The 260,717-nt window shown below is 47.1% G+C and overlaps 1 protein-coding gene and 1 pseudogene across 2 annotated transcripts; one reads left to right on the top strand and one right to left on the bottom strand.

Annotated features, from left to right (window-relative positions):
* Positions 1 to 30,270: 30,270 nt before the first annotated feature.
* LOC144768874 (putative ATP-dependent RNA helicase DDX5 pseudogene) lies at positions 30,271 to 32,795 on the bottom strand (annotated as a pseudogene).
* Positions 32,796 to 58,211: 25,416 nt separating this feature from the next.
* PAQR4 (progestin and adipoQ receptor family member 4) lies at positions 58,212 to 207,874 on the top strand. 2 transcript variants are annotated; one of them, XM_078652881.1, is made up of 3 exons: positions 58,212 to 62,962; positions 155,004 to 155,222; positions 202,876 to 207,874. In XM_078652881.1, the coding sequence occupies exons 1-3, from the start codon at positions 62,506 to 62,508 to the stop codon at positions 203,307 to 203,309; spliced, it is 1,110 nt and encodes a 369-aa protein (XP_078509007.1). In that variant the 5' UTR covers positions 58,212 to 62,505; the 3' UTR covers positions 203,310 to 207,874. The 2 variants fall into 2 exon arrangements, with proteins under 2 accessions (XP_078509007.1, XP_078509008.1); XM_078652882.1 differs by lacking the exon at positions 58,212 to 62,962 and adding an exon at positions 62,970 to 63,362.
* The last annotated feature ends 52,843 nt before the right edge of the window (positions 207,875 to 260,717 follow it).

Below are 260,717 nucleotides of genomic sequence, written 5' to 3'. Positions count from 1 at the left end.
TAGAGGGAGAGGGGAAGGGGAGAGGGGGAGAGGAAAGGGAAAAGGGGGATGGAGAGGGAAGGAGTGAGGGAAAGGGATGGGAGGGGAAAGGGGAGGAGAAGGGACGAAAGAGAGGGGGAAGGATGAAGGGAGAGAAAGAGGGTGAGAGAGTGAAGGTAGGGGGAAAGGAGACGGTGAGGGTAAGAGGAGAGGGGGAGAGGAAAGGGAAAGGGGGAGGCATGGGGAAGGGAGAGGTGGAGGAGTGGGGAAAGGGTGAGGGTGGGAGAAAGTGTGAGAATGAAGGAAAGGGGGAGGGGAAGAGGAAGGAAGGGAGAGGAAGATGGAGAGGGAACGGGAGAGGAGAAAGCATGAGAGAGAGGGAGTGAGAGGTGAGGGAAAGGGAGAATGAGGGAAAGGAAGAGGGTGAGGGTGAGGGGAAGGGAGAGAGTGAGGGTGGAGAAGAGGGAGAGAGGAAGGGAAAAGGAAAGAGAGGGAAGGGAAGGGAAGGGAGAGGTAGAGGGAGATATGAAGGGAGCAAAGAAGCAAGTGGAGAAGGGCGAGGAGGAGGAAGAGAAGGGAGGGGACGAGGGGAAGGGTGTAGAGAGGGGAAGGGAGATAGGAAAGGGAAAGAAAATAGTGAGGGAAGAGGGGTGAGGGGAAGGATGAGGGTGAAGAGAGGGGAAGGAAAAGGTAAAAGGAAAGGGGATGGGAGGAGAGGGAGGGGAGAGGGATAAGGGTGAGGGAGAAGGGAAAGAGGAAGAGGGTGAGGGTGAGGGGAAGGGAGGAGAGAGGAAGAGGGAAAGGGTGAGGGAGCAGGGAAGGGAACAAGGAAGGGAGGGGGATAGGAGAAGGGTGAAGAGAGGGGAAGCGAGAGAGGAAGTGGGAGGGTGAGGGGAAGGGTAGGGAGTGGTAGAGGGGATTGGGGAAGGGAGATGGGAAGGAGAAGGGGAGAGAGGGGGAGGGATATAGAGGGGGAGGAAGATTCAGAGGGGGAGGGAGGGGAGGGAGGGGAGGGAGAGGGAAGGGAGAGGAAAGGTAGAGGGAGGGAAGGGGAAGGAAGAGGGGAGGGGGTGGTAGAGGTGGAAAGGGTGAGGGTAAGGAAGTGAGAGGGTGAGGGAAAGGGAGAGGGAGGGAAAGGGGAAGGGAAGGGAGAGCGTGATGTGAGGGGGAGCGAGAGAGGGGAAAGGGGAGAGGGAGAGGGCAAGGGAAAGGGAGAGGGTAAGAGAAGGGAGAGAATGAGGGAAAGGGAGAGGGTGAGGGGAAAGGAGAGGGTGAGGGGATGGGCAATTAGAGGGGAGGGGTGCGGGGAGAGGAGAAAGGAGAGAAGGGAGAGAAAGGGTGAGAGGGAGGGAGAAAGGCAAGGAGCGGGGAAGGGAGAGGGAAAGAGTGAGTGAGAAGGGAAGAGGGAGAGGGAGGGTGAGGATGAGGAAAAAAGGAAATAGGGGAAGGGAGTTTGTGAGGGAGAGGGTGAAGGAGGGAGAGGAGAGGGAAAGGGTGAGGGGGCGGGAAGGGAGAAAGAAAGGGGGAGGAGAAGGATGAGGGTGAAGAGAGGGAATGGAGAGGGTAAGGGAGAGGTAAAAGGAAAGGGGATGGAGAAGAGTGGGAGAAGAGGGAGGAGAGGGAGGGAGGAAGGAGGAAGGAAGGAAGGGGAGAGGGTAAGGGCGAGGGAAAGAGAGGAGAGGGTGAGGAAAGGGAGGAGAGAGGCAAAGGGAAAGGGTGAGGGAGCTGGGATGGGAACAAGGAAGGGAGGGGATAGGAGGAGGGTGAAGAGAGGGGAAGCGAGGGAGGAAGTAGGAGGGTGAGGGGAAGGGGTAGGGAGTGGTAGAGAGGATTGGAGAAGAGAAGGGAAATGGGAAGGGAGAGGGGAAGGGAGAGGGAGGGAAGCTGAGAGGGTGAGGGTGAGGGAAAGGGAGAGGGAAAGTGGAAGTGGAAGGGAGAGGGTGGGGTGAGGGGGAGCAAGAGGGGAAGGGGAGAGGAAGAGGGAGAGGGCGAGGGAAGGGGAGAGGGTAAGGGAAGGGGACAGAATGAGGGAAAGGGAGAGAGGGTGAGGGGAAAGGAGAGGAGAGGGTGTTGGGAAGGGGCAAGTTAGAGGGGAAGGCTGCGTGGGAGAGGAGAAAGGAGAGAAGAAAGGAGAGAAAAGGGGGATAGGGAGGAAGGCAAGGAGCGGGGAAGGAAGAGTGAGAGGGAAAGGGCGAGTGAGGAAGGAAGAGGGAGAGAGGATGAGGGAGGGTGAGGATGAGAAAAAGGAAATAGTGAGGGGAAGGGAGATGGGGAGGTGAATGAGGGAGATGAAGAGGGTGAGGGAGCCGGGAAGGGAGAAAGGAAGGAAGAAGGAAAGGGAGGGGCAATAGAAGGGTGGAGAGGGGAAGCAAGAGAGGAAGGGAGAGGGTGAGGGAGAGGCAGAGGGTGAGGGGAGATGAGAGGGGAAGGGGGAAGGGGAAATGGGGAAAGGGGAAAGGGAGAGGAGAAGGGGAAGGGAAAAGGGAGAGGGGAGAGAAAACAGAGAGGTGGGAAATGGGGAGGAAGGGGAAAGGTGGAGTAAGGGGGAAGGGAAAGGGAAAGGGGAAATGCGGAAGGGGAGGGAGAAGGAAGAGGGGAGGGTGGGAAGAGCTGGAGAGGGGAAAAGGAGAGGGTGAGGGAAAGTGAGAGGGTGAGGGAAGAGGTAGGGAAATGGGAGGGAGAGGGGAAGTGGAAGGGAGAGGGTGGGGTGAAGGAGAGGGGATGGGGATGGGGAAAGGGAGAGGAAAGTAGGAGGGTGAGGTAGAGGAGAAGAGGGGAAGGGAAGGGAAGGGGAGAGGGGAATGGAAAGGAATAGGGGAAGGAGAGGGTTAAAGGAGAGGGGGAGTCGGTAGAGGAGGAGGAATAGTAGAGGGAGGGTGAGGGAAAGGGAGGGAGAAAGGGGGAGGTAGAGGTAGAGGGAGGGGAAGGGGTAGAGGGGAAGGAAGAGGGAGAGGATGAGGATGAGGGAGAGGATGAGGGAAAGGCCGAGGATGAGGGAAAGGGAGAGGGTGAGAGAAAGGGAGAGGGTGAGGAGAACAGAAGAGGGGAGAGGGCAAAGTGAGGAGGAAAGGGAAAGAAAATGGTGAGGAGAGGGTGAGGGGAAGGGAGTGGGTGAGGGGAAAGGAGAGGGTGAAGAGAGAGGAAGGGGGAGGGAAAGAGGAAGGGAGGGGTGAGGAGAAGGAGGAGTGAGGGTGACGGAGAGGTTGAGAGAAAGGGAGAGTGGGAGTCAGGGTGAGGGGAAGGGAGAGGAGAGGGAAGGCAAGTAGATTGGAATGGAGCGAGGGAGAGGAGAAGAGGGAGGAGAAGGGAGAGGAAGAGGGGAAAGGAGAGGGAATGGTGAAGAGAGGGGAAGGGAGAGGTGAAAGGGAGAGGGAAAGTGAAAAATGTGAGTAAGTGCGAGAGGGTAAGAGGAGAGGGAGAGGCAGAGGGGAAAATGTGGGGGAAAGGGAGAGGGTGAGGTTGAGCGAGAGGGAGAAGGAAAGGGAGGGAGAGGGAATGAGGGGAAGGGTGAGAGGGGAAGGGAGAGGAAGAGGGAGAGGGGAAGGCAATGTAGGGGGAGGGAGCAAGGGAGAGGAGAAGAGGGAGGAGAACGGAGAGGAAGAGGGGAAAGGAGAGGGGAATGGTGAAGAGAGGGGAAGAGGGAGGGGAAGGGAGAGGGGAAAGGGAGCAGGAAAATGAAAAATGTGAGGAAGAGGAAGAGGGTAAGAGGAGAGGGAGAGGGTGAGGGTGAGCGAGAGGGAGAAGGAAAGGGAGGGAGAGGGGAAGGGAGAGGAAGAGGGTGAGGGAAAGGCAGAGGGTGCGGGAAATGTAGAGGGAAAGGGAGAGGGTAAGGGTGAGGGAAAGGGAGAGAGGAATGGAGAGGGTGAGGGGAAGGGAGAGATAGGGGGAAGGATGAGAAGAAAGGGAGAGGGCATAGGGAGAGTATGGGCATGTGACCCTATCTTTGCCCTGGGGTATATAAATTTTTATGTTCCTGCCACTAAGGGCCCTAAAGGTCGGCCAATGGGGGGCCTTACCATATGGATCAGGCAGTCTCTGAAAACCATAGTAAAATGTGTGGAGCTTGACCATAAAGATATTCAGCTTATCAGATTGACCAGTGATGCATCCATCACCATAGACATTTATAATGTCTATGTTAGAGGTGGCAACAAAGGTAAATCAGAGGTTCTTTTGAGTCTTTTTAACTTTCTAGAGACTCATTCTGCAGGTAAAAAAATCCTAATTGCAGGCGATTTAAATCGCACATTCGAACCCCTTATCACTGGCGACTCTCCTCTTGGAGCAGAGGAAGATAAGCTTTGGAATATCCCCATATTAGAATTACCACCTATAACTCGCTGGACATCTGACATATTAGGCTTGAACGCAATGTGTCTTGAGCATGGGCTTCGAGCCCTGAACGGTCGAACTAAATCAGACCGTGTTCCTGCTACGACTTTTAACAATGGGCGTAATAAAAGTCGTATCGACTATGTCATTTGTAGTACGTCATTATGGTCATCTCTTAATGACATGGTAGTAATAGCCAGGCCAGAAAGCGATCATGACCCTTTATGTGTCTCACATAAATGGTGGACATCTAAAGAAACTATTCACAACCTCCCAGATGAACTTCTGCCCCCAATGATTCTACCATCTAACAATATGCGTAGGTTAAGGTGGGCAGGTGTCAAGGCAGACCAACAGACCCTTGTAAAAATAAGTGCTGCGGCTGACAAGGCAATCATGGCATTGGAGAATGCAGATGGGTGTTCCCAGGGTAATAAGGATATTATAAATGCACATACTATTCTTTTTACGGAAGTCAAAGGCTTCTTTGTGAAACCTGCGAACAAGAGGGCCTGCCCTTGCAAATCAGCAAAATGGTATAACTCTGCCTGCAGGACGGCAAGATTAAATCTAGGAGCTGCAATTAAAGGCAAAAATTTGGACGGGATCCGCTCAGCCAGGAAGCACTACAAAAATTGTATTGCAAGGGCTAAAAGAGACTGGGACGAAGAATACTGGTTGAAGCTAAAGGATGCAAGTGATCGTAAACATTCCAGACTCTTTTGGCATATTGTCAAATGGGGTCATGATAGGCCTCCAGAAACTCCCAATAACAACGTCTCGCACGATGCGTGGGTTAAATTTTTCAGTGAGCAGTACTCTTCCAGGGATCAATTTTTTAATAGTGCAAGTCCAAAGTACCTGTATGCAGACGATGACATCTTTGTGCAAAGTGAAGTACTGTCTGCCCTGAAATCTGTTCACCCTGGCAGAGCACCGGGTATAGACGGAGTCCCTGCGGATGTCTTTCTAAATGACACCGACAGGTGGAGTAAATATATCTGTCTCTTACTGAATCATATTGCCAAGGGAGCAGAAATCCCGGCATCATGGTGTGGTGCTGTTATTATTCCAGTATATAAAAAGGGAGACCGTGCCCAACCTTGCAATTACCGCCCAATTAGCTTAATTGACACAGTTCAAAAAGTTGTTGGACGTGTAATTATTAACAATTTGTTAGATTGGGCTGAGGAGCAGAATGTTTTATCCCCCTTCCAGGCTGGGTTCCGCAGGGCAACTAGCACTGTGGACCAGGTCTTCCGTTTTCAATTGATACAATGGAGGACCGTGGTACTGGGAGGATGCAGCCTTTACGCAGCGTTTGTTGACCTGCGGGCTGCATTCGACCTGGTGCCAAGGGCAAAATTGTGGGAGGTCCTTGCAGCTCTAGGGGTCCCAAAGATTATTTTAACGATGATTATGAGACTCCACGAGGGCACTTATGCCAAAATTCAATGGGGTGGCTATGGCAACGACACTATTGATTTTCCAGTTGCCAGAGGCGTCCGTCAGGGTTGCTCAATGGCCCCAACACTTTTTACTCTTTTTATCAATGGAGTCGTTGCCCGCATGCAATCGCAGGTAGTAGATGCTCCTTCCCTTGCAGGTGCAAAAGTCCCTATTTTAATGTTTGCTGACGACACCCTAATTTTATCAAAATCCCCCAGCGGTCTTCAAAAGGCTCTGGTAATTTTTGACAAATTTTGTAGTGACCACGGTCTGGAGGTCAACGCCGATAAAACAAAGCTCATGGCTTTTAATCCATGTAGAAATTTTAAATCTAAAATAACCATGAGTGGGCGTTGCCTCGAAGTAGTAAACTCTTTTACCTACCTGGGTATTCATATTTCAAATGACAACAGATGGAACCAACATATAAACATCGCAGTTTTAAGACATAAACAACTGGCTGGTACCATCATTAAGGAGCATTTTAAATCTCTGACAAAACCAATCAAACCTCCTTTGATCATATACGAGGCAAAGGCCTTGGGGTCAGCCCTGTATGGGGCTGAGCTGTGGGGTCAAGAAAATCTTCTGGACCTTCAGGTCTCAGAAAATAATTTCCTTCGCAAACTTACAGGTACCCCTCAGAGTAGTCCCCTTTTGCCTCTTAGATATGATCTCGGTAGGAAAGAAATATCGGTAATGTGCAAATTACGTCCAATATTATACTGGCGTAGAATCTGGACCACCCCTGAGTTGGCACAATATGCAGCTGGGTTTGCTGATGTCATCAAAGCAGACCGATTTCACAAAATCAAATGGTTTAGATTTTTAAAAGCAGCATTAGGTGAACTAGGGTTATCTGAACTGTGGTACGACCCAACTGGGTCGTCCTTCCCCACTAAGGAATTTATAAAAAATCTTTTCTGGGAACAGGTAGAAAACAGGAGCCTTCTTAGTAACAACCATGGGTCTATGACGGTTATTTTTCTTGAAGCTAAGCTCTTCCCCATGTATGAAACCTATTGGGATATAATAACGAAACCCATGGACAGGAAACTGTTTTTCCAAATGAGGGCTGGCTCTCTACCTCTGTGTAATCTAACTGCAAAATGGAGAGAGGGAAGTTCAGCTCTATGCCCAGTCTGTGGGGAAGGAAAGGAAACGTTGGGTCATTTTTTGTTCTCTTGTTATGCATATTCTGTTCCTAGACGTGTTTGGTTGGCTCCTATGTCTAGAAATCTGGGTACTAAAAGCAGCATGGTAGCTTTACGTATAATAAAAACTACCTCCTTAAATTGGATTACCATAGCGACCGCAAAGTTTTTGGGGTGGTCGTGGGTAATTAGGCAAAGATTGCTAGTAGGGTAACTACTCTCTGCTTAGTTGAACAGAGATTGCTAGAACATCTACTCTCTGTTCCCCATGCGGGGTGTCTGATCTGTTTTAATCTATTTTTATCATGTGAATTTTGCACTTTTTGTCAATATATATTTGTCAAATGAATTCTTAATCGTCTTTTAAAATGTATCGTGCTAAAGTCATATTCGAAACTGTAATTTAATTCTATTTTTATTATGTGTATGTTTGTCTGCTTTTATGAGTAATACTCGAATAAAGCACTTTTGAATTGAATTGAATAGGGAGAGTAGAAAGGGAGAGCGGAAAGGGAGAGAGAAAGGAAATGAGAAAGGGAAAGAAAAGGGTGAGGGGAAGGTAGAGGGTGAGGGGAAGGGAGAGGGTGTGGGTGAGGGGAACAGAGAGGGAGAGGGTGAAGAGAGGGGAAGGGAAAGGAGAAGGGGCAGGGAGGAGATGCGGGGAAGGGAGAAGGGAAGGGATGAGAGGAAGGGAGAGGGGAAGGTGGAGGGAGAGGGGGGTGGAAGAAGGATGGAGGGAGGGAGAAGGGAAGTTGGAGGGTAGAGAGGCAAGGGGAAGAGAGGGATGGGTGAGGGGGAAGGTTGAGGGTGAGGCGAAGGGAGAAGGAGAGGGAAAGGGAGAGGAGAAGGTAGAGAGGAAGGGAGAGGGTGAAGGGAGAGGGTGAGGGGAAGGGGAAAGGGAGAGGGGAAGGGGAAAGGGAGAGGGGAATGGCAAAGGGAGAGGGAGAGGGAAAGTGGAAAGGGAGAGGGAGAGGGAGAGGTGAAAGGGGTGGGGTTGATGGGGTGGGGAGGGGGAGAGGTGGTGGGAGAGGGGAGAGGATGAGGGTGAGGGAAAGGGCGATGGAGGATGAGAGGGTGAGGGAAAGGGGAAGGGAGACGGTGAGGGAATGGGAGGGTGAGGGAGAGGCAGAGGGGAATGGTGAAGGGAAGGGAAGAGATAGGGAGAGGTGAAGGGAAGGGAGAGTAAGAGGAACAGGAGAGGAGGGGAAGGGAAGGAGAAGGTGGAGGGAGATGGGAAGGTGGAGGGTGAGGGCAACGAGGAGGGTGAGGGTGCGTGGTTGGGGTAGAGAGGGAAGGGAGGGAAGGGGAAGTGTGGGGGTAAGGGAAGGGTGAGGGGAAGAAGGGAGAAAAGAGAAGTGAGGTGAAGAAGGGAGAGAGAAGAGAATGGGAGGGTAGGAAGAGCAGGGAAGGGAGCGAGGATGGAAGATGAGGAGGGGGGAGAGGGGAAGGGTAGGGGAGAAGATCCGGAAGGAAAGGGTAGAGAGATGGAAGCGAAGGGAACGGAACGGAAGTTGATAGGAAGGGAAGAGAAATAGAGTTTCAAGCCAGTTGCAAGTCAGTTTCAAGTTTGGTTTCAAGTTCGGTTTCAAGTTCGGTTTCAGTTTGGTTTCAAGTTCGATTTTCGGTTCAGTTTTCGTTTGGTTTATATACTCACCGTGTCCCTTTAGACCCATACCCACCCACTTCTTTTTCGGAGCCTGATAGGCCCCTGCTGCTTCCGCCTCTCTCGGGCCTCCGCTCCAGCATTGGTCCTCTCTGCCCGGTGCTCATGAGTGCAATGCTGCGGCTGCCTGGTTACCGGCCTTTTATACCCAGGACACATCACAATAGAGACTTTAAAGCGTGTCATCATACATCACTGGTTCATGGTCGATGACAGGTGTTGCATTGTAAGGGGGGGGGGGGCAGGCGAGACACGGTTTTAATTCAAAGCCCTGAAAAAAAGCCAAAACCTATTTATTCACAAAACTGATCCTGTGAAAAGCTTAAAAAGACGATCCCATCCTACCCGACATTCTTCCCCATCAGGGGCGTCTGCTTGCCTCTGCTGAGGCGGAGGCCTCCCCTCTGCACTTAGCGCAGACCTCGAGACATCACATTGGAGGACCTTGCACGTCATATGTGTTCTACTTACAGGATTCTGCTGCTGGTGCCAGCGCAGACCACGTGACATCCCATCGGAGGGCCTGGGCTGTCATAGGGGTTCCATTCACTGGATTCTGCTGCAGGTGCTGCTGGGGAGGAGCGGGCCTAAGGCTGATTGTCTGGTCACAACTTGTTTGCACATACACAAATACAAACACGTGCGCAGACACATGTGTCATTCTCCAGATTTTATTATCTTTAAGAAGAGAGTCCAATAAGGGCCGCTCTTCAGTGACAGTGAGATCATTTCCAACCTATCACGCCCAAGAGCAGTTGTTGCATCTCTCCTGATAGGTGGGCCTCGCCTCGGGGATGATGTACCACTCACAGTAGGATCTCTCATTCGTCACCAAGCTCCTAACGGGGTCTCGCTGCTGCGAGTTTCTAGAACAATCTTTTCTCGGTGTCCTTCTGGGGGGCTTTTAATTTTCCTCTGAGCCTTAGTCATAGCTGCCATGTTTCCGAGGTCACCCCGTGATGTGCTTCTCCGGTCCAGGTTTTTACATCTGAATTATGTAGTTTATTTATTCAAATGTTCGTTTGTTTTAAAACCATTACACCAAATAACGTATTTGACTAATAAAAAAACGTTAAAAGACGGTTACAAACCATTGATCCTTATTCTACACATAGTGAACATCTGCATTATAGGACGCACAGTCCTGTTTTCTAACGAAATAAACAAAACTACAAGTCCCATAATTCAAGGAAAAATGTGGACTGCAGCAGTACATCATGGAGGGGCCAGTAAAGCCTAGCAGGGCTGCTTATGTTGTCTTTTACATATCCTAGTGAGACTTAGGTTTCTCTCCCTTACTCAAGGGTGCAGAAAAAAAGTAATGAGTCAAATGCCGAGTCCTAGGGCCTTCGGGGGCCTGCTAAAAATGACTAGAGACTCTGCTCCCAGTGTACGGGGGAGTGCCTGGTGTTTAGCTGTATGTAAGGTGTGAGGCACCCCACCTCTACTGACCAGGTAGCAGCGCCCACCTGTCCCTGTTCACAACTTCTGGAAAGCTGTGCCCTCCAGGTTAAGACACTCTATGGGAAACCTTGGTGTTTTAGTATATGTCAAGGTAAGGATTTTAATGTTTAGGTCAGTGGTGACTAGCGCGTGCAAGCCAGCACTGAGTCGGCACTGCAGGGCTTGGTGAGCATGTACGAGGGAGTTGCTTATGTTCTTTGAGGCGCTGTGAGTAGGCAGTGCATTTGGGCCGTTTGTGTTCTTGGCAGCTTGTGTGTTTGGGTGTGCCCGTCTTCGTGTGTGCCAGTGCATGTGTGTGTTTATCAATCCCGTGTGTGTATAAGTGCGATACAGTCTGCTTCTGTGTGCCTGGCTTTGTGTGTGCCCAAGCGCGTGCTGGTCATTCGCGTGTGTTTGCTTGACTTTATGGCTGTGTGTTTTGGTGTATCTGTGCCCTTTGTGTGCTCCTATTTTTTGAGGGATGAGACGGTGTGGAGGGAAGCACCAATGTGCAGGCTCAGTCTCATTTGGGCTCTGGTCTAGACAGATCCCCCAGGATATAGCGGCATGGATTAGCAAATTTAGCGGCACAAAAATGGAAATTTAGAGGCACAAATATGGAAATTTAGCGGCAATTTAGCGGCATTTTATTTGGCGGTTTTTCCTACAACAAACACAGATATCTTAGTTTTTTGTGTTTGTGGTCTGTGTGTGTTGGTTCCTGGTGTGTTTGGGGTCTGTGTGTGTTGGTCCCTGGTGTGTCTGTGGTCTGCGTGTGTTGGTACCTGGTGTGTTTGTGGTCTGCGTGTGTTGGTCCCTGGTGTGTTTGTGGTCTGTGTGTGTCTGTGGTCTGTGTGTGTTGGTCCCCAGTGTGTTTGTGGTTTGTGTGTGTTTGTGGTCTGTGTGTGTTGGTCCCTGGTGTGTTTGTGGTCTGTGTGTGTTTGTGGTCTGTGTGTTTGATGCCTATGTGTGTTGGTCTGTAGTGCGTCTGAGGCCTGTGCCGCTGATGGAGCAAGGATTTGCATGTAAAGCGACTTGCTTGTATCAAGAACCTCAAATAATGTTAATAAAGTATAATCAACCTGTTTGTGTTACTAATATTGCACCTTTTACATTACACGGGGTGTCCCAGTGACGCTTGCTTATGTGTTTGCTCATCCTAAAATGCTTGCCACTAAAATGGCTGCTGCTACGCGGGAATTTCTTCTGCGCATGCGTCGGTCATACCCATGTGACCTGACGTACTCGCAGTTCTGGTGGGAATCCTTTGCACTTGTGCATTAGCAATAAGATGGCTGCTTTATGTCCTCACATGCCGAAGCTTGCACTGCAGCTTTTGCTATACTGCTTGTCTGCACTAATCCTAATGCTATAGTTATTATAAAGTAATGGGAGTTATACAGGGATTCCTGGTATACAGTGTACGCCTTTATTTCTGTGTTCTACATTGTTTTCCTTTACTTTTCATGTATCGAATCTTTTGGGCCTGGGAGGTGCTTACTACTCCATTTTGGAAGTCCCTACTGCGCAAGTCACCATGGCAGAGGGAAGAAAACCTTGTAGCAGTGGAACCCAGCCAGCTAGCAGCCACAGCCAAGATGCTCCTGGGAACCGACCTATAACCCAGCAAGACGAAGCTGAACTGTACTAGATTTGAAACAATTGTATATGAATGTTGTATTAACCATTGTTAGGTGAAAAGCACATGTCATGGGAACCCCAAATTCGAAGGGAGGTCCCAAAGATGTAAATTGAAGGCTTGAGAAAACCAAATCCTAGTTGGTGTGATGACCTGTCCTTTCTTTTGACCAATCGAAATTGGGGATTCTTACACTTGCAACATTTGGGGGGTGGTACACTGACCCGAAAACAGTATAACTAGCCTAGGTTTAGCTAGAGAATTTGTCCGACTTGTCCAAATAGCCGACCTGTCACTGATCCAACGCACTCAATTGCTGATCAAGAAACAGAGGTGCTGCGGAGCACTCTGTCCGACTGTCTCACAGACCCATTCGGGGTTTTGAGAACCTTAAGTGCTGGCGGAGGACTTTGCTGGGGAAATCGAGAAACCAATCGGGGTTTTGACTGATAGCTGCAGAGAGGGTGTAGCGCAGGCGTTGCAACTGAACTGCGGGTGCTGGTCTTACCTTGGTGGCCCTGTCGTGATCCTAATCTGGTTTTCCTGTCCTGGGTTTCCATTCTGCACCTGCTGGCCTACTTGCGACCGCATTTCCTTGGGGTTTCTTCTGTCCTTAACTGACCCGTGGCCAGGGTTGGTCTCCACACCGTTCTAGGTAAATATAAATCTGAGGGAACCCATTTTGCATTCTCTATTTCTTTGCTTTTAATAAAATCGTACTTGCACATTGTTCCTTTTTCGTACCCTCCCTGTACTGACCAATGATAAAGTCCCACATTATAGTTGTTATTCTAGCATGTTCCCCATCCTATAAGTATATTCCTACATACAGTTCATAAAATATAGATGTTCCTTTTCTTTACCCATCCTTTAGTCGGTTTAAAGTGGTTATAGTGAATTATTAGCGTGCTCCACTTTTACCTTCCCTATAGCTACATGGTATCTCCAAATCTCCTTTAGTACAAATTGAAGTTCTTTAGCTTTACCCATCCTGAGGGGTATTCAAACTGTGATATCCTAGCATGTTCCTTGTCTTTCCCGTCCTTTGGACACGCCACACCAAGTCTAAAATTTCGGAGAATCTTATTAGCGTGTTCCCTGTTCTTACCTTCTTTATTGTTCTAAATGGTTGGCCTTATTTACTTACTTTATGGTTATACTATCTTTATGATTCTGATTATTGATAGCTTACTCACTGTGAATTTTATTCTTTCTGACGATAATGAGAACTAGATAAAGGTTTTCAAAACTTCCTGAGTCTGTGGTTATTACAAAGAGTGCAAATATATAAATGTTATCTGTATATTGGTGTCTGCCCTCTTTTTACAGCTAGCTCCCTGATCCATTGTGATCATAGGTACCTGTGACAAGGATTGGTAAGTCGGGTACATTGATAATAAATAGGAAGGAACTGGGTTACTGGTAGTAGTGTTTAGGCTACCTGATTTATAAATATGGTGAATTGAATGTATGGGCCCAAGTGTGCATATGGTGAAAATAATAGTCGGGTGACCTGGGCGCTCTATCAGTAATTTTCTGGTAGCAGAGCTATGGTTAGGAACTAGTTAAAGGTAGGTAGGACTAGTTAGGATAGGTAAATTGGTAAAACTGCTGCTAAACTGTGAAAAATGTTATTGCTGCTAAAAGTATTGATCGATCAAAAGTAAAATTTCAATTTTAATTGCTTTGAAAATTATGAAATGTTTTAAATTGTTTTTCTTGCTGCTATATTGATATATGTACTAATACACTTGTTAGTGATTGTTACATGTTTGTCTGGAATCCCCGGGGGCAGAATAGCGGGTGGTGAGGAGAATCCACCTCGCAGTGAGGTCAGTTACTCGAGGAAAATTGGTGCAGGTTAGGCAGAACTGGAAGCACTAATTAGGGTTTTCTGTATAAATGTATGAATAAATGATAGCAAAGAGTTCGCTGGCAAAACTTCTATTGTGATATCACCTAGTAAGGGTCACACGGAAGGAGTAGCAGGTTCGTCCGAGCTAGTTTGATAGCAAAGGCGTTCACTGGTGAAACTTTTGGCTTAGTATATATCCCTGAGTGGATGAGTCGAAGGAGTAGCAGGTTCTCTAATGCTTGTGTGAAGAGTAGGCAGAAGGGATCTACTCGTAGTATATGAAAAGTAAACGGAAGAGATTTACTTGCAGTGAAACAAATCTTTTCTTTCTAGACACTCAAGTACAGTGGCGAATGTTTTTCTGTTGTGAATTAAACAGAGCACTTGCACTTTAAATAAAGAATTGAGTTTTCCTTACCTTGTGAAGGAGGGAGTCAGTTGCGGAGCTGCGCTGAAGTCACTCAGCGCCGCGCTGGTATTGGTCAAAACAGCGAGCGTGTAGCTGAGACAGAAATTGTAAAGGAGGGGTGAGCACAGGAGCGTGAGAACTCGTTTACGAGAAACGCCGCGCACCCATTGGCTGAGACTATTTGAAATCGCGCATTTGATTGGTTGCAGAAAAATAAAAGACGCATTTGTATTGGAAGTGATTTTGTAAACAGAAGTAATTTGCGGAAAGGTATATGTGGTATTCGAGACATCCAGAGTCCCAACCGGATCCTAGATATCAAGGGTTTGTGAGAGATCAGTGGAGAACAGCTAGAAATTGTGTTATGTACGGAAGCAAGAGGAAAATGACCTTAGTAAACAAAGTAAAGAATTATTTCAAGAAAGACAAACCTATCAAAACTAGAGAAGGAGTTATCATCCCACCACCTAATACTCCCGCATCATTTATGATGTTTGACAGAGGGTACCATGCTTGCGTATGGTTGGAAAATTGGGTGGAATATACTAAAGATGACGGAATTTTGGCATTTCCATTAGAAGGTACATTTAATGGCAGGATTTTGTTCAATTTGAGGACCCGAATGAATGATTTACATCCCAGACCTAGACTAACGCAATATGAAGCCTTAGAAGAATGGGAAATAGATGCTTTTGAGAGAGACAGATCCAGGAATGACAAAGGGTTAACAAAGTTTTACCCGAAAGTAAATAGAGAGACCAGAGAAAAAAGAATGAAAGAATGGAGACAGAACATGATGGTAGAAGGACTGTACCCTGTAATAACAGTAGAAGAGCCCATGGGAGGGAAAAGGACAGAGGAAACAAAGCATTTAATGACCAGTGGGCATTCAGATGATGATTATCTGGAGGAATTGTTAATGAAGAATCCACCACCTTATAATGAGGGATCAAGACCCGTAAGTGCGAGAGATACATGTCTAAGACCTCCTTATCAGGAGGAATCAAGACCCTTAAGTACGGGAAATCCATTCCTAAAACCTAATTATGGTGATGGACCAAGCATGACACACCCAACTGACCTGAATTTTAGTCCTCCATTAGTTCAGCAAATAGTGCACGAAACAACCATGGAAAAGGTACTGCAGGATAGAAGCTATAATTAAACAAAGAACCGAATTAATTCAGAAGATCTCCCAACTGAATACAAGTCCTGAAGCTTTGACAATCCCAGTAACTATTGGACCAGTTGTTCCTTTGTACGGGGATAAGCAGAATAGCCCGAAAACTCCAGTTATCACCCCATCCGTAGTACAGCCGAGAAAAGAGCCCTTAATTGTAGATGATCAGGCAAGTGAATGTGAATCTGTGATTTCCTTGATGGATTTACCGATAAGGGAACCAGAAGAGGGTTCACAGAGGAAGAACACTCCTTTCACTTCGAGAGAAGTGCAGATTGGGTCATCTACGGGTACTAGTAGTGACTCCTGAAGAAATTGAAAGATGGAGTCGAGAATTAGAAAAACAAAATCCTCAGCCGAAACCATTAGATATTTACAAATTGAGAATAGAATTAGAAGAACTGCTGGCTGGAAATGTGGGCTTGGACAGACTAAACACCCTGACTGAAGAAGAATTGCTATTTATCTGCAAAAGTATCACCCATAATACCCGAGTGTTCCATGAGAAATTAATGGACAATGCGGCTAGTATGGGAATAGATATTGGAAAATCTAAAGTGTTGCAAAAACCCTACAGAGCAGAATTCTCTGACAAAGATTTGGAAAACATGAACGTGTCAGGGAAAAAGGTACAAATCAGAGAATTGTTAAATCTGTTACAAAAATGGGGAGAATTAGAAAAATGGAAAGCCAGGTGGGCAAAGAAAAAAGAGGAAATTAGATCCAAGCAGATGGCTTCAGAGTATGTCTTAAAAGAAGCAGACAAGGCAGAAAAATTATATCCTATGCGAGAAGTGCCAGGTGGAGGATATGTACATGTTCCATGGTCCCGACAGGATATTGTGTCCTTTACAAATGACTTCCCAAAATTACGAGAAAAACCTGTAGATTGGTATAGACAGGTCGAGAGATTTGTGAAAGTTGAGAAATCCCTCCTGAAAGATCTCGATGGGTTCTTTGACATCGCAGTTCCTGTAGATTTATGTACAGAATGTAAAATTGCTGTTGATTGGCCTAGTGATGAGTACCCGAGGGACCCAAAGACAGGGGCTCCTTCAGCAGATGTAATGAAAAAATACAATCAGGTAATATTGCATCTAAAAGGAAAGGTGCCTGCAAAGGAAACTGATTGGACCCGAATAGATAGAACTACCCAGAATCGAGATGAAACTGTACACTCTTATTATGAGCGACTGTTACAGGTGTTCAAAACATACAGTGGTCTGGATAACATTGAGATGAAAGATATGACCCACTTCATTTATCGATTTGTGCTAGGGTTAAAACCTGAGTTTTCACAGTGGATCAAAGACAATAAAATTTGCTGGCAATCTAAACCCATTGATGAGGTCCTGAAGTATGCTAAATATTGCGAGGATGAGCTGGCAGATAAACGAAAAAAGTTAAAGGAAAAAGTCATGTGGGCACAGGTAAAATTAGCAGAGCACCAGGAACAGCAGTTGAGTAAAATGACTAGTACTCAGAATCAAGGCCCCGGGGGAGGGGGAAAGCCCAGAGCGAAAATGAGCCGAGAGGAAGCAAAGAAAAAGTTCCCCTGCCACAGGTGCGGGAAGATTGGACACTGGAGAGACGAGTGTAAGGCTGTGCAGAATGGTAATGTGCAAATTAATGATTTAAATCCACAGACGCAGAATGAAACTCCACGGAAGACTCAGCAGCAGGTAAAACAGAATCAGTTGCCTTGTGCGCCTAGACCAAATTATAGGAGCAAAGCACAACAGGGTGAAGACACCGAAGTTTGGGAAGGAAGGGAGGATAGAAATGCAGCACCTTCACAATTTCTGTTAAATGACACATTTCTCTGTGATGACACCTATTGACGGTGCCTGAGAGGGGAGGACGAGGAGTGCGAACTTGGTGCCTCCTTGCCGGTGGACCAGTCAGGGCCATACATTGAAGGAAAGGTAGAAGGAAATGACGTCACCTTTCTGTTGGATACTGGTGCTACCCGTTCTACTGTGAGAACAGCAGACGTTCCCAACCTACCCCTCTCGGGAGAAGCGATCCAAGTAGTGGGCGTTTCTAATCAGCTAATTCAGGTTTCAGGTTTCATACGTCTTTATTTCGAGTTTTTACATCATAAAAGACATTCATCACCACAAACTAACAATTCACTTTCCTCCCGATTGAAACATTCTATATATTAAAACATGATTAAATTGTGTTATTAAAACGTACTAATATAAGATCATTTAAAACATCCATAAAAACACTGTACACAACAAACTAACAATTCTCTTTCCTCCCGATTAAAACATTCTATATATTAAAACATGATTAAATTGTGTTATTGAGACGTACTAATATAAGATCATTTAAAACTAACAGGTAATCATCTTACATGTGGGTATCTTGCTCCAATGATCCATGCCCACCCCCAGGAATTTCGCCACACCTATGATCACAATCTCTGCAGTGTTAGGTCTTAAAACTCAAAGTGCCTCAGTGCTCACCCGTGTTTTCAACATCCTGCAAATGGGATTTAGCCATTTACTCCGGGGGCGGAGTAAGCAGGGCAGGCAAAAAAGATGTGACCGATAGTCTCCTTGTGGACTCTACACCAGGGACAATGCTCAGTTGACTGGCCTCGCCATTTACTGGTAAAGGACTTAACAGGCAGTGACCCGACTCTAAACTGGTGATACAGCTTTCTGTCCATACTCCTGGTGATGACATCCCAATAATCCTCCAGATGGGGATCAAATTTGTGAGCCAGGAACTTCCCAGTCAGAGTAACAGATTCAGACTGCAAAGCCGAATGACGTCTTACAGTTGCCCAATACAACATTTTGGATTCTTTTTTTGGGGGAAAGGCGTTTTCCCCCGGGGCTACCCACAGTGAGCTAAGTCCCATATTTTCCAAGATTAGCTTCACCTCTCTAAACCAAGGGATATTACCTGATCCCATAATCGATCTTACATCTGAGATTTCGTTGGCAAAGCGGGCTAATTCCGGCGTTGACCAAAGTCGCCTCCACAAAGCTACCATCCGAAACTGCGCAAGCTCTTTAATCGTCTGGCACCCCATATCAAGCTGTAACGGTTTGGTTGGGGTGGATTGCGGAAGGCCTACCAAATTACGCAGGAACTTATTTTGGATTCTAACCAAAGGGGCTAGGCCCATAAAGCCCCATAGGTCAGCACCATACAGAATAGCAGATCTAATTTTGGCGTCATAAATTTTTAGTGCAGGCATTACCCTTTTGGTTTGTGACTTTCTTTGTTCCTGGATTAGGCACCCCGTTAGTCGAGCAAATTTCAAGCAAAGTGCTTCGACCTGAGGTTTCCATCGCAGCCTATAATCCAGGCCACCCCAAGATAGGTCATAACATCCACCTGCTCTAATTCCACACCGTTCATACTAGCGTGACTCTTTAGTGGCCTATTTTTGGTTAAAACCATAAATTTGGTTTTGTGCAAATCGTTCAGTTTGCAGAAAACCTCAAACCTATTAATTGCTGTCTGTAATCCCTTTTGTGTTTTCGAGAGAATTAAGGTGTCATCGCAAAGATGAGCAATGGAAACTTAGTACCACCCAGAGAGGGCGCGTCAGTCGGCGTGTCTGCTAAGTACTGCACAACTTGGTTAATAAACAATAAAAACAAAGTAGGTGCCAGAACACATCCCTGGCGAATGCCGCGTGTAACAGGGAATCGCTACGTTACCTGCCCCTGTCTACCCCACCTGACCCTAGCAAAGTTACCCTCGTGTAATCTTTCCACTAGTTCCAAGAGGTCAGGGGGCATACCCATATTGCCTAATGCGGCCCATAACTTTGCCCTGGGAACAAGATCGAATGCGGACTTACGGTCCACTAACGCAGCATATATCGATCCTCCGCCCAGAAGCAAAACCTTCCAGTATATCAGAGTAAATCTGAACACTTGGTCGATTGTGCTGGTGAATGATCCAAAACCTGCTTGCTTCGGGGAAAGAATATTCTCTTCTTTCATCCACCCCTGTATTTTAGCGAGCACCATCCTTGCTATAATTTTCTGTATGGCATCGATGAGGCTAATGGGGCGATAATTCCCTGGGGCCGAACGATCACCTTTTTTGAAAATAGGAAGGATTTCTGCCCCTAACCATGAGTCAGGAATCCTAGCCCCATTCGCAATAGCATTTGCAAACAACGTGATGTAAGGCACCCAATTCAGGGGGTCAGACTTAAATAAGTCAGCCGGGATGCAGTCAATGCCAGGAGCTTTACCAGCCTGTACAAGTCCCAGTGCGATCACTGCATCATTAGTATCAAATACTAGGGGTTGTCGTGTTAGAGGGGACAAAGATGACTGTTTGTCCAAGACATTGAGGGGTGCTGGCTCGAGACCTCTAAACTGGGTCCACCCATACATCAGCTGAAACGTGATTTTACGGAATTTGCGTGTCCGGATTCCTGCCCCATTTCACCACCTCCCAGAATTTGATTTGGTTCGAGGACAGACTAGCTTCATATAAGTCCTGCCAATGATTGTCATCCCACTCTCTCCTCGCCTCCCATTGGGCCTTCTTGTACTGTAGTCTAGCCAATTTAATATCTGCGATAACTCTAGATTTAATAGCTTTAATCAGACTACTATGCGCCTGCCGGCAAGTTTTGTTATACCATTTCTGGCACAATAAAGGGGTCGGGACTTTCCCATGATTGCCAGCTTTGGTTAGTAGAGCTTTCAGTTTATCAAAGAGCAGCTCATGATGGGCGGTAAACTGCTCAAGTAGCCCCGGGTCAATAGGAGTCAGTTCCTGAACGACACCCAAGGTAGATGAAACTCCATGGGAGATCCTGTCCAATAGATCAGAATCCTCCAAAACCCTGCACCAACGCACCCTACGTCTGTCATTTGTTAGAATAGCCTCTGCTGTGAGGCTCTTGGCTGTAGGAGCCCGGCCAGGGCCATCCTTTAATTTCAAACTTAAGATCAACGGATTATGGTCACTCTCGGGCCGTGTGGAAATTAACATATCATCCAAAAATGACCAATACTCTATTTTTATTAGGAAGTAATCAATTCTACTATTACTTACTCCGTTGTCGAAATTTGACAGACGAATTTTTTCGGAGATTGAGCGGCCGTTAGCAGCTCTTAGCCCCCACTCCAAACACAGCCCCAACCAATGCAAGGCTGCCTCCGTGCCCTTCTTAATAGGATTCAATACCAGCTTTGGGACATTCCATACAACGTCTTCCTCAGAGCGAGTGTCCCCACCCTCACACGACCAAGGTTCGAAAGTGCAGTTTAAGTCCCCTGCAACGATTATAAATGTATCCCTCCCAATTGATTCCAGGTAAGAGTTTAACTCATTAGTAATTGCTGGGCTCCGTCCTCCAGGTAATCCACGGGCGTAAATATTAATAATGAAAATATCCTGGTAATTTTCCCTGCACAGCTTAATTCCCAGGATATCAGAGTTGTGGACTAGCACTTCTACTGGCCTGTAACTAATGGACTGCCTCACCCATATAATTAATCCACCTGATGTTCTGCCTTTGTTTCCCCGGGTTGCTGGTTTAAAAAAATGTTAATAACCTGCCCGATAACTCGGGTCGATAGCTTAGCTTTCTTGAAAAATCAGGATATCAAACTCATCTATAAAATCTGCCCAGTCAGCTGATTCAAGTTTCCCTTTGAGCCCTGCGATGTTCCATGAGGCCAATTTGAGCATGGGATCTTGAGTAATCAATTGACTTTGGATTGTAGCTCCCAGATTATATCCTAACCCCCCACCCTCTATCGGTGCTGTTCTAACTGGATGGTTGCAAACTATAATACACCTAGGAGACCCTTCCACTTCATAACCCCCTTCCTGGCCCTTTAAGGCCACTTCGGAAGGCCCAGTCTCGGGACCCTTACTATAGTCATCCGCACATTCCTCACTTATACTGAATCCTGCATCATCATTAACATAGTTTGCAGTTTGGATGTCCCCACCAGCCAAAAAAGGAAGTCAATCAATACACTCCAGACCAGATAGTGGTTCAAAGCGATTGTACAGGTAAGGGAAAGGTGGAATTTGTGGAGTCAATTCATAAGGAAATCGACCAAAGGGTCCTCTATAGCTGGGTTTAAACGGATTATAAGGGGGATCATTGATCCTTTTAGGATAGAAGTACTGGAGACCCAGTGATTGGACATCACCCATCCTGCCAAATCTCAGTTCTCTACGCACAAAGTCCACCACCCAGGGGTCCCTGAAGTTGATGATGACACAATCGCCCTCAAGGTCCTTTGGGTTGTGTCCCACCCAATTTACTCTTCTAACGCTTAAGATCTCTGTGTTAGAGGAGGGGGGGGAGTGTTCTATTTTTGTTCAACCAGAAAACAACTTTGTTTTTCAGGTCTCTAAATGATTCGGTTTTATCCTCCCCAATAGATGAGACACCCGTCAGTATGATGGTATATGGGGTGGCCTCCGGGGGAAGGTCAATACTAGGGGGGCTCTGTTTTAGGACCTTCTTCCCCGGTAGGGCAAGCTGTCTAGCTTGCCCAGCCCTTGATTGTGTACCTAAAGAAGGCTGTGGGTTGAACCCACTACCTTCCTTCAGGGGCCCTTCTCTAATGGTAGCCATCAAGTTATTACTTGCGGGGGCTTTCTCCAACTTTATTCGACCTTGCTGTTTATTCGTTGGCTTAGCACTAATTTGAGGAACCGAATTGTTAGTAGTCACACCAGACCCTACTGCTTTAGCAGCGGTGATAGTAACTTTGGGGTTAATCGGTGTGTTCACTAAAAGTTCTTAAGTATGCTGGTGTTGGCATTAACTAGATTCTCCAACTTATCTAGTTTCTGATTTGTTAGCCTAGCACGTTCCATTAAGGGTAACATGAGGGATTTAATTAGGATTTCCATCTTACCCAAAAGACCATCCTCCTTACATCTACAGGTTGGATATTGACCAGCAGTATCGGAAGGTACCAGTATGGGAAGCGGGGGGCTAATTAGAACCTGAGGAGGCTGGGATCTGAGGTTTAATTTAGGAATCTTGGAAATACCCCCCTTACCGGCTCCATCACTCCTTTTCCTTTTCCCACACTTGGAATCTAGAGTTCCACCCTTATTTGAATTATTTAGTTCCGGACTTGAAGACATCGAACATTCGCCACCACTATGATTGATGGTGCTAGAAGGCGTGCCACCATCGGTAGTAATTAGTATTGAGCAATCCACCTCCTGACTTGATTCTACCAGCAGAGAGTCATGATGTAACTCCTGACTCATTGTGGGGGCTTAGATAGCGGGGGATACCACTGACCCAATGTGTCCTAGGGAAGATCGTTTCCCGGAGATAAGGTCCAGGGATAAGCGCTTCTCAGCGAAGGCTATTTCCTTCTCCAAGATGCCTGTAGCCCGTTTGAAAAAAGCATCAAGTGTCCCAGTAACCATGCCACTTGGTGTCGACACTTGCACAGTTCTCTCTTTACCCGAACGTAAAGGCATATTAAGAGTGGCTCAGAGCAATATTAGTACTACCAGATAAAAAGAACGAAGAATAGTACAAGACAAAGTTTACACACCGACGGCCAGAAAGAGGACAGGTTAGAGGGGTGGCCCGGCCCGGCCTTAAACGTCCTGTGACGGCCTTAGACGGCCCGCCCTTTGCCCAGGCTTCTCCCGGGACGCTCCCATGCGCTCCCACGCAGCGGTAACCCGGAACTAATATATAGAGCACGTTCTGTCCAGGGGGCGGAGCTGTCCAGGCAACACGGACCTGGTAAACGGGAACGCCTCTCAAAGCAGCAGCAGGTGGGAAGGGTTTCACCCGGTCCAAAAGTCACAAAGAAGAATCCCGATAGCAATGGTGAGCAGGGAGATTTTAACAGTGATATGCGGGCGGGGCTTGCAGCCGAATGCGTGACCAGCTGTATCGGGTCAGGCAGGGACTCCTGGTACTTGGAGTCCCTGCAGCGTTCAACCAATTAGTACCCCAGTTACAGAACCTATGGAGATTAAAATTGGGAATTTTAAAGAAATGCATAGATTTGTTGTGTGTGATTCCAGTCCTGTAAACCTGCTAGGACGAGATTTGCTGTGCAAAATGAACTGTACTATCTTTTGCACTCCAAATGACGTTGAAATTCAGACCCCAGATGAAGATGGAATTTACAAATTAATGTTAGCAAGACCCGACTCAGAAATGAAAAAATTGACAATACAAGACTTACCTGAAGAGCTCCAAGAGACAGTGAAACCGGAAGTATGGGATTTTACTGGAAAAGATGTAGGATTAATGGCAAATGTTGACCCAATTAAAATAGCCATAAAAGAAGATGCAGTCTACCCAAATACTAAACAGTACAAAATGAGTGCAGAAGTAAAAGCAGGAGTTGCTATTGAAATAAAAAGATTACTAGAAGCAGGAATTTTTCAAGAAGTATTGAGCAGTCCTTGTAACTCACCGATAATTGGCATCAAGAAACCTAGTGGAAAGTACAGGGTAGTACAGGACCTGCGCAAGGTTAACAAAATTGTGGTTCCTTGCTGTCCCATTGTGCCAAACCCTGCAGTGATTCTATACCAAATTCCATGGAATGCTGGATGGTTTACCGTCATTGACTTATGTCATGCATTTTTTTCAATTCCATTGCATCCAGACAGCAAATTTCTTTTCTCATTTGAATTCGACAGCCATGTCTACGTCTGGAATTGCGTCCCTCAAGGGTACACAGAAAGCCCCTCAATTTTTTTATCAGATTCTGGAAAAAGTGCCTTGAAGCCCTATTATTGCCCGGAAAATCAGTTCTGGTGCAATATATAGACGACCTCTTGGTGGCGTCTAAGAGCAGAAACGACTGTGTTACTGACACCATTGCTTTGCTGAACCATTTAGGTGAAGGTGGACATAAAGTGTCACCAGAAAAGCTGCAGTTCTGTACCGCATCAGTGAAATATCTGGGGCACCAGATAGAGAGAGGTATCAGGAAAGTCACCACAGAAAGAATGAGAATTATTCGAAACATGGAATTGCCCAATACCCAGAAAGAAATCAGAATGTTTCTAGGAGTTGTAGGATACTGTAGGCAGTGGATTGTGGGATTTGCGGTCCTAGCAAGACCATTGATAAAAATGACAAAGAAAGGAGCAAAAGATCCTGTAGAGTTGGATGACAAAAGCATGACTGCCTTCGTAAAACTGAGAGAGTGTCTGTGTACTGCTCCTGCATTAGGAATGCCTGACTATTCAAAAGATTTTGCACTGTTCTGTGACACACGAGATAACTGTGCACTTTCAGTCCTGACCCAAATTCATTGTTTGACGCGACGTCCAGTGGCATACTTTTCTTCCACATTGGACCCAGTAGCAGCTGGATTACCTGGATGGTTGAAAGCTGTAGCTGCAACATGCACAAGTCTGGAACAGAGTAAGTCAATTGGGATGGGACATCCAGTAACTGTATATGTTCCACATTCTGTTGTAATTTTGTTGACAAGAACTAAAACCCAGTACCTCACACCTAGTCGGCTGACTAAGTATGAGAGAATCCTTGTAGGTGCAGGAAACGTGACAATTGCTAGATGTAATATTCTGAATCCAGCTACCTTACTGCCTAGCTCATTCACAGCAGAAGTGAGGGAGGAAATCGAACATGACTGCATTGATTTGACTGAGTTCAGCACTAAACCACGTCCAGATATAAAAGAAAATCCTTTAATTAATGAAGATTTTGAGCTGTTCGTAGACAGCTCGTGCCTGAGACATGAGGAAGGTTGCCTAAGTGCTGCCTACTCAGTGTGCACTCTAGGAGGTCCAGTGGAAGCATCCTATTTACATGGAGTCAAGTCTGCACAAATAGCTGAATTGGTTGCATTGACAAAAGCTTGTAAATTTGGGAGGAACTCGAAAATAACCATATACACTGATAGCCAGTATGGTTATGGGGTTGTGCATGACTTTGGCCAGCTATGGATGCAAAGGGAGTTCCTGACTTCTTCAGGCACCCCTATCACAAATGGAAAATATGTACAGGATTTTTACTGGAATCAATCCAGTTACCAAAAGAATTGGCTGTGGTCAAGTGTGCTGCTCACAAATCTGGCGATGACAAAGTGACAGCGGGTTCGATATGCTGACCAGTTAGCCCAACATTGTGCAAGATACCGAGTATCAATCAATATAAAGGTTGGGGGAAATGGACACAGCTGCCAACTTTTGATGCTAGAGGGAGTGAATACATGGGAGGAAGTGAGGGACTTACAGGAAGCAGCAGAGCCACAGGAAAAACAAAGATGGAGAAACTTTGGTTGTCGAAGGAGAAATGAGGATGGTGTCATTGTTTACCTTGATGATGTGCCTGTGTTGCCACACTGTATGCTTGCTCCTATGGCTAGGTTGATACATGGAGACACACATTTAGGCAGAGACGCCATGATCCGCATGTTTCGTCGGACCTGGTTCAATTCGAAATTCAGAAACGTAGCAGAAGCACTCTGCCAGAGGTGTTTGATTTGTCAATAATTTAACCCTAGAAAGAAAACTGTGGTATTACCAGGAACTATTGGAAAGGCAGAAGGCCCCTTTATTAGACTACAACTAGACTTTATTCAGTTGCCCCCTTGTCGATGAATGAAATACCTGCTTGTCATCGTCTGCCTATTTTCAAAATGGGTGGAAGCTTATCCAGCACGTAGAAATGACAGCATCACAGTAGCAAAATTATTACTCAGGGAACTAATACCTAGGTACGGATTCCCAGTCACAATTGAATCAGACAGAGGAAGTCATTTCCAGAATGAAATAATTAAGCAAATCTGTGAAGCATTCAAAATTACGCAAAAACTGCACTGTGCATATCCCCCAGAGGCTTCTGGAGTGGTAGAACAACTGAATGGCACAATCTAAGCAAGATTGGGAAAGATGTGTGAATACACTCAGTTGGAATGGCCAGATGCACTGCCTCTTGTGTTGATGGGACTCAGAAGTATTCCAGACCGGAACACGGGTTTGAGTCCCCATGAAATCCTAATGGGGAGAGTGATGCGGCAGGCATGGGTGTCAGGATACAAACTGATAAGCATATCTGATGATTTGGTGCTGGAATATTGTAAAGATTCAGAAAAGGGGGTGGTGATGAACAGAGTGCCTGAATTAAGCAGACCACTCTTACCCAGTCCAAAGATCAGGGCTTGATCCATCACCGTTTTTTAGCTCACTGCACCATCCCAGCTCAGAACTTGGCTATATGCAAATTAGTCTGTTCCTGTCCCAGTGCATGATGGGAACAGGGCAAACCAAACTACCAAGCCAATTCTTATACTGGGAAGGAAACAAGCTTCCGGGGACCGGTTTCTGCCATTTCAGGCGTCTTCGGCCCGGCTTGCTTGAATCCTGATGGTGCAATGAGCAAGGGACTCACATCTGAGTATACCCTTCCACGCTTATGGTGGACAAAATGATTCAGAAAAGGGGGTGGTGATGAACAGAGTGCCTGAATTAAGCAGACCACTCTTACCCAGTCCAAAGATCAGGGCTTGATCCATCACTGTTTTTTCGCTCACTGCACCATCCCAGCTCAGAACTTGGCTATATGCAAATTAGTCTGTTCCTGTCCCAGTGCATGATGGGAACAGGGCAAACCAAACTACCAAGCCAATTCTTATACTGGGAAGGTAACAAGCTTCCGGGGACCGGTTTCTGCCATTTCAGGCGTCTTCGGCCCGGCTTGCTTGAATCCTGATCTGTTCATCACCACCCCCTTTTCTGTATCGTTTTGGCCACTATAGGTGTGGCAGGGTATACTCAGACATGAGTCCCTTTCTCACTGCTCCATCAGGATTCAAGCAAGCCGGGCCGAAGAGGCTGAAATGCCAGAAACCGGTCCCCGATAGCTTGTCTCCTTTCTGGTGAAGAATTGGCTTGGTAGTTTGGTCTGCCCTGTTCCCATGGTGCACTGGGCCAGGGACAGACTAATTTGCATATAGCCAGGTTCTGAGCTGGGATGGGGCAGTGAGATAAATAACGGTGATGGATCAAGCCCTGATCTTTGGACTGGGTAAGAGTGGTCTGCTTAATTCAGACACTCTGTTCATCACCACCCCCTTTTCTGTATCGTTTTTGGCCACTATAGGTGTGGCAGGGTATACTCAGACATGAGTCCCTTTCTCACTGCTCCATCAGGATTCAAGCAAGCCGGGCCGAAGAGGCTGAAATGCCAGAAACCGGTCCCCGGTAGCTTGTCTCCTTTCTGGTGAAGAATTGGCTTGGTAGTTTGGTCTGCCCTGTTCCCATGGTGCACTGGGCCAGGGACAGACTAATTTGCATATAGCCAGGTTCTGAGCTGGGATGGGGCAGTGAGATAAATAACGGTGATGGATCAAGCCCTGATCTTTGGACTGGGTAAGAGTGGTCTGCTTAATTCAGACACTCTGTTCATCACCACCCCCTTTTCTGTATCGGAATATTGTAAAGAGCTGGCTGACCAAGTGCGCTCTATCTCTCACCAGGTTGGGGGAGAGGCCGTCGCCAGGCCGACGACCCCTGCACATGACCTGAATCCAGGTGACTGGGTCGTAATGAAGAAGCATACTCGGAAAAGTTGCCTTGAACCGAGGTGGGGAAAGCCACGACAGGTGATACTGGTAACCACCACAGCTGTGAAGTGTGCAGGAGTACCTCGCTGGATCCATGCCAGCCATACGAAGAGAGTGACTGAACCTGACGAAACTGAGGCTGAAGGTTGCACAGCTGAAGGATCCCAAGATATTGGACTGAAGTAGCTGAAGAGGAACAACCGAGCTCCGGTCAAGAAGATTGGGTCCCAATAATCGACCTGACAATCGACCCTATACGAACGAGAAGACAGATCTATTTAGATAGACAGTGGGGTAGTGAGGACGAGACAGGTAAAGAAGAAGGTACTCAGATCATCGAAATCCAAGTCAAATCGGATTCTGAGGAGGACCAGATAGGGAGAGAACAGGTAATTGACACTCCACCACAAACTCCTGAGCATGGAGAGGGACAGATAGAAATTAGGGAGGAAGTTCAAGCGGAAGAAAATCAAGAGTTCGAAGAGCTTGAACAGGAACAGATAGGATTAGACAATTGTGTTCAGGAAGAAGAAATCGAAACAGATCAAAGCCAAATTCAGCATACACCTGAACAAGGACAGCTTAGGGACCAGGCAGAAGAAACAGATGGAAGACCTGGACCTAGTCAGTTAGGGAACAATACAGAAGACGAACTTGATCCCAATGTGCCACAACTGAACGAAAACAAAAGAGTGTTTGAGGAAGGCCAAGACACAGTGCCAGTTAAAAAACTCAGAAAAGGTGACTCCGTACCCAGATTTGTGAAAAGACTGAAATTGCGACTAAAAACAACAAACGAAGAGGCTGAGCAAGTATATGAGGTCTCAAGTCAAACTGACCAAGCAGTAACAAAGCCTAAGAGAAGAAGTGCTCGTATTAAGAAACTTAACAACAAATACCCGAGTCCTGAGTGGACTTACTTTGTGCTGGAAGAATTTGAGAATCTGGAAATAAGTGACGAAAGTGAGGAAGAATTGGTTGCTGACCAGACCAGTGAAGAAGCAAACCCTACCTGAAAAGTTACTAGAGTAAGAAAGATGTGCAGAGTTACAGAGAGGGGTTGAAACTTCTTTTGAGCCAAAATGTCTGATTCTTCTGCGAATGGGAGACCGAGACGAGGTTGTTTAAAAACATGCTGCCAAGTATGTTTATGTAGTGTAGCAATAGTACTGATACTTTGGATAGGACCTACCATAACTATTCCTTCTATAATGAGTAAAAACCCCAGTCTTTACCCAAATAATAATCTACCTGATGACACTGTAGAATCACACACTAGAAGTACACCACGAAGAGAAGACGCACTAGACTAACCACTTAGTCTTAAGCAAAAACAGTTCGATTTAGAAGCACCAGATGAGGAAGGGTTACATTTCAGTAAAATCAAGAGTAAAACTCATTTAAATGTTTTCGCAAACCTATTAGTACATTATGTAGAAGCTATGGAAATAGATGATTGTTATGTCTGCATGAAGCTACCCACTTCAGTAGCTGAAGGTGTGACATATCACCACTTACCCTTAACCTATGGAATCTCCTGTAGTATACTAACTAGTTTATTTTATAGAAAAGGACCTTTACAGTATTATTACTCACATCTTGACTTGACATTTGCTGAACTTCCTGTCCGAAGAAATCTGAACCCTGTAGATACAACTAGAGATGTAGCTAAATACATGAGTGACTATTTTCTAACTATAGGTAAAATAGATATAGATGATGCACACAGGAATAACTTGACCTGTTAATTACACGAAAGGGAAAAGGAATTTCTGAATATGGTAGAGAAAAGGAGAGAAAGTTTCCAAAAGAAAGCCAAAGACAAGAACCAGAAAATTCCTAAATGGGCAGAGAGTGTAGGGAGCACCTCAAATGGTGGAGCTGGTGCTGCCATGTCGCTGGATTTCGAAAAGAAAGGGAAACCTTGTCTTAAAAGAGAAAAAAATAGTTATTATAACAATATTTTCATTGGTTCCAGTGAATGCGAACACAATTACAAGGTAATTGGGTGTTGGGGTTTCAAAGATGGGTCAGAGCCTGTGTTTCCAGGAATTTATTTTATATGTGGAAATAAGGCTTATTTCAAATTGCCCGACCATTGGTACGGGAGCTGTTATTTTGGTATTGTCTTCCCAAAGATATACCATGTGGGGAAAATCACTGGAAGCACTGAAAAAACGAATGAGTCGGCGCGTACTAAAAGAGAAAGTGCTGGTGAAATAGTAGGAGATATTTTTAGTGCACTGATACCTACAGTGGAAGTGGTTCTGAATGCACACAGGATTTGCAAATTGTCCACCGTTGTGGATCGGTTATCAACCGACACTGCTGGAGGGTTCCTGATGGTCAACACCGAATTGGTTGCGGTGAGATCAATGGTTTTACAGAATAGACTTGCTCTTGACACGTTATTGGCAAAAGAGGGCGAAGTCTGCAGAATGCTGAAAGCGCAACATTGTTGCACTTACATACCTGACAAAAGTGTGGAAATCAAAGGGTATGTAAGGAACATTACAAATTTGGAAAAGGAACTCAAACCACTTGAGGTTGACAGTGCCTGGAAGAGACTTACTGATGGTCTCTCCGCCGTAGGTCATTGGATTTCTAACTTAGGTAAAAGTCTTTTTTTTTTTTTTTCAAGTTAAAGTTTTATTTAAGGCCATGCGCTGCCTCATTACAGTACTTCAAATCACTGTACATTTACTTTGTGAAAACACAGTCTGCATTTTCTAGTACAAAAAAAAACTAAAATTGTTCCAGGAATGTAATGTAGATAAAGTCAACTTAAATAATGAAGTGCACCTTAATTACTGCTGCACTGCAGTAGTTTCTGCATTTCCTTGAAGGCTTCTTAAATAACTATCCTGTCTTCTGAACACACAATATAAAGAGCAATTGAAAACGTGACATTTGTTACTGTGTGTATCCTGCTGGCATTGGATAACCTATCAGAGATGGAGCAGGTGTGGCTGTTGGTGCCTGAGCAGGTGCAGCTGGGGTAGCATAACTGTATTGCTGGTTCATTCCTGGCTGCTGGTTCATGCCAGCTTGCTGGTTTATTGTAGGCTGCTGGTTCATGCCAGCTTGTTGGTTCATGGTAGGCTGCTGGTTCATGCCAGATTGTTGGTTCATTCCCAGCTGGTTCATTCCGGGCTGCTGGTTCATTCCCAGTTGCGGATTCATGCCAGGCTGCTGTTGGTGGTTCATGCCATTAAGCATATTTCCGAATTGCTGGTTGCCAAATCCATTCTGATATGTGCCTGTTTGATTAGCAGGCCGGAAACCACCTTGCACACTATTGGCTCCAAAGCCATTCCCAAAGCTATTGCAATTTGCGTAGTTTGGAGCACCAAAACCATTCTGAGGTTTTGAGTTGAAGTCTCTTTTTGGTCCACTGCTGCTAAATCCACGATTGAAGTTTTCCCTATCCCTAATACTACTACTGAAGCCACCACCCCTTCTGCGTTGAATGTCTTTCACGTCGATCATCCCTCATGCCTCTTCCACCTCGGAAACGACCTCCTTCAACCAGTTGCAGCAACTTGGGGTTGATTTGCTGATTAGCCTCTCGTAGAACAGCAATTAGGTCATGGGCTTGCTTTGTGTTGTTGGGTGTAAAAAAGGTGTAAGCTGTACCAGTTTTGCTACTGCGGGCAGTTCTCCCAATTCGGTGGATATAGTCCTCTGATGAATTAGGGTAGTCATAATTGATGACAAATTTCTCATCTTCCACATCTAAACCTCTCGATGCAACATCTGTAGCAATCAGAATTGGGGCTTTGCCGTGTTTGAATTCGTTTAAAACCCAGTCTCGCTCCTGCTGGCTCTTGTCACCATGAATACCCATTGCCGGCCATCCATCTCTCCTCATTTTTCTGGTAAGCTCATCACACCGTCGCTTGGTTTCTGTAAAAATGATGGTCTTGTTCTCCTTCTCGCTCATAATTTCCTCCATCAACCTCAGAAGCTTCTCATCCTTTTCGTTATCTGCACACACATCCACGATCTGCAGAATATTATGGTTTGCACTCAATTCCAGAGCACCGATGTGGATGTGAATGTAATCTTTCAAGAAGTCCTCTGCAAGTTGTCTAACTTCTCTTGGCCAAGTCGCACTCCACATTAAGGTCTGTCGATCAGGTCTAATCTGGTCCACGATTTTCCGGATCTGAGGCTCAAATCCCATGTCAAGCATTCTGTCGGCCTCGTCAAGCACGAGATAAGTGCATCTTTTGAGATTCGTTTTGCCCACTTCTAGAAAGTCTATTAATCTTCCTGGGGTTGCAATGCAGATTTCAACACCCCTTTCCAAGTCCCGAATCTGAGGACCTTTTGGAGCACCACCATAAATACAGGTTGACTTCAAACGACAAGCTCTCCCATAGTCAGCGGCAACTTGCTGCACCTGCTGTGCAAGTTCACGTGTTGGTACCAGCACCAAAACGATAGGCCCATCGCCGCGCTGGAGGAATGGCTGATGATTTATGTGTATAATGCCAGGTAACAAATAAGAAAGTGTTTTCCCCGATCCGGTTTGAGCGACTCCAACCATATCGAGCCCACTTAATGCAACTGGAAAACCTTGCGCCTGAATAGCTGTCGGTTCAGTAAAATTCTGTCTTTGGATTTCTCCCATCAGGTTACCTGGAAAATTTGCCTCATAAATATTGAAAACTGGTGCAGGACAGTTACGACCTCTAACGGTAATTTCTTTGCTTCTTCTGTACTGTTCGACTTCTTCCAAAGTTCGCCTGGCCACATCAGGATGTTGTTGGTAAAAGTTATTCTCAAATTTTGGTAACTCATCCAGGTTCCATTTCCTCTTCACAAGTTTTTCTCCCGGGGTTCCAAACTTCTTGCCTCCCATTTGTCCTCCTCCACCTCTGCTTCCCCCAAAGCGAGGACCACCACCAAAGCCTCTATCTCTGCCGCGGTCTCTGTCGTTGGTGTATCCAGGCATCTCGCTTCTTTTTCTTTTATATTCTCAAGTTAAAAAAAAATTAAGATAAGATGGTGGTGATAAAATCAGGCCTTTCCTCGTACGGTCGGTATTACGTACTGATCTTAAAGCTTTTGATGACCTGAAGGGTTACGAGGGGGGGAAAAGGAATCGGGGAGAGAGAACCGACCAAGGCGCCGGCTTTATAGCGAGAGCAGGTAAAAGTCTTTTGAGTAAAATACTGATGCCAATTGCGGGAATAGGTATAGCAGTATTTATCATAATAATCTGCTGCAAATGTCGCAAACACCAAAAGAAGTACACTGTGAACAAGAGAGGAGTGAAGAGAAATGTGGATGAACTTGAATTAGAAGAACTGAATAATCAGATTTAAAAAAGAGTGAAAAATTCTCACCCTAATAAAGAGACTAAAGAAAAGCTGAACAGAATGTTTGAAGAGATTGAACTGGGAAAAATGTGAAAAGTTGGCATCTGGTTCTATTAATTTGTGATGATATAAAATATCATCAAAGAGGGGATTGATGGAGCAAGGATTCGCATGTAAAGCGACTTGCTTGTATCAAGAACCTCAAATAATGTTAATAAAGTATAATCAACCTGTTAGTGTTACTAATATTGCACCTTTTACATTACACGGGGTGTCCCAGTGACGCTTGCTTATGTGTTTGCTCATCCTAAAACGCTTGCCACTAAAATGGCTGCTGCTACGCGGGAATTTCTTCTGCGCATGCGTCGGTCATACCCATGTGACCTGACGTACTCGCAGTTCTGGTGGGAATCCTTTGCACTTGTGCATTAGCAATAAGATGGTTGCTTTATGTCCTCACATGCCGAAGCTTGCACTGCAGCTTTCGCTATACTGTTTGTCTGCACTAATCCTAATGCTATAGTTATTATAAAGTAATGGGAGTTATATAGGGATTCCTGGTATACAGTGTACGCCTTTATTTCTGTGTTCTAAATTGTTTTCCTTTACTTTTCATGTATCTAATCTTTTGGGCCTGGGAGGTGCTTACTACTCCATTTTGGAAGTCCCTACTGCGCAAGTCACCATGGCAGAGGGAAGAAAACCTCGTAGCAGTGGAACCCAGCCAGCTGGCAGCCACAGCCAAGATGCTCCTGGGTACCGACCTATAACCCAGCAAGACGAAGCTGAACTGTACTACATTTGAAACAATTGTATATGAATGTTGTATTAACCATTGTTAGGTGAAAACCACATGTCATGGGAACCCCAAATTCGATGGGGGGTCCCAAAGATGTAAATTGAAGGCTTGAGAAAATCAAATCCTAGTTGGTGTGATGACCTGTCCTTTCTTTTGACTAATCGAAATTGGGGATTCTTACACTTGCAACATTTGGCGGGTGGTACACTGACCCGAAAACAGTATACCTAGCCTAGGTTTAGCTAGAGAATTTGTCCGACTTGTCTGAATAGCTGACCTGTCACTGACTCAACGCACTCAATAGCTGATCCAGAAACAGAGGTGCTGCGGAGCACTCTGTCCGACTGTCTCACAGATCCATTCGGGGTTTTGAGAACCTTAAGTGCTGGCGGAGCACTTTGCTGGGAAAATCGAGAACCCAGTCGGGGTTTTGACTGATAGCTGCAGAGAGGGTGTAGCGCAGGCGTTGCAACTGAACTGCGGGTGCTGGTCTTACCTTGGTGGTCCTGTCCTGATCCTAATCTGGTTTTCCTGTCCTGTGTTTCCATTCTGCACCTGCTGGCCTACTGGCAACCGCATTTCCTTGGGGTTTCTTCTGTCCTTAACTGACCCGTGGCCAGGGTTGGTCTCCACACCGTTCTAGGTAAATATAAATCTGAGGGAACCCATTTCGCATTCTCTATTTCTTTGCTTTTAATAAAATCGTACTTGCACATTGTTCCTTTTTCGTACCCTCCCTGTACTGACCAATGATAAAGTCCCACATTATAGTCGTTATTCTAGCATGTTCCATTTTTCCCCATCCTATAAGTATATTCCTACATACAGTTCATAAAATATAGATGTTCCTTTTCTTTACCAATCCTTTAGTCGGTTTAAAGTGGTTATAGTGAATTATTAGCGTGCTCCACTTTTACCTTCCCTATAGCTACATGGTATCTCCAAATCTTCTTTAGTACAAATTGAAGTTCTTTAGCTTTACCCATCCTGAGGGGTATTCAAACTGTGATATCCTAGCATGTTCCTTGTCTTTCCCGTCCTTTAGACACGCCACACCAAGTCTAAAATTTCTGAGAATCTTATTAGCCTGTTCCCTGTTCTTACCTTCTTTATTGTTCTAAATGGTTGGCCTTATTTACTTACTTTATGGTTATACTATCTTTATGATTCTGATTATTGATAGCTTACTCACTGTGAATTTTATTCTTTCTGACGATAATGAGAACTAGATAAAGGTTTTCAAAATTTCCTGACTCTGTGGTTATTACAAAGAGTGCAAATATATAAATGTTATCTGTATTTTGGTGTCTGCCCTCCTTTTACAGCTAGCTCCCTGATCCATTGTGATCATAGGTACCCGTGACAAGGATTGGTAAGTCGGGTACATTGATAATAAATAGGAAGGAACTGGGTTACTGGTAGTAGTGTTTAGGCTACCTGATTTATAAATATGGTGAATTGAATTTATGGGCCCAAGTGTGCATATGGTGAAAATAATAGTCGGGTGACCTGCGCGCTCTATCACCGCCGGGTCACTGATGCCCTTGAACTATCTGAAGCTGCTGCTGTCTGCGGACACTGAGCCTTCCTGGGGACCCTCGGGGCCCCGGGCAGTGCATGTCTGCAGACAAGGGCCCATCCGGGAGCCAGGAGAGTGAAGGAAGCCCCCAGAAGGGCTGGGGCAGGGTCAGGCTTCCGCCAGGGACAGATCCCCTGGTCTCCAGTTGCATTAAAAGTCGCGGCATTTTCCCTGCATGTTATGTGTAAGTGTTTCCAATTCAGGAGGTGGACTGGGGAAATCTGGGTGAAAAACTCTCGCCGCGGGATGTAGTTGATAGTAGAGTAAAGTAACCATAAGAGATAGTCCTGCTCAGCCCTGAAAATCATCCAGACTAACAAAGTCCCCCCAGGGAAATAGTCTCCATCAGTGTCAATGTCTGCCTGCATTAATGTGCTAAGGGTTAGTCTTCTACAGTAGGAGGAAAGAAGCAAGGCAATGTACCAAGCCGGCAGGAGTGGTTGGTTCTCTCTACAAGACAAGGCCCAACCTTCTAACTTGTAATGACCCCAGATCCCTGATGCTTGATTCGTGCCCTGAGTTTCTGGGCCTTTGCATTTTCTTTCAGCTCTTTGAAAACCGTCCCCGACAGAAGAGGGACTGCTAGTTCAATGCAAATCATTGGTACCTCCCACGTAAGTGACTTAAGTGCGCCTAGATAATAGGAAGTTTCAAAACCCCAAGAACTGGTTGGTGTTTTCCTGTTTGTCGTCTCTGGTGACATAACAAAATAGAGTGTGTGATGCAACGTGAGTTGCTGCCAAAATGTGGAACAGTCACAATTGTATCAACTGCTCTGTAATGCACGTTAACGACTTTTGAGGCTGTTCTGTTCTAAAAAAAACACCTGCAAAAATAAATGTCTAGAAGCATGCCAGTTGTTTCACTCTTCGGCCCTCATTCAGAGCGGACATAAATACAGAGATTGGGCGCTAAGAGTGCACTCAATCCGTTTTTTACAGGTAAGAAACAAGTGTGCATTTTTTTTTTTTTTGCATTTTTCACCAGGTAACATCCGGTGACATTTGCAGAGGGAAAACTCGCAGGAAATAGGGAAAACCAGACAAATTCAGATGCGTGATCACTTTTATTCCTCACATTGTACCTTATTCTGGGCAGAAAATGTGAAACTTGGTGGAATTCAGCCTTGGTGAAAAGTGCAAAGTGAGGTAATGGGTAGAAATTACCTCATCGCAAAAGTTGCCCACTCAGAACGAGGCCCTGCGCCTGACTAGCGGTGATCCCTTGAACATTCTTCAAACTAAAGGTCACTGCCATATTTGCGCTGTCTGCGGCTAAGACCGTTCCTTTTACCAATAGTTCCACTGATTGGAACATAAATGTGTGCCTTATAAGTTTTCTATGCGGTGTTTATTTTTTTAGCTTCGCTACGCAGTACAATGGCTTTGGGCTGGAGATTGCCAACGGCAAGTTAGTTCATAAGCAGGTGGGAGCCAAGCAGGTCAAAAGTGGACGTCATTAGCGCATCTCATTTCTGCATTCTGACCTCTGCTCAGCCCATCCCTCCAGGCGCTTGCAGGTGGGCATGATTACATCAAAAATTACTGCCTTAATATTTGCGTGTTATTTCTGCACCACACATGTTCTCATTGTAGGCAGTGGGCTCCTGCCCATGCCTTGAGTACATCTCGTAAAACTGTGGTGGCAGTGTCCTGTAGCAGAAAACCGAACTGCATTCACAGAAGTGATTTCGCGGGCACTTTTGTAAAAATTGCGGCATTTTTACAAAAGTGCCGATTTCGCGGGCACTTTTGTAAAAATCGCTACATTTTTACAAAAGTGCCGATTTCGCGGCAAACCGCGAAATCGCGAAATCCTGGAGGGTCTGTCTAGACTGAATCTCGGTTTCCTCCACTAAGAAACTCAATATGAAACCAATTACATTTTCTTATTGTTATCGCCCATTTTAAACATTATTTTGCGTCACCATATTTTTAATCCATTGATGAACTAAAGAAAAAACACAATCCGCAATCTTTGCTGCCTTCAAGGGGGGAGGGGCCGACCCTGACTATGGATCAGAATGCAATGTCCATGTGGCCCATTGCCATCCCTGTAGCCTGCACATGGCAGGCCCCTGGTTGACATCCGCAACTTAGTGCGGGCCTGTTAGGGTGACCAACTGGCATGCGTGCAAATTCAGGATGGTGAGTGTAAAAATTCAGGACAAAGGGTCAAATTTCAAGACAAAAATTCAGGACAGGAGGTCAAAATTCAGGACAAAACTTGAGGACAAAAGGTACGTTTTACAGACACATCAGAGGAGGTCGCAGAATACTATCGAAGTAACCCCATCCATACCCAAACATATTCAACCATTAGCAAACCTATCCATCATGTATCCTTCCATCCACCCTTTCACTCATCTATCCATCCACGCTTTCACCCTATCCAACCGTACATTTATCCATCCACTCTTCTACCCATCCATCCATTTACACTTTCACTCATCCAGCCATCCTTTCACTTACTCATCGATCCACCCAGTCACTCATCCTTCCACCCATTCACCCTTTCAGTCAACCATCCATCCTCCCTTTCTCTCTCCATGGACCCTTTCACTTAGCCATCCTTCCTTCCATTCATCCACCCACGTATCCATCTACTCATCCACTCATGAATCCATCCATTGACCCTATCACTCATCCATCCTTTCTCTCATCCATCCACCCTTACACTCTTTCACTCATCTATCCATCCTTTTGTCCATCTACCCTCCCTTTCACTCACTGATTCCATCCTAACATCCAGCCTTTTACTCATCCATCCATCTATTCACCCTTTCACTAATCAATTAATCACTCTATCCATCATTTCACTCATCCATCCACCCATTCACTTGCCCATAATCCACCCTTTCACTCATCCATCCATCCTTACACTTATCCAACATCCTTTTACACACCCATCTACCCTTCCACCCATGCACCCATCTAATTACCTTTTCTCTCATGCATCCTTCCACTCACTCATCCATCCATTTATCCTTTCTCACATTATCCATCCATTCACCTTTTCATTCATTCTTTTACTAATCCATTCAGCCATATATCCACCCATCCCTTCACTTACTCACTTGCCCACCTTTTCATATTAATTATGAGCTGAGCCTTAGCAGAGTTGCAGACAGAAGAGGTCCATCAAGAATTTCACCCATGCTGTAGTTCCTAATACAAGGGGTGGAGTGCGGGTAGGGTTCACTATGCCCCTGCACATAGGCAATCTGAAAAAGTGGAAGTCATGAGTCATGCATGATGCACAGTGCCAGGCCAGGAGGTGACTGTGACTTGGTGTTTGTTACCAGGTCTTTTAAGTGGGATGAAAAATCTGGGGGTCTCCCCAAAGGGGTTGTTGGGTGTAATTAAGGGTGTGGCTTAAAACACCTAAGCTAAAAATCTGTGCTTAGTATAGTGTGCCGCTGGACTGGCATTTTGCCTCTTCTGTCATTGTATCCAGATATATAACACAACAAGTAACGTTACACCTACAACAAGAAATAACTATTGGCTTTGTCAATGGTTGCTAGTTGCATAAAATAAGAAAGCAGCAACCATGGCTCCGTTGAATATGATATTGAAAATGTATCAGTTCTAAAATGATGAGACTGTAAAACAACTCTAGCCCCTTCTTTTTACCTTGTTTCACCGTCTTCCATCTGACAGAGTGCCCTGCCCTAGACTGAGGCAGGAGGCCCATCACATGCTTTGCAGCCCAGACTGGCCCATTGTCATTCTGTATGTGGCAATCATCAGCCCCATACAGAATGACAATGGGCGGGTGGAGCTGCTCTTGTGCTCCAAGGAGGAGTGTGAGGCGGCTCCATCAGGGAGTTGAGGCTTCTCGCGGGGGGGGGGGGCGTGGTTCCCTGCAATGCCCAAAATTATGCTGTTCCCTGCAATGCCCAAAATTACGGACAAAAGGCGTCCGTAAAAGGGATCACCACGGACAACGGACGTGAGGTCCAAATTACGGACGGCCTGTGAAATTTAAGGACGGTTAGTCACCCTCCTATGGCTTGTTCGCCCCGAGTCAACAGACTGCTTCTCTGCAAACAAGAGACTGCTTCTCTTCCAACAATGGACTGCACCCATCCTAGCAATAGAGTGCCTCCATTCCATCTAACATGACACAGCATACATTCGACCAGGAAACGACTTGTCTTCAAACATGAGACAGCATCCCTTCGGGCTTGGGACGGCACCCCTCTGGACAGAAGACTGCATCCCCCCAAGCAAGAGACTGCATCCCTCCAAACATGAGACTGCATCCCTTCAAGCAAGAGATTGCCTTCCTCTAATCATGAGACTGAAGCCATGCGACTAAGTGATTGCAATCCCTACAAAATGAGACTGCATCCCTTCAAACATGAGGCTGCATGTCTTCAAGCATGAGACTGCATCCCTTCAGGTTTTAGACTGTAACCCCTCCGAACAGAAGACTGCATCCCCCCAAGCAAGAGGTTGCCTTTCTCTAATCATGAGACTGAAGCCATGCAACTTAGGGATTGCAACCCCTGCAAACATGAGACTGCATCCACTCAAACATGAGACTGCATCCCCCAAGCAAGAGATTGCCTTTCTCTAATCATGAGACTGAAGCCATGCACCTAAGTGATTGCAATCCCTGCAAACATGAGACTGCATCCCTCCAAACATGAGGCCACATGTCTTCAAGCGTGAGACTGCATCCCTTCAGACTTGAGACTTGAGACTGTAACCTCTCTGAACAGAAGACTGCATCCCCCAAGCAAGAGATTGCCTTTCTCTATTCATAAGACTGAAGCCATGCAACTGAGGGATTGCAACCCCTGCAAACATGAGACTGCATCCGTCCAAACTTGAGACAGCATTCCTTCAAACATAAGACTGCATCCCTTCAAGCTTGAGACTTCACAGCACCCATTCAAACATGAGATTGCACCCCCTAATGCCCGTGACTGGATCCCGTCAAGATTAGACTGCACTTGGGGCAAGATGGCGATTATGTGAGGCTGCAACGTGCCGGTTCTCTCCCTTGCTCCGTGCAAGCACCAGCAGGATCGAGGCAGAGAGTGTATGGATGTGAGGCCCACGAGAAAGCTGCCGGAAGGAATGGGGACGAGCCTTCTATGGCTCGTCATCATCGGAGCTCCAGTCAGGGCAGCAGGCGTTATACTGCTTGCGGTTGGGCTTAGGATAAAGAGCCTCGCTAGCAAAGTGGTCCAGAGCGGACCGATTTGAGTTGTCTGCTTTGGCTGCAGTCGCTGGATGAGGAAGAAAGGTTCGATCGGAGCCTGCATTGTTGATATGGCTCCCAAAAAACCCAGAGCAACCTGCGATAAGGCAGAAGTGCCACAGGGGGATCGTGAGTGGCTGGAGGACCCCAGAAGCTGAACAAGCCCAGGAGCATGTGAGTTAAGCTGCTGGGGATAGGTGCTCAGACTCAGAGTTTGTTAAAAAAAATCTGCAGAACAGTCTGAGGGGCACTGAAAAAAGGGGTTGTGGCTCGACAAGGTGTGGCAAAGAAGCTATCGACTCTGGCATACATGGCAACATTTCAACTTTGATAAGAGGGAGAAATATGCGTGGGTGGAAAGACCTGAATAACGCGTAATACGAAACGGGTCAGGTAAAACACAAAATGAATCGCAGGCAGTGGTGGCTGGTGACATTTGAAAGTGGTGAGGTGTAAACTTTCTGTCGGAGTGCACCGTGGCGAGCGAGTGAAGCGAGCGAGCCCGAATATCTTAAAGGGGGTTCTGGAGGTACTCCCCCTGAGAAATTTTTGAAAAAGAGTGGGTAAATGGTGCATTTTCAAGCAAATTTAAGAAGCAAGAAGGTTAATAAAGCAATTGTGTTTAAAATCCAACACCTTCCCTAGTGTCCGCACTGACTGGAGTTGGAATAGTAAATGATACTATTCCAACTTCCAGCACCCCCCCTCCGCAAGTCGTTGTTCCGACTTGCGGAGTAAAGGTATGCGGAATCACAACGCGGTTGTTGTAATGACCGCGTTGTGATTCCCTGCGGTGTAAAAGAATGCAGGATATTGAGGTATATTCCTCAGGCACACGTAGACCTACTACTTTGTAGTACGTGTGGGAGTAGCCAGGGAGGGGGAGTGTCAGAAAAATGAACAATACCTACTATAAAATGTGGGAGAGAAGAAGGGTAAAGTACAAAAAGTAAGGGGGAAAAAGGCGGGCCATGAACATGTACAACCACTATTACAAAAGTGTAAGGCAGACCCAGTGCTCATAAGTTACACACACATCTATTTAAGCAGTACAATTGCCCAGACAGGCTCAAATCTACTCCAGCCAAGCCCTGGAGTAAGCCACTCACAGGCACTGACTGCAAGAGAATCCCTCTGAAAACCAATGCAGACACGATATAACACAAACAGCAGAAAGGCAAACATAATAAAGTAAGTTAAAAAAAAAATCTAATTCACCTGGAAATGGAAGAAAAACCATCACCCTAAATATGACATAAACCTAATCTACCATATATAAAAGGAATAAATACACAGAGGAAATTACAAACAATAAAATATAGTGGATTTCAAATATGCTCACATGTTGTGAAACCTAGGAATAACAAAATCTCTGACATACAATTTTACATGCATCTCCAAAATGACACATCATATGACATGGACCACTGCTCAGAATATGCCAAGTCATACACAGCATTACAATTGCGTTACAATACACATGCACACAAACACTCAATGACACTCAATTAGCACAAACCTATTGAACATTTATAACTATAATAATAATGTTCGGCATATGATGTTCACATTCATACAGCTGGTCTTGCTTTTTGAAAGGGGCTTCCTTCGATTTCCATCTAACAAGTCACCTTTGTGCAAGGGTCCGTCATGTTGGTGGAACCTTGCACCAAACTGTAAAAAGCAGTGACAGGAACCATGGTATTGCTTTAAAAAATGACTGCATGCCTGGGGTTCATTTCTAAATGTAGCAAATAGTACCTCTTTTTCCATCGCCCTAGCTTAGAAACAGGCCGTCCACCAGGATCTAAATGAGGCCCATGGTTCTAATGTAGGCACCAAAGACACACATTGTGAGGACCCATCACAGACATCTAACTGCAACAGGCCCTACCCAGCTGGAGCCCTGTTGTCTCCACCCACTCCAGCAACATGCTTGTGCCCCTCATCATACTATGCTATACCACACCACTGTGCCATGCTAATGACAGAGCTAATGCCAGAGAGCTATTCCTAGTTCCGATAGGAGAATTCAGGAGGAGCAGAAGACTTAATCTGTTTCTGAGAGTCCTCCCACGTCTGTATGTAATGAGTGGTCTGGTGGTGATGTTTTCACTGAGCGATTTATCTGCTCGTAGGATGTGCCAGTGCTTCGTGAGGCTCTTTCTAATAACATAACTAGGTCCCACTGTGCCCCACACCATCAGCACCACAACGTGGCTCACTCCACACACCAAGTGTTTCCACAAATGTGGAAACTGTGGGGTATGCAAATGGGCAAGAAATGGAGTCAAAAGATTTGAGGGTTACAATGACAAGCAGCATGAGATTAATGTGAACATTAATTGTAACACCAAGTTTGTGGTGTACGGTCTACAATGTACATACCGGGTCCATCAGGACCGTAAAAGAACGCATTAGCGAACATGCCAGAGCCATCTACCAACAGGATGCCAGATATCCTATGGCTCTACACATAGCCTCATGTCCCTCGCAAGGTTCTCACAAAAGTTTCTCCTTCTTTGGCATTGATGTCGCCCAACACAACATAAGGGGGGCAACCGCGAACTCAGACTCAGACTACTGGAAGAGACATGGTTCATGCGCCTTCATACCGTGGAACACGGCCAGAACACCGACCATGAATTACATTACTTCCTAGGCAGCTAGACACACCACAACATCAGTTCTGCTCTGGGTGCATCCCGTCGGGATCCCTCTCACCCTAACTATTGCTCATACATTTTCCCGGGTACCCATATTTTATCTAATGTACTCCCCCTTTTCCATGCACTCATCTGCTTTTCCCCGGTCCACCACTCTTCAATATTTGTCAACTATAAGTTTTGATTGATTTTATTTGGTGTAAATTACTGTGCCACATTTATGTACGAATTTGACACCCATTGTTAAAGCCTTATGCATTTGACTCATTCAATCGATTGGCTTCGGTAATATACTATGTTCTGCCATTTTGTTCCAGTAATTTTATTATGTCCTCAAATGCATCACTACTTCAAAGCTACTATGTGACAATTAGCCGCTGACGTGAGACACTGTTCGTCGCTACATTAAGTTGTAATATAACCGATTGTTATGTACGGCATAGAGATGCCACTTTCTAATATTGGTCCTCCATATTGTTTTATATTTGAGTGGCAGGTAGTTTGTAATACTAGCAAACTTTTCTTTTCCTTTTACTACTTTCCTCTCTTTAACCCTCCGTATTTCGCACCCCTCATTGTACCTTCACTTTTTCCGCTACCACACTTCCGATGCACACCTTTCCAGGACTGTTAGTGGTCCAGTCTTTTCCCTACACTTTAGTCTTAAACCAACTTTCGGCCGCTGCTTGGTCTCGGAATCACTCCTTCGGCGAGACGAGCAACGGCCGGACCCTGCACCATCAGGTACTGTTCTTCTTTAACATATGAGATGCGGAGGTGATTTTTTATAGATTCCTTCACAGCTTTTACACATCACTTACCCCAATCCCTTTTCTATTTCACAGGATCCGCACTCACACGGACGTACCCGCCCGTTTGATCCTACCATTGCCTGACGGCCACACCACGGCTGTCTCAACACGAGTATACCGTGAGTTTCCATTAACAAGCGGCAATTTATGTTTATCTGCAGGCGCTACCACATTTCTCATACTGTCCGCACTCACTGACGACAAATTCCTCCCCTTTTTCCTTTTCCCCCCTCCTTCTCTTTCGCCTTTACAACCCCAGATACTTCTCCAACGCATTTGAAGGTAAATGCTTTCCTACTGTAGGTTCACTTTTCTCACATTATTACCCAAGCACGTTTCTGCCAACACGTCCTCAGCAACTATACTTCACTCGACTCTCTGGGGGTCTTTTCTTCATTTTATAGTGATTGTACAATGTAGAATTGTATTAATATCAGTAGGCGTCTATATTTAACCAGTACTAGTGATGCATGGCACATCGTGTTGATTCTTTTATTGACAATACTAGGCCACATCAGACAATCTGACAGCCGATCTACAGCTAATTATCAATATGCAATATATCAGTTGCTGGTCCCTGACCTTCTAAAACACCTCATCATCTGTTTTAAATGTTTCACTGTTTTTTGCACTCGTGCTCTCACAAATGCACTTTATTACGGGAATAATTTGTTAATATGAGACCCTTTTATGATCATTTGCCGCATATTGTGTATATTTTATATATGTTTTGACTCAATGGTTCCTCTTATTCCTTGAGAGGCACTACCAGGTGTATGCTCTCCAAGTGAATCACGCTTTGGGTCTTTGTCAAACTACCACATTCCTTGAGAAGAACTACACTGGTACACTTTCCAAGCGAATTGTGCTATTTCTGTTATGTTCCCCCTTTTAACCATCCTGACCCCACCCGTTTCCCAATTAAGTAGGCCATGTTACGTTTGGGTCTGGTTTGTCCAATTTCTTTTCTCCGCCCCCTTTTTCATATACAGGTCTCCAATAGGGTTTCCACGCTAAGAAAGGTGTTTACAATAGCCACCCCACTTAAGTCACTTCATGTTTCACCATTTGAAGTTGTGTATAACGACTAGTTACTTTCAAAATGTTTGTTTTCTCATATTATATTGTTCCCAGCCCTGAAGAGTCACAGCCATTGACCTGTTGGCGATACACGTGTCGGCTGGCGTTGTTTTTTCGCATGAACATCTTCATATAAACAACCCTTAAGAAAACCACCGGTGTCGACTGCATCATATTTCCAACATTGTATCAACTGTTGAATTTACATGTGTGCCCAGGATATGTTTATGTTTGTCTGGTGATGGGCTTCAATTAATCAATCAATCAAGACATTTATAGAGCGCGCTACTCACCCATAGGGTCTCAAGGCGCTAGGAGGGGGGTGCCGTTACTGCTCGAACAGCCAGGTCTTGAGCTTCTTCCTGAAGGAGAGGTGGTCTTGGGTCAGGCGCAGGTCGGTCGGGAGGGAGTTCCAGGTTTTGGCGGCTAGGTAGGAGAAGGACCTTCCTCCTGTTGTCGCTCTTCGGATGCGGGGGACGGCGGCGAGGGCGCGGCTGGTTGATCTGAGGTGGTGCTTGGGAGCGTAGAAGTTGATTCGGTTGTTGAGGTAGCTCGGGCCTTGGTCGTGTAGGGCTTTGTGTGCGTGGGTGAGGAGACGGAAGGTGATTCTTTTGTTGACGGGGAGCCAGTGCAGGTCTCTCAGATGTCCGGAGATGTGGCTGTTACGTGGGATGTCGAGGATGAGTCTTGCTGAGGCGTTCTGGATCCGCTGGAGTCTCTTCTGGAGCTTGGCGGTGGTTCCGGCGTAGAGGGCGTTGCCGTAGTCCAGTCGGCTGGTGACGAGGGCCTGGGTGACGGTCTTCCTGGTCTCGGTGGGGATCCACCAGAAGATCTTCCGTAGCATGCGTAGGATGTTGAAGCATGACGAGGAGATGGCGTTGACTTGTCTGGTCATGGAGAGGGAGGAGTCCAGGATGAAGCCCAGGTTGCGTGCGTGGTCCGTCGGTTTGGGTGCGGTGCCCAGGGCGGGGGGCCACCAGGAGTCGTCCCAGGCGGAGGGCGAGGAGCCCAGGATGAGGACCTCCGTCTTGTCTGAGTTCAGTTTCAGGCGGCTGGTCGTCATCCACTCGGCTACAGCTCTCATCCCTTCGTGCAGGTTGGCTCTGGCGGCAGCGGGGTCGTTGGTCAGGGAGAGGATCAGCTGGGTGTCGTCGGCGTAGGAGATTATGTTGAGGTTGTGTTGGCGTGCGATGGCCGCGAGGGGGCTCATGTAGACGTTGAAGAGGGTGGGACTCAGCGAGGATCCTTGGGGGACGCCGCAGATGACTTCGGTGGCCTCTGACTTGTACGGTGGTAGGCGGACTCTCTGTGTTCTTCCGTTGAGGAAGGAGGTGATCCATTCCAGTGCCTTCTCCTGGATTCCGATGTTGCCGAGGCGCTGCACTAGGGTGCGGTGGCAGACAGTGTCGAATGCCGTGGAGAGGTCTAGGAGGATGAGGGCCGCTGTTTCTCCGTTGTCCATCAGGTTTCGGATGTCATCGGTGGCAGCGATGAGGGCGGTCTCGGTGCTGTGGTTGGCTCGGAAGCCAGACTGTGGGGGGTCAAGGGATCCATTCGTCTCGAGGAAGGCGGCCAGCTGTTTGTTGACGGTCTTTTCGATGACTTTGGCCGGGAACGGGAGGAGCGAGATGGGACGGTAATTCTTGAGTTCGGTGGGGTCCGCTGTAGGTTTCTTGAGTAGAGCGCTGAGTTCTGCGTGCTTCCAGCTCTCCGGGAAGGTGGCGGTGTCGAAGGAGGTGTTGATGATGTCCCGCAGGTGGGGTGCGATGACAGCGTCGGCCTTGTTGAAGACGTGGCTTCTAGCTCTTCCCTCTTTCAGAGGTTTTGGGTCTTCCTCTGACCTGGTAGCACCATAAGCTTTTGTTCCCCATTTTGTTAGTATCCTGCAAGGTTATCTGCCTGAGCGCCACTCACCGGCTACCCCAAAACCCTGTGAGAATCAATCCTTACCTGGGGTGTCTGCACCCTCTATTATGCCAGCCTCCTATTGGTAGGGAACATATCCCTAGCCCGTCTTCAAGATGGTGGGCACTGAAAAATGTGTTTCACTTCCCCTCCAGAACCTGAGTGGTGGAGTTGGCGAAGGAGGGCACACCTCCTTTTCTCACTATGTTTTCCCGCCAGTTCTCCTGCCAAAAGTGGGGGTTTGAACTGGGGGCTGACATCTGCTGCTAGCAGCAGAAGCTGGGGTCGCATTACAAAGGCGGCGAGGCCTTTGAAGCTTCCCTCTCGGGCACTATGCTCCTCCTGGGGGAGGAGGTGTGACATCTCCAGCTAGGATGGGATTTGTTTCTGGCCTCAGAGAGCAGGGGCTCTCGACCCAGGGGCCCGGACACATGTATGGTGGTGGCAGGCTGCCTAAAGCCAGTCAGAGACCACACTGGGGTTGGCAGGTTTTTAGGGGGCACCTCTGAGGTGCCCTTTGAGTACGTTTTAATAATTCCAACATTGGCATCAGTGTGGGTTTATTAAGAGGAGTTGTTTGGTACCAAACACTCCTGGGTTCAGTGAAGTCATCAGGGTGCTGGGGAACTCGGTGTCAAGTTTCCAGCTCATGTACTCTCTATGGCTTCCCTGGCACTTACAATATTAAGAAAAGACTTAAATATTGTAAGGGCATATCTGCTCACACAGATATGCCTATACCTGATTTATAGTGCACCCTGCCTTAGGGCTTGTAAGGCCTGCTAGAGTGGAGACTTACCCATACCTTAGGTAGTGCTGCTTAGACATGGCAAACAGGTAGTATTCCATGTCGACTTTTTTATTTTTGACTGCACCAAGGCATGAAAGCTGCAGTGGCAGTTTGCATGGCCTTGGTGAGGGGTTCCTAGGGTGCCCTCTTCAGTCCCAATGCCCATTTACTTGGAACTTTCAGGGGGGTCTGAAGTTGCCAATCGTGGCACTGTTTTAGGGAAGGAGCTCGGGCACAGGGGGCTTGGTTAACAGGGACCCTGTGCGCTTTCAATCAAAACCATATCATGTTCGAGGCACAAAGTGGGGGCTACCAATATCAAAAGAAGTACTTTGTCACACATGCTGAGTCATGTTCTTTCTACTACGACCCCCTTGCGCTGTGTATATTTGGTCTGAACATTTTCACCAAGTTCTGTTTTGTGCCCTCAACTAATCGACTTTCAAATACAGTGAAAGCGGAAAGAATCATTTTTGGAGGTTAATTCAGAGTTGAGGATGGCCCAAGTCTCTGGAGGAATGCTGCTTTAAAAGAGGGTGATATTACAGAAAGGGTAACAATGCCCACCAAATAAAAGGTTTATTGAAGCATGCTTACTTACCCTTTGCCCAGTGGTTACAGATAATCTTAGGTGCATGCTAAACTATTTGTGTATGAGTGTGACTGTATTTTAAGTATGACCCCTCCTATCCCTCCACCTTTGTCTGTCCAACTGAATAACACATCCACCACTCAAACTACTTTCCTATTTCACTATACTAATTGTCAACACTAATCCTTTATGGTTTCAGGAGTAGCGTGCTACTCACCAATAAAGCGCTTCAACACCCCATCAGGGTTACAAGCACTATATAAAGGCAAACCTTTTCTATTTTCTACCCCTCCCCAACCCTTCTCAATCCAAATAACTGACTAATATATCCACCACTCAAATTACTTTCATATTTCACAATACTAATTCAACACTAATCCTTATGGGTTACAGGGTAGCGTGCTACTCATCAAAAAAAGCACTTCAAACCCCAACAGGGGTAGCAAGCACTATATAAATATACAAACCTCTTTTCCTCTTCTATCCTGCCGCTACCCTTCTCTATCCAAATAACTGAATAACATATGCACCACTCAAATTACTTCATTTTTTACTACACTAATTTTCAACACTAATCCTTTATGGGTTCCAGAGTAGCGTGCTACTCGCCACAAAAGCGCTTCAACACCCCTTAAGGGTAACCAGAGCAATTTTTTTTAAAACATATTTTATTGAGTTTTATAGTATCAAACCATACAGTACAGTTGTTCTAGGATCTTTGTTACATAACCATGTATAACAAGGCGTTACATCACAAAATCCTCAGTTTGCACAGGTATGTACATGAACTTCCAGCTTTACATTACTTATTATACATTCAGTCATACTATGTATTATCATCAGTATAGTATAAGGCAATACACACAATAAAACCCAAAACAACACCCCAACTTCCCCCCTCCCCTAAGGTCACGGTCTCTGTCCACCCATTACACACTGCACCGAAAAAACAGTGGGCAGCTTCATCATTAAAAGTGTCTGGTCCGCACACTCAGCATTGCACTAAGTCCCAACCTTGCTCTACTGCACACATATTCCATGAGTCATTACCGTACCAAACATCCATTTCCTAGGTCACAGAATCCAAATCATGTGATCGCATCCCCTCTAGCATAACTTCCCATTCGAGGGAGATCGGGGTTTTACGCAGGCCTCTGATTTCTTCTCTGCGTAATGTCGCACCTTCTCCGCCACCCCAGCGTAATAATTCTGTGTGCCAGGCACGCACTTCCGGGGATTTACGAGATTTCCACCTCATAGATATATTTCTAATAGCCAGCATAAATGCAAGGTTTACAAATCGGTATTGCACTTTATGGGTAGTGGCATGAGTATGGAGCCCCAAAATGCACTCCCCCAGTGTATCAGTAATAGCAAGCTGCGTAGCCGACTCTGTCATGTGTCTTACTGTATCCAATATCTCCGTAGCTTCTGGCATTCCCATATCATGTGTATAAAGCCCGCTCCTTCTAAAAGACATCTCGGACATAAGTGCTGTGTTTGGGGAAACCTCTTGTCAAGTCTGTTCAGGGTTAAATATGCACGATGTAGCACCATCGTTTGGATAAATTTGAATTTGGCATTGCGTGGGATCTTTCTGGGGCGTTCCAACACTATCGACCATTCCTTCTCCAACATTTCTTTTACCATATCTAATTCCCACAGGGTCTTCAGCGTTTGCAGGGAGACCCTCGTATGTGTACTAATACCAGCGTACAGCCATTTAATCAGATGACGCCCACAGCCCATGTAATATACCATCTTAACCAATGTGTTCTTGGGGGGGGCTGTTCTCTGTAGGGTCCAATGCGTCTTAATAAATCTAATTAGTGCTGTATGCATTAAGTACAAATGTGCCGGGGCGCCAGTCTGATTTATAAACGTGTCATGGTCCATTAGTGTCTCTTCCCCGAACAAATCCGCCACCGTACTTATACCCGCATCTAGCCAGGGCGTCAATTTGCATTTCGTAAGCCTACCACTTGCTAGCGTGATTCCTAATAATGGTATATTCCCTGCGTACCTTTGTGTTGTGTATGTATATTGCAACGCCGCTCTCCAGCACCGTAGTGCCGTCTGCAGTAATGGGGGAAGGTCTGTTGGGTTCCTGCTACCCGGCAGTAACAAAGCATGTAGTGACCCACTATCCAAGTCTGCGTCGGTATAGTCGATTTCTTGCAGGTTACGGCCGCCGTCCAATACGACAACCATTGTAGCTGACAGGCATAATAATAAGCACGAAAATCTGGTACTCCGAGGCCACCCGCCCTAGTCCCGACTTGTAGTTTTTTCTAGGCTAATACGTCGCCTGCCCTTACCTCAGATGAGATCTGTAACCAGAGTGTTGAGTAAACTAAAGGTATGTTGTGGCACGATCAACGGAAAATTCATAAAATAATATAGCAATCGTGGCAACACAACCATTTTAGCAATAGCTGCTCTGCCCGTTATAGAGAGCGGCAACACACTCCAGAAAGCGACACTAGCCCTCAATGCTCTGATCGCTTTATTCAGATTGCCCTCCAACATGTCCTCGTGTTTTCTATATATTTGTATGCCTAGATATCTAAATGTCGACTGTGTGACCTGGATACCAGTGCCTCCGATATCTACCTCTGCAGTGCCCTCCTGTTCCACAAAGAAAAATGCATGTGTTTTTGTGGTGTTTATAGCCAGTCCTAATATATGTTCGAAACTGTGAAACGTCTCAAACAACGTGACCATTGGTTTGTTGAGATCAGATATGTACATGAGGATATCATCAGCATACTCCGAAAATAAGTTGAGTTGTGTTACCTATTCGTATCCGCACTGTAATTAGACCTGAAGCACACCTTCTTTTGCCTTTTCAAACTTCATTTTTCTTTTAATGTTTTTTTCCATTATGGCGTGCAGCACTCTGTGTTCCTCCGTCCCAAACAAGCATCTGAGGTAAACAGCTCTGTAGGTAGCGCGGAACGTCCGTGCCACAAAGGAGTTGCACAGCCGTATGCACAAATGTAAATGATATTCACACGTATTCCATATTTTCACCAGATTCATCCAATTTTTATTCCAAGTTTTATTCCAAAGTTTACTCGTTTTTTTCATTTTTTTCACCATCACGTCAAAGACATAAAGTTTTCATGTTTTATGCGTCTTAATACTCTGTGAGTGCCAATCCGGGCTTAATCGCAGGCTTTAACTTAAAACTTCATAGTTCCAGAACATTCCATTCTACGAATGCATTTCGGTCTGCACGACCTTCTTCGGGGGTATCTATAATATTAAAAGCATATTTTAATAAACACTCCATTTGCACGACACTGCTACAACTGACAATTCGCCCAAGTGTCCCTCCCAATTCATCAGTGATATACCTGAATATTATGTATTATTCAGGTATATCACTGATGAATTGGGAGGGACACTTGGGCGAATTGTCAGTTGTCAATGAGTTATTGAAGTTTTAAGTTAAAGCCTGCGATTAAGCCCGGATGGGCACTCACAGAGTATTAAGACGCATAAAACATGAAAACTTTATGTCTTTGACGTGATGGTGAAAAAAATGAAAAAAACGAGTAAACTTTGGAATAAAACTTGGAATAAAAATTGGATGAATCTGGTGAAAATATGGAATACGTGTGAATATCATTTACATTTGTGCATACGGCTGTGCAACTCCTTTGTGGCACGGACGTTCCGCGCTACCTACAGAGCGACCTATTCGTATCCCCCAATCTAGGAAATCCTGTCGTAACTTTAGTGCCAACGGCTCTAATGCTAATATAAAAAGGATGGGGGGACAACGGGCAGCCCTGTCTCGTCCCTTTATGTATGGTATATTCCTCTGATATATGTCCTCCCGTTCTAGTGCGTGCCGTGGGGGCGCTGTATAATATTCGTATCCACGTTATGTATTCTATCGGTATTCCAAATTTTTGCAGTGCCTGGAACATATATTCCCAGTGTATGGAGTCGAAAGCCTGTCTAACGTCCAGCAAAAGACAGCCGGCATGTGAATAACGCTTCGGGGCCTCTGTTAGTAAATAATGTAATTTCATTATGTTAAGGGAAGTGCTGCGAGCAGGCAAAAAACCTGTTTGGTCTATGTGTATCAACTTTGACAAATGTGGGAGCAGTCTGTTTGCTAGTACTTTACTCAATATTTTGTATTCCGTGGACAACAACGACAATGGCCGGTAGTTTGCCATATCCGTGTGTTCTCTGCCCGGCTTCGGCAGTGTAATGACCAGGGCTTGAGCCGTCGTAGTAGGCAGAGAGCCCTTCTCCAAAACCTCTTTATATAGGTCTACTAGTGGGGCACCAGAGCCTCTGCATATGTGTCATAGAACTCAATGGGGAGCCCATCAAGGCCAGGTGTTTTGTTGCGCGGCAGCCCCTTCATTGCTACACTGATCTCCTGTGGTGTAACGTGTCCTATAAGTCCCTTACGCACTGGTTCTGGAATTGTCGGACAGGTTAGGGTGGATAGAAAATCCACTGTTTGGTTCTCAGTGGGGTAATCAGGTACCCCATATAATGTGGCGTAATAGTCGCGGAACGCCGTATTAATCTCCCCTTGAGTGGTAGCTATGTCCTCATTGTCTTTAATAATTCGAGGTATGACCACCGATGGGGGGTCGTCACGTATGATGCGAGCCAATAATGCTCCCGCCTTGTCGGCCTCGCTGTGAGTACGTTGTGTGAATGCCGTATAGTCTGTGACCCTCAGGGATTCCAACAATTCCGCATGACGGATTTGCGCCTCTTGTAGATGGCCTTTTGCTCCGCATCTGTAATTGCCTCTTTTCTAGCTTGCCCAATGTCTCCTCCACCTCCACTAGTGATTTATGCAGTTCTTCCCTTGCTCCCACCGTCGTACCAATAGCTTTCCCACGTACCACCACCTTACATGTGTCCCATTCTATCAGTTTATTCGTGGCCCTATTACTGTTGTCTATAAAATAGTGTTCGATAGTGGCAGAAAGGGTATTTTGGAATACTTGGTCCTCCAGGCGTTGCGGTCAGAGGCGCCATGTTGGGACCGGTGTGGGTACCCTACCCCATGTGATGATGGATTCCAGAGGGTTATGATCTGAGAAGGTCTTGGGGAGATAAGTGGAGTCAGTCACCTGCATTGCTATCCTGCTGGAACAGAGCAGCCTATCTATTCTCGTGTGGAGGTCATGTACCACAGAATAATATGAGTATTCCCTATGTAGTGGATGTCGCATTCGCCATACGTCATGTAAACCCCACCCCTCAGTCCATCTTAGTAGTGTCTTGGCTTGTTTATGTACACTAGTGCCCTGTAATGGTGGGTGCGACCTATCCAATGATGCATCTAGCACTACATTACAATCACCTCCCAATAGCCATGGATATGCCTCCCAGCCCGCTAACGCCCCACTCAACGTATTCCAATATTGGTCTTGCTCGTAATTAGGGCCATAAAATTTTTCCAAGATTACCAATTGCCCGTCCAACGTCCCTTTAACAAGCACATATCTACCCAATTTGTCAATACTCTGCTCCTGTGCGACAAAAGGCACCCCATGTCTTATCAAAATTGTGGTACACCTAGCATAATTAGAGTAGAGGGTGGAGAATACTTGCCCCCTCCATTTCTTCCGGAGTTTCACGGCCTCACTTTCTATCATGTGTGACTCTTGCAGGTAGACTATTTACGCCTTGCGGCGCTGCAATTGGGCGTGTATCCTGTGCCGTTTATGTACCGTGCCCATACTTCTTACATTTCAAGTTATAATTTTGTACTTCCCTGGTGTATACATCTTTACATTAAACATAGTGTGCGAAAATATAGCATGACATATCGGCAGACCATCATAGCAACAATGGCAGACAATTCAAGACCATACCCTATCCCAACTTCCCTAATACTCGGTCCAATATCAAAACTGTATCGGACCAAAACCCTCAATAACTGATCCAACATACATTCAAGGATCACCAATGAATACAAAGATTGAATTAACAAAAAGGAAACAAAAAGGGGGTATACATAGCGCCTTCGCCATATGGGGGGTTGTGCCTGCGCTTTGCACATGGTACTGTGTATCAGATATCTGCCAGGTTTGAGCTTCTACGGTACAAGAGCACTAATAATTGGTGCCTAATATAAAATAGCTATACTGTCTGGAGGGGGCCTAACGCAGCTGCGGTGTGAAAATACAACCTAAAAGTTACAATACTTGTGTGAGTCCATCACCCAAACAGGTCCGTGATCAGTCAGCTGTGGAGTTGCCGAAGGAAATAAGGCCACACTACCCTCGGAGTCCGATCCGTGTGAGTCTTCCTCTTCCGTAGAGGATTTAGTGATAGTCCTTGGCGCATTCGTGAAGGTCGCCGTGGCCAATACCGCCTGTTGTTTGGTCTGTTGTATCTGTTGTAACTCGTGCACGCCCGTTGGTCCTCCGCAGTCTACGGCTTCTACGCCCAGTCGAGGTGGTTTCGAAGGATTTCTGTCTCTCCTCTGTGATCGCTGCAGTCTCTTCCGCGTTAGTAAGTTCCATCACCTCCAGCCAGTCCTCAACGTCTCCAGGGCTCTCAAAAAAATACGATTTCTGTTTGTGTACTAATTTGAACCGCGCCGGGAACAATAGTGCATACTGTAACTTCAGGTCTCTAAGTCGCCGCTTCACCGCCATAAAAGAGGATCTTTGCTTCTGCACAAGCATCGTGTAATCCGGGAATAAAAAAAAACTCGCATTCTCGAAGTTAATGGGCGCCGCCACCCTGGCTTTTTGCAGTAGAACGTCTCGATCACGATAGTTCAATAACTTCACTAGGAGGGGTCTCGGAGGAGCACCTGGTTTAGGTCGCCCAGTAGGTATTCTATGCGCCCGCTATATGCAGTATTGTGAGGAGAGCCCCTCTGTCGTGACATGGTCTCTAAACCACTGCTCCATATACCTCGTTGCGTCAGGTTCTTCACTTCTCTCCGGCAGGCCAACCACCCGGATGTTATTCCTTCGTGCTTTCCCTTCCGCATCCTCCACTCGCTCCAGTAAAGTGGCCACCTATGTTTGCAACTGCTTCACATCTGTCTCCGTTTGCTTCTGTTTGGGTAACAGCTCCACCAGTGTCGTTCCATGCGCTTTCACCGTCTCCGCCGTCTTGACATGGTCCGCCCTGAGCAAGTTTAATCCCGTGGATAGGGACCCTATTTGGAGCTCGAGTGCTTTCCGTGTGTCGCGTACCTCCCATAGTATAAGATCCAGCTTATCTTCCGTGTTAGACTCCTTAGTCGGGGGGACATATCCTGAGCTTATCGCCTCGTCTGTACCACCAAGGCCTTCTTGTGTCGGGTCCACATCACGCTGTTCTTGCTGCTTCGGCTTGTCACGTCCCACCTTGCCAATTGCTCTCGGTGTAATTATGCACTAGAGTAGAGATACGAGACAGAGAAGGTCCCACATAAAATCTCGTCTCGACCCACATGCGTAAAGTCCTTCTCCGTCGCTGGAGGGGTGGAGATGTCAAATCTGCTAGGCTATTCCTGCCCCCTGTGTGCAGTGTCAGTGCTCATATAGGGCCCGCCGACTTCTTAAACTCCCACCTGGCACCACAACGATCTGTAGTGGGGCAGGTATGCTACTTCAGTGGCCCCACCCCCGTCGTGTCCCAGCTGCGGAGGAGAGGATGAGAACAATGGCGCCTTTAGGGAAACCACCAGGCGTCTACATTCGTATTAGTGGTCTGCTCCTTCCAGGTTCGTCCGGGCCCAGCAATATGGTAGAGCAGCACGAGGTATGCCCCCACAGGTATTCACTGAATATCAGACCAGCGTTGGTACAGGTATATGATCAAAGTAGAGCTTCCTCCATAGGTACAGCAAAGCCCTCTACCGTTCGCCCATCTCTCCCCAGGCTATAAATAGTGTGTAGCGGCCTTCTGCCAGTCCATTCGATCACTTCTGGGAGGGCATTTAGGAATAATTGCCACTTTGCAGCTCCAGTCTTAGATCAGTGTTCAGCCTGATCGCAAATGGCCACCACCGTCACGGGACACGCTCGTCGGGTCACAGCTTCGACGTCTGCTCAGGTCCTGTACAGCACATACAGGGAGTAGGGCCCCAGTCGTCCTCCCTCACTGCCCTCGTCCCACTTCAGGCTCCGATGCGTGGGTCTCCGCGTTCCGGTGGAGCACGCTCTATCGGGGTCCGCCACCAGAGGAAAGTAGGCCTCGCCTCATCCCCGGGCTCGCGTAGATGTGTGCCCCGGTGCCCCACCTCAGGCTCCTCCTCACCCGTTTGCGTTTCTGTAGGCGCAGTTCCGGCAAGTTCGCGGTCGGCAATTTCAGAGATGTGCCACGCTGCCCACGCCGTCTGTTGCTGCCGCTCCTGCCCCAGGATAGCAGTCCCTAGGATCCGTGGTGTTAGATCTCCGATCTAGGCAGCCGCACCTCCACTTCACGCACCATGCGGCTTCAGTGATATTAGCGCACCGCGCCCCCTCCTCTGCATTTATTCAGCACCAAGTGTCCAGGCTCGACCCCACGGTCACACACCGCATCTATAGGCATCCGCTTATGATTTTTGGCAGATATAGAACAGGATTTTGGAGGCTTGAGTACGGAGCTCTCCTAGCAAGCAACCGCCATGCTCGGCTGCTGGCCACGCCCCTTGGGTAACAAGAGCTATATGAATGCAAACCTTTCTCCCCCTTCGCTATCTTTCTCATTCCAAATAACTAACTAATATCCACCACTCAAATTACTTTCATATTTCACCATACTAATTCACAGGCCGTAGCGGGCACCGGGCAATACCCCGGTGCGCCGCAAGGGTAGGGGACGGTTTTGGGCCCCTGGGGGCGTTTTTGTTACAGGGCCGTTTATGCAGCATAGCTGCAAAATCTGCCCTGTAACAAAATCGGGCGAAAACCGACCCCGGCAAGGAGCTTGGTCGCACCCCCACCCTCCCCCCGGGGGGGGGGGGCAGCCGAGCACTTTTCCCGGGGCCGGTTTTGGTTCCCAGTCCAGGCCCTGCTAATTCACCACTAATCCTTTATGGATTTCCGGAGTAGCGTGCTACTACCCGCCCTCCGAAAAAAGCGCTTCAACACCCCATCAGGGGCAACAAGTGCTATATAAATACAAACCTTTATTCCTCTTCTATTCTTCCGCTATACCTCCGAATCCAAATAAATGACTAACCTATCCACCACTTTAATTTCTTTAATATGTCACTATCCTAATTCAACACTAATCCTTTATTGGACCCGGAGAAGCGTGCTACTTGCCAAAAAAGCGCTTCGACGCCTCGTCAGGGGTAGTAAGCGCTATGTAAATGAAATGTACAATACAATACAATGGTGGGCCGCAGACCACGTGTGCCTGCCATGACTCAGTCTCAACCATGAAATACTTCACGCCTCAATTTTAGTGGTGTGCTCCTGTGGTGTAGGTGCTGGTAGGAGCATTCCTACAAGGGCTGACTTCAGTATCCAATCCGGTAAAAGCGAATTTGCAAAAGCTCACCAGCACAGCAGATAGTGGAGCAGACCAAAAAGCGCGCGCTCGGTTTCTCGTCAGGATTCGTACATGATGGCGCTCGCTCTCGCTCCACACAGGGGGTGAGCCTCGACTCTCGCGCCCGTCAATTCCGTTAAAAACGAATGCGCGAACCCTAGGGGAATTCCGGCGCGTGCCTCTCTAACGACAATTGGTCGCGGCGTCGCGCTCGTTCCAGGCACGCTTCCTCTGGAGAACGGCCTGGGCGCGCACTTTTGACTAGAGCCAGCGAGCGCTTCACGCCGCGAGCGCTCGGGCGCGCGCTTCCTGGAGAGTCTGGGCCAGCGCGCGCTCTGTGAGGAAGATGCTGCTGCTCCTGCTGTGGGAGCGCGCGCCGGGGGCGGGCAGGAGGAATCCGAGGAGAGGAGGCGGTGGGTGCTGCGGCTGAAGACACGAGGGGGGGACTGCCGCTTTCCCTTCCCCAGCCGTCTCCGGCCCGGGGAGCTGGAGCAGGACCGCGGTGGAGCCGGCGAGGGGTCTGCGGGAGCTGAGCCGCCAGCGCCGGGTCCACCACCGGCCCCCAGGGCCGGCGTTGCCGGTGGGCCGCCGGGTCCAGCCGGAGAGCCAGAGCCTGGGGCCGAAGAGGGAGCCGGAGGTGGAAGGCCGGCGGCCTGAGGGACACAGAGCAAGGAGGACACTGAGCCTGACGTAGAGCGAGGGGCATAAGGCGACCCACCGGGGCCGGTACCGGGAGGTGAGGCCGCCCTCTGTCTGGGAGCGCCTGGTACCGGCTCCGGATGCACACTCATTTTGGAAGGCAGAGGCCATAGAACGCCGTGCAGATTGCTGGTGTCGAGCAAGCTATCCTTGAGACAGAGGGTCCTCGGAATGCCATAGGATCACAAGCTGCTTCTAACCTTTGAGGACACGTCGTCTCATGTCCTGGACATTTTTTAGGAGCATGGAATACCTTGAAGACGGGGATCACAAACCGGCCGTGAACCCTTGGAGCACAGATCGGCTGCCAGACTAAGTTAGCACTGCATGCCTGCTTTGGTTCAATCCTCAATATGTATTAATCGGTGATCGAAGACGGCACGTTGGTATTACATGACCATCAGCGTGGAATCTCTTGGTATCAAACACCACTTGAGGCAAGGCCTTGAGCCTCAAGTGCCCACCCAAGGGGAGTACTCAAGCATCTACGGGCATCAGACTTATCTAAGAGGGTGCGCTGTATTGAACGTGGAGCTGATTGGAGTCTAACAGTTTATAACGCCCATTCCAGGAGCAGTTGATTCATCCCAATAGTTGTTCACAGCCATTTGGAGCCTTGTCCCTGCTGAGGAAGTTCCCATCCGATTTTTTCCAAGTCTGAGGTTTTTGTGCCAGAGACCTATTAAACTCGGGCTCACGACTAGCATTGAAAGTTGACATCCTGTGAAGCACTTGTAGAATGTCGTTCCATTTGACAACAAATGGAGGTACGATCTCATGCTGTGGAGTAGTAGAGATATCATTCCATGACAATTGCTGTTTGAGACGCTAGAACACAGTGAGAATTGGTAAACCTACTTTTCTACAAAAAATAGTCCACTCGCCATCTAACCACGAATATTGCCATCACGAATATTGCCATCACTTTTCCATCAAGGACAAGCAGAGCTAGAGATGCTGTGTACAGAACACCGCTGGTGGAAGTGCCATCCATAGAAGACTATTATTGATGCAACGGCATCTCACAACAGGATATGGCAGAAAGATATTTTCTCCAAACAAGCAATTGACTTCCCCCACTATTGCAAGAATAGCCACTCTTCCCTTGCAATAAGAACTTTCTCTCCGACAGTAAGATACTAGTAGATCCTCCATCCAGCTAGTAGTATTTCCAAAACCTCCATCTGACACAAATTTTTTGAGGACTATCTATGTGACTAAAACACCAATAGTGGAGCTGTAACATGACGAGCACTAACTAAGCCAAAATCTAGAAAAGAGCGCAATAGAGCTGCTTTTGCACGTCCACAGAAACCCTAGAAGAAACTTCTTTTTTTGTCGACGAGCATTGATAAAATCAACTTTGGTTCATAACAATCCCTTATTTTCTTAAACCTGCCCTTATTTTCCATAAACCACTCTGAGCACCATTCACCGCCCAAATCACTGACCGAAAAAATATTATTCTTGTTACAAGCACTGGTAGATCCGCTTTCCTTGACACACAGAGCTTTAGTAGAGCTGCCATTTCTTGTATGGGTGTGTATTCACTCTTCTCTCTTGACTCACGGTGAGCAACAGTGTTAAGGACTGTCCCTTGATAGCCTAATGCATTGTTGGAGACGAAATCTTGCCCCTACAAGTTGTGCTAGAGCTACTGTCCTTCAGCAAGCACTTATAAATGTGTCTTCTCAACTCATGACAAGCAGTTAGAATCACCCTCCTGAGACAAGAACTTGTGGTACAGTTGTTCTTCCTCTGAGAGGAAAAGTGTTTAGGACATGTGCGTACACCCACCTTTTATATGCCCAGTCTCTGGCTGCTTGATGAATTTTATGTCTGTGCCCACTTTCGGAGAACCTCTTCCTACATCGGACTCTCGTTACTCGTTGAGATGTCCTTTTGCTGTACTCTGGTCTTCTACACAACCTTTACTTACTTGACAACTGTTGCTCTGTACTGTCCTTGTAGTTTTTTCCACCTTTGATGCTGAACATTGACTATGGTATGTCTAGTGTTTGTGACTGCTTCACCTGGACACCACAATCAACCTTCAGCCAGTACCCCATGTCAGCTATTCTGAACATTGGTGCTTTATCAAAGCTGGCACTTGTACTGTGTTTGTTCCGTTCCCCAGCTTATGTTCATAGCGATTATTATGTGCCTAGGGTTGACATTAGAAAGTAATTATCCTGCTTTAAAGCCAACTGTTAGCTCTTTTTAGGTGTGACATTGAGAGAGGTGCGTGCCAGCTCCTATCACGTAGTGGTGTTACACTGCCACTGGGACAACTGTTTCTTGTGTCAACACCTTGACAGCATCCTGGGCCTATGCAAGGGATTGGGATATATATTTCCTTGTCCGCAACTGGCATTGCGGTTTGTCTCCAAGTCTTAGCTTGACATTCTCAAAGAGAGCTCTCACTTTACCCATGGCTGGCATTTGGAGTGTCTACCCACTCTTTATGCGTGCCGTTTGAAATGCAATTACCATGTGCCTAAGCCTGATGTTTGGTGGGCCCTTGGCGTCTACCTGACATTTAGAGAGCTTCTCATTGGAATAATTAATGTCTGTAAACCTATATTTGGAGAGTCCTTAAACCTTCTTGGCATTTAGAAAGCCCCTACTCCCACCCTGACATTAGGAAAGTCTTTACCCTGCGTCAGTCAGTGGTAAACCCCTTAAACTTGCACAGCATTTGGCGGATTAGTAAACCAGTGCCTGAATTTAGCACCTCTGACCCTAGGCCTAACACTCAGAATTTGTAGCTGGATACCAAACTTCAGGAGGATCCTTACCAAACTTCTGACCTTTGTGGAGGCCCTTGTCCAAGTTTGACATTGGTAGAATTATTACCCTATGCCTGACAAGTGAAATTCCTTTCTCCGCACCACATCTGACGTCCACATTTTGTATTCTGCCCCTCGAGAGGATGTTTTGAATTATTGGGAATTGTGTACATATAATCAGGTCCTCAGGAGAGACTTTGCCAGGCGCTGAACAGTGTGTTAGTCCAGAAAGCCTTTCTCTTGCCTTGCCTGATATTTGGTGCTTTTAGTTGACTTTTGGCAGCCTCTGCATCCACAAACGACTACCACCCTCACCTTCATGTCTGCTTGTGCCAGTGAACAGTGAATTCTGAGCAGGCTTGCAAAGAATTGTACCTAGTGCCATGTTTGACAGAACCCTCGCTTCAGTGCTTCTTCTCAATTGTCACTGATGTTTTGCATACTTAAAGGGTTACACTTTGACTGCTTGTCGCCCACTACTAGTGTTGAGACTTGTCCTCCACCATATATCGAAATTTGTGCCCAAGAAGCTCCTTGGTTGCCAATCACTTGCCTGCTCTGCTCAGATAACCAGAGGTTTTTCCCAGTGCCGACCCTCGAACGACTGACACCTGCTGCCAACTTTGAATACACGAGGCTCTCTGGACATTGAGTAGCCCATCGGGCACCTCTGCCGCCCTTTCCATGGGGTAGCATTTGCTAGTGCTTAGTGTCAGTGCTGGGAATTGTTGTCCACTTGGAAAGCGAATCATCCAGTGATCTTCAAAGACTCGTGGTCTTGTTGGCGTTGAATTGAACCCTTGGCCAGCACAACGTTTGGAAGCACCGCCTCCTCTCCCGTGCTCTTGCACCTGCCGCCGACAGTCGAAGAGTGGGACATCTCCTGCCCCCAGTCACACGCCGTGGGATCTTCGCCTTTCCTGTGGCCCAGAGGCATGGCCAGCGTGAGCAGGGGGCTTGCAGCTCATCGACCCTAGGAGACTTTGTGCCGGTTGAACTTGAGAGACGCCCCCGGCATGCGTCTCAGAGGCTGACCTCCGGTCACTAAGGAGCTAAGAGGACGCCCGCCTCCTCCCCGGGCGCTCTGGTGGGAGGGTCCTCCTGCAGGGGACCTGCACCTCGGCCCTGCCCATGGTAGGCTACTCAGGTGGTTGCTGCGAGTGCACCCGCCGGGCCCCGGCACTTCCCTGCGACTGCTGCGCACTCCGTGCCGGCTTCAACAGCATCACCACGGCCGCCAACGGGTTTGTCCGCTCTCCGGCCGTGCCCATCACGGAGCGCTGCTCTCTGCTGGCTGAGACTTCTCCGCGCCCGGCCCACGGCGAAGGCGCCTTGCCCTCGGTGCGCCTCCGCGAGCGCCCTGGGCGGGACCCTCGGGCTCTGGAGCCGGGGAGAGCAGCGTCCCATGTGTCCCGGACGCGCATGGCCTTCCTGGCTGGACCAAGGCTGCTGGACTGGGCGAGCTGCCCCCCGCATCTGCAGTTCAACAAGTTTGTGCTGACCGGATACCGGCCGGAAGCGAGCGGGGGCGAGTGCGTGCGGAGCCTCTTCTACCTTCACAACGAGCTGGGCAACATCTACAGCCATGGTGAGGACGCTGGCGCTGAGCGCGCGTGTTGGGGAGGGCATTGAAACACAAGTGGGGCAACGCTGTGCCACACATCTGAGTGCAACGAGCTGGGCAACCTCTACACCCACGGTGAAGCCCCACAAGCATTGCCATGTAATCCTATCACTACAAACTGGGCAACATCTACACCCATTGTGAGGACCCTCTGAGGGTGCATGGGGGGGGAGGCATATAAGGCATAGAAACACAAGCAGTGTCACGCATCGGATCTCAATGAGTTGGGCAACCACAGCACCCCTTGCGAGGATCCTGGCAAAGAGGGTGCACGCGGGGGCGCATAGAAACACAAGTAACGCCATGCATTCCTATCAGGACGAGTTCAGACACTTAGACCTGCCTTGCATATTAGGAACTGTAGGTAAGTGCCAGAAGTATCCTAAATGACGATTTTGATCAAGTGCAATTGTGCAGAACAGCTTCCCGTTGCTCTATTCCTGTGCCTGGATGGCACTTGAGCCCTTTACCTGCGGCAGGTGGTCAGACGTCAACTTCTGTCCTTTTAAGCTGGTTTCGCCTATTGCGAAAGCCATCCTAAAATCTGGGGTGCAGGGTGTTACTGCGATAACGTGCAGCTCAGCAAGTAAAATTGAAACTTAATTCTCCACCTGTGTGTCGTTTTTAGGGTTAGGTAAACGAGTTGCAGGGGTTGGGCCAACGAGTTGCAGGGGTTGGGCCATCATGTTTGAGAGGGAGATGGTGAAAGGCGAATAACTACACCCAGAGGAGTCTGTCAGTCACCCCGAAGTTAAGAACCCGGCTCTTTTAGAAAAGAGAAAGGAGTTCGGATTTGAAGTTTTAGTAGTTTGCTATTACTGCAGCAAGAACGTACACGGAACCTGTTTTGAGGCCCTGAACCTTGTCAAGTGTATTTCAAGTGTGGAATTTCTGCCTACGGGTGTCCTGTTTAGGCATGGTATGCGTTTAACTTCTGTGTAGCATTACTCATTCGGGGTTTTGTACATGTTGTGTTAGCTGGCGAAGTCGCCCACTGTACTTGTAAAGAGGCGGACCTTTTTGGATACAGTAAGAGCGGGCGAGATTGTTATACTGATGCTTGTGCAGGACACCTAGCGTGAATGAAACTTGCTTAATTGAAAGCAGTTAAGCAAATTCAGCTACGTTTATGGCGGGGTGTGAGCGCTACACCTAAACGCTATAATTTATTAGCAGAGACAGGTATTAAGTTAAAATTTCTTACAGTGCCTGACGCGATTTGTCGAGGATTGTGTTCAACTTCTAAATGTTAGTTTCAGCTGGTCAATAAGTTAATGGTGGTTTAAATGGACGAAACGCTAGCGTTGCCCTTTATGGACAGCTGTGTGGTGATTTTTTTTTTTTAAATACTTCTGCTATTCTTAAGGATTTGGACGTCTTGGCTGTGTAGAACGTTACTTTTAGGGACGAACATGTTGGTTTTTTTTTTTGTCCAATGTTGTTTTTTTAAAGGACCGCGATACCGTTTACTTGCTACAAAGGGTAGAAATTAGGCTCTGAATCCCGCAAATCGATTTTATCAGACGGAAATGCGCTTTTCTTCAAGTCCAGGCAGGAATGCTTCTTGCCCAAAAGTGCAGAGGCGATCGTTTGGTCTGTGGTGTACCTTCAAAATGGGTCTCGTCTGTATCTTGGGATTCATTGGCCGAGTTGACGGGAGCCCTAATACGGGCGGGGCACAAAGGCTTAAGAGTTAGGATCACTAATAATGTACATTGGCAGAGCTAGTTAAAAGCTTGTCACCAAAATAACTACCTCTTAATGCCATTAAGGTGCAGGTGGCCGTGGCACTGGAGTAACATGGGAGTATGTCCGGGAGGGGTGTAGCGACAGGGTGGGTGACAGCCCCCAAAACACATGCATGCATGGTAAGGGGGGGGGGGGGGGGGGGCGCTGAGTCGGGTCTTCTATGTCTTTGTTTTTTGTAGTTGTCTTAATTTCACTAAGCGGTTTTAATGAGTTCATTTTTTGAATCAGCAACTTAAATATGCATAGTGACTGGTTTATCAAACAAGCATTGGCGATGCCAGTAGGGTCTGCTTTTTAAGGAATGCTGTATGGTAATGTGAAGCATTACAAGTAAATAGCATGGCAATAGATATGTATTTGCGTGGAAGCAAATAACTAGAACAATAATGGTCTGGGTTAAAAGGTAAGGTGGCAGTTGCACTGTCAAGCAAGATCTAAAAATTGATGTAGTTTAATTATTGCCCTCCTATCTGTGTTGCTGCTAGAGAAAACAACATAAATTATTTCGTTATCTAAGACACTTTAATAGCATTGCAATATCATGTGTGCCCCTGAAAGATCAAGCTTTGGCCGCTTGATAAACAAAATGATCACAGCTGCGTGGAAGGTAAGCACGTTTTTTTCTTTAATCAAACAACTGCCCAATCGAAACATGAACTCCTGGCTCCCAGCATGTGGGCAGAGCCAAAGCCCATCTCTAGTGATTCTCACATATTGTCTGATGAAAGCTGTGCTGTCAAGCCAGACCATAAAAAGTAGCAAATCTCCACCTGTATAAATAATTCTTGATTCGATGCAAATGTACTACTTGTTGGAATTCACAAATATTGGCAGTAGTAGGTTCGGAAAGCTGTACTAGTCTCAGGTTTGCAAGCATATACTGGCAATCAAACTCGTTAAAGTTAATGAAACAAAATGATGGCAAATATTTTAATTACAGTCGGTTTCTCGTGGTAGCATTCCAGCCCATCATTTTTCACAGAGTGTGCCTCTCTAGATAGAAGGCTTAATTTTGTTTTTGAAAAATGACCCACACACACCACCAGACATTTATCCCACGGCCTGGTGTTAATTTTTAGGTCTCGCCTGTGTGAGCTTGTGCTAGGGCATGCATTCTCGCTGGCAAGACTCTTGTGTTCAATAATGGGGGTGGAACCCGCTGATTGGTTACCATTCAGTTGCTGTGTTGTCACACTTCTTTGATGCCTTCTAATTTGGCAGTGCTTGCCATGTGCCACTTCCCTTTCTTTTGGTGGTGCATGCACCAAGCACAGATTGGAGTAATTAGTGTCCCTCCTGTGACCATCCGCTGCTCGCGCTATGATTTGGGTAATATTTTGTTGCATTAGCCCTTTGCCACTTAACTTTCAGTTACCGCTTGGATATCTGATAGGGGGTCATTGACCAGAAATGCTACTTTATTTGTACAGGGGTTTACAGCACCATAAGACCGCATTAAATCGCTGCAGCTCGAGGTCTGGCAGACAGGAGAGATGAAAAGTAAAATGCTGTGGTACATAAATAATTTCTGACTTAACCAGTGAAGGGTTTTCAAGGTCCCAAGCAAAATTACCCTTTCATTTTTTCGGTGCACCCTCTTCCCTAGGACAGGGTATTTTTTTTTTTTTTTTTTTTAAAGACCTTTGTTCTAAATGTGTCTTTGTCTTGTGGTCATGTGTAGTGGATCCACAAGGCAACTGCCTGAAGTGGTTTTAATGTAGCACCCAATCTGTTTACTAGTTTCTCTTCAACATATTAGCAGACAGGTTTTATTATGTTCTTGCCTCATGTAAACAGCTTTCACACTTGACTAGGTGAGACGGAGGCAAATACAAATTGTATAGTGCTGACGTTCCGCATTTTAACGAAAGAACTGGCAAAATAGACACCACCAGCTCTAAACTAGCTAAGAAGAAAACCCTCGGGGGCTAGCTGCAAAGCTCCCATGTTTTGTGAAAACATCACACTGGTTTGTTAGGTAACATTTGACTGCTTTCTGTGACATGCAGTTTCACAGTTAAAAATCCCTCAAATTTCCCAGTTCCTTGTGCGATTGGCTTGTACAGTCCATATTTATTATTTGCACTCTGGGATTGAGAATCCTGATTTTATAATTGGACAAACAGGACTGCAAATAGTAGAATGCATAGAAGCTGGCTGCTTCGTACCATTTTTTTTAAATAGCTCTGTTACACTCCCAACCCGTTATCCACTGAAACCCATTTGCTAAAGCCAAAAGCTTTTCCATTGGTGTGACGTATGGGGTTTGCCAAACTTTGGTTTTGTTACTATACCTCATCGCCAAGATGTACTTGGTTATGACAGACAGTTAAAGAAAAAGAAAGCCACCCAACCGTCCACTCTGAATAGGATGGACGGTCGGGTGGCTTACCGCTGATGACCCCTCCTTCTTCGGGCCTCAAGAGGAAGTTTTACTTCAATTGAGTACATTTTACTCTGTTGATGTAAAACTTGCAGTCCGCTAGACTCCAAAATGGGTGAGCGGTCCTTGAGTTTGGTGGATAAGTTATGCTGTCAAACTAAATCAGCTCCAGAAACCCACCTAATACAAATCTGTACTGACCCTGCTCCTTATGGGAACAGTCCATCCCGAGCCGTGGTCATTTCACCCTATTACCCGGCAGCCCTCTGCTTTTTTTAGTTTGAAAATTTGACATCCACACCCCCTGAATCTTACTATGCACCCCAGGGTGCATTGTCACAGCTCCTTGGATTCCAGTAATGGAATGGAATGTAATTGTAGACTGCAATAGAAGGGGTGCTGAAGTGAATGACTGCTGCACATCAATACGTTTCTGAATCTCTGGCGTGATTTGCAGGGCACTCGCAGGCATTCATCAATTGTGTTTGGGACTTTAGAGAGGACAGCGAGGTGCACTGCTGGTACTACTACACACACAAGCCCCATCACTGACACAGACTGGCTTCTGCAGTTCAGGATTGAGGTGCAGAGGCCTGAGGGTCCCAGTACTACTTGTAGCCCCGGGTGGAATCTGTCATGGTGCATTGGCAGAGATGTGTGTGTGTTTGTGTGTCAGTAACGGAAAGGCTGTGGGTGCCATAGGTCATGACTGGGGTGCACTGGAAGAGCTGTATGTTTGCTTCTGAACTACTACAACAGTGTATGCTACATGTCAATGTCACCGTCGAAGTGTATTGCCAGAGTGAGTGTGCATGTAGATCCCTGCTCTAGAGTAACCAAAAGTGTTGTGGTTATGAATTAATTTGTATTGGCGAAGCGAGGTTGGGCATCAGTTCTGGAATGTAAAAAGACTTGAGGCAGGCGAGCCAGCAAATTAACAGGGAGAGCCAAGCCTTTTTAGTCTGGGCTCTAAGAACCAAAGCACGAGCTGAGCCAGCAAAACATTTGGCAAGTAAATTGAACAACAAATATCATGTAAACACAGAACAGGGAAGTTTCACATTTCCAAAAAGTATTCCTCGGAACGTAGTAGAGTTTCAGTTTAGTACATTAGTTTATATCGCTGAACAGAGAGTCATTTGCTGAAAGTGATAATTTACTTAAGATACACATAGAAACTTTCATACCACCGACTGCCCTGTCAACTATGCCATAGAACCAAGTAACAAGGTAGGTGTCGTATGTCTCCTATAGGTAGCTAACATACAAGAGAGAATTTTCTAGGGCGTATATCCTGAACTTATGTAGTTCAAGGTGCTGTCAAATGCGCTAATTAATAACCCCTTCAATGCTCATGACGAGCTCAGCTCGTCATGAGGTATACCTCTCGTGTGCTCATGACGAGCTGAGCTAGTCATGACCACACCCATTTCCATTATGGCCCAGCACAGCAGAGGAGCTTCTCAAGCATCCAAGGTGTTAAAAAGAAAAAGACACGCAGGTGATGGGTGGAATGCAGAGTAAATCAAGCATTCACCCCCAGTCAATAGATCAATTGTTCTTTTGCTCCCCGGTTTACACCCAGCCGTATGCAAATCAGTCTTGACCCTGTGCCAAATGGCAACAGTCCAGCCTGAACTGCCAAGTCAGGTCCTTCCTGGACCGGAAACCAGCATCCTGGGACCAGTTTGGGGCATCCCCCCTCATCAGCCAGGCTAACTTGAATCCAGTGAGCCCGGGACCCACGTCTGGGCATACCCGACGCGCTTAGGTTGAGAAAGCAAAAGGCACAGATGATGGACGGAATGCAGAGCAAATCAAACATTCACCCCCAGTCAATAGATCTGGTTGTTGTGTTCACCATGTCACCCCAGTTTAGACCCCGATATATGCAAATCAGTCTTGACTCTGTGCCTCGTGGGAACAGTCCAGTCCGAAGTGCCAAGCCAGATCTTCCCTGGACCAGAAACAAGCATCCTGGGACCGGTTTCGGGGCATCAACCCTCATCAGGCAGGTTAACTTGAATCCTGTGACAGTGAGCCTGGGACCCACGTCTGGGCATACCCTGCGCACTTAGGGTTAGAAAGAAAAAGACACACAGATGATTTGCATATGGCTGGGTATAAACTGGAATGGTGTTGCATCCAAAAAAAGATGGTTTTAACCCAGATATGTGACTGGGGTGAATGTTTGATTCAGGATTCTGTCCATCATCTGTTCCTTTTGCATTTGTTGCCCTAAGTGGGAAGGGTATGCCCAGAGGTGGGTCTCATGCTTGCTAAGCCACCAGATTCAAACTATCCTGGCTGACGAGGGATGAAACCCTGAAACCGGTCCTAGGATGCTTGTTTCTGGTCCAGGGAGGACCTGGCCTGGCAGTTCGGGCTGGATTGTTCCCATGGGGAACAGGGTGAAGACTGTTTTAGCATATGGCTGAGTCTAATCTGGAATGGCGTGACATGCAAAAACAGGATTGATTTAACCCAGATCTGTGACGGGGGTGAATGTTTGATTCAGTATTCCGTCCATTATCTGTTCTTTTTGCATGAATAAAAAGCAGGAAGAGTAAAGTAAAGCAATTGCCTAGGATCACACAGTTTGTTCAGCTGAAGGGAGGAAGCTGGCATTGATCCGTTTTTCTGGATTCACACTGCACAGTTCCGACATTAGACTTTCATGAAGGTGCTTGCGCTGTGAAAGTTTTCTGCATTTTAAATTACCCCTACGGGCATGGTTGGAAGCAGACCCCATGCAGAAAGACTGCAGAGCAAGGGAGATGGGAAAGCAGAAATGAGCAATGACTTAACAGCGTGGGCTGCTGTAAGCTCGGCTCGTTTGAGCTCGAGGGTCCAAGGGGACCTCGAACCGAGCCAGGCATTAAGCTTGAGCCTTCAGTGGCTCTCCGACCGTTAAAAAGGACTTCAGGACGGGTGGGACACACTGAGCAGAACTACATGTTTGCTTCAGAGCGGGAGCCCCAGAACGTTCTTGGTCAATATTAAGAAATGCTGGCGGAACTGTGAGAGTTGCTAGGTGTACTGCACGGCTGTTACTCCTACCATCCGTCTTCCTCCCGCTGAGCTCCGAATGGGGCTGGTTTCCAAATTAAACCAGAAAAATACGTGATCTGTAAACTGGAGCAGCCTGTTAGCTCAGCCCATTGCTCTTCAGTTCTCTGTGGGTCCTCTAAAAATATCCAGCGAAAGCTTGCGTGAAGCTCCTAGTGCACCCACCGCTCGTTCTTTCTGAGGCTGGTGTAGACCTGCCATCACTAGTGTGTCCACTTTTCCCGCCCGACTGTGCATGTGGGCACACATTTCTCATTTAGGGAGGGTGCGAGGACCGTTTTCACTCGTGATAGTTTTCGTGGCACCTTTGTGGCATCGTTTAGACCCGATGATCCCGGGCCATTCTTGGCAGTGTGAGTGCTGGTTTCATCTTCATTGGCTTGGGTTCTTAGCGTCGGTTATTACCTCTTAGGTTAGCCCTCCATAGAGAGTGAGTGCCGCCTTCACAAGAAGGAGTGCCTTCTAGCACCTTGGCAGCGCTGGCCATTCTTAGGCTCGCCCATCCCTCCGTTCCGGTGAGAGTAAGGGCGTTCTTCCCGTGGGATTGTGTAAGGGTCCCTAGTTTGATCGTTGTCGGATGGATGTCGTTTCTCACCCGACGCAGAAATCAGGTCTCACCTTCCGAGGGTGTCGGCAATGCTGCTGGCAGGAGATGCATCGCGTCTCTGGTTTCTCGCCCCAGAGCGCATGTGCCCTATTTTCTGTCTGTGAGTAATACTGCAAGGTGTGCTCGGTCATTGTTCATCCGCTGTAGCTCTTTGTCACGACCGGTGCACTGTTACTTACACTCTGAACAGGACAAGGACACCCTTCAGGCCGCACCGAGCATCCGGATTAGATCTGCTGATCTCATCGAATCCGATCGCCTCTGCCGTTCTCCTGGGAGCTTGGCCTGGGCTTGCTCTTCAAGCTCCTGGCAGTCTTTCAAGCCGGACTTACTTCAACCACCGTTTCATTCTCTGTGGTGGTTTTTGCAGCATGAAAATATTAATCAGATGAGTGCTCGAACGCCTTCCAGTAGTTCTAAACGTGCCGTTTTTTTCTAGGTACAAGTCGGTGGCAAGGCACTGATGAGTGGAATTCTAGGTGTACGTTTTGGTAGGAGGATGGAAAAAAACGTCGCATATGTGAACTTCACCTCACACTTGAATGTGCATCAACGTATTGTGTAAAAATTGTATTGTATTGTAATTGCATTTATATAGCGCTTACTACCCCAGACGAGACGTCAAAGCGCTTTTTTGGCGAGTAGCACGCTACTCCGGGACCCCAAAGAGGATTAGTGTTGAATTAGTATAGTGAAACATGCGAGTACATTTTAAGTGGTGGATAGGTTAGTCAGTTATTTGGATTTGGAATGATAGCAGAAGGATAGAGGAGGAAAAAAGGTTTGTATTTATATAGCGCTTGTTACCCCTGATGGGGTGTTGAAGCACGCTACTCCGGAAGCCCATAAAGGATTAGTGGTCAATTAATATGGTGAAATATGAAAGTAATTTCAGTGGCAGATATTAATCAGTTATTTGGAGTGAGAAGGAAAGCGGAGGGGTAAAAGGAGAAGAAGGGTTTGCTTTCATATAGCACTTGTTACCCCTGATGGGTGTTGAAGCGCTTTTCTGGCTAGTAGCACGCCACTCCAGAACCCATAAAGGATTAGTGTTGAAAATTAGTATAGTGAAATATGAAGTAATTTGAGTAGTGGATATGTTATTCAGTTATTTGGGTAGAGACGGGTAGGTGGAGGGATAGAAGAGGTAAAGAGGTTTGTATTTATATAGCACTTGCTACCCCTGATGGGGTTTTGAAGCACAAGTAGCATGCTACTCTGGAAACCATAAGGGTTAGTGTTGAATTAGTATGGTGAAACATGAAAGTAATTTTAGTGGTGGATATGTTAGTCAGGTATTTGGATTGAGAAGGGTTGGGGAGGGGTAGAAATGGGAAAAGGTTTGCATTTATATAGCGCTTGTAACCCTTATGGGTTGTTGAGACGCTTTATTGGCGAGTAGCACGCTACTCTGGAACACATAAAGGATTAGTGGTGAATTAGTATAGTAGAATATGGAATTTGAGAAGTGAACATGTTAGTCTGTTATTTTGATTGAAAATAATAGTTAAGGATACGAGTAAAGGATACAAAAATATATATTTTTTAGGTCTCCGCAGTAGGAGGAGGCTTTTGGATGAGTAAAAAGGCGTTTTGGAGGGGAGGAGTCAGAGGGAAGAGTTTAGAAAGGTTTGTTTTAGAGGATCAGTACAGTAAAAGAGTTGTTAGATGATGCAAGGAGGGGTAGAGTAGGAGAGAGTATAGAAAGGGTTCTTTTGGGGATCATAGTTGTGGTATGGGGTTTGGGATAAATCAGAGCGTGGATGTAGAGGATGTTAAATGTATAGGATGAGAGATAGGGTAGTGCATTGGAAAGAGTAGAAAGAAGTTTGAGATGAGTGAGAAGGTTGGGCTAGAAGATATATTGAGAGAAGTATAGGCTGAGAAATAGAGTAGTGTATTGGAAATGCTAAATTAGAGGAAAGTGATAAATATATAGATCCATAAGTACATTGAAAGTATATAGATACATAAAGGAGGTAAGTATATGTAGATTAAAGATATTGATAGAGGCACAGGATGAGAAATAGGGTAGTGCACTGTGCAGCATTGTAAGAATAAAAAAAGGGATGGTTGTTGTCATTCCACTGACACCTGCATGCATTAGAACACGTACACACGGAATGATACGGGCACCATTTGATTTCATTTTTGTTTTTATCAGTCCAAGAAGGCCGGCCCTACATAAATTGGTTAATCAAAAAAATATATATTTTTGTTTCAAAAATGCTAACTGGAAAAAAAGGACCGCAGGTGGGTGGAGGTGGAGATGGAAGGTAACTGAGGAGCAGGTGGTGGGGGACGAAGTGGAAAAACAGTATATGTAGGGTGATGGGGGACACTCACAAGAGTGCTGGTGCTCTACAGAACCTCATGGCCAAAAGAGAGCAACATGGATCGCGGTGTGGGGGAAACATAAACGAGAGAGGCCGGCACAGGGACGAGACATAGCGACATGGAGCAGGAAGGGAAAGAGCACCACACAAGACAGCTGTAAAGCATGCACTCCTGGATTACTTAAGAAAAAAAGAAACTAGAGTGCAGCTCGGGGACAGAATAGCAAACAGATGAACGCAGCAAGCAACAGGGCAAGAGAAACACAGCAGGGAGACATCTTGAAAGCATACACTTTTGTGGAGTGCTTAAGCATAAATAAGAAAGTAGTGCTCTAAGTCTGCATTGGATGTTTACAAGTAAAGAGGCTGTTTTCGAGGGGAAGGGCAAACACAAAGTGGACAGGGCAAGCCATTAAATATAAAAGAAGCACATGAACGAAAATAAAGCCATCTAATAATTAGTAATCAGTGGGTTTTGAGTCCATTCTAAGATTTCTGGTAAGCTGAAAGTAGGTATTTGGTAACCAGAGAATTTGCTTCTTCTGGTAGGCTCAATATAAGAAAATGGCATCCACAACCCAATTTTTTTTTTTTAACTTATGCAGGTAGACTAAGGGCCTGATTTAGATCGCGGCGGACGGGTTACTCCACAACGGTGACGGATATCCCGTCTGCAGAAATATAAATCCCATTATATTCAATAGGATTTATTTTGCGCTGGACTGGTTATCTGTCTCCGTTCTGACATAGTAACCTACATTTTTACCCTGAAGTTTAAATTTAGTGGTAAGTTAGAATGCAAATGCTCTTCTGTTCTTAGAACAATGCTTGATTATTTCCATGATCCTACAGGTTTTAGGTACTATGTAACTATATCAAAGGTAAGACTGCATTTTCCCTCGTAGTCCTAGGTACTTCGTCAGAGATGGAAAGATATCAAACGCATGCATTTGCTAGACCGTTTGAAGGCTGAGACCCATACAGTCTACATGAGTTATTATTTAACAAGTAAAAAAACGCTTGAACGCCTCTTAAGGTTGCAGGATGTCTGCTGGCTGTAATTGATGGGTTACAACATATATATATATTAATTACCTTGATGTCTTACTTTATTGTGTTAATTGGCTGTTTTGATTGAAGTACAGCTTTCTGTCAGCCATTGAGAAGTTTGACATTCTATTTTTTAGAAACAAGACAGTAAAATAATGTGTTCATATTACCAGTATGTGGTGTAAACAGTGCTATGACTATAAAAAAGTAGTAAAACTTAATTCACAGTAAAAGGTTCAGTAGCACAGTAACATACTCTTTGTAGCCTCACAAGAAGTTGCTTGTACACCAAACGTGCATAGTCTTCTTTACCAGTTTTTTCAATATGGTACCCAATTGTACCATCAGATCCAGGGCACCTCAATGGGTTCCACTTTTGCTCCGAGCCTGGCGTGTATTTACATGGCCACCTTTGAAGAAAGCACCATTAGATCTGCACTCAACCCCTATCTTGGTAATATTACCTTGTGGCGCAGGTATATTGACGACATCCTCATTCTATGGAAGGGTGATCGTACAACATGCGAAGCCTTCTGCTCTTGGGTGAATGAACAGAACCCCTATCTAAAATTTACTGGGAATATTTCAGCAGATAGTATCCCCTTTTTGGATCTATGTATCAACCTCCCTCCCACTGGCCTGAGCACGACTCTCCATCGCAAGAGTACCGACAGAAACAGTCTCCTTATGTATCAAAGCTACCACCCCCGCGCCCTGAGGGATAATCTCCCCTTTGGGCAATTCCTCAGGGTTCGGAGAAACTGTACAGCCAAAACTGATTTCCAAAAGGAAGCCACACTCCTACAACACAAATTGCAGGACAGGGGTTACCCTACCAGACTACTGAATAAGTCTCGAAAAAGAGCATTGAACAACCCAAGAGAAAGCTTGCTTGAGTCATATCCCAAAACCAGAGATGACCAGATAACATGTGTCACCTGCTTTACTCCCAACTCTACATACCTGAAGAAAACCATAAATAAACATTGGTCCATAGTAAACACAGGTGGTCTAGAGATCCCCCGCCCCAGGTTCGCTTTCAAAAGAACTCCCAACCTCAAGGACGCCCTGATCCATACACGCCCAAAGAAAACTAACACTGACAACCAAAGCACATTATGGAGACTCCCCCCAGTGGTTGGCCACTTTCCCTGTGGTGGGTGTGTCGTATGTCCACAAACATTACAAGTCAAAGAGGTGAGAATTACAGACACCTTCGTGTGGCAACTTCACAAACACACGAATTGTAATAGCACCAAATGCATTTACATGATCACTTGCCCCTGTGGGAAAAACTACATAGGGATGACAATGAGACAAATCAAAGTGAGAATAATGGAGCATAAGAGCAACATTAGGTGCTTGAAAATACACACCAAACTATACGAGCACTATACTCAAAATAACCATCCTGCAGACAGCCTCAAATGGTTGGTCCTTGAATCCCACCCAGCCATCTCCAAACAAGCATTGTTTAGGATCGAGCAGAGATGGGTTCATCGACTCCAATTGGACTTACTTGGGCTTAACGACTCTGTCCCGTGGGCATCCCTGAGTAGTTAGAAGCACTGTCCTGTCAGAAAGCCAATTGCATACTTCGCATCACTTGTTGCCCCATAAACCACCTGTGGGACCACACTCGTATTATACAACTAAAACCACACCCCCAATCCCCCTGTGTACTCCACCTATTTTTAAGACAAGGGGTTGCTCTTTCATCTGGGGAGTCGTTGTTATATTTCTCTCTACTCGAATATAATTTTCTCTACTCGAATGTATTTTCCCTACTTTACCTTGCCCGAGCAATGCTCAATACCCCTCTCCAAGATGGCCGCCACCTCCATCTCCCAACCCTATGCTTGTGGTAACCACTTCCACCACGCATGCGCAGTTGAGGAGATGCACGCCACTCCATCGGTGCAACCTGTCCCGTGGGTATTCCTGAGTAGTCAGAAGCACTGTCCTGTCAGAAAGCCAATTGTGTACCTCGCATCATTTGTTACCCCATACAACACTCGTATTATACAATTAAAACCACAAACCCCCTGTGTCCTCCACCTATTTTTAAGACAGGGCATGGTTCTTTCATTTGGGGAGTTATTGATATTTTTCTCTACTTGAATGTATTATTCCCTGCTTTACCTTGCCCGAGCAATGCTCAATACCCCTCTCCAAGATGGCCATCACCTCCATCTCCCAACCCCATGCTTCTGGCAACCACTTCCACCACGCATGCGCAATTGAGGAGATGCACGTCACTCTATCGGTGCAATCGAGGGAGTCGATCAAGGCTGGCCACTTAAATAATGGCGCGGCACCAGCTGCTGAGCGCCTCAATCGAGACGCCGTCCGAGGGGTAGGTGTGTCGGCTAGGACCGTGAGCCGCCGTAGGTAAGGACTTCGATCGTTATCTTCACCCTTTTCCACTCTGACCGGTGGGCTTTACCCAGTCACCGGCGAGTGGGGCTGCAGATACTCTCGACTACCCATGAGTGGGTAGGGCGCTTGTTACCTGGTCTCAATGCCGCGTTTGGGATCTGTGGGCGGTCGGGGTGCTTACGAGTTGCCGGCCCCTTCCGCTCCACCGCGTGGCTGCTCTCGATTGTCCGACGGCTGGAACGCGGCGCGGGTGTTGCGGGCGCCAGATAGCTTTGTTGGCCCCTCTAACTTTCCAACGGGAGCCTGCACGGATTGGACCACGTGGCAGTGGCACTGCCTAGACACACCGTGGCTGTGGTTATGAGGTGTCTGTCCTCCTCATTGAGCCAGGTTTGGCGGAGGGGTTTTCCATATTTCCACCCCCAGTCCCATTGTGATAAGATTACCACATTGTATCATGCTTGAATCCCCCACTAGGTACCATACCTTACTCAACTGGTCCGTCGGAAGCAGACTGCGAAGTACCTCAGGGAATCTCTCGGGGTGAGCATGATTAACCCGGCTTTCCCCCATTAACCAGTAGTATTGACTTCTTCATACTCCACTATTGTATGACTATTACACAGACCAATTGGTTGTGTGATACTATCACCAATTCACTATGTTTGTCGCTTAGTTTTAACTTTTCACGTTGGTGGTTTATGTGTGTGTGTGTGTATGGACTGAACCGGTATTAGTCCTGTATATAGGAATATTGCTTAAAGTCGCTATCTGTGAATTATGTTCATCTGATTTTTTGCAGGTCATAATATTTCAGCAGGACCAATCGGCCTGCACCTCGGTATTACCGACCACTTAAGGTTGTATACCAGATTGTTAGTTTCAACTTTTCACAAATTTTTCTTTTTCACTGTGTGGTACTATACACTGAGGTCCTGACGAATTGCCATTATGGCAAGAAACATGTTGACCAAACAAGAGGGTAGCAGTTAACTTGCTAGGATAGCTCCAGTGCATTTAGCTCCCCTCCCACCCCTTTTAACCAAGGAAGTCTACCACAAGAATAAAATAGGTTGTGGACTGACCCACCTTTTTTAAAAAACTTCACTTTTTCACGACCACACCCCCCGCCCTCTCACACGCATGCACCATAAGGCCGGAATAAAAGATCTCTGATAAAGAGCCCCGGTTTCGGGAGCCCGTCAGACATTGCAGCGCCAGTCTGACGAGGAGCAGAACCCATATGATGAAGCATGACACCTAGCTTGCTGGGTGTGTGAGGGTTCTAATTCCAACTAGGGGATTCCCCCCTCTTTCTAGCACTCACACCTTTCCATCACTCTTCTCGGGGAACTTTGTACCTTCTCTTGTACTAGTTCTTTACCAGTTTGCCAGGAGTCCAATGAGCACATTTACACTAACTATGGCTGAAGAAGGTAATCCAGTCAGCGGTATGGTGTAGGTGTTGGGTCTGGCCGGTAGCGTAGAGTGAGAATTCTGTGAGGTGATAGCAGTCTTATCATTGATTTAATTACCATGCTGCTGTGCATTGGGTTTTGGGCAGGCAGCATGTGCTTCTTATGCTTGAAATCAAGCTATGTAAGAAGGCCTTCATGCATGCAGCGCATGAAGGCAGTGTTCATTAACCGCATCTGAGGGCATGCAAGGGGATCAATGGCGTGGCTTGAGCGCCGATGGGAGAGGCGGCGTGAGCTGAGAGCTCCGCGCCCGATCCCACTAAACATCCTTCTAAAACCTCCTGATTGCTGGCATCGTTATAGAATCAAGCGTCGGAACGGTTGAGCAAGGGCTCCTGACCGACGCGGCAACCTCCGGTGCTTACTGCGCACTCCAGGGAGGAACTCTACTGCCAGGGCGGCATGGGGAACAGGAGCAACATGGCGGCGGCGAGTAAAGGAGAGCTGGGCTGGCGGACCCGATTTTAATAACGGGGAGCACACACCTTGACCCCGCAGAGTCAACGAGGAGAGCAACCCGGTACCCCTGGGCAATCACGCACACTGCTGGTGGGGAGAGAAGCGGAATGCCCAGAGGAGTGCGAGATAGGCGAGACACATCGAGGCCTCAAAATGGCGGCCGGAGGCCCGCACTGCCTGTGTGACCGGAGCTGGTCGTGGTGACTGGACGGAACCGCGCGGCTGCTGGTGCGGCGGAGGTCGCGCTGGGGTGTGGATTTCGTGACCGCTTGCTGGGGGCGGTGGTGCTGTGGAGCGGAATCGCCCCGGTGGACATGTGCGGATGGCCTGCCACTATCGGGCCTAACAGAGAGGCGATTGGGAGCTCCTGATACCCTGGGCGACGCCGGACGGAAGGACGAGCACTAGCGGACCACCCGCCTACATCGGAGGTCGACTGCGCCCAGCTACTGTGCCCGGTAAGTGTGGTGGTGGGGACCTGCGTTTGGCACTGCGGAGGTGGGGTCGGGGAGCAGGTTCACAGCGCCGCATGAGCAGGGGCGCATGCAAGGAGGCCTTGGGCAGGGATAGCAGGCACGGGCAGAAGATACGCAGAGCGCTAAAGACCCACGGCGCGAGCCTGGGCTACACTGCAGGTGACATGGAGAGGGCGTCCAAGGCTTGTGCTCAAGAAGCAAGGAGTGGCCAGAAGCGGGACAAAGGCACCATACTGGGGGCGGCCGACAGGGCCCAGAGAGTCACTCTGCGGGGAGCATGCTGGGATGAGGTCAGCGCAGTGCATGTAAATCCGGGGGCTGCAAGGCTACTAGAGAGGACCTTGAAAAAGCACTTTGACCTGAATGCTATGCGCAAAGAGCAGACGGAGCAGTGGGACCCAGATAAGCGCTCGGCACCGGGAATCGAGGCCTAGGGGTACAGGCACCAAGACTGTGTTGCTGAGGTGGGGTGCTGACTGATACATGTCACAGTGAGTGCTGGACCTGGAGGAGAGTGGGTCCTGAAGGCGGCGAGCCCGCTGTGATTCCGACTAATCAGCTTTATCACTCTCAAGGTACTACACTGTAAAGAGGAACACCTGGTGCCCCTACACAGGCGGGTACATTGCGCAGCGCAGGACTGCGACCAGCTGCTCGGGATGAAACCCAAAAATAAGAAAGAGGAGACCGTGGGACAAGATGACACACATGGTGCAAGTGGAGATGCTGAGGGGGCGATGTCAGAAATGGGACTGCGACAACATCTGGATAAAATACTGGAAGCCATAGCCTCAACAAAGGACGCCCTACAGCAAGATATTGCGCAGGCTGCGACTGGGTTAGGGCTCCTGCGCGCAGACCACCCGAAGCTAGCCGATAGGGTGAAAGAACACGAACTAGCCATCCAAGAACTGACGCCGGCGCAGAAAGCTATGGAAGTTAAGATGGGAGACGCGCTGAGTCGCTTAGAGATGTTAGAAAAGAGGGCAGAAGATTCCGAAAGTAGGAACAGGCGCAACAACATACGGGTAGTAGGCCTGCCCGAAAATACGGAAGGGACGGACATGATTGCTTACCTGGAGGGCTGGCTCAAAACGATGGTTGCGCCAGAGGGTCTTTCCCCCTTCTTCACACGAGAGGGCACACAGGGTCCCGGCCCGACGCTCGCTGCCTGGCCGGCCTCCGTGACCAGTAGTGGCCAAATTGCTCCACTACAAAGATAGGGATACACTAATCCAAAAAGCCCGCGTGGCGGGACCCTTCAAGGTCGGAAATGGCACGGTGACCATATTCCCGGATTACACCCAGGAGACACAAAGGCGCAGGGCCTCCTATCTTGCCGTTAAAAAAGAGCTCAGGGAAGAGGGGATTCAGTACTCACTGATTTTTCCCGGCAAAATTGAGAGTGGTAGTGGATGGCACGACTCAGTTCTTCATGGCGCATGGACTTGGCTTGAGACATATAGAGCGGGCACAGATCATAAAGGCCGGGAAAGCTCTGACCCACCCAAATCGTCTCAGATGCGCAAATCCCAGCGACTCCGGAAACGAAATAAAAACCTGCAGAAACAACAGTTATCCCGAATGGCGGAGGATAAGCAATAAGCGTTGGCAGTGACGGCGGTGATCACGGGGTCGCAGAGGGCTGAGTCAGCAGTGGGTACGGAATCGAAGGAAGACAAGAGTAAGTCGGACACTGAAATCTCGGAAATGGATAGCACCAGGGCCCTGTGGTTACACCTAGAACTGCGGATGGAATGATGGATGAATAACGGACATATGTGGCCCATGGCGGTTGGATAACTGACGAGGGATGATAAGAACTGTGGACGCGCCTGGAGGCGCCAGTGAACTTATTAATTGAGACTTGTTGCCATTTGGGATCCAGCGCGGTGGGGCCTAGGCAACGGCTGCTGCCTGTTGGGGCCGAGTCACCCTTCCACTGCCCTTAAGGCACCCTGTAGCTGCTGCTGCGGGATAATCTTGTGTGTCATGTTGTGACGTTTGGATTGGAGCTGATAGCTTGTTATTAGGTCCTGTCCTGGGGGGGAGGGTTAGGAATGTTAAGCGGGATGTTGTTGTTTTGGGACATACTGGTGGTGTGGGCAGACGCACTGTGAGCGAGTTGAAGTTGCACAACGTATGCACGGGGGGAGTTACCTGATCTCAGTTGTGTCACATGGAACATAAGAGGTCTGAACTCGATGACTAGACGGCACAAGGTTCATGCGTATCTGGTGAGAAGGGGAATCCACATAGCCCTGCTACAGGAGACACACCTTACCAAAGCGGAGGGACATGCGCTGCAGCGTAGGTGGGGGGGGGCAGCTATACAACACAGTGTATTCGGCTTTTGCTAGAGGGGTGCTTGTTTGGGTGAGGGCAGGTGTCCCTTTCCAGGCCACGAGACAGGTGTTGGATCCGGAGGGCAGATATGCAGCAGTGGAGGGGAGACTCTATGGTAAGGACGTTGTGCTGTGTAGTGTGTATGCTCCGAATGTGGACCAAGCCCGCTTCTTGAACAGCCTATCAGGCGCGTTGGCGCTCTACCTAGCGGGTCCTGCGATAATTGGTAGGGACTTTAACGCCATCACAGACGTAGAACTAGACCGGTCCCATCCCCCCTTGGCAGCGGTGCCGGTTCGGAAACTGGCCAAAGACAGATCTGATTGGCAAGAAAGGTGGGAGTTGCTGGACATCTGGCGCGTGCAGCATCCTCAAGACAGAGATTACTCTTTCTTTTCCTCCATACACGAGCTTCATGTTAGAATAGATGCCATCCTCTGCTCTAGTTAGATTGCCCATACAGCGGCGCATTCGGAATATCTTATGCGTACTATATCCGACCACAACCCGCTCCTGATGTCCATTAGGTGGCAGCGGGCACGGTCCGCGATCCCGACATGGCGTCTGCACCCAGAGACGCTGGAAGATCAGGTTTTAGGACGGAAATAAGAGAGGGCATTGAAATTATTTCCAGGAGAACCAGGGTACGGCTTCCACCAGAGCAGTTGAGTGGGACGCCTTCAAGGTCGTTGTCCGGGGGCTATGTATTAGTAAGTATTCAGGCGCCAGGAAGACAGTGCTAGAGGATGTGGCAAAAGCTGAGGAGAACCTGAGGGACTTAGAGCGGCGGCGACCGGGACAGCCGTCGCTACAAGCGCAGCTCCTGGAGGTGAAGGAAACGCTAGCAGTGGAGGTTGAACGGCTGCGTAGCTTTGACTATAAGGCTTACCTGACGAAAGTACACACAGAAGGGGACAAGGTTGGTACCCTGTTGGCAAGACTGGCAAATCCGGTACCGAGAAGTGGTCCGGTCATGCGAATAGAGTCGGAGGCAGGCCTACTGGTCCACTCACAGGCACAAGTGCTCTTGCGGTTTCGGACTTATTATGAGACTCTATATCAGAGCAAGCTAGAGGCCGAGGAAACAGACATAGAGAGATATCTAGCGGAGATCCCGCTTCCACAATTGAACGCAGACCAGGCGAAATTATTAGACCAGGACATCACCCTAGCTGAGATTAAGGGGGCTATTAGACATATGGCCAGGAATAAGACGCCGGGGCCAGATGGTCTACCCGTTGAATTCTCTTCACACTATAGTGACATACTGGCGCCTCGTTTACTGGAGGTATACAAAGAAGCGGGGGAGGTCGGCCACCTACCGCGGTCGTTGCGGGAGGCACTGATTATCCCACTATTGAAGCCTGGACGGCCGGATGCAGATGTGGCCTCTTATAGACCCCTCTCCATGCTGACGGTGGATTATAAGATTCTAAGCCGCATACTGGCGACCCGACTTTTGCCTCACATGACTGTGCACGCCGACCAGTCGGGCTTCATCCCAACTAGAAATACTGCCTCGAATATAAGACGGTTCCTACGGGTTCTTGCGGGAGACTATGATGACTTGGACTCACCGGCAGTCCTCTCTGTCGATATAGAGAAGGCGTTTGACAGCCTGGAATGGGGTTTCCTCCACATGGTGTTGGGACGGTTCGGACTGGGTGAACGATTTGATACTTGAACAAGAGTGCTGTATTCCTCGGCTACTGCCAGGGTGCACTTGGGGGAGGTGATCTCCGACCAATATCCGGTGATGAGGGGGACAAGACAGGGGTGCTCGTTGTCGCCCCTGTTATTTGCGCTGGCAATGGAACCCCTTGCGATCCAGGCTCGCTCGGGACGGGCATACCAGGGACTGCAGCTTCATGGGGTGACGCATTATGTCTCCCTGTATGCAGATGACTTGCTCCTCTTTTTGAAGGATGCTGGAGAAGCGCTGCGGGGAGCAACTTCATTCTATCGCAGTATGGGGCAGTACCGAGACTTCAGGCAAACTGGAGCAAAACAAGTCTTTTTCCGGTCCGACAGGGTTTGCCGCCACCGATGTCAATTGGTGCGATTGCCTGGGAACCGTCGTGCCTCACCTATTTGGGGGTTCGGGTCTATCATGACGCCATGGATTTGCTAGAAGGGAATGTGGGACGCTGTATTAAAGCTCTGAAGGGATGTATGGCGTTCTGGTCGACACTCCCTCTATCGGTGGTAGGACGGATAGCTCTGCTCAAGATGGTAGCGCTCCCCAGATTGCTTTACTATTTTCGTACGTTGCAGATCTGGATCCCACCATGCATATTTAAAGACTTGCGGTCGTTGACCATAGACTTCCTGTAGGGCAAAGGTAGGAGGAGAATAGCGCTGATGACCCTGATGAGGCCTAAGCCGGATGGCGGACTGGCTGTACCTGACTTCGAGCTCTATTATCTGGCGGCACAGCTGCAAGTACTGACACAATATATAGGGCGGGAATTCAGAGGACCAGAACACACACGCGGGCAAGGAATACAGCGACATGTCCTCTCTTACATTGTCCTGCAGCAGAAACTTGCTATGCGGGACTAACAGGGGTGGAACGAACCTTGAGGCTCTGCTGGAATAGAACCCAGCGCAGGGCAGGGGTAACTCACCCGTATGCGCCGGAAATCCCTCTGGGTATGTTGACTGCGCTTCTACACGGAGGGGATTGGAGCCCCCTGGAGGACTGGGAACAGTTGGGCATCCACATGGTAGGGGATCTGTACATGAATGGGGAACTGATGCCTTTTCGGGCGCTGCGGGACATGTATGGCCTCCCGGAGGGCGGCTTCCTGCTACATGCGGCAGTGGTTGCGGTGATTCGGGGTCACTGGAAAGGTGGACAGACGGAGCCACTCACCGCATTGGCTTGTCAATATGTAGTAATGGCAGCAGGGACTGTTAAGGCGGTCACGTGCCTCCAATCTCGGATGTTGCAAGACGGTTTGCAGCCACTGGGGGTACTGAAGGCAAAATGGGAAGCGAGCATAGGGCGCTAGATCCCGGACGCGGCATGGGGACACATTCTAAAGAGGGCATGGAAGGGGAGCAGAAATGCCCGGTTCCAGCAGATACAGTTTTTCATTCTACATCGCGCTTACCTGACCCTGGGCAAGATTAGGAAATACTTCCAGGTCCACGATGCGGCATGGTGGAAATAGAACATAGGCTGTGGCTTTGCCAGTCTATTGGGGAATATTGGGCAGATGTGGGGGACCTTTTAGATGCCATAACTGATCGACACCTAGACTACGACATGGCTACCTGCTTGTTACACTGGTTTCCGCACACGGCTAAAACGAAAATAACCAGCAAATTTATTGATTTAGGCTTATTGTTGGCCAAACGAGAGATAACCTGGCACTGGAAGTCAAGGGCGGGATCCTAGAACAAGTGCTGGCGTATGGAGTTCTGCAAATGGGCAGAGTGTGGTCCGGCTTCGGCAGGCTAAACGCGTTGATAATGATAAGGCTTTGGAGATGGCGAGAGCTTGGGAGGCCCTGACTCAGTCCTTGCGGGATGCCCAGATAGTGGAGGAAGACGACTGAATGTTAATCGTAAATGTGATCATCAAACTGTGAAACTGATATGTATCGCTTTATGTGCAACTGGTACTATGTTACGATAAAGACTTCTGGATATGCCCACACCACCGAGCATAAGCGGGAGGGGGTTTACGGGGGAATTAATGTTAAATTGGGGACGTGTTTACCGGATATGGATGCTGTGGTAATTGTCATATATTATATGTCGATATAAAATCCAATAAACTATGTTTTAAAAAAAAAAAACGCAAGGGGATCGATCACAGTTAGCAAGATTGTCTCAGCCTTGGCTCACACTCTTGTGACCGTGGTCCTCTAACTAAGGGCACGCTGTGCCTTAATCCCACTTTTGCGGCTGACCATTAAAAGTGGGGTGTGCAGTCCTCTGGGCTGCAGCGTGACCTTCGTTGTGAGAAAGTGGCTTCCACAAAATTAAATCCATGTAGAAAGAGCACCTTGCTCTGCAGCAGCGATTCGTATTGTTTGTACCTTTAGTTCTTTCTTATGACACTTGTGATAAATGAGAGCACCTGCTCTCTGCGACAAAAGTCTTGAAGTTGCAGTTGATGCTTCTTCAGCCTCAGCAGTAATTAAATCTTCAGCTGCTAATCACGGCAGGCAATTGAGCAGCTGAACCTTGATTTTTCAGGGCTGGTAAGACAGGTTCACACAGCAAAGTCCCTTTTCCCAGCAGTCATAGAAATCGGCTCCACTGCTGTTATGGATTGTCCAATCTTCTGATGTTTACCTTTTGAATATTCCCCAGGCATCAGACTTGTTGTGGAAACCTTTTTTTCAGCAGTACCTTTGTGCGCCGGTAGGTGGTGCCCTGTGACTCCGCACTGATGCTGTTCCACTCCGGGAAATGATGTACAGGGCCTAAATAGGCATCACTCCTGCGCGCTGACCTCAATTCCTTTCTTTCTGTCCCACCAGATACGACCCAGAGCTACCTCCCGCCTCTTTGAGACACTTTACCTCACCAAAAAATTGTGTGTGCAAGGGAAATGTCACCCAAGTTTTAAGCCATGTAAAGACTGTCACAAACAGATGTCTGTGGCAGATCCTTATCAGATTTGAGTGTGGTGCCTGGGGTTGAGCTACAACTCTAAGGCCTGCAGTGACTGTGTGTCAATGAAACCGAAGACCATACAAGACTGCAAGGCAAAACTATGTCACAATGTACCGAAAGATTCCTAGACAAGACCGCTACAAGTCTCCATCAGCTTGGACCCCAGGTCCGTTGATGCAAGCGGCCTGCTGGGGTGCTATCCCCAAGCTCTCTCTGATTAGTTGGTTCAAGTCCTGCCAGGTGTCCTGGAAGATCTCTGACTTGTCCTAACCCAAATCATACAGGACAGTCATGATGTGGCCACGTTCACAGTTTGTTGTGGCCTGGACACCACTGATTCCATTTGGCGACCCTTTGGCACCAGCGTTGCTGCTCACCGCCATGCATGTCTGTGTTCAATGGGGTTTTCAGACAATGTTCAGTCGTCCCTCATGGACATGCCTTGTTTGGGGATCAGGCAGATTTTGCTCTGGAGTGGATTAAAGGGAGCAGGGCTTCAGCACGCTCCTGGGGCTTATTTGCCCTGCCTCTCCAGCTGCACCAGACCTGCCATCCTTTTGCGGCTTCGTCAGAGGTTCTCCATAGTGGCAGCAAATTCAGCCTCAGCAGGATGTCCAGCAGTTTCGCAGCCGAGGACAGCCACCCGGTTGGAGACAGGATTCAGGAATCCTCACCGGGTTGACAGACAATAACATTGGACAGGAGGACCCTGCAAATAATCTGAAAGGCGAACATTTTGCCCTTCATTGCCTTCACCGCACATTCCACCGTCCTCAGAACAACTGACAGAGGGCCATCTGGCCATTTTATGTCAGGAAGTGCAAGCCCTGTTGCTCAAAGGGGCTATGAAGAGGGTGCCTTCACCAGAAGTAGGTTATTACAGCTACTTTCTGCTGGCAAAGAAGGATGGAGGCAGGTGTCCTATTTTAGATATCCACCTGTCCTATGCTTTCCCCAGAAGGAAATATTTAAGATGCTCAGACTTGCCCAGATCTTGTCTTCCCTTAATCCTGGAGACTGGATGGTGGTGTGAGATATGTAGGATGCCCATTTCTGTATACCAAGGCCTGAAGGCCCAACGGTGCTACCTACAGTTCGTGTTGGGGCAGGAGTATTTATAGTTTGCTGTGCTCCCCTTTAGTCTCGCCAGCACATCTTGAGTGTTAACGAAAGTGATGGTGGTATTTGCAGCACACCTTCGGAGGTTGGGAGTCCCAGTCTCCCTCCACATTCACGATTGGCTGTTGAAGGTTGGTTTGCCCCAAGTAGTCATCAACCACTTCTAGACTACAGCAAAACTCCTGTTATCTTTGGATTTCCCTATCAATGTGCCAACGTCATACTTCTTCTCAGATGCTCCCCTTCATCTGAGCCGTTCTGGACATGGTTCTGTTTTGTGCATTTCCCTTAGAAAGGAAAGACCAGGTCATTTGGGCTATAAGCCTGATCTTTCAGTCTCTGTCCTTGATCTAAGTGCAGTTGACTCTGAGGCTGCTGTGACTGATGGCATTCTGCATACTCGGGTGGCATATTCAGGCTCTGCAGTGGAATCTAAAGTCTCAGAGTTCCCAACATTAAGGGAACCTTACTGACCAAGTCCAGGTTTCAGAAGAGACTACGAAAGAGCTGCAGAGTGGGTTATTAGACGGCAATTGGGTCAGCAGCAGACCCATCTCCCTACCCCACCCAGAGGTGACAGTTGTGACCGGTGCGTCCATTCTGGATTGTTTGGTCTGCCCTGTTCCCATGATGCACTGGGCCAGGGACAGACTAATTTGCACATAGCCAGGTTCTGAGCTGGGATGGGGCAGTGAGCTAAATAACGGTGATGGATCAAGCCCTGATCTTTGGACTGGGTAAGAGTAGTCTGCTTAATTCAGACACTCTGTTCATCACCACCCCCTTTTCTGAATCGTTTTTGGCCACTATAGGTGTGGCAGGGTATACTCAGACATGAGTCCCTTGCTCACTGCTCCATCAGGATTCAAGCAAGCCGGGCCGACGACGGCTGAAATGCCAGAAACCGGTCCCCGGAAGCTTGTCTCCTTTCTGGTGAAGAATTGGCTTGGTAGTTTGGTCTGCCCTGTTCCCATGATGCACTGGGCCAGGGACAGACTAATTTGCATATAGCCAGGTTCTGAGCTGGGATGGGGCAGTGAGCTAAATAACGGTGATGGATCAAGCCCTGTTCTTTGGACTGGGTAAGAGTGGTCTGCTTAATTCAGACACTCTGTTCATCACCACCCCCTTTTCTGAATCGATTCTGGATTGTGGCAGCCACCTGAGAGGTAGAGATCAGAAGTTTCTAGTAATGGGGAGGCCCGGCTCCATATCAACCTTCTGGAGATCTGGGCCATCTGCTTGGAGTTAACAGCCTTCCTTTCCTCCTTCAAGGGGAGGCTGGTACAGGTGCTCACAGAAACAACACGGTCATGTGATATTGCAACAAACTGGGCAGAGTGGGGTCATGGGGTTTGTGCCAGGACGCAGTATGTACCTGGAAACAGCCGGACCATGAAGGGATTTTCCAGGTGGTGAGCAACCTGGCAGGATCTTTAAATGGCAGGGTGGACAAACTCCGTCAGTAATTCCTAGCAGATCATGAGTGGCAATTTAACCTGGAGTTGGTGCAATGTCTCTTCCGCAATTGGGGAAAACCTTGTCTCAATCTGTTTGCCGCCAGTGAGAGCACACCATTTCAACAGTTTTGCTCGTTAAAATTTCTAAGCTGTCTCTTGCCAGGAAACGTGTTCTGCCCAAAATGGAACTTAGCACTCCTGTATTCCTTACTGCTGATACATATTCTGCCCTACTTCGGAAGAAGAGTAAGACCAACTGGGCTGAAGTCAAAATAGGAGCCTTGGATTGGGCAAGGAGAATATGGTATCCAAAGGTCCTGGGCTTCAGCATCTGTTCTCTAATCAGTCGGGCCCTCTGGGTTGACCTGCTGTTGCAGCAACAGGGCAGGGTCTGCACCCTGGCTTTGTAACTTCCACAATCATTCATGGAAACTGAGCGACAACAGCAGGAATCCTTATACCTTCCTACAGCGGTGGTTGATGTCATCTTGGCAGCCAAGTGTCCCTCAACAAAAACTGTACATGGGACAAATTTGTTGGTTGGTGCGGCACACGCCAGATTGACCCACTCCATGCCAAGTTATCCAACATTCTATTGTTTGTCTCTCACCAGCAAATTTATTTATTTATTTATTTATTTATTGGCATTTATACAGCGCACTATTACCCGGAGGTGTCCTGGCGCTAGATGAATACTCCTGAAGAAACCGTCAACAATCTATTGATTAAACAACCAAGTTTTAATGCTTCTTCTGATAGTCATCACGTCTGTCATATTCCTCAAAGCAAGGGGCAGGGCATTCCAGGCCTTCGCTGCCCCCAACACAAAGCTCCTACCTCCCCACCGGGCCTTCTTTACCCGAGGAACTTTAACCAGCCGCAGCCCTGAGGATCTTAGATGCCTAGGGGCAGTATACCATTGAAAGTACTCCCTCAAGCAAGCAGGCCGAAGGCCTTGCAAGGCCTTAAAGACCAGACATAGGGCCTTAAAAGAAATCTGCTTCCGCACTGGCAGCCAGTGTAGTTTTATGATTTGAGAAGAGATGGAAGCGAACTTTGGTACGACAGTCAGAAGTCTCGCTGCTGCATTTTACAACAGCTGCATTTTGTTGAGCAGCCGTTGTTGGGCATTCAAGAGCAGGCTGTTGCAATAATCTAGGCGGGACAGCGCTAATGCAGTAATAACCGTTTTTTTACTACTTTCCGGAAGGAACGGGAGGATTTTCCGAATCGTTTTAAGTATAAAATATACTGATGATGCTACGGCGTTGACATGGGGCTTAAAGGTAAGTTGATCGTCAATTAAGACACCCAGGTTCTTAACCTTGGCGACTGGAATGGGTGGCGAACCCATCTCCTCCGGCCACCAGCTTGGGCTCCAGAAGTCCTTCCTTGCGCCAAATATAATGACTTGCGTTTTTGCTGTATTTAATTTGAGGCAGTTATCAGCCATCCATCTACCTACAGCCAACATACAATTCTGAAATTGCAGGGCTATTCCATCTTCCTTGCCCGGTAACACCTACACCACGATTTGTGTGTCGTCTGCATAAGATGTTAAATCAAATCCAAACGACCTAACAATGGGAGCCAGCGGGGGCTTAGGGAAGAGCCCTGCGGAACACCGCAGGGCAACACAAAAGGTTTTGATGCGTAATCACCCATTGCCACACACTGCTCTCTATTAGATAAGAAAGCCTTCAGGCTGTCCCATGCTTTCCCCTGTACCCCACATTTCCTCAACCGGTCCATCAGGATCCCATGGTGTACTGTATCGAAGGCAGCGGATAAATCCAATAGGACCAATCAATCAATCAATCAATCATAGCATTTGTATAGCGCACTACTCACCCGGAGGGTCTCAAGGCGCTTGGGGAGGGGGGGGTCCGCTACTGCTCGAACAGCCAGGTCTTGAGCTGCTTCCTGAAGGCGAGGTGGTCTTGGGTCAGGCGGAGGTGGGTCGGGAGGGAGTTTCAAGTCTTGGCGGCCAGGTGGGAGAAGGATCTTCCTCCTGTTGTGGCTCTTCGGATGCGGGGGACGGCGGCGAGGGCGTGGCTGGTCGATCGAAGGTGGCGTGTGGGAGCGTAGAAGTTGAGGCGGCTGTTGAGGTAACTCGGGCCTTGGTTGTGCAGGGCTTTGTGTGCGTGGGTGAGGAGGCGGAAGGTGATTCTCTTGTTGACTGGGAGCCAGTGCAGGTCTCTCAGGTGTCTGGAGATGTGGCTTCGTCTGGGGATGTCGAGGATGAGTCTTGCTGAGGCATTCTGGATTCGCTGGAGTCTCTTCTGGAGCTTGGCGGTGGTTCCGGCGTAGAGGGCGTTGCCGTAGTCCAGACGGCTGGTGACGAGGGCCTGGGTGACCGTCTTCCTGGTCTCGGTGGGGATCCACCGGAAGATCTTACGTAGCATGCGCAGGATGTTGAAACAAGACGAGGAGACGGCGTTGACTTGTCTGGTCATGGAGAGGGAGGAGTCCAGGATGAAGCCCAGGTTGCGTGCGTGGTCTGTTGGTTTGGGTGCGGAGCCCAGGGCGGGTGGCCAGCAGGAGTCATCCCAGGCGGAGGGCGAGGAGCCCAGGATGAGAACTTCCGTCTTGTCTGAGTTCAGTTTCAGGCGGCTAGTCATCATCCATTCGGCTACGTGTTTCATCCCTTCGTGTAGGTCGGCTCTGGCGGTGGCGGGGTAGTTGGTCAGGGAGAGGATCAGCTGTGTGTCGTCGGCGTAGGAGATGATGTTGAGGTTGTGTTGGCGTGCGATGGCCGCAAGGGGGCTCATGTAGACATTGAAGAGGGTGGGGCTGAGCGAGGAGCCTTGAGGAACGCCGCAGATGACTTCGGTGGCCTCTGACCTGAACGGGGGTAGGCGGACTGTCTGTGTTCTTCCAGCGAGGAAGGAGATGATCCATTCCAGTGCCTTCTCCTGGATTCCGACGTTCCTGAGGCGTTGCACTAGGGTGCGGTGGCAGACAGTGTCGAATGCTGCGGAGAGGTCTAGGAGGATGAGGGCCGCTGTTTCTCTGTTGTCAAGCAGGGCACGGATGTCATTGGTGGCAGCGATGAGGGCGGTCTCAGTGCTGTGGTTGGCCCTGAAGCCCGACTGTGAGGGGTCGAGGGATCCATTTGTCTCGAGGAAGGCGGCCAGCTGCTTGTTGACTGTCTTCTCGATGACTATGGCTGGAAACGGGAGGAGCGAGATGGGGCGGTAGTTCTTGAGTTCGGTGGGGTCTGCTGTTGGTTTCTTTAGTAGAGCGCTGAGTTCGGCGTGCTTCCAGCTCTCAGGGAAGGTTGCGGTGTCGAAGGAGGCGTTGATGATGTCCCGTAGCTGGGGTGCGATGGCGGCGTCGGCTTTGTTGAAGACGTGGTGAGGGCAGGGGTCGGTTGGAGATCCGGAGTGGATGGAGTTCATTGTGCGGATGGTGTCTTCGGTGTTGATAGGGGTCCAGGCGCTGAGGGTGGTGGTGGGGGGCGTTGGTGCGGTTGTGGGGAGCGTTGGTTGTGTGCTGAAGCTGTTGTGTATGTCAGCGATCTTGTTGTGGAAGTAGGAGGCGAGGGGGTTGCAGAGGTCTTGTGATGGGGTGATGTCGTTGATTCCGGCGTTGGGGTTGGAGAGCTCTTTCACGATGTTGAAGAGTTCCTTGCTGTTGTGTGCGTTGTTGTCCAGTCTTTCCTTGAATGCTGTTTTCTTGGTGGCGCGAATCAGTTGATGGTGTTTTCGAGTGGCGAGCTTGAGGGTGGTCATGTTGTCCGGTGTTGGGTCTCTTCTCCATGCTTTCTCGAGAGCTCGGCAGTTCTTCTTGGAGCTCTTGAGTTCGTCGGTGAACCAGGATGCTTTCTTGCTGCCGGGTCTGCTGGGCGGGGGTCCTCAGTGGGGTGAGGTCGTCTGCGCAGTTGCTGATCCACTTCGTGAGGTTGTCGGCGGCCTGGCTGGGGTTCGCGGAGCTGGCGGGAGGGTGCTGGTTCAGGGCTGCGGTGAGCTGGTCGGCCGTGATCTTGTTCCAGCTTCTTCGTGCAACCTGTTGCTGGTTGTGGTGGATCGTGGTCCTTCTGAAGCTGAAGTGGACGCAGCTGTGGTCCGTCCAGTGGAGTCCGGTGGCGTGGCTGAAGGCGATGTCTTTGCTGGATGAGAAGACGGCATCGAGTGTGTGTCCGGCGAGGTGGGTGGGGGTGGTCACCAGCTGCTTGAGTCCGAGGTTGGCGAGGTTGTCAAGCAGGGTGGTGGTATTGCGGTCATTGTTGTTCTCCAGGTGGAAGTTGAGGTCCCCGAGGAGGATGTAGTCAGCGGAGGGGAGGGCGTGCGGGCTGATGAAGTCGGCGATGTCTTCGCTGAATTGTGTGCGGGGGGACAGTAGATCAGGGTGCCTCTGAGGGTGGTCTTGGGGTCGGTGTGGATCTGGAAGTGCAGGTGTTCGGCGGTTGTCAGGGTGTCGTCGGTGTTGGTCGTGATGCGGATGGTGTTCCTGTGGATGATGGCGATGCCTCCTCCCGTCTGGTTGACGCGGTCCCTCCGGGTGATCTTGTATCTGTCCGGGATGGCGATGGCGATGGCGATGTCGGGCGCTGAGGAGGCGTTCATCCAGGTTTCCGTGAGGAAGGCGACGTCTGGAGCTGTGGTGTCGAGGAGGTTCCAGAGTTGAACGGCGTGTCTGTGGACGGAGCGGGTGTTGAGCAGGATGCACTTCAGGTGGTTGCTGCTGGTGTTCGGCTTGGTGGGTGCTGGTGTAGTGCAGGTCCGGATGCATGTGAACCTGCAGGCGTGGCAGCTGAAGGGTCCGTGGGTGCGTCTCGGAGTGGCTCGGTAGCATCCCGGGGCTCGGCCGGTGTTGAGTGCGTTGAGGGTGGCGGCGTCGTACGTCCGGCGGGAGGGGTGGCCTCTGCGGGGGCCAGGGGTCCTGGCACTGGGCGCGGTCCAGGCGCGGACGGGCGTAGACGGGCTTACCTTTGGCGCACCTTCGGCGCTCAATCGGTGCTCCCGCTGCGCGCGCTTTGGGGACCAACGCCGCTCTGCCTCCGAGGTCCAAAACTTCCCTGATTTCCTCCGTTGCCTTAACCAGAGCAGATTCAGGGCTGTGGCCAGCTCTAAACCCATGTTGGGAGGGATCAAGGGCCCGGATGGTCCCAAGAAAAGTGCTGAGTTGGAAATTCATCATTGTTTCTATTAATTTGGCTGGTAATGGGAGCCTTGAAATAGGACGAAAGTTTTTCGGGTCTGTAATATCTAAATTAGCTTTTTTCAGCAGCGGAAGCACCGAAGCTTGTTTCCAACACGAAGGAAATTGTCCCGTCGCAAACATATTATTAAAATTTGTTGTTAATGCTGCGGCAATAGGTATGGATGCCATCTTGGCTACCGTTGCTGGACACGGATCATAGGGGGAGCCTGATTTTACCGCAAGAAGCAGTTTCTTAGTCTTCTCCATGCTCACTGGAGTAAACTGCTCTAACTTGGGTCCCTGGAACTCTCCCACTCCATCCTTCTGGTTCATGCTAGGTGGGTCGCTCCCAACTGTGACCGAGAAGACCTTAAAAATGGTATTTACCTTGCTCAGGAAGAACTTGGCTTTGATTTGGGCCCAGTTGAATAAAGGTTACCTGTCAACTGTTTTGGCCTTTTTACTGTTGCCAGGCCAGCCCTCATTCTTTAAATCACTGGTTGTGATGTGTTTTTGAAAAGCCTGCAACACTTGATTCCTCCATCTCCTTTTCTCTTGCAACAGTGGGACCTTAACTTGGTCCTTTCGTGTTTGATGTGCACTCCCTTTGAGCCACTTCACATCTGTCCTTTGCAGCTTCTCACCCTAAAGTCGGTGTTCCTCATTGCCATCACCTCAGTGAGTGAGTGAGCTTCAGGCCCTCTGTTTTGACCCGCTGTACTACCTTGTTCTCAGACAAACTGTGGACTCAAACCTCCTTCTAGCCGAAAGTTATGGCGCCTTACCACATTGGGAAATCCATCACCATGCCGGTGTTTTTTGCGCTGCCTAATTCCTCTGACGATGAGATACTCCATCACTTGGGCCTTTAAAAGAGCGCTGAGCTTTTACATTGATTGTACCAGAAAACACCAGGAGAACGATCAGTTCTTTGTGGAGTTTACTGCAGTAAACAAAGCAAAGCCATGCAGTAAAAGATCATCATCCCGCTGGATCAAGATCTGCTGTGCATTATCCACAACCCACCTACAGAAGCACTGCAAGCTCATTCCACCAGGCTAAAGGCTGATACCACTTCTTTGTAAGAGGAGTTCCCGTCCTGGACATCTGCCAGGCAGTTACATGTGTTTTACTCTATACGTTCACAAAACACTGCTGTCTAGACAGACAGGTTCGCTGAGAGGGGTATTTCACCTGCTTGGTCCTAGAGGACTTTTCGGTTTGAGCCAATTCACAGACCCACATCCTGATAAGTATTAATCTGGTATCTATTGAAAAGATGAGGACTCTGCAATTAGAAGGCTCTGTCAGAAGGACAAGTTATTTTTGGTAGCTCTTTTTCTGATAGAGATGCTGTCTAACTCAAGATTCCTGACCAACCCTTCCATCCTCCCCGTTTTGTGAATCAGGCTTTATCCATTATTAAGATCCAAAGTCCAGGAATCCACACACTGGTAAAAGCCAATTTTCTATTGAGGCTCTGCATCTTGGGACCCAGACTGTCTTGAAAACTGCTGATGTCAGCATGCTGGAATGGCACCTATATAGTCTCTGCACATCCTTTCAGCAACTGAACGGCATCCATGCAGCCTGCAGAGGTACTGCTAAAAAAAGTTTCAAGATCCAGTCTGACACCTGGGAAATATTCAAAAGGTGAGGAATCTGTAGTTTGGTAGAGTTTCTACCAGAAAGTGTGTTACTGAAGGTAAGTACTCTGTTGTTCTCACCTCCTAGTGAAATCCTTCTCTGGCTCAGAGCAACTGTTCAAAGTAACGGTGAACATTTTTCCTGGCTCAGACGGACAGTTTAAATAGTCCGAGCTTGACAGTTGCTGGGCCCCAGTCATCTACTCCGAAAGAGTGAAGCACTTGAATTTTTGGGATATTCGATAACGTTTTTTGGGGGTTAAATCAAGTTCAACTGCATCTCATTAAGGAGTTCAGTCTCTTAGAAATGGTAATCAAATAATGTTCTCAGGGGCCAGGTCCGATGCCGATAACGGACATCCCATAATATAAAGGTTAGTAGATTCAATGCAGGCGATTCTTGGTTTGTGGGCCCCAGTACTCTTCTGCCAGAACCGACCACAGAGGCAATGGAGTGTCATTTAGCACATTTCTTTTGTTCAGTGTTACTTTTTCCATGTACTTGGCTACAATCTTGGTAAAGATACTTCCTTTCAAGATGCAGGATGACCTGACCCAACTAATAGTAAGTGAATCAGTGGGATTAGAAGAAAGGATCTACCACTGTTTCATTGTAAGTTTTGTTAATCGGAACCAAACAAAATTACCAGGCTACAGTGGCCTGTGTACAGAGCGTAGAGGTATGTGCAGGGCAGTTACATGCATCGGTGGCTTGACAGATGGTGATCAATGTACCTATGTTGTTTAATTATGGCAACTCTCCATAGGGCTACACCTACACTGAGGGACCACAAGACTGAGGCACTTCAGCCATGCAACTACACTTCCACCATTCTATACACACTTATCACATACTTGGGAAGTGAGCTATTTCAGGGACCTGCTACACAGATTTTCTATGGAGAGCCTGTAGGCATCTTCACCAGTTGGGGTTGGTAAACGGCATACATCCTGCAACAATTTCATCAGTTGCACCCATCCAGTAATCATTTCATGGCTTGGGCATGGGGAGGTAGTGACTAGTGACAGCGGCCATATGGAGTACCACTTTGAGCAGACCTCATCTTCATCATGTTAACATTACTCCTGTGGTGGGAAACTCCTTATCAAAATCAGGTAGTGAGTATGCCAGAGGAGGCAATCTGAATCTCCTTGACAGGGAAAGTACTGGGTATGTTCGGAAAATATTAAAATCAAGAACAAAGAGATGCTATGCTAGTATACCGAAGCCTCAGTGCCTTTCTGTCTGCTTGTCTTTCAAGGGCTAACAATGCCATATATGGAGATTGCTTGGGTTGGTCTCGTAGTTAAAAATTAAATGCAATAAATTCTGGTGTTACTCCTGTGGTACTTAATGATTCTGTGCTTGCAATTTTAGTTTTTCAAGTTAAACAAGTATTAAAGGTGGGTCGACGTCCATTTATCCCATTCCTACTAGTCCCTGTCAAAATAATGTAAGCACCCATTGTATAAGGGTGTCCTGATGCCTCACATGTGGTCCAGGAATCAATTTAGGCTACCAGGACCAATACCTACGTTTAAAGAGGTTATGGTAAAAACAATAATTGTACCTCGCGAGTAATGATGTACTTGTCTCTTCTTTGGTTTGGGGTAGGTGAATGTAAAATGATCTTTAATGTCGTTGGAATTGTTGGTAACGGTCACAACAGTTCCCACAGATTTTGTTGCAAGGGATATGAGGGGGGGGGGGGGAGTCCAGCAGCCACCCTGTGACCTAAGAGTCCTTACATCTCTTGAACTAGCGGCACACCTCCTCGGTTCCAAAGAACACATGTCCCTACAACCCTTATTGAAGATGAAGGTAGTTGGAAGTCTGATAAACTCCAAAGAAAGATTATCTATCCCTCTTCGGCTGGCCCAGTCACAGATGAATCATCTTGTTCATTTGAATGAGCTCCTGATCTGGTGCAGAGCAGTTGGACAGTTGCTGGATCTCTGCACAGCCTAGCACGGATAGAGGGGCTGCAGGTATGGCTCAGGAACTCTATTCTGACACCCTGACCCTAGGCTAGTCGTAGCAAGGGCATGCTGTGGGCTGAGGGGCTTTTGATGGTGCTGGCACAATGCTCGACTAGGTCTCCACTTTCACAAAGGGTTAGAGGTGGTGTAGAGGCTCAACCACCACTCTTCATTTTTATTCATTGGACAGTTGTCCTCTGCGGAGTTTGTGTGGATTTCTCAAGATGTCCCTTCACTGGACAGAGAATCTCTTGCAGGTAGGAACAATTAGAGGTTCATAGCAGATGTTCTGCTGGCTTTGTGTCAACCTAGGGCAGTGGTGTTCAAATGTTTTAATGCTGCGTCCCTCCCGTTTAAAATACAAATCTTTAGGGCCCCCCAGAATGTAACACTGGCAACGTTTACATTTGTCTAATCACATTTAAACATTACAGTTAAGTTCAGTTCACCCTTTTATAAATGCTATAAAATAGACGATTGTTACCATACTATTATCGTCGGCTAGGCCTCGCTAATGTGTAAAAATATCCAAGTGCTAAGGTGTAAAAGTGTGATTAGTTATCAGAAACGGAGGAGGGGGTGTTGATACGAATGAAAAAAAAGATTTTAGCGATGTCCCATCACAGAATGGCTTACAACCCCCCCCCCCCTTCCAGTTTGAAGACATCTACGGTAACTTAGGGGAATCTGGCAGCAAGCAGTACTGAGTCTCTAGGAAACTAGAGCTGATTCTCAAAGGGCTAGTGAGGTTTCCTCTTTTGGTTGCTAGAGTTAGAATTCTGCTTGGCTACACGGTTATAACAATTGCGTAATAGAGCTCGGCCAATACAAGGGCTGTTCTTTGTTTTGGGGACCAGCCAACTCTTCACAGAGCATTATCACACTAGACTTTTAGGAACGGTATTTGTAAGAGGTGATGTGTAATCCATACCCAAGTCTAGTGTAAGAAAAACAACGCCTTTGCTGATACAGTTCAGGTTTTGCAAGTATGGCTGGGGAATATGTGGAAGTCTCTCAACCCTTGCCATCACCATTGCCTACAGTGAATGCAGGAGCTGCAGCTGTGGGAACCATGTTATGATGTTAAGTACGCATTCACTATGGCATTCAGGCAGCTCTGTTTCAAATGACATACACGTTTAGACATGTCCTCCCCTTGCAAATTGAGTGCAAGATAAAAATAAGCCCACTATGTGGGATGGTTTACTAGATATTACGTGGTGGGTGGTAGACAGGGCCAATGGGGAATATGTGGCAGGGGAGGGCCGAATTATACAACACGGTTGAGTAAATTATGCGGCTAGAAAACATTATGTGGTGTAATGCGACACTTTTTGTGACGGTATTTCATTATTTTGACATTTCTACACTTTTTAACACTGTCTGGGCATTGGTTGCACCTCATTTTAACACCCTATATGCACCCAGGAATGTAGTAGGGATAAGGCTATAGGCATGTTACTGCCTCCAAGAATTAGAAGGGACCATACCATGCTTCAAGACATGCCATGATAAAAACAATCACTTCGTTTTTGACACCACCCCCACACTGATGCAGAATATAAGCTTTTCCTAAGGAGCTGGGTATACTTCGACCTGTGCAAAGAAGTTACGTCAAGGCATGTTTGGATTCAAATACTATTTCCAGTCACATTCAAAACAAAAAATGTAGGGCTACCGCAGTGGACATTTATAGATTCTCACAAATAATGTTATTTATTCTTATGAAGAGCCGCTCAAATCTTAAGACCCTGGTGATGCGTGGTCTTAAAATAAAGATTTAGGTTGGGGGCATAGTAAGGCTAATTTCAATTGCATTTGACGTCGGCAAGGTGACGTGAAGATCAATTCATGGTCCCTGAGATATATATAGGCTACCAGGAAGGGGCACAGGTGCAGTTTATTTGCACGTCATCGTAGGCAAATATGCAACTGAGCTCGCGTGCCGTCAGAACAGGTTTTGTTTCTGTGCCAAAGGTAACCCCGAGCAGCCGAGGCTTGTTTCAATATTTACTGCGTGCAAATGAAACCTATATTTTTGTCGGGGTTTGGCTAGGAACGTGCTCCCACAAGTGCCCCTGACTACGTGGTTCCTTTGGACCTTTTCTTTTACTAAGCTAGAACGGCACAACCTCCTATGTTTACCAGACTCTTGTGCGTCATTGTTCTCTCATCAGTCTAAATCTGACAGTCTATTGGAAAATGCTGAACTACAAATGAACGTGGTCTCTAACATTAGGCTTTCCTACAAAATCGTGTGTGTACTTCAGTGTAAACTGGACATTTGAGAGCAAGACAGCTTAGGAGGAGGTGCCGGGGTAAAAGCTCCTACCTGTCTTGGAGTCAGTTGCGTGGCAGTGAGTTGTGGCCTCGATCACAGGATTGGAAAGAGTCCGCATTTCACGTTCTTCCATCCACCACGTTTAAGGGCCATACATGGGATTCTGCCTGTATGGGGACATACAAAGTATCAAGCGAGGGTCATGCAAGCCACCAGTGTGTGTGAAATGGGACCGATATGGCATATGTTGTTGGATTGGAAAAAATGGTCTCACTTTTCTCATCCCTTAGCTGTCTTGATCTCCTTCGATTGGTCTAGTGAGTCCAGAGTTCCAATGAAAGAGTAAGTTCTTAAAATCTTCTGGGAGTTGAAGGTAGACGTTCTTTTGAGAGGGTGTGGTGTGTAATACATTTATGGTGACCTAAAACTTCTCGGCTCCAAATTGGAGGATGTAGGCATTCCAGAAGCAGTTATCATATAGATGTAGATTCTCACTTTGTTTGAAGAACCTGCACTAGGACATGTGCACTGTCGGAGCCAAAGTTGGTATTTGCTTCTTGTTGTAATTCGTTTAGTTCTGTATATGGTAAAGAGTCCACACAGGTATAAAAAGTATTAAAAGCCCTACCGTGCGATGGCCGTACTTGCAGGTCTTTCTTGTCACCATCTTTATTGTGATGGGACTTTATTTCAGTGAGTACAGACTGCTAGTGTGATGAAGTAGGCATGCTAGGTGTGGAGTGAATTAGAAGCGCAGTTTTAGTGTTTCACATGTTTGAATCTCTTTGCCTGCTGCAGATAATTTTAAAGGCACACTAATCCCAGTACCGATCATCTCCTTTCTTCTGATAACCCTATTGGGCTATCTCAAAGAAATTGTAAGGCAGGTCAGAAAATGTACAGCTCTGGCCTGCCAGATGGCCCAAATGTGGTTAGTGATGCGCTAGAGCAGAGATCCTAGGCCTAGAATTAAAGACTGGATATCAGAATTGGTGTACTACAAAGATAACTCGGAGACTTATGCAGCAATGCTACAGTCCTCTTCATTGCCGAGAGACCAAAGGGGCCCTCCTACCCAGTATCTAACTGAGGAGAATGCATGATTTAAACAAAGAACAAAAGTTAAGAACACTAATATCCATGGGAGAACTTTCTATTCACGACAATATATGTTAGGAGTAATAGCACTATATACTTTTAAATTAACTTCAGTTGAATGTGAGATACATGAGAAGTGCTATTGCTGTCAATGAAAACTTATGGTAACAAAAGCTATCATGGGAGAGACAGGACAGAGTTGGGAGAAATGGATATTCTAGACAGGTAAGTTGTAACATTACTATGGATAAATGTAGGGATGAGAAAATACATGAATAAGGACAGAGTCTGTGTTGGACTAACCGGTTGCATGGAAGATCGCACAAGCCTTCTTTGCTGTTGTGTACTCTACTTCTTTTGTGCTAAATGTAGAAATAACTTGACAAAAGGTGTGGTTTACGGTCTAAATGCAGTTTACTGTTACTACCATAATTTTGTTTCATGGTTGAATGAATTCTTAATAAAAAGGCACATTGGAAGGACTCCTCAATTATCGCTGTACTGAATAAGAATCGTCACAGAAGCTATGGGGTTCTTGCGTTCAACAGATGTCTGTTGATTCATATGCAAACTGTACATATAGATCGCTAACCCCCATTCAGGCAACTTGGTACTCTATCAGTGAGGAGCTTTTTGATTTGTAAGTGTTGACTACAAAATGAGTAGTGTTCTTTTTGAATGCAAAAGTGGATGAACTGTTTGCAGAGTTGGCCCGGTTACTTACTGGTAATCTTCATTATACTGAGTCCTGGTCTTTCTCATCACGGTCCTTAACTTTTGAGCATTTGTCGTAGTCCACAGATATTTCTTCCCTAACCAAGAAAAGCTTAAAACTATTCCTACATGGCCACCTCCTTGAGACCCCATCTCTACTCTACTCCCTTATAAAGAATTAAAGGATGAGACCACTGCTCAACATCCTTTGACACCAAGCATTATTAGTCTACCAGATGCCCCTTTACTCCTAGCTTGGGAGTTGGGGAGGTTAGCACCGTGATGAGGAAGTCTGGGACTTTGAGAAATGAAGAATACCTGTGAGTAACAGGCCTCCTTGTCTCTTACTCGTACCGGCTCTTATATTACGAGGATATACCCAAGGCAACCAGAATAGTCCGGAGATAAAAAAGAAAATATGACTGCCATTCAATTCTGAGCTAACCATTGAGTTTTTAGGTCGAGCATTCAAGACCTCTTGTATATACTTTAGTATATACTTATATGTGTATGTACTTTGTGGGCTCTGGAGATCAGCCCTAGGACTTGTCTGCTTCCGCTTAGGGACTTTTTTTCTGTTCAACTACCTCTTTTTAACTGTCTTGATAGAAAACGACCAGCAGAGGTCCGTAAAATACCAGGATTGCTTTCTGCTGAGGGACTTTTTTTTAAAAACATTTCTGGCAACTGCCTCTATTTAACTTTTTTGGTAGAAAACGACCAGCCGAGGTCAGTAAAATACCAGAATCACTTCAGCATTCTCTAGATTCCAGTCCATAGAAATTGTCTTCCACAAGCACCCATAGGCAATAATATTTTTTTTAAATCTTGTATTTTCAGTGATATGACCACAGAAGGCCCTGCTTTTATATTGAAAACAGAGCTTTGGACTATACCTGTTCCTGCTGAAAGGCAATATTTCTCTTCATGTGTTCCTATACCTGGTGTGTCACGCAGTTTGGTGCTTACTTTCCCTCCATGTTAAAAAATAGTAGATAGTTCAGCACCCGGGCTAATGTGCTACATAGCTAAATACATATAAGGTCCCAAAGGCGAGACGTATTGCATTCCAAATGCTTGTTAATGCTGTAGTTAGAATCATTCAACAATGACTGAGTCTAGAACAGAAGGACCAAAATCCAACGAGAATTGTAGGTGAAAATTTGTTATAAATATATGTGATGTTGCCTAAGCTGCAGCATTTAGAAATATCTTTCAACAAGGCCCCTTTAAAAACTGCCAATAACATGGTCACCCCTCCTATTGGACCTGCTCTCAATGATCTTAAGAAGATCTATTCCTGCCGAATTATAAGAAAGGAATAAGGTCTGCCTGTGCCAATGATTAAGAGTTGAAGACGGACGAAGTCCTAGACCCCAAGATTCCAAAAGTTATAAACAAAGACTAAATATTCCTTAAAGAGACAATTCTATACAAATAAATGGTGAGTGTTCTATGTAAATCTAATAATTGGACTCTGGCCTAGACTGCAAAAGAGAGGGAAGGAAATACATCTGCATAACTAAATCCTGAGCACATTAGAAGGGACCTTGGGCACATAGCTGGGACTTGCACGCAAAGTCTCCTTTATAAAGAAAGCATGACCTGAAGGGAGATTATCTTAACATTTAGAATAGGGGGAATGCAGTTACCATTTTTAATTCCAGAACGGTCTAAAGTCCCCTGATGACATCTGCACCAGGATTATGAGTGAGTAGCGTTCTGAAGCTCATTCCCTGATGGCACTTGGACAATTGCTGCCTTACTCAATGTACTCCTTTCTCTGAGCTTGTTGCCTAAGAGTGCAGTGAGGCACTGGAGTCTGATAGAGTTCCTTTAGAGCTGCTGGCAACTGGAATTGGTAACTAAACCATTGTAAGATCTCCAAGATCCATTTGTCTGAAATCAAGTAGTTCCAAATGCTGAAAAACACTGAGCCTCCCCCACTACTGAAACTGAAAGATTAATGAGGCATAGTCTTGGTTTTGGTGGAGAGAGAGGGGTTGATGCAGAGATTGTCTGGTAGTGGGGCTTGTCTGAAACAGGGGCCCCCAACCACGACTCCTTACTTGAAAGGGCTGATTATAACCTTTAGATGTGTAAGTAGGACCAGAGAGGCTCTTGGATCCAAAACTGTGACCCTCTACCAGAGAACATACTGGAGACATCAACTTCCAATCCTCAGCTGACTGTTTTACTAACTCCTTTAGTTGGGAACCAAATAGCTTTGCCCCCATAAAAGCAGATGCATGAGCAAAGGCTACTGGTCTGCATCCGCTTTCCAAGAGCACATCCAAATATTTAATTTGGTTGCGATTGAGTACTCCGAATCAATCAATGGTAATGAATGAAATGTCTGAAAATAAGTATTCCTGTTTTCTCCATTATGGAAAGTGTCAAGAAAATGTCAATCCCAAGTTGCATCAGCTCTGCAAGTATTAGCAAATATCTCAAAAGTTTTTTAATCTTATAATTTACATAAGTACTAGCAAAAATTGCACTGCCACTGCTACCTTCTTGTCCACAGGATCAGAGTGAGTAGCTTCTTCTGAAATTATAATTCCCTGATGAAAATAGTCCAACCATTAAGGCATATAACTTGACAACAGAAGGAAACTCATCTGCAAAGTCCTGCAAAGAATATCACTTTGTCAGAAATCGCAGAGAAATATTATATTCCACCTCCTTACATTCATGGGAAAGGATCCTGCAAATTGCTGACACATAGAGGAAGAGTTTCAGGTCCCCTTTCTATGGTACTGGACAAAAAAATCATCGTCCATCTGTGAAGTAGACTCAAGGAAAGGATACTGTTAAAAACTGTCAAATAAACCCCCTGAAAAAGCTCTTCTTTAAATCCTTTTTTTCTGGCTCCCCAGAATCCACTCCAGTAACAAGATTTCACCTTGAAGGTTTTGGAACTGAGGCACCCTCCTTCGCTAAAAAGGCAGCAGCCACAGCCTACTCAATAGTTTGATTGATTTTTAAAGACATAACCTGTTTAGATGCAACAGCATGTTTGACTCCTACAGCAGAAAGAACATTTGATGGACATAACCCTTTGATATTGCATACATTTCTGGAGCATTTGTAGGCTGCTCCATAATTCTTTAATAAGTACTGCTACCGTGCAGATACTCATCCCTGCAGACCGTATCAACGTTTCCCGCTTTAACTATTTGCCCGTAGAACTAAGTTTTGCATAACAGTAGTGAAGTAAAGCACAGCCACATAAGAGTGAATCGTCATTCAGGCTTTGTTTAAGAAAAACATACAGGCACCCCATCCAAACGGCACAAGAAATCCTTCCCTAGATTAGGTTAATACACACCTGGACCTTCAGTTGGACCAATGTCACTGCCTCCACAAGAAACCCCACCAATGCTGTCTCTCACACTTCTTACCTGGGACAACGAGGTGTATTTTGACAGGAAACATGTCTTTTTGCAGATATCCACCCCACTTTATGCCCCCATTTGGACGATTAGATGCTGGATTTCAACTCTAACAGTGGCTGAAGCCTGCTAACCAGACCCTTGTGCCAGTGTTCTCTTTCTAAAACTGATATGTGTAAATTGGCAGCCCTAATTGACAAGGAATGTACCCCCTTATAAGTCCCTAGTATTTGGTACCAGTGGTACTCAAGACATGGGTGGTAAAGGGGTCCCCAGGACTTTCAGCACTGTTTGTGCTACCCTGAGTGACCCAAGTAAACTACCGACAGCAGACCTGCCATTGCAGACTACAGTAACAGTGTAAACTGCCCACTTTCCACTTTGCCCTCAGCATGTGTGGCAAAGTCTGTGCACTGCTTTTAATATATATGCCAGGCACTCCTAAGGTATGCCTCTTGAGCCAACCAGGGAGGCTGGGTGCCTTATATTAAAGTTATGGGCATATAAGTAAAAGGTTATATACAAATGATGGCAGTGGTTTGAGAGAATAGCCAGCACCTCTGTTAAGTTTGCAGGCGTGAGTTCACTAAGTCCTAGGGCGTGCTCAATGTAAACCATGGGTCTCCAACCGGTCGATCGCGAGCTACCGGTAGCTCGCCAAAGCCCCTTGAGTAGCTTGCGCTGGTAGTGTCGCAATTTAATAGCCTATTAACATCGTTAAGAGTATTTCGTCCTTTTTTTTATGTTGACCGCCCTCACCGAAACCAGCTGCTCAGATTAGCTTAACTGAGTGTAGCTGAGGAGGGGTGGGCGGGCCAAGGAGGATGACGTTGTTACTCCAGTAGTCTCGGAGCCCCCTGCCTTTCACATCCTGGCACTGCACTGTTCATCCTGCCAGTGTAGAGCAGCAGGCATGGCAGAGGGAAGCGTCCGGTGCTGGAAAATGTGCAGGTGGTGCAAGCAGTATTAAACTGCCACCGAGGCCCGTACCACCTTCCTTGTTCAGCATGCCACCAATTGGACCGGAGCAGCAGGTAAGCTAAGGAACCCTATGCAAGCCTCATCAGCTCCACATCCATAGCGAGCCCCTGCCCTGGCCTGATAGTTGTATAGGCGAGGCGGCTCAGTGGCAGTCCAGGTCACATGAAACCATTAACAACAAGCATTTGCAATGCAATAGGTCTCGTGTTTATTAAGTTTGAGCTATTGCCATTGCTAAATATTGCAACACCAACTGCAACAAAAGCTATTGGTGTTGCATTATTTAGCAATGCCAATAGCTCAAACTTTAATAATGCGACACCTATTGCATTGCCGCACCCTGAGGTATAGGTATACACGGAGAGCAGTAAATACCTCACCACCCACCTCGGTATCAGGTCCACTGAGTGAGGTTTGCAACATATTGTTTTTTTACTCCTCAAAGCAGCGACATTCCAATCATCACACGGGCGACACCAGCCCTGTTGCAAGCAGGCCTCGCCGTGTAAACAGGACACTGCAGACACCGGGCTCGACAGAGGCCACCTCTGCCCGCAGACCACGGGGAGGCGATGCTGAGTCAGAGCGGAGGGTTACCCACGCCGCAGGGTTGGAGCACAGCAGCCAGTACGGAGGGATACTCTCAAACTGCATTGTTTGGGACCAGCAGGGATCGGATGAAGCCGCTTTGTTGAGGGAGAGGAATGTTCTGAATTAATGCACATGAGAAATGCAGCATAGAAAATACCTCGTGCACCAACGAGCACTGCAATTGCACTCTGTTGCTGAATAGTGTTAAATGTCGCTTGTTCATAGTGTTCGAGTGTGGTGTGGTGTTACAATGGCCTCTGGTGCATAGCTATTCAAGCCACCTGTTACAAAGTGCACGGTGCCGTCCCGGTTATAAAGTAAAAGTATTGTTAGTTACACTTAAAAAGCAGCTGCATTTTACTGCCTATGTGTCTGGCACTGTGTAAAAACACTTTTTTAAACTGAAATTTGTGAATTTCTTCCAATGGAATGACAAACGAGCAAAGACGCGGTGCAACTGTTATAATGACGTCGTGGTTTTATAGCACCTACTTCAACAGTCAAGCAGCTGTAAGGAATAGCGCTACTCGTATGGCGATCTGTAGGTGGGCGCAGCCTCAACACGGTTGAACCCAAGACCTTCAGATTGCAAACGCCCCTCAGCCGCGATCACTTAACCCACTCAGCTATCCTAAGGTGCTTGTGAGTGGCTAGGGGTGCTTTATCGCCATCAAAAACACAATACAACCCCCCACCCCTCTGTGCTCTACAAATGCAAGGCTTACTTTCGGGCACCTCGTGGCTGGCGACCGCGCCGCCTCCTGTTACAACCTAAGCCCCTCGTGCACTTTCCCAACTCTGTGCACTGCGTCGCCCGGGGGAATTGTGTAAATCAGCGCGTAACCTACATGCATCCGAACACAAAAGAAGTTACGCAGCGTGGCCTCGGAGTGAACCCCTCTGCGCTCAGCCTCAACTACCTTGCATTTCCGTCCTGCACACGCGGAGGCTCCTCCGAAGTGCAGACACTTGGATTTCTTAACAACCTAGGATATGAAACGAGAAGGGGCGGGACTGCGAGAGCCGAGCCCGACGCGCGCCTCCGGATTGGGCCGCGCGAAGTCACGCGAGCTGTCTACAGTAGAAGCTCACGCGCGTGACCCGATCCGAAGGCATGCACTTGAAAACGAAACCTAGCGTGGGGGCGGGACTTCCGTCTTGTGCGCGAAGCCCGCGCCCACGGAGTTCCTGGTCCGAGGAGCAGTGGTGAGGCGGGGCTCCCATGCCTGAGGGAGAGCCCCGCGGAGGCGACAGAACACCGGATTGGCGGTAAGTGGGCTTTGGGGGCGTGTGTGTGTGTGTGTGTGTGTGCGCGCGCGACGGCGGGGGTCTTTGTATGTGTGCGTGAATGTGCGCTCCTGTGTGTCTGTCTCTGTGCGACGGCGGGGGGGGGGGGAGAATGTCCTGTGTGTGTCTCTGTGTGTGACGGCGGGGGGTGGGGGGGAAGTGTCTCTGTGTGCGTGCATGTATGTGCGCTCGTGTGTGTGTGCGCATGCGTGCAGGGGGAGGTGTGCCTGTGTATGTTTGCGCTTCCCAGGAGACAGACACGGCGAGCGCGTGGCCTGCGCCGATCGCCTTTTGCGAGATGCGCGCGGCCAGGTGCTGTCTCCTGGGAAGCAGACCCAGCGACAATAGATCTCTGGCGAGACAGCGCTTAAGAGCTGTTCAACGCCACAAGACCTAAAAAAAAACTGAGTTAAACGCTGCAGATTCTATTTGTGATGATCTTTCTCGTGTTTAAATTAACTTTGATATTTGCACAATGAAACGAAACAAATCGTGATTTATTTTTCTGCTTCAAGGAATACTTTCAAAAGCTGAAAAATGTTAAATGTAAACAATTAAAATCGTACACATGCAATTCTTCATTTGCAGAGAAACGCTTAAATTGCATAAACTAGGCAGGGTATGTGCTCACATTCCCAGGTTTAGCTGAAACGTTCTAAAACAGCGTTTCATATGAGTGCAACTTTCAAAGGCTCGCTTAAATAAAAAATTAGGCATGCTTGCTACCATGTTTGTGTTCAGTATTGTGCCCGATCATTTCTAGGGTGAGGCGATGCTTGTTAGAACCTAAAAAAGTGACCAACTGTGGGACGTTGAAGAAAGTTACGTCATGATCCATCACGTACCAAATGTTCCCGATGCCAGGGGGTGTTACACTTCAGATCCATTATGTACCAAGTATCTGTGCTGTCAGGGGTGTACAGTGCTCTTCGTATGCATTACCTCTGCCTTACTGGAAGTAGCAAAGATCGGAGGCCCCAAGGCACACTCTGCCCCACTGTTATCTTACAAATCAGAAATCTTTACACAGGAGGTGGGTAGTGTTCTCAGCTGTCACAACAGATGGCAGTCAAGGTGGGTTACACATGGTGGCAGTTTGTCCGTCTAAGTTCACAAAAACAAGCCCATTCTCTGCAGCTAACAACACAAAATGAAGTTTTAAAGACGGATTTCTTTTTTTTTTTTTAAATAGGAACGCTTTAAATCCCAAATAATGTAATTTAAGTAATAGACTGAAACAAAAGAAGGCTGGAAGAGCAAGGTGTAAATGTGTCTTCATGAAAATATATGTCCATCTTCCATTTCTAGAGATGCCAGCCGACATGCCACATGCGACTGTCATCCTATCTTGACTTTCTGCCCAATTGCACGTTGCATTCTGAGCCTTGTGAATGTGCTTTTAGAATTGGAAGTTTGAGCTCTAAATGTCAGCATGCAAAATTTAATAATCTAAAAGCCAGGACTGTCTGAAAGTGTTACAACCGATATAGGTTACTTGGCTAGCCATGATATTATTGTAGTAATGTTAGTACAAATATTACCTTCCTGCCCTCAACAATACACAAACAACAACACTCTGCAGTTGCGCAGTTGACTGTAGTTCAAATACTAGTGTAGCCCTTACAGATGGGCATAGGGGGAGGTCTCTCCGAGAAATGCGCAAGCTGCTTGGCCTTTAGTAGCTCACAACGATTTGCACTGATTAGAAGTAGCTCTCACTACAGAAAAGGTTGGAGACCCCTGATGTAAACACTGTGCCACCAACAGTGTTACCTAGTAAATGAAAAAAACTTTCTCCAAAAACCTTATTTGAAAATGTAAACAGAGCACAGCACAACAAAGCATTTCAACTGACTGTTGCCGGTAAAAAATGTCATTAAAAAAATTTCAGGTTTTTTTTAGAACAAACAGTATGACACGGTCTATATCATAAGTGGATCAGTTCTGACACGTAGATGAAGCGTACATACAGCCGACACGTATTTCGTCAGCGGGTGAAAAGACCTAGCGAGAATGTGTTTATAGTAAGTACCAGTGTGATAACCCAGTAGCGCTAGGAGACTTACTTATGGACATCTGTAGTTTGGTGGATCCTGTGAAGGAATTGTTGGATGAGTTTATTGATCTGTTTCGCAACCAGATTAGTACGGTGCAGGGATTTGAACACTGCATAAGATTAGAAACCCAAGCACAACCTGTCCTACTCAAAGCATGTCCTGTTCCATTAAGTTTCCACTCAGAAGGTGGCAGTGATCCCTAAAGTGATGGGGAGCACACAGTGTTGTTTGAATACCCCTCACACACCAAAAGGCCCCTTGGTGTCATGCTTCATCATCGGGGCCTTCGCATCCCTCTACAGGACGCGGCGTGCTGCGACTCACGAATACGTAGGAGCACTGATAGTGAACTATGTGTGTGAGAGGGAGTGAGTGGTGAGGTGAGAAAGTGAAGGTTAAAAAATACCTGGCTCGTAGGAAAAAATATATTTATTATGTCCTCGGCTGGTATTGTTAACAGGGGTGCAAGACGAGGTTGTCAGTTATACGTATTAGGGTATACCAACCTCAAAAAGTGAGTCAACATGTTTCGGAGTCCAGCGACTCCTTCTTCAGGACGAGGATATGCACGACTATCCTCACCTTACTCACATGGGATTGAAATGTAAAAGTGTATTCTACAAAAAAACACTAGGTGAAATGTACCTATAGGTGTTATCGTATGTATAAGTTCTGTTGCGCCCAATTGGCGTTGAAGATATAGAACCTGTAGGATAAACCAAAAGCATAATAAACATCACAGTTGGACGTCCAGGAGTAGGAAAAAATAATTCCATACATCGGAGGGTAAAAATGAACCAAAAGTGAGGTTCAAGGACCCTGTGGAACAAAACACGAAAAAGACACACAATAGACAACGACATACACTAATTGAAGATACGCCAAATATCTTCCCAAAACATTAACTGTGGAGGAAGGACAAAGAAGATCTTATAATTTGTGGCTTACTTATGGACCAAGGTTATCTGACGTCATGAGCCTTAGCGTGGTATTGGGGGTTCCCTCCTCACTGCTCAATATAGCAACCTATAAGATGTTAAAGGTAGGTTTTAGGGTCATGAATAAGTGATAAAACTGGATATCTCAGTTGCCCTTCTTTTAACAACAGAACTCACGGTAACTGCACGACCTAGTAGCCATACCGCCATAAACGCTTCAATTAGATGGTAATTGGAAGCGGAATCATGCCCAAAGAAGGATAGGATCCTTCCATCAGGTCCGGTATTGTGCGCTGAACTGGGGTGTGTCTAGCGGTCGGAACGCGCATGCGTTAGAAGTAAGTGTTTTCAAATGCGCACATGTGTATGGCCGTTCGCGCCGCTGTCTGGGAGGCTCGGCCTATATACGCAATGCGCATGCGTCTTAATATCAAAATAGGCTGTTCAGCGCGCAATACCGGACCTGATGGAAGGATCCTATCCTTCTTTGGGCATGATTCCGCTTCCAATTACCATCTAATTGAAGCGTTTATGGCGGTATAAAAGAGACGAGTCAACAAGCCTCGACACATCGCCCGAGCCGCGTTGAGGGGATGGCAGTCTACTAGGTCGTGCAGTAACCGCGAGTTCTGTTGTTAAAAGAAGGGCAACTGAGAGATCCAGTTTTATCACTTATTCATGACCCTAAAACCTACCTTTAACATCTTATAGGTTGCTATATTGAGCAGTGAGGAGGGAACCCCCAATACCACGCTAAGGCTCATGAGGTCAGATAACCTTGGTCCATAAGTAAGCCACAAATTATAAGATCTTCTTTGTCCTTCCTCCACAGTTAATGTTTTGGGAAGATATTTGGCGTATCTTCAATTAGTGTATGTCGTTGTCTATTGTGTGTCTTTTTCGTGTTTTGTTCCACAGGGTCCTTGAACCTCACTTTTGGTTCATTTTTACCCTCCGATGTATGGAATTATTTTTTCCTACTCCTGGACGTCCAACTGTGATGTTTATTATGCTTTTGGTTTATCCTACAGGTTCTATATCTTCAACGCCAATTGGGCGCAACAGAACTTATACATACGATAACACCTATAGGTACATTTCACCTAGTGTTTTTTTGTAGAATACACTTTTACATTTCAATCCCATGTGAGTAAGGTGAGGATAGTCGTGCATATCCTCTTCCTGAAGAAGGAGTCGCTGGACTCCGAAACATGTTGACGCACTTTTTGAGGTTGGTATACCCTAATACGTATAACTGACAACCTCGTCTTGCACCCCTTTTAACAATACCAGCCGAGGACATAATAAATATATTTTTTCCTACGAGCCAGGTATTTTTTAACCTTCACTTTCTCACCTCACCACTCACTCCCTCTCACACACACACACACATAGTTCACTATCAGTGCTCCTATGTATTCGTGAGTCGCAGCACGCCGCGTCCCGTAGAGGGATGCGAAGGCCCCGATGATGAAGCATGACACCAAGGGGCCTTTTGGTGTGTGAGGGGTATTCAAACAACACTGTGTGCTCCCCATCACTTTAGGGATCACTACCACCTTCTGAGTGGATTCTATTTTGTTTAAATGAATTGTATGGGGAGACTGAATCCACTTCTTCCTCTCCCTCCCTTCTTTGGTTGTATTTCTGTTCCATTAAGTGTCAGAGAAAAATTGCACTCTGCAAAATCTATGCTCTCAATGCATTATAGAACCTTGTGATTCGTCCCTGTGGGTAGCACCAATCGTGTTGGGACGGAAAAAGTTAGGAGAAATCCTACTATGTGCTGATTTATAGCTCTCAATTCTAACAATCTGGTGTATTGCCACCCCCTACCCAAGATCCATGAACTGTTGGCCAATCTTGATGGGGATAAGTGGTTCTCTATTACCGACTTAAGGTCAGCCTACCATCAAGTGGCTTTGTCTAAGGAATCCCAAGAGCTAACAACTTTCGTCACACCGTTTGGTGCCTACAAGTACCTGAGTTTACAGTGAAGACTTCTCGGCTGCTAGTGTAGTCGAACAACTTTAGGACAATCTGTTCAGTAATCTCAGGGGAGTACATGCCTATCCAGACACCATTTTAGTCTTCGTTGACAGTCAAGAGAAATATAACCAGATCCTAAGACCAGTACTTACAATCTTGCTGCATCTGGGAATGACGATCAGGCGTGACAAGTGAAAATTTGCCAGCAAAGAACTAGAGTATCTAGGTCACACAATATCCGCTTCTGGGATAAAGCCTAAGTTTTCCCTCATCAGAGCCATTATAGAAGCTAAGGATCCCACTGATAGAGATGCCTTGCGTTCTTTCTTGGGCCTTGCAAAATACTATGCAAGGTTCGTGCTGGGTTATGCTCATGCAGTTGAACCATTGAGAATGCTATTTAGAAAGGGACAGCAGTTCCTCTGGTCCGAAGAAAGGGAGGTTGCATTTAAAACAATTAAACATTTGATAGACATGAGATTGGCTTTGAAGGCCTTCCATGAGGAATGCACTTCCATCATTACAGTGGATGCAAGTCTGCATATGTGAACTTAGCAGGGCAGTGAAGCCAATGTTCTAAAGGAGGGATGAACCTAACTTGGAAAAGAGGTATGCTCTAGGAATTTTCACTATCCATGGCATGTTAGTCCATTTTAAGTGTGATGGCTCATAATCCATTCTTGGATTTGTCGTTGCATGATTGATTCTAGTGGTGTTATTTTGTGTTTTGGGGGAGTGGACATAGTTGCGTTGAAACAGTAAATAGGAAACAAAGACCAACAAGTAAGGTAGTGAAGATTTCTTTTCACTTGGACTGGGACACAAATAAACATGGGAACGAAAATAAACGTGGCCGTCAGTGAATTAGTTAGCTAAAATGGTGTCCCATGTTTGTAAATTCGGCCGTTTTGAATCTATAATGGCACGCTATATACGTGTTTTGCAAGGTATGGGAGGCTGCTTGGACTTGAGCTTGCTGCAGGTAATGTTTATCTTAATACCGGAAAATTAACAGTAAAACCCGGTCCACCAGCCAAACAAAAACAGCCCAGAAATCGGCCAACACACTGACATCAGACTAGTCTTTTGGGCACTAACTGATTGCCTATAGGCCAGTCCAACACCAATTCCCAATTGTAGTTAGTAGGTCAAAATGTCTGGGGAAGCTAACCACCTCGCCTGCGTAGGAATGCATCAAGAAAGGCGCACAAGGAGGTAACCTGTTCGTTGTGGCTGAGACACGCACGTCAGTAGTGTTGCTTGGACACTAAGTTAGGAATGCCAAGCGTTCTTCGCATGCTGCCATATGTCATTCTGCGTGCTGAAGCAAAGTTACAAAGCCCGTCCTAACTGCAAAGAAGATTGACTGTTTGCAGGTGATAATTGCCAAAACTAATTAGCAGTCTGGAACAACGCTGTCAAGCCACCGTTTTTGGCTACTGTCCAGGCCTTCTCCCGGCCTCGCTGTGCATTGTGTGCCGGCCACCTCACCAATGAAGGGAGTGCATTGTGGCGCGACAAATCACCCCACCAGCTGACGCAGGCCCTTCAGATGTGGGATGTCTCCGTCGCGCCCTGCGATCCTCTCAATAAGCCTGTTGATCTCCAGGAGCTAAAGCTAAAAGAGCTTTGCGCTCGCGGTACCTGTCTCCACCAATTAGCCCTCCGAGTGCAAAGACAGGATTATTCCTATGTATATACTGCACCGCGCTTACTCATCGAAAGGCGACTTCGCTTCCCCCGCCTAGACCAAGATAAGTACTTGGCGGAGAGAGAGAGAGAGGGAGGTATGTGTCGTGCTTGAAGTTGCCAGAATCTCTGAAAAAGCTTTTGTTTAAACAAAACGCTTCTAACAAGGCTTAAAGCGCGTACGACGTCATGTGCACAAAGATCCTTAGCCACCCCTTCCTGACCCTGGAACCCAATGGTAGCAAATACCCCCGATGCTGATTGTAGCTGTTCATGGTATAAAGGCGCCATTAAAAGGTGGCTTAATAGGTGCTTGGTTAGTGTATATTGTCACACACTCGAAAAAAATCCATTTTGGTTTATGATTATTACCAGGGTCACTTGAATTATGCGTCAGGAGAGGGACAAATTATGCGGCAGGGATGAGTAAATTATGCGGCAAGGAAAGCCAAATTACGTGGCACATTTCCTGATAGTATTACTTCATTATTTAGCCATTTTTACACTTGTTAACACTGTCTAGGCACATGTCGCACCTCATTATTACCAGTTTAGCACCTAAACGGAGAAATAAGCAACAGAAAGGTGACTAGTTAATCTCTGCAAAGAGCCTTTCACTGCATGGCAAGACGTGTTGCTGTGTAGCAACTTTTGAACCATTTGAGCTAGGAACAAATGTTTGTATTTAGTTCTGATCTGCAGATCATGCAACAGGCGATGGATAATTTTCATGAACGGCTTTGATTTTTAGCGATAGCAGGCAATCTGTGGATGTAAACCTGTAGAAAGAAACTATTTGTCTTTTATTAGTCTTTCTAGAGACATTTTGAGTTTGAAAGAGGTGACAGATACTTACCTCACCACTCAAAGTAAGTCCAGTGCTTGTTGAGACTACATTGCAAGTGACTGTCAAAGGGTGCACCGTTTAAGCACATTCCAGTACCAGTAATAAATGTTCATATGGAAATCGATGCATTCATAAATGAAAATAAAATCTCGTCCTTATTAACAAAATCGCCCGTTGTGAATTCATCATCAACCTAAACTCACAAATAGTCAAGGATGCCCTAAGACCAAGGTCCAGGATTGCTGATAGGTGGGAGGGAGCATAGTTGCCAGACAAATGCTCTGGCAGGAAACTCTTGATCAATCCTATGGATAGGTGTAGCAACATTACAAGGGAGATTGCCCCAGTAAAGCACACCTGGACAGCACTCCTAAAACACAATAAAAAATCAGATGCCACTTAAGTTAGGAACACATAGCCAATCAGGACCTAGCACATGCAGTAATCACACGCTCCCCTTGTCGTACAGCTGTACCTGCTATCCACTGACCATATTGTGTCCACGCAAGATCGAGACCCACCTGTGGTAGCCATTAGATAACTAATTTATTACTCCAAAGGCAGCGATCAACATTCCTCACGTATATGATATGCCAGAAACTTTTATAACCCATGATGTTTTGTATAGAAGGAGGATACATGCTTATTGTAAATGGAGACAGTCCTTAGACCTTGTGCCTGTAACTGTTCTCCTGGCCGTAATGTTTAATTAAACAAATTGTTCCTGTTTTGAAAACCACCTCTTTGCTTCTGTTTTTTAAGGGATTTAGAAATGAAGTAACATAACCATTTGACTACACCATTGAGAAAGCTGTTGTGTTCATCACCCCACTGTAAATGTTATAAATACTTGGAAACTCCGAAAGGACACGTGTGTACCTACTACAGCAGTACATTCAATACTATGAAGTACTGTTATTGTTTATGCAGGCAAATCATTTTACGCCATAGATGAACTACACATATAACCATGTTATATAAACACCTATCAAATTTATGTAACAAGACAGTAGATAAACACGGTACAGCAATCAAATCAAATCATGGGATATTTCTTAAGCGCACATATCACTCGAAAGTCTCATGGCGCTAGCGGACAACTCAATAGATCACCTTGGTTAGATGCAATTAGATCTTAAACAGCCATGTCTTTAACTTCCTGCGAAAACAGTTGTGGTCATTGATGATGCGTAGGTGTGGGGGCAGTTTGTTCCAAAAAGCCGGAGCAAGGAAGGAGAAGGATCTCTCTCCATTTTTGGTAGTACGAATTCTGAGAGATGTGAGAAGTTATCTCAAAGTTCTGCAGGGTAACTTTTTGGCCCAATAGCCCGGACCTCTTCTGTACATATTTTTGTGCGTTAAGCAAAGAATCTTAAAACGTCTTCGTTTTCTGACAGGCAACCAATGTAAAAGTCTCAGGTGGGGTGCCGACTAGGATCTTGGCGGAAGATTTATACTAACCTGGCTGCAGTATTCTGCAGAACCTGGAGCCGTGAAAGAAGGTCTTCATTTATTGATGCCAACAGGTCATTCCCATAGTCCATGCGGTTGATAATCCCTGGACTAAAGGTTTTCTGGCCTCCATCAAAATCCGTTAAAATTTTTTGCATAGATTACGCATGATGCCGAAACAGGAACTAATTATCTTATTGATCTGATTTTTCATTGATAATTTATTGTCCGTTTGGAATCCTACATTCCGTACCATCTGTGTTGGAGTTGGTCAGGGGCCAAGATTTGGAGGCCACCAATCATGTGACCAATGCTCATGAGCTTTGCCATAGAGCATGATCTTTGTTTTACCTCCATTTAATTGAGGGTGATTTGTGCTCATCCACCCGTCAATGTGGGACATGCAATCTTTAAAACGTGACTGTTTCCATTGGATCTGGGCAAAGGTTGATCAAAATCTGAGAGTCATCGGCATATGACACAACATCAAAGCAGTAAGGTCTGATCACCTTGGCCAATGGGGTCACAAAAAGATTGAAAAGTGTTGGGCTCAGAATGGAGCCCTGCGACACTCCCATCCAAACTGATCTACTATAAGAGACCGTGTTTCCCACCTGTCCTGTCGTAGCTCGGTCAGTTAAATAGCTCCTGAGCCACTGTAGGGCCTTCCCCCTGACACCAATCTACCAGAGCCGACGTTCAAGAATGCTGTGGGAGATGGTGTGAAAAGCTGCTGATAGATCTAGCAGGACGAGAATAGATGACTGCCCTCTGTCCAATGCCAACCTGATGTTATCAGTTTCTTCCACCAGAGCTATTTCGGTGCTTTGGGTGGCCCTGAAACCCGATTGTGAGGGGTCCAGTAATCCCTGGCTCTCAAGATGGACGAGTTGTTGATTAACCAGCGACTCAAGCATCTTCCCAAAGTGAAGGAGCACTGAGATTGGACGATAACTAGAAGGGAGTTTAGGGTCTGCTTTGCCGGATTGTGACAGTGACCTATTAAATAGGTCGGTGAGGCTATCTAACAACGCTGAAGCTATGAATGGAAGGAATCTAAGTGGCACGGGATCTGTAGGTGAACCAGATTTTATTTTTAGCATGACTTTGGTCACTTCTGAGTTGCACTGGATAAATTCGTCCAGGATATGAGGAGGGCCTGAAGCTGTCATGGGAGGATTTCCTGAGACATTAATGATGTCTTGGAGTGGAAAGGAGTTATGGATTGCAACGATTTTATCGTCAACGAATTTAGAGAGGGAGTCAATCCAATTTTGTGGAGACTTGTGTCTGAACAGGTGGTGTTGTAAATTATTTTAAGATTTGCGAAAGCCCCTTGCTGGCGTTTGCTGCCTTTTCGATCTGATTTAGGAGAAATAGTTTTTTTTTGTTTGTCTAATGTTCTCCATATAATTGTGGCGCATACATTTATATGATTCACGGTCTATCGGATCTTTATTTTTCTCTCCATTTCTGCTCCACTGTCCTACAGTAGAGCTTTGCTGACTTCAGTTGCTTCATGAACCAAGGAGCAGCTCTAGATTACATTTTTATCCTTGTAAGAGGGACAATTTTGTCTAGCACATTAGTTATTTTTCTCTCAAAGGAAGTTGCTGCCTGATCAATGTTGACATTTTGACTCTATTGGATGGGGCTAAAATAGGTTGCAATAAGAGGTAGGGTAACTACGCCAAGACCTTCGCCAGATTGGTTCTATCCCGTGCTCAATATTGATGGTGTGAGCTGGAATAACACATTTTAGTCGTTCATGATCTGACCATAATAATAGAGATGGCGGCTCAACCTTATCCTCTGTGGAATTTGTGAACAGTAGGTCAAGCGTGTGACCAGCGGTATGAGTGGGCCCTATTACCAGTTGGGCTAGTCCCAAGGTGCTCATATTTGTGCAATCATTAGTCAATTCTGTATGTCGTTTATCTGACCCATTCATTACCTGGCTAGGAAGGTGCCGTACCCTGCCCCCACCTGAGGAGTATCGGGCTCCACAGAACAGACACCATGGTCTGCAGAATGGCTGTGTCAGAGATCACCATGACCCTCCACCATCCACTCTGACTGGTAGTGGAGCACACCTGGCCCTAAACATAGATAAAATACATTTGTGTAAAACTTGATGCAGGGCATGTAGCAGCCTGAAGACTTCTCTGCAGCTTTTGACATGGACTGCTTCTCCACCCCTACAAAGATAATTGTTTTAGATTGGAGTGAGTAACTTTGTGCTCGACAGGCTCCCTTTTGTTAGCAATTTATCTCCAGCTGTAATGCTTAACTATTTTCGATCTGACTTCAAGCCTTAAGCCATCTGCGGACTCCTTTAACTCACGAATGTTTTCCTTTGTCCTGGTCGTCTTTGTATACAGGGATGATCCCAAACTCATTCTTCACTTGAATGAAATCAAAAGCAGCATTCAGTTGCATTTCATAGACAGCATTTGAGCTGTAGCATTTTTGACGGGTGACAACCCACTTTGCCCCATCACCTGTAAAACTGAAGTCCATAGGGTCCTGGATAGGGGTTTGGTGAATCTGGCTGTATATATTCTCCTGCTACATTTGCACAGAACTTGGGCATTATCCTTAGCTTTTGCTCTTTCTTTTCATTTGCCAGGTTCTCCAATCGCCTCACCAGACTTCACTGATTCCCCATATGGAATACATATTGATTCAAATCTCTTTACCGCTGCTACAAGGTGATTTAATGATTCAACATACAGCACCCGTACACCACCCGAAGCTTTCTGCTCGATCTTCTCCCTGATCTCTGCTCTCTGAAACAGTCTGCTTTGTATACCTAAAATCAGACATGGCTGAAAAGTTGTGCAAGCATTTTTCTAATCCATAGATAAAGTATATAATTAATTTTCCTTGTGTTCTGGCCCCCACCCTGTTTTTAGGTCGAAGCCTAGCGTAAGACCGCACATGCGCAGTCTCGCTGGCGAGATTTAGTGATGTTGGGGAGATTCACTAGCGGGCTTTAAGCCCCGCCCCTCTTTTCCCTTGGCTGGCGTCACCGTTCATGCTAAACGGTGGCCAGCCATTGGAAAAGAGCATCCAGTGACGTACACTTTTCTCTTTTAGAGCCGTCCCACTTGGACTGGCTCCCCTAACTTCCTGCTGGCGTAAAATGCTTGTTATCTTCTTTATGGGTCCAAACAGATGGCCCCCATAAAGTAGATAATAAACCTTTTACGCCACAAGGAAGTTAGGCCAAGCCCATCCAAGTAGGACGGCAAAAAAGAGGAAAGTCTACGTCCTGGCAGGCGGGCGCTTGTTCAATCTTGCTACACCGTAAAATATGTCTAAATCGGACTCCGCACATCGCATCCTCGAGGCGTCTCTGACCTTGTGCTGTGGAAGATACGGGTGCGAAGGTAGATTCCTCAAAAGGACCGAGTCGGCGTGCACCACTGAGGAGGACGGCTGAGGGACCGTGCAGCAGCGCGCTCAGAGTCAGCAGAAGGAATCCATCCCCCCCTCACCTCACGCGCAGACATGATGTGATGGCTCGACGATCGATAACCAATCCTCCTCCGTCGTCTCCGGGAGCCGCAGCGCTCGATACCGTGCCGCGGCAGCTACCTGCAGCCCGGCGTGTGAGCGCCGCCGCCGGGGCGGCAGCATGTCTCCCGCCCCCGCTGCCGCGGCCCGCACCAGTCCCCACACCGACAAATTGGCAATGTCGGCGTTCCGGGAGAAAAGCGCGCGGTTTCCTAGTTGCTATTGATGTGCACGTGTGAGGAGGGATCACATATTGGGGCGCGTGCCAAACACCACTGAAAACGCAGCTCGAGGAGTGTGGGGCACCCAGCGCGTGGCACGCAGTAAAGTCATTATATCAGGCTACTGGTGACGAGAAAAACAGTCTCTAATAATATAATTGCAAAATAGTTATGTCTATAAAACTTATTGGAGTGAGTTATGCCATCGGCTAGCACAGCCAAAAACATCGCTCGGAAAATATTAGCAGTTCTCAAAATGGCTCTTTGTGTGTGACCTTTCCCTGACAGTTCACAGTCGTTAGACAATCTCAAGATATTTCATTGAACTTCTTCCATGACCCAAAAAGGTAGGCCTGTGGGGCAAGGGCCTGGTTTAACAGCAACCTGGAAGGGGGAGGTGGTCACTTGTTTCTTGTCTGACGTTAGGCATCGAAACGTTGGTTCGACTGATGGATTAGTAAACCTAGCGCTGCTGACGCACTTAAGCAACCTGAGGGGAAGAAGAGAAGCTGTAGCTCGGTACTTGGCTGCTTCTGCCTGGCGGAGCTCGCTGGATTCTCGCAGGGGCCCGTGAACAGGCCCTGCTGTTTCTGCCGTCGGTGCCTGGTGAGCCGGGGGAGGGGTGATGTGTTCCGGGCTGACTGCCCACGGCCCACGCTCCTTTCCCCCCGTGCTGCAGCCGCTCATCCTTCGAGCTGGCTGTGCTTACCCGGTCTCCCCTAAAACCGCAGACGGTCTCGGGTGGGGGGACTGGCGGCCTTGCCCCGGTGCTGATACGCTCCCCTGGAGGAGGATGAACAGGTCCTGGGGCTTCGGATCTCTGAGCAACAAGGCAGACCCCGCCCGTGGCTGAGGGAAACAAACACCAGCGGTAAGTTTAGGGTTGGGGACGAGTTTCGAGGTCGAGGCAAATAAGTGCAGGGGTGAGGAGGTTCCATTTCGATGGGTATTTCATATGCCATAAGTGCAGTGCTTTAACAAGGTGCTTCACTGTGATCTTAGTTACGTGAAAGGCAGGTAAAGAGCCCAGAATATGTGTGACATCGAGGCCAGGCCAGGTACAGAATCGAGATCATTTATTGAAATAACAGGACAGATATGCACGGGCTAAGTGTGATGACGAGTGCAGACACAAAGGTGCTGCCTTAGCCATAAAATAAACTTGCCCATTGTGGTCACCCCTTCAGGAGATAAGATACAACTTTAAAATCGGGTGTAGCAGTGAGCAAATGCATAAGATAGGTACAACGCTGAAATTGTGCACTGGAAAATGTAGTGCTTTTACAGGGCATTTAAGATCCAGAGTGCAGAGAAAATCAGACACAGTTAAAGAACTGCGGATTTGAAGATCCTGGAAGAGACCTATAACAAAGATACTATAGTAACCCAGGGCCTGATAAAATTTCTTGTTAATGAAGAAACAAAGGAGAGGTTTTCTGTATCAGCAATTAAGAAAACAATTCAAATGTTAAAACTTACAGGTGCAGCTGGACTAGATAATTTATCTGCTGTAATAATAAAAGCAAATATCACCTGGTGGTCCAGCTAGCTTCACATCCTTTTTCATGAAATCCTCCTGACAGGAAGATTCCCGGATAGTTGGAAGGGATGGTAATTAAACCCATAAACAAGCCAGCATTGAAAATGCAACAGGTCTCGCCTTTTATTAAGTTAAAGCCATTTGCTTTGCTATACAATACAATTAGCAACGCCAATGGCTTTAACTTAATCAAAGGAGAGACCTATTGCATTTTCAATGCTTGTTATTACTATTTATTAATGATTGCACTATTTTGTCAATTTTTTTTACTTGACTGCCAGAATGATTCTCCCATTTTAGATAGAATTAAGGTCCCTGCTCTGTTTGCTGATGACACCCTCCTACTCCAAGACTTTCAGGCAGCTGTCAACTTTGTTGCAGCAATTTCCCCTCTGTTGCGATCAGCGTGGCCTTGAGTGGAGCACAGCTAAGACCGAGTGCATGATCATTAACCCATGTAAAAACCACAGGGGGAGCATATCGCTGCATGGGATCTCCGTTGATAGAGTGAGGGACCTCGACTACCTCAGCATCTGGATATCAGACTCCAACTCATGGGAGGCTGAAATGCAAGTGTTGCTACATTAAAACACAGGACTGGGGCCTTACTTCGATTTGAGAAACCTGCCAAGTCATACCCCATAAACCACCCCCTCCAAATATATAGGGCACAGGTTATAACTGCAGCACTATATGGAAGTGAATTATGGGCACATTCTGACTTGACTGAACTGGGTTGCGAGGAAAACAACTTTGTGCGGTTATTATTAAAACTCCCTCCAGAGTTGTCGCCTGTGTGACTTGATCTTGGGTTAAGGCCATTGGACCTGGTGGCCAAATTACGCCCATTAGTTTACTAGCTGCACATCTGAAAGCTTGATGTTCTGAAACCATACAGGGAGGGTCTTGTTGACATCATTGGTAGACCTGGAGCTTGAGGGAAGATCTCCTGTCTAAGTTCCATCAAGACGAACTTGACCTGGAAGACCTTCAGAACTTGCCTGAACCTCCTGACCAGGGCACCCTTGAATTGTTAAAAGTGAGATTCTGGGGAAGGCGCTATGCTAAACATAGGCCCCTGGAGCTCAGGTGTGTTAACCCAATTAATTTGAACGTTCAAAGTGTCTTTTTTAAAATTAACATTTCTTAGAAACCCTCTGCCCTCCATTTGTGAGATCTTTGTATTTAAAACCTTGCCACATCATTCTTCCCTTTGCAGTATTTTCAAGCACTCTTCAGACAACTCTGAGAGCTCTGTGGCATGTTGTGTCTGCTCTTATTATAACGAGACAGACAAACCTTTTCTTTTTTTTTCTCCCAGCATACTCCACAAACCGTTCTAAATTGATCACCTCAGCATGCCATAAGCTAGGCCTATTCGATCGGGCGACCGCATTGTTGGCTTTTAAGGGCAAGACTCACTAGATCTATGTGCTGTAGTGAAGTACCTTCAGAGTGCATGGCCTATAAACGGATAACTTTTTTATGTAATTTGTTTTTTAAATTGCATTACTGTTGAATTTTCTTGTGTCTTTGCACATGCATCTGCACTTTAGTTCTTATATGCTGTTGTAGGGCCACCTGTTCTACGTGATAGCCTAATATTGTGCTCTTTGACCTTGTTTCATGATGTTTTAGCTCGGTTTGGATTTTTCACGCCTCATCCCGATGAATTAATTGCATGCCTTTCATGTATTGTTTTATTATGCTCTGTGGTTTGCAATAACCGAATAAAGTTACTATGATGATTTTCCCTTGCTTGCTTTAAGGTCTGCTACTTCCTTAATAATGCGCCACAAACTGTTTAAAACCTATGTGTTATCACAGGATTAATTTCAGGTTCTTAGCAGCAGCTTACAAGTTTTCCTGGTAATTGTGTGCTTTGTAATTGCAAATGAATCAATCAGTGTAATAGATGGATCCGTTTCACTTCAGTAATTAAACCATAGAACCTGTCATTCACACAATCCGTTACAGCATTAGGATAAACCAGTACTCCATAGTATTTTTATTCTTTAGTGCATAAACCCTTCGTTATCCAGGCGCTTGTTTCTGGTTTATACTCGGACCACGAGGATGTTGTGTGTTTCATACAGATAGACACTTCTTTCAAGGTATTTAGCCGCCGCTGTTTCCCTAAAGATTAATTTTATGTATTTATTTGCCGAATTGGAAGTGGTGCAGTTTTGCGTGGATCGTGAAGGAAAGTGTTTACAATTCACTGCTATTGATTATTCGTGCTCTGTTTTTTTTCCTCCTTCTATGCTGGAGCTTCCACTTTGCTCACCGGTTAACCTCTCACGTTTCTATCTTTGAACAATGTTGACCGGCCCACTGATCACATAAAAGGATGTAAGTGGCATCAGATTTTCTTTTTTTTGTTCGGTTACAGTACACCTAATGTAGGTTTCGCACCCCAGAGTGTATGTTCATCATTTAATATACAGACTTTAGATCAAATGGGCGTGCAGACCTGAAACCTCTAATTCAGAGTTTCCACTTTTTATTGGGATGCAGAAATGATTTCAGCCGAAACGTGGTATTTTAAACAGCTATACCAGTGAAGACTTCTTGCCAGTCGCTAACTTTCCCTAGGTAACGTGTACTTGATCATTGACTAGATAGACCCTTAGCTAGTGCAATTTTCTGTGAAAATGTAAAGCTTTTTTTTATTACCACTCAAAAGTAGTGATGGATTTTTGGTCTTTTAGAGTGTAGGCTTGGGTTAGCACTTGCCAGTGAATTGACTGTAGGATTCAGACGGTCAATCAGAACCTACGAGTGTTACAATTTCGTAGTAGTAAGCTCAGAGTTCAAATACCAGTTTCTTCAGTGTGCTCTTACTGTAGTGCAGGTCGGGATTGGTAGTCTCTGTACTGAACTATATTCTTTTTAAAAGTCTCGCATATATATCTAATTGTTGTTTATCTTGGGCAGATGAAGGCAGGTGCAATCATGCAGACAAGGCCAAAGTTCTGTAAGTACTGTCCATTGATGCCAGTCACCTCTGCAGGAGTAAAAGAGCATTTATTCTCTGAGTGTTGCAGCAACTCCTCCACCTTGTACAATATTGCTCCTATATATTGAATACTTGAACTGAAAAGAGAGTGCATGTCTCTTTATTGATGTGGAGATCTAGGTCTTGAATACAGTTTGTCCTAGTCTCAATACCTTCTAGAAGCTTCATCTGTGAATTGGACTTGGACTGCCTGTTATACTAGCGTGGGTAGAAGAGGATCTATTTGTGGTGAAGAAAGGCTGCCCCCAGCTCTCATAGATTTTGAGATTCTCAAACGTCTGGATGCTTTCTATTGTCTTATTCAATTTGAAATGTGATCATAAAAATCTTGCAGGTCTACAGTGTTCAACCATTCTCCCTGATTAGAGTAGATTTAGAGGAATGTCTGCATCCTCAAATTCTCTCTTCTACACATTTGTCTTTTTGAGATACAAGTCCTGGGACAATTTCTTCTTGACTGACAGCTGGCAGAGATTGATTCCTTTTAAACCTTTGATGTTTGGATAGACCCGCCTGCTTTGTCTGATTAGGAATATGTACCTCTTGCTCTACGCAGCTAATAAAACTGATAGAAAATTGGGTGGGGACCAACCAAACCTGATCTTGCATTCCTTTGTGAACACTGTTTAGTGTCTCTTTCTTTCGCTACCATGTGCCATGCTGAAAGATGTTTGGAAAAACGTCTTCAAACCATCGGGAATGGGATGTTGGGGGGTGGGCAATGGGGCTGCTCGTCGGTGGGAATTGGATGACAGTAATTTCTTATTAGGATGAGAGGGGTTACCCAAGGCTGTTGAAAACTATTGGTGTACTATTCTCGTAGTTGTTTTTTTCCATCAGTTAGGGGGCTTCTGTTGCTGCTCTTGCAACTGATGTTGCTTCAGCAGTCTTTGGCAATTCAGCTGCATTTGCCAATAGTGGGCATGAGCCTCTATTGCTGGCTCCTGCCAAAACTTTAAAATTGAATCTAGCAGAAATGTTTCCACTTCCCCAAGCCAGCAGATTCGTTTTGGTTCCAGAGTATGTTTTCTGTATTTTGCAAAATGTGGAGTTTGAAAAAAAGATCCATCATTTCCAGCTGTGCAAGGGTGTTAGGCTCAACCAATAGGATGTTATGTAGAATGCCTTCAGCAGTAATCATGAGTCGAAAGTTCTGTGGTGCTTTTTCAACATTTGTTATCAAGTCATAAGTTACATGTCCATTTGAGGACTTGTATACAATCCTCCCCTTTTGCTTTAAGGGTGAGGGTTGCTCCATGAAGACCCATTAAGTGCAATCCTAGAAGGGAAAATGACGTGGTTCCACTGATAATATTGCTTATTTTGCCCAGGATATACATTCCTCTGTCACCTTTCTTGGCAAGGGTGAAGTAAGAGCCAGTCTGTTGTACCTTTTCTTTGATGCAGCATCGATGAATGAATTTGGAGTCTGATTCTCCCCCACAAACTTTGGATCTGGATCAGCAGCTCTGTATTTCTTCTCTTGCTGCTTTTGGACAGGTCCGTTGAAATTAAAGTGAAGAACATGGCAATTGCTGGCTCTATCTAGAAGGTCTTGAACCAGGGGCACTGTGGTCCTGGTTTGCGGTTTAGTTTGTATGAACTAAAAAAAGAATCAGTCTGGATTGGATGGGCAATGACCTCGATTTTTAGTTCTTTTTTTTTGTTGGCCATCTCAGGGAGTGTCATCTAAGTGAGGAGTATTGGCTCCACAGTTTGAGGAGAAAGGAATCCCAACCAGATAACAAATTTGTGTCCTGAGTCGTATGGTGTCTTCTGGGAAGAATGTCCAAAGTGAACTCTCTGGGGAAATCTTGAGGATGTCGTCAAGCCATTGGATGTTTCTGTTTAGTTGAATAAGAGCCTCCTGGCTATTCTTCTGAAAGGTGTTCTGCCTTACTAGTTGCTCCTTTGCGGCTGTTCTCTGAGATGATCCTTTTGGTTGTGCTCAACTGTTGAGGGGTAGTTGGATCATTTGTCATTAGGGTGTCCATATATAGATCCTTCATATTTTGAGGTGTCTCCGATTTAGGCCTCTTCTTCCTTCTTTGAGGGGCAAAAGGCCAAGGAAGCACTAGAGGAGGAACGGCCAGTAACTCCGATGATAGATGCACGACTCCAAGAGAGCCTAGTGTGGCTGATGCAGAGGGAGAGAAACCAGGTTCTGTGTGTGCACTCAAATTAATATTCACAAATATTTCCAGAAATGTATCTGATTTATTGTGCCATCTTGGTATGTGCACTGTCCCAATTTGCACACCTTCAAAACTGAACTATCGCGGATAGTGTGCCCATGTTCCAGTCCCAAGACGCAGTAAAATATTACCTTTAGGTTCACCCAAACATATAACGACGAATTTGAAAATGATATGCCAACAATTTTGCTGCTTTCGATTATTATTCTACACTTGCCACTCACACCAGTACATGTAAAGCATCCTTTAGTGTAAAATTACCTTGTAATCCCTGCCAAAAAAAAAGGAAGCAAAAATGAAGCACATCGTTGTAATTTTGAAGTGTGATGAAAACAAATATTTTAATAGGATCAAAACAAATCAGGACACTTTACTTGGTGATGAACAATTGATAAAACTTAACTGAAGCCCCATTTTCACACATTATTATTTGTGTGCAGTGTACTTGTATCAGTAAAACTGTGTCTGTGCATGCTTAGTGGCCATTTCAATGGAAAATGTGCTGACTGTAAATGACAGTGGGCTATCACACGATGTTTTAGTTACATTTAAAAAATCAACCTCATGTCCATCAAAGCTAGATGGGTTGTGAAACTTTGGCGCTCCAAATATTGGGCCGCAGTTCTAAAAAGCTCGGGAAGCACTGCTGTAAGTGAATGCAACTGCCCCATCACCCAACAATAATTTTAGTCAAAAGGATCTAAATTTTCTCGGATTCGTGCTCTGGGAGTGGAAAAAACAAACCGACTAGAGTGGTTCAGTTCAGTTGTGCCTGATAGGACAGGGCACATTCTGAAATCATTTATGGAGCAGTGTGAGTTTTCACTCATTCAGCATGAAAAATGTTAAAGCAGGGAGGTTTTTAGTTAAGTGCACTTTTTTAAAATACTGATTTGATTTATTAGTTTACTATAATAAAAGAAGAAATAGGATGCCTGCTATCTTGCTTTTGTTATTTAAATGTTCAGAACAACCAAAATATTTCCAAATATGTTGCGGGATCCCACACATGCAGGGATGTTCTATGATACGAATATCATAAAGAATCTCATTGTGGAATATGGAAGTATATTAGACAGCCATGTACTCTAAACCTTTCTCAGGACGTGAATTGGTGGTGGTAGAGGAAGGATGCTGCTCTGTGACTACCTAAGTGGAGATTTTCTGTGAGTGCCTGTGAGTTGATCTTTGCAGTGGCAACCATCAACATTCCCAAGAGCTGCAACAAGGCTGGGATTGCATATCACCTGGTGGGTGTGCTTTCTAAACCTATTGTGTGCCGGTATACAGCTAGGCTGCTGTATATAACAATGACCTACTGTAGCTTTGCTGCTCCAATTAACAAACAAGCATTGGCAAAGCCAACATGTCTCACCTATGCCAGAGCTGTTGGCTTTGCTAATATGTTTTAGCCATGTTGTACAGCAGCGTGGCTGCTCTTCAGCAGGGCTAAAAGTTAGTGGGGTAAAGGAGAGTGGAGTGTCATAAACTGAAGTATTATGGAGTAATGTCGCGTGGAGTGGTGTAGAGTTGTGAGGAGGAGAGCTGAGTCGCATGGAGTGTCATGAAGTGGCATAGAGTGGACTGGTGTAGAGTTTCATGGAGGGATTCGAGTGTCAGAGTGGAAGGGTGTAGAGTGCAGTATATTTGAGTGGCATAGAGTGTTGACAACAGAGTGGAATGGGCTAGAGGGTGTTGTGTACAGTGGAGCAGTGTATTGTAAAATAGAGTGCAGTAGATTGTTGTGGAGAGGAGTAGTTTAGGAGAGTGGAATGGCATATAGTGGGGTAGAGTTATATAGTTGTATTGTATTGTAATTGCATTTATATAGCGCTTACTACCCCTGACGAGGCGTTGAAGCGCTTTTTCGGCGAGTAGCAGGCTAATCCGGAACCCATAAAGGATTACTGTTGAATTAGTATAGGGAAATGTGAAAGTAATTAGACTGGTGGATAGGTTAGTCAGTTATTTGGATTCAGAAGGATAGAGGAGGGATAGAAGAGGGGAAAAGGGTTTGCATCTATATAGCGCTTGTTACCCCTGATGGGGTGTTGAAGCACTTTTTTCGGCGAGTATCATGCTATTCCGGAACCCATAAAGGATTAGTAGTGAATTAGTATAGTGAAATATGAAAGTAATTTGAGTGGTGGATATTAGTCAGTTATTTGGATTGAGAAGGATAGCGGAGGGATAGAGGAGGGAAAAAGGTTTGCATTTATATAGCACATGTTACCCCTGATGGGGTGTTGAGAAGCACTTTTTATGGCGAGTAGCACGTTACTCCGGAACCCATAAAGGATTAGCGGTGAATTAGTATAGTGAAATATGAAAGTGGATTGGCGAAGAGTGAAGTGGCATAGAGTGGAGCAGTGTTGTAGGATAGAGTGGAGTATAGTGGCATGGAGTGGTGTAGAGGGAATTGATTAGAATGGAGTAGTGTCGTAGAGTGGCATAAAGAGGAATAGAGTATTGTACAATGCCATAGAGTGGGGTAGAGTTTAATGGAGTAGAGCGCAGTGGAGTGTCACAAAGTGAACTACTGTGAAGTGGTGTAAATTACAGCGGTGCAGAGTAGATTTACGTAGTGTATTGGCTTTGGGTAAAGGGGTGTAGAGTCCATTGACGTAGAGTGCAGTGACATAGAGTGTTGCAGAGTAGATTGCAGTGGCGTAGAGTGCAATGGCGGGAAGTGGCACAGAGTGGAGTAGAGTGGCATAGAGTGCAGTCGAGTAGATTGCAGTGACAGTAGAATGTTTTAGAGTAAAGTGGTCCAGGGTAGAGTGTAGTGGTGTAGAGTGAGGTGGAGTGCAGTGGTGCAGCATAGATTGGAGTGGCATAGTGTTGAGTGATGTAGTTCAAAGTGGCATTGAGTGCAGTGGCATAGAATGCATCTAGGTAGAGTGATGAAGAGTGGAGTGGCATAAAGTGGAGTGGTATAGAGTGGAGTGGAGTGGAGTGGCGTGGCGTGGAGTGTCGTAGAGTGGTGTTGAGCTCACCGGTGGAGAGTGCAGTCTTGCAGAGTAGAGTGTCGTAGGATGCAGTGTTATAAAGTGCAATGGCATAGAATCATTGGCGTAGAGTTGAGTGGTGCACAGGATAGTGGTGCATAGTAGAGTGGGGTAGAGTGCACTGGCATAGAGTAGAGAGGCGTGAAGTGGTGTAGAGTGTTGTGTCAGAGGGAGTAGCATAGAGTGCAGCACTGTGGTGCATAGTAGCGTGCAGTTGGGCAGGGTAGAGTGAGGCAGAGAGCAGTGGCGCAGAGTAAAGTGCAATGGTGTAGAGTGGCATAGAGTGCATTGGCATAGAGTGTTGTAGAATATAGTAAAGTACAGCACAGTGGTGTGGAGTAGATTGGTTTTAACCCCTTCGCCGCAAAGCTAATTCCCCCGTGACGCGGGGGGAGGGGGGCCGCGTGCGGCACCCATGACGAGCTCAGCTTGTCCTGAGGCGCAGTGGAGCTGTGCTCATGACGAGCTTAGCTTGTCATGACTCCGCCCACTTAATGGAACGCCTCGCACAGGAAGGGAATTATCCGGCCGTTATGACGAGCTCAGCTCGTCATGAGCACAACTCCACTGTGCCTCATGACGAGCTGAGCTTGTCATGAGCGTCGAAGGAGTTAAGGAAAGTGGGGTGAAGTGGCACAGGGTAGATTGTGGTGGCGCAGATTGTTTCCAAGAAGAGTGAAGTGGCGAAGAGCGCAGTGGCATACAGTAAAGTAAAGTAAAGTCCACATTTGTAAAGCGCACAATCACCCGTAAGGGTCTCTAGGCGCTGGGGGCCGTCGGGAAGATTAAGCGAGCTATTACCCAGAGTCACATGGTGCTGGGCTAACCTGCCGCCGGAGCCGGGGATCGAACCGTGGTCCCCAGATTCCAGCGTCAGTCGCCCTGGCCGCGGCGCCACACCTCTCTCTCCCTCTTAAAGTTCCATAGAGTGCAGAAGTGCAGAGTAGAGTAGAGTGGTTTGGCGTAGAGTGCTGTGGTGCATATTGGAGTAGTGTGGGGTAGAGTGCATTGGTGTAGAGTGGAGTGGTGCAAAGTAGAGTGCAGTGACAGTGTGGAGTCGTGCAGAGTACAGTGAAGCAGTGCGGAGTGGTGCAGAGTAGATTGCAGTGTCATGAAGTGGTGCTGAGAGGAGTAGGGTAAAGTGCAGTATGCATGGATTGTTAGCGCACTGCCATTACATACAACACATCTTCAATTGAAATGACCATAACATTTGAAAAGACATAAAGTGTTAATGATAAAAGTATACAGTGCACAAATGATAATGTGTGGAAATGCCATCACCTAGTGATTTGTTTTGATAGTATTAAAATGTTTGTTTCCACCACACTTAAGAATTATCAAAAAATGTGCTTCATTTGTGCTTTCCATTTTCATAAATACCTGGACAGTTCATTTACAGACATTAAACAAATTGTGCTAGAAAAAAATGTACATCATGCAGCAAACCCCCAGTAGCCAGCATGATTGTCACACAAATCCTCTCACTTTGAAGTTAGAGAAAGAAAAGGACATACCAAGCTTCCTGGGAGACCGAGCCTGACATTTGGCCTCTGTCTTTGAATGCACAGTCAATGTGGTCTGTTTATAGAAATTCAGTACTGGTGGTAGAATACAGTAAATAGGGTTTAGTAAAGAGAAGGGACAAATTCAAACTGGGCAGCTTAAAACAAATAAAGCCAGCAAATAGAAAGCAAGCAAATGTGAGTTACTAAGCACAAAGTCAATAGTAAGCAAATGGTGGACAGCATTCCCAGGGAAGCTTTCAGAATGTCACCAAGATGTCTTTGGCAAACCAGAAAGCTGCTCTGTCTGGTAGACTTCGACCTAAAAATGACCTGGGGTTACTGCAACTTCTCGATACGAGGTCAGTATCAACACAACCTCTAGCAAATTTGTAAATGACTCCAAATCTTAATTTTCCTCCATTTTCACAACTAAAATACCCATGTTTTATTTTTAAATCTTCATTGCCTTGATTTAAGCCTAGATTTCTGCCTAGGATTTTCTCATCAAAACTCATCTGCAGAGTTGATGTTGTATCATTGTGGAACACAGCTTTGTTTTCACCAGCATTATTTTCAAAGTTCAACATTTGCAGTGGTGATAGGGCACAGAGAAACACGGCAATATGTGTGCTCTGTGTAAAGAAGAGAGCGAAAGAGAAAGTTCTTGTGAGAAACGAGCTGAGAGAGAGGTATGTGAGCACGAAAAGGCATCCAGTGTAAGGGAAGTTGTATGTGAGAAGTCACAATAAGTGGGCTTTATGAGGGAAAAGAGCACATGAAAGATATATACGTTTGTGAGATTAGCATTTCATCGAGAGATGAGGGTGTGTATGCATGTGATTGAAAATGAGGTGGTAAGAGATGTGTGAGACAGAAAAGAGGATCTTTGACAGACGCTTGTGAGGCGAGACTGAAAATATGTGACGGGGAGATGTGCTAAAGGAATGTATGAGGGAATAATAGAATGACAAGGAAGAGCACCATTTGTATGTGTGTTAAGCAAAGTGACAAGCCCCTCAGTGCAAAATTCTATTGGCTGAAAAGCCGGCAGACTTCTGAAACGCAAAAATTACATGTAATTACTCACCCTTTGCCTTTTTAGGACTGGTGGAATCCAAGCTCTTTTGATTTTACTAAAATTTTATCTGTAATATACTTGTAGGTGCTTTTAGTCCTCTTGTATTTTAGACTGTTTCCTCCACCCATAAGAACCTGCAGCATAGTGCATCTTCTCTGCCACTGGCTAACTTCACTCTGAATGACTGCATCCTGCTCTTTCAGAAGGAACACATCCACACACAAAGTAGTTTCCTTCAGTGCCAGACATTTTATGGCAGAATGTGCTTTTTCAGATCAAAATATTTTTGCTTTTAGCCACTGTTTAATAATATTTGCGAGGGGTAGTCCCCTCATTCAACCGTGCATTTGTAGAAACTCCATAACAAAACAAAATAAACATTGGCAAAGCTAAAAGGCTAGCATTCAAGGCCAGACAAATTGGGTCTACCAATACTTGATTTCCTTTTAGGCAATGGAAGTGTTAAACAGTTGAGCGGGTAAGAAGGTAGAAATAGCCTATTACATGTAGAGGGCAGCATAATACTGCTAATGGGCTAACAATAACACTCCCTGGAAAAATAAACCTGCATGCTTCATAGTCCTTATTTACCAGAACAATGCAAGTGGCAGAAGCTGAACGTGTCAGAAGAAACAACACGAATCAAAAAACAATGTGCTCGCACCCATTTTCCTGAGCCCATTCCTGGGCTAGGGGTTGGTATGATTTAGGTAGAGCTGCACTGTGGTTAACCAGTGGCTTTAGTGCCTCTTGTCAGTAGTCTGTAAAATGCTCCTTGGCCAGTGAGCCTTTGGTGATGTGTGTCTATAGCAAGGTTACATCAAAGAACTAGTTAGGAATTGCCATATTACGTTCTTCATTTATGTCTATTTTTACTGTTCCCGTTTTTGTGGTCCTAGGAAATTGCACACAAAAAAAAAAATATATATATATATATAGTCGCTCTGAGCAGTGACACAGCTGCGTGTCCTTGTGCAGGTGCAGACAAAATCACACGCCTTTGCACAAACATGCCTACGTCGACGCCACTCGTGACACATGGCCTGATGTCTAAGTACATTGTGTCTTTGTCCCAGTCAGGCTATAGATCTGCAGTGTCCACCTTCGAAGGTCTCTACAGTTACAGTGCCATCATTGGAGGACTGTCTGTGACGATGCCTAGTAAGTTTTTGTAATGTCGTCACTTTATGGAACTACTGAAACTGACCTTCCAGGTTTAAGCAAACATTGGCAACACCAATAGGCCTCGTCTTTGTGACCAATTAGCATTGCAACGGTTTTTAGCCACGCTAAACTCCTTGATTCGGTGCAGTGTGGCTAAAGATAAAAAATGTTTTAAAAACCTTGACAACTTCGCCTGAGGTCATTTGTAGCTGTATGCACCACATATGAGCATGCCTACAAAACGACTCATGCGTTTCTTTTCTTTGAAGTTACCGATCCGAATTGGATCAGTAATTAAAAACAAACTAAAACGTTCAAAAGCTTCTTAACCCCTTGGTTGCGGCGGTAATTCTGCAGCGGCGCTGGGGTGTAAGGGGGTCCTGGGGGGAGGGGGGTCCGCGCGGCGCTGCCATGCTCGTGACGGAATCACTCCGTCACGAACCACGGGTGCGCTGTGCTTGTGACGGAGTGGATCCTTCATGGCCCCGCCCGCTCAATAGAACGCCCGCACAGGCGCGGAATTTCTGCAGCGTGGGCGGCCGCACCGTGACGGAACCACTCCGTCACCAGCACACCGCGTCCGTCACGAGCACGGAAGAGGTTAAAAAAAATAAAATAAAAAATAAGCCAGGCGAGATGCGACATGGAGGGTGCGGGTGCTGGGAAGCCATGGGGAGAAGCACTCAGGCAAGTGCAACAAGGAGGGAAGCCGGTGACAGAGCAACGCCAGGGAAGATAAATACAAGAGGGTCAGCTCAAAAATACACGCACTATCTGCTCCACACGAGAAAAAAAAGTAGGGCCTAAAAAGCAAGCAGAGGTGCCAGCCAATCAAGAAGATTGGAAAGAAGTGGTGCTCCATAGCAGGGGCAAACACAAGATTGACAAGCTGGCACACGAATCAGAAGCAGGTAAATGAGTGACAAGGAAAGCCAATCAATGGTAAGCAGTGGGTGGACTCCAAGTGCATCTTGTTGTTGGTGAGCCTTAGTATGCCTCACAACAGACAGTATATGCGCTGTCTATTATGCTCGACCTAAAAAGAACCCCTCTGTCATATTGGTATTTAGAACCAGTGTCCCTATCACTTATCCTGTTATATTTTTTTGCTTGAGGTTAACTACACTATTGCTCCCGGGACCATTCAAAAGGCCGAGATTGACAAGTAGGTATTAAACTGCTGTAGTGCATTCCTGTCTGGAGTTCACTGAAGGTTAAACTCTACTGGAAGTGGGGTCTGGTGTACCCCTCACAAATCTAAAGAGATGACTAACTCATGCAGGTTTTCTGAAGCAGCGGTACATGACTGAAGTTCCCTAAAGCATACTGCTTACCCCAGGATTGGCACGTTCATAGATTCCATTCTTGTATCATTCCCCGACATCAGAATGGTCTTGATCGAGCTCCCATTGGGGACAGTCCGATAGCGTTTGACTGAGTGAGTTGGCTTGATCATTCTGCCGTCCGGGAAGATGCTTCACAGGAATGTCCACGCAACGGGAGATGGCCCAGTCCCACAGTCTCTTGTTTCACAATTTAAATATTGATGTTGTGTTGTCTGTTCTTATGAGAACTGTTTCACCTGCCAGCCTTGGAAGAAATGCTCAAGTTGTATAGCCAGGAGCTGTACAATGTTAATGTGGAGCTTATTTTCTTCGCTTGACTAGGATCCTCTGTCGAAATTTCCTGCATGTGAGCTCCCCAGCCCTCCACTGGGGCATCTGTTGTATCACTCTGTCCGATGTATGATGGAAGGGAAGCGGTGCATTGAGATTCGTTGGGATCTGCTAGCATGCCACACTTGCTTCAGACGCCATGTGACCTGGATTATGTCATTCAAGGAGTCATGCATTTGTTTCCATTGGCAGTCCAGTTCTTGTTGGATGAGCCTCATCAGGAGTCTGCATTAGGGTTAAAGATATATTTGTGCAGGGGATGCCTGAGAAGGGTATTGCAGGTCGGCTGCAGCACATATTTGCGCAAGGGACACCTTAGAATGGTACTGCAGGTGGGCTGCAGCACATATTTGACCAAGGGATGCCTCCCTTAGAAGGGTACTGAAGGTCGGCTGCAGCACATATTTGTGAAAGAGATGCTGGAGAAGAGTATTGCAGGTCGGCGGCAGCACATATTTGTACAAGGGATGCCTGAGAAGGGTACTGCAGGTCGGCTGCAGCACATATTTGCGCAAGGGATGCCTGAGAAGGGTACTGCAGGTCGGCTGCAGCACATATTTGCGCAAGGGATGCCTGAGAAGGGTACTGCAGGTCGGATGCAGCTCATATTTGAGCAAGGGATGCCTTAGAAGGGTACTGCAAGTCAGACCGCTGCAGCATATATTGGCAGAAGAGATACATTAGAACAACTGCAAGTAGATGGCAGGGTATTGGTATAGTACACTTGAGCAAAAAGGGTTACCCATTCCTATTGGGTAGATACTGAAAGACGGGCTATTATGGTAACAGGACCAACAATGGTGCTTATAAATTAATGCAGCAGCACATCTGTACGAAAACAACAGTACTATGTGCATAGGAAAGTATTTTTAGTGAAGTAGGTAAAATTTGTGAAGAAAGTTCACTCGTCGACGTTGCCAACGACTCCGTCGTCGAAATCGTCAAAGGTACAGTCTACGTCTGCTCCTTCCATTCTGGCTCCGTCAACGGGCTCGTCGACGGTGATTTCCTCATCTCCGGCGCTGACGCTTCAGGGTTCCGTGTCAACGACTTCGACGCCAGGGTTCTGCGTCGACGACGTTGGGCTTTGTCGTCGACGAGGATGGCGACGATGGTGATGACGGCAACCACATCTACAACGACGACAACTGTCTCAACGACGGCTGCATCCACGACATCCATATCTTCGTCGACGACTCTTTCTTCATCGACGATGAGGGAAAAAATTGCCATTACTATTAGAAAGCGTCAGATTACACCAGACATGACTTCCCTCCTGGAGGGTGACTCCTCTACCTCCTGCACTCCTCCTCGAAGAGGTTCTGAAGAGGATGAAGGACCATAAGGCTATGCGGATAGCCCTTCGCAGTTACACATCAAGTGCCAGGACACAGACTCTGATGGGGAATACATGGAGGAACAGCAATCTGATCCTCCTTTAGATTATCAAGAGGACTACCAACAGGAGATGGTCTCTATGCCTTCCTCCCTACTAACAGACTTGCAGTTTATGCTGTTGGACTATAGACGGAGATTCCCAACACAATCTCCGGCTCCAGTTGTGGTGCCAGTTACAGCTGTTCGGCCTGCATTGCCCTCTATTGCCAATGCCTCAACCACTGCCCGTGGCTCAGGATGCGCCACTAATAGTCCCTCTTATTCAGGATGATACCTCTGATGAGGACCAGGGCAACGTCACTATACCAGATGCAGGGTGGGAAGACTTATCTAATTCCTGATCCTGATCATGCTTCCCCTTCACCAGCGCCTGTTGATTCTCTCCCTGGAGATATAGGGGGTTTCCATAATTTAATGGAAGGGGCCGCTAAGAGATTTGAACTGCCCATGCCTACGGTGCAGTCAGAATGTTTCCTCAATCAATCAATCAAGACATTTGTTAAGTGGGAGTGGCGGGAGGTGCTGCTACTGCTCGAACTGCCAGGTCTTGAGTAGCCTCCTGAAGGTTAGTAGGTCTTTGGTCTGCCGTAGGAGGATGGGGAGGGTGTTCCAGGACTTGGCGGCAAGGTAGGAGAATGATCTGACGCCGGTGGTCGCTCTCCTGATGCAGGGAACGGTGGCAAGGGCGAGATCGGTGGAGTGGAGCTGGCGGTTCGGGGTGTAGAAAGTGAGCAGTTTGTTGAGGTATGCTGGTCCAGTGTTGTGGAGAACTTTGTGTGTGTGGGTGAGGAGCTTGAAGGTGATCCTCTTGTTGACAGGAAGCCAGTACCGGTCTCTCAGGTGGGGTGTGATGTGGCTGTGGCCAGGCATTTTGAGGATCAGGCGGGCAGAGGCGTTCTGTATGCATTGCAGTCGTTTCAGCAGTTTGGCTGGGGCTCCCGCGTCGAGGGCGTTTCCGTAGTCCAGTCTGCTGCTGACGAGGGCCAGGGTGACTGTTCTTCTAGTGTTGGTGGGGATCCACCTGTAGATCTTTCGGCGCATGCGAAAGGTGTTGAAACAGGAGGATGACATGGCGTTGACTTGCTTGGTCATGGAGAAGACTTCAAGGAGCCTTACAAAAAATCAGTTCGATCCATTCCAATAGTTGGTCACGTCTGGGATGAGGGTTTGAAAGTGATGCAGAGTACAGCCACGGTGATTCCGGTACTGCCTCGCCTTGAGAAGAAATATAAGGCGCCTCACGATATCCCGGCCTGCCTGGTCAGTCAGCCTAAACCGGACTCTGTCATCTCTCAGGCTGCCCAAAGAAAGTCCAGGATTCCTTCTGCTCCCCACACAACACCTCCAGATAAAGAGGGTAGACGCCTCGATAACGCGGGCAAGAGGTTTTCCTCCATGTCCAGCCTGTTGGTCAGGGCTGCGAACGCCTTAGCGATACTTGGACGCTATGATCGTCAGATGTAATGTGACCTTTCTCCCTATCTGGATCAATTGCCGGAGATTGCGAAAGTGGAAGCGAAGAGGATTCTTCAACAGGGAGAAAAAAAAAATCTTCTTAAGTAATTGATTGTGTAATGGACATTGCAATGACGGCATTCCGCTCCCTTGCGGGCGCTGCTGTCCTTCTCCAAGGCTGGCTGCGGACTACATTGTTTCGTCCTGAGGTCCAAAACAAAATCTTGGATCTTCCCTTTGATGGGGAGGCGCTCTTTGGAAAACATACTGATGATGCGCTCCAGGACATTAAGAAAGGCACGGGAACCGCAAAATCCTTAAGGACTCCTTCCGTGGAGCCAGAGGTAGAGGTAATGCTACATACAGAGGAGGATACCAGCAACAACGGTATTCTTCATATGGATCAACCTCCCAATCTTCCCGGCCGAATTATAACTAGGGGCAAAATCAATCATTCTCTTTCTCAAGATCTAACAGAGGAAGACAAGGACACCAGGGGAGGGACTCCTCTAAGTGTCAATAGCGGCTTGCTGGCTCTTACTACTGTCCCTTCTCCTCCTGTAACACCAATGGGAGGCAGAATTTCAAATTACTTCCACAGCTGGCAGCAAATCACATCGGATCGTTGGGTTCTAAAGATCATTCAATGCCTCCATACTCTGGAATTTGTCCATGCACCACCTTCCAAACCCCCTCGTGCCACTTTGTCAAAACAGCTCCGTCTTCTACAGTTAGAAGTCCATCAATTGCTCCTGAAAGGGGCGATAGAGCCGGTTCCTCTCTCTCAGTGGGGAGAGGGTTTCTACTCCTGGTTCTTCCTGGTACGTCTGACTTTAGAGAAGTGGCGCCCTATTCTAGAACTGATGGAGCTCAACACCTATCTCATCAAACAATCATTTCAAATGGTTTCTCTGCAGGATATCCTTCGTCTGCTCTACTCAGGAGATTACATGGCCACATTGGATCTAGAGGAAGCCTACTTTCACGTACCCATCCATCCAGCCCACAGGAGGTTCCTTCACTTCACAGGAGCCAAGAGCCACTTTCATTTCAAGGTCCTACCTTTTGGAGTCGATCTGCGCTGCGGATCTTTACAAAAGCTTTTCTACGAAAACCACAGCATCAGGTCTTCCCTTATCTGGACGACTGGTTGCTGAAGGCTTCTACCAAGCACACGGCAGAAGAATCAGTCACGGCATGCATACGCCTTTTCGACAATCTCGGGCTGACTCTCAACACAGAAAAGTCGACTCTCTGTCCATCCAGAACAGCCCGATTCCTTGGAGCCATTCTGGACATGTCCATCAAAAAAGCTTTTCTGACCCTGGAAAGGCATGAAAAGCTGATGGCCATGGCTCGTCTACTATTAAAAAGAGTCACTTTCAGTTCACCTCTGCAAGTCCCTCCTAGGGTCCAGTTCCTCCTGCATTCCTCACTGCAGGTTAGCGGATGCGTCCTCTCCAGAAGGAGTTGGACCTGCAGTGGCGCCAAGTCGACGGATCTTTCGAAGACAAGATCTTTGTTACTGTGTCCATGAGGGATGCCGCATCATGGTGGACGAACGAGGAAAACATTCCTCAAGGCCCCTCCTTCAGGATTACCCCAGCTCCTCAAATAATTACTACAGACGCCTCGCTGGAGGACTGGGAAGCAGTCTTGATAGACCTCCATGTAAGCCGCCGTTGACTGCCCCAACATAGTCTTCTACATATCAATCTACTGGAGCTCAGAGCGATTCGCCTGGCCTTGCAGGCTTTTCTTCCGCAAATACAGGAGTCTGCAGTTCTAGTACGTACAGACAATACGATGGCCATGCATCATATTAACAAGGAATGCAGCATTAGATCTCGTCTTTTGTCACAAGAAGCCCAGACAATTTGGGAATGGGTGATCCAGCAGGGGATTTTGCTCAAAGCTGAGCCCCTTCCAGGCGTTCTCAACGAGATAGCGGACACGCTGACCAGACTGAAATTGGTCAGCCATGAATGGGAACTAGAGTAGTCCACTCTGGAAGAGGTTTTTCGCCTATGGGGAAGTCCTTCCATAGACTTCTTTGCCACGCCGGAGAATAAGAAATGCTGATTTTACGCAAGCAAGCTTCACCATCCGGGATCATTGGGGAATGCGCTTTCAATGGCCTGGTCAGGCGCATTTGTTTAATCTTTTGCCCCCATTCCACTGATCCCCAGGCTTCTCAGGAAGCTCAAAGTGGAACCTTGCAAAATGATTGTGATAGCGCCTGCATTGCCCCGACAGTTTTGGTTCACAGAGCTGCATCTTCTCTCCCTGGACCTTCCTCTTTCGTTGCAGCCGATACTTTCGCTGCTCACAATGTCCCATGGCCAGGTATGTCACCCGGATCCTCAATCCCTGCAGTTGTTGGCATGTCTCCTGAGCAAAGAGAATTTCTTGGTTTGACCCTTTCAACAGAATGTAGAGATGTACTTTCTCAGGCACGAGCCCCAAGTACCAACAAGACATACAAGTTGAAGTGGAAGCGTTTCTGCATTTGGTGCCAAAAAGAGGGTATCCATCCTCTTTCTTCTGAAACGCATGAAGTTCTTCCTTACATTCTTTCTTTGGCAAAAGCGTGGCTGCCTCACTCATCCATCAAAGTTCATCTTGCCGCCATCTCTTGCTTCAAACGCACATCTTCTGGTCCTTCCTTTTGGTCGGCAAGGATAATTAAAGAGTTTCTCAAAGGCCTTTACAGAGTCTTCCCTCCAGTCAGGCCTCCGCCTCCTCTTTGGCACCTTAACTTGGTTCTCACCCAGCTCATGAAGCATCCCTTCGAACCTATTCACCGGGCGGATTTGAAATTCCTCACCTGGAACGTTGGCTCTTCTGTTAGCCTTGACTTCAGCTAGGAGAGTGGGTGATTTGCAGGCTCTCACCATTCAGGAACCTTTTCTTCAGTTTAAAAAGGGTGCAGTGATCCTCCGTACCAACCCAAAGTAAATACCGAAAGTGCCTTCAGACTTTCATTTGAATGAGCCGGTCATACTCAAAACTTTTTCCCCTCAACCTACTACTCCAGCAGAAAAGGCACTCCACTCACTGGACATTCATAGGTGCTTAAAATTCTATCTACAACGTACTAAAGACTTCAGAAAGTCTCCTCAACTGTTTGTGTCTTTTAGCGCCCCTCGTAAGGGGTTTCCCCTTTTCAAGCAGGGGATTGCTTGTTGTATTACAGCACTATCCAGTATTGTCACAGAGCAGCGGGTAACCCCAAGCAGGGGATTGCTTGTTGGATTACCAGCACTACCCAGTATTGTCACAGAGAAGAAGGTCGGGTCCGTGCTCACTCCACGAGGGCGATTTCTTCTTCAACAGCCCTCTTTGCCGGAGTTCCTATCCGGGAGATCTGCAGAGCAGCGACCTGGAGCAGTACATTTACAAGACATTCCTGCCTGGATTCTTCAGCGCAGTGACACAGTGGTTGGCCAGGCAGTCCTGAGAAACCTCTTTCAGTAGTGGTGAGCTTTCCCTTTCATCCCTCCTTCCATTTTACTGTTTTTCAGCTCTTGGCACATTTTTTAACCTTGTGTGTTTATAATTACTAATGTTTCTAAGAATATTTATTGACCATTAAAGTTGTCTTTATGGTGAATTGGCTCTTGCTTTGTTCTTGGTTTTATAACGATCATGGTTCTAAAAATGTGCTCATAACTGCTAGCTACTCTGATACAAGCATGGGAATCTATGAAAGTTCCAATACTGGAGTAAGAAAGCAAGTTACTTACCTGTAACTTTGGTTCTCCAGTATTGGAAACGTTCATAGATTCCCATGCGACCCACCCTCCTCCCCTTGGAAAGCTCGGCCTTCAGCACCGTGGTTACACAACGGCTACGAAAATCTGAGGCTCTGAGCTTCTCTCAGGAGGGTTGTAAGGGGTGAGGCTGATCTGATTGGTTTTTCACTTTATTTGGTCTCTTGTACAAAACGAGGTGGATATGTTACAAAACTAGAATGGGCTAAGGCCTACTTTCTGTTTTGGTAATAGTTTCTATTGCTATTTTATGTATACCGGGGACTCCCATTCCGACGACTGGGAATGATACAAGCATGGGAATCTATGAAAGTTTCCAATACTGGAGAACCAAAGTTATAGCTAAGTAACTTGTTTTCTTCTAGAAGTATATGTGTAAGCAGGGGGTTAAGATTTGCCAACCTACTTCACTAAAAAATACTTTCCTATGCACATAGTACTGTTGTTTTCGTACAGATGTGCTGCTGCATAAATTTGTAAGTACCATTGTTGGTCCTGTTACCATAATAGCCCGTCTTTCAGTATCTACCCAACAGGAATGGGTAACCCTTTTTGCTCAAGTGTACTATACCAATACTCTGCCATCTACTTGCAGTTGGTCTAATGTATCTTTTCTGCCAATATATGCTGCAGCTGTCTGACTTGCAGTACCCTTCTAAGGCATCCCTTGCTCAAATATGTGCTGCATCCGACCTGCAGTACCCTTCTCAGGCATCCCTTGCGCAAATATGTGCTGTGGCCGACCTGCAGTACCCTTCTCAGGCATCCCTTGTGCAAATATGTGCTGCCGCCGACCTGCAGTACTCTTCTCCGGTATCCCTTTCACAAATATATGCTGCAGCCGACCTTCAGTACCCTTCTAAGGGAGGCATCCCTTGGTCAAATATGTGCTGCAGCCGAGCTGCAGTACCCTTCTAAAGCATCCCTTGGTCAAATATGTGCTGCAGCCGAGCTGCAGTACCCTTCTAAGGCATCTCGTGTGCAAGTTTGTGTTTCAGCCGACCTGCAGTACCCTCCTAAGGCATCCCTTGTGCAAATATGTGCTGCAGCCGCCATGGAGTACCCTTCTAAGGCATCCCCTGCACAAATATATCTTTAACCCTAATGCAGACTCCTGATGAGGCTCATCCAACAAGAACTGGACTGCCAATGGAAACAAATGCATGACTCCTTGAATGACATAATCCAGGTCACATGGCGTCTGAAGCAAGTGTGGCATGCTTGCAGATCCCAATGAATCTCAATGCACCGCTTCCCTTCCATCATACATCGGACAAAGTGATGCAACAGATGCCCCAGTGGAGGGTTGGGGAGCTCACATGCAGGAAATCTCGACAGAGAATCCTAGTCAAGCGAAGAAAATAAGCTCCACATTAACATTGTGCAGCTCCTGGCTATACAACTTGAGCATTTATTTCAAGGCTGGCAGGTCAAACAGTTCTCATAACAACAGACAACACAACATCAATATTTTACATTGTGAAACAAGAGACTGTGGGACTGGGCCATCTCCTGTTGCGTGGACATTCCTGTGAAGCATCTTCCTGAACGGCAGAACGATCAAGCCAACTCACTCAGTCAAACGCTATCGGACTGTCACGAATGGGAGCTCGATCAAGACCAAGTGGATTACATATTCCACAAATCGGGTCATCCCACATTGGATTTGTTTGCCAAAATGAGAAATGCCTGAATTAAACCAGCAGCCTTTGGCAATCACGGACTAAGAGCAATGCTTTTTTGATCAGATGGTCCAGCGTCTTTGCCTATACTTTTTCCCCCATTTCCCCTGATCCCCGTGGTCCTATGGAAAGAGAAAACTGGCATTCGCACTATGGTTCTCATTGCCATAGCCTGGCCTCGCCAGTACTGGTTCACAGAACTCCTGAATCTCTGGGCACGCCCTTCAGTACCATTGGAGATGCATCCCAAGCTACTCTCCAGGCACAACATAGACATTCTACACCACAACCTCCTGTGATTTAGCCTGACAGCATGATAACTGACAACCTACAATAGGCTCATCTTGGTCTCTCAGCAGAATGTGGCAATATCCTGGTGCAAGCCCGAATGCAGGCTACCACAAGAACCTATATTGGCAAATGGAAACGTGTTTGTGTTTGGTGCAAGACCAAAGTATTCCATCCAGTGACAATAACACTTAATCAGATACTTCCTAATTTAGAGAACCTGGCAAAAGATGGTCTAAAATACTCCTCGGAATAAGTTCATCTGGCAGCAATCTCACAGTTTTGGTAGAACATGAAGACAACTCAGCCATTCTTTTCTTACAGAGAATCATTTTTTTTTTTTTACTTTATTTTTCAGTAAAGATTAACAACATAGTTCTCCCCAAAATTGGCCTCTGTAGAAAGAAAATACATGTGTACATTGTTCGTTACCCCAATACGGCCCCAGAAGGTGCAGATATCATATCAAACATAAGAGTCAAATCTTCGGGATGCAAATTAAATCATAACACTGACAGTATGGAACATTGTGCGTATTCAGCAGGGTATTACCCCAACACCATTCCTCCCTCCCCACCCCCACCCCCACCCTCCTCACCCTCACATCCCGACTCCCCAGGGGAGAACAATTCGGCACTAGTTGCATCCGAATCGCTGCAGACTGACCCCACAGCGCACATCATACGCCAGGCAAGCAAGTCCTCCTGCAGCCGCTTATCCCTGCGTGTACTTCTCCTCAGCTAATGTCCATTTCCCAACATCCCGAAGCCATAATGACATAGCAGGGGCCCTCTGTCCCATCCAAGTGATAGCCACTCGTCGCCTTGCCAACACCAAGAGTAGCTGCAACATTTTGTAGGATAAGTTCCTCTTTTTAGGTTTGGGGACCAGGGCCAGTAAACAATGAAGCGGGGTCAGGGCAATATGAAGGCTCGTGACCCTTCGGATGTGGTCCACCACCGCCTTCCAGAAGTCCCCGACCAGCGGGCACTCCCAGGCCAGATGGAGAAAGCCGGCTCTTACCGTACCGCATCTAGGACAGGCATCCGTTTTTTCTGCGGCGATGCGGTGCAAGGCAACTGGAGTCATGTAAGCGCGATGCACAAAATTAAAATGAATCAGTTTGAATTGTGCATTACACGACACTTTCCGAGTAAGGGTCCCTATTCGTTTACGTTGTCCCGGGTCTAGGGCGACCCCCAGATCCGCCGCCCAAGACGGGGATATCGGAGGGGCCGAGTCACACCTCATAGCCGTATATAACAGTGTAATCAGTCGTCGCCCCCTGCCACAAGACAGAAGGATATTCAGAGTGTGGGACACCTGGGGCGCCTCCGGATACTGTGGCCATGTCTCCCTCGCCATGTCTTGTAGGCCTCTATAATGAAGATACTGTCCCCCAGTGAGTCCAAAGGCCTCCGTAGCCCTCTCCAGGGTCACGAAAGAGTCGTCTGGGTATAGGTCCGCCAGAGTCTCACAACCGCCCTCACGCCATTCCCGGAACGACATGTGTTCCTCCATCAATGTCACCGGCGCCAAAATCCATACCGGTAGCTCCCTATGAAAGGGGGCCCGCCTCAACATCCTTTCCACAAGTCGCTGCCAGATTCCCGGGGTGTGTCGAACTACATACGGCAGGGATTCGTCCGCTCCCGTGCCTTGCATCAGAGCCACTTCTTAAATTGCCTCCGCGGGCTCCTTAGATATAGTTTGTTGATCCATGATCAATTAGCCTTAGTCGTCGTCTCTTTTTTACGATATTGAATTCTCCCTCTGGCGTTCTCCCAATCTGAAAAAACGCGTTTTTCAGATTGGGAGAACGCCAGAGGGAGAATTCAATATCGTAAAAAAGAGACGACGACTAAGGCTAATTGATCAAGGATCAACAAACTATATCAAGGATCAACAAACTATATCTAAGGAGCCCGCGGAGGCAATTTAAGAAGTCACTTTCAACTATCTAATTCCTGCCCCACAAGTTTTCAGAAGCCGTTCAGATTTATTGTCTACACGGTCCTGAGGAGAATCCCCTCATTCTTGGGGATTCGAAACGCGTCGACCCTTCCCCCTCCCCCTTTAAGCCAATCAGTTGTAAATATTGAAAAACTGAAAATGTTTTGATGGCTTATTAGTTGATTATACTATAAGATAAGTTTTTCCCTTAATTGTCCCTTCCCCCTCTTTTTCTAAGCCAATCATGTGTAAATATTAAGAGTTTCAAATGTCTTTGATGGCTTATTGGTTGATTGTATAAAAAGATACGCATTGATCTTATTCGTGAGGGTACTTCCTGCCACAATTGATTAGGTACAGTGCAGGCATCCCCGAGCTCATACAACACTCTTCCTTTTCCTTTCTCCCTTTTGTTGTTTACATTCACGTATGATTGAGCGATTTTGTATGAAGTGGATTTTGAGTGGATCACTGTCTTTGTGTTTGGCTCACCCCCTTTTTTCACTACACACTTGTACATATTCACTTTAAAAGATTTTATTATTAGGAATTTCGTTGGGATTCTAACCATGCTGTAGGAGACCTGTTTTGATTGACAATTTACATGGTCTCTTTTTTGTGAAATGATATAAAATGCAACTAATCTTGAAAATATAAAAAAATTAAAAATTATTTTGAGATTTGCTTCGAGACTGAAAGAGTGGTCTATAGAAATGTGAGATTTGGTGATCATGTTCCTATATATTGCCTAAATTATTGAGCAGTACTGGCACTTGTTTTGTTGTTGATATACTGCGCTTAAGCCAAACCCTTTTTTGTTGTATACTATTCGTGCTGGAGTGGACTCCCTCCGAAGGATCCAGGCCAGCAAGCGGCCTGACTTGTCCCCTTCCCGGTGGAGATGCTGGCGATATTGGCCGAGGGTAAACTTATCCAACCGGGTAAGAATATCATGGACGCCCTCACGGGCCGCACGCTCAGAGTCCAGGTCCGACCCATCCGGCTCCGACAGGGATTGACAGTGGCGGAGGCGATCCTCAGCACACCCAAGATCTCGGAGCAACTGTCTCCGGACCCCGCAAGTCAGGCCCATACATGCGCCCCGTAAAACCGCCTTGAGAGCGTCCCATTTGGTCGCATAAGGCAAGTCACTGCCTCCCCAGTTCAAGTCTAAGTAGTTCTGTAGGGCCGTCTCCAGATATTCCCTACCCACTTGATCCTGCAGGAGGTCCCTCGGCATCCTCCAAGTCCGCGGGCGGGAGGACTGGTCCACCCGCTGTGCTACGCGCGTCACGGGCGAATGATCCGACAAAAACCGAGCCTGATGGGTGACCAATAAAACAAGGGATGCGTCGAGATTAGCAGCAAGGTCTCTATCGAGCCTACTATGTGTATTATGTGTCGGAATGTAACAAGTGTATAGTTTCAGCCCCGGGTTACCGAGGCGCCACACATCGACAGCACCCAGGTTATCCATCACCTCATGGAGACGAGCCATCATCCGCGGTTTCGTGCCCGCACGGGGAGGGTGCCTGTCCAGCATCGAATCCATCACACAATTAAAGTCCCCAAACCAGAGGAGGGGGGCGTCTAAATCTGAAACAATAAGCTCCTGGAGATTGGAGAAGAAGCTTGGGTCATCCACATTGGGTGCGTAGGAATTTAGCAACAGGAAATCCCTCCCATCCAGCTTTACCCTCAGAATCAAATACCTGCCCTCAATATCCGCCTCGGCGAACTGAACCGCAAGGGGAACCCTGGGTGCCACCCAGATCAGGACCCCCCGAGCATAGGTAGAGAAGGAGGAATGAAACACCTGACCCCTCCACTTCTTCGCCAGCTTAAGAGCCCCCTCCTCGTTCAGATGAGTTTCCTGCAAACATGCTACAGAAACTCCATGGCGCCGGAGAAAGGACAGTACCGTGTGTCTCTTAGTGCAGGTGCCCAGCCCACGCACGTTCCAAGTTAAAAATTTGAATCCCATAAGCACAGGCCACGCCCATCCGGGCAGCCAAACCTGGCATCTGCAAGCAGCCTCCCAGGGGTTCGAACAACAGTACACTCGATGCCAAAAACAGTTTCTCCCCACAACTCCCTCCAATCTCACAACCCCCCCCCCCCACCACTCAAACTCTAAAGAAACCCCCCCCCTCACCCACCCACGAGCAGGATGATAGCAACAACAAAACATGCTACCCCGCCCTCCCCTGGCCAGTGCCAGGACGTACACAGCCACCCCATACACCCCACACCACTCACACACTCAACAGCAACCAACCTCCCCCCCCCCCCAAGCCTCCACCGAACCCAGCAAAGGCTAGTTGTACTCTCCCCGGTGCGAACCAGTGCAATTCGGACCCCGTCCCACCATACAGCTCCCCCCCAACCCCCAACACATCCCTCACATATCAAAAATAATGATGAGGGCACTCTGAGTCATATAGTCATGAAGCGTCAAACGCTGTCGAAAGCTGTTATCAATCAGAAAAACAAACCAGGTACGGCCAGAAGTCATATCACCTCAGGATGAAACCGGCACCTCCAGCGACTTAGTCTCCCCAGTTTCCGGGATCCCAGGAGCAGTGAAGAGCGTGTCCTGTATCGTGTCCTGCAAAGTGTCGGGGACCAGGACCTCCTCAGGCCCAGACAGGCTTTGGAGCCCCCAACTCAGACTCATCCGGCAAAGGACCCAGGTGCATAACACCGTCTTCGCCCACCGTAATCCTAGGTTCCTCTGGGCCAGCTGAACCAGACCGGCGTCTCCGTCTGCTACGGCGTCTCCGTGACGGCCGTGTTCCCCATGTCTCACGGGTTCCCCCCTGCTCCCCGGGCGGTAGGTCGTCGCCCCTGATCTCCAGCCACTCCCAAACCTCAGCCGGGGATTCAAAAAGTGCACCTTCCCTTGCGAGAGTACTTTGAGCTTTGCGGGATACAACAGCATATACTGCAGTTTCATCTCGCGCAGTTTTCTTTTTACCCCCAAATAGGACTTCCTCTGTTCTTGGACTTGTTGGGTATAGTCGGGATAAAATGGACACTCGGCTGTTCTCGATGGTGAGATCCGCCGTCTCCCTCGCTGCCCGTAGAATGCAGTCGCGATCTTTATAGTTGAGGATTTTGGCGATCAAGGCTCGTGGGGGCTCCCCGGGGCACGGCGGCTGAACCAGAGCACGATGTGCTCGCTCGATGACAAAAATGTCTGAGAGGCCTTCCGGGCCCAGCGATGCTCGAATCCAGGTTTCCAAAAAGCGTTCAGCGTTCCCCGCCTCCAGTCGCTCCGGCACCCCAAGGACCCGTATGTTGCTCCGACAGGCCCTTCCCTCCGCATCCTCAGCCCTCTGCACCAAGGCCTGCGTCGCAGCCGTGAGGTGCGTGACTGTCTTTTTGAGAGTGGCCACCTCACCCTGCAGTTCCGCAATATTTCCCTCGGCATCAGTGACTTTGTCAGCAGCCTTTCGAAGGTCAGTTTGCAGCAATTTGACGTCTATGGAGACCGTCTCGATCTGCCGCTCTAGTGCGGTATGGGAGCCCTGTATGGCTTTCAACAACTCCGCTCGAGAGGGCTCTCCGGGTTCGCCCGCTCCGTCTTCTTGGCCCGATTGGCGCGTAATCCGCTGTGAGGGCAGCCCCTGTGTGGTGTATTGGGTGATGGTGTTTGGCTGCGTGGCACGCAACATTTTGTCTTTACACAGGTCCAAGGCCCAAAGCGCTCCGGGTGCCCCCTCGGGTGTAGGAGCACTGGACCCCCTCAGACCGCAAGTCCCAAGTGCCTCTCAGCCAATGAGTTCAAGCAGGCAGCAACTCAGGCCGACACACCGGGAACAAAGCGGCTACACCGCGTGGAATGGGTTCAATATCAAGGCCTCAACAGCCGCAGGTCAGTTAAACGGACTCACATCAGACACCGATCCCCTTCAGTGAGTGTCTCCTAGGATCAAGCAAGGCAGTGCGGGGGGGCCAGCACAGGCAACACCACTCACCGCAGCGTCCTCCGGGCCCTCAATCCGCTCCCAGCGGGGCCCTCAAGGTCACGGAGCAGCACCTCTCTCAGGGGCCGGATCGGTAAAAAACCCGCGCAGTTCAGTGGCCTCCCACCGCCACAGGAGGCACGTCGCCACAGCGGGACAGACCAGCAGACCACGGGCCAAGTCCCCTCCGTCGAGCAGAGCCCCGGGCCGTCCGCCGGGCACCAGAAGACCAGGATCGCTAGGGCCGCGAGGGTCTCACCCCAGCCACTGCAGGTATCTCCCTAGGCCTCCACCACCTATACAGACATGGCGGCGGCAGCGGCAAAGGCCTCCTCCACGGGCGCCGGTCGATACAGCCCTCCCGCAGCAGCAACCAGCAGTCTCCAGGCTCCGCCACACAAGCCGCAGACGGCAGCAGGCTCCGGTGCGGATATGGAAGCACCGAGCCCCCCGGGAGCCACGGGGGAGCAGGTTCGCCACGTCGTCGTCACCGTTGCCTAGGCCGCAGTCCCCGACCTAGCCAGAGGTCCGGGGCACACCCACATCGGCTTCCAGCACAGCTCTCCGTCCAGGGACTCACTGCCGTCACTCACAGGGGGGGGTCACTAGTGGGAGGGGGTCCTCCGACCACCGCCGCAACCGGTTTTGAGCTCCAACAGGATAATTATGCAGGATTTACAGGTTCTCAGGCCGGGAGCTTGCGGAGCTCACGTCCTACCAGCCATGCTACTTGGCCACGCCCCCTCTTACAGAGAATCATTAAGTACTTTATGAAGGGACTTTTCACAGTCTTCCTCCATATGACACCCAAGATCATTCAGTTTATTTTATGCATTTATGATCTTACTAATGACAGAATAAAGAATATTGATTTACTGATTGACACCCACAAGTACTCTGGGAACTAAGTACTGTTGTCAGCCAACTCATGTTTCCTCTGTTTAAACCATTTCATAAAGCACATTTGAGGTTCCTTTCTGGAAATGATTCCTTCCCTTGGCGCTTACGCCAGTGCGCAGAGTAGAAGAAATGCATGCATTTACTGTAGAAGGACACTACCTTTTTGTTTCACTATGGACAAAGTCATTTAAGGGCACAAATCCAAGTTCATTCCTAAGTACCTACTGACTTCCATCAGTTGGCTCTTCTTTCAGTTGTCACAAAAGCTTTGAGGTTTTGAGCTGCTGATCTGGACGAGGATGTTCTGAGAAAAACAGAGGCTATGTGTCTTTAAGTTGTCCAGGGAGTGCCTCTTCCATGATTTACAAACTTTTATAGAACTTTGAGGCTTAAGAAGTAGAAACTCAAGTCTGATACAAGTTATCTTCGAAGACCGAGATCTGACTTCACCTCCTGTAAGGGAGTGACTACCTAGGAACATTGTCAGACTGTGAAACGTCGTGTACTTACTTTATGTTAAGACAGCACCTTAAGAGAGGGCTGAAGCTGTTAATCTGATTCATGCTGTTTTTTTATTCTGGGCATTTGCATGATTTAAATAGAAATATAGTGCTCTTAGAACCAAGCTGTACCTCATTACGTTAGTGGACTTCTTGCTAATGTGGAACAATACTAAGGGCTTCTTTAGATGAAGAATGATGCATGAGTACTGTCATGAGTGATCTCGTCGAATTGAACCCCATTGGGATTAGGTTTAGAAGTCATTTTAGAGGGAACTCCGGGTCTATTAGGTTCCAATGCCGTCTTCAAGTTTTGTATCCGTATTTATTTGTTATGCGCAGTAAGTACCAGGAAACAAATGGAGGCTCAAGATACAAGGAGAGGAGTGGTAGGGGGTAAAGAGGAGATGAGGAAAGGGAACAACAGAAATAAAATCGATGAATGGACAAAAAAGACATATCTCAAAGTTCAGATGTAAATTAGGTATCAGGCGAGATATTGTTTGGAATGTTTTTTTCCCTGGGCAATTTGATGCCCTTAAGTGTCAAGGCATTTCTGTAAAAAGAGGGAGCGGGCATTGTTCCATAGATCTTTCCCGCTGTGGTGAGGCATTTCTCACCATGTCTTTGCCATTTGGAGGTGATGGGTTCGGTGTTTTTTTGGAAGGGAGGTTTCTAACGGTCTGGGTTGGTACGAAAAAGTCTGTGAGGTACTTGAGAGGGGGCATTTCTAATGTGATATCAGTTTGTTTTATATGAATGAGTTTTCTTCAGTAGAAGTGAATAGAACTGGCAGGTTCTTTGCTTACTGAGCTCCTTCTGAATTGTTCAATCAATCAATCAGGGGTTTGTTAAAGCGCGACTACTCACCCGTAAGGGTCTCAAGGCGCTAGGGGGGGGGGGGGGGGGGTGCAGGTTCCATTCCATCAAGGAGGGGGTCTGTCGAAGAGCCATGTTTTGAGGTTTCTTGTGAAGATGGGGAGCGATGTTGTCTGTCTGAGGTGGAGCAGGAGGGCGTTCCATGCCTTGGCAGCGAGGAAGGAGAAGGAGCGGCCTCCCGATCAGGTCTTTCTGGTGCGGGGGACCACGGCGTAGGAGAGCTGGGCTGATCGTAGGGTCCTTTGGGGTGCGTGGAATTTGAGTCGGCTGTTCAGGTATGCTGGTCTGGTGCTGTGGAGGGCCTTGTGTGCGTGGGTGAGCATCTTAAAGGTGATTCTCGCCTCGACGGGGAGCCAGTGGAGTGTGCGCAGGTGCTGGGAGATGTGGCAGTGTTTTGGCAGGTTGAGGACCAGTCTTGCGGCGGCGTTCTGGATGTTCTGTAGCTTGCAGATGAGGTTTTTGTTTATTCCGGCGTAGAGTGCGTTGCCGTAGTCGAGTCTGCTGGTGACCAGGGTGTGAGTGACTGTCTTTCGGTGTTCGAGGGGGATCCATTTGAAGGTCTTACGAAGGAGGCGGAGGGTGTGGAAGCGGAAGATGAGACAGAGTTGATCTGGCGGTCCATTTTGAGCTCGGAGTCCAGGATGATTCCCAGGTTGCGTGCGTGATCTGTGGGGGTTGTCGGGTTTCCGAGGACGGTGGGCCACCAGGTGTCGCTCCAGGCGTCGGGGTTTGGGCCCATGATTAGTACTTCTGTTTTGTTGGTGTTTAGTTGTAGGCAGCTGTTTTTCATCCATTTGGTGACGGCTTCCATGCCTTCTCGAAAGTTACGTCTGGCGGTGTTGGGCTCGTTGGATAAGGAGAGGATGAGCTGGGTGTCGTCTGCGTATGACACGATGTTGAGTCCGTAGGTTCTGACGATGGGGGCAAGTGGAGCCATGTAGATGTTGAAGAGTGTCGGGCTGAGGGAGGAGCCCTGGGGGACTCCGCAGGTGGTAGGTGTGGGGTCTGAGAGGAAAGGGGGGGGAGTCTGACCCGCTGCGTCCTGCCAGAGAGGAAGGAGCAGATCCAGTCGAGGGCCTTGTCCTGGATTCCTGCGTCATAGAGTCTGCATATTAGGGTGCGGTGGACTGTGTCGAACGCCGCTGATAGGTCGAGGAGGATGAGGGCTACTGTTTCTCCTTTGTCCAGTAGGGTGCGGATGTCGTCTGTTGCGGCGAGGAGGGCGGTTTCCGTACTGTTTTTTTCTGAAGCCGGATTGGGAGGAGTCGAGGATGTTGTGTTCTTCAATGAATGTGGCGAGTTGGCTGTTGATGGCTTTCTCAATGACTTTCGCTGGGAACGGGAGCAGGGAGATGGGTCTGTAGTTTTTGAGGAATTGTTGAAAGCCTGCTTCTAGATGAAAAAAATCCTGAAGGGCCCATTGGATGGCAAAACTGTAAATGGAAAGCCACACGTGGAACCTTGTCAAACAATAATTTGCAATGCAATAGGTCTCACATTTCCGAGCATTTGAGCTGTAAATAACAATGCCTTTTGTTTACATGTTGTTTTTAACCGCTTCAGCGCGGCGCAGATTCCTGCGCTGTGCTGAGCGTTCTATTGAGCCTATGGGCTCATGACGGAACGGTTCCGTCATGAGCACAGCTCAACCGACGCTCATGACGGAACCGTTCCGTCATGAGCGTCGAAGGGGTTAAAACAGATAAATAAAAGGCATTGTCATTTACAAGGCCGATAGCTTAAACTCTCACAAATGCGTTTGGGCCCTGTGCTATAAAGATTTTTTTTTAAAGCGTTAGGAGAGAGCTTGTCCTGCCTGCAACAGCAGGCAGGACAAAGCTATTTGAGGAAATAATGTGTGTAGGCTATAATTATAGTCTACCCAGTAACACACGTAACAGGAGGTGTCCTCATGGGAAGTTACAAAATAAGAAAGGCGGTACTAAGGAGGGACTACTACTTTATTGTCCAATGAAAACCACAATTTACAGTGGACAATGACACAAGCCAATGAAAAATATGGGCGGAGACTGGGTGGAGCTTCAAGTCCATACCTGAATTCAGCATGCCTCACAGAGCAGCACATGCGCGACCTAAAAAGGATGTGGCAGAGCGCAGTCATACCAGGGGTTCTCTGGTTACAGGCAATGCAGGTATATGCTGTGAGTGTCATCTTTGGAGAATTGAGTCTGGCACATATAGCATTTCTAGAAGCTGGTCATAAAGACATACATAGTAGGAGAAGAAGAACATGAAGGCTTCGGGTCTGACCAGAACCTTGAGCAGGTAAGAACTGCTGCTTGTGCTAAGGACATCCATTCCAGATTGGTGGAAGAAACAGACGGCTGCGGAGGCTGAACCATACAAGGGGAAGGAAATTATGTTGGATATGCTTGCATATAAGGATTATTGCCATTTTTTGGATTATTGAGGTGCAAAAGATGTTCCACTCTCTTGATCTGCAAGGAGAACTGACTGTGAACCTGGGGAAAGAGGCACTTGACATGCCATTAAAAGCATGCAGCCTTTTCTTGTGTGAAGGTGGGGGTTGCAGACTGAATGTTTGAGAGTAGCTGCTGAGTGCATTTGCTTGTCCTCGTGCCCCCCTCCTCTCTAACACTATGCTGTTATTGTTTTTTATGCTATAGGTATCCCGCTGCTCGGTTTCATATTCCTGCTTCCACTCAGCATGCCCTGGTCGCAAATCACCGTGTCGTGGCTGGGTGTGGTTCATTACTTGGCTTGCATCACTCCGCAGCTGGGCAGTGTTCTCTACCATCTCTTCATGAACCACAAGGGGGGTGCCCCTGTCTACCACACCCTCCTCACAGTGGACATGTGTGGCGTCTGCATGGTGAATACACTTGGTGAGTGTTGCTATACAGTTGGTCACAAGGGATGAGGGAAGAGGAAAGGGGGGATACAGTGACCTGATTGACATCTACTTTGTATGGTATGCACTACGGCTGTCGTATTTACCGTTCACAGAAAAAATCTGCACTGTATATCGGACAGTCTCGCACTGCAAGCTCATGGTGACGTTTCAAGCCAAGAGCCAGTGGATACGACTTGAAAACTATGCTACAAGATGAGCAGGCATGTGCACAATCCCGTTATTTTCCCATGGTTTTTCTGTACCACAGAAGGTGAGATACTGTTCTTACCTCCCAGCCCCATCAGGTGCAAGTATACAGCATTGTTTTATTGGGCAGTAATAAATCAGATACACTAGCAATCTAGGAGAGCTCAAAGCTTAGATCAACTGCTGGCAATAGTCTGCCCTATCCACTCTTAAACTTTATCCCCTGTTCCCTCCTGGGCTGTACTAACTAAAATAGTTTTCACTGCTGTGTGGAGCTGATGGTTAGCTTCTTATCTGGAGAATTGGGCAGGTTGTCCTTAGCATTTTAATTTAGGAAGGGATGGGCGATATTTATTAGATTGCTCTGCTTTCCCAGTATTGGATCTTTCATAAATTCACATACTTAAATCTTTCCCTATCATAGCTGAGAGTCTCTCGTTAGCCTTGAAGCGGCAGCATACTGTGATAAGGACTTGAGAGGGCCTTACCCAATGGCATGTAAGTAACAAGACTCCTTCAAAGAGGAAGACTCACATTTCAGCAAATGAGAACAAAGCACTCTCTGCACACCACTCCCTCTAGATTCGACCTTACCTCTGATTTTCTAACGCATATTACTGAGGTCTGCTCCATATTGTCATTCCTATTTCAGTTTTAGGACTTATCTGAAATGTTTACCATTTCTAATGACACTTTCTCTGAATTTGCTGTATTTGGACTATGGCCCATGGAAGGTGTTCTTTTTTCTTCTTCATAGAAGAAAAGACGTCTTCAGGAACTGGAGCTCTTATGGGATAAAATAGACTATACCTAGTAAATCTTTACAAGAAATACATCGTCTAGATCTATAAAGATATAAGCTCATAGACTGTAAGATATGCAGAAAAGTGTCTTCAAAACACTGAATGGCTGTGAAAATTGTCTTCTGAGGTGACATCAGAACTGAGACAGAACCTTCTCCTGAGAAGAAATCAACCCAATCTGCTGCTGAAAGACCTTAAATATGTCAATTAGAGGAAGGTAAGGCTTCAAAGCGAGAAGCCTCGGCAGAGCAACTGCTGTTTATCTCTGTAGAACCCCCATGTAAAGCTGTAAAGAAGTCTGACAAAAAGGCTTTTAAAATAGTTTTGCCTGTTGTTTCTTTTACCACATCCTTATCTCACTGTAGACGACTGCCTCACCAACAAACTCATCATTGGCAGGTCAGGCATCGTCGACAACTTCACTATCCACAACAGTCAATGACCCTAATAAAATTGACAATTCTGTTAAATAGATCCCAGAACAAGTAAGACACTGTGAATTAATTGTCAGTAAAGGGTATTCCTAAAGCTTCATAGCTTTCAGATACTAAACCGAGCAAGGTATCACCTCTTCTGCTGCAAAAGAATCTGGAAATGGGGGACAAATCTCAAATTGAGGGTCCATTTGGCCATGCTATAAGCCTGACACAACTTTTGGTTGATTGTCAAAACATGGTGGAGGACGACAATGTAGAATTATGATCAGGCCCAAGGAGGCCTGGAAGATGACAATCAAAACAGGTTCCAAGTTGCACTGACCTCTGTAAACAATTAATCCGTAATGTTTCTGATGGATGCATCTTTCTCAGAACCTGCATCAGAAATATTTGATTTCCAGCAATGATCAAGTGCTGCCACGGGTGCTAGGGGGCACCAGCTGCAACTCAGTTTCATCTGTGCTGACATCAGTTCTTTTTTTTTGTTTGTCTCTCATCCACTTGGTCCGGAGCTCTTTCTCTATGTCTCACTAATAAAATTCTCAGCTGTTGACCGCGCTTAGCTTAAATGTCTCCTCAAAGAGCCTTACGTTTCAAGCCTTGTAGAATGTACGGCAAGATGTCTCTTTGAGATCCCCACCATAACTCTGTGATGTCTGGGGTCGGCACTAAACACCCTGGCCTGTGACTCTTGCGCATCCGTGCACCCAAAGGCCATCATGCCAATAGAATGCTAAGTTGTTTTGGTATAAAGTCTGCAGGGAGATGTCCAAGCAGACTTCTTGTCTGCAAGGTAAGTCTCCCATCAGGGAATGTTCTTCTTAGAAATCTTTCCCCAAAACAGAAAAAGTGCTGTACACGAAGGAGAAATTCTCATTTTGCCCAGTATTGGAACTATCATAGATTCCCATGCTTTGTATCATTCCCCGTCGTCGGAATGGGAGTCTCGGTAACACAAATACCATAGCTGTAGGTACAAAAGACTAAGGAAAAGGACTAGGCCTCATTCCCTTTTGTAGCATATCACCCTCTTTGTGTAAAAAGAGACCAAACTTAGGCCTCAGCCAATCAGAAGTGCCTCACCCCTTAGAACCTTCCTGAAGGAACCTCAGAGCCTCAGATTTTCTACCACACGTTGTGCTTAGGGAGTCTCCTTTGAGCTCTGCTCAACTTCTACTTTTCAAAGGATTTTCTTCAGGATTTCTACTTCAAAATCTTCAACTTCACTTCAGGATTGTTGGCTGCCTTCCAGGATGTCAGAAATGGAGAAGAAAAAAGCCCTTTTCAAACCTTGTTCCACCTGTGGTAAGAAAAGGCTTTTTGTGGAGGATAAACACAAAGACTGCATTTACTGTTTTTATCCTGACCACCAGGCTACGGACTGTAAAATCTGTCGCACCTTTTCGGCCAAGACCCTCCGGGACCGTGAGGGAAGACTCTTGACATGGCTCCATAAGCTGAAAACCAGGAAAGACACTGTCTCCAGTGACAGTGAGGAAGCAGCATCGATGTCTTCTTCAAGAAGGTCAGTGAAGAGGGGTAGGGGTTCCCCTTCACCTTCTATCGAAAGATCTTCTAAGGCCTCAAAAAATACCCCCAGTGAGTCTGAGAGCCCAGGTCCCAGCAAATCTCCTCACCGAGGTGTAAAGGAGAGGATAGGACCAGATTCGCCTTCTAAAGGTGAGAAGACTGTCTCAGCCTTCAAAAAACCTTCATCCCAGTCTTCTGAGAGGAGTTCCAAGTCCTCAACGACGAAGGCATCGACGACGGAGGCCCCGTCGACTAAGAAATCGAAATCTGCATTGATGTCGTCGACGATCCAGTCGACAGGGGAGGCGTCGACGAAGGTACCGTCGACGGCGGTTTCTTCACCGTCGACGGAGGCGACGCCGATGACGAAGACGCCGACGAGGGCGGCGCCGACGACGAAGGTGTCGACGACAAAGGTGCCGTCGACGAAGGTGCCGACGACGACAGTTTCAATCTCACCGGCGACGATGGTGTCGACGATGGCGGCGACGACGGTCTCGTCGACGAGGGCGTCGATGACGACGACTTTGACCGTGACAACGGCTGGCGTGTCGACCGTTTCCTCGCCGACGACTTCAACGACCCCGATCTCGTCGACGCGTATACAACTGTCGACGACGGAACCGTCGACGATACTATCCTCGGAAAAGAGAATTACCATTTCTGTGACACGGATCACTCCATCCATCATGATTCCTCCGGGTTACAAGAGGTCCATGATGATTCCTCGGATGAGGATCAGCAGTCGGATCATGACTCTATTTCCAATACCGAATATGATGAGTATATCATTCCGGATCCAGCATCGTCAGTCCCAGATCCAGCGGATTCCCCGCCTGCAGACATTGGGGGCTTCCATCAGCTGATGGAAAGAGCCGCAGCGAGATTCAAATTAGCCATGCCTAAGGTTACCACGGATTGTTTTTTATATGATTTCAAGGAACCTTTTAGGACATCGACTAGGTCCATTCCTATTGTGGACCATGTGTGGAAGGAGGGCCTAAAGGCCATGAAAAACCCGGCGACGGTGGTCCCGGTGCTACCGCGTCTGGATAAAAAATACAAGGCACCAGATGATGGTCCGGCAGCCTTAACGGGTCATCCAAGACCAGACTTGGTGATCTCGCAGGCTGCGCAGAGGAAATCCCGTAACCCCTCTGCTCCCTTAATGACTCCTCCGGACAAGGAAGGGCGGAGGTTGGATAATGTGGGGAAGAGATTCTCGTCGATGGCAAGTTTGCTGGTGCGAGCGGCAAATGCCCTAGCGATCATGGTAGATACGACCGCCAGCTTTGGTGTGATGTTGCTCCATACCTTGACCAGCTGCCTCCGGAGTCTACGACTGAGGCAAAGAAGATCTTGCAGGAGGGAGAAGCTACTTCGATGGAAATCATTGACTGTGCAATGGATATTGCGCCAACGGCGTTCCATTCATTGGCTGGGGCGGCTGTCCTCCGACGCCAAGGGTGGCTCAAAGCTACTTGGTTTAGGCCTGAAATTCAAAACAAGGTCCTGGATCTTCCCTTCGATGGTGAAGCGTTATTTGGCAAACTCATTGATGACACTCTTCAAGACATAAAAAAGGACACAGAGACTGCCAGGTCCTTGGGGACCCTTCAATACAGAAAGTCTCCTTTTAAAGGATCCAGAGGTAGAGGTGGTAACTTCAGAGGGTCCTATCAGCAACAACAACGCTATTCCACCACGGGCTCAGGTTCCCAGCAGTACCGTCAGCCTTATCAGCAGCGGCAAGGCCAGTCTACCAACTACTCTAGGCCTTACAATAAGGGGAAACAGGCTGGACGAGGACGAGATTCGTCCAAACGCCAATAGCGGCCTCCTGGACCCTCCTTCAAGAGATCATCAGTTGGAGGCAGGGTCACCAAATACCTTCACAACTGGTCCAAGATAACATCGGACCGTTGGGTGCTCAACATCATTCAGAAAGGGCATACCTTGGAATTCACGCAAGTCCCTCCACCCAAGCCCCCGGCAGCCATTCCATCGAAACACCAGCGTCTTCTGCGGTTCGAGGTCCAACAGATGCTCCGGAAGGGAGCAATAGAGCCGGTCCCCGCAAACCAAAGGGGGCAAGGATTTTATTCCAGGTTCTTCCTGGTGAAGAAGACGCAAGAAAAGTGGCGCCCCATTTTAGACCTCAGGGAGCTAAACACCTATCTCCCTTTCCTTCCGGATGGTCTCTCTCCAGGACATCTTGAAGCTCATCAGCCCGGGGGATTTCATGGCCACACTAGATCTCGAGGATGCGTATTTCCATGTTCCGATTCACCCAGCACACAGTAGCCAAGAGCCATTTTCAGTTCAGGGTCTTACCCTTTGGACTCCGTTCAGCCCCAAGAATTTTCACAAAGGTGCTGGTGCCAGTAGAAGCTTTCCTGCGAAGGAACCATTTCCAGGTCTTTCCCTACCTGGACGACTGGTTACTGAAAGCTCCGTCCAGGGAGGCAGCGCTGGAGGCTGTTCAAGCTTGTACCAATTTGTTTCAGAATCTGGGACTCACTCTGAACAACGAGAAATCTTCCCTGGTTCTGTCCAGGAAGGCTCGCTTCCTGGGAGCCATCTTGGAGAAGTGTGGCTCACTGGTTAGAGGAGGCAGACCTGGAAGCAGAGGTCAGCCCAGGACCAGGGTTCAATTCCCGGCTCAGTGGGGTCTTGAGTCCTAAAATGTCCATGGACTCGACAATTCTCGCTCCGGTGCCTACTCGATTCACGGGTTCACACTCTGCGACTCTGGGCAATAGCTTGCTTAATCTCCACAACGGCCCCTCGCGGCGGGATGCCTGGCTTTCACCTTGCGGATACCCTGCCGGGGTTATCTCACAGGGGAATACCAGGACGGGTTCCCTAAGCAAGCGCTTAGAAACCGCTTGGTGATTTGCGCTATATAAATTCCTGTACATTCCAGGCTCTCAAGAGCCTTCCCTACTCAGGACAGGAGAGACAAATTACAAACCTTTGCTCAGGACTTGCGAACAAAAAAGTGTCTTTCAGTTCGTCGTTACAAGTCTCTGCTGGGGGTGATTTCATCGTGTATCCCACTAATTCCCCATTGCAGACTAAGAATGCGTCCTCTGCAGGAGCAACTAGACAACCAGTGGCAGCAGGTCCACGGTTCATTCGAGGACAGAGTGACGGTCACTCCAAGCATGAAGGAAGCAGCCTTATGGTGGACAAATCAAGACAACTTGTCCCAAGGTCTATCATTCGTAAGCGACCCGTCTCCGCAAGTGATAACAACGGACGCATCATTGGAGGGTTGGGGGGCAGTGATGCAAGACCTGCATGTCAGCGGTCATTGGTCGCCCCAGGAGAAACGCCTCCACTTCAACCTGTTAGAATTCAGGGCGATACGACTGGCTCTGCAAGCTTTTCTGCCTCGCCTAAAAGGTTCACAGGTGCTTATCAGGACGGACAACATCACGGCCATGCACTATGTGAACAAGGAAGGGGGAACCAGATCTCGTCCATTGTCGCAGGAAGCTCAGCAGATCTGGGAATGGGCGATCCTTCAAAGGATTTCACTGAGGGCAGAACACTTGCCAGGCGTCCTCAACAAAAACGCCGACAGTCTGAGCAGGTCATCCTCAGTCAGCCACGAATGGAAATTGAATCAGAGAGTCTTGGAGGAGGTCTTCAGCCATTGGGGCAGACCAGAGATCGATCTTTTTGCCACCCCGACCAACAAGAAATGCCGGTTTTATGCAAGCAGGCTTCCCCATCGAGGTTCTCTGGGGAGTGCGCTTTCGATAGCATGGTCGAGGACATTTGTCTACGCTTTTCCTCCCATTCCTCTGATTCCATGGCTCATCAGGAAGATCAAGGTGGAGCCGTGCAGGATGATCCTTATAGCCCCTGCTTGGCCGAGGCAGTTCTGGTTCACGGAACTCCATCTGCTGTCGATAGCCCCTCCTCTTCCTTTGGAGGTTCTTCCAGATCTCCTCACGATGTCCGAGGGACAAGTTTGGCACCCAGATCTGCAGTCACTACACCTGACTGCATGGCTCCTGAGCAGCGAGAATTTATGAACCTCCCCATTTCAAGTGAGATTAAGGAGGTCCTTTCTCAGGCAAGAGCTCCTTCTATGAACAGGACTTACCGTCTTAAGTGGAAGAGATTTTGCTGCTGGTGCAGGAAAGAAGGCATTGATCCTTTCGCTTCCAAGCCTCATCAGATTCTTCCTTATCTGCTGTCCTTGGCCAAGTCGGGACTAGCCCATTCATCGATTAAGGTCCATTTGGCGGCGATATCGAGGTTCAGGAGGACTGGCTCTGGACCCTCCTTGTGGTCCTCCAGGATTGTCAAGCAATTTCTAAAGGGATTGTTCAGAGTTTATCCACCAGTGAGACCACCGCCTCCTACATGGCATCTGAATCTAGTCCTTTCTCAACTCATGAAGGGCCCGTTTGAACCAATCCATCATTCTGACATGAAATACCTTTCATGGACTGTTGGCTTTCCTCCTCGCTCTCACGTCGTTGGAGAATTGCAGGCCTTGACTATCCAAGAACCTTTCCTTCAATTCAAGAGAAACACTGTCATCATGAGGACTAATCCGAGGTTTATGCCTAAAGTCCCCTCGGACTTCCACTTGAATGAGCCGGTCATTCTGAAGACGTTCTTTCCTCAACCGGCTACACCAGCAGAGAGAGCATTGCATTCGCTTGATGTGCAACGGTGTTTGAAATTCTACTTGGAGCGTACTAAGAGTTTTCGGAAGACCTCTCAGTTATTTGTTGCCTTCGGAGGTCCAAGCAAGGGCCTTCCTCTTTCCAAGCAGGGCATTTCAAGATGGATCACGAGTGCCATTCTGCATTGTCACACTGCTGCAGGAAAACCTCTGACTGGGAAGGTTCGAGCACATTCCACGAGATCTGTGGCTTCTTCTACAGCCCTCTTCGCAGGGGTACAGATCAAAGACATTTGCAGAGCTGCTACCTGGAGCAGCATCCACACCTTTACCAGGCATTACTGCTTGGAATCCTTACAACAAGATGATGTGGCAGTAGGACAGGCTGTCCTGAGGAACCTCTTCCAATGATTGGTGAGCTTTCCTTTCTTTCCCACCTTCCGTCTTTCACATTTTGTATCTTTATGTCATGTTGCCTATTGCTATATTGTGATGATGCAAAATGTGGTTTTGTTACTAACTGCTTGCTACTCTGATACAAAGCATGGGAATCTATGAAAGTTCCAATACTGGGGTACGAAAACAAGTTACTTACCTGTAACTTTGGTTACCCAGTATTGGTAACTTTCATAGATTCCCATGCACCCGCCCACCTCCCCGAGGAAAGCTCAGCCTACTACAGATATGGTGTCTAAGTACACAACGGCTACGAAAATATGAGGCTCTGAGGTTCCTTCAGGAAGGTTCTAAGGGGTGAGGCACTTCTGATTGGCTGAGGCCTAAGTTTGGTCTCTTTTTACACAGAGGGTGATATGCTACAAAAGGGAATGAGGCCTAGGCCTTTTCCTTAGTCTTTTGTACCTACAGCTATGGTATTTTTGTTACCGAGACTCCCATTCCGACGACGGGGGAATGATACAAAGCATGGGAATCTATGAAAGTTACCAATACTGGGGAACCAAAGTTACAGGTAAGTAACTTGTTTTCTTTTTCTTCAAGAAAGAGGTCCTAAACCAGAGACCATTCAGAGATCCACACCATTGCCAATGATAGACTTTGATGTCTGGAAAACTACTAGTGCCTTAGAAGAAGTAGATGGAGTTCCCCGGTCGACACCATGCAGGTCGAGGCCTTCCATTCAAATATGCTGGGCCGCGTATTTTCAGGACAGCCTTTTAACCAACCCTCTGGTCAACTCTACAAGAGGAAGTTTGTTCCTCTGCATTTGGCAACTCTGGAGGCTCTGTGGCAACGCCTTCATTGGTTTCACTCCTGGGGCTGTATTATGGTAAAAGTGCATTTTCATGTTTGCGCTGGGCTGCTGGGGGCAAACAGTGAAAATGCACTCTTATTACCTTAAATGAGCTGCCCCCACGGCAGCCACAAACTTGTGCCGCCCTGGAGGCAGCGCATTCAGGTGAAAAACCTGAGCAGCTGTTTTACATCCGCTCCGTGTTTTCACTGTGCAGGCTGCACCCGCCTGCACTTTTAAAGGGGATTAGAGATCGCTTATAGGGGATTAGAGATTGCTTACAGGCGGGTGCAGTCAGTGACTGCACCCACCTGCAAGGGAATTTCTGGGGGGGTCAATGGGACATCCCCCGCCGGAGGGCTGCTATCACGAGGTGCACTCAGTGCACCAGCTTTTAGGTGGCGCACTGTAAGTGCACCTCCTGCGGGCTTCTTTGCCTCTGCACCCGAATCTGTAATATAGCACGGGTGCAGAGGCAAAGGTATTCCTTCGTTTGCATGGGGCACACCCCCCAAGCAAGGTAGGGAGCGCCCTGTGCAGATAGCGCTGGCGCTTTATGTGCGCCTGCGCTATCTGTATGAAGGTACCGCACAAGAGTCTGCAGCCCCTTCTGTAATACCAAAGTGTCTCGTTGCACCCCCGGGGCACTTTATGTAATAGGGCCCATGGTGCCTAAGATGAAGTCCAATGCAACCAAGGTGCTATGTTTATTTGTTCATGTCCAACCCTCAGGTCTGTAGTGATAGCGCCCATGGAGCTGGCTCTAGTGCCAGGCATGGAACTGACAGATGAAAATTTCATTTATGTTTCAAGGGGAAAAAACAGGCTAACTTCAGTGAAGAACCTCCATGTGAACCACTCCCCAGAGAAAAAGGTCCACCCATTGACACGCGATTTTTGTTATATAGTCATATGCCTTGGCTATGGAGGATAAGTGCTATGGATGCATGACGATGATAACTCAGAAGCTGATCAACTCCTACTTTTATAATACTATTTCTGCCTTTACTAGTAGAAAATGCCAGTGGCCTAGATATTTCTTCAGAAGGGGGTAAGGAGGAGGTCAGTTTATTCATGACAGTTGTTAGGTAGGCTGCAAAGACTTTGGAACTGACATTGCCTTCTTCAGAAGTGTAGTGAATGTTGTGACTAAGTTTTGCGACCCTCTGTAGTTTTTGCAGAACCCTTACTTCCATTTAACATGGTTGTCTTAGACCCTGTAATCACTGCAATGGAGAACATCTTTTCAGGCCTAGCAGTCTGTAGACAGCTCACCAGACACCATATTTTGGCTCAGGGTGACCTACACTTTTTATCTTTTATCTGTCACCTGAGAGTCTGGTGGTTTAGACACCGTCCTCAAAAACCAAAGGCTTTTCCTATGGCCCTTCCAAACCGAATCCAAGAAGCTTGCCATTGAATCGCAATGTTTTTGCCTCCAGCAGCTTGACTTCATGCATAGCTAATGCCCCGGCCGTTTAAGCCACCATGTCCATTCATTATGGCACCTAGCAAAACACAGTCATCTGTGTGCCAGAGCAAATGATGAAGCAACTGGTGAATGATGAACTGGAAGCATCTAAACGGACACTAAAATGTGCCTTTGATTTTTCAGACACCATGGCCAAGTCTATGGCAGAATCTGTCATGCTATACCAACACACATTGATGCGTTTGAGGCAGTGTCCACACTATGCTAGTGGGCATGCCCTTTGATACATCTACTTGAATTCTTCAAAATCAGCAGGGCGACTGTCCTAGCTCTGGGCTTGGTCTTCCTGGCACTGCAGTTTCACCAAAAATATGGATATTCCGTGATCTGAAAGAAGCACGTACCTTAGAATTTACCCCCAGGCGTCAGACTGGATCCGGAAAGTTTTTCGTCAGCAGTACCCCTGCACGTCGGTAGGCGTTGTGTGGCTCAGCGTGTGCCGTTGGCGCCGGAATGACGTCTCTGGAGCTACTTAGACGCGCGCGCGCTGACGTCAGCTCTTTCTTTTTCCACACCAGGAAGAGCAAGTACCCCCAGTAATTTTTTGCCTGAACTTTTCTAGGCCTTTTCCCTCATCTTTTCGAGTCAATCACCTCCTGGTGTCGTAGGGATGCCCGGTTTCAAGAACTGCGGGGACTGTCATCGCATGATGTCGGTGAAAGACCCCCACGTATCTCTACTGCCTGGGGCGTGACCATGATCCCAAGTTGTGCCACGACTCCTGGGCCATGGCGCCGAAGACTTTGCGGGAGCGGTCCCAAAAGTTGCTTGAAGTCTGGCAGTTGGGTCCGTGCGCTTGAGTCCTGGTCCCGTGGGAGGTCGAGGGACCAGTCGCGGAACCATCATCACCATTCTTCAGGATCTAAGTCTTCGCACTCGGGGTCAGGTGAGTTGAAGCATTCCAAAAAGAAGTCGAAGAAGCATCGGCGCTCCTCGACTTCCCGTCATGGCTGAGGGTGCAGGCGGTGCCACCCCCATGGCTCCGGCGGAGCCTGCGACGCCGCTGCCAGTCTGCCCCCTTCCAGGGTGCAGCAGCGACGCCTGCTCAGGTGCAAGAGTTTCTTGCTGCCATGGCCCAACTCTTTGGGCCGTCTGGCCCCGCTGGGGTGCCTGTAGCCCCCGCTGGCCCGACTAAGGGTCCTGCTTTGCCATCTCTGGCGGCTGTGGCCCAGGTGTTGCCAGCAGCTCCGGCCCCGGTGTCACCAGCGGCTCCGGCCTGACGCCGCAGGCCCCCCAGGGATCCGCGATCGGATTCCGATCGACACCGGTTGACCTAGTGACACCTCCACCGATGCCAATCTCCCCGGCACCGCTTCGACGTCGCCCGCTCCTAGGGACAATGTCGTCCCCAGGTTCAGCCCCGACACTGTGCCGGATCGGCGTTGCACGACGCCGCTACCGCTAGGCCCTTTTGTGCCCTATGTCCATCCTCCTTATTTTGAGCCTGTTCCACAGACTTCGGAAGAAGGGGAGGACTTGGAGGGGTCTGAGGACCCTCTAGCACAGGACTGTGCTTATGATCCGGACTGGGCAGAGGATTTGGGGGATGCCAGTGGTCTTGACACCTCACCCGACCATAGCATGCTGTCTCCTAACGTGGCTACGGAGAAGGGAGCCAGTTACGCAGTGGTGTTGCGTAGGGCAGCCGAGGCTTTCCACCTCAAACTCCCTATGGTGGCCGTCAGGACTAACCGCCTGACAACTGGCTTCTCAGGGGATGTCCAGAACACTCTGATGGATATGCCCTTTGATGGCATTCGCCTTTTTGGCAATAAGGCAGATAGTGCATTGGAGCACTTCAAGGACTCCTGGGCTATGGCCAAGTCCTTGGGCCTGTCGGCCGCTCTGCCTCCTTCGCCTTCTGCTTTTCACTCCTTTTGTGACCACGGAAGGGGCGCCCCACAGCGTTAGCAGAGCCAAAGGCCACAGCAGCAACAACTTCAGCGTGGCCGCGGATGTGGAAACCGTTGAGGCGGTTCAGGGGGCCAGCGGGCGGGTCAGTCCACTTCCATACGCTCAGCATCCACTTCAAAGCCTTCCTAGTCCGACCTTTCTGGCCCATCAGACGCCAGTGTGTGGACGGATACGCCATCACCTCCACCACTGGCGTAACATCCCTTCAGGTAAGTGGGTGCTATAGATTGTCCGAAGGGGCTACTCCCTCCCCTTCGAGACTACTCCTCCTGCCATGCCTTCTCAGTACCACTGCATGTCCGGGGATCACTTGCCACTTCTCCAGCAGGAAGTTGCGGCCCTCTTGGCCAAAGGAGTTATCAAGCACGTTCCGACACCAGAAGTAGGTTGTGGTTCTTATTACCACTACTTTCTGGTTCCAAAGAAGGACAAGGGCCTGCATCCTATCTTAGACCTTCGGAACGTCAATCGCTTCCTCCAAAAGGAGAAGTTCAAGATGCTCACACTTGCTCAGGTCTTGTCTGCCCTGGACCCGCAAGACTGGATGGTGGCGTTGGACTTGCAGGACGCCTATTTTCATATTCCTGTTCTGCCTGCCCACATGCACTACCTGCGATTCACTGTAGGCCACAAGCACTTTTAGTTTACGGTGCTCCCCTTTGGCCTTACCAGCACCCCTCGGTGTTCGCAAATGTGATGGCAGTGGTCGCAGCTCATCTGCGCAGATCAGGGGTTTCAGTCTTCCTCTATCTCGACGACTGGCTGTTGAAGGCGTGCTCGCCCCAGGCAGTTGTCTCCCACCTCCAGACTACGGCCGCCTCCTGCATTTGCTGGGATTTTCCATCAACTTGCCGAAGTCGCACCTGATTCCCTCAGAGGCTCCTTTTCATCGGAGAGGTTCTGGACTCAGCGCAGTATCAGATTTATTCTCTCGAAACGCGCAGTCTGGGGCATTCATGCTATGATTCCGATCTTTTAGCCTCTGTCCTAGGTTTCGGTCAGGATGACCCTTTGGCTACTGGGCCTGATGGCCTCCTGCATCCTGCTTGTGGATCATGCCAGATGGCATATGCGGGCTCTGAAGTGGTACCTGAAGTTGCAGTGGGCACAGCATCAGGGCAACCTGTCCGATCACGTCCAGATCTCGGAGGGCACTGCACGGCAATTGCAGTGGTGGCTCACGAATAGCGATTGGGTCAATGGCAGATCCCTCTCCCTTTCCCAACTAAAACATACAGTTGTGACAGATGCGTCCCTTCTGGGAAGGGGCAGCCACATGGGGGAGGAGGAGATCAGATGCCTCTGGTCTCCGGCGGGTCCAAGCTCCACATCAACCTTCTGGAGTGCGGACTTGCACTGAAGTGATTCCTTCCCTCTGTCATGGGGTGAGTAGTGCAGGTGTTCAGACCACACCACCGCTATGTGGTACGGCAACAAACTGGGCGGGGTGGAGTCATGTACCCTATGCCAAGAGGCTCTGCACCTCTGGGCTTCGCTGGAGCATCAGAGCATGTCCCTGGTGGTTCAACACCTGGCAGATTCTTTGAACGCCAGGGCGGACATATCAATCTTTTGGAGCTTCGGGTAATCCGATTTGTAGTGAAAGCATTCCTTCCCTCTGTCCAGGGAAGTGTAGTGCAGGTGTTCACGGACAACACCACTGCCATGTGGTATTGCAACAAACAGGGTGGGGTGGGGTCGTGGACCCTATGTCAGGAGGCTCTGCGTGGTTCAACACCTGGCAGGTTCTCTGAACGCCAGGGCGGACAAACTCAGCTGCCGGTGCATGATGGCTCATGATTGGTGTCTGAACTCGGACGTGGCTCAAGGTCTCTTTCAGCAATGGAGAGAGCCTTGGTTAGATCTATTCGCCACCGAAGAGAACACGCAATGTCATCAGTTCTGCGTGTTGGAATTTTCAAGGCGGCACTCGCTCGGCGACGCTTTTTGTAGCGAGTGGAGTTGCGGTCTGTGGTAGGCCTTTCCACCTATACCACTTCTGCCCAGAGTGCTGAAGAAGATGAGGCGCGACCGGGCCCAAGTCATCCTTGTGGCTCCGGACTGGGCTCGACGAGTATGGTATCCCGAGCTACTCTGTATGAGCATCCATCCCCCGATCATCTGCCTCTTCACGAGGATCTTCTGTTGCAGCAGCAGGGGACGGTCCTCCACCCAAACCTGTCCAGTCTCCACCTCCTTGCGTGGAGATTGAGCAGCGGCAGTTGACGTCTTTCGGAATGTGATGTTATCTTGGCAGCCAGGCATCCCTCCACTAAGACGGTATATGCGTGCAGGTGGAATATGTTTGTGGCATGGTGCACAGCAAAGGCTGTAAATCCCCTTTCTGCTCCTCTTTCAGAGGACCTTCTTTTTCTTCTCTCGTTGGCCCAGCAGGGCTCTGCTCTGGGCACTGTCAGGGGCTATCTCTCAGCCATTTCCGCTTTTTTAAGGCTTCCAGATCAGCCTTCCCTTTTCAAGTCCCCTGTTGTAAATAGATTCTTGAAAGTCATCACGCACATGTTTCCTCCTGTTCCTTTCTTGATGCCTCAGTGGGACTTGAATCTAGTTCTTACTTTTCTGATGTGTGCTCCCTTTGAGCCACTTCATAATTGCCATCTTTGTCTCCTCACTCTAAAGACTGCTTTTCTGGTTGCCATCACCTCTGCCAGGAGAGTGAGTGAGCTCCAGGCTCTTTCTTCTAAGCCTCCTTTTCTCATTGTCCATCTGGACAAAATTGTTCTAAGAACTTGTCCTTCTTTTCTGCCAAAGGTTGTCACTGCCTTTCACATCGGGCAGACCATCACTTTGCCCACCTTCTTGCCGCCTCCGCATCCCTCAAAAGAGGAAGAGAGGCTCCACCGTCTGGACCCAAAACGTGCGCTCTCTTTCTATCTGGACCGCACACAACAGTTCCGGGTGGATGACCAGCTCTTCGTTAGCTACATGAGCGCCAAGAAAGATTGGGCTGTGCACAAGCGGACCATCTCTCGGTGGGTTGTTCTGTGCATAAAGGCTTGTTACTCCTTGGCTAAAAAGGAGCCTCCGGTGGGGTTGCGCGCTCACTCTACCAGGGCGACGGCAGCCACTACTGATCTGGGACGGGGAGTTCTCTTGCATGACATCTGTCAGGCAGCTACGTGGGCTTCGCTGCACACGTTTATCAAGTACTACTGCCTGGACAGCCAAGTCCGGAGAGTTAGCTTCTTTGGCCGTTCAGTTCTCCAGGACTTTCTGGTGTGATCTTGGTACGCAGACCCACCACTGGGGTTGGTATTGCTGGGGTATCTATTCTAAGGTAAGGAATCTATTCCTACGTGTTTCTTTCAGATGCACAAGTTACTTACCTTTGATAACGATATATCTGTAAGAAACATTAGTAGTGATAGATTCCTTATCGCCCCACCCATCCTCCTCGTTCTGCAAACTGATTTCTAGGGTTAAGGTCATCCCTTTCAGGGCCCTAGTTTCATGGCACCAGTGGTCAGTTTCTTGCATGGCTCTGCGGCCAACGGCGCACGCGGAGCCGCACACCGACGCCTACCGAGGCACAAGGGTACGGCTGACGAAAAACTTTCCGGGTCCAGTCTGACGCCTGGGGGTAATTCTAAAGTAAGGAATCTATCACTAATAATGTTTCTTACAGACATATTGTTGCGTTACTCCAAAGCTACACAGTGTCAACTGTTGCCACTATTTGACCATGTTCAGATGCCCCAACAGATGTATAACTCTGTTTGAGGTAAGGGTCGATCTAGAAGGTAGCAGCTGCTCTAGAAATGGTGCGCCCTGGAGGGAGGGTCACAGCAGGGGTGTGGAATTTGAGAAAATATATAATTGTCCAAGGGACATGTTTCATAAATCTACTTGTCCTATAACAAAATCCACTTGTCCCTTTGGTGCTATGTAGTGCAAAGACAAATTATGGCAGCAATCACATTGTATAAGAGCTCTAATAATAGCCTCTCTGATTATGCCACAGCTTCTACCATAGTATGATTTGAATACTAGTAATTCCATTATTTTGTCACCTATCCGCAGATCTACATATTGGGACTGGAGGTAGCAGTAAGCAATAGATTCTCATGGTTGGAATGCCCTTTTGAGTCTGTGCAAACCTACTAACTTACATGCTTTATGGGTTTTCATCAGCTCGTCTCTAATATTTTCCCATACAGAGAAAGGTTCGAAATTTCCTCCTGACTAGGGCAGAAGTAAAACGTATCCAGTTTTGGATCTTTATTAGATTCACATGCCTGAATCGTTCCCCGTCGTCGAAGTGGGAGTCCCACTTTGACCACAGGGAATGATTCAAGCTTACAGGTAAGTAACTTATTTTCTTCTTCCAGGATTGTAGAAAAAAGTGGTTGGTGGGATTGTGAACTTGTTACCGCTCAACAAATTTCCGCATGAGCAAATCTATGCATGCATTTTGCTTGTGCTAAAATGCAGCTCACATATATTTTCTAGGATTGTGATTTCCTGACCTACTTCTGTAAATTCTGTGAATTCATGAAAACTGCACATCTGTACTAATGCAAGGACATATGCCTTGGATGCACTTTTGAGACTTTAAGAATTGGGCCCCTATTTAGGTCTGGTGTTAACCAAGCTCTTTTGTTTTTATTCAGATTCTATCTATCTATCTCTCTATCTCTCTCTCTCTCTCTCTCTCCCTCCCCCCTCCGCCTCACTCTCTCTCTCTCTCTCTCTTTCTCTCTCTCTCTCTCTCTCTCTCTCTTTCTCTCTCTCTCTCTTTCTCTCTCTTTCTCCCTTTCTCCTCAACCCCCCCCCCGGCTGGCCTCACTGTGAGTGACAGCATTCTGCTCTTTCACAAGGTGCATATCATCATGCAAAGTAGTTTTGTTCAGTGCCAGGAACTGACTACTGTGGCAATGTGGGGTTTTTTTTTAGGCCCAAAATATTTTTCCTTTTGCCAGTGTTTTTTGTAATGATGAGGGGAGGCAGCTGATTTTTCCATTGTGACTATTTCTGGGAAATACTAGCATGCATCAACACATTTTACTAAATGATGTGTCAAAGAAATGATACCTAACATTACACAGTAGTTTAGCAAAACGTTTTTTTCCTTGTTGCATTTTTTGTAATGAGCATGTTAATTTGAAAGCAAAGAATCATCAATCTTGCTTTTAAGCTTTTGCATATATTTGCATCAAATCAGAGAGCATCCTGGAAGCATTATGCGTAGCCTCCAATAGTTAAACTTTGCAAACATGTGTACACATTTTTATACTTGAGCCACATTGGTGAAAGGCAGAGTGGCTGTTTGCAGCAGCCGCTCCATCTATCACAGTGCAGCCTGCAACCAGACTGCACTTTATAGTGAAACAGAGATCCCCCTGCAGGAAAGTGCAGTCAATGACTGCACTCTCCTGCAGGGGAATGTCTGGTCGGGTCGATGGAACCCTCAAACTCCTCTTGCAGGGGCTGCTAGAGAGGGACGTACTGAGTATGGGCCACCTCTTTGTGGTGCTCAATTAAAGCAACTTCTGTCGACCTCTGTGCCCATTCCCATAATACAGCGCAGTTACAGAGGAAGCAGATATTCTCAGAGCGCAAGAGATCTTATACTGAAACCCGGCTCTTCCATAAGAAGAAACATACGATAGAGCGTTCTCTGGAGCTGCACCTAGAATCCTTCGATGTATATAATTGGCCCTCTCCAGAAGATTACATAAATGCAGCATAACAGAATATTCCAATTTATAGGAGAGAAACTATCTGAATAATCCGCCACAATCATTTTCCTTGATATAGCTCTATAGTTTATAACCAGACTATTTGCTTCTTACAGTCCACTGTACTAATTGTCATATATATGTACTCTTTTAGGACATATTATTTTAAATTACAAATGTTTCCATTCAGAAGTTCATAGTTATGCTCATTAGTTTTGTTTAAAGGACTCCTCTAACTGTCGCAAGGATAATGCTATAGATTTGTCAAGCGCTCTGATACCCAATTGAGTCATGTTCGCGCTATATAAAACTCTGAATGAATAAATAAATAAATAAAAAGTTTCCCTTGTTTGCATGGGGCTATGCCCTCATTATAATGAGCTAACAACTCTTTAGGATAGTGCTGGTGGGGGAGGGAACATGACTGGCAGCTAGGAAGCCGGTCGTGAGCCGTCCTCCACTAATCTTCTGATATGAACTCCCATTGATGCTGTATAGCTATAGTTGACGATGCCTTTCTGTCCGCTTTCTCCTCCTCCTCGCCACCGTGGTCCTGCAGTGGTGTTTGTTCTTGGGAACTTTGGCAGCTCCTATGAACTCTTGACCGCCGACTCTCTTCTACGTTTGTGCTTCACAGCTGCAATCCTGAGGCGGCGAAACGGTGAGGAGCGCGCCATGAGCACCTCTCGCAGCCGCGAGCTTGGGGTCATTCCCTCCGGCTGGGATCAGCGAGTAGGCAGAGAGAAGGCGAGGCCTTAGTGAGTGCTCAGAGTGGTTGCTGATCCCAACCCGAGGTGTGTACTTCGCCCCTGGGTACTTCGGAAGGGCGCTTCCTAGAAGTCTGCCCGGTTAAGGATTTAATCCAGATAAAAAGGGATAAGATAAGGCACGATGCGGCTCTAAGTCCATGGAGTTAGTTCTTCAGCAAGGTTGGGGGGAACAGTTTTTTAGGGAAATCTCCCAACACTACACAAATCATTATCTGCCCTCCCGACCAGCCTTATTCCAGATAGCGAGGCATTGTTAGGCAAAAGGTACAAACTGAGATCTAGCACATTTCTCGGGAGAGAACCTCCTCCTCAACAAGATACGCAGCCCAGCCAACCTCCAGGGGCCTTAGTGAATAAACATAAATGTAGGAAGTTGCCAGTTAAATCAGGGAAAGCCACCCCTGTAAAGGAGAGAAAGCAAAACACTATTCTAGCACCTGCAAAGGTGACTACTTCACTTAGATCCTATTTTAAACTTAACACACAGGGTGGTATGGAAAACACTAAGCAGGGTGTATCTATACCAGGGGACTCTCTGCTACCAAATTCAGCCATCCCTTTGTCTAATAGATTATCTCCTTTAAGTGAGTCAGCCGCTACACCAGGGGGAGGCAGTCAGAAGGAAGGTGACCGGATAGGAGATGCAGCCCCAGAGGTGGCTCCCGTGGCAGCACAGGGCTCAGATCCAATACAAGGGATGTTGAGCCAATTGTCTTTGGAGATTAAGTAGCGCTTTTCCACCTTAGAAATAAATCACAAAAGATCCAAGACACTTGCACCAGCTTAGTGGAAAACCTGTCTGCGCTGGCGCATTGTATGGAGGATCTAGAAAACAAGGTGGGGGAGTTGAGGCTGGATGTGAAGGGTAACCCTCAGGAAGTGGCCAGGTTGAAGGAAAGGGGAAGGGATCTATCGGAAAGACTGGAGAGACTTGAAAACAACTCTAGAAGGAACGGTCCCCCACCTCACACACACCAGGATGCACCACAACCCCCAACTCCATTCCCCAATATAACCCACCCTGCCCAACTCAACAGCGGATTAACACACACCCCTCGCATACCCCCAATGCTATAGTTAGCCAAACACCCAACGTAATCCCCCCCACACCCCTCTCACATTGACGAAGATCGTCCCCCTTCACACATCCCACTTACCCCCACCCCTCCTCCCACCCATCCCACACCTCCTACGAGTCTCACTGAACGCACAACCGCCCGGAACATATCCCCCCACCCCCATGGCAGATCTCCCTCCCACCCTATCTCCCCCCCCACTCTCACGCCCCACTTCTCCACCCTCCCAAACAGACATACAGAACATACCGTAACATCCTCCCCTCTCTCCCCCCCACACTCAGCCCCCAATACCTTCCTACCTCCCCTATTGTCTTCAGTCTTCACTCTCCCTTCAACTCACCGGCATCGCCTCCCACCGACATCTCCGCCCCCCGTCCCAGCCTACCCTGACTTCACCCACACTCCTCGCCCACATTATCTCCCAGCCTTCGACTGCCACCCCACCCACTACTACCGCAGAACACTCCTCTAATGACTGCATACCCCACCCCCCCGTCACCAGCTCGCTCTCCAGCTCCCTAGTCAACAACGCCACGGCCCTCATCTCCAACGCTAGCCCCAACCCACCGCTGGACCTGATCTTAACAACCCTCCTACAAGTCAAAGACTAGCTCCAGACCATCAAAGAATTCCTCCACATACACCCCAGACAACCCCGATCTACAACCAACACCTCCGTATCCAACAAACGCCACACCTTCCTCACAGGCCCTCGCACTCAGCAGGCTCCAGGGGTGAGACGGCTGGGCGCATACTCTCCACGTTGGCCCACTATCCCCGACCGCAACAACATACACCGCCCTCGTCGCGCCCATAACTCCCTGTCGGATCATGACTTAGACATCCTCCTCCGCTCATTTGGCCCTGACCCTGTAAAGCACACAGCGTCCACACAACGCCCCATACCCACAATTCTCACAAATCCCATTAGGCACCCAACCCTAAGCAGCAGAAGCTCCGTCCCCAACAATCTCAGAAAAATACCCCTCGCTCTAGAACACCCGACTGCCCTTCTCACCCCCAAACTCAAATGCATCCTACTCAACTGCAGATCGGCCCAAAGGCACTCCTCCAACATTGCAGATCTCGTCACATCAATGGATCTTGACTTAGCAATTTTGACTGAAACTTGGCTAACTGATGCCTCTACACCTATTATGGACATACTAGTACCCCCCAATTACCACATCATTAGACTTGACAGGACCGGCAAGACGGGCGGGGGGATCGCATGCATATTCAGGAGCAGCCTCTCTGTTGCTAAAGTCTCTTCCCCCTCCCTCACGTCTTGTGAACTCTTCTGTCTTGATATCTCCAGCGAGGGCAAACCAGTATGTGCTCTACATCTCATCTATCACCCACCTGGGGATAACCTCATCTTCACCCAACAACTCATGGACACGATCTCATCCAACGCTGGTCGGCAGATCACACAAATCTACCTGGGTGACTTCAATCTCCACTGGAACGATCAGAAAGACGCAGTGGTGAATAGTCTCAAAACTTTCCTTAGCGCGCTTGACCTCACCCAAATATGCAACAGCCCTACACATGACAAAGGCTCCATACTTGATCTCATCATCGCCAACGAAGACTCTACCCAACTAGGGGCAATCCAACCTTGTGATTGGTCAGACCACCACATTATCACCTTCTTCATTAAGGAAAAAATCAAACCAACCACGGCTCAACCCACCAAATCTACAATCTGGAAAAGGGACATGAAGAATCTGAACCCCAACTCCCTGCCTCCCCACCTCTCCAATCGCCTCCTTCCCCCTCCTGACGCCTCTGATGTTCAATCACTGACTGACCACTACCTCGACGCTATGAACTCAATAATTAATGAAGCCGCCCCACTGCAACTAAAGAGTCTCCACTAAGATCTCGAACCCTTGGTATGACGGCAGACTCAATGAAGACAGGCGTGCTATGCGAATGGCAGAGCGCACATGGAGATCTGACCCCTCATCACGGCATCGCAAAACGCTTAAGAACAAGAGAAATGCCTACTTTAGGAAAATCAAGCGTGCAAAAGCTGACTTCAGTTGGACCAAGCAAAAAACAGACCAAGAAAACTGTTCGAACTAGTCAAAACTCAAACGAAGACGCAACCCTTACTATCAAACGACACAACAAACGACATCCCACACTGTGAAGACTTTTCTGCCTTCTTTAAGCTAAAGACCGACAACATAAGGTGTGACCTCCTTAATGATGTAAGTCGATACCCGAGCCACATCAAAAGACCCGACACCCAACCTAAAAATAACGCATCTTGGTCGTCATTCGACACCTACTCTGAAGAAGCAATACACAAGCTGCTCGGCACCTTGAAACCCTCTAATCACCTCACAGACCCCCTACCTGCTAATGCTGTAAGAGACTTCACCCCCGTACTCCTCCCACTCTGGACTAAAATCATTAACAGCTCCCTTCAGCAAGGTCTCATCCCAGACTCCCTCAAGGTGGGGCAAGTCACGCCTATACTCAAGAAACCTACAGCTGACCCGTCTGACCTGAACAATTACCGCCCTATCACCAATATCCCCACCCTGGCCAAACTGCTGGAAAAATGTGTGCAACTCCAACTAACAAAGCATATTGACCGATTCGAACTCCTCGACCCTCATCAATCAGGCTTCCGAGCGAAACACAGCACGGAAACGGCCATGACACACATAATTGATGACGCCCTCCAAATCCTTGATCGCAACGACTCCTGTCTCCTCATCCTCCTGGACCTCTCCTCAGCATTTGACACGGTCAAACATGAGAACCTATTGGAGCTCCTAAATACCAGAATGGGCTTATCAGGGACTGTGCTCAAATGGTTCACTTCCTTCCTACACAACCGGTCTCAGAAGTTCAAGATCAACAATGTGCTGTCCTCACCTGTGCCAGTAGATTTAGGCGTCCCACAAGGATCTTCCCTCTCACCCACGCTGTTCAACCTCATCATGGAACCACTTGCTTCCTTGCTCCCAATGTACACTTCCATATGTATGCGGATGACACTCAACTTTACCTAAAGGTGCAATCCCCGGAAGATATCAAACTTCTGAACTACACACTCAGAAACACCCAATCGTGGTTGGCCGACAATCACCTCAAACTAAATGCGCTGAAAACTGAGTTCCTACTGATATCTCCCCCTGCGAAAACTACCACCACCCAAATCTGGCTCAATCACCTAACAGCATTCAATGTCCAACCCACCATCGTGGACTCTGTGAAATCCTTAGGCATCACACTTGACGCAAAGCTCAATATGCAACAGCACATTAGCAAAGCAACAAAAGGAGCCAACTTTCAAATCAACACTATGAGGAAACTCAAACCCTTCCTCCCAGCCAAGGACTTTCAAACTGCTGTACAAGCCCTAGTCATCCCCCGCATAGACCACGGAATTGTGGCTCTCAGCGGACTCCCTCTAAAAACAACCGCACCCCTAAGAGCCTCCTTGAATGCTGCCGCGAGACTCATTACTGGCTCAAGGAAACACTCTCACATAACTCCTGACTTGAAATCCCTGAAATGGCTTCCCTTTGAAGCCAGAATGCAGCTGAAAATTGCCGTTATGACACACGCAGCCATACACCTCAAGGCACCCATCTACCTCACTCAAAAGTTGTCTATATCAGGAGGCTCGAGATCCAATAGAAGTGCAAAAAGTCTGCTCCTGAAACCTCGCAGATTCCGTAAGGAAAAAACTTATACACGCTCCTTCTCAGGGATGGCACCCAGGATCTGGAATGCACGCCCTCCGGAAACGAGGCTTATCTCCTCCACTGCACTCTTCAAGAAAGAAGTGAAAGCCATCCTTATGGCCAAGTTCACCTGAACCTTACTGTTGTAGTTCAGAGACTTTGCATCGACTTTGTAACATTGATTATTTGATGGTCCAATAACTTTATACTCATGCATGACTGTGATCTTATTATGCTACTCACCTACTACCCATTACTATACGGTGCACATCTCCCCCTGATCCCCCTACCCCTTGTTCTCTGGATCTCTAAGTAAGTGATATAGATATCCTTTTAGCCTGAGCCCTCCTGATTCCTTCTGCAGCTGGATCAAAGACTCTGCACCATTTTATATTATTGTCTATTTTAAGTGTTTATTGGTACCTGCGGATCTACATTGTAGCTGGATCAAAGACTCTGCACCGCCTTATATTGTTATATTTATAACAGCACATGACTGCTATTCTAGCATGCTAGCGTTTACTATACTGTACCCAATTATTATGTTTATTCACCCTCCTGTTGCCCCCTGTGAAGCGCTCTGATATCTGTAAAGATCTTGTTCGCGCTATATAAAACTTTGAATAAATAAATAAATAAATAAATAAACAATATCAGGATCCTGGACTTGAAAGAAGGACTGGAAAGAGACCATATAAAAACCTTTGTCATAGGGATTTTGACTAAAGCTTTCCCACAGGTTGCCTCAGCGTCTGTTTGGGAAACTGAGATCCAACGAGTTCATAGGGATCCCTTTAAATTGAACCCCGGACGGAAGAAGCCTAGGAAAATCCTGATACATATTCAATCGTACCTTCTTAAGGAACAATTACTTGGGGCTGCTCTTAAAGTTAAGAGTATACAGGTTCAAGGCGCATCTGAGAGAGCTTGGTGCTCAAGTAAATTTAAGGTTCCCTGCCTTCTGGAAATTAATGTGGGCCAACAAGATGTATCATTTTAGATCTCCTTAGGAAGTGGATAGCTTTCTGGCACACAATAAACCGTAGCTAGTTGAGGTTCTATTTAAACGTTTGGAGGGAGTTCAGATTCTGCGATGATGATGCTGTGTTTGTTTTTTAGAGGTTAGTGGGTTTCAACTTAAAGTGGCAATTGTTAATTGCCAATGAGTGATGAGGGAGGGAGGATAGGGGGTGCTGCACGTGTGTGGGTGGGGAGCATTGGGGAAAAATAAAAGAAAATCCGTAATGGGGACCTCATGTGACTTAACCACTTGTAGATGTAGCTCGGGTGGAATCCAGATAATGAGGGGGGTAGATCTAGTCCTGGGGGAGGTGGACGCCTTGAAGTTTTATCTTGGAATGTGAATGTACTAAGAGGAGAAGACAGCTCCTGGTCTTGCAATATCTCAACGACAGTCCGGCCAGGATCCTCATGCTCCAAGAGACACACCTGCTGCAGTCAGAATCCAAGGCATTGTTTGATAACCAAAGATGAGTTGCTAAGATTGTAGCCTCTGATCAACAATGCTGCTTGAAAGGTGTGGCCATAATTTAATAATAATTTATAAACTTAAAGTAAATTCAGGAGCAGAGCTCATTAAGACTCAGGTGGATGATAGAGGACGTTGGGTAATAGCTGAAGTTAGGTGTCAGGGTGACAAATATACTTTAGCCAGATACCATGGCCCCAACGAGGATGTTATCACTCCTCTAAATAATCTATGTCTTGCTTTGGAGGATTTTGAGGCCCCCCTGATACTAGGTGGAGACTTCAATGTTCTTTTAAACAATAAGTTAGATAGATCTTCCCCTAGAACTCAGATAGCGGCTCCACGGGTCAAAGCCCATCTCTCTGCAATATTAAAAAATCTTAACCTGTGTGACGTTTGCTGGAAAAAAATGGGTGATGCTAGGGAGTACTCTTTCTACAGTAAGAAAAATGGCCATCACTCCAGAATTGATTACATATTCATAGAACTCCCGGAATTAGGTATGGTAAGGCTAATTGAATATCTTCCTATCCATCTCTCCGATCACGGGGCCATAGCCCTAAACTTAGAACTGCCCTTAGAGCTCAGTTTGAGGAGATGGACCCTGAATAGGAGACTTCTCCTACAACCATTTATCTCAGGCTTGATAAACCATGAAACAACCATCTTTTTTCAGCAGAAGTTAGATTCAGCCCTGTGGTATTCTATGATATGTCATATTGTGGAATCTATGATGTCATTACTGAGGTCTGTAGAATCTTGGCATTGACACTGGGTTGCTGTTGGAAGAAGACCGTTATTGCTGTGTCTCCTCTTGTGGATGTTAAGCTGTTCTGTGCCAGAATAAATTTACAACTTGGAACCCATTATCTACAAGTGTTTATTTACAACACAATTACTGGCGACGTCCGGGATCTACAATTTCAAGATTCAACGATTTTCAGGCTCCACAGAACAGCGTTCACATAATCGTCTACCAGCCTTTTAAATTTGTCAAAATTGGACTCTACTTTCGTCATTTTCGGGTAAAGTACTGTCTATTGAAAAATTTTCTTTTTTCTAATTTGTCTTGCATACTTGCAAGCTCGTTGTACTCTTACCGGCATAGACCGTTGTGCAATTCAAATTGGTCGAGCATTCCAGTGCAGCTCGAGACGCCTTCCTCTGTTCGTCATTTATTGACGTGCGCGTCTTCCTGGATTCTTGAAACAAGCCGCAAAGCATTTTGGGCATTACCTTTCAACCCGAATGACGTACTGACGTCACATGCGTGCCGCCATTTTGGAAATCTTCGTGAATTTATCGTAATCTCCGTCTGAAGAAATTGCAGAGCCACAATTCCTTCCGGAATCAGCAGTTTATTCATAACTCGTTAAAGGTACTTTTTGTGTGATTCTAAATTTTAGTTTCAACTTATTTACAAAACATTTTCGAATAAAATGTCAAACATTGCTGCTCCTCCTCATTTTCTGCAAACAGCCGGAGATCCAAGTATTAAATGGGATTTATGGTTCCCAATGTTTATAGCATATGTAGATGTCCTTGAAAAAGAGGGGTGTTCCGCAAAACGGAAATTAGCTCTATTAAGACACTGTTTAGGAGGGGCAGGCATTAAAGAATTTGACAATCTTCCTCCTATCGAGGATGCTGGAGACATTGATGTTTTCGAAAAGGCTACTAGACAAATGAAAATTCGTTTTGGCAGAAAGATAAATACCGTCATGGAGAGGTTCAAGTTCTACTCTCGCATTCAAAAACAAGACGAATCTATCGAAGATTATGTCTCAGCTCTACGCTCTTTAGCCTGTTATTGTTCATTTGAAACAATTTCCTACGAACAGGTTCTTAGAGATCAGATCATGATGCGAACAAAGAGCAAGAAAATTCAAGAAAGACTTTGGCTTGGTACAGAAACTACTCTCAATGCCGTTATCAATATTGCCAAGGGTATAGAACAGTCAGAATTGTTCGTATCTGAAATAAGGGGTTCTAATGTCAAACCTCAAGTTCCTGAACCTGAAGTTTCTTTAGTTAAAAACCAGTCTAATCCAAATTTTTCAAGAAATGTATTTAAAAAAGATAGTGAAAAAAAATTTGGTGAAGTCAAAAATTATCCAGATAACAGGTTTGTTCAAAGAAAAAATGTTTCTTGTTATCGATGTGGAAGTCCCAACCATGTTGGTAATTACAAAGGTTGTCCTGCCTGGGACAGAGTGTGTGTGAAATGTAAACGTAAAGGTCATTTTGGCAATGTATGTCGTTCTTCCCAAAGAGTTAATTATATTTCTCAGGAGGAAGAAGAAGTTCTCAATAGTTTCAATTGCATTCTTTCTGTGGATGAAGTTGAGCTTAAGGAGTTTCCCTCACATCCCATTTTGGTAGACGATATTCCCATTGAACTGATGATGGATTCCTGTTCACGGTATTCTATTATCGGTTTAGATTTATTTAGAAGTTTATGGGATAATAGAGAGCTCTTTGTTCCTGACATTCATCCTGGAGGTTACTCAGGAAAGAAAATAGACTTGGAAGGATATTTTTGGGGTAAGCTTCAAGTTAAAGATCGGATCACTAATGGGAAAGTGTACGTAGCTACCAAAGGAGTAGCTATTCTAGGGTGGCCACACCAACGTGAGTTAGGCATTAAACTAGACCCAAATGCTAACCCTCCCGTATGTTTTATAGAGCCAGAAGTGAACTTACTTACTGAAGTGAATAATCCTTGCTTTGTCAGTAATATTAAAAACAAATTTCCTGATGTTTTCAAAGATACTCTTGGCAAATACACGGATTTCAAACATAGAATAATCCTCAATGAAAATGCTGTTTCGGTTAGACACAGAGTAAGAAACGTTCCTTTAGCTTACAGGAAGAAACTCAAAGGAATTTTAGATGATCTTGTTTCGAAACAAATCATCGAACCAATTGAATCTTCCCCTTGGGTTTCCCCCATTGTTTTGTCACTTAAGAGTTCTGGAGATCTCCGCCTGTGTGTGGACCTCTGCAGTCTGAACCAAGAAATTTGGATTGATAAACATCCCTTACCAAATATTCACGAATTGATTGCCTCCTTGTCTGGTGCCACTGTTTTTTCTTCAATAGACTTGGCCAGTGCATATCATCAAGTAGAATTATAATGAAGAGTCTAAAAAGTTAACGGCATTCGTTACTCCAGGGGGCATGTTCCAATATTTGAGAATGCCTTTTGGACTAGCTAGTGCCGCCTCCGTCTTTCAAAGATTGATGAGGGATGTACTCAAAAATTGTAATGGTGCGGTGGCTTTCCAAGACGACATTTTGATCTTTGGTAAAGATTGTAACGAACATGACTCTAATTTATATTCTGTTCTGAATTGTGTCCAAGAGAAAGGCCTAACCTTAAAGTTTTCGAAGTGTAAGTTCAGACAGTCCAAAGTTGAGTACCTAGGCCATGAGATTTCAAAAAATGGTATCAAACCCAAACTCAACCATGTTAAAAGTATTACGTCAGCTCCCATTCCCACTTCCAAAGAACAATTATTGTCTTTTCTTGGCCTCACTGAATTTTATGGAAAATGTGTACAAAATTATTCTACGTTAGTTCATCCTTTACGTTCCTTGCTGAAGAAACAAGTGAAATTTGTATGGGGTAAAGACCAACAAGAGTCTTTTGATGTACTTAAGAGTAAAATCATCAGTGCACCTTTTCTGAAACTGTATTCAGTTGACAAAGAATGCATACTTTGTGTTGATGCCAGCAATGTTGGTTTAGGTGCCGTTTTAATGCAGAAGGACAATTCAGGTGAATATGTTGTCTCTTACGCTTCAAGATCTCTTCGGGGTTCAGAAGTTAATTATTCCACGATAGAGAGGGAATTACTTGCGTGTACCTGGGCCACTCAACATTTCCGTCAGTTTATTTGGGGTACTAAATTCTCTCTAAGGACCGATCACAAGCCTCTTGTCACTATGTTATCTGCTGGAGGTGGTAGAACTCTCACTGCCCGCCTAGCGAGGCTTGCTGCTAAGTTACAAGAATATCGTTGTGTAGTTACCTATGTCCCTGGTCGTCTCAATGTTCACGCAGACTGCATGTCTCGTTTTCCTGTTAAAGATTGTCCTGTAGTTGAAAACACTGGAGAGTGTGATGTGGCTTTTAGCATGAGTGATGTCAATGTCATTGTTAATGATGATCAGTCTAAACTGATCTCACAGTCCGTTTGGACAAAAGCTATGGAACAAGATAAGGTTTTGAAGGACGTGAGGATTTTTTTAAGCAATGGTTGGCCTGAAGAGAGGAAACTCAGTGGCGAGTTGGCTTCTTTCTTTAAAGTTAAGGATGAATTAATGGATAATAGCGAGATGGTTTTCAGAGCTGATAAAATTATTCCTCCTAAAGGCATGAGAGAACCAATTTGTGATCTGGCTCATGAAGGCCATTTAGGGATGTCCTCTACTAAGAGAAGAATTAGAGAATTTTATTGGTGGCCTAGTATGGATGGTATGATTGACAAATGGGTTAGAAATTGTTCCCCTTGTTCTTTGAGCGATAAATCTGTGAAACCTATGTCAGTAAGTTTTACCCCTATTGAGTTTGTTGAAAGTCCATGGCGTAAGTTAGGAATAGACATCATTGGCCCTTTTAGTTACCAGTCTGGTAAAGATATGTTCGCCATTGTTCTGGTTGATTATTTCTCGAAGTGGCCGGAATTGAAAATTGTGGAGAAGGTCAATTCGGATGTTATTGTTGAATTTCTGAATGAAGTTTTTTCTAGAGAAGGTTTACCTGAAGAACTCATCACTGATAATGGTCCGCAATTTGTTAGCGAGGTTTTTTCATCTTTTCTTTCCAGTTGTGGTATTAAACATAAGAGGGTCTCCAACTATTTTCCACAAGCTAACGGTCAAGTAGAACGTTTTAACAGAGTAATTAAAGAATCTTGTCAGTTGGCTTTGCGTAGTGGTTTGAAATGGAGGAAAGCTCTGCAAGCTACTCTCTTGACTTATCGTTTTTCCCCTAATACTGTGACTGGACTTTCTCCCTTTGAGATGTTGCGCTGTAGAAAACCGGGCTCAAAGCTTATGCCTTGGTGGTTGAGAACTAAAAAAGGTGATTATTTAGAATTAGATTTGGAAGCAGTTAGAGAGAGAGTTAATAAGTACCAAGCAAGAATGTCTCACCATTCAGCACAGAGTATGAACTTACCTAAATTAAGTATTGGTGATTTGGTAAGAGTGAAGTTTGGTGGACAAATCCGCAAAGGATCTCCTAGATGGTCTGGTCCTCTTAAGGTCATTGAAGTTTTCAGCAAAGCTGTTAGGGTTGAAGATGGCAAAATTTGGAATTTGAGACGCATTTCTGTGTGTAGGTCTGATGACCGCAGGTCCTCTCATTTGCAACCAGACTTATCGTCCCCTAACGATCCACAAACGGTTAATAAAAATTCAGAGCTTTGTAGCACTCATGAAGCCTTTGATCATCTGTCATCGTGTAAGAATATTACTTTTGACAATACTACCAATGTTGATGTTCAAAATGAGTCTGTTCTTCGTGAAAATGTAACAAAGAATGTTATTCCAGAAAATTCTGAAAATGTTGATCGGGGTGTTATTCCAGAAAATTCTGTAAATATTGATCGTTCTAATATTGTTCATCCTGTCTGCAACCAAAGGTTGGTTGTTTCACGTAGTAGTTCACGTGTTAGATGCCCTCCTATGAAATTTAGGGATTTTGTTCGTTTCTGATTCAAATTATTTTTTTTTAGTTTTTCTTTTTGTTTTATTTTGTTTTTTTTAAATTATTTTTCATCTTATTTTTTTTAAAAAGAGGGGAGGTGTGTGGTATTCTATGATATGTCATATTGTGGAATCTATGATGTCATTACTGAGGTCTGTAGAATCTTGGCATTGACACTGGGTTGCTGTTGGAAGAAGACCGTTATTGCTGTGTCTCCTCTTGTGGATGTTAAGCTGTTCTGTGCCAGAATAAATTTACAACTTGGAACCCATTATCTGCAAGTGTTTATTTACAACAAGCCCCTTTATATATAGTGTGGAATGCCTTTAAGGCCTGGTTGAGAGGGACTCTAAAGGGCGCAGCTGCGGGTTGGGCTATATCTGAAAAAAGAGAGGTGGCAGATTTGGAGGTGCAGCTAGCAGTGGCGGAGGCAGCTTTAAAGGCTGGGCAGGCCTCTGACGCCGAAAAAGAAAGTCTACTAGGGAGGGTTGAAGATCTCTAGTTGAAGTTCAGTCTTAAAACTGAAGAGATTATGCTTCCATAGTGGGAGGTAAGCAAAATGAGAGATTTCGATCAGGTGAGAATTGTGGCAAACTTCTCGCCATGAAGAGCAGAGTAGATAGATCATGCAATTACATTAGCAAGATTTAAGTGGGTAGTCAAGTTATGGAGGACAAAGGGGGTATTGAGCAGGCTTTTATGGAGTTTTTTCAAGGTTTATATCGGGAGGATTTATCGGTTTAAGAAGAGGCCTTAGATCATTGGCTTACTGGGAAACAGCTTCCAAAGCTGAATCCAGATAGCCAAAAAACACTCATCCAAGATATAACAGGGAGTGAGATATTTGCTGTGCTAAACTAAGCTAAGCAACGGAAAGCTGCAGGACCCAATGCAATCCCAATTGAGGTCTATGTTTTAATAATCAAAGAAATTATTCCGGTCTGGCTGAAACTGTTTAATGAAATTCTTGGAGGCCTTTCCCCTCTACTTGACTCTTGGAGTGAAGCTCATATTGCACTAATTCCGAAGCCCGGGAAGGGTCCAACCCAGTGCCAGTCTTACTTGCCAATATCACTACTCAATTGTGATTACAAGATCTTTGCAGGGATTTTGAATGCCCGGCTCTGTAAGATTGAGGGACCGATTATCCATGAAGATCAAAAGGGCTTCCTCCCAGGCAGGCAGATGTTGGATTTGGTGTATACCTTAATTGGCGCAGTCGATCTGCCAACTGCACAGGGCGTTCCTCTTTTAATCATTACCGTTGACGCAGCAAAAGCCTTTGATCGAGTCAATTAGCAATACCTGAATAGAGCCTTGAAGGCTTTTGCTTTTGGCGATATCTTTAGGGAGGTCCTTAAGAAAATATATAAAGCTCCTTAGGCTCAGATTTTTGTCAATGGCAGCCTTACTGCGGCGGTCACAATAAAGCGTGGTACAAGGCAGGGGTGCCCGCTGTCCCCCATTCTTTTAGATTTGTACATCGAGCCCTTGGCCCAGAGCTTAAGGCAGAATGAAAAGATCATCCCCTTCGCAGCAAATGGGTTTACGAGGAAAATAGCACTATATGCTGATGTTCTAATTTTATTATCATCAAATGTCAATCTTGCCCTATCTGAGCTACTCATTTAAGTTCAAGCTTTTGAGAAGCTGTCCGGCTACGAGGCCAACCATGATAAAACAGAGATCATGGCCTGGAACATCGTAACTCAAGGGGTGAGGCTTTCCAAAGAGCTCAGTTACCTTGTAGTAATAACAACCCAAGATCTCAGAGATATTCCCAAAACTAACTTGGAGAGAGTCTCCAAGGAGGTTGACGTCCTATTAAAAAGATGGCTGAATATCCTGCTATCCATTTATGGGCGGGTCAATCTGATTAAAATGTGTGTCCTCCCTAAATATGCCGATCTTTTTAATAACATCCCCCTGGAGTTTGATAAAGGTGAATTGCTTAAAATACAGGGCAAGATCTCTTCTTTCATCTGGGCAGGTAAAAAGATCAGGTTGTCTTGGAAGAAATTAAGAATTAAACTTTCACACGGTGGTATGAGCCTACCGGACCTCCAGTTGTACTGTTGGGTGTATCAATTAAAAAATTGTAGGATGCTACTTCTCAGGCCAGATACCTCGCCGAGTGGCAGCATGTTTAAAGCTATGCTGTTGGATGTAGAGGAGGTAGGATTTATATATGAATTTGGCGCTCCTAAATTATTTTAAAAAGTCCAGCTGAAGATGCTGTATGCGACGGCCAAACTCTGGTTGGACTGTTGGCCCTGTTTGGGATTGTCCTTTTAGAGTGTCTTTTGAACGCTTTAGTTTAGCCACTAAAAGACGCGGGTGTCACACACTGGAAGGACATTGTGGTTGGCAACAAATGTTTCCCCTGGGACTTCTGAGGAATCTTACCAGCATTGCTCTCTCAAGATTTAAGTACTACCAAATGTTATCATGGTGCAAGAGCCAATACTGGCCATCCCCTGAGAACAATTCCATGGAAGATGAGTTACAAGACCTGACTCCAAAAAAGAAGGAAGTAGCACAGTGGTATAACAATCTCTTTGCTGCAGCGGATAGGAAGCTAGAACATCCATACTTGGTCTGGGAGAAGTGCTTGCTGAGCGAGGAACTGAAAATGTTTTGCAAGTATCTGTAGACACACTTTATCCAGTGATTAAATCTGCCTCACTGAGGAGAAACCACTTTTTTACGCTCCACAGGATATACTGGTCCCCACTCAACCTATCCAAAATAAAGGGCAGTGGAGATGCTAGATGTATGTGATGTGGTGCCCAGAAGGCGGACAATATCCATGTGTTTGCTTCTGGGGCAACGTGGGTAAGACTCTGTCCGATACCCTGGGTATTGAGGTTGAGGTAAGCCCTTCTCTTATCTTGTTTGGCACTATATTGTGGACAGAAGGGGCGCTGGGCTTCACGGGGATGCAGAATAAATTGGGGGTTTATTTGGTCCTTTTGGCAAGGAGGGAGATCTATAAATTATGGCACCAGGCGGTACCCACAGCATGGAGAGCCTGGTGGAATTCAGTAAGATACTATAGAAATTTAGACCAGAAGGTTAATGTATATAGAGAAAGAATAGAATTTGGGTTATTTAGAAATTTGTTAGATCATTTAAATCCTGATTAGACTACTTTATAAGGTCCAATGATTATACCTCTTGGTCAGCTCATGATGTATGCTGCGGGTGGTTCTCTCAACAACGTCAGCTGAGATTGGAACCCCCAAGTTATGAGCAGCAGGGGTGGATCAGGCTGAGAGGTTGCTATAGCTACGGAGGTCATATGAGGACAAAAAAAGATAGTGCTGGTGTTATGTGCTGGCGCTATCTGTATTACAGAAGGGGGTGCCCTGAAGGCAAAGAAAATGGGGGCGACCATCCGTTGCACTCCCAGGACACTTTATGTGATTCGCACCCAGGAGTTGAGAGCACAGACCATGTACTTCAGCAGCTGCGAGTGAGTCAGTGAATGCAAGGAAGTTTGTAAGAAGCAGTGAGTGTGCCTGTGTGGGAACATTTGTGTGAGAGTGACTGGGAGCTGAGTATGAGGCAGAGCGAGTGTGAGTGAGAGAGAGAGAGAAAGTGGATGAGTGAGAGTGTGTTAGTTAGTAAGAGTGTATCTGAAAGAGACACGTTATGATAGATTCCTTACCTTTGAATATCCCCAGGCGTCATACTCTAAGTGGAATATCCCCAGGCGTCAGACTGGATCCGGAACGTTTTTCGTCAGCAGTACCCCTGCGCGTCGGAAGGTGACGTCTTGCAGCTCCGCGTCCCTCGCTGGCGTCGTATGCGCCGAGATGACGTCACGGAGACTCCTTAGGCACTACCCATGCGCGCTGACGTCAGTTATTTTTCCGCGCCAGCAAGTGCAGACCCGGTTAGAGCACGTACCCTAATCACTTTTTGACTAACTTTTTTGAGATTTTTGTCTGCACTTTTTGAGTCTTTGACTCCTGGTACCATGTAGGGATGCCTGGGTTTAAATCCTGCGGGTCCTGTCGCCGTACGATGTTGGTGGCCGACCCCCATGGCATCTGTCTCTACTGTCTGCAGCGCAACCATGATTCCCGGTCATGTTCCGACTGTCTGCCCATGGCTTCGAAGGCTTTGCGAGAACCGTCCTGTAAGCTGCTGGAGGCCTGGCAGTCGTCCCTGCGCAGTTCAAGGTCCAGGGGATGATCGAGGGACCGACCGCGGAGCCACCATCATCGCTCCTCGGGGTTGAAGTCTTCACACTCTGAATCGGGTAGGAGGTGTCATAAGAAAAAGTCGAATAAGCGTTTACACTCTCCAACTTCCCCCTCTGCTCCGTTGGAGCTTTAGAGTCCCACGGCCTATCCACCTTATCCGGGTCCGTCGGCGACTCCGGCCCAGGTGCAAGATTTTCATGCTGCCATGGACTGCCTTTTCAGGCCTCGGGCTCCCGCTGGCACGCCTTCAGGCCCCGCGGTCCCAGCTGAGGGCCCTCCCTTGCCGCCGCCGGCTCCTGCCCAGCAAGGTCCTCTGCCAGCGGCTCTGGCACCAGCACCTCCCGCGGCTCCGTTCCCGGCGCCGCAATGGGCTCCGTTCGTTCCACCTCCTCCCTTGCCCAGTTTTCCAGGTTGAGATCCAAATTGGTATATGGTGCCGGATCGGCGCCGACCGGTGCCTTTGGACCATTTATATTCCCCTGTACCTCCCCCGCAGCCTGTGCCTCGGGCAGTGGAGGAGGGGGACGATTGGGAGGGGTCTGAGGAGCCTCTTGCAGTGCAAGTCAGAACAAGAGTGGGTGGAAGAGTCAGAGGATGCAGGTGGCCTTGACCTCTCCTCTGAACCTGGTTTTCTTTCTCCTCCTCCTGTGGCTATGGAGGAGGGCACCACATACACTGTGGTGCTCCGTAGAGCAGCTGAGGCCCTTGACCTTGATCTGCCTACGGTAACTCTCAAAACTAACCTCCTCACTGAAGTCCTTCAGCTGACGGCAAGCTCTATGGAGCCCCTCCTAATGTTCAATGAGGCGTTAACTGATGTGTTGATGGGCACCTGGTCTAGACCAGCCACGGGGGTTCCTGTGTATAAGAACGTGGCCAGGCTTCATCGCCCAGCCCCGGGTGACCCTGCCTTTTTGACAACCCACCCAACTACGTCTCTTCCCAGAGCGCATTCCCTACCACCCGCTGAGCTGGAACAGTTTGGCAAGAAACTGTTTTCCTCTGCCAGCTTAGGGCTGCGGTCAGTGAACACTGCATGCTTCTTGGGGCGCTACTTTCACGCTGTGTAGGACACGGTTGCGCAGGCACTGCCTCAGTGTCCAGAGGAAGTTCGGGCAGTGCTTTCCCAAGCTGTTGCTGAGGGGAAAGATGCTGCAAAGTTCGCCATCCAGTGTGGACTGGACACCCCAGACTCGCTGAGTAGTGCGATTTCCACGACAGTGGCCCTCCGTCGCCACGCCTGGTCGCGGTCGACAGGGTTTTCAGGGAATGTTCAGAGTTCTCTTATGGACATGCCTTTTTATGGTACCCGCCTGTTTGTCGATGAGGCAGATAGTACTCTGGAGCGTTTTAAGGACTCCCTGGCTACGGCCAAGTCCCTGGGTCTCTCCACTACACGCCCAACCACGTCTGCTTTTCGTTCATTTCGTGGCCACGGAAGGGGTGCCCCAACACGTTCATTCAGCCAAAAGCCTGCGCAGAACCAACCTTAGCGCGGACGTGGTTCTCGCCGCGGCGGGACAGGGGGCCAGCGTGTGGGTCAGTCCACCTCTGCTCCCGCAGCATCCGCCTCAAAGCCTTCCTAGTCCGATGGGCGGCAGGATTCGCCATCACCTTCCCCACTGGCGTTCTGTCACTTCGGACAGGGGGGTGCTGCAAATCTTCAGAAGGAGCTACTCCCTCCCCTTCGAGTCTGCCCCCCCACCCATGCCACCTCAGTTTCACCGCATGACGGGGGAATCACTTTGTGCTTCTCCAGGAAGTCATGGCCCTCTTGGCCAAGGGGGCCATTGAGCGCTTTCCTAGGCCAGAAGTAGGATGTGTTTGTTATTCCCACTACTTTCTGGTCCCCAAAAAGGAGAAAGTGGGCCTGCGCCCCATCTTGGACCTCAGGAACGTCAATCGCTTACTCCGAAAGGAGAAGTTCTAGATGCTAACTCTGGCTTAGGTCTTGGCTGCCCTGGACCCTGGAGACTGGATGGTAGCGTTGGACTTGCAGGATGCATATTTTCACATCCCCGTCCTGCCGGGCCACCGGCGTTACCTGCGGTTCACGGTAGGCCAAGAGCATTTTCACTTTGCCGTGCTCTCATTCGGCCTTACCAGCGCCCCTCGGGTGTTCACGAAAGTGATGGCGGTGGTCGCAGCTCATCTGCACAGATCAGGAGTTCCAGTCTTACCCTATCTCAACGACTGGTTGTTGAAGTCGGGCTCGCCCCAGGCAGTCGTCTCCCACCTCCAGACTATGGCCGACTTCCTGCATTTGCTGGGGTTCTCCATCAATGTGCCGAAGTCGCACTTGAGTCTCTCTCAGAAGCTCCCGTTCATCGGAGCAGTTTTGGATTCGACTCAGTTTCAGGTTTATCCTCCGGAGCAGCGAGTCCGGGATATTCAAGCTATGATTCCGATCTTTCAGCCTCTATCCCGGGTATCAGTCAGGTTGACCCTCTGGCTCCTGGGCCTGATTGCCTTCTGCATCCTGCTAGTGCAACATGCCAGGTGGCATATGCGGGCTTTGCAGTGGGACCTGAAGCTCCAGTGGGCACAGCATCAGGGCAACCTGTCCGATCATGTCCAGATCTCGGAGGGCACTGCACGACAATTGCAGTAGTGGCTCATGAATCGCCATTGGGTCAATGACAGATCCCTCTCTCTTCCCCAACCGGAGCACACAGTGGTGATGGATACGTCCCTCCTGGGATGGGGTGGCCCCCTGGGAGAGGCGGTGATCAGAGGCCTCTGGTTTCCGGTGGAGTCCCTGGCCATATCAATCTTTTGGAGCTTCGGGTAATCCGATTTGCACTGAAAGCATTCCTTCTCTCTGTCCAGGGAAGTGTAGTGCAGGTGTTCACGGACAACACCACCGCTATGTGGTATTGCAACAAACAGTGGGATGGGGTCGTGGACCGATACGCCCAGACCGATACTGCAGGCTACCTACTGTTGGCCCTTATCATGTAGGCACCCATTGCACTTGGATGATACCTACTATTTGAGAATTATTGGTTCCTATGCATTTACGAGTGATGCATCTCGCCATATATTCATTGCCCTGACGAAGTTCATCCCATGAACGAAACACGTTGGCTGATGTGTTTTCCTTTCATTTGGATATATTTAAATAAAGATGATACCTACGAAGACACTGATCATGCTTCTTTATTAGACGTTACTTTACCTTGGGAGTGCACCGCTCCATTGCTTCTTCAATCTATCACTAACTAATGTCTCTTACAGATATATCGTTACACAAGTAGTAACTTGTGTGTTTGTTAGCGTATTTTATGCTTGTAAATCTGTGACTGTCCATGGTGTTCTCAAGATAATTCTTGGCTCATTGGGTTACCCAAGCTAACATGTCACTGCCATACTGGAGGCAATTCTTGGCATGGCAAAATGCAGGTGCTGACATACTAGAAGTAATTTTTGGCATATGTGGGCACCTTTGGCGAAATCCTGGTACTAGCATACTAGAGGTAATTCTTTGCAACCATGGCATTTCGGGGGTCAGGTTTGGGGGTGGGGGGGGGGGGGGGGGGGGGGGAGTCAATTGTGTGAAAATCCGGTTGCTGGTATACTAAAGGTAATTTTTCACATTAGGTCACCCACTGTGAATAGGGCTGTATCTTTGGCAACATTCTGGTGCTGGCATATTTTATGTAATTTGTACCTTAAGGGGGAACTTGATGGCAATGGGACACTGGAGGCAATTCTTAACATACAGGTGGCACGCAATGTAAATTTGGAAGAAAAAGATGAGGTAAGTCTGTAACATATTATGCCCCATCACTTTGAGGTCATCAGCTGGCACCTTCTTGAATTCTAAATTTTGTCTACTTTTCAGAAATGTATAGCTTTCTGATAGATACTTTTAGCTGCACATTGCTCACTTTTTGAATATTCCCCAGGTGTTAGACTGGAACCGGAAACTTTTCATCAGTCCTTTTGTGCACCGGAAGGTGACACCATGCAGCTCCGCACTGAGACTGTTCTGCTCTGTAAGTTATATGTGGGGTATATACAGGCACCACTCCCCAGGCTGACATCAGTTAATTTCTTTCTGTGCCCCCAGGTGCGGATCCAAAGATTCCTCTGGTCTCTTTGATACACCGTATCTCGATTATCCAAAATTCTGGTGCAGTTTGCAACGGATGCTTCTTAAAACGACAAGTTTTGAACCCTGAGGGGCTGTCGCAAACCGATGTATATAATGGACCCACAACAAGTGTGCCTGTGGTATCTCTGGTTGAGGCACTACTCGAAGACCTGCAGAGACTGCATCGATGAACCCCAAAAGGCAACATAGGAAAACTCCATGCTGGAACCGCTCCAAGTCCCGGTCCGTGTCAAGGGTTCGGTCCCGGAGTCAACAGAGCCACTCCAGGGGCCAGTCTTCATCATGCTCCAACTCTTCCGGTCAGCACAAGAAACAGAAGAACTTGAAGCGACGTTTGACTGCTTAACATCACTTCCACTCTCCTGAACAAGTGCTTGGGCAGCATCAACAGTCTAGATCACACTTTCAAAATCGTCTGACTTCGGAGCTGATTCCACAGCTGGTTCTGTCACAACCCGAATTTCCAGGGCCTTTAGCCACGCCACGTCAGATTGAAGTGTTCCCCACAGCTATGTTTCAGCTCTTCAATTTCTTACTTACTCCCTCCGGCGTGCATTTAGGCCCCAAGGAGCTGAGAAGCTGTCTATCTGGTGCCTTTGAACTCCTCTTCCTTCGTCTCCTGTTTCGATACTACGTCCTGCACCCAAAACAACATCTGGCACAAGTATGTTGATGCCAATGCTGACCTCGCCTGAATCCAACCGAGGCACCCATTTCTGCTCTCGACTTAACACAAGGCAATGAGTTTGCTGAGAACTGTCAGGATAACTAGTATGAGGACTTGCAGGAGGCCAGTGGGGTAAACACCTCCCCAGAGACCGCTCTTTTTTTCTCCTCCTGGGCTGGCCTAAGAGGAATCAGCATCCTAAGCCATGGTCTTGAGCAGAGCTGCCAAAATCCTTGATCTCCAACTTCCCACTCTGCAAGGAAAAACTAATGTTCTGACCATGGTCATGCAGCAGGGCCAGACATCTTCTGTACCCCTCCTGCCCTTCAATAAGGCTCCAATGGGTACTCTTTTTTGGAACTTGGGCCAAGCCATGCTCTGGCCTGCCAGGTAATATACAAATTGCCTGGTGTCACTTAACTCCTCCAGCCGACCCAACTTTCTTGCCCCAACACTGATCTTTGGAAAGTCTTGTGGTGCTGGCTTCCACCAGCTGTTCCAATCTGAACACTTTTTCTCCCACTCAACCCGATAGGGAATTGAAATGAGTGGAGGCATTTGGTAAGCTTATCCATTAGTTGGACTCTGCGTTCTGTTGATGCTGCCTGTTTGTTGGGTGTTATAGTCACGCCCTTTGGGATTCAGTGGTATAAGTCCTCTCTGGTATGCCAGAAGATCTTTCCCCTCTACTGTCTCAGGTGATTGAAGATGGTCGTGATGCAGCCAATTTCATGATTCATTGTGGCTTGGCGCTTCTTTGTTTGGTTATTTGCGACTTACTGATTTTCACTATATTGTTGTTTTTTTCGTTTTTTAATTGTTAATTTAATTTGTGCACATTTTGTGTATTGTGTATGACTGTTGGGTTGAGTGTGAGTATGTGTGGTGACATTAGGATGATTGCTGGTTATGTTGTATATTTATATTTATATTAGTGATCTGTTGTGAATACCATTATGAATATTGCCTTTGCAAAAGTTGTTAAAAAATGTTTTTCTAATGAGTTTTGGTGTGGGACAATGTTGATATGTATTAATCTTTGGATGTATTACCTTTAGAATTATTGTGCTTCTAGGAGAGGTTTTTGTTCTTGTTTGGACACCACCGATTACATCGTGTGTGCGATTGGCACCAGCGTTGCCATGCGTGGCTTCTCTCGACTGGGTTCTCTGGTGATGTCCAGTCCTCGTTGTTGGATATACCCTTCAATGGGACTTGGCATTTTGGGGACAAGGCTGACCCCGCTCTCAAAAGTTTGAAAGAGAGTTGAGCCACCGCTCACTCTCTGGGCCTTTCTGTGCCACCTCACCAATCACACAGGTGCGAACGCTTCTTTTGTGGCTTTGGCAGAGGTGTCCCTTACCGCCAGTCTGTCCATCCCCCTCATGGGACCTAGCAGTTTCACAGGAGAGGCAGAGGTGCCCACTAACCCCGACCACCTGCAGCCAAGGTCAACATGCTACACAGTGGCAACCCTACCTGGCAAGCCTTTCAGTGTACCCTTACAGGATGACAGCCACCTAGTGAGAGGCAAACTCCACCAATTCTATCTGGGTTGGCAAGCAATCGCATTGGATTAGTGGGTCCTTCAAATTGTTCACAAAGGCTACGCCATACCCTTCCTTTCATTCGTGCTGCACCTTCCTCTATCCACCCAACGACTAACAGAGGACCACATCTCCATTTTGCTGCAGTAGTGCTAGCCATTTCCGCAAAGGGGCTGTTGAGAGGCTGCCGGTGCCAGAAGTAGGACTTGGTTGTTATTCCTTTTACTTCCTGGTGCCCAAGAAGGATGGAAGCCTTCGGCCTATTCCCGATCTGTGTCCTCTGGAAGAAGAATTAAGGATGTTCACCCTGGCCCAGGTATTGTCTGCATTCGACCCTGGAGACTAGATATTGGCGTTGGACTTGCAGGATGCTGAGGTCTATATTCCCATCATGTCAGCTCATCTGCGCTACCTGCGGTTCGTGGTGGGAGAGGAGCATTTGCAGTTTTCTATGTTTATGCTTCCCTTTGGTCTCACCAACGCCCCTCAGGTGTTCACGGAAGTGGTGTCAGCACATCTTTGAAGGTCGGTGTAGTCTACTCCTACTTCGATGGCTGGCTACCTCAATGACTGGCTGTTGAAGCCGGCTCACCCCAGGCAGTCTTCATCCACCTCCAGATGGCGCAAACCTCCTGTCATCTTTGGCGTTCACGTCCAACATACCAAAGTCACACCTGACTTTTTCTCAGATGCTCCTCCTCATCAGACCCATCCTGGACTTTTCCGTTTCTTACCTTTACCCCAAGAAAGAGAGTCCAGGACATTCAGGCTATGATCTTGATCTTTCAGCCTCAGTCCTGTATTTCAGTGAAGTTGACTGTGAGCCTGCTGGGACTGATGGCCTTCTGCATCGCCTTAGGGTATATGTTCACGCTATATAAATTGTTGTCATTCATCACGCCAGGTGGCATATGCGGGCTCCGCAGTGGGATCTGAAGTTCCACTGGGCACATTAAGGGGACCTCCGACCACGTTCAGATCTCGGGTGAGACTGCAAGAGACCATGATTGGGTCAGTGGCAGGCCCTTCTCTCTTACCCGCCCAGGGTTGACAGTGGTCACCGATGCGTCGCTTCAGGGTTGGGGCAGCCATCTGTGAGAGGTAGAGATCAAAGGCCTCTTGTCTCTTGTGGCTCCATATAAGCCTTCTAGGGGGAGGGCATCTGCTTAGTGTTGAAAACCTCTCTTCAGACCATCAAAAGGAGGTTGGTAGAGGTGCTCAGGGACAACTCCTGTGCACGTGTAGTACTGCAACAAATTTCGCAGGTTGGGGTCACTGACTGTGCCAGGAGATCTTGCGACTGTGGAAATTACTGAACCACCAAGAAATATTCTTAGTGGTGAACCTCCTAGCAGGATCATTGGATGCCAGGGCAGACGAGCTCAATCATCAGTGCTTACCAGATCACGAATGGCAGCAACATCCAAGGTTGGTGCAAGGTCTCTTCTGCGCATAGGAAATACCTTGGCTCGATTTGTTTACCACCACCGAGAATGTGCAGCATCACCACTTCTGAGTGTTGGAGTTTCCAAGATGTATCTCATTCAGAGACATGTTTCACCTTGAGTGGAACTCTGTACTACTTGTATGGCTTTCTGCTGATACCACTCCTGCCCCAAGTTCTCAAGAAGATAAAGACTGCCTGGGCCCAAGTCATCCTAGTGGCTCCGGGTCGGGCACGGAGAGTATGGTATCCAGATCTCATGGCCTTGAGAAAATGACCTCCGATAAAGCTGCCCCTTCAGTAGGACCTGCTGTTGCAGCAACAGGGCAGGGTTCTGCACCCAGGCCTTCACAGTCTCCACTTAATGCTTGGAGATTAACTGGGCGACGGCTGAACACCTTCAATATTTCCCCGGAGGTGGTGGAACTCTGGACTCCTGTATGCCTTTTCACCGATGCCACTCCTGCCCCAAGTTCTCAAGAAGATCAGGACTGACAGGGTCCAAGTCATCCTAGTGGCTCCGGACTGGGCACAGAGAGTATGGTTTCCAGAACTCCTGACCTTGAGTGTATGTCCTCCAATCAAGCTGACCCTCCAGTTGGACCTGCTGATGCAGTAACGGGGCAAAGCTCTGCACCTAGAGCTTCGCAATCTCCACCTTCGTGCTTGGGGATAGAGCGGCAACTGCTAATTACCCTTGATCTTTAATATCATCTTGGCAGCCGGCATTCCTCAACGAAAACTGTATACGCCTGTTGATGGGATAAGTGTGTGGCTAGGTGCGGCACTCGCCATATTGACCCCTTCCAGGTCAAACTGTCTGACGTTTTGTTGTTTGTTCTCTCTTACCCGGCAAGGCCTTTCTCTGGGCACAGTTAAGGGTTATCTTTCAGTCCTCTCTGCTTTCTATGGTTGCCTAATCAGCCCTCTTTGTTTAAATCACCAGTTGTGATTTGATTTTATTAAGGGGCTGCAATACGTTTGCCCCTTCTCCTTTTGTCATGCCCCAATAGGACCTTAATCTGGTCCTGACTTATCTGATGTCCACTCCTTTCAAGCTTTTTAACCCTTTGCATGCTGATGACGGAACCGCTCCATCATCAGCTGCGGGTGCGCTGTGCTGATGACAGAGCGGTTCCGTCATGGCCCGCTCGCTGCTCATGCGCGGCGCGAATTCCGCGCCTGAACCGCTCCGTCACAAGCACAGCGCAACCGACGCTGGTGACGGAGTGGTTCCGTCACCAGCATGCGCCCGCCGCATTTCTGCCCCGCCCCCTTAGCACTGCGGCGGAATAGCCGCCGCAGTGAAGGGGTTAACAGCAGTCCTCTATGGATCCTTATTATCGAGACCATGTTTCTCATTGCCATCACTTCGGCACAGCGTGTGAGTGAGCTTTGGCCTCTGTGTCAATCCACCATACACTTCTTTCTTCCCAGACAAACTGGTTCTGCGGGCACAACATCCTTCCTGCCAAAAGTTGTGATGCTTTTCCACATTGGCCAAACCGTCACTCTGCTGGCATTCTATGCTCCACCTCACCCCTCTAAGGAGGAGAGGAGACTTCATTACTTAGACCCTAAGAGAGCTCTGAGCTTTGACATAGATCACAACAAAGACCACCTAGGTGGAGGATCAACTCTTTGTAGGGTTCTCTAGAGTGAAAAAAGGCAAAGCAGTGCTGAAGAGAACCTTCTCCGATTGGATTGTGTTCTGCATAAAAATCGGCTACACATTGCCTAAAAACTACAGCCACCATAAGGACTGCGTGCTCGAACTTCCAGGGCCAAAGCTGCTACTAGACATCCTAGACATCTGCCAGGCGGCTACATGGGTATCCCTAAATACATTCACGAAGCATTATTTTATTTTTATTTTTTTGCAGAGTTTTATATAGCGCGAACTAGACCCAAACCGAATCGGGTATCAGAGCGCTTTACATAGCACCAGTTACGTTACATGAGGACACATTCATTTGTAGGCACGGGGAGATTAAGTGATTTGCCCAGAATCACAGGAGGTTTTGGCGTTGTTACCGAGACTCGAACCCAGATCCTCCGATCCGAGGGGACAGTTTGCCCATTTGGTCTCGCATCGATTTTTGGTTTGAGTCCATTTACAGACACACCTCTATGTAGGTTCTGCTTTTGTATGTATTCCAAAGTTGAGGAATCTGCGGCGGGAAGTTTCTAGCAGAAGAACAAGTTACTTACCTTTGATAAAGCTCTTGTAGAGTGACTAGCTAACTGCAGATTCCTCACCGACCTACCCATCCTACCTTTTCTGTGGTTGGACTCTATCCGTTATTAAACAGCCCAACTCTAGGAATCTGCACACTGTCTGCCGATTGTCTGCGCCTCCAGATGCAGAGCCCCAAAAGCACCTGTCAGCACATCGGAGTGGTGCCTATATAGGTCTTGCACGTCATTTCAGGAGCAGAAGCGTCCATGCAGGGCTGCAAGACACTGCCTTCCGGCACGTAGAAGTACTGCTGAAACTTTCGGATCCTGACTGACTCGTGGGGAATATGCAAAAGTTGGGATATCTGTGACTAGATACAGTCTCTACCAGAAAGAGTGTTACCTTCTGGGTTTCACACCTTTTTCCACCTCAAACTACAAGTAGAGAAAAGCCACATAAAATAGGAAAAAATGGACTATCATTGTGGTAATTTTTTTTAAACAGCTCTGCTTGTTCCTGAAAGCAGGGAAGAGGTTTTACCTTAGCACAGCAAGCCTTTTGTTGATGTCATTTTAAAGAAACAAAAATATCTTTGCTTGCACAAAGAACACAGAATGTTACTTTATTTTGGCTGTTTTCTCAGTTCCCTCCAATATTTGGGAAAAAGTTTGTAAATTTGGCATAGATCCCTTTTTGTTGGAAAACATTGTAAAGGTTTTTAAAGCACAAAGTGCCCTTAACATCAATACAAAGGCTTAGCACACAGGTGGTATCTCTTTCCACGGATGACAATGGATGGTAACTTGTTCCATTCAAGCCGATCAAACACAAGCATGAAGAAATATGGAAACTGATATCTTCAGATAGGCTTTTATGTATGCATCTGCATTTACAACTACCAAATTAGCATCATTTAAATGGGCATAGTTAAAGTGGAAAAAATGTTTAGGAATCCCGATACGTAAGCTGGAATTTTCTAACGTAGCTTATACATTCAATAGCCCCAGCCCGGCCAAACTGCTGAAGGCCTACAAGAAGAGTGTCTGTCAGGCTGAACTAAGGGCAGCCTGACAGATACTCTTCTTGTTCACGTCAGGCAGCCAGGAGCTAGACAACGTACTGAATGCTCATGCTCCTAGCTGCCTGAGCTGAACTTTGCCAGGCTGAGGATTTCACAGCCCTGTTGCCGTGACTCCGTCACTCTGGCAAAAGTGCCTTGAAGCCCTCCCCCCTTTGTGATGGAGTAGCGGCACTGATTGTTTCAGTTTTAATCCCTGAAGTGCCCATCGTCAATCACTGACACTTGGTCAGAGTGGGGTGAGGTCAGCAGTCTCACTGACCCCATCCCACTCTGTGACGAGTGAGGGACTGCTGCCTTCCCTCATTGGCTGACCTAAGGTCAGCCAGTGAGGGGAGGCAGCAGTTCCAACCCTCCTGGGACCTTCGAGGCTTCCCTCGCTACAGTGAAGGTACATTTTCTGTTTAGTGCATGAATGTATGTGTATTTGTTACTGAGTGTTGTGAATGGGTGTGTATGCGTGTGCATATGTGAATGCATGGGTGCCAGTGAGTTTTTACCCCCCCCCCCTTTTCTGGTTAAATTGGCTGTCTGCCACTGAAGTTCGATTAAACACTTATGATGTAGAACTAGGATTACAAGCATGAAACTTTCCCTTATGTAATCATAATTAGAACATTCGAATGTTGAGCGCTCCATTGAAGACAGTGGAGTGCTCCGGGCTTCTAATAGCTGGTAGAAGCTCGTAGCATCAACATTCCAATGTTTGTTCCCCGCTGTTGCTGTGAACAAAGGCCTCACGGAGCCTGTGGGGATTTAAACCCCCTCTCCTTTGTTTTACACATTAGAACATTCTGCTCTCTAGGCGCGGAAATGTTCTAATAGCGTTAGAGCCCTCCATAGCAGGCTCTTCCGGACATTAAAGGCCTGCTCCCTTGTTAAAGGCCCTTGCCTTCAGCTCAGCCCTTTAACACTGGAGCGAACCTTTAATGGCCGATAGAGCCCGCTACGGCAAGCACAGAGGCTATATTAACCTTTTGGATGAAAAATGGATTTAGATGAACAAGGTTTTTTGTAGCACTGACACGTCATCTTGATCACTTTGGAGCACTAGGAGGAAAGTAATCGGCCAGTAAAAATAAAAAACTGTTTTACGGGGAAACACAGTTCTGCCCAGTTGTAAGGGAATGTCCCAAATCCGGCTCTCTTTATTGGCTCCCACGATGCGGTTACCTCTAGTTCAATGACATGCAGCAAAGTTCAGTTTTCTGAAGTTTCCGGAATAGTTCTGGATAGCGGCATTCAGAGGCTGTGGAACAATAATTGTTCTCTTGATACTAAGCAGTCTTGGTTGGCTCAAGACAAGCTAGCAGTAAACTGTTAAAGGGAATTTAAGGTTATCCCAGTTTAAACGTTGGGTTGGTATTTAAAAACAAATATTTAAAAAAGTGTTCGAGGTACACACAAGCAACAGGCAATGTACAATACCTCAACTGTGGAACTATTACAGGTACGTAACTTTACCTTACTTCGGTCAGTAACTGAAATGTTTTCTGTCAGATGCAGGTAAGAAGTCTCCGCAGCCTAAGACAAAATACGTGAACCTATTATCCCAACTGATTTAGACAATTCCGTATATTTGTTTTTAATTGATTTTAATTTCAAGTGTTTAAAATTGTATTTTCTACTCACTCTGTGATTTCTTTTTCTTGCTTGCAGGAGCCCTGCCCATCATTTACGTCACACTGCTCTGTTACCCGTCCACGCGGAGTGCGGCCTTGCTGACGTACACCGGTCTCTCCAGCTACGCCATCTACTGCGCAATCACCGCCAGCAGCAATGTCACCCGCCTGCGCTCTTTCGCGTGGCAGGCCTTCTTCCGCTTCCTGTTCTTCTACTTGCGATGGGTGGGTCTGGGCACGGGGCATCCCTCCTCACTGCGAAGCTACCTGGTGATGGACTCCCTGGCTTTACTCGGGGGCATGATCAACATCTCGCGCATTCCAGAGCGCTGGAAGCCTGGCAAGTTTGACTACTGGTTCAACAGCCACCAGATCATGCACGTGCTGGCGGTTCTGAGCATCACATATCTGCACTGGGGGGTGGTGTCTGACCTGCTGTGGGTCACCACCCATGTCTGCCCAGGGGACTGACCCTGCTTCGCACAGCAGCAGCAAAGAAAGAACATTTCGGTCCACACGTATTGGGGCGCCGCGAGCCCATGTAGGATCAAACACCCCCCAAAATGGGAGGGGAAGAGAAGTTATCCAAGTAATGTATTTACAGCGTTTTAGGTGTCTGCAAAGATTAGCCACGCAATACAAGTTCTAACCTTTGACTTGATGGTTGGGAGTTCGTTCTAACCCAACATACCAGTATGAAACTGAGAAGTAAACTTGACCTCAGGGATTTTTGTGACCGGTGTGAGGGCTATGGGCAGCATGACCGAGATCCCGGAGGTCTAAACCCCTCCTTCCCAGCCAGACATGTTCTCTAGGGTGTTGAAAGTGGGTGGGGAGTCACAAAAGTCCCTCTCTGTCTCCGTTCGTGACATTCACCCTCCCAGGTGATCAGCTCCAACTGGGACCCTGGTCCCTACCAATGTTTCTTTTCTGGGGTGACGAAGAATAGAATATCTGGTGCTCTCAAATCGCTTTTGAGATTTCCTTTTCTATGGGAGGCACGGCCCAGGTCAGATCCCTGGGACAGGTGGATAAATATACACATTTTTAGTATCTAAAATAGTGTTTACATATTGCCATCATAGTGCGAGTGAGAGGTGTGTGTATGAGACAGACCACGAGGAGTGTGTGTGTGTCATAAATATTCAGTTGTTTGCGGGTGCTTGCTCAAACAGCAGTGCACCTTCAGAATAACGTTTCTGGATGTATTTTTATTATCTCATGCCACTTCAGATGCTTTATACCAGCAGAATATGTTATATGATAGAAGGGCAGCTGCTTCGTAGGTGGAGCTGCACACGCTCCTCCCAGAGTGGATTGTACACAGATATGGCCTTCCGGGTGTAGCAAGAAAATGCAGAGCAAGAAGGCAAGTTACAAAGGGAGATACTCGCCCCCTCCATTCTTAAACCAGCTCCAGGTTCCCTCTGCAGGTGCCAAAAGGCGGGTCCCGCCAGTGGTGCCAAGCCCAGTGTGTTTCCATGTAAGATCCCTGTGATAAGACACAGGTTCCATATTGTGCTGGCTGCAGTGCTTCTCAGATAACTTGCTACAACCAAACAGTTGCAAACATATGACTTGACAGAATATGGAACCCGCTAATCCAGTGAGATAGCTGAACAAATTAGCGAAAGGCAGAAAGTTGGTGACATGGGTGGGGGAGCAGTGGATGGTTACCCTGGAAGTAAAAGCAAATATGTTCATTTTTCTGAAAAACGAAACGGCAATGTGGAACAGCTATGACGCTACATGATTGATTTAATGTTGTTTTCTGTTTCTGCTTCATCCTGGTGCGTGTCATTTCTCATTTTTTGCCCTTTTAACCCCCATGAAGATTAATTTTACAGGTTTCATGAGGGTTCCACCCACAAAAGAACCCTATACAGGGTAGGAAACAGTTGAGTATGTATACTCCTTGGTTTTCCAGCATTGGGTGGTCGAGGTTGTCTTGGCATGGGGAAATGTCTAGCCTGGCAATGTAGAGTAATGAAAGGCTTGAAGCAGACCTCTGGTATGCTGCGGGGAGTTCTGTGGGGTGCTGGCGTGTATTTTCCTTTACCTTCATCTTCATCCCAAACCACTTCCCTCCTGGCCCCCTGTATCTTAACATAGGCACCAGCAGTGCACCGGGATGACGTTGATGTGACATATCATAGTGCTGCACCTACCTCTTTTTCTTTGATGTTCTAGTTTGCAGGATTGGCTTGGTCCTCATTTTAAGGATGGACCTAATAGGCAGCTATAAAAAATTGCCAGTATTTGTTGAATGTCGACGAAGAATGCATGGAGAAGCCACATCACTGTATCGAATGTACATTTGTGATCACACTTTTACTTCAGCCTGTCTAACGTCCAACTCATTGTGGGCAAGGTGCACCATATTTCCCAGTACCCTCCCCTCCCCCACAAACATAGTCAATTTTTCAGAGTTATTTTGCTCTTTCTCGTCCCCCTGCTTTCTGTGACGGGCAAACACTATCATGGAGTTCAGAGATGCAGATCCTGGTCCAACCAAACACAGAAAGGCCGGAGCAATGCAAGATTGTGGCTTGTGAACCTTATCGTCAAGTGTGTGCCACCAGCCAGTCTCCAGTTATGTGAAGAGCATGTATTGACTCCCTGCTCTGAAATGTCCCCAGCCACTGCTGGGCTTTTGGTCCCAATCAGTGTTTGAATGGAAATCTAGAAGTGCAGGTACTCCGTGGCCTAGAGTACCTGTTTACTGTTGAGAAGTGCCAGTACTCCTTCGGTTAAACGCATTGAGATAGTGCTGAGAAGTGCCAGTAAGTACACTTCCATTGAAAGCATTGAGATACTGCTGAGAAGTGCCAGTGCTATACCTTCCAAATTAAAGAAGTGGAGGTACCGAGTACCTAATAGTACTACCCATTTAAAGTACTAGTCTTAATGGTCTCTGGTTTTCCACTTCACCTACACAGTAGGGGACAGAGGGTTTTATAACTCCTGTTGTAGCTTCCATTGAGGCATACTTGCAGTGTGGCGTATAAGGGAGGAAGAGTGCTGTGGGCGAGTTGGAGCTTTGTGTTTGTTATGCAGCCCTGACATCCCTCTCTTTTCCTCAGCCCCAGTCCGCTTGTGGTCCAGGAAGCCTCAGAGGCACCGCTGTGGCCCTCCATCATGAAAAGCGACTTGGCCATTCAGGAGAATGTGCTCTCCTTTACCTTTATGGTATCATTGTTCCTTCAAGTGCACCTCTACTCTTTTCAGTGTCTCCTTGCTGTTTCAAGTGAATCTCAACTCATTCTTTAAGATCCTTTTACTTCAATAAAAATGTTCTTCCAGGATCTCTCTGCTCCTATTTTTTAGGGATATCCTAGTGGCTTGCATGCGTTTTATAAATGTATCCACTTTTGTTGTGGAAACGTGAAGCAAGCACTTGCAATTTTGATTTGCTGGGGAGTCCTCTTTGTGCTGTTAATCATATGGTCACAATTTTTATTTCGAGTACAGCCTCTTACTTATCTGAGATGTAATCATCAACCCAAACTAGTCATTTGCGTTGTCCTTATCTCTAAGACGGGCCTGCAGGTTACCCAGCTCTTTGAATATACTTTTGCACTTTGGTCCTTTTTTTTGTATAATTAAAGAAAAACTGTTGATGCCAACAAATCTTTCTATTAGCAGCAATAAACACCCTTTGTGAGGCCAAGCAGATGACTGCACTATATATCAGACAGTATGATCAAGAAAAAGGTGGCCAACGACAAACGTATCATCAGGTGAGGCTCTGAGGATTTCATTAATGTTGTGGTAAGTGGCTGGCAACTCAACGTGCTAAGCATTAGACTGTGAGCACCCCCAACTATCTCTGTGATACCAAACTAGGATCAGCAGTGGACCTCAATTGAGGATGAAATTCTTGACGTTTGGACTTCCCAAATTAAGCCATAGAGTGATGGCAACTGTAGCTTGATGTGTACGTGAACATGGAAGCCTTATAGGAGAGACCCTTTCTGTTAAAAGCATTACCGGGAAACCACACAGTCACCAGAAATTGCAAGTCTTCCTTTTTCATACAATGAAAACAGTCCTGAGAAGAAAGCATTAGCCCCGTCTAAGACCTCATCAAATCTCTGAATGTCTGCTGCATAACACATCTTTACTTACAGCATGGACCTTGCTAATGCCAAACTAGCAGAGGTTACTAGGTGGTGGTGCTGCACTGGTGTCTGCAGCTCAGCAGCCAAAGCACTCCCTTTGGTGTATTCCCTCCAGAACCATACTGTGACAGACAGCTGATGTCTTTGCTGTACCTGTGTTCTTGTTCTCCCATGTTGACCTCCCTCTATGCTATGTTGTGACTGGCCTCTGAGTATCCCAGCCACAGTATTTATGTATAATCCATTGAGGTCCTGGCTGAATGACATACTGTGGCATATCCCTGCTATACCAGTGTCTGTGCTTCCTTTAAGAACCCCGCTCACACCATACACTTACTATCACTGCTACATTTTAATCTACTCCCTTTGGGGTAAAAGTAATGGTCATTGTCACCAATGTCTATCTCTACTTCTCTCGATGAGCTACACACCTCTTCTAATTTCTGATTTGTTTAACAGAATAGATGTAAAACAAGTGTGATCTTTTGTTTTTGTCCCTTTAGAAACGTTCATCCAACGATGTCTAAGGCTTTCTAACCATAGTCACTACCACGTGTGGGTCTGTCGAAGAAACACTTTTGGAGACTGTTCCATTACAGGCTTGTTTGCAGAGGGAAATGTATATGCTTTATGATCTGAACAGGAATACTTTAATAGTGGTGGGGTCCATGGAAAGCAAGGTTTTTAGATGAATATTCATGTATACAATCTCAGGGTATGGGAACGCCACTCGGCGATTCTTCCACTAGATGAGGCTTGCAGAAACCAGCATGCCACCGATTCCTGCGATTCTCCAAAAACCTTGAACCTCATTAATACCAGTGTTTATTCTTCCAAGAGAACTGTCTGTTAGAAACTTGAATTGTTGCGTGTTCCTCAGCACTTGAATTAAATAAAACACATTTAATAACAAAACTGGCATGGTTTCTGTGGTCTGTCTCAAAATATATCCTCTTTGTTCCTCATTTTGGCATCGGCATTGTATAGGTAATTGTACTGCAAATATGAGAAGCACAACAAAGGAAAAAGAGCTTTTTTTAAACCATTTTGGTGCTATAAGGGGATTGTTCACACTAGCTGAACTAGTTCATACATGCAGCTACATAACTCAATTTGCCTGCAACTATTGTTGTTTCCTTGTTCTTGACTTCACAAGAGATTATTTGAAATGCTTTCTGTCGACATTTACATACTAATGTTATGGCATATTTTATCACACAATATTTTTGTACTGTTATGTCCCAGCTCTTTCCCTTTCTCACCTTGTGGGTACCACCTGATGTTGGGACCGGAAACAGTTTCTATAGCTTCCAACAAGGAGCTTTATGTACACATACAACATATACAAGCTTTATACGCAACATGCCTTTCCTATATTCACCTTTGCCAGCTTGTTTTGTTCTTACGAGTGATGTGGATAGGAACCTGTCGCAGTCATCTTTAGAAATTCCTCATACGGGACCCTGTCCCTGATTATCCTTGATCTCAATCTTTCTAGGATTTTTCTTTGACTTTTCTTTCCCCCTTTTTCATTCACCTCGGATAGTTCATCTGGTCAAGCAATCTCTGAAGCAACGCAATCAGTTCTTAAAGGGACCACCATTTTGCCAGCAATACCTACTACTTCATGGTTCCTTCTAATCCTACCTCACTGCTGTCTTTTCCTTCACATCGAAGAGTACAGATTCACAGCACCATAGGAGGCATGAACAAGTTGGTGAACCTGTAAGAAAGGGAAAACGTAAGGAGCATAATTGCCTTCCTTCAACATACACAAAAAGGAAATAATGGTCTAGAACCTCAGATCCTCCAGTGTCGAAGACAGGAGCATGTGACTAAAGATATTTATCCTCCTTATCCACTAGAGAAGTCTCTCCACATCCCACTTCTTCCTTATAATCTGACCTTAGTAACTACTCACTCAGAATCTGTTACCTACTTCTCTGGTATCTGCAGGGATGATGATGTGGGTACTTTCCAAGAAATAACCAACAGAACTGTTATCAAGCCCATCGTTGAAGTTGTTTCCCTCGCAAGACCTTTGGAAGCTTTGGCACTTGATCTGATGGAGCCTACCATGCATACCTTCCAGACACTATTCTCCATTAAACCTGTGCCAAGATACATGGAGAAAAAAAAGATGAGAAGAAAAGACAATTGCTAGATATCGTCAAAAATGGATCCAAAATCTTAACATGTTTTCCACCTCACATTTCGCTAGTGTCAAGATTTTTACTCCTGGACCAAATGCTGCAGGAGGTACAACCCCCCTTTCAGCAGAAGTGATTGCATGTGTACTCAAACTCAAGAACAAAGGCATTTACTTCTGTTCTTATTATTTTGTAAGTAGGCACATTTGGAATATCTACTAATCTTAGACTTGAAGTACGCTAACAAGTGGCTGAAAAAGGAAAACAAACCAGAATACTTGCCTTATCAAGTCTTTCCACATCTATATCATATGGCATGAACAGGTCTAAGAACGTGTATTTTCACATACCTATATGCAAAGACCATAGGAGAGTCTTGTGATCTTGCATTCATTTGTGCTTTCATTACCATTCCAGGATCCTATCTTTCTATCTCCAGCCAGGTGTAATCCAGTGTATGATAGTGGTAGTGGCAGCCCCAAGAAAAAAAGGCTACCTGCGTGTGAACGAAAGCCAGTTTGTTACCAAAACCCCAGTAGGACCTCAGGTCAACCTTCGATCTTCTTTGGGATCTCACCCTATCGATCATCTCTTCCAAGTCAATACTCCTCCCTGTTCTAAGTTCTCCGTATCAGAAAGGCTGGTTTGACACAAAAATGAGAATAGTGTTTGCTTAAAAAAAACAGGCTATCATTTACACTCCTGAAGCTTCAATGTTTAAAGAACCAGTCATACAGATATCTTCCCTCATGGCCAGCATGGCTTTTTTAGTTCCTAATACCAGACTCACATGCGTCCTCATTAGAATCTCCTAGAAGACCAGTGATTTCAGAAAATGGGAGACTTGGAGGAAAAGATTCAAAAGTCCAACAGCGCCATCTCGCCTCTTATAGTGGTGCAAGAATTCGAACATGTTTCAGAGTCCCATTCCACTTTTGACTCAGAGTAGTAGCATTGATGGAAGAACAGAGAGCACACATGGAGGAGCTTTCTGACCCAAGGAAATAGTCTGCTACCTCCAGAAAATCTGTTCCACATGCTAGAACAGAGGGTAATTCACCAAGCCCTAAAATTGTTTCTCCCATTGATTTCTGTATCATTAACACATACACATGCAGACAATATGAAAAACGTGTGTTATCTTTTGTTGTCTTTACAAGCAAGGATGAACCAGATCTAGAGTCTACTAAAGGGAAGTAGTATTGCACTAGTTTCAAGCAAGTGACACCAGTCTGACAGTAGTGCATCTCCCAGGTCTTGGAAAGCAGATGAGTGGCTGTTCAATGATGTTCTGTCAGAAGCATTTGAGACCTACAATCTCCTGACTAGCCCTCCTTGTACACCTCCAAGATAACAGTCTCCATGGTGGACAGGTAAGACTAGCCTAATCGATTGTACCATTGAGACTCCCACAGGTCCTCTTGCACTGGTGTAAAGCCTCGCCTTCATGCTCTCCTCAATCCTCTGCTCTGACTTGGATGCACCGAGTGCAAAACTGAAGGGTAAGGCGTCCACCCTAATCATCTACCTCTAGTGCCGATGCAATGCCATTCCTCTGTGATGCAGCTCCCACTGAGCCACTGCAGGTCCTGAGGCTAAAAAAACATGTTCCTGTCAACAGGTGGCCCTGAACTCAATGGCCCCAACTGTGCATTCAAAAATAGGGCCCACTTGTGGAAATCAGACACTGCCATGGAGAGAACTACAGATGTCCTCAAAGACCAGCAAGGGTGTTACCACACAGACTTTAGAAACTATCAATTCTGGCCCAAGTGTTTTGCTCTGTGCACTAGTGGTAATTCCATCGAAGAGCAACACATCTTCACACAGACTCGATGAATCTGGAATAAATCTTTCCCTAAACTCACAATCCTTAGAAATTAAGCACAGCATTGTCTCCAATCCACATCTCCCAGTTCAGTATGCTGTGGCAATGGTGGCTTTTATGGAGGGCAAGGCAATGTCTTCGTACGTGTAAAGAAGGGAAAGTGTCCGGTGACCCAGAGAAAGAAAATGTACCAGATCAGTGGTATGTCTCTGAGAAGGGCAAAGACAGTATATGGTCGTGAGTTCAACCAATACGCCTTGCCACAAGACTGCTGAACAGGTTCATGCTGCATTTGGGCAGGAAAACTACTGGGTGCTCATCAGTACAGCTGCCAGGACCACCTCAACTCAAGTCTGTCCATGTGCCAGAAGAACAAGTTACTTACCTTCTGTAATGCTCTTTCTGGTAGATGCTCTTTCTAGCCACAGATTCCTCATCTTTTGAGTATTCCCCAAGTGTCAGAATGAACATGAAAGTTTTTTCTTAGTACCTCTGCTCGCTGGAAGGTGGCACCGTGCGGCACCAAACTGACACCGTTCCACTCCAGAAGTGATGTGTAGCGCCTATAAAGGCGCCACCCCCATGCAATGAAGACTGTCCTTGCCTCAAGATGGAGAGCCCAAAAGCAAAGTGGTAGACCAGTGTGCAGAGTCCTAGACATGGGATATTAGTAACAGAGTCCAATCATAGAATGGGGAGGAGGATGGGTGAGAAATCTGCAGCTAGATAGTCTCTACTAGAAGGTGTTTGTAATGATGAGAAGTCCACATGATATAAAGTATTTAAGATGCTTTAATCCAAGTTGTATAGAGAGACCCCACTAGGAGCTTCCAGCATGGTGCTCAGCCCAGCCAACTGTAAACTCTCAGGCAGAACACCAACATTCTCAAAGGTGCATCACATGAACATTCTATTAGAGGTAGAGAAGGACAACATAGAGAATACCAAGATATTACATTATCCTCTCTTCTTAACGGAAAACAAAAAGCTAAAAACCGCAACAGAGAACAGGAGAAAACGAAAGTAAGAGAATTGAGCAAAAGCGGAAAAAGGAACAGCAAAGAGAAAATACTCATAAAAAGAGGACAAAGAAAGAAGAATGGAAAAAAAGTATAAACCATCCTCCCTTCTTACACCATATAAACCATCCTCTCTTCTTACAAAACTTTAAAAAGAAGAAAACAAAGGAATGTAATAGAAAAGAGAAGGAACAAAAGAAACCTTTGTTTCAAGAAAAATGAAGATGAGGAAAAGTAGAGGTGAAACTTCATCAAAACACTATTACTTCTAAGCAAAATACAAAACGTAATGCAAGAGATAACAGTGCAAACAGTTGCAATAAAAATAGATCAAATCTGAACATATTTAGCATAGAAAGCATAAATGCACATAAATAGAGAAAAATATAAGCTAAATATGTGGATGTAAAACTTTAAAAACCTAGACTCTTAAAAGTGCCTGGTAAACTAGTATATGTGAATAAAAACAAAATATATTCAAAACACCAGACAAATGATGCTATAGGACTATAACCCTAGCAAAGCTCCTCTGAAGGAGACAAAAATACGCACACCCAACAGGGCATAAAACAAAAATAGACGAGGTCCGTGTGGACAACTGACAAAGTGCCAGGTGGGACTAAAACCCACTACAGTAATTTAAATTAAGTAGATGGGACTATAACCCACTACAAACAAATGGGACTGTAACCCATCGCAAATACACAGAAATAGCGCAAGTGGGACTAAAACCCCCTGCAATCAAATGGGACTTGGACCCATCTGAAAGACATAGTAAAGTAAACAAATGGGACTCAAACCCATAGTAACCAAATGGGACTAGAACCCATAACAAATTAAACTAGTAGGACTGAAAACCTACAGTAAGCAAGTGGGACTAAGACCCAATGCAAACATTTAAGTTACACAGATGGGACTAAAACCCACTGTAAGTAATTGGGACTAGGACCCATCACAAACATTTAAACTACACAGGTAGGATTCAAACCCACTGCGTTGAAATGGGACTAGGAACCCATCGCAAGAACATAGAAATTGAAGCAGATGGGACTAAAACCCACTGCAAATGAAGGAACAAAACATTATAGTACTCAATAACATTATAGTGCACAGCAGAGTACGCATAAAATATGTGGCCTGTGAGGAGAAAAACCACAATACTAAACAAGTAAAAAAAAAAATGAAACACACTTCCTGCCGCCTTGCGCCTTCAAAATGCAATTCTTAGACATTTAAACACTGCATTATTACAAATGTACACGCTGCACTTCCCCTTAATGTAAACACAGATAAATGCGTGAAAAAGTGCAACACAGGAGTGAAAACAATGATGTTTTTAATCGCCGGAGCTCGATCCATGCCCCCGAGAAGAATATCTTCACTACAGAGAAGAATGAGCTGAGACGAAACGAAAATAAAAACTTTCTATTTCCCTTTTCCGGCATTATCAAGAAGGGAATGTACAGTACCTTGGAATAGTAGACACAGAGCAAACAGGGAAAATGTCGCTAGTCTTGCCGTCCGCTGCATTACAGTGACTCAACAACAGAGAAACAGCTAAGAACTTGAGGCGTTGAGGTGTAAACAGCGCTGAAAATAAACATTGCTGGACGCACAGTGACGTATAGCAGGGTGGCTCACGGCGCTTCAGTACACCAAATTACATGAGGAGATGCGGCAAAGAGGACGGCACGTCCGAGAATGTCAGAGGAAGACAGCGTCATAGAAACTCCAATGAAGGCTCCGATGAAGACAGCAGGTGAGAGCGTGACACACGCGCTGCATATTTAAACAGAGTGAAGCAGTTAAACTGTCAATGGCTTCGGTGACTCGACTTTCGGTGTAATTTGCTCAAAAAAAAGGCAAAATTCACTCAGTAACATGGAACAGAAAAGCCAAATTTCTCCACTTGTACACGAAAGAAAAAGAGCAGTCACGAGACGTTTCTCTTCCAGCTCAAGTTCTGCATACATTAAAATGAAGGTGAAGGCAACATAAACTTAAATATTCCTCCGTTAGGTTGCAGCAAGTATTCATTTCCTCAAGCTGGCAAAGCTATTGAAATTACACCACCATTTAAATTGTAATAAAAACGATGGAATTAACGCTTCAGTTCGAGGAACTGAATCAGCACCCTGTCATAAAAAGCTTGAAGCAGATAAAGTTCACGTTCAAGGGTTTTTTAATTAAAAGTCACTGTTGCATGTATATCCATACAATACAATTCTTCCCCAAACAGCGTAGAAAGATTGGAAGGATGTCAATGCCTAGTGTCAAAAGAAGGCATAACACAGGATGAGCCAGGAGCAGAAGTGATACAGGTTTAACTCATAAGAGGGCACAGCTCCAACACAGCATGTAATAGGCTCTCCTTGTAAATAGGACAACAGGTAGAGTTGGCAAGAGGAATGCTCACCCTCATGTGAAGATAGAGCGTGAGTCCCAAAGTCAAAACAAACAAGCTTACCCAACGTCAGGGCACAGCTCCAACTTAAAATTTGTAAACTCACAGTTACACAGGACGACTGCCAGACTGCTGTGGGCGACCGGTTGTAGGTCACTGGTGGGGTCATGCTGGCAGTTGGGGTAGCTTTTCTTGTTGCAGGAGGTCCTTTCATTAATTTGTAGTTTTCTTGCTTAATATCTTCTAGTTTGAAGTACTTCTTGACTTGACAGGTGTAGATTCTTCCTTAAGATCGTCGCCATAAATGTAATGATGAGAAGTCCAGATGAGATATAGTATTTAAGATGCTTTAATCCAAGTTGTATAGAGAGACCCCACTAGGAGCATCCAGCATGGTGCTCAGCCCAGCCAACTGTAAACTCTCAGGCAGAACACCAACATTCTCAAAGGTGCATCACATGAACATTCTATTAGAGGTAGAGAAGGACAGCATAGAGAATACCAAGATACTACAGTGTTGCTGAAGGTAAGTAACTTGTTCTTCGGAGAGAGACGTCTGGCAGCAGATTCCTCACCTTTTGAATAGACACCAATGGGAGATGGGTTGTGAATGGAATCAAACCAGAAGGTCCTGCAGAACCGAGTGGCTAAAGTGCCCTTGGTGGACCTGGCTGTCCAGACAATATTCATGAACATGTGGAGGAACGCACACGTAACTACCTGGCAGATGTCTAGAACAAGGACTCGGCATGTTGACACAGTGGTAGCTGCTTTAGCCCTGGTGGAATGGGCTTGCAAACCTTCTGGGAGCTGCTTTTTCATCAGAGCATAGCAGAAGTTAATGCAGAGCACAATCCAGCATGAGATGGTACACTTCAGCACAGCCTGCCTTCCTTCGATCTGACGAACCCCACAAAGAGCTGATTGTCCACACGGTTTCTTTGGTATGATCAGTGTAGAAGCTTACAGCCTGATTCATGTACGGGCCGTTTTGCGTGTCCCTAATAGCGATCAATAGCGACTCGCTATTGAGGAAACGCAAAACGGCATTCATGTACTTTTCTGAGAAAAAATAGCGACTCGCATGCGGGCGCTAAAGCCGTTAGCGACCCACCAAAAACGCAGAATAATCGCTATTTCCGGCTACCTGCGATCGGGATTGCGACTCGCAATCCCGATCGCACGAGATTGCGCTCGCAATCCCGATTGCACGGGATTGCGAGTCGCATTCTCGCGGGATCAGGAAAACGGGAAGACGCATTCCGAGCACCGTGATGACATCACAACCAGGAAGCAGCCAAATCCCACCCCCAAACACCACAGCGACGCTAACAGTCGACTGTCCACGACGGAAAAGCTGCCACCAACCCGCCGTTTGCGCATCCCGACCCCGCCGAAATAGCGACCGCTATGGCAGAGGACCCGCAGGCCGGACCCAGCAACAGCGCTGGCCGAAAGCGCAAATTGAAATTTTCGGAACAGGAGCTGGAGAACCTCATAGAGGGTGTGGTGGTCAACCACGACCAGCTGTTTGGTGCAAACTCCCGGAGCGTCCCGGAGCAGGAGAAGAGGAGGATCTGGGTGGGGATTGCCGCAAGTGTGAACTCTGTGGGAGTTGCGGACAGGTCCCTTGAGGAATTAAAAAAGCGGTGGTACGACCTCCGAGGGCGTGCCAAGGAGAGGGTTGCGGAGCGCCTTGGTGAGGCATCAGGCACCGGAGGAGGTGGCCCGACTGTCCCACCCAACACCCCCCTGGAGGACCGGGTAGAGGACACGTTGGAGAGGGAGGCGTGTGTTGGCGTCACCCCTCTGGACTCCTCCCGCCCCACCCAAGACACCCAAGGTAAGTGGCATGCGACTGCGACCCTGTCCCTATGACCGCCCATGACCAAATAGGCTCACTCATTGGCCCTTAGTCATGCCGTGCATCAGGAAATGCCCTGAAGCATTGTGGGAGACGTAGTATGTCCACAATGTAGTACTACCACAATGCGGCCCGAAAGGTTCCAAAGTGCGCAAATACACAGCCACCCAGGGAATGACACCCAGCATGCATGTAACATCTGCACGTCTGTCAGTCACATGCACCTAATGAGTATCCACTTACCCTCACAGGTGCAGGAGATAGCAGCGACAGTGAGAGGCTGCTGATCGACGAGGAGGCCCAGGAGGAGGAATCCCTACCTGCCACCCAGCCACCAGCCCCTGCGCCAGCGCCAACACCAGCAGCCAGGCCACCCACCTTGCCTGCTGCATCCGCATCAGGCCCACCGGCTGCCAAGGCCAGGCCACCCACCTTGCCTGCAGCATCCGCATCAGGCCCACCGGCTGCCAAGGCCAGGCCACCCACCTTGCCTGCAGCATCCGCATCAGGCCCACCGGCTGCCAAGGCCAGGCCACCCACCTTGCCTGCAGCATCCGCATCAGGCCCACCGGCTGCCAAGGCCAGGCCACCCACCTTGCCTGCTGCATCCGCCTCACGCCCACCGGCTGCCAAGGCCAGGCCGCCCACCACACCTGCCGCACCTGCAACACCAGCTGCTGCAAGACCTGCAGCTCGTCCACCACCATCTGGGCCAGCCACATCGGCTACACAGCGGCCGACCACCAGGAGGGGCAATGGCCACTTCCACGCATGCATGAGTGTGGAGCGGCGCATGCTGCGTTTACACCAGCGCCAGTCGCAGCAGCAGGGAGCCATCCAGCTCCAGCTGCAGAAGATCGGCCGCAATGTTGCGGGAGTGGGCGACAGGGTGGACCGCATGACGGCGGCCATTGACCGCATGACGACGGCTATGGAACACAACACTGCTGCGCTGGTGAAGCACCGAAGTGTTGCTAGCAGGCGCCACCACCAGTTGCTGAGCCGGCTGTCCACCTACAGCCGCTCAAATTATGCCTCGGCAAATGCCACCACCCTGCTTGCGCGCCGCTCCTTAACCCAGCAGCACCAACTCGTCCAGTGCTGCGAAGATATCACCCGGGTGCTGGAGCACTTGACAACCGCGGTCACCGCACTGCACGCACCTGTGATTCCGGCAATTGTGGGGGGTGATGATGCTAGTGAGGGTGCCTCTAGTGTCAGCAGCCACTCTGCCACGCAGGCCCCCCCACCTAGGCGCAGCGCAAGGGCTGCCCCACCTCCAGCTGCCCAGGAAGAGGAAGAGGCTCCCAGGCGCCAGGAACTTGTGCGCCGGAGACGGCAATGACATTGTGACAGGGACACAGGCGCAGGCTGAACTTAAGCCTGCAATGGAGCGTCCCATGCAGTATGCATGAATACTGCTTTTTGTATATAGTTATTACGAACACCCATTTATTTTTTTGTGATTCAAACAAATACATTTATTTTGGTGCACACATACGCCTTGTGTAATCATTACAGTTTGCATGCAATTGTGATATGTGGGGTGGGGGAAGGGGGTGGGCTAGAAATTGTTAGCTGTGATGTGGTTGCGACGTCTGTGGCCTTCAGCTGGGTTCTCCCCGCGTGCATGTTGCGCATGTGCTGGTGGCCGGTCGTCCCCCTCAGATTCACTGCCTGAGATGTCAACTGGTATCCGGCGCTTGGTTGCAATGTTATGAAGCATTGCACAGACAGCCACAATGCGGCAGCACGCTGCAGGACTGTAATACATGGCCCCACCTGTCTTGTGCAGTATACGGAACCTGCTCTTGAGCAGGCCAAATGTCCTTTCTATACAGTTCCTTGTCCGGATGTGCGCAACATTGTAGCGGCGTTGCTGAGGTGTGGCAGGGTTGAGGTAAGGGGTCAGGAGGTATTCCCGTAGGGCGTAGCCACTGTCACCTGAATGAGAGGAGCAGATGTTGATTGCCTGTGCAGCGCAGTTACTTCATAGCAATGTGACATTGTCGACAAAGTGTACTTACCAAGTAGGTGTCCTTCCCCAAACTCTCCCCTGATCAGTCGTGTGTGGAGTCCGCTGTGCCTGAAGATAAAGGAGTCATGGGTACTCCCTGGGTACTGGGCCACAATGTCAGTGATGATGGTCTTGGCATTGCAGACCATCTGTATGTTGAGGGAGTGGTACGACTTCCTGTTGCGGTACATATACTCCGTGCCAGCTGGGGGGCAGATGGCGACGTGGGTACAGTCTATGCAGCCAAGGACATGGGGAAAATGGGCAACATTATAAAATTGTAGTTTTGTGAGGTCCAAATCCTGTTGGCTGGTGGGAAATGTGATGTGCTGGGTGAGCATGGCGTCAACAAAAGTGTGGAGGCAGCGTGACATGGTGGGCTGGGAAATCCCCCCAGCAGCGGCTACTATGCCCTGGAAACTGCCGGATGCCAGGAGGTGCAGGCTGCACAATACCTGCACATGTGTGGGCACAGAATTGTTTCGCCTTGTTGGGTGCTGCATGATGGGGTCGAGTTCTTGTATCAGCCAGGTGATCATTTCCCCATTCAGCCTGTATTTGGCATAAATCTGTTCTCTGGTTTGCCCCAGCAAGGTGACCCGCTGCCGGTAAATCCGTGCCTGCCTCATGCGTCTCCTCCGTGCTGCTCGCTGTAGCCTTCGCCGCCTCACCACCATGTACATCCCAGGCATTGTGGAACGCCTATTGCTGCTGCTGAATGTCCTTATGTGTGATTGGTCAGGCCTGGACCTGTTGGTGATTGGCTAACAGTTTTTCAAAATTTGGTTAATCATGGCTTTTATGGTTACCACCTGCTTTGAGTTGTCCTTAAATTGCGCCGCGCTAATGTGCGATTTAGCGATTTTTCGCTAATGTATTTCTTTCATGAATGCCGATTGAGACAGTATTGCGTTTCGCTATTCAATTCGCAGATTCCGTGGTTGGTCGCTATTTCATTTTCGCTAATGCTCGACTTCCCGGAGTCTGCGACTTTTACAGCGTAATCGCTATTCCGCTCGCTATTATTTTTTAGCGATTTCGCTATTTCGTACATGAATGCCGATTCCGTGTTTTGCACCCGCAATTGCGTTTTCGCTGCCATTGCGGGCGCTATTTCGCTTCATGAATCAGGCTGATAGTGCTCTCCTGGTGGTTTAAGCGACTAATTCTCTCCTCCCCCTTTGAGAGGATGAGGAAGAGCATAGTATGCCAGAATGGCGATGGTTTGACCGATGTGAAACGGTGTCACAACTTTTGATAGTTCGCAGAGCCCGCTTGTTGGGTAAAAACGTGGTGGATAAACAGAGAACCTGAAGCTCACACACTCCTTGCTGAGGGGATGGCAATTACATACACAGTTATGGGGGTGAGGAGCTGTACTGTACAACTGTGGAGCAGCTCAAATTGAGTGCACATTAAGTAGGTAAGGGAAAAATTGAGATGCCATTAGGGCATCACAAAAAGAGAAGGGGGAAACATATGATGCAACTCGTTCAAAAAACTCATCACAGCTGGTGATTTAAATAACGAAGGCTGTTCAGGCAATCACAAGAAGAGAGAAAGATAACCTTTAATAGTACCCAAAGCAAGGCCTGTCGGGCGAGCGATAAACAATTGGGGGTGGAGGGGGTGAATTAGGCATGCTGCCTAACAAACTGCAAGCTTGTCATTCATCTGGTGCTGCTCAGTCTCCATGCATGAAGGTGGCGTTTGCAGAGACCGGGGTGGAAAACCTGGCCCCTCAGCTTCAAAAACAGATCCCTCCCGGGAGGGGCAGCTTGATTGGAGGGCAGATGCTCAAGCCCAGGAGTTCTGGATACCATACTCTTCGTGCCCGGTCCTGAGACACTAAGATGATTTGGGCCCAGTTAAAAAGTTATAATTTTTTGATGAACTACAGAAAACATACATGAATGCCCCCGCAGCGAGGGAGACAGTAAATTAGAACAGCGTTACAGTCAGGCCATTGGAAAGGACCAGGGGATCAAAGCACAAAAAATTACCCCAGAAGCAGTGCAGGAGAGCATACAATAGAAAAAAGTGGCATGGAGACAGTGATAAATGCATGTGCTTTAGAGGAAAACATTACATATGTAGGCTATGCTAATACATGTTGTGCCCCGTACATGTACACTGTATTATCCCAAGTTAGTTTGAGGCGGTGGGTTCTAACATCAACAAATATGCCCGAAGTGGCTGCCAAATATCTTTAGGGCGGGAGGACTTCAGATCCCAATGCAGAGCCTACATATGCCACCTGGTTTGCTTGACATACAGGAGGCCTTCAGCACCAGCAGCCTCAGAGTCAACCTCACTGAAATCTAGGACTGTGGTTGAAAGATCAGGATCATAGTCTGAATGTATGGACTCCCCCCAGAAAAGGTACGAAACCGAACTGTTTCCACAATGGCTCTGATGAAAGGGAATGTGTGAGAAAAGGTCAGGTGTGACTTCGGAATGTCAATAGTGAGTCCCAAAGTAGAATAGTGTCAGGGTGTAGCTGCAGGGCACTGCCTTCCGGCACGCAGAAGTACTAAGAAAAATGTTTTTGGGTCCAGTCTGACACCTGCAGAATATTCAAAAGGTAATAAGCTGCAGCTAGAATTCTCTAAAAGGAATATTTGCTAAATTCCTTAGATCTTAAGTCTGAGGCTCAGAACCAAGTAATCAACCTCTCCTTCGATGGGTAGTACTTGGTTGATGTCGCACAGCAGTGCAAGACAGGTGTGTCATGGCCAAACTGCTGCATGATGTTTTAGCAGTAAGTTTGAGTCCACCTCTTTTTTTCTAGTTAGGGAAGGCCTTTCCAGTCTTTAATTGCTACGGGTTCCTTTTACTAAAAGTCGCTGGTCGAAGTCTCCTCTTTCTCAGGATCTCAACACTTGAATAAGAGATGTTCAGAGATTAGAGCAAGCCTGCTCCTCTCCTCTACACCATGATCAGGTGCCATCTGAATACATTCAGGAAGCGCACTCCAGTGCAGTGGAAGAAAGTCATTCTCTCCATTGCCATTACTTAACCCAGGTAACCACATGTGTTTTAGTTCTTTCCATGTGGAGAAATAGCTGCGCTCTACAACCACCTTCATTCGTGCCCATCTCTGCCCAAGAATAGACAGCGGAAAGCCTTTTTCTTCTAGAAGTCATCAAACCTGTCCCACAAAATGAAAAGGAATGGGAATACTACTCCAACTATTTCCCTGTAAGGTAAAAGAATGGAGGACTGTGTGTTCTATAACTACCCAACAATACCCCCCTCCGCCCTTGCAGAAGGTCAGGAGGCCAAGATCATCACTGCTACAATGACTGGCGGTGTTCACTTGACATAAAGGATGTAGTGTTCTAAGTAGATATCCTGCAGGGACATAGGAAGCCCCTCAGATATAAGGAAGAAAAGGCCAATATCGCTGCAAGAGGACCCATCAACCTGGTCTTTGTGCTCCCTTAATGGATCTACCAAAAGCCTCTGTCAATGAGTCTTTCAGAGAAAGCAGAAGGTCCACTGCTACCCTTACCTGGACGACAGCCTCATCCAAGCAGTGTCAAGAATGGAAGCAGAGTTTGTACTAGCTCTGCACATATACAATCTTAAGTTTCTCAGTGAACTACCCAAAATCCTCCTTGGTGCAATACGATTCATTCATATGGGGAATTTGGCATTTCAGCCAGACAAAGGAGTTACCTTCTCTAGAGAAGGAATGTCATCAGTCGAACTATGGGCCATTTCTTGAGCAGCAGCACCATGACAGCCTAGTGGCTCCAGAGGTTTTTGGTATAAAGGTATTCAACATATGGGTGGGATAAGCCAAGGCCCCCTGCACATTTCCTTCAGCCCCCTGCAATTGAACCCTGGGACCAACTGCAAGGCAAGTCTTAGTGCAGCAATGACTGGTTCTGATCTACTAACGGTGGCAACCTGTTCCTAAACTTTTGGGGAATTATTTATGAACCTCTTGCAACACTTTTGCGCTGCCGTTGCATCACATTTCGTGACGCAGCAGCGGCGTAAATAATTAATAATGAGACATCTAGGCAGATGCATCACTTTGTAAACCCCTGCGCCACATTATGCCAGCGTCGGGTATAATGTACGCAAGGTGGATGTTCCCCCGCAAGAAAGCCTCGTAGAAGTGGCTCAGTGAAATCTATCAGATTTCACAGCGCCACTCTTAGGACGCCACTGCATCAAAACCTTACACCTGCCTCATAGCCAGCATAAGGGTGTGACGCAGTGCATTAGGTATAGGCCTCTCCCATGTTTTGCTGGAGTTGCATCATGCTTACGATACAACTTCAGCAATACGTAAGGTTTGCGCCTACAGAGACATCAGGATTCCTGACGCATCTGTCAATCTCTGCGACATGGAGCGCCGTACAGTATATACAGAGCATTCATGGTGTTGCAAGGAGGGTGCAGTGAAAAGTGTTGCATCGCCGTTTTATCGAAGCGATGCAACGGTTTTCATAAATGAGGCCCTCAGTTTTTTATTGCGAAAGAGCAAGGCTGAAATATGTAATGTTATGTCAACCCGCTTCCTGGTGGGCATTTTTTGCCCCGTTGGGTATCAATGTGCCTCATCACCGAAATTTCCTCACTAATGTGGCACCTAGAACATTAATTAATTGTGACTGAGGCACAAGGCTACCAGATACTGGAACTAGCTTTTGCTGGGAATCCGTCCATTCTGCAGGTTTAGGTGCATAGATGTGGCATAAAAAAATACGGGCTCCGGATTCACTGGCTCCTGCCATTTAGAAAGTGGAGACATATTTGCACCGTCCTGCTGGTAGAGGTGCAGCAGCTTCCAGGCCTCATCCTCCTTTCCCCCAGCCAGCTTCGAAAAATATTCAAAAAGTCGCCATGTCCTGACATGCCCTCCACGCTTTATTCCTCTGCAGGTCAAAAGCTTTTCCAAGACCACGTCTAGTAGAAACATTGATTGGTACACTTGCCTTAGTTTCGTAAATTCATCCGTGCTCAAACACTGAGCCGCAGCATAAGTAATGCTCACCATTCATATCGTGCCAAATGTATTAGCCATCATGAATCACTCGCCAGTGTAAACTAAGCTGCACACACAGGTCTATTGTGCCAGACAAATATTGTACTGCAGATGCAGTGTGCCAATAAAAATAATTTCCCGCAAAGCTGTCCTGCATGATAATAATTAATCTTAGTCATGCATCACATTATTTATTTATTAAGGTTGTTACGTAGTGTGTACTAGACCCTGGAACTTCTGATCGCTTTACATATAAGACTGCAAACTATATACAATGTTTGGTCAATAATCAGAGAGAAAACTCCTATACTGTAAAGGCCAGGCACATAGCAATAGAGAAGTTCAAAGGAGGAAAACAAAGGCCTAATTTATGAGGTTTCAGTTTAGGGAAGTGCTGCAAGGAATCTTAATGCCCTGCCCTGCATCAAAAGAAAAGGGCAGGAAGTATCATTTGGAAAAGTTCATGTTTGGCTCATGGCGACTCTAATGTAAATGCTTGTTGGACATATTGTTATGGCAGACACTGGCGGGGAAGGGATTAATGACAGTCCAACTGGCGATACCTTAATGGGCGACCAGACATATATCAGAATTTGGTCATGGAACGTCAACGGGTTGGGACATAAAATAAAGCGGACATTAGTCCTGCAGTATCTGAAACGCCAACCTCCGGATGTAGTGCTCTTACAAGAGACTCACCTTAGGGGCAATACGTCCAGGGCTCTTGATCGATTCGGCTATAAGATGGTGGCTCATTCTGGGTTCACGTCTGGCTCCAGGGGGGTGGGGATCCTTGCGCGTAAAGCCCTTCCAATGGTAGTCACGGGTAGGTGGGCGGAAGACTCGGGTTGTACAGTGGCAGTGGCGGTCAGATGGGAGGGTCGCACGTTAGTGTTCAGTTCCTGTTACATCCCACCAGGGTTGCATGCGCAGACCTATGTCAAAATAGGGACCCATTTGGCTGACCTCCCCCGAGGCACCCTGATACTGGGAGGTGACACCAACGCGGTCATGCATGCGGACCTTGACCGCTCTGGGGAGAGGCAGGGGAACAGGGGGGGAAGCAGGCTGCACGGCTTTACCGCAGCATTGTGCCTCAGCGATATATGGCGCGTGCACCATCCCTCACAAAGGCACTACACTTTCTATTCCGCAAGTCACGGCTCCTTCTCCAGAATAGACCATCTCTTGACCCGGGGAAACCAACTGGGCGACTTGTTGGACTCCTGCATTATGGCCGGGGGAATCTCAGATCATTCGCCAGTGGGGGTTACTCTCAGAGGGGCGGTAACGACCAGGGCGGCCTTTCCTAGGATTGATTCATGGCGCCTCAAAGATAATGCTATAGCGGATAAGCTACGTGAAGGCTCCCAACTGTACTTCGCCGAGAACCAGGGATCGGTCGATACTCTATTAACCCTGTGGGAGGCTTTTAAAGCAGTCTTGAGGGGACAGGCCCAGGTGCTAATTGGGGCCCAGAAAAAGGAAGAGACACTTCGAATTGCGCAGCTAGAGCGGGAAATTGAGGTGCTCGAACGAGAGATGGGTGGGGCCCCCTTGGTAGGGCATAGTCACGAGCTGGCTCTCAAGCAAAGGAAACTCTGCGCGTTGGCGGAGGGTGAGGCGCGGGTCTATTCCCTCGCCACGCAACACCGGGTATACGACGCCGTAATAAGAGTATGAAGCTCTTGGCCTGGCTCGAGCGCAGGGACCGGGAGCGATCCTGAGTGACTGAGGTGAGGGGAAGAATGCAGCACAAATAGAAAGAGGAAAAAACGAGGAGATACGGATATTCCTCCACATTACACCTTCTTAATGCCACCCCTGGGGTGGCTTTAGAATCTGACACATTCCCAGGTTCAGAATTCACAATAATCTGGGAATGCTTCAGATTCCATGGGTGTTGCGTGGGAACACCCACAGCAACACCCATGCAACACTCCTTTCACACAGGGTTCTGCATGAAAGGGGCACATATTTACAAGGTCATAAAAAGCCACAAGGCCGTGAAATGCCACGCAAAGTGGCTTTGCGTGCCCTTGTAAATGTAAATGTAAATGTATTTCGATTTATATAGCGCACTAATCACCCAGGGGTCTCAAGGCGCTTGCTTAGGGAACCCGTCCTGGTATTCCCCTGTGAGATACCCGGCAGGGTATTCACAAGGTGAAAGCCAGGCATCCCGCCGCGAGGGGCCGTAGTGGAGATTAAGCAAGCTATTGCCCAGCGTCGCAGAGTGTGACCCCGTGAGTCGAGTAGGCACCGGAGCGAGAATTGTCGAGTCCGTGGAATTTTTGAGCCCGAGACCCGCCGAGGCGGGGAATCGAACCCTGGTCCACGGCTGATCTCAGCTTCCGGGTCTGCCGCCTCTAACCACTGAGCCACGCTTCTCCACTTGTAAATATGCTGTGGCACATTGCGCCACCGGAGGGTCAAAAAAGTGATGCTCTGGCAGCGCAAAAGTGCCACTAGGGGCCTCGTAAATGAGGCTCAAATTGTGTAGCATCACACACATGCACAGTTCGGAAACAAGATAAGCAGTCTAAAGTGACAGTGGTCGGTGAAGAGGCATATAGGCAAGTATATGTGTGTGAGCTGCCACCATCTACCTAGGTGTGGAATCATGAAAGAATTTGTTTAGGAGAAACTAACATGGACGAAGCATTTTTTGCGGTCGGAAAAAGCTTTTAAATATGTACAAAACACAAATTGCGATTCGATAACATGTTACCGAATTGCAATTTGTGTTTGCGATTCGGTATTTGGAAGGGTCGTGTTTAGGGCATCCCTTTCAAATACAGAATCTGAATTAGATGTATGAATATTTGGTGAACGGTAACCCATTCTGAAATGGGACGGGATTACCAGGGGACACCTTCCCCTTTGAGAATGGAAAACAAATATGTTTTTTAAGAGCGTGCAGTGGTCTCAGGGGTCACTGCTTACTCTTAAAAAAATGAAAGTGCAAAGTTTAATTTTTTCTTTTTAAACGCATTCCGTTTTTCTTTCAGGAAAACAGGCTGCATGTAAAAAAAAAACAATTGCTTTATTAAAAAAGCAATCGCAGACATGGTGGTCAGCTGACCTCAGCAGGACACCATCACTGTGAAGACTGTGATTCCTAATGGGTCAAAAATTGCGACCTACTACATTAATATGTATAGGATAGACCTATTTACGACACACTAGGAATTGCTAATGAAACTCAAGAGTTTCATACATTAGGAATACCGATTTCCTAATAGAGATTCGGATAGAATCGCTATTATGAAATTGATATTCCTAATGTTAGTACATCTGACCCTTAGTTGCATTTTGAAAGCTGGAAAGGAAGTAAAGTCTAGTTTTTTGGCGGCTAAACTCTGGAACTCCCTTCCTGTGAACATCAGAGCCATATCTAATTTGCTGATGTTTCGGAAGTCCATAAATACATGGTTGTTCCCTGCTAATTAACAACAAGGACGCTTGCTGTACCACCCCCCTGCTCCCTTTAGGTTTCTGGCTGCGCTGGGATGAGTCATGCGCATTATAAATCCTGTATAAATAAATAAAATAAATAAATTTCTAGGCGGACAGAATTCTATATTCTGATCTGCAGCCAAATATGACTGTTTTAATGTATGTTGTTTCTTGAAAGATAGGACTTCAAGAAGAAATTAGTCTGTACTTTGGAAATGACTAGATCCACCACAGTTACTGCTTGTTGGCCACAGTGGTGTAAAACAGGCCATAGCCCTTCGGTGCAGGGGAAGCACAAGCTCCAGGGGGGCCCTCAGCACAATGCTGTGGCTGGAGAGCTCTTAATTGAGTCCAGAGGGTGCCCCTCCACATACCTTTCAGGGGGAGGGGGGCTCAAGTTTTGTTACGCTAGTGGTTGGCCAGGTAGTGTAATTGATCAGAGTGGAAAGGTTTATGTACTAAGCAAGCAATTTTGAGTATGGATCATCCCTCAATAGTTAGCCAACACCAGAAAGACAAGATGAGGGTGATGTAGTTAATGTGGTCGACCTCTGTGGCGAGGTGATCTGCAGCATGCAAAGAGGCTTTAAGTGTTTTTGGAAACCCAGCAAGAGTAACTATCCCATAGCCCAACCTAGAGAAGACCATCGCTTAGATGAAGTCTGGATACATAATTTGGGAAAGATACTTCGAGGTATAACAGAGTGTCATCTGCATGTTGGTGATAGGAAATCCCTGAGTCCTTAATGAGATCACCTTATGGTTTGAGGTATAGATTGAACTACGCGGAGCTAGAATGGAGCCTTGCACTTCCCCTTGAGACATGGCATCTGGTGCGACAGGGCATAGTTGATTTTTAATCAGTTGCACGCTGTTCTCAGTGTAAAGTTTTAACCAATTTTGGTCAATCCCGTTGAAGCTCATGCAATTTAGTACAGTGTGAAGGAGTGCTTCATGGCTGACAGTATCAAAAATCACAAAAAGGACCAGTAGAACTAGAAGGCAGAAGACCCTACTGTCCACGAGTTAGAGAGCATTGTCAGTAATTTGCAAGATGGGTGTCTCAATGCTGCAGCCATCCCATAACCATTCAGCTTTATTCCTTACGGCCACATGCATCATTGTTACCTTTTGCGATTTCTTAATTGCGAAAATTAAGGAATCACAATTAAGAAATCGCAAACGGCTATGCATTAAGAATTCGCAATTTTTTTTGCGATTCCTTAAATTTCCTTAATTGCGATTCACAATTTGCGAATCGCAATTAAGGAATCCCTTCCCATTGATTCCAATGGGCCTAGAGGCCCATAGGAATCAATGGGAAGTCATTCTCAATTTGCGATTCGCAATTTGCGAATCGCAAATTGAGCATGCAATTTCAAGAGTGCAGGGGGGTCCAAAGGACCCCCCCTTGCACCACTGAAATATAACTTTAAGTGCATTTTTCACACACACATGCCCTTGGGGCATGTGTGTGTGTAAAATTAAACTTTCTAAAATGCACTTTTGTGCATTTTTGTAAGTTTTCGCAAATTACCATGAAGGTCAACTTCATGGTAATTTACCTCTCCCTATTTACGAATTCGCAAATTGAATATGTTCATGCGTTGCATTTAAGAAATCTAAAATTGCGATTTCTTAAATGCAATCGCAATTTTAGAAATCGCAACATGATTGCGATTCCTAAAATTGCGAAAAACATGATGCATCCCAATTTTGTCAATTGCATTCGCAAACGGCCGAAAATTGCGATTCGCACCGTTTGCGAATGCAATTGACAATGATGCATGTGGGCCTTAGAATATTAGTCATAGACTGAGTGTACGAAATGTCAAAGGCCAGAGTCAATCAAGTGGCCCATGCCATTTCATGCTTCCTAACTAGAATTCCAAGGCTAAGAGGACCCCCCTTCCCCTCTGCCCCTTAATTTTACTTGTTCAAATTGGTTTTCATCACTGCTTTTTTTAAATCATTCTTTATCCATATTTGCTTTCCTCCTTCTTTCCCCATTCATGTTTTTCTCTCTGTTTCAAAGTCTGATGAGGAAAAATAAGTGCAGGACCCAAAAATGAGGGCTGTGGGCCACATATGCAACCACCGGCTCAAATTAAGCACCTTCAGAATCACTGCCATCCCAGTAGTGGTATAGTGGACTTGTTGGAAATGTGGTGGACTCGTTGGAAATGTGGGACAAGGAGACTCCAATTTGGCCTAATTGTGTGCTCTTTGGCAATAGCTTTTCTATAAGTATTCTTCAGCTCCCTTTTTTCGACAAGATTAGGAGTATTTCAATTCACTACAAAAGCTGTTGAACTGGATATCACCTGGGGAAAGGGCAGGCGCGCAACACCCATTGGGCTCACGGGGCTTCAGCCCCCCCATCATGCGTGTCAGCCCGGGCTGACACAGCTTTGCGGGCTGGTGACCAACTAATTGCAGCCGCACCCGAGCACTTAACAGGTCTTTAAAAGACCATTTACTTGTAAATTAGGCTTTTGTTGTGTTTTCACCCCTTCTTACAGTCACTCTGTCTATGGTTGGAAGAATTAGCCTTCCCCCGAAATATTTTTCAGACCCCCACCCCCGAAATTTGGCTCTAGTTGCCCGCCTGGGTAGGGGAGAAGTGACCAGTCACAAGGGATGTTCACTTAAACGTAATATTGTGGTAAATATAGCCCTTGCAGCAGACAGCAGTGCGCTGCAGTTTTAGGCCTACTAATTTAACAAACTGTTTGCCAGTTGTGCTGGAACAATTTTCAGAGTATGGGTGCTGCTTCACTGACGTCATGCCGAATGTGAAAAATCCAATTGTTTAACAAATACCTAGTGTAGCAAATGAGCCACACCCATTCAACAGTAGAGTGGTAAAGGTTTGGGTTGTAGCCAGTGGCACATGCTGGAGTACACTGTTGCAAATATATTACTAAATATGGTGTGGTTGGTGCTGTAAATGTGCATTGTGGCATATTAGTACATATATGATTGGATTGATAGCAAAAAAGCTTGGGCGCAGTATGCGGGTGGGAAAGATTCCCAATTATTCGAGCAGATGCCACGCGAACACATTCGTCACAAATTACACAGCAGCGCGTACGTCACTGACGTCAGCACAGACGTCACTCACGTAGAGTACTAGAAGAGGCCACCGCCTGAGAATCTGAAAGGAAGTGGAATTTCATCACGTTTGCAAGTATTCGGGTCGCGTGACTCGCGTCCTAAAGCGCGACCGTCAGCGTCTCTGCAGTGAAGAATGCGCGCCAAAGGCGGGAGCGCCTCATACTTCAGTGGAGATGGTATGTGGGCATACTTGTAGCACAGGTACACTGCAAAGGCAGAGATTACGGGAAGTGGAAAGGGACCACCTGTAGGCTCACCTTAACGCATGCTCCCCTATAGCCCTGAAGGTCATGGAAAGTGAGAAAAAAAAAACTCGCAGGAGAATTTTCGTGGCCTATGAAAGGGGTGAATTGATGAATTATGGCAGAGGAAGGTTTAAACATTCTTTAAGTATAGTAGAGTTACAGAAAAGAGAAAGTGAAGCTGTAAGAGGAATTAACTAACGAGGTATAGTAGTAGGACTAAGGAACAAAAATAACAAATGTCTTGTAAGAATACAATAACAGACAATACATGTAGTGTAAAAAGAAAAATAGAATTGAAAATTAAATACAGACTGTGCCACATAGATCTTTTTACAGATAAGCACCATGTTGTGTATGCCACATTTGTGGTGTTACAATTACTGTGAACCATAAGTTGCTTTACAATGTTATTGGAAACAACAGACTTGGGGGGAGATTTACAAAACAGTCGGGCAACGCAGATCAGCCACACGCGAGGCTGCGCTGCGTTGCGTGACAGGGAAGGAGCAGGAGAGCGCCATATTTTTAAAGATATGGCTCTCTCCTTCACTTTCCCTTGCAATGGCGCTGATTTCAGCTGCAGTGTGTCATGCACACACCTTAGCACCGCAGCGCTAGGATGTGTGCATGAGTGTAGCATAGGTTTTGTTCAGGAAGGGTACCCTTCCTATACAAAATACTATGCTAGGCACAATGCAAAGCTTTTCCCACTTTGCATAAGTGCTGCCCAGTAGAGCACGCATTTAAAGTCGGAAAAGGAAAGCGAAATTAAAGCATTTCTCCTTCCACCTAGTTGAAAAGGGCGCAGTTTTCTCACGCTAAACTCAATCTACTGTTTTTAGTAATTTGGGTTTAGCGTGAGAAAGCTTGGGTGGTTGAATGGGAACGCCCATGCACCACCCTTGGCACGGCGCAAAGTAATGCAAAGCAGGGCAATGTGCTGCTTCGCATTACTTTTACGTTATTTCCAGCGCTAAACAAGTTTAGTGCTGGAAAGTTAATTAGGAAAAAAAGATTTTGTGTCGTTTTGCTTCACTTTTTTGACACAAACATGGTGCAAAATCTTAGTAAATCTCGCCCTTGATGTTGACCGTATATTAGCACACCATACAATGACCTGTGTCAGTCACCATGCATCTGTATTAGATTCAGTAGCGATCAGGGCATGTGTTTTTTTTTTTTTTTAAACCATGTGAAAGCTGATGTTTTTGCCCCTTTTGAAGGTGCGGCTTTTCCAATGTAGGGTCTAGGGAACTTAGTATAGACCGATTTCTGTTGATTCGTTTTTTGAGTCGATTACTAGTTGTGGTGTAATAGGTTACATATGTTAGTCTACACGTGTTGTCCTTTCATTTAGGTGTGAGTAGTGTGTTCCTGTTCTAGATCTACTAAACTCTCTTTCGAGTCTTCATCAACATATTTTTGACAAACAGCCGTTAAACCGCATGCATTGCCACGAAATGCCTTTACCACACAATGCCTTAACAACGCAATACAGTTACAACGCAAGGTAAGCTAATTTAAGGTATGTATGTGTTTATATAGATATATAGGCCTGGGCGGAGTTCGCAGAGTTGCGCTATGCTAAGCTCCGCAAAGTGCCAAAAATAACGCCACTATGGCGAAGTTCCCCGAGCGGGCTGAGTTTTGCTCAACCAGTTACGCTATGGACATAGGGCCCCTTATCGACCCGTTTTAATTCCTTGGCTGCGGGGCACATTCCCCTGCTGTGCTGGGGGGAGGGGGGGCGCGCCCAGCGCTCCGGTGCTCATGACGAGCTCAGCTCGTCACGACCACGCCCGTTTAATGGAACGCTCAGCACAGCAGGGGAATTAGCCCCACGTGTGAGCGTTCGAACTGTCACGACGAGCTGAGCTTGTCATGAGCACACGGGAACCGTGGCTCATGACGAACTGAGCTCGTCATGAGCATGGGAGGGGTTAAAGTTTGTTTTAACTACTGCTGTCTCGTTGACCTGGAAGGATCCTTCCTCACTTAAAGCCCCGTCATTGAAACTGAAACTATACAATATATCCACAGTTTGACCCGAGTACAAAGCACTTTTATGTCTTTTGGTGTGCAAGGCACTATATAAAAGTACAATTGAATAAAGTATCAACAGTTCTGCATCAGGGAGGGTGGCACTGCAGAGAGCCTCGTGTCACTGTTCTGGGCCTTGGGGGCACGGGACCTCCCGATGACGCTTCAGCATAATCTGTTTTGCAACATCATCGCTGTTCCTGCAGGAGGTGTAGGCTCACCTTTCAGTCGGCAGCCACAGTGAAAGGTTGGGACAAATGCGGAAGGACAAACGTGCCAGCACCACGCTCATCACTGTCAACCTTGGGGGAGCGTGTGCCCTGAAAAATGCATACAAACTTTTAAAGGGCGAGCGTGGGTCATCTGCATTTTTAAAGCTCAGTGGTGCATTCATTAAAGAAAAACACAACAGCTGACAAAGCCACAAATACGGAAATAAAAAACACAAATCACACCGCCGTTGAGCAGAAAAGCAGAGCGCCGCCCTGTTGCTTGGCATCATGCGCAGGTTTTCAGAAACAATGGGGCCAGGGCACAAGTCCTAAAACAAGCATTTACAATGTAACGGTCTCGCCTTTGCAGAAGTTTGAGCTATTGGCATTGTAAATGACAAAATTATTATTTATGTGTTCGTTTTGAAAACAGATAAATAACTGGCATTATCATTTACAATGCCAATAGCTTAATCTCTCGCAAATGCGAAACCTATTGCATTTGCAATGCAATAGGTTGCGTATTTACACGAGTTTGAGATATTGACATTGCAAATAACAATGCGTTTTATTTATGTTTCAAAAACCAAAACATAATTAAAATGTTTCTCACACTGCTGTCTCTCACACTGCTGTCTCTCTCACACTGCTGTCTCTCTCACACTGCTGTCTCTCTCACACTGCTGTCTCTCCCTAGAATACACATATGCTGTCTCTCACACTGCTGTCTCTCCCTAGCATACACATATGCTGTCTCTCACACTGCTGTCTCTCTCACACACGCTGCTGTCTCCCACACTGCTGTCTCTCATACACACTGCAGGAGTGGGTTGTGGGATGTGGGTTTCCAGCTCATATCTGGAGGGTAGGCGCTGCTGCGTTTCATGCTTTTTTTTTTACATATTCCCCAGGGCATTAGTGGTAGCTTCAGAAGCTTTTGTTTTGGGGGGAGTGATGTTGGGTGTCAGATCTCAGCCCAAAGCCCCGACCCCTCTTCATGACCTTGTGCCCTCATGTCTCGTAAGAGTGTGTAGTAGAGAGTGTGTAGTAGAGCGTGTGTAGGAGAGTAGTAGCGTGAGTAGTAAAGAGTGTGTAGTACAGTAGTAGAGAGTGTGTAGTAGAGAGTGAGTAGTAGAGTGTGTAGTTGAGTGAAGTAGGGAGTAGTAGAGTGAGTAGTAGAGATTGAGTAGCAGAGTAGTGTAGAGTGTGTAGTAGAGAGTGTGTAGTAGAGAGTAGTGAGTGTGGAGTAGAGTGTGTAGTATAAAGTGAGTAGTAGAGAGTGTGTAGTAGAGTAGTGAGTGTGTAGTAGTGAGTGTAGTAGAGTGTGTAGTAGAGAGTAGTAGAGTGAGTAGTAGAGTTGCGTAGTAGAGTAGTAGAGCGTGTGTAGTAGTGAGTAGTAGAGATTGTGTAAGAGAGTAGTAGAGAGTGTGTAGTAAAGAGTAGTAGAGAGTGTGTAGTAGAGTGAGCAGTAGAGATTGAGTAGTAGATTAGTAGAGTGTGTAGTAGAAATTGAGTAGTAGAGAGTGTGTAGTACAGAGTAGTAGAGAGTGTGTAGTAGAGAATGTAGTAGTGTGTAGTAGAGAGTGAGTAGTGCCACTGCCTGTGGTAAACACAGGAAATGTGCAATTGACAGATATGAGCACCCCATGAGCATATGAAAGGACCACGTTTGTCTTGGCAGCTCAAAAGACTGTTGGCGCTAGGGAACAGGCTTTTAATGTAACCAAGAGCAACACAGAACAGTTAGTGTTGCGGGAAGCCGGGACTCAGCCCATAACATTGGAGAACAGCTGGTATGATGGGACATAAGAGCAGTCTGGGCATGCAGAGGATAGGCATCTTGTGCTGGAGCTTAGCTATGAAAACATATAGGAGTGACTGAAGCACACTATCATGCGTGCTTGGCAAACCACATGCATCAAACAAGCCATTCAGAAGGTATCATTTACAAATAAGCTAAAACATAACCGATAAACTTAAGTTGCTCTCCTTGTCACAATATAGCACACGCAAAGCACATCCGCAAACTGCATCTGTTGGATGCACACATGTTCATATATCACATGCAAGTAGGGTGCCTATTAAGTAAACTGGATGTATGGATATGCCCCACTCATATATTCACTCTGAATGCAGGACAGGGGTATCTCCACACATTTGATTTACTTGCTAGGTACCCTACTTGCATGGGATATACGATTTATGTACTGGAGGTGTGTAGGCTGTTTAGTCCTCCTCTTCTCCATTTTGTGTTTTCAGGATGCTTACATGTTAGCATACCTGAGGTTACCCTGTGGTTTACAATTAAGAGGGATCTCCAGAAAACCCAAACGGCCCTGTGACAGGCAGCCAGATATAAAAACAAAAGAGGGATGGGGGCAACGGCGTGGGGGACTGAAGACTACAAAGGAGGCACCGTAAGAGTAGTCAAAGACAGGCAGGCTCTCCAGGGCGAGTGGCTTGGGCATGCTGAACTTTCACTGCACTTCGATGACTCTTGGGACAGACAGTTGTAGGGTGCTTTACAAGCGCAAAGGTCCTGTGAGGCTAAGGAGGAGTGTAACATTACGATCGAAGATTCGCTGACCAGAACTGTCGCTCGCCCAATGATCAACCCCAGGTGATGTTCCCAGGTTACCCACCTCCCGCACTTTGTTCCTCTTGTCCCGCACTCTGGGATCGGCCGGCTCTCCCCCGGCATCCCCCACGGGCAGTTTAAAGATGATCCTCTTGGGGGGTTCATGGTCCTCCATCTGCAGCTCCCCCACGCCGGCGGCCAGACGGTCCTTGTCGCGACGGATGTCTGCGGGGGCCCGCTGCAGTGTATCCTGTGCCTCCCTCAGCGCTCGGGTGTGCTCCTCTCGGATACGGGCCAGCCGCTCCTCCAGGTTGCCCACGGCAGAAGTGAGAGGCGGCGGTGGGGCGACAGGCTCCGGGGCGCACTGGAAGAAGACCCTGCTCAACAGCTTGGAAGAGTCCGGCAGAAAGAAAAGCGCTCCAAAACAGTGTCATGAAGGTGCAGAACACCAGCAATAGTGCGAACTTTTCGCTCAGGCGGAAGGCGCAGGGAGCCGCCCAGCGGCCGGGGCAGCAACGCGGGGCCTGGCGTGGCCTCCAAGTGGCTCGCACCCGCCGCCCGGGCTCCCTCGGATAGGAACAGGCACCCTGCTCCGGGCTGCCCTCCATTAGATCACGATAATGGGGGACCTGTTGCTGCAGCCAAGCTGCCTCTGCCCGCTGCTCTCTCTTTTCTAGGGAAGTTGCTGCCGCCTGATGTCTGAGGTAAAAGTGACAGCAAATAGGGGCTGGATGGAGTGAATGAGGCAGAGTTGAGAGCAATGGTCTGGGAGAGTTGAAGCTTTAGACCCTTTACAATAACAAGACGCCAACGGCCACGGGACCCACGTGGGCAAAGGGAGGGTGGCTCGTGCCCCACACGCTTGTGCATATACAACCTAAAATAACCTTAAATAACGGGAGTGAAACAACCAGGCTTTACGTACCCAGCTTCATGCATATATCACCCAATTTGATGTACAATTCCGTCACCTGAAGCTTTTCCCATTGTCCCGACCAGCAGTGAACTCTTATATAAAAGCAAATATCCTAGGTGGTTTTGTCACAGCCTTTTCTCTTTTAGAGCCGTCCCACTTGGACTCGGCATAGCTTGCAGCTGTGGTAAAAGCTTTCTTATCTTCTTTATGGGACGAAACAGATGGCCCCATAAAGAAGATAAGAATGCTTTTACCACAGCAGTAAGTCAAGGAACCCAGTCTGAAAGGGACGGGGCTAAAAGAGAAAGAAGAACGTCACTAGGACCTCTTCTCCAATGGCTGGCCACCGTTTAGCATGAATGGTGACACCAGCCAAAGGAAAAGAGGGACGGGGCTTAACCTCGCTAGTGAAACTTACTGAATCTCATTAAATTTCGCCAGCTCGACTGCGCATGTGCGCAGTCTTTTGCAGGCCGAGACCTAAATTGAAGTGGAGGGACGCTGTCCCGGAAGTGACGTCATGACAGGAAGTGACATCACGAAAGGTGGCTTGCAACATCGGGCTCATTGCCCCCCCTCGATCACCCCTTAGATGCGATTGCATCTGAGAAGTCCGCGCGTGAGCAGCGTGCTGTGAGCTCCGAGCTCCTTGTCCCAGAGAGGCCAAAGAGTGAAGTCCAGCTGTTTGGCAGGGGGGACGGTGTCCACCCGGTAAAATAAGTGGGGGGACACCGTCCACCCACGTGGTACCCCGACTCCAGCCCTGAATGGGGCATATTATCAAGAACGGAGTTAAAATTATCGCCGCTTTAGCGGCAGGAAACTGCAGCTAAAGCGGCGATAATGTGCTCGATAATATCCCCTAGAGAATTCCCACAGAAGGCTGGAGATGAACATGGACTTCTATGGGAATTCACAAGGGCATAGTATCAAGCCCATTATCGCCGCTTTAGCTGCAGTTTCCTGCCGCTAAAGCGGCGATAATTTTAACGTCCTTTCTTGATAATATGCCCCAATGTTTCTTCCCATTCAAAATATGTTTAAGAAAAGAATCTGATGAGACAGAGGCGTCGGAGTTAGCTGCGGTTTGAAATGAAGAGGGGACAAGCGGCATGAGAGGATTCAAATTTCCTAACCTGAGTTGCTGGAGAAGAAATTAAATCAGTTTCTGTATAAAGCAGCTGGGCACGGGGTAATGAGATGGTGAGCCCCAGGAGGGAGTCCATGTGTTCGCGAGAGCCCCCCTGTAAGCTTGGTAGTGGTAGGCTAGTGGTAGCATTATAGACGCAGGAGTGATTGGCGCCTATGAAAAAATCAATCAGGGGTTCATCTAGTGCTGCAGTCAAAGGGTGGACATTCGCAAGCGGACTTCCAAAGAAACAAGCAGTTAGCTGCACAGTGGCCTTAAGGCTTAAATGCACCTACTTGGTCAGTTCTGACCTTCCTGGGTGGTTGCAAAGAAACCTTAGCGCCAAAGACAGAATAAAACAAGAGGCAAAATAACAGTTATTCGGAGGAGCACAGCTACTGCTTCAGTGCACAGTGGGACCGCCCACCCCCACCAGTAGCAAAACAATGTGAAATCAATAACATCTACATAAAGCTGAGAAACGAAAACAACAACATTAAAATTTGCTTAAATGTCTGAAGCTGTTGTCAGTTTGGAACATATTGCCCTTTTTCTAAACAAGTCAAATAGAAAATAGTATGTGGAAGTGCAGCTAGATCCTCAACAATTACAGGAGGAAAAAGAATTAGAGCAATATAGAGAGCATTGGGTAGCAGAAGCTCATCCTCTGTGAATCCACCGCTGTGGCGATGCACACACTGGTCGTTAAATGCACCTTCATTGGCCTCGCTGACCAGCTCGGGTGGTTGACAGTGCACAGACAAGTAGGTCACCACTGAGCAGAGAGGCCACATGAAAGTAAACTGGATCCAGGCTGCTTCTTCTACAAGCGTCCAAGCATAACATAAATTAATCTAAGAACTATACGTTTCTTCTCCCAACGCACTTCCACTCCTTTCCTGTGTTTGGATGAGGTACCTAGTTTGCACTTGAAAGAAGATTAAGCGACATCAGAAATATTTATTTTTGCCACTTGAGTACAAAGATAACCTGTTATATTTTTATTCACACACTGTAAAAGTGTTAATGAGCGGTACGCGCTAATAAACTCCACTCCACCAGCGGTTGGCTGAGTTTTTGCCGAACTCCGTGCTCTAAGCGGAGCGCAGAGTGAAAAAAACTCTGCAGGCGAGCGGAGTTTACCACACACCCCTAATATATCTCTATATATTTACTGAAAAAGACAATAGGGCATATTCAAAAGAAGGTGTGATAAACATTTCAAATTTAGCCTAACGCAACTTTGCATACCGCAATCTATCGCGAGAAAATAACACTGTGTGATAGTAGCAGGATAACGCAACAAATGATCACATAAAAATTAACGAAATGCACAAAAAATGCGAAATACAAACGCCCAAAAAGTTGCGATGCCACAAAACGCGATACAAAAATCAGCGACAACAAGTGACAGGCCTGCAATTCCCACGAGTCATGCGGGAAAATGCACTATAAAAGCAACAAAAAAAATACCCCAAAAGCGAAGCAAACTGCTTAGCACCATGGATGCACCCAGACCGAGGGCAGAGGACAACCTGAACCCCACAAGCCCCGCAGAGGACCAGCCAGGAACCCTGTGTTCGGCCAAGGGCAAGGAGAAGAGGAAGACAGGGTTCAGTCTGCAGGAAGACCGGATCATCGTCACAGAGGTGACAGAACACTACCAACAACTGTTCGTCACCTCCACTGCGGCACTGGCAACACAAACGGAAATATGGCAGACCATCGTCAACAACGTCAATGCAGTCGGAGTGTCGAGGAGTTCAAGAGGTGCTGGCAAGATGTGCTAAGCCAGGCCAAACAGAAACTCGCCACCAACAGGAAGGCAGCAAAGGCGACTGGAGGTGGGAGTCCTGCGTCACAGGAGGAGCTGGATGAGCTGGAGTAAATGGTGTTCACAGTCACCAGTGTGGAGACAGTGGCAGGAGTTGGGATTCTGGACACAGCTCTATATAACCGGACCCAAGAGCAACAGGGTGAGTAATGACCAGGGACTGAGGAGACGGGGGGAGATGTGCACAATGGCACACATGCACAATCATGTGTAGCACACGCACAATGATAGTGGAACATGTCCCTGATACCATTGGCACACTGCAGCACACACAGAAACACCAAGTAGGGCCCGTCCACAATGTGCACATATAGGCCCCGTCCATATCACCAATGCCACAACCTACCCATGCACATGTACAGAATCCAGAAAAGCAGCGTCTATGTGAGCCATACTGACTATGCAAGTGTTACTGCATGACCAAGAGCATGGCTGCTGTCAAAATAATTGACATGGTGCACGATTCGACATTGAGGTGGCCCAGTGTGGATCACATCCATAAAGGAGCAGGTCACACCCATGATGTCCATTACACTACAGCAGACAAACAATGCACCAGAGCACAAAATCTGCCCAAGGGCACAAATGACCCAAGTCGCAAACATTCCAGCACCCAAAAAGCACACAATTCAAAGGCACACCGCCTCAAAGGGATAAGGGTCCGCTAAATTAGAGCTGCAGGGGTGACTCTCCCACAATGCAGCACACACACATAGCAATAACAGCACATCAACATTCACGGCAATGTGGTACAAAGTGCAACCCCTACACCCCAGGACAGAGGACACAATAGGTTCCGCTTGTGCATAGTAACTGGCCACTCAATCTGGCATTGCATGACACTGTGAGATGAGAATGTACGAGTACAACCACACATCAGTCAGGTAGTCAAAATTTCCACTGTCTGCCATCAAATAGCCAGCTCCTCCAAAACAGTCACAATGTACATGGTCATGCAGTCTGTATGTAAACATCTACAATGCGTCAACATACATGGGACACTGTTAACCTGCATCTCCCCTTTACATTGCAGAGGGACAATCAACAACTACTACAGAGCAGACCACAAAACTAATCAGTGATGATGAAGAGGACAACCTGCACATATGCTCAGACACCCTCCAGACACCCTCAAATGGCTAATGGACAGCCTCCGCACCCCACGCCCAGGAGCAGGGCAGCCCAGCTGCCTCGAGGTGACCCCACCTCCTGCACCGACCACACAGCAGGAAACACATGCCATACGTGGGTGTCTGAGTCCCATCAGGGACCACTTCAGTCCCTAACGGACACCCTCTTGCACAGACCACACAGCAGGAAACACACACCACCACAGCTGTCTCTTAGGACCCCCCTGAACAACACATGGAATTCCACTGCCATGTGTTGGGTTGCCAGGAGGAGATGGCTGATCAGCTGCAGGTGGATTTCGAACTCGTGGTAGCCAAACTCGATGCCATACGTGGGTGTCTGAGTCCCATCAGGGACCACTTCACAGTCCCTAACGGACATCCACTGTCCGCACCATGCTCTCCGACTATCCTTGGCTGACATCGCTGGGGCCATTACTCAGATACAAGAATTGTCTAGTCAGACAGGCACCAGCGATGACAGCACAGAGTTGGCACAGATGCGCAGGACAATGGAGACGATGGAGCACATGCAGGCTGGAAGTATGGCTGCCACGGCTGAACACCGCCGAGATGTAGCTGGGATCTTCCATGCCTTGCAGTTCCTCATCTTGCCATTGCTGCCACTGAGCCTGTCCCATATAACTGCTGTGGGAATTTCGAAACACACATCTCCGACCCTTGATGTGTCAGTAGCACAGTCATGCAGCCCTATCACCTTCGCACCCTGATGAGTAAGTGGCACACACACCATACACACCGGACACAGAAGAAGTATCAGAGGAGTAAGATGTGGATGGTAATTACTGTGTGAGGAAGGAGATAATAGCATCCATCCCCGCCATATGGCCTGTCACTGCCTGGTTCAGCCCTATGCATCATGCCCTGGGACAACACCTCCCACTGACACCCAGAACACTCTGCGACATTCACCTGGACCCTGACATGGACTGCCATATCTTCACTGGTTGCCAATTACACAGCAATCCTGCTGAAGACTGCACTCTCCCTCTACCAATTCACTTTTCAATCCCCAAAGGACTCTGGTTGGCCCACCACTGGGCTACCATGTAAAGTGAGCTTGGTAAGGCCATGTTCAGCTCCAGCTCCGGTATTCACCAGAATGTGAATAAAACATTAAAAATCACACAGATGTGTCATGTCTATGTTCACTCAAGTATGAAAGTATGGATGGATGTAGGGACATTTATTGCACAAGAAGGTACACCCTGGTAAATGACATCAGTGTGCTTGTTTGACCCTAAGCCACATAGCCAATTAGATGACTGTGAAGGTGTGAACTAGCTGTGGCCTCGTTGCAACAATCTCACAACCCCCCCAACGTAGGCACACATCCATGTGTTAAATAGGGCTGAGTGTAGAAATGATGAAATTGGTAGCAGGTCAGAAGTGGTGTCATTCATCACGTGACAACAGAACATCACTTTGCATACTTACGCACACAAATCTGTGTGGACACAGTCTGTTGTGATGTATTACATTGCTCCACAGGGCCAGAGGTTGGACACCATACTCATATTGCTGAATTCACAAAAATGCACAGGTCTGGCAGCAACTATCCCAAACATTATGTTTGGCTCACAGAGGTGGAGCTGTCAAAAGGGACCCACCCCCATTGTACATGCGTCAGTCAGCCCCTCCCTGTGTGGGGACAGTGTTCATTGAGGCACACGATTTGTCAATCTCATCAACACTCATCACAATTGGACACTGGTGAAGTTGCGTAGAATTTATTGGCATATGCGTGTCAGTACAGACAAGTCAACAGCCACAACATGCAGGGAAATGCTTAATACACTTACATGCAGCATGGGAACATGTCGAGGTGCAAGAAACGGGAAGGCTAAAATGTACACAAATCATTGCGGATGGCAACCGTCTCAGCCCACCTTGCCTTGCTGGACGAGTCATGTGATATTTGGCATCTGCTCATTGCCCCGTGTGAGGGGACATGACTCACAGCTCATGGGATCTGCATAGTGCTGTACCACCGGACTGCGCCGATTGTCTGGTCTGCTGACAGTGATCAGGAAAAAGGGTCTGACAGGGTCACATGTCGTGCTATATTGCCATGTGTGTACTTCCCCCCCCCCCCCCAGCAGTATGTTCGAATTAGGAACGTTGCCAAACAACGCTGTGCTGCTCCGCGCGTGGAACTGCATCACCTTGCACAGGTGTGGGTACACATGCGTAGTTCCACGGACATGCATTCTGAATCCAGACATGTCAACTGTTGTGGTGTGATATGTGAGCATTCCCCAAGATGCAACAAGGTGTTGGGACCTGTGCTGTGGGTGACAATCCAATGTGGCTGCAGGAACGTAGTTACTCGTCCATGAATGCGAGTGCAGCTTCATGGGCAATGTGTTCCAATAGTACGTCGTTGTCGAGGTCATTGTCATTGGGCCCTGATAGGGCTGGCCCCCCTGGTCATAATAGGCATGGCAGCAGGTCTCATGCGACTCCCTTGGCCATCCTTGGCTTAAGTTGTCCTCCTCTTCTTGTACCCTATATCCACAGTTTGGCCTAAGATGCACCATGTCTGAAATGTCCACAAGCCGTCCAGTGGTAAGATTCTTAGGCACTGCTACGCCGTTTATGCAAGCGCTGTCATGAGCACTGTTCCCAATAATGTGCGTGCGCGCAACTCTCTTCCTGTGCGCGTGCACTCCCGTGTGTGGAGCGCGCACACACAGGACATCCCGATAAAGAATTTGCACCGCCGCTTTAAAAAGCAAGCGGCGCGAAAATCAATTTTTTGCCAGCAGTAGTGCAGGTAAGGCTGGCTTGGGGTGCATGCTGAATGTTTTGGCGCGGCGCTGTGCGGGGAAGACTGTGGGCTTTTGTTTAAGTATTTGTGTTAATCACAGCCCCTTCACGAGCTGTGATTAACATGAATACTTCAACAAAAGCCCACAGTCTTCCCTGCACCGCGCTTTACTAACCAAAGAGTAGATCAAGTTTAAAAACACGGCGTGCAACACGCTGTGTTTTTAAACTTGCTCTACTCCTTTGTTAGTAAAGTTTGGTGCGGGGAAGATTGTGGGATTTTGCTTAAGTATTCATGTTAATCACAGCTGGTGAAGGGGCTGTGGTGAACACAATTACTTCAACAAAAGCCCACAGTCTTCCCCACACCGTGCTTTACTAACCAAAGAGTAGAGCAAGTTTAAAAATACAGCATGTACTTTCTGAAAGTACACGCTGTGTTTTTAAACTTGCTCTACTCTTTTGTTAGTAAAGTGCGGTGCAGGGACTGTGGGCTTTTTTTGAAGTATTCATGGTAATCACAGCTCGTGAAGGGGCTGTGATTAACATGAATACATAGATGCCAAGGTTTCAGATTGTCATGTGTAAAATTTTATAATCTCAGTGTAATTATGAGTGACATTTAAACAACTGAGTGACACTTTATCGCAAACAAAATCGAGCAATGAAGACAAGAGAAACCTATAAATAGGTTGTAGCTCGGCTCCGTCAACTTTCCTGCTTGCACTACCTATCCTGCGCCTTATCCTGCCCCGAGAAGTCTTATTTGATGGAATATGGAATTATGACGTTTTGCTGGCACTTACCGTCTGCTCTGGATGATCCTAGGTGCCGCGGATCTTGAGCTGTGCCCTTGTTCGCTTCGGGGCCTCCGGGGCGGGCGGGCCTGGGACTCGTCTGCGGCGCCCGGACGGGGCGGAGCGCCGGGGCCGACCCCTTGGTGGAGGAGTGGGGTCGGCCGAAGCGGCCACTGTGCGGTTGGACCGGTGGCGACTGACCGGGCCTGGTCTGGCTGTCCGGGGCCTGGTGGTGGAGCGCTGCCTTCCGCGGACGGGGGTTGACCGCATGGGCAACTCGTCTCCCCTTTGTTCTCCTGTCCGGCCATCTTGAAACCCTCCGCCCGGTCTTGGCGGGCGGCGCCTGTGGGTCGGTGGCGCCGGCTGCCTCAATATTCTGGTGGTCCGCCTTGCTGCCCTGGAGGTTCCATTGTTTGTTGCTGGCTGGATTTCATCGAGCCCCGCCGGTGGCCGGATTGGGGTCGGAGATTGCCGAGGCCCCGCCGGGCTAAAAAGATGGCGGCCTGCGCCCTGTATCTACGCCCAGTTGGAGATGGCGACATCGGCTGGCCGCACGGCACGTTTGCTGAATACCGTAAAGGTGAGCCTACAGTTGGCGACGTCTTTGCTGCCTTGTGTTCCTGGCGTGCTTCCATGACTGTACCTGTTGCTGGGCCGGATGGTGGTCTTGGTACCGGGCTCGTTGGGCCGTCCCCTGCGTGTGCGGTTCCACCGCTCCAGTGTGCTGCGGAGTCCTTCCTGGAAATTGAAGACACCGGGGCCACCGCTTGTTTGGACGTACAGATGCCTACTGCCTTGTGTCGTCAGGAGTTCTTCCCTGTGGTGGATGTACTGGAGGGCCTCCAGCCGAGATCCGTCCGGGACTGTCTCGCCGGGTCTCCCGGTGTTTTTTTGCCTCGACCTGTCGAGCAGAGATCCTGTGACTGTTTCACCGGGGCGACTTTTTCTCCTTGGTCGGCGGAGCTATGCTTGAGTTGCCTGCTGCTGTTGCTGTCCTTTCTTGTTCATCCGGTCCGAAGCCGCTATAACTTGTGTGGTATATCCACGATTGGAATCCCTGCTTTTCACCTCTGGCCCCTCATGTTCTGGTTCTTTGTGCACTCTGTGCCTATGGCACTGGACAGACGAGGACAGGGGTGAGTTGCACTTGTGCCGCCGGACTATTACTTCGTGGCATGGCCGATGACCACCTTGCGGCTGTACGTGTATGATCGATTCCTCTTCATATTCCTGGTGCCTGTTTTTTGAAATGACTTCATCTTCTCGTGGGATCTAAAATGTGTTAGAACGGGGGGTTGGGAGCTGATAGTTTTGATTATGTGTCTCCTCTCCCACTAGAGATTTTTTCCTTTTTTTTTTTCTTTCCCTTCCTTTCCCCTTCCTCTCTTTTTGCCTATGTGCTCTCTTCCTTATTTTTTGACTCTTCTATATTTCGGGTTTCCTGTTAGGGCGACAGGCACGCTGCTGGGGGGGTAGGCCGTAGCCTTCTGCAGGGGTGCAGGGTGGGGTGGGTGGGGGGGGGTCTGTATTTTTGTTTTTTTCTTTGTACTTGGTTCTATGGCTCTTATGTATCCTCTTTTCTGGACGCTGCGTCTACATGTAGGCCTCCTGGGGTGTTTTTGCCAGCGTGGGCCTTATGATCTCCCTGCCTCCGATGTTCATTGTGCATCCACTAATCCTATTTCCTTCGGTTCCATAGGCTGGCCTTTTCTTTTGTATGCTTTGCTTGCCAGGGGGCGCATGCTGTGGTGCCGCGTTCTCTTTTCCCTGTTTTTTCTAGATGTCCTTTTTCCCTTTTTTCCCCTTCTTTCTCCCTCTATTTGGGTTGATGTAGCGGATGGCTCTTTGTATTGCAATCCTGACTTCCTATTTATGTATTGCTGCGTGTTTTCGTAGTAACGGGTGGGCGTTTGGCAGTGGTTGGACTTGCTTGCAGATGTGGGACTTACGTTTTGCCCTTGCTATAATATGGTTGTTCTTTTTGAAATTCGCTGTGTATTGTTTTACTGCTTGCTGACGGCCCGCCACAGACTTTTGGACCCTAATGACTGCACTATTCCTGCTATTCACCCTATTATATTATAAAATTAACCTTCACTTTTCCTACTCATGGTGGTTTCCTTGTGGCTTTCTGCCTCGCCTTATTGCTTCTGTTATATCGGAGACCCGCTGGAGCTTCTTTCCTGGCCTACGTGCTAATACAGTGTGGTGGCCGGCCCGATGGGTTGTAGGCCCGTATTTGTAAGATTCATGTGCACAATAAAGGTTTTCAATAAAAAAAAACAAAAAAAAACTATAAATACCAGAAATTACACCATTATTTCTTCCAACCGATGAGCCCCTGCGCCTACTTCACAAACTTCCCACGGCGCTCTGGCAGCAGGTCATGACACCCTCACCCCCGTGCACCACTGGCCAATTGGATCACAACCAGGCTGGGCCTGGCCCTGAAGTCAGGTTGTCAAACTCAGAGCCGCACAGCGGAATCAAACCTGCTGAAACATTGTAGCACTGTGAGCCTGCCAGCAGCGCCCCGAGCCTGCACAAACAGCGCACCACATCGCAGCTACAGAATGCGAGCTGCCAAATCCCACACACTCTAGTTCCTTCCACAGGCTTCACAGTGGCAGTTGCCATATGCGGATATGCGTGACAATGCATTTCAGTGCGGTGATGGGGAGCACCACACTGAAACAAAAACCCACTATCTGCCCCGCACCGCGCTTAACTAACTAAAGAGCACAGCAAGTTTAAAAACACAGTGTGTACTTTCAGAAAGTACACGCAGTGTTTTTACACCTTAGCCCCCGGGGTAGGAAAATTGCTTTAGTAACAGCACATTTTTGCCACAAGCATGGTAAGGCGCTGGTTGCCAGGGCTGCACTGAACACCTTAATCAAGCTATCGCCATACTGTAGGTTCTACTTGATACAGGTCTGCTGGGGCTAAATCAGAATTTGTATTCAGCTTTTGACTCGCAATAGCTACCTCCAGCAGTAGGATGATCAAATTGATGCTCCTGCCATCTTCTTATTTTGCTTAGCAAGTTTTGGTGGGGGGGTTTTGTTCCCCTTTGCTCACTGCACGTAGCTGTTTCAAATTGTTGGCTAATTAGTGTGCACCTATATATGACCCCTGGAGATTTCAATATCCTCTCAAGCAATGGGATATGAGTTCCTAGAATCTCTTTGGATTTTTACCTCTATCTGCCTGCATGAGTTCATCCCACATTCTCTGAGTTTGATGTTTTTTGCCACTGTTAGCTTTTCCTATTTCGTTCTGACATTGACAAAGTTAATCTTGCCCTTGGTTGAGTAGTGATGCAATGCAAGAGAGCTCTTGCTTTCTTTTCCAGCACTCCTAATCAAATCACGCGTTTCCATTGCTTCTTTCCCTAGAAGAAAGAATGTTCTTGGGATCTAAAGCTGATTTTTCCATTAAAAATGGAACCACTTTATGTAGCTCACCATTCTCCATTTAATTGACCTATTGTTTGACTGGAGAATTGCTGGATGGTACACAAGACCTTATTCTCTTGAGGGGCATGGTGTCATTAGGGGCATGCCACAACCCCCATGTCCGAGACCCCAGCCTAAACTTTGATGTTGACCAGAAGATAGTTGATCAGACTTAACCTGTTTCCTTATTTATAGATTCTGCTGGCTATACCATCTAAACAAGTCCAGTCATCAAAGAGATATAGTTAAAGACAAAAATGGTTCTGTCGGGTGAATAAATTGCTTTTGCGTGAAGGCTAGGTTAGCTCATAACAAAATATAACCAATAAAAATGAGAGGACCTCTCTGACAACAAATATAGTTCAAAACTTTTATACGAAAAAGCAAAGTCACATTAAAACACCGGAATTACTTCATTCCATTTCAGTTTCAATTATACAAGGAAGAGTGGGCGGGAGGGTTCTTGACCAGTATTGTGCCTCCGGGAACGGGCACAGTCACCATCTGTCTCCTTGGAGTACTAACTTAGAACTCTGACCACCAAAAATCTTTCCCCCCGCCTACTCTTCCTTGTATAAACTTTGTATATATTTGTAAATGTGTCACTAAATTTGTTGCACTATTCACTTTGCTCACTAATAGTCACCTTTCACTTATAATTGAAACTGAAATGGAATGAAGTAATTCTGGTGTTTTAATGTGACTTTGCTTTTTCGTATAAAAGTTTTGAACTATATTTGTTGTCAGAGAGGTCCTCTCATTTTTATTGGTTATATTTTGTTATGAGCTAACCTAGCCTTCACGCAAAAGCAATTTATTCACCCGACAGAACCATTTTTGTCTTTAACCATACATACCCAGGTTCTGAGGGACACAGGGTTACCCCTTCTTGGTAAAAACATTAAAGAGATATAGGCAACAGCCAATTAGCGCTGATGTTAAGCGTTTCCCCTGCCTAGTTTTCATGCCCCATCTCATTGTCGGCCTCCGAGATGCCAAGGATTCTTCTTCCACCGTGGTTACATTTTCTAACATCTCTTTGATTGGGCAAGGTATATACTTAAGTAGCTACATACCACTACAGTATGCTGGGTGGCTTTAATTCTGCAGTTCTGATTGCCATAACTGTATCTTCGAGGGCTACGAATACGAACTTGTCATACGCATTCCATCCCAAAGGGCATAGATTTTCAGTACATCTAGTTCTTCTGCTAGTATCGAGACCCTAGTTAGCCTGACATACTGGATGTTTAAAGGAGTGTTCGCCACAATGTGTTGTTGGGCTGTGTAATAAAGCTTCGTGGTGACCCAAATTACTAACCTGCCCATCGGGGGGGGGCCCTGTATTTTTTGGATTAACTGCTGGGATGTACTGTTCCACAAACCCATCCACTGAGATTTCTGACATAGCCCACATTCCTTGGAAGCAGCAGATATTCTGCTTGATGAAAGGTTGCTAGAATAGATCTTCTGTTTTAGGGATTATTCCTGAGATGACCCAGCTGAGTATTTGTGTGGCCTCAAGAGCAAACATACCTCTTAGCTTTTTGCACTAATATGGTTGGTGAGATTTCAGGATGAGGTCTAGAGCATGCAAGCATTCAATTATTATTGGAGACCCAATTGGTAGCCCAAAACTTACATTATTTTCCCTTTCTGAGAATATTTTAATATCCATGTTTAAAGCACACTGGCTTTGTTAGGCGGTAAAACTTCAATGCTAGAGTGAGGGCATGTTTTCTTTGGTACACTGTTATGCTGGGCTTATCTTTTTCCCACAAAACAGGCAGTCTAGTCCCAGAACTCTGTTGTTGGCCTTGGAAATACAGCAACAATCTCTAGCACAAAGTAGTGAGGCAGGTGAGAATAGAAGCTAACAGGTGGACTAGTGTGAGTTCCAATTAAAAAGCTCCTACAGAATTTGTTTGTTTGTGAAAAACCCCATAATTGTCCCTTTGAACAAGAAGGTACAGCATGGCAACCCTGTCAATTACTAACAAAAGAGTAGAGCAAGTTTAATACCACAGTGTGTACTTTCTGAAAGCCCATGTCGTGTTTTAAACTTACTGTGCTCTTTAGTTAGTAAAGCGCAGCTGCGGAAGGATTGTGGGCTTTTGTTTAAGTATTCATGTTAATCACAACTGCAATTAACATGAATACTTAAAGAAAAGCACACCATCTGCCCCGCGCTTTACTAACAAAAGAGTACAGCAAGTTAAAAAACACAGCTTATACTTGCAATTTATTCTGAAAGCACATGCCTTGTTTTTAAACTTGCTGTACTCTTTTCTTAGAAAAGTGAGCATAGCTGCCGAGGTTTCAGATTGCTTATGTGTCACATTTTCATAACTTCAATGTACTTATGATGACTAGCATTCAACTTTCTTGTGAACAAAATCTAAGCAATGAAGATGTGGTAAATATATAAAAATCTGAAATATCACTGGCAAAACAGCATTGGGCAGTTATTGCTTCACACTATCTGATGCACTGAAGGGAGTAATTGACTTCTCCCCATTCGAGATTCACCTCTGCAATCTTTTTGTGCGAGTAATCAAATGTTCTTGCAGTATAGCAGTCTCTGCCTTTTTGACTGCGGTATTAGTTCAGATTCATCTATCGTTTTTCAGTATTTTGACCTTATTTCTATAAACAGCACTTCAGTTCCATCTGGAGAAGATAGGCAGCATGAATTTGTATCTGAATTACATGAAAAAGATGAAATAGTAAAGGTCTGCGTCTGCCAATACCGTGCTACTTGGGCGAAGGCATGTGTTTCTTGAACTATTATGTATGGCAAAATAAGATGAAAGCATCTATTTTAGTATTTGAGGAACTTCCTTGAATAGGCCGCCTGACTGTGCCTTGTTCTGTGTTTTGTTAAAGCGTATCTGCAAGTAATGTACCATCTTTTTACTTTAAGTAGGCGTTTGGAGTGACATTTGGCACTGCACAAAAGTGCGGTCTGGTGCCTGGTGCATATAGCCATGGTTGCAGTGCACAGAGACCCTCCACTGCCGCACACAGAGGGACAAAATTATTAGAGGGAACATTGGTCATGAGACTCCTTTTAGCCTCTTTTGTACAACTCATCTGTTTCTTTCTTTGCAGATGAGTACTGGATAATGCAACATTTGCAAACAACTACCCATAGTGTATAGGCATTGTTCTGGTTGTATGCTGAAAATGTGAAAAATGTTAATAAAAAGATTTAAACAAAAAAACATAGCAGTGCATTGCGAGGGCATACGTTATAGTTAGTATAGTATAATTCCTATGGTTTTGACCGAGTGAAATCTGAGCCTAACTATAACATCCTTGTACCCTTTGGGGCATATTCTCAAGGAACTATCGCCGAGTTATTGGCACTTTATCGCAGCCTAAGTCGCAATAAATGTATCTCCTCATTCACAGGTTGGTGCTAACAGCGATATCACCAGTTTACCCGAGATAGCAGTCGCAAAAAACATCGCCACAGATGGCCCCAGGAACTATCGCTAATGAGATGCAAAGTAGGCATTTCCATGCAAAAAGCCGCAACAACACCATTCCGCAACATTCTCAACAACAAGCCAGAATGGCGATAAGATCCCAAAACATGTGATAAGGCGCATTAGCAGCAGGTATTTAACACCTGCTCTAACCTGGTGTAAAGTCGGACGACAACCTGCACCATAAAAGGGAGCCCAGCCCAGAGCCACACCTGAAGAACAACAGATGCCATGGAGCTACTGATCATGCAGCTCGGACACCCAAGAGGGCCACAACACCCACTGCCATCACCCCCAGGCCCGCCCCCCCCAGCACCCCCACCGGACAAAGATATGTTACATCAACTTAACAAAATAATGACCAAAACAATTCACCTGATGTCACACAATTACAACAATTCACTCATATGTGGTCAGTAAAAGGAGAATCATTCATTCATTCAAACTCAAAACAACTATTTGGCAGAGTCATGGTGGGTCTTCTCTGGACAATTTGTAAGTCACAACCTGCAAGACAAAATTCAAGATAAGAAGGTGTGTCATGCACTCATCAAATGACAGAAAGAGAGAGAGAAAGAGAAAGAGAGAATGGAAGAGAGGGAGAGAGAGAAAGAAAAGGAGAGAGAGAGTGAAAGGAAGAGAGGGAGAGAGAGAAAGAGATAAAGAGAGATATAAAGAGAGAGAAAGAGAGGGAGAGAGAGAAAGATGAAGAGAGAGAAAGAGGGAGAGAGAGAGAGTGAAAGGAAGAGAGGATGAGAGTGAAAGAGAAATAAAGAGAGAAAGAAGGAGAGAGAGAGAGAGAGAGCGAGAGAGACAGTGGAAGAAGGAGAGGGAGAGAGAGTGCCAACACTGCGTACCCAGGCCTCACTGCTCACCTGCTGCCACCGGTGTGTCTCTAACCACGTGCCGGTATAACACTGCAGTCCACCAGGTCCCTTATCTGAAACAGAGTCTAGATTTATGAATGGCAGAGTTCATATAATTGCACATGCCATCAACGCTTGCCCGCCCCTGCGCACACAGGCTGCTGCACCCCAGCCCCTTCCGACGCCCAGTGTTAATTGCCCGCCCCTGTGCACCCAGGCCTCACTGATCACCTTCCGCCACTGGCGTGTCTCCAAGAGGGCCCACCACGTTCCAGTGCAAGCCCCAAGCTTGCACTGGACCACAACCTTGGCAGCCTCCACATCATGCAGCCCCGCACCGCCGGCCACCAGGTCACACACATAATTCTGGGTCTTGATTTCGCAATGGCAGAGATCATATCAGTGCACACTGCATCATCGCAGGCTGCACACCCTCTCAGCTCTTTAGGTGGCACTAACTATGTGAACCACGAAACAACGCCACGTGGTGGTAGGCCCGTGCTGCCCGCTGGCTCAAGTCTACACTGTGGTCCAGCAGGGCTCACACAAATACTTACCAGTGCAGACTGCCAGGACGGTGCATCATCGCAGGCTGCACACCTGCTCTGCTCTTAAGGTGCCCCTACCTCAGTGCACTGAAAGTCACCATCCCGTGGGTGGTGGAGTTCTGTCTCCAGCACTGTGTGGCAGTGACACCTCAGGGGCCGGAGGTGGAATGTCTGCCGCACTGTATGGCACTGACACTTCAGGGGGCAGAGATGTGAATGGAGTGGTATCAGCAGCATTCATCCGCGCCAGGCCTTGTGGCAGCAATGCCATCAGGAGGGTCTGCAGGGCATGGAAACCCTCAGCTACCTCACGCTGGTGTTCAGCCATGGAAGCCGCTCTTTCCGCCCGTGTCCGCTCCATGTTCTCCATGATCCTCCGCGTGTGTCCCAACTCCCAGGTGACATCGCTGAAGCCACTCTGACTAGACAGTTGTTCTTGTCTCCGAGTCAGAACTCCAGCAATGTCAGCCATGGATCGTTGGAGAGCATGGAGTGGATTGTGGGTGTCCGTTAGGGACTGTGAGTGGTCCCTGATGGGACTTAGACACCCACATATGGCATCTAGTTTGGCTGCCATGCAGTCGAACCCCACCCGCACCTGTTCAGCCATTTGCTCCTGGCACCCCAACACATGGTGTTTGAAGGCCATGTGTTGTTTGTGGGGGTCCTGGGAGGCAGTCGTGGTGGTGGGTGCTGCCTGCTGTGTGGTCTGTGCAAGGGATGGGGTCTCCTCAATGCAGCTGGACTGCCCTGCTCCTGGAGGTGAGTTGACGTAGCTGTCAATGAACTCTAGGAGGGCGTCGGTGTCGAAGGTGTGGAGGTCATCAGAGAAGAGAGGTTCGCTCTGCTCTGCAGGAGGTGTTGGTTTTCCCTCTGCAATGCGAAGGGGAGATACAGTTTAACATTGTGTTCACATGTATGCCGACGCATTGTACATGTCGCAATACAGACTGCATGACATGGTACATTTTGACTGTTTGGGAGGAGCTGCCTATTTGATGCGGGACAGTGGACATTTCGACAACCTCACGGATGTGTGTTTGTACTTGCACATTTTTAACCTACATTTCCCTGCCAGGCCAAATGTGATTGGCCAATTTCTACACACAAGCGGCACCAGTTGTGTCCCCTGCTTTGTTGTGGACATGTTGCGGTTTGTACCACATTGTTGTCAATGTTGATGTGTTCTGTATGTTATGTGTGTGTGCTGCACTTTGGAAGAGGCGTCCCTGCAGCTCTGATTTTGCTGCCCCTTATCCCTTTCATGCGGTGTGCCTTTGACTTCTGTGCTTATACAGTGCTGAGATGTTGCATACTTGGGTACATTGGTCTCTTGGTGGGAGTTGGGAGTCTGAGGCATGGTTTGTCCACAGATGTGTTGTTGACGTTAGGGGTTGTTTGTGCACATGGATGTGTCAGAGTGTGACCTGCTCCTTTACAGATGGGGTCCACACTCAGCCACATCAGTGTCGTGGCGTGCAACATTTCATGATATATTGACTAAAGCAATGCTATTTGTCATGCAGTGTCACTTGCATTGTCAGTGTTGCTCACAGACACGCCACTTTGCTGGGTTTAACACATGTGCTTGGGTTGGTTGTGAGATTGGTGGTGTGTGGGAAGGGTCCTCTCAGGGCACATAGTCGACGGGGCCTACTTGTTGTTTTTAGGTGTACTGCAGTGTGCCAAGGGGATCAGAGACATGCTCCAGAGTCATTGTGGGTATGCACTGTGATATACTTAATTGTGCCCATCTCCCCCCGTCCCTGGTCGTTACTCACCCTGTTGCTGTTGTGTCAGGTCATGTTGAGCAGTGTCCGGTCCCCTAACTCCTGCCACCATCTCCACACTGATGAATGTGGACACCATTTCCTCTATCTCATCCTGCTCCTCCTGTGGCGCTGGATTCCCACCTCCAGTCGGCATTGCTGCCTTCTGGTTGTTGGCGAGTTTCTGCTTGGTTTTACACGTCACATCATTCCAGCGTCCATGACCGCTTACACTGTCCTCCTCAGCACTCCGACTGCATTCACCTTGTCCACGATGGACTGGCATATTCAATTTTTTGTTGCCAATTACACAGTAGAGCTGACAAACAGTAGTTGATGGTGTTCTATCACCTCCGATATCAGGATCCTGTTTTCCTGCGGACTGAACTGCGTCTTCCTCTTCTCCTTGTCCTTGCCCTTCCCTAACCCTGAGGTGCCAGGCTGGTCCTCCGTGGGGCTTGTGGGGTTCTGGTTGTCCTCTGTACTTGCTCCGGCTACCTCCATTGTGCTTCGCAGTTGTTTTGCTTTCGTTTGTATTTTTTTCCTACTTTTATAGTGATTTTTCCCGCCTGACGTGCCTGAATTGCAGGCCTTGTGCAGCTTATCGCAGATTTTTTTATCGCGGTTGAGCCCATCACAACTTTTTTTACGTTGGGGTTTAGATTTTTATTGCCATCCCGGTGACTTTATCGCAGACATTTGACGCGTTATCGGGAAAATGTCGCATGTTACCACCGTGTTGTGAATAGGACGTTAACACAGAGTTATTTTCCCACGATAGAGGGTGATATGAATCATTGCATTAACCGATTTTGGCGATTATCGCACATTCTTGAGAATATCCCCCACAGTATACTAATTTAACTTTTGTAGTACCTTAATATATATGTTTAACACTCAAACATTTAGAAAACACTCACAATCACTGGATGATGTCATCAGTGATGTCACTGACCATATCATGAGTGCATTGCGGGGGCATAAGTTATAGTTAGTTCAGGTAACTAAAACTGCTGAATTTCTATGGATTTGTAGGAGTGAAATCTGAGCCTAACTATAATGTCCTTGTAACCTTAAGCTTTTCTGTGAATTTCTAAGGCTTTAACATTTTTATTTCCGGACAATAACATTCCTGAAAACTTTGTTTCGCTCTGTGAATTTCTGTTTTTTGAATGTTATTTCCTAACTATAACGTACCTGTAACCTTTGTTTTTTTTTTTGTTTTTTGAAGGTTTTTTAAATTTTATTTCCTACCTCTAACCTTTGAGAGAGGGTGTGTGAGTGGCTGTATAGGTCAGTGAGTGGGTGTGTGTGGGGATGTATGGGTCGGTTAGTGGGTATGTGAGTGGCTGTATGGGGCTGTGATTAGATGTGTGAGTGGCTGTATAGTCCTGTGGGTGGGTGTGTGAGTGGTTTTGTGGGGGGTGTGAGGCTGTATGGATCAATGAGTTTGTGTGTGAGTGGCTGTATGGTAAATGGATCTATGAGTGGGTGTGTGAGTGTCTTTATGGGTGTGTGTGCCTGTATGGGTATATGAGTGGGTGTGTGAGTGTATGGGTATATGAGTGTGTGTGTCAGTGACTGTATGGGTCTGTGAGGGGGTGTATGAGTGGCTGTGAGGGTCTGAGTGGATGTGTGAGTGGATGTGTGAGTGGGTGTATGAGTTGCTGTATGAGTCTCTGAGTAGTTGTGTGGGTGTGTGAGTAGGTTTGTGAGAGGCTGTATAGGTCTGAGTGGGCGTGTGAGTAGCTGTAAGGATCTGTGGGCAGGGGTGTGTGGCTGTATGGGTCAGTGAATGGGTGTGTGAGTGGCTGTATGTGCCTGTGAGTGGTTTTGTGGGTGTGTGAGTGGCTGTATGGCTCTGTGAGTGGGTGTGTGAGTGTCTGTATGAGTCTGTGTGTGTGTGTCTGCATGGGTGTATGAGCAGATGTGGGAGTAGCTTTGGGTGTGGGTGTGTGAGTGCTTTTGTGGGTCAGTGAGTGGGTGTATGAGTAGCTGTATGGGTCAGTGAGTGGGTGTGTGAGTGAGTGGTTATGTGAGTGGGTTTATGAGTGGCTGTTTGGGTCTGTGAGTGGCTGTATGGGTCAGTGAGTGGGTGTGCAAGTGGTTTTGTGGGGATGTGGGTGGCTGTATGCGTCAGTGAGTGTGTAAGTGCTTATGTGGGTGTGTGAGTGTGAGTGGCTGTATGGGTATGTGTGACTATGGGTGTACAAGTGTGTGTGTGTGTGTGGCTGTCTGGTCCTGTAAGTGAGTAGGTTTGAGAGGGGTCAGTGTTTATTCAATTAGTCTCAAATGAAAAGCATTACTAAAATTCAAAAATTCAGAAATTCAAAATTTCAAAAGTTCACCACAAATCGATTTGTCATAGTTCATCAACAGTATTTATTTAGTAAACACAAAATCATAAACCATAATGCTTTTGAAATTCAAAGCAAATTCCATGGCTCCAAATGTATAAATCAAAACTCCTGGTTCCAAAAAACCAAAGTACATGAATAACTCTTGTAATTCAAAGTCATCTATATCGCCTTAAAACGTTTTGATATTTTTATCGTGCTCTCAGTGAAGAAGAGAAGAAGGGTATTTGGGTAAGATGGGGGTGATAAGGTAGGTGAGGGACTGGGTAAAGGTAGTGTGACATTAACACAATCACGTTACAATCCAAGTAGACCTTTACAGTCTAAAATGATCCGTAGTTCGCTAAAGCTCATCACACATAGGACAGATCAATCAATTTCATTTGATTCTATGATGCGAGGATATGATGTAGTCTACGTTTTGAACCCGCTGGATATAAGGGTTAGTCACGCCTCATTCTGGGGTCTTCATCAAGACATTGTGGTGTGGGAGCACCTAAAACAATAAATTGTGTTCAGTATATTTGATGGCCTATGGTGAACATTGCATTAATGATTGGTATCCAGGTGCATGATACCTACTTCATAAGCGGTCTGCTATTGACCGTCTGTATGGGGCCTTCAAGCGCTCCTTTTGTATCTGAAAAATGTAATGGGATCCCTTAGTTAGGACCTAGGACATGTACTGGTTGTCCTATGTATAAAATAGCTTTAAGATGGGGAGGCTTAGGCGGTTTCCTGTAAGTGAGCGTGTAAGTCTTTGAGTGGGTTTGTGAGTAGGTATGTGAGCCTTTGAGTGGGTCTGTGAGTGAGAATGAGAGTGTCTGAGTGGGTGTGAGTGTGTCTCTGAGTGGAGTGTTTGAGTGGGTTGGTGAATGAGTGTGAGAGTGTACGACTGGGTCTATGATTGGGTGTAGGAGTGTCTGAGTGGGTGTAGGAGTGGGTGTTTCAGTGTCCAAGTGGGTGTGTGACTGGGTGTATATGGAAGTGCCTACTGCGTTACTGACGCACGTTATGGCGACTTATTTCTAATGCATTCCTATGAAGGCTTTGTAGATCTAGGCCTCTGTGCTTACCGTTGTATAAACCTTGCGGTTAAACATTTCAGGCAGTTGGTGTCACAACTTATTTTGAACAATTCTTCTACACGTCTACACATCGAAGACAGCAGTGTCTAAGTTTAAGAGAGAAAGAGAAATGATGGCACAGAGAGTGAGAGAGAGAGAAAACAACATTAAAACTGTGTCGCAGAATCTGGAGTTGAGATTTTTTCTTGAAAAGTGAGCTGTAGATTTACTAGCTCCTTGCATCACTTTACCCATGTTAAAAGTGACTTAAAAGTGGCGTAATAAGGTTGTGGATCTGTTTGTCAGACTGTTGTAACGTATCTGTTGTCACTGCTCGGAGGTAATTATAGATTTTACAGAGAAGCTGCTGTACACTACGCACTCTGGGCCATAATATCAAGCCTGGGCGACAAAATTATCGCCACTTTATCGGCATCAAAGTGTAACTAAAGTGTCGATGGGTTTGATAATATGGTCTATGGAATTCCAATCGAAGCTCATGTTAGATGTCCTTCACATCTAACATGAGCTTCAATTGGAATTCAATAGAGCATATTATCAAACCTATTATGCCCACTTTAGCGGCAGTTTGCTGCTGATAAAGTGGCGATAATTTTGTCGCCCAGGCTTGATAATATAGCCCTCTCTTGTTTCACAAATAAAGCTAACACTACAGTTTTACGAGTGCAGTGTACCTGGTACATTTTACTTGTTATAGTGCCGCGTTCAAGTGGTGTCTATATGGAAGTGCCTACTGCGTTACTAACGCCCGTTATGCCGAATTATTTCTAATGCATTCCTATGAAGGATTTGTAGATCTAGGCCTCTGTGCTTACCATTGTATAAACCTTGCGGCCAAACACATAAGGAAGTAGACTTCACAACTTCACTTGAACAATTCTTCTACACGTCCAAGCAGACAGCAGTGTCTAAGTTTAAAAGAGAAAGAGAAATGATGTCACAGAGAGTGAGAGAGAGAAAGAGAGAGAAAACAACATTAAAACTGTGTCGCAGAGTCTGGAGTTGAGATTTTTTCTTGAAAAGTTAGATGTATATTTACTAGTTCCTTGCATCACTTTACCCATGTTAAAAGTGACTCAAAAGTGGCATAAAAAGGTTGTGGATCTGTTTGTCAGACTGTTGTAACCTATCTGTTGTCACTGCTCGGAGGTAATTATAGATTTTACAGAGACGCTGCTGTACACTACACACTCTGGGCCATAATATCAAGCCTGGGAGACAAAATTATCCCCACTTTATCGGCAGGAAAGTGTCGCTAAAGTGGCGATAATGGGTTTGATAATATGCTCTATGGAATTCCAATCGAAGCTCATGTTAGATGTCCTTCACATCTAACATGAGCTTCGATTGGAATTCAATAGAGCATATTATCAAACCTATTATGGCCACTTTAGCGGCAGTTTGCTGCCGATAAAGTGGCGATAATTTTGTTGCCAAGGTTTGATAATATGGCCCTCTCTCGTTTCACAAATGAAGCTAACACTACAGTTTTACGAGTGTAGTGTACCTGCTATATTTCAGTTGTTATAGTGCCGCGTTCAAGTGGTGTCTATATGGAAGTGCCTACTGCGTTACTGACACCCGTTATGGCGACTTATTTCTAATGCATTGCTATGAAGGCCTTGTGGATCTAGGCTGCTGTGCTTACCTTGTATAAAGAGTGCGGCCACCGGAGTTCACCATTCGACTTGAACTCTGCTTCTATACGTCACAGTATACTCAATAAGTTGCAGAGAATTCCATTGCTGTTGCTCGATAGGCCGTGGTTGCTTCTGAACGATGTTTGGTGAAGGAAACAAAAGGACGTTTTGATTAGTCATCATAAAATGAGTTGCGTAACTACTATCAAAAGTGAATTTTAATGTGGGTTCTTAATATTCCGTAGTTAGACTTTTGCAGCTCCAGCAAACAAAGGAAGATCAATAAGTTAAGAGGCCTGGGACGGCCTCGTGACGCAGAAAAAAAAAATAGTATCATGGACGCACAATTAATATTAATAGAGGCCTAAGCACGTGGCATAGTAGAGAAATACGACAGAAATTTATGCACGCACGATTTTTAAGATTAGAGGTGTATAGGACCTCGTGACTTATAAAGAAATATTTCAATTATGCAAGTACAATTTAAAACCATTGAGGGGTAGGAAAGCCATATGAAGGATAAAAAAAAATAGCATTATGCATATACAATTTACAGTGGAGGCTGATGTTGTGATGTCTTCTCTTACCTTTGCTTCTGTCGTCTTTTGTCGTGTCTTGAAAGGCTGCGGTTTCGCTGAGTCTGGGGTGTTTGACAGTCTGTCGGTCACCGCAGCAAAGGCAGGCAAAAGAGAGCGTGCTCACGTCAGTGCCCGCATTATATGGGAACCGCGGGGGCTGACCAAACCAAGCCCAGGGCCGTCATTGGTAGCGTTTTTGCGGTCTGTAAGAATGATGGCCCTGGGGGACATGCCCTTGGGTAATGTATTGGTTTCCAGGCTAAATGATAGCAAGCATGCTAGGTAGTGGCATGTAGGTCGTGTGGGCGGGCGTGCACCGCGCATGTGCAAGTATGAGTGTGTGCACTAACAATTAACAACAGAGAGAGATGGGGGCGGTGTTATAATGTGCGCAGAGGCAGGCCCAGAATCGGATCTGCAATGAGTCAGCACTTCTAATCATTCTCCTTAGCGCGCCCTGAGCTCTGATTTGTCACTGAGAGGGTGATCGCACCATAGTTTGTACTGCTTATCATACGCAGCGCGTATCCGCGCATACGGTACAAATATGCTTTGACGTTACGCGTCGCATTGAATCTTTGGTGTGACGTCATGTACGGCGTTCTGTACCCGAAAGGGGGCAATGTTTCTACTTGGTTTAAAACATGTATGTATTTAATGTACATACTAAGGGCAGACATTTGGGATAAATATGAATTTTTTTTAATACTTGTAATAATCATATATTACTTTTAAAAAGAATTACACAAATTGCGGTAGAACATCATGCGTACTCGTATTGAAAGAGCTGCGCTAGCGCATCATAAGCATACGCAAAGCAATGTGACTTTAAAAGTAGAGATTTGATTGGTTCATAACTTTTCCTATTGCGACTGTTGAAAGTTCCGTCCCATTATAATTATTCGACTTTGACTTTCAAAGAAGAAGCATTTGTTCGGAGAATCTTCTCAAATAGAAGGAAGATCACCATAATAAGAGCAATGTAGTCATCTTCCAGCAGTTCTTCAGAGGGAGATTTCATTCCTGAAGAACGTCCAAAGAAGAGGAAATCAGCTCTAATTTGGAAGTTTCTCACTTTTCCAGAAGGTCAAAAAAAGGTTAATGCTCCAAAAGTAACCTGTAACATTTGCCAAACAACTATTTCAAGGGGTGATCCATGTAATAAAATACTAATTTGGCACAGCAAATATGGTGCGACACGTGAAGAACTTGCACCCCAAGAACTTTTGCTCGAGCTGCAAGACGGAGGTTGCACGAGAATCCACCTGCTACTGCACCAAGCACTTCCAACTGCGGCAGCAGCATTTTCAGCCATGGGCGTCCGCAGGGGAGGGCAAGGGGGGGCGCTTGCCCCCCCTGGATTACCAGGCCCGTCGTACTGGAGAATGTGCTTATAATGGAATGGGACTGAAAGGGGTAAAGGTGGCGTTTT

Source organism: Lissotriton helveticus, chromosome 7 (genome assembly GCF_964261635.1).
Source record: "Lissotriton helveticus chromosome 7, aLisHel1.1, whole genome shotgun sequence".
Taxonomy (NCBI): Eukaryota; Metazoa; Chordata; class Amphibia; order Caudata; family Salamandridae; genus Lissotriton; species Lissotriton helveticus.
This window is presented reverse-complemented; position numbering and strand designations above follow the sequence as displayed.

What these genes read in the sequence shown, in the direction of transcription:
- PAQR4 (XM_078652881.1), top strand. Translation starts at nt 62,506, where the DNA reads ATGGTAGGCTACTCAGGTGGTTGCTGCGAGTGCACCCGCCGGGCCCCG. An exon ending in GGGCAACATCTACAGCCATG is followed by an intron (nt 62,963 to 155,003) that starts GTGAGGACGCTG and finishes TTTATGCTATAG; the next exon opens with GTATCCCGCTGCTCGGTTTC. An exon ending in CTGCATGGTGAATACACTTG is followed by an intron (nt 155,223 to 202,875) that starts GTGAGTGTTGCT and finishes TCTTGCTTGCAG; the next exon opens with GAGCCCTGCCCATCATTTAC.